The 285977-nt window shown below is 46.8% G+C and overlaps 8 protein-coding genes, 1 long non-coding RNA gene and 2 pseudogenes across 20 annotated transcripts; 6 read left to right on the top strand and 5 right to left on the bottom strand.

The window, feature by feature from the left end:
- The first annotated feature begins 38114 nt into the window (after positions 1-38114).
- On the top strand, positions 38115-64160 carry LOC125408271 (uncharacterized). Its single transcript, XM_048446403.3, has 6 exons — positions 38115-38512; positions 50492-50581; positions 51227-51353; positions 53586-53657; positions 54116-54198; positions 55604-64160. Exons 2-6 carry the CDS (start codon positions 50549-50551, stop codon positions 56912-56914), a joined length of 1626 nt encoding a protein of 541 aa, XP_048302360.2. The 5' UTR covers positions 38115-38512; positions 50492-50548; the 3' UTR covers positions 56915-64160.
- A 9718-nt stretch (positions 64161-73878) lies between these two features.
- LOC125408272 (zinc finger protein 426-like) lies at positions 73879-91257 on the top strand. Of its 4 annotated transcripts, none has more exons than XM_087905841.1 (7): positions 73879-74154; positions 74447-74545; positions 79120-79191; positions 81030-81156; positions 86612-86683; positions 88197-88407; positions 90666-91257. In XM_087905841.1, exons 2-6 carry the CDS (start codon positions 74471-74473, stop codon positions 88259-88261), a joined length of 411 nt encoding a protein of 136 aa, XP_087761967.1. In that variant the 5' UTR covers positions 73879-74154; positions 74447-74470; the 3' UTR covers positions 88262-88407; positions 90666-91257. The 4 variants fall into 4 exon arrangements, with proteins under 4 accessions (XP_087761967.1, XP_087761968.1, XP_087761969.1 ...); XM_087905842.1 differs by having other exon boundaries at positions 73880-74154; positions 86612-87380; XM_087905843.1 differs by lacking the exons at positions 86612-86683; positions 88197-88407 and having other exon boundaries at positions 73880-74154.
- LOC125408273 (small ribosomal subunit protein eS27-like) lies at positions 87086-87340 on the bottom strand. Its single transcript, XM_048446405.3, has one exon. It carries the CDS (start codon positions 87338-87340, stop codon positions 87086-87088), a length of 255 nt encoding a protein of 84 aa, XP_048302362.1.
- Positions 90994-96055, top strand: LOC148122416 (uncharacterized; annotated as a pseudogene). The gene is made up of 3 exons (XR_015737750.1): positions 90994-91649; positions 92048-93037; positions 95313-96055. The product of XR_015737750.1 is annotated as an uncharacterized LOC148122416 (transcript).
- Positions 96056-106238: 10183 nt separating this feature from the next.
- On the bottom strand, positions 106239-113058 carry Fbxl12 (F-box and leucine rich repeat protein 12). Of its 3 annotated transcripts, none has more exons than XM_048446408.3 (3): positions 112810-113058; positions 110638-110710; positions 106239-107687 (listed from the first exon to the last, which is right to left on the bottom strand). In XM_048446408.3, the coding sequence occupies exon 3, from the start codon at positions 107685-107687 to the stop codon at positions 106866-106868; it is 822 nt and encodes a 273-aa protein (XP_048302365.1). In that variant the 5' UTR covers positions 110638-110710; positions 112810-113058; the 3' UTR covers positions 106239-106865. The 3 variants fall into 3 exon arrangements, with proteins under 3 accessions (XP_048302365.1, XP_048302363.1, XP_048302369.1); XM_048446406.3 differs by lacking the exon at positions 112810-113058 and adding an exon at positions 110818-110952; XM_048446412.3 differs by lacking the exon at positions 110638-110710.
- Ubl5 (ubiquitin like 5) lies at positions 110998-115214 on the top strand. Of its 2 annotated transcripts, none has more exons than XM_085689871.2 (5): positions 110998-111129; positions 113859-113925; positions 114070-114153; positions 114300-114337; positions 115053-115214. In XM_085689871.2, exons 2-5 carry the CDS (start codon positions 113870-113872, stop codon positions 115094-115096), a joined length of 222 nt encoding a protein of 73 aa, XP_085545997.1. In that variant the 5' UTR covers positions 110998-111129; positions 113859-113869; the 3' UTR covers positions 115097-115214. The 2 variants fall into 2 exon arrangements, with proteins under 2 accessions (XP_085545997.1, XP_048302372.1); XM_048446415.3 differs by lacking the exon at positions 110998-111129 and adding an exon at positions 113408-113557.
- A 3372-nt stretch (positions 115215-118586) lies between these two features.
- Positions 118587-120365, bottom strand: LOC125408245 (ADP-ribosylation factor-like protein 4A; annotated as a pseudogene).
- A 743-nt stretch (positions 120366-121108) lies between these two features.
- On the top strand, positions 121109-133636 carry Pin1 (peptidylprolyl cis/trans isomerase, NIMA-interacting 1). The gene is made up of 4 exons (XM_048446416.3): positions 121109-121247; positions 125119-125337; positions 132253-132363; positions 133104-133636. Exons 1-4 carry the CDS (start codon positions 121190-121192, stop codon positions 133211-133213), a joined length of 498 nt encoding a protein of 165 aa, XP_048302373.1. The 5' UTR covers positions 121109-121189; the 3' UTR covers positions 133214-133636.
- Positions 133637-137316: 3680 nt separating this feature from the next.
- Positions 137317-211940, bottom strand: Olfm2 (olfactomedin 2). Of its 4 annotated transcripts, XM_085689869.2 has the most exons (7): positions 211807-211910; positions 158177-158248; positions 144457-144606; positions 142047-142193; positions 141645-141864; positions 141211-141317; positions 137317-138376 (listed from the first exon to the last, which is right to left on the bottom strand). In XM_085689869.2, the coding sequence occupies exons 1-7, from the start codon at positions 211873-211875 to the stop codon at positions 137699-137701; spliced, it is 1443 nt and encodes a 480-aa protein (XP_085545995.1). In that variant the 5' UTR covers positions 211876-211910; the 3' UTR covers positions 137317-137698. The 4 variants fall into 4 exon arrangements, with proteins under 4 accessions (XP_085545995.1, XP_048302375.1, XP_048302374.1 ...); XM_048446418.3 differs by lacking the exon at positions 158177-158248 and having other exon boundaries at positions 211807-211940; XM_048446417.2 differs by lacking the exons at positions 158177-158248; positions 211807-211910 and adding an exon at positions 192792-193135.
- A 17417-nt stretch (positions 211941-229357) lies between these two features.
- Positions 229358-231524, top strand: LOC125408246 (uncharacterized). The gene is made up of 3 exons (XR_007234424.3): positions 229358-229435; positions 229932-230063; positions 230724-231524. It is a non-coding gene; the product is annotated as an uncharacterized LOC125408246 (long non-coding RNA).
- A 5299-nt stretch (positions 231525-236823) lies between these two features.
- Positions 236824-285325, bottom strand: Col5a3 (collagen type V alpha 3 chain). 2 transcript variants are annotated; one of them, XM_087905824.1, is made up of 67 exons: positions 285130-285325; positions 280380-280541; positions 280097-280286; positions 279873-280029; positions 278563-278667; positions 277678-277824; positions 274666-274779; positions 274445-274591; positions 271685-271732; positions 271570-271611; positions 270874-270936; positions 269873-269947; positions 269698-269781; positions 269180-269236; positions 269033-269086; positions 268377-268430; positions 267681-267734; positions 267551-267604; positions 267362-267415; positions 266758-266802; positions 266581-266634; positions 265890-265934; positions 265749-265802; positions 265616-265660; positions 263985-264038; positions 263851-263895; positions 263667-263720; positions 261820-261864; positions 261581-261634; positions 261325-261432; positions 260005-260058; positions 255291-255344; positions 253930-253974; positions 253667-253720; positions 253518-253562; positions 252854-252907; positions 252703-252756; positions 252060-252113; positions 251833-251940; positions 251590-251679; positions 251112-251165; positions 249906-250013; positions 249038-249145; positions 248901-248954; positions 248302-248355; positions 246949-247056; positions 245879-245932; positions 245634-245687; positions 245500-245553; positions 245352-245405; positions 244544-244651; positions 243927-243980; positions 243705-243758; positions 243477-243530; positions 243066-243119; positions 242841-242948; positions 242653-242706; positions 241660-241713; positions 241385-241492; positions 241061-241114; positions 240942-240977; positions 240031-240084; positions 239256-239463; positions 239049-239161; positions 238450-238518; positions 237885-238124; positions 236824-237759 (listed from the first exon to the last, which is right to left on the bottom strand). In XM_087905824.1, the coding sequence occupies exons 1-67, from the start codon at positions 285215-285217 to the stop codon at positions 237613-237615; spliced, it is 5235 nt and encodes a 1744-aa protein (XP_087761950.1). In that variant the 5' UTR covers positions 285218-285325; the 3' UTR covers positions 236824-237612. The 2 variants fall into 2 exon arrangements, with proteins under 2 accessions (XP_087761950.1, XP_087761951.1); XM_087905825.1 differs by having other exon boundaries at positions 274445-274588; positions 285130-285324.
- Between the last annotated feature and the right edge of the window lie 652 nt (positions 285326-285977).

Below are 285977 nucleotides of genomic sequence, written 5' to 3'. Positions count from 1 at the left end.
CCATTGGACTTGGTTTGTTACAAGGGAAGAGGGTGAGTGTTCATCTGGAGGTGTTCAAGAAATGAATCAAACTGTTTGGTTGGAAATGTCATCCCAGCCCCTGGTATCCATACACCCAAAGGGTCTGGAATGTTTGGGTTAAGGCTTCACCCCAGCCCCTAGCATCCATATATCCAAAGAGTCTGGAATGTCCCAGTGGAAGTCCCTCCCCTGGCAGTTGCCTCAGTCCAGACTCCACCCCCGAGAAAGCCCACCAAATGATGACCCCCTCCTCAGAGATGCTCAAGACCACTCCCACAGTTTATTTAAACAGCCCCCCAGAGAACGAACACGTGGTTTTCAGGTCTTCTTTCCCTGTCTCCTCTCTGGAGGGCTGGAAGGCCACCAGGTGCGTTGATATCCATTAAACCTGGGCTTTTTCTAATTCGTTTTGATTTACTCTGATTTGGATGATTGCGTCGATGGAAAGGCTCATGGGGTACAGAGACTTTTCACGGAACTCCAGGAACAATCCCTGACCTGGGAACAATGAGACCTCTGGGAACTGTGAATACTTTCTAGATTATTTTTATCTTATGTGCAATGTTTTTCCTGCATGTATGTCTGTGCACCACCTGAGTGCCTGCTGCTGCTGTAAGTCAGAAGAGGATGTCAGATCCCCTGGAGCTAGAGGTGTGGATGGTTTGGAGCCACCATGTGGGTGCTGTGAATCAAACCTGGGTGTTTACAAGAGTAGGAAGTGTGCTCAAGTCCTGAGACATCTTTCCAGCTGGGAAACACATTTTCCTAACACACTGAGAGGTACTATGAGGGAGTCTTCACTGTTTGAATCTCGAGAAGAGCTTGTAGTGATGGAAGTGCATATTTGTCCTGGGGCACTTGCCTAGCATGCAAGAGGTCAAAGCACAGAAAAGACAATGAGACGGAGAAAGAGAGGAAGGAAGTGAATGAAAGAGAGAAGGAATGAAAAAAAGGGATCATAATAGGAACGGAAAGAAGGCAGGAAGGGAGTAACCTGGGAGTAATCAAGCAACACTTGATTTTAGGCTGCTCTAACACTGAACCATATCCCCTGCTCAACTGATGTTATTTTAAACTAAGTTTGTGGTATCCATAGAAAGGTACTACAATCTGCAAGTGATGTGGGATTCCCCTCTGTGTGCTGTGATTACCATTAATGAATAAAGGAACTGCTTTGGGCCTATAGCAGGGCTATAGGGGAACAGAGCTAGTCAGGGAGAACTAAACTGAATATGGGGAGAAAGGAGGCAGAGTCAGAGAGAAGCCATGTAGACAGAAACTGGAACTTTATCTGGTAAGCTACAGCCACATGGCAATATACAGATTAATAGAAAAGGGTTAAATTAATATGTAAGAGTTAGCCAATAATAAGCTAGAGCTAATGGGCCAAGCAGTGATTTAATTAATACAGTTTCTGTGTGATTATTTCGTGGTTAAGCGGCCAGGAACAAACTAGTTGCCTCCTTACTATAAGCAAGCTATTGTTTTCAAAAGTATTCCATTCAACTAGGGTAGCATAATTTAATTTTTCCTTTTTTTTCTGTCAAAGGAAATTTGACATAAGTTTCTGTAAGTAATGTTCCCCTCTTACTAGTTCTCTTTGCTGTTTGGTGATAGAGTTTTTCTAAATTAGTTTAAGAAAAAAAATACCCACAATGGTGGCCATTCGGCTGCCAAGCCCTGTGACTGAGTTAAGTTCCTGGAGTCCACATGGTGAAAGGAGAGAATTGATTCCTGTAAGATGTCCTCTCCGACCCTTCACGCACACGTGCAAACACACACACACACACACACACACACACACACGAAATGTAATACAAATTTAAGAAAAAAACCCTGTCTCAAAAAATTAATTTGAAACAGATCCTGCCTAAGCAATGCCTGCAGCGTTCCCGACCCAAACTCACCCAAAGCAAACCAAGAAGCTGGGACCTGGGCTACAGTTTCAGGCTCTCTCTGGGCCTCCAGCAGAGCTCAGCCTCCAAAGAATTAAAAAAAAAAAAATTACAAGGGGCTGGGGCATGTTTACAATTCTTACTGGCCTGGAACACAACAAGTGGACTAAAATGGCTGGCCATTAAGTCCCCGGGATTCCTCCTCTTCCCTCTCTCGCACTGGTGTTACAAATGTTCACCACAACAGGCATTTTGTTTTACATAGGTCCTAAGTATTGATCTTAGGCCCAATGTGGTCCTACGTTTGATCCCCATCACCCCCCCCCCCCAAAATTTGTCCCTTGCTATGCTGTGGTTAGAATCCAGGATTTCACACTTGATACACTGAGGCTCAACAAACGAGCCACACCCTGGTTACTAGAATTACTACGGTCTAGTCTGGAGGTCAGTCCTGTTCAGCTCTCCTGTCCTCAGCTTCTGCGCCCTAGTGCATTTAGTCCTAGAATTCCCAGTACGTGACTCGCGACTAGTTTGTGTAGGCTGGGCTGCTCTGCTGGTGAATAGCTAGACGGTAGGCATGCAGCAAGGTTTTCCTGAGCATCCCGTAGGACAAGTCCCCGCGTGAAACCTTGCTCTTCAGGTCTATCCCGCTGTGCACACCGCGAACCCGATCCGGCCCCACCTCCAGACCGAATGAGTACGTACGCTCCCCGCTGGGTAGCGGGCCCGGCCCAGAGTAGAACTCCGGGCCTCTGGATAGGCCAGAACAACCAGCCTCGCCCCTAGGCAGAGGACAAGAAGCCGGCAGAGCGACCCCGCCCCCCATGTAGGTAGCCCCGCCCCAAGAGTAGATAGCCCCGCCCCGGGTAGAAGGTACCACCAGGTAAGGACGCTCCCCTGAATAGGAGGGCCCGCCCCCAGGAAGGAGGGCCCGCCCCCGCCGTGCTGGCTCATTCTAAAATCGCTGCTAAAGGCGGGTACCAGTTCGGCAGTAGCTGCAGGGAGCTGTGTACTGGTCTCAGCCGGTTCACTGTCGCTCCCCGCCGGAGGCTGTTCCGGAAGTGACACTACAACGCAGTCTTCTCTTCCGCCGCCATCCCGTTTGTCAAAGGACAATTGGTGCTGGCCCTGGGTTGGGCCGACCTAAAGAGGTTCTAGTGACGTGAAGGGGCCCGGGTGTGGGTGGTGACGGGGGGGGGGGGGGGGTGGTGACGGGGGGGGGGTGGTAGGTGACGGGGAGGGGTGGTGACGGGGAGGGGTGGTGACGGGGAGGGGTGGTGACGGGGGTGGGGTGGGGCGGGGGGGCACGAGGGGAAGGGGGCAGCGCGCCTGCTTCTGTCCAGGCCAGCGGGAAGCGTCCTGTCGGTATGCTGCGTCCCCCGGGTGCTTTTTGCATTTTTTTTTCTTTTTAAACCATTTTTGAGACAATGTCTCAATGTAGTACAGAGTGGTTTCGAACTCCTACCTTCCTGACCCAACTTCCGACGTTCTGGGATTACAAGAAATAGCCACTACGAAAGACTCGAGCCTGGGTTCGTGTCTTACCCTCTTCAAAGTCCCTAGAAAACCTTTCTGGTTTCTTTTTATTCCAGAAGAAAAAAAATTCACCTGTCAACATACATTTAGTTGAGTCTCGCCTTAAGTATTGAGACTACAGGGTCCTGGTGATTCCGATGCTTTCAGGTGAGCCCTGGGTAGAAAGACCATTTCTGGCAGTCAGGTCACCCTATTTGTTTTTCTTTTCGAATCAGAGTCTTTGATAACCCAGGCTAGCCTCGACCCATGTTCCCACTCTCAACCTTGCTATTGCTGGTATTAAAGGTGTATACCACTATACCTGCTTCCCTGTGGTGATTCTGAAACAGTGACATCAAAACAAGCATAGAACTGCCACCTTGGGGTAACAGTTCGCGGAAAGAAGTTCACGGAGACTGGTCAGTTCTTTCAACATACAGGAAGAGGGGAAGAACTTGACAAGGGCTTGTTATTTACATTGAATAAATAACAATAACAACAACAAAAAAAACATTAGAGTGTATTTGTTACTTTCTCCCTGTTCTGACAAAGTGCCTGAAAGACCCAACCTTAAAGTGAGAAAGGCTGACTCACAGCATAAGAAGGGATATAGTCACCAGCCGGTGGTGCCCCACTCCTTTAATCCCAGCATTTGGGAGGCAATGGCAGGCGGATTTCTGAATTTGAGGCCATCCTAGTTAGTCTACATATCAGGTTCTAGGCCAGCCTGGCCACATTATGAAACCGTGTTTCAAAATCAAAAAAAAAAAAAAAAAAAAAAAACAAGAAAAACAAGATAAAAACAAAGCCAACAATTTAAAAGTAGACTAGATTTATAAATAACTTCATAATGAGTTACTACAGTCTTAATGTTATCTTAATGTTATGTTTCCATCCATTAGGTCCTATGATTACAGTATCTGTACCAATACCTAATTTTATTAAAATACAGATTCTAATCAACTGTACATATTTTGCTAGCACAGATTTGGACGGAGCACTCTGTTTAGTGTCTTTCTCAATGGTTTCTCAGCTGCAGTTTGCCTTCATCTCTAGGGAAATATAATATACTTTTTCCAAACCACTATGAATACCTCCATTTGAGTCTTGTTACAGGTCATCTTGCAGACAGAATCTTGACTTCATCCAGTTTTATCCAGGAATACAAGTATGATAATACGTTGACGACTTCTAAAGACATGCATTGTACGCTCCCTAAAATCATACATATGCAAGGCTGACCAGATGGCTCAGACCCACGAAGGATAGAACCAACTCCTTCAAATGGTTTTTTGCTCTCCCGTTAGGTCCTCTGGAGACTCCGTCATGGAAATGGTTTCAGTAGTCTCATGCTTCCTGGAGTCTCGGGGTCACCATTCTAGCTGGTAACTACTCACATGCTCCTGATGGAAGAAACAACACCCTCTTTTGAGGTAGTGCCTCAGGTAATCCAAGTTGACTTCAAATTGTGGTCAAGGATGATCCTAACGATCCTCCTGCCTCCACCTCCTGAGTCCTGGGATTATATGCATGCACCGTCATACCTGGTTTTGTGCAGTGCTAGGGATGGAAGCCAGGGCCCAGTGCTTGCTAGCCAAGTACACTGCCAACCAAGCCAAATCCTCAGCCCCAGACCCTCTCAGCCTCTTGGCACGTGCTTTAAAATCATAATTGCTGACTACATGCTGGAATGTCTAGGAAATAGTCTCTCAAAAACCTGAGCCCATGATCCTTTATGCTCAGTTGCTAATCATACTTAGCCTTATAAAAACCCCACCAAGATGGCCAAGATGCTCCTATAAAATACAGTCTCCAGACTGGGGTCCATAGTGTGCTAGCCTAGCCTGTGTGAGGAGGCCTTGGAATCCATACTCTGCACCGCAGAAACAAAACCAACCTAGATGTGGTGGCTCATGCCTTAATCTTAGCACTTGGAGTCTGAGACAAGAAGATTGCTCCAAATTTGAGGCTATCCTGTGATGTATAGTGAGTTCTAGGCTAGCCTAAGGCTGTTGAGTAAGACCCTGAAAACCTTGGCCAACAGGTGTGCCCATGTTACAACCACAAACTGTTGGCTACTGCCTAAAAATTGTCCTATCCAGAATGAATGCCAGGGATCTCTTGATTCACAGAGGCTAAAATAGTCATCTGTCACATTTCAGGCTGGGTACATAACTTAGCCATAGAATGCATGCTTAATATGTATGAGACCTATGTTAGAATTCTACCACCTAACAAAGAACATCACAAGTCTCTATTTCTTCTGAGGTCAGAGTAGAGCATAGTGGTTGTGTCCAGGTCCTGGTAGGTCTTTTTTATATTTATCTATCGTGTGTGTGTGTGTGTGTGTATGTATGTATGTATATATGTATATGTGCGTGTGTGCGTGCATGTGTGTGTGTGTGTGTGTGGTCTTGCATGTAGCACAGCACTTGTGTGGAGGCCAGAGGATAAATTTGCAAGAGTTAGTTTATCCTTTCCTCATGTAGGTTCTGGGGATTGAACTCAGATTGTCAGGCTTGGTATCAAGCACCTTCTACCTGCTGAGCCATCTCACCTACCCAGACATTTTTTATTGCCTTTGGAGTTTCAGGTATTAGAAAGGGAACCCTGGTACATATTTCACTTTTCCAAACGTGTAATTGGAAAAGGCAACCGATGAGACTTTAAGTTCCTCATAAATTCAACATAGCCAGATTTGCTGAACAGCACACTATTCAAGCAACTTAAAATTCCAGCTCAGGCGCTAGGGCTGGGGCTCACTTGGTTAGCATGCTCGCCTCCCAAGCACAAAACCCTGCCTGGGTTCTATCCCCAGCACTGTGTAATAGGTATAGTGCTGCCTGACAGGAATCCCAGCACTTGGGAGATGGAGGCAGAAGAATCAAGTATTTCAAGATCATCCTCAACTACATAGCAAGTTTGAGGATAGCCTGGGCTACATGACCCTGTTTCAAAATAAAATTCCAATCCAGCAAAAGAACCTCTAGGTTCAATGTTGCTCCAAGTCCTCAAGGCTTAGCCTGTCTTGTAAGGTTCTCATCTTTCCTTCATCTCATGAGGTACAGGACTGATTGAGGGTACGTGGTTTCCTGATCCACTTTCCAGAAACTGTTCATTGGACTAGGTGGCTGTTTTTCTGACATGGGGTCTATTTGAGCTTATACTTTCATTAAAACAAAACAAAACAAAAACTGCTGGGTGGGGCCAGGCTCTCTGTTTTGTTGGAGATTTCATTAGCTTACAGGGCAGAGACTCACATTTCCACATAACTCGTTGTTTCTCCCAAGCACGGCAGAAGTAGAGACCCATCTCCACCCACCTGGAAAGCAGATGGAAAGGGTAACGCACTTCCACATCCCACTCAGCATCGCTCTGGCCTGGAAGCTCCCACTGCTGCTGATGTCACTTTAAATCACTCCATTCCCCGCAGCCTCCCCAGTGATGATGCTGTACCACAGCTGATGTCACCCATTTGACTAGAACTTACATCTTGAGGTCACCCATGAACTTCCTCTCAAGGCACATATTGGACACAGACTTTTGCAAGCATTTGGACTTAAGTTCAAATCTCCCAGCACCCCACGTAGAAAGTCAGCTATGGCTGTACATATATCTGAGTCCAGAGCTGTCGGGAGCTCAGGCCGGAGGATCTGACTACAGGCCTAGCTTCAATTTTGTTAAATACCTTGTCTCAAGAGAAGATAGAGCAGGATACCCAATGTTCTCTTTTGACCTCAGCACACAAGATCATATGCATTCTACACATGTGCACATACACCACAAAGAACAAACACAAAACAAAACCAAAGTCTTTTTATTTTCTCAAGTAGGCACTGGGCAGCTGTATGTAGTAGGTAGCACACGTCTATATTCTAGAACCCATGTAAGAAACCACATCTGGGAGCATGAGCACCTGTAATCCAGAGGCTGAAGAGATGGAGCCAGGAGGATCTCAAAAGTAACCTGGCCAAACAGCCTATCAGTAGATTTAGTGAGAGTTCTTGTCTTGAAAAAGTAAGTTGGAGAGAGTTAGAGAGATGGCATAGTGCTTAAGAGCAGGTAGTCCTCTTGCGGAGGACCTGGGTTCAGTTCCCAGCACCCAGGTTGGTGGTTCACAGCCACCTGTAGCTCCAGCTTCAGGGAATCCTATGCCCTCTGGCCTCCACAGGCACCCACACACAGACACATAACTTAAAATAATAAAAATAAATCTTTAAAGGGTGTAGAGTGAAGGAAAACATTTGAAATCAACCTCTAGCCTCTACATGTATGCACACACATGGACACACACACAAAGCATGATTGTAGTTACCTACGCTTGGATTGGAAGCCTCACCTCAGCTCCCTGGTACCCGTTTATACAAAGAGTCTGGAATGTTTAGTTAGGGGCTTCACCCCAGCCCCCTGGCATCCATTTTTGAAATGTTGGGTGGAAAATTCCATTTCAAGCTCCCTCCCCTGGAAGTTGCCTCAGTCCAAACTACACCTCCAAGAAAGCCTGCCAAACAAGTGGCCCCTCCTCAGGGGGTCAAGACCACTCCCACAAGCTATTTAAACTTCCCCCTAGAAAATAAACACGTGTCTTCCCTTTTCTCTCTCTCTCTGGTGGTCCTGGTTCTCCTTCCTGCTCCGTGCTTTTCCGGGTGCCACCCAGGAGTGCTGGCACCCATTAAAGCTGGGCATCTTCTAATTTAGTCTGATTGGAATTACTGTGTTGGCAGAGGTTTGTCAGTCAGAAAAATACTTAACAAACACCAATGTGTGCCAGTGCCATGACACGCAAGTGGAGGTCAGAGGACCGTCTGGGTGCCATTCCTCACTATCCAGCTTGTTGGGTCAGGGTCTCATTCACAGCTGTGATGCTGAACTAGATGGCCTGGAAGACCCAGGAGCTCTCATGTCTCCCTCTCCCATCCCTGGCATCACAGAACGCACTACCTCATTTGACTTTCGTTTTGTTTTGATTGTTTTTGTTTTTCGAGACAGGGTTTCTCTGTAGCTTTGCCGTCCTGGAACTCTTCTGTAAACCAGACTGTCCTTGAACTCACAGAGTTCCACCCTCATCTGGCTCCCAAGTGTAGGGATTAAAAGCTTGTGCCACCAGCTCTCATTTGGCTTTTACATAGGTCCCGAGAAGCCGAGCCAAGCTCCGGTCTTCAGGCTTTAATAGCCAGTACTTTATTACCACTGAGCCGTCTTCCTAGCCCAACTGACTAGTTTCTTAGATATATAGAACCTTACTCCAGGACTGAGTCCCTAGTTGGTTTAGCAGAACCCTTAGGTTAGAGAGGGGCCATCTTGAACATTGTTTTAATTGTCCAGTAGTTACAATTGGTCACCCTCCTACATGAGACTCTGAGTCAAATAAATTAAATAAGGAAATGAACCGGGTTTGGTGACACAGGTTTGTCATCTCAGCTACTTAGAAGGTTGTGACTTACTAATGCTCTGTTTCATAAAAGAAAAATATCTGGTGTATGGGCACACACCTTTAATTCTAGCACTTGGAAGAGAGAGATGTCTGTCTGTTTGTAGATAGATGTCTGTGAGTTCCAGGCCAGTCAGGGCTACAAAAGGAGACCCTGTATCAAAAATAAACAAGCAAAACTAAAATACAGAGAAGACAATAGTGAGGGGTTCAGGATGTAAAGGCATTTGCCACCAAGTCTGACAGCCCAAGTTTGATCTCTGAGGCCCATATGTTGGAAGGAAAGAACTGACTCCCTCAAATGTTCTCTGACATCCACATACTCAGAGTGGCATGCATATGCCCACATGCAAACACACACACGGATAAATAAATGTAATAAAAATGTGGTAAATGAAAGAAAGAGCTAGGGTGCAGTCCAGGGTTAGAGTGCTTGCCTGGTATGTATGACAACATGGGCTTCCTTCCCAGGACTGTGAGATGGGAAGACAGAGCTGAAAGGAACTCCCAGCCTGGTTACTCTGAGATCCTCTCACATGTCACTAATGTCATGAATGCCTTGAGTCGAGAGTGACTGCGGTAACTACAGAGAAGATCCAGAGCTACTGAAGCCCTCAGAACCAGATCTAGGCTTTGTTCTCATTTCTCTCCAGAGAACACTATGGAGACATGCCTTTGGCCATGTTTATCAGACTGGCATGCACATGACTTAGGACTCGGTGACCTTTGATGTGGCTGTGAACTTCACCCAAGAGGAGTGGGTTATAATGGATCAAGCTCAGAGAGACCTCTACAGAGAGGTGATGCTGGAGAACTACCAGAACCTGTTCTCAGCAGGTAGGACTGCCATCCACCCTCCTGGCCTCTTGGGAGAGAGCAGTGCTATGTAGCACCTGTACTTCAGCGTCACTGAAGTCTGTCCTGAGTCTCGTGAGAAATAACAGAAGCCTCGTCCCAGTGTTGATGAATTGTAATCTGCACTGTGGTTGTTCTTAAAACATGACCCAACAGAACCAGCAAGATGTTCAAAAGGTAAATGCACTTGCAGACAAGTCTGAAGAGTTGATTTCCATCCCTGGGACCCACACGATGGAAAGAGAGAACTGAGTTTTGCAAGCTGCCCTTCACCCTCCACACATGATGGAGCACATGTGTACAAACATGCACACACAGTCTAAATAAACAAATAAATCTAAGGAAAGATTCTTAATGTGGCCCAAGTGCAGAGGCACACCTGTCACCCCAGCACTTTGGAGGTGGAGGCAAGAGGTTCAGGAGTTCAAAGCAACCTCAGCTACATAGTGTTTTCGAGGCCAGCCTAAGCTACATAAGATGCTGGAGAAAGAGGGGTGGGGAAGAAAGAGAAATGGGGAGAAGGTGGGCAGAAGATAGTCTTGCTTTTAACTCAGTTTCCTAAGTGAGAGTGTTAGTTATAATTGGATACATAATCATTGATTTGGGCTTCAGGGTTCAGAGATAATCTTTTTCAGACAGAGAAAGGTCATTTTCAGCTGTCTTAGTCAAAGTTTTATTGTTGTGAAGAGACACTATGATCACAGCAACTCTTATAAATGAAAGCAATTTTTGGGGCTGTCTCACAGCTCAGAGATTTAGTTATTGTCATCATTGTAAGAAGCACGGCAGTGCACAGGCAGACATGGTGATGGAGAAGGAGCCGAGAGTTCTACATCCAGATCTGCAGGCATCAAGAAGAGAGAGACAATGGGCCTGGCTTGAGCATCAGAAACCCCAAAGTCCAACCCAGTGACACACTTCCCCAACAAAGCCACACCTCCTCCAACAAGGCCATACTTCCTAATAATGCCACTCCCAAGGAGCCTTTGGGGGCCATTTTCTTTAAAAATACATCACCTTTCTTAAATAATTTTATGGATGTAATGAGAAGGAACATTTCCGGATTATCTGGAGGTGCCTGATGCTTCCATGAGTCCATTCTGTTGTACAGCATTCCCTGTATACAGGTTGTTTACTGCTCAAACCCAGCCTGATCTCTCAGTAAGAAGATGTGGGAACACTGCAGAGAGAAGACCGCCAAGGTGAGTATGAAAGAAACGTTTAGGATGCTGTTGATCCTAAAAGAATAAACTTGTTTATCTGAGAAAATAGGGTATCTTCAACTTTTCATCCTCATTCACCTTTTGTCGACAAAAACTCTTCTTTCTTTCAAGACAGGTCTTGCTGAATTGTTGGGGAATGTTATTTTTAGGTGGGCGACTTTTGTTTCTGCTGTATTTGTTAACTCTGTGAAGCTATATTACTGTGCCTAACAACACCCGATGGTCGATGGTCCTAACAAAGAAGTGACAGCAAAGTAGAAGCAAAGGGAGGTGGAGTATAGCAGGTAGAGAGTATAAATATGAGAAATCTGGGAGGAGACATGAAAGAGAAGCAATGAGAGACCAAGGGGAGGGGGAGATCAGGGCCAGCCACCTAGCTACACAGCAAGCCACAGAGAACAAAGCAAAGCATAGTATACAGAAATAAAGAAAGGTAAAAGCCTAAAGACAAAAGAGAATTGGGACAATTTAAATTAAGAAAAGCTGGCAAGAAGCAAGCCAAGTTAAGACTGGGCATTCACAACTAAGAATAAGCCTCTGTGTGTGATTTATTTAGGAGCTGGGTGGTGGGCCCCCTAAAAAGCCAAAAGAGTAAAAAAAAAAAAATCTTACAAGACTAAATAGCTCAGATAGCTCAGACTGGCCGGGAACTCTTTTATGTAGACTAGGCAGGCCTCTAACTCCAAAAAAATTTGTCTGCCTCTGACTCTCAAATGCTAGAATTAAAGGGGTGTACTATGATGCCTCCTTCCTCCTTCTTCTTTTTTGTTTTGTTTTGTTTTGTTTTGTTTTTTGAGGTGGGGTTTCTCTAGGTATTCCTGGCTCTCCTGGAACTCGATTTGTAGACAGCCTGATCTCGAACTCACAGAAATCCTCCTCTCTCTGCCTCCCAAGTGCTGAGATGAAAGGTATACACCACCACAGTCCAGGCTTCTTTTTTAAATAAAGATTTATTTTACTGCTTTTTAATATTTATTTATTTATTTTTATTTATGCATATGCATGTTTTGCCTGCATGTATATAAAGTGTATAACATGCATGCCTATTACCCATAGAGCCAGAAGAGAGCATTAGAGCCTCTGGAACTGAAATTAGACTGTACTAGCTGCCATATGGGTGCTGGGAACTGAACCTAGGCAGGTCCTCTGCAAGAACAAGTGGTTTTCTTGTTCCACTAAGCCATCTCTCCAACCCTCTTTACTATTTTTTAAATCATGTATGTATGTATGTATAATGTATGTATGTATCTGCATATAATATGGGTGCTCATGGAGGCCAGAGGTATCAGATCCTCTGTAGCTGGAATTACAGATAGTCATAAAGGTGCTAGGAACCCAACTTGTGTTCTCTGAAAAGCAGTGAGTACTTTTAACCACTGAGCCATCTCTCCAGTCCCCTCTTCTATCTCTTCTTGGATGCCATCATTTAGATGTATGTTCTTTGTACAGGTATTTTGCTACTTTCCAACCCTGATTACATTTATCTTGCTGTTGGGCAGTGTACCATAAGCGGAGTTGCCTAGTATTCACGAGGCTCTGGATTCCATCCCAAACACCATCAAATGAATGTGTGTGTGCATGAAAGTGTCTCTAGATGTGTTTCTATGCATGTGTTCAGCTTTGATTCTCCAAAAAGTCAGCTTATATTAAACTAAAGTTACAATTCCCATCTTTAACTGTCAACCTGATACTCCCTAGAATTATCTAGGAGAAGATTCTCAACTGAGGAATTGTATAGATCAGATTGGCCCGTGGGCATGCCTATAGGGATTGTCTTATTTGCTAATTAATGGGGAAGAGTCCAGCACACTGTGGGTAGCACCATTCCCTACACAGGTCGTCCAGAACTGTCTAAGAAAGGTAGCTGAAAGCTGGGTGTCGTGTCCACACCTGTAACCCCATAACTCAGGAGACAGAGACAGGCAGATATCTGAGTTTGAGGTCAACCTGGTCTACATTCTAGGCCAGCCAGGGCTACCTAGTGAAAACCTGTCTCAGAAAAGAAAAAAAAAAAAAAAGAAAAAGAAAGAAAGGTAGCTGAGCATATAAGCCTGCAACCAGCAAACAGTGTCTGCCCCGTCTCTGTTTTCATGTTTTCTGCATTTTAGTTGTAAAGTGAATTCCTTGATTACAAGTCATGCTGTAGCAAGCAGACCTGTCTTTAAGCCCCTGCCTTGATTTCCTGCCCTGACTTCCCTCAATGATAGACTGTGACCTAGGATTGTAATCCAAATAAACCTTTTTTTGCCCAGAATTGTTTTTAGTCAGCCGCAGAAATGAAACAAGGGCAGTTGCACTGCCTTTTTCTCTTCTTCTTTCTTTTCTTTCTCCCTTTCTTTCTTTCTTTCTTTCTTTCTTTCTTTCTTTCTTTCTTTCTTTCCTTTCCTACTCTAGAGATCCTATGCATACTAAATAAGCATTTTCTCACAGAGCTGCCCTGTCTACTCCTCCTCCCCCTTCTGAGACGTGATCTTGCTCTGTAGCCTGGGTGGTCGATCTTGAGCTTACATTCTTACCGCCTCAACCTCCCAAGCTTTGGAAATGCAGCTGTGTACCACCCCCTCCTGACTTCTAAATTTATTTTTTACCATTTTCTTTAAAGCAGAGTAGACAGAGATTTATTAAAGAAAAGGGAAAAATAAGAAAGAACTCCAGAGAGGGGCAGAAGTCCCAAGGGTAGAATATTCAAGTTTCTAACTTTTTTAAAGATTTGATTTTAAATTAAAAAATTATTTTATGTGTACGGGTTATTTTGCCTGCAAGTATGTCTGTGAACCACATGTGTATGGGATCCTTGGAGACCAGAAGACGGCATCAGATTACCAGGAACTGGGGTTACTGATGGTTGTGAGCCACTTTATGGGTGCTCAGAACCAAATCCAGGTCCTCTGCAAAAAAAATTTCTTGCTGAGCCTTCTCTCTAGTCCCCTGTTCTTTAAAGATTATATGTGGAAGGAGGGTGTGTGTGTGTGTGTGTGTGTGTGTGTGTGTGTGTGTGTGTAGATGTCTGCAGAGGCCAGGGACATCGAATCCCCTGAAGCTGGAGCTGTAGGTGGTTTTTAAACCACCCGCTATGGGTCATGGGAACCAAACTGGGTTCCCTGCAGGAACAGCAGGCCTTAACCACGAAGTCACTTCTCTGTCTCCAAGTTTATATTTATTTATTTTGTTTGTTTGTTTGGTAGGTTTTTTTTTTTTCACAACGGTTTCTCTGTGTAACAACACTGGCTGTCCTGGAACTCACTTTGTAGACCAGACTGACCTCTAACTCATAGAGATTCACTTGTGTCTGCCTCCCAAGTGCTAGGATTAAAGATGTGCCACCACTGCCCAGTTGATCATTCATTTTCTTTTTGAGACCTTGGCATGATTATCCTGGGCAGGATAGCTTCAAACTCAGAGACCCTGCTGTCTCTGGAGCGTGGAGATTTACAGTCATATGACATCACACTTAGCTATTTTCATCCAGTTTTAATTAAAAAGAAATATGCAACCGGGCGGTGGTGGCACATGCCTTTCATCACAGGACTCAGGAGATAGAGGCAGGCGGATCTCAGTGACTTTGAGGCCAACCTGGTCTACAAAGTGAGTTCCAGTACAGGCAGGACTGGTACAAAGAAACCCTGTCTCAAAAACAAATTTTCTTTGCTAGGCCAATCTCATATCTTTGATCCCAGCACTCACTCAGGAAGTAGAGGCAACCAGTGCAGCAAGGACTTAAGAATGAAGGAAAAGAAAAGAACTCCAAATTAATTCTATCATTTGATATTTGTGTGTGTGTGTGTGTGTGTGTGTGTGTGTGTCAGAGGTTATTATTAGAATGTCTCCCTCAATTTCTTCTCTCCCTTCTTCCATAAGACATAGTCTCACTGAACTCAGAGCCAGACATTTCAGCCAAACTGATTAATACTGCTTGGGTTAGACACATGCAGCCACGCTCAGCTTTGACGTAGGTGCTGGGTGTCTAAACTGCTTGGGTTAGACACATGCAGCCACGCTCAGCTTTGACGTAGGTGCTGGCTGCCTAAACTCAGGTCCTAATGCTTGCAGAGTCAACACTCTTTATCCATCACAGCGTCTCCTTGGGCCTCTTACATTTTTTAAATTTTGTTTTTAATTTCTGAAGTTATGGGGCTAGAGAAATGAGTCAGTGATTAAGAGCACTTCCTGCTCTTCCAGAGAACTCAAATTTGGTTTCCAGTATCCATGTCAGAAGATTCACAGTTGCCTTTAACACTCTCCCCAGAGTGTCTGATGCCCTCTCCTGGTACCCGTGGGTACCACGGACACATAGCATACATCTACACAAATACATCCACATCCACACTAATAAAAATAAAATCTTAGCAAAACAAACAAAAAACAAAACCTGAATTCAACCATATCTTCCTACAAACTTTTTTTTTTATCTTCAGACTAAAAAATGCAACGTCTTTGTGGTGAGTCTGCATCTCAACAAGAGCTGTTGAAGGGACCAACAGTGGGCTCACACGACAGGATTCATAAATCAAGTCTTGTTTTCTACATTCAGAAAAGTTTGAGCATTCCAGGAGGGGTAACATTACCGAGAAGAGCAATATCTAGAGAGCAGCTGTGAGTGCAGCACCTGTGGGGATGCCCCCCGTGTCTTACGTAAAGTGTGGCTTTATCACACTTCGGCCAAAAATAAACCTGTTCTTTCTTTTAAAAAGTTGTCTTACTTTGTGTGTATAAAATATATGTGTAATACATGAATCCCTGACGGACCCACTAGAACTGGGGTTACAGATGATTGTGAGCTACTATAGGGGTGCTGGGAATTGAACCTAGGTCTTCTGCAACAGCGACAAGTGTTCTTAACTTCTGGGTCATCCCTCTACCCAATTCTCCTTTCTTCTTGGAAAAAAAAATTCACGAATAGAATGAAGGAGATAGCTCAGTAGATAAAAGAACTTACCATTCAAACATGAGGATCTGAGTTCAAATGCCCAAAACCGACATAAAAGCCTGCTTCAAGGCACAAAAGCATCTGTAACCCTATCACTCCTATAGGGAGATAGGAAGCAAAGACAGGAGGGTCCCCAGCAGCTTGCAAGCCATCTAGTTTGGTGAATGCAGCAGGAAAACAAAGAGACCCTGTCTCAGATAATGTAGAAATCAAAGTCTGACATTCAAGGTTGTGTTCTGAACTGAACACACACATTGTGGCATGTGTGCAGCCAAATTCATCCACACTAATGCACACATTCAAAACAAAACCCATAAACAACAACGAAATACTGTTTTCCTTAGGGTTTCCATACATTATTCCTTACATATACAACTAGGAAATGACATAGGCCCTCATCAGTATTGTTCCACCACTCAATCAGGAGGAAGTATACAAATGTAGCACAGTTTATGAAAACACTCACTGTTCAAGAAACAGTTTTACTCATTCCATCTGCCCACAGAGAACAATCGGTGATGTCTATGAACTCTGGGACTTTACCCACCGTGACGAAGTCTCTCTCTGGGTCTGGGTTACCTCACTTAGGATATTTTTTTGTAGTTCCATACATTTGCATGCAAATTTCAAGATGTCATTGTTTTTTACCTCTGAGTAGTACTCCAATACGGGTGGCCTTTGAAGTTTTAAAAGCCTGTGTCGTTCCCAGTTTGCTGTTTTTCTCTGTCTAGTGCTTGTGGGTGATGATAAATGTAAGCTCTTGGCTGCTTCTCCAGTTGCCTGCCTGCCCACCTACTGTCAACTGTCATGTTTCCTACCCTGATGGTCATGGACTCTAAGCCTCTGGAACTATGAGCCCATCTCCAAGATGGAATGTACCATAGGAAAAGCACCTGTACACACTAAACCGTGCTATAGGCACACTGAATCATCCTATATGCATTAAATTATTTATTTTTTTAAGATTAAAAAATTAAGGAATGGAGAGATAGCATAATGATTAAAAGCTCTTGCAGAGGATAGGGTTTAGTCCTCAGTACCCACATGGCAGCTCAACCATTCCAGGGGATCTAATGTATTCTGGCCTCCTTGGGAACTGCATACACACCCTGCACAAACATACATGCAGGCAAAACTATCCATACACATAACATAATAATCCTGTAAAAAAAATTTGAGTGTGTGTGTGTGTGTGTGTGTGTGTGCGCACGCGCATGCGCGCGCACATGTCTGCAGAGGTCCAAAGTGTCAGATCCCCTTGAGGCTAGAGTTAAAAACAGTGTGGGTGCTGGGAACTGGACTATAGTTCTCTCCAAACACAGTATATACTCTCTTAACCACTAATCCATCCAACTCTCTAACCCCGTTAAATTACTTCTTCATTCTGTCATTGGTATTATATCAAATATAGAAAGTGTGTGTGTGTGTGTATATATATATATATATCAAATATAGAAAGTGTATATATATATCAAATATAGAAAGTGTATATATATATATATATATCAAATATAGAAAGTGTATTAGTGTTCCCTAGAGTAACAGAGTTTAGAGAATGAATTGCTCTCTGTATATAGAAAGTGGATTTATTAGAACGACTTACAGGCTACAGTTCAGCTAATCCAATAATGGCTAGCTGCGAATGGAAAGTCCAAGAATCTAGTAGTTGCTCAGTCCACAAGACTGGGTGTCTCATTTGGTTTTCCATATATGCTGGGATCCTGAAGAAGTAGGCTCTAATGCCAGCAAAGAAAAGGACTTGATAGGTGAGAGCAATCAGACTTACTTAGGCTTTTACCGAAGGTGTGGTCCATGTTAAAGATTGATTTTCCCAACTCAAATGGTCTGGATTAAAGGTGAACCCTTCTATCTCAAGATTGGATTAAAGGCATGTTTTTTTCCCATTTTAAAAGATCTTTAGTAAAGACATGTATTCCTCTTTCAAAGATCCAGATTAGAAATGGATCTTCCTACCTCAAACTAAGCAAAACTCCATTACAAGTGTGCCCTCTACTTTGGGGTTTTATTTAATTCCAGATGTACTCAAGTTGGCAACCAAGAATAACCATCACAGAGAGAAAGTGTGTAATGTAGCCCTAGCTGGCCTAGAGCTCACTTGCATAGACCAGGCTGGCCTTGAACTCACAGATATCCACCTGTCTCTGCCTCTCAACTGCTGAATTAAAGACATACACCATTTCTTGGTCCACAAATATAATCTTAAATTACAAAAAACAAGAACACAACAACAACAAAACAGAGGTCACAAACAAACATCCTGATTCCTTGTTGAGGTTCAGCCAACAGAGAAAAAAAGCCAAAAATAAAAGCAGAAATTCTTACTTCAACAATCAGATCTTGACAATGTGGAGCCTGACCCCTGATTTGTGAGGCTTTATAATTCGAAACTAACTCCCAATGAGATATGACACCTCACCCCAAATGATCAATCTCAAAGGAAACTGATGTTCTAAGTTTTACTATCTAATAAGATACTGTGTGCTGGGAAAGCAGCTCAATTTAGAGTGTTGGCCTAGAACACATGAAGCTGTATTCTGTCCCCAGCACTACCTAAAGCTGGGCATGGTCTATACCTATAATCCCAGTCCTCTAAAGGTAGATATGGAAGGACCATAAATTCAAGGTCCTACTCCATTACATAGCTAATTCTAGACCAACCTGGTCTACATGATATTTTAATTTTATAAACGGTGGTGGTGCACACCTTTAATTTCAGCACTTGGGAGGCAGAGACAGGTGGATCTATGTAAATTCAAGGCCTGCCTGGCCTCCAGAGCAAGTTCCAGGACAGACTCCAAAGCTACAGAGAAACCCTGTCTCAAATCGCACCCCACTCCTACCCCTCACCCCAACCAAAAAGAAGGCTGGAGAGATGATGGCTCAGCAGAGTATTGGTTGCTCTTCCAGGGACCAAAATTTTGTTCCCAGAACCCACGTCAAGCAGCTCAAAACTTCCTGGAGTTCCAATTCCAAGGGGATCTGACACAAATTTCATGGGAGAGAAAGGTCACACGTCTTGGGGGCTTTCTTGTTGTTCCCATAATAAAACAGACAAAAGCAATTTAAAGGAGCAAGAATTTATTGGGTTCGCAGACTAGGACTGCAGGAGAGATGTCAAGAGAGCACAAGCTCATTCTGGTCACATTCATCCACAGTCAGGAAACAGAAAAGAGGAATAATGCTGCTGCCGCCGCTGCTGCATTCTACATGTATACAGCACAAGACCAACATCAGGACATCTGCAGTGGGCAGATCTTCCAACCTCAAGGCAATCAAAACAACCCCCACCCTACACATCCCCACAGCCGCCTCTCTCAGGAGATTCTAGATTCTGCCAAGTTGGCAATTACCACTAACCTTTATAACAAACAACTTTCATGCACTGTAAGAAAGACGGCCCACTCTCCTTGACAGAGTGCTTTGCTTTCAGAAACAGGACGCCTATGAAATCACAGTTGACCTTTTTAACCTTATTAGCCAGTCACAACTCAGAGAAGAACGTTTGCTGGGATAGCCTGTTTCCCAAGATCGTCTGTCTTGTCAAAAGCAAACAAGTCTAGGAAGTAGAGACCACAGACCCCATGTAAGCCGCAGACATGCACCAACTTCCTCACTTCTGAGCACCTATAAAGGGTTCCAGCCAGCTTCTCCCCTTGCAGACCTCTTCATTCCCCTTCACTGTGTGTGCTAATAAACACAGCTCATCTGTTGAGCTGAGACTCTGGTCTCTCTCCTGCTTTCTGTCTCTTGACTCTGCGATCTGAAATCTAACACCCTTCAAGGATTTTTTTTTGTCTCTCTTTGCATTTATTTTCCTTAATAAATCTTTTCCATGTGTGTTTTGGTTTGCTAAATACATTTGAGGCTACCATTATACATTTGAGTTTGCTACCATTATTCCTGATAGGTAGGGGTGTGTGTGTGTGTGTGTGTGTTAAATTGAGTTCAGAGGACAATTTGCAAGATTTGGTTCTCTTCTTCCAACATGTGGATCCCAGGAATTAAATACAGGTTATCAGAGTATAATTGCCCATATGAATTCAGACACTGGGAGAGTCTGAACAAGATTTACACAAAATCAAGCCAGCCAAAGTCCCAGCAGATCCCAGTATGGGGGTGGGGGATGGACTCATGACATTTCATACTTATCTGAGGAGCTATTGGCAATACTGGGAAGGGAAAGTGGTGATGGGGTGATAGAGGAGGAACTGGAAGGGAATGAATGGGGTGAGTTTGATCAAAACCTATTACATGAATATATAAATAGCGGTGCAGGAGAATTATCTGTATTCTGTCAATCATGTTTTAAATAAATGCTGATTGGCCAGGCAGAAAGTATAGGTGAGTCAACCAGACACAACCAGACAGGAAGTAGAGGCGGGGTGATGAGAACAGGAGTATTCTGGGAAGTAGTAAAATCTTTAAAAGAATGATAATTAAGAATTCAAGTGATGAGTCTTTATGGCAGGTATCTTTACCCACTGAGCCATCTTACCAAATGTTATGGATCTGGGTCATTCAGAGATTCACTAATCTGACCATGAATACATTTTTATAAAAGAAGAGGCTTTACCAGAACCTGGAAACATCCTAGATGCCCCTCAACAGAAGAATGGATAATGAAAATGTGGTACATTTACACAATGGAGTACTACTCAGAGGTAAAAAAACAAGGACATCTTAGCCGAGTGGTGGTGGTGCACACCTCTAATCGGGAGGCAGAGGTATGCAGACCTCTGTGAGTTTGAGGCCAGACTGGTTTACAAGAGCTAGTTCCAGGACAGCTAGGGCTGTTACATAGAGAAACCCTGTCTCTTTAAAAAAAAAAAAAAACAACAACAACAACAAAAAACCAATGACATCTTGAATTTTTCAGGCAAATGGATGGAACTAGAAAAACCATCCTGAGTGAGGTAACCCAGACCCAGAAAGACAAACACAGTATGTATTCACTCATAAGTGGTTATTAGATGTAAAGCAAAGGACAACCAACCTATAGTCTACAAGCCCAGAGAAGCCGGGAAACAAGGAGGACCCTAAGAGAAACACACATGGATCCCCCTGGGAAGGGGAAATAGACAAGACATCCTGAGAAAACTGGGAGCGTGGGGGGGTGGAAGTGGGTGGGGAAGGGAAAAAGGAAAGGGGGAGGAGAACATGAAGGATCCCGAAGGTTGAGTTTGGAAAAGGTCAGAGAGGGAGAGCAAAGAAAGAGATATCTTGATAGAGGGAGCCATTATGGGGCTGGAGAGAAACCTGACACTAGGGAAATTCCCAGGAATCTGGAAGGATGACCCCAGCTATGAATTTAAGCAAATAGTGGAGAAGGTGCCTGAACTGGCCTTGCACTGTTGTCAGATTGATGACTGTCTTAAATGTCACCATAGAACCTTCATTCAGTAGTAACTGATGGAAGCAGTCAGAGATCCACAGCTAAGGACTGGGCTAAGCTCCTGGAGTCCAGTTGTAGAGAGGGAAGACTGATAATCTGAGCAAAGGGGTCAAGATCTTGATGGGAAAACCAACAGCAAAAGCTGACCCGAGCTAGCGGAAGCTCACTGACTTCAGACTGAGAATGGAGGAACCTGCATAGAACTGAACTAGACCCTGTGAATTTAGGTGACATCTTGTGACTTGGGCAGTTTGTGGGGCCACTGGCAGTGGGACCAGGATTTATCCTTAGGGCCTAAACTGGCTTTTTGGAGCCCATTCCCTAAGAAGGGATACCTGCCTCAAGTGATGTGACAGACTTTGTTGACTCTCCATGGGAGGCCTTACCCTCTCTGAGAAGTGGATTGGAGGTAGAATGGGGAGAGCAGGAGGAGGGGAGAGGGAGAGAACTGGGATTGGTAGGTTAAATTTTAAAAAAGATTGTTCTTAAGAAGTAAAAGAAAAAAAAGAAAGAAAAACTAGATGTTAAAATTAATGACAAAAAAAAAGAAGAGACTTTACTCAGATTCTGGTGCTGGAAACTCATGGTGCCAGGACTACAACTGTGAGTGCTCCCAAGATGCAGCCCTGAATTACACTAGTCAGGGGCTTATAAAGGCAAAACCCACAAGGCCACATACTTCCTGCCTCTGTGCAGTCAGGGGGAAACACACATCCTGATGTACTTCCTGCCTATTATAATTAGGCATATATCCCATCTATGTGCAGTCAAGGCAAGCAAGCTTGTTTGCAGAAGCAAAAGCAAGTAGGTTATCTTATACGAATAACAGTTTTGTTATAATGCAAGATCAGGCAATTACAAGAACAGCCCCCACCATTCTGGGAAGTAATCTGTACTTGGGCAAGAGGAGCTTATAGGTTAGGGGCATTTTTGTTTTATAGTTCTCTTAAGCATAGTAATTTTAGACTTTTAAATATAATGTTCACCATCACACAACTTGTGAGTTTTGAACTTCTGATTCACCTGCCTCTACCTCTGGAATTATACCAGGCTGAACTTAAACTTGTGGCAATCTTCTGTCTCTTTTTCCCAAGTGTTGGGATTACATGTGAGTACCACCATGGCCCAAGTGTTTATTATGTTGGAGTTTGAATTAAGGTTATGTAAGAATATAATGAATTTATGACATGGGCAAGGAAACATCCAATGTTGATATTTCTTAAGAAGGAGAAATCAGGAGACAGATAGCACCTTCAGACAGGAAGTGAGAAGATGTAAATGAGCCTTGCCATTATTCCTTCTTATTCCCAGCTTTCTGACTCTGATAATTCAGAAGTTGAAAAGTTCTTTATTAACCTTCTCTGTTTCTGTAAAAGTTGGTGCTTCTGCATTAGCACAAGGGACTTAGTTCAAAAGGAAAGAGTCCTTGAGGCATGCATAACCTCACCTATTCATAGCCCCAGTGCCTTTCTAATCTTTTTTACCCAAAGTTTTTTACCTCCTGTGGGAATGGGGGAAATATGATGCAGAATCCATCAAATGGGGGGGGGGTGTGAGGCAAATAAGCTCAAAATAACTCCAAATTGAGTATTTTAAGGTTTTTCTTTATTAAAAGGGAACTCACAGATCACAGTGAGGAAATAGGAATGGGGTCTGACATCCAGGTGTGGCTTGAGGGAAGAAGAGACCAAGCAGGTCAGGACTGTGGCTTTTGGTACCCAAAGTCACAACCCCAACCTGGTCCAGCCTCTTAAAGGCCATTGGCTAAAGGAGGTTCCCCATCACTTCCCCCTTTTCTCTAAATAAGAGAATTTCAAACCCAATACAAAACTATATACACTAAGAACAGATATCAAGTATAAAAATTAGAATTATAACCAGCATGAACAATATTAATCAAGGAGCATATGCTAAATGTTTTAAAAATCATTTTTATCCTAAGGATAAAAAAGTCACATAAAAATAGAATATATATACAGAGAATCTGGATTATGTATATTATTGTGCTTTCTTTGAATTTTTTGACTGTAAATGAGCTAAGTACAGAAAGACATTTTATTGTATGGGCTGCTAAGCTAAACCAACATATATATTTTAAAGGTATCTTGACTTCAAAATCTGAGTCTAAGGATTTGTTGCTTTGGAAAAGAGGTTCTTCTTTTGTTTCCACAGAGGATGAGAACATGTGGATTCCTTCCAGACTGAAGTGACTTGATGGACCAAGACCCCCAGAAAGGTCACCATGAAAACCCCCTAAAATTACTTCACCCAACAGAAAGCAGTTTGGAAAGAACTATGCCCAAATTCCCTAAATGATTATTTATAAATGTTTGTTTACATTTAAAGAGGGATATGTTATAGAGATGAATACTTTGCATTGGTATGGATCTTTGGTCTATTGATACAAATTTTAGGTCAATTTTGTTATATGTATATTTCTGCTCTTGATTTGTTTATGCAGCTCATTTAAAAATGTAATGTATAATTAAGAAATACAGGTTAATAGATAGTCATCTATAATAGTCAAGCTTGTAGTCATATTAGTTGGATTTTCTAGATAAATAGAGCTATACTTCAGTTAGATAATTTTTAAACCTTTCAAAGACCTACAGAATAGGGCATTTAAAATGTTTTAAGAACTTAGGACTTTCCATGACAGTGAGACACATCTGCTCCTGGCAGCACCAATCTACTTCAAGAGGATGATGGGCATCAAAGAGGATCCTCATGGAGTTTGTAAGCCATTTGGGCAAGAAACTGCTCTTGGCTGAACTGCTTGACTGAATTTGCAAGACCCACAGAAAAATGACTTCTGAAGCTGCCTACAAAGGTGAGACAGTCCTCTGGGGTTCCTGTTTCATGAAAGAGTCTGCCAGACATTGTGCAGGACACAAAAGAAAGTGACTGAAAACTGCCAATATAGGTGGAACTGTCTTTGAAATTTCCTGCTTCATGGAGGAGTCTGCTGGATACTATGGGGCTGTAGGCTGAAGATGAGTGTCCGTCCATGTTATAGAAGAACTTTGGGTGACTGTTCAGGCAGCGAGATGTCTCTGTCAATTCTAGAGTGTTGGAAGTTGCTTAAAAGCACTTCCTGTTGACTTAGGTAATATTATATCCTTCTGTGGTCTTTGATAAAATTGAAGAATAGATAGTTATAGTTTTCTTTAGTTATAATAAAAGATAAAGTAGATATAAATATTATAACTGCAATTCTTACTTGATACTGGTTTTGTTATATGTAATTTTACTATGTTAAAGTTAAAACCTTAATTTTATTTGAATAGAAAAGGGGAAATGATGTGGGAAGTCCTTTTGTCTATCTTTTGCTTTCATTGGTTAATGAATAAAGCTGTTTTGGTCAGTGGCTTAGTAGAATAGGACAAGGCAGGAATTCCAAGCAGGTAGAGGAAAAGAGAGTAGGCAGAGTCAGGAGGAAGCCATGTAACTGCCCATAGGAGACAGATGTACCAGAACCTTGCTGGTAAGCCACAGCCATGTGCCAATACACAGATGAATAGAAATGGGTTAATTTAAGATATAAGTGTTAGCCAGAAATATGCTTAAGCTATTAGTCAAACAGTATTGCAAATAATATAGTTTCTGTGTGATTATTTCAGGTCAGGGCAGTTAGGAAACAAACAAGCAGCCTCCTCCAACAGAAATATATCCAGAATATGAGCCTACAACATACTTAGAGATTTTAAAGAAGCCATTTCCTCTTACAGAGTTAGATCTCCATATACTATGGGACTGTTGAGAGGGATAGCTGATACAGTGTTTCATACCTCATGACTGGGGCAAGATGACCAGAACTTGTTAAAAACCTGCCAAATTCCTTCTGTTTATGAATTGGTTACAGTCTGATCTCAGAGAAACATTAAGCTTTGACAATGCTAGCAGTGAATGTCGATAGGCTCTACACCAATTTGAGCAAGAAATGACAATTTAGATTATATAGGAACATACAATATTGGATCTCCAAGATCACTTCCTCTGAGATAGGATATTCTTTCTGTTTTCAGTCCTGTCTTGCTCTGTGATGTGGTATGCCTTTGTTTCTGCCCCATCAAACCTGGGTAATCTTGGTTTTGTTTCTACTTTTCAGTTATAAACAGACACAGAACCTACTACTTAAATATCTGACTCAAATACATTTGGGGCATGGGTTACATTAAAAATTCATCATTGCATGCTGTTTTAGCTCCCCAAAAAGATGGCTCTGGATCTGTGACTTGCCCTGCCCACTTCTGACTTGAGCATGTTTGCTTCAAAGTTTCTCCCAGAGCCCCTGTCCTGAGTCAGGCAAGTCTCCTGACTCAATGACAAGCAAAAGGAGATCAACAAAACAACTTTTAAAAAGCAGGAGCAGTGGGGGCTGGAGAGATGGCTCAGTGGTTAAGAGCATTGCCTGCTCTTCCAAAGGTCCTGAGTTCAATTCCCGGCAACCACATGGTAGCTCACAACCATCTGTAATGAGGTCTGGTGCCTTCTTCTTGCCTGCAGACATACACACAGAATATTGTATCCATAATGAGTAAATAAATAAATATAAAAAACATGAATAGTTAATAACAACATGTAAGCTATTTCTAATAGGGACTACAATTATTTATCTAGTGGTGTAAATGTATCTATAATAAAATCAACTAATTTTATAATGCTTGTATATAAAAAGGATAACAGTGACCCTCTGCCTAAAATCTCATAGTAAGTCTTATAGTAAGTCTTGTTGAACCTGCTTAAAATAATCACATCTGGGCTTGTTAAATGTTATTATCCCTTCAAAAAAGGAGGAGATACTCAAGGGTGCTGGACCTTCCCCTGAGTGTTCAGTTACTGCTCTCAGCTACTTGTCTGGAATTAGACCTTAATTGCATTAGACCTCAAGGTTTTCTGGAGAAACTAAAATGTACAGGCTAAAAACTAAAAACAGAGGGGTAAGTTCACCTATGCATTTACAAAGGCTGTTATATATATATTGAATATAGGCCAATAAAAATGGATATTGCATAACAACCCCTCCTTTAAGGAAAATTTCTTTAAGAAATGAGAGATTTATTTATTAATATTTTTATGTATAATGGCATTTAAAAATTTTTAATCAAGAGAGATTTGTATATAAAGGTGAAGATGGCTAGATATAATTATAGACATTTAGCTCTCTGAGGGCTGCACCTCCTTTGAGTTATTTACAAAAACTGTTCCCCCATTCAAGGTCATTAATATCTCTGAGTCTCTTGCTAAAATGCAAACTTTCTTAGTCTCAGGATCTACAAAAGGATGGGGTTGGAAGATTAAAAACTTTAAAATGCTAGGGCTGGAGAGATGACTCAGCGGTTAACAGCACTGACTGCGGCAATCTTACCAAAAGTAATCTCCAGTTTCAATGCAATGTCCATCAAAATTCCAGCAAAATTCTTCACAGACCTTGAAAGAACGATACTCAACTTCAAATAGAAAAGCAAAAAACCCAGGATAGCCAAAACAATCCTGTACAATTAAAGAACTTCTGAAAGCATCACAATAACTGACTCTAATACAGAGCTACAGTACTGAAAACAGCCTGGTATTGGCATACGAACAGACAGGAGAACCAATGGAACTGAATAGAAGACCCAAATATCAATCCACACATCTTCAAACACCTGATTTTTGACAAGGAAGCAAAAAATATCAAATGGAGAAAAGAAAGCATATTTGACAAGTGGTGCTAGCATAACTGGATATCAACATGTAGAAGAATGAAAATAGATCCACATCTATCACCATGTACAAAACTCAAGTCCAAATGGATCAAAGACCTCAACATAAAGCCAGCCACACTGAACCTTATAGAAGAGAAAGTGGGAAGTACACTTGAACGCATTGGCACAGGGAACCACTTTCTAAATATAACCCCAGCAGTACAGACACTGAGAGAAACAATTAATAAATGGGACATCCTAAAACTGAAAAGTTTCTGTAAATCAAACGACACAGTCAACAAGACGAAATGACAGCCTACAAAATGGGAAAAGATCTTCACTAACCCCACATCAGACAGAGGTCTGATCTCCAAAATATACAAAGAACTCAAGAAATTGGACACCAAAAGAACACATAATCCAATTAAAAAAATGGAGTACAGACCTAAACAGAGAACTTTCAACAGAGGAATTTAAAATGGCTGAAAGACACTTAAGGAAATGTTCAACATCCTTTGCCATCAGAGAAATGCAAATCAAAACAACTCTGAGATTCCATCTTACACCTGAAAGAATGGCCAAGAACAAAAACACCAATGACAACTTATAATGGAGAGGTTGTGGGGAAAAGGGAACACTTCTGCATTGCTGGTGGGAATGCAAGCTGGTACAACCTCTTTGGATGTCAGTGTGACAATTTCTCAGAAAATTAGAAAACAACCTTCCTCAAGATCCAATAATACCACTTTTGGGTATATATCCAAAGGATGCTCAATCGTGCCACAAGGACATGTGCTCAACTATGTTCATAGCAGCTTTGTTTGCCATAGCCAGAACCTGGAAACAACCTAAATGCCCCCTCGATCGAAGAATGGATAAGGAAAATGTGTTACATTTACTCAATGGAGTACTACACAGCAGAAAAAAAAATAACGACAGCTTGAATTTTGCAGAAAACTGGATGGAGCTAGAAAACATTATTCTGAGTGAGGTAACCCAGACACAGAAAGACAATTATCACATGTACTCAGTAATGGGAGGTTTTTAACATAAAGCAAAGAAAGCCAGACTACAAACTACAATCCCAGAGAATTTAAACAACAATGCAGACACTAAGAGAGACTTACATAGATCTAATCTACATGGGAAGTAGAAAGTAGAAAAAGACAAGATCTAAATTGAGAGTAAATTGGGAGCATAGGGACCTTGGGGAAAAGTTGAAGGGGAAAGGGGAGAGGCAGTGAGGGGAGCAGAGAAAAATTTAGAGCTCAATATAAATCAATAAAAAAGAATTAAAAATGAAAAAAATTACTCATGTATAATAAACTATTAAAACAAAGGCAATTGGGCTGGAGAGATGGCTTAAAGGATAAGAGCACTGACTGCTCTTCCAGAGGTTCTGAGTTCAATTGCGAGCAGCTACATGGTGGCTCACAACTATCTGTAATGAGATCTGGTGCCCTCTTCTGGCGTGCAGGCAGAACACTATATACATAATAAATATATATTTAAAAAACAAAGAGCGTTAAAACACAAGATAGTATTGTTATTCTATAACTCATCAAATGTATTTAATATGCCCAGAATTATGTTTGTAATAATGTTAAATACAAATGTAATTCATTTACACAGACAAGATTGAAGGTGAAACCAATTTAAGTCTCCCATTATATAGTCTTCTGCGTATGCTGTCAAAGTTTAACCTAAAGCAAGCTATCACACCCTGAAAGTTTACATTCATAAGTTAAAAGGGGGGACAGTTCTCCCAGTTTCCCCTCATGGCCAACTTATGAAATCTCTGTAGACTTCAAATTTGGAAATCTTGGGTGAGCATCACATACCTATGCTGAGAGCATTGGAAAGAAACAGGAGAGCCACTAAAAAATAAGCTGAAATCTCCTAGACGGTGGTATTACCTTCTGAGAAAGAATGGCATAGCAAGAACATGGAAACATGTGGAGGTGGGTTTGCTTATGTTGTTTCAGATTCAGATCAACTAGTGTGAATATCACAACAGCATATAAATCTCCAGTATGAAGTGATGGGAGTTTCAACATCTGGACCCATTTGAAACATTCTCAAGAAGAGGGAGATCACCAGTACAAAGAAGAAGCAACTTAACAGACTCACCAAGCAGAACCAAGAGCCCTACTTGGGGACAGATTAAGAAAATGTCAGGAAGCAGAACGAACCTTGGAATAAAATCATCAGGTTATAACTCCTGAAGTTGTTTTTTATGATAATGTCACTAAATTGTCCACTTCCTTTACAGGTGGCACTAAAGTTGGTCAACCTATAGTGTTGAGATGCTCATATGTTCGTGTTAATGAAACTCTAGGAATTAGAATTGTTGATTAGGAAGACAGAGAACGGGTAATTTTTAAACAAACTGAACCTGAGAATATGGAATGACATAATTTACCAGACCAATCAAAAAGGGGAATACTGATTTTGGAATACTTAAATTACAAGCTGAATTTGGGGATTAAGGGCTATATCATTATCAAAAATGGGAAAAGGGCAAAAATGGTACTATTAGAGCACATAGTAATACGTACATCCCTGAACTAGCTATGAGGTCATTAGGACTCTTGGGTAATAATTTATGGCTGAAATTGACTATTGGGGGATATTTAGTAAGACTTCTTTTTTCATTATCAACCCTTTTATACCAAATATATTAAAGACAAATTTGGTGGGATTAGGAATTCCTCCTATTGAATATGTTACTGTTGCTAGGGACAATGTCACATTCCAGTCTAACAGAATTTTGGGAAATATTCAAAGACTTTCATGTCTTTTCTCTTCTATAACTATTTTTTATTTTTTGACACAATGAGGAAAATTCTCAGTGTGGGGATATAAACAACCAATTTTTAACACATGGAAAAGCTTTACCTATGGTTGGTCCCTCTTCCACAGGAACCATACTATTATTTTTCTTTGAACCAAATTTTATGGTTTGCATGCCCTTGGTCACATGCTTTCCACACTGACTGACATCCAACTGCATTATGCACAAAATGTTGAAACCTTCCCATTTATTGTGATGACCATTAAAGCTTATGTCCATCCCTGAGACAGCTATGGTGGCTACTTTTCTTCTGCTTGTACCTTCTGTAGGCATTCAGCAGAAGCCTACAAAACTGGCATGTGCTATTACCAACACCATTAACATAACAACTCAAATATTAGGAGAATTAAATCAGGAACAAGGAGGAGTTAGGACTGCTATATTAAAAAACTAGGCAACACTGGATTATCTCTTATGGAAAGGGTAGCTGGGATGTCTGAAAGTCCCTGGCCTGTGCTGACTATCTAACTCTTCTCAGCAACCACATGCGACTAGATCAGTCACAAGACACTGCTAAGCATTTCTCACAACTTCACTGTGGCCATCCTGCTTTGGGTCTCCCCATTTCTCAGACCATTAAATAGCTGTTGTTCTTTGCTGGCCTTCCCATCCATACCTTTTCTTTTGAGTTCAGGTCCCACATCTGGTGTCCTGGCCTAGGCTGGCCACCCTCTGCCTGCACTACAACCTACCTCTAGCTAATCCGCCAGGACCTACCCTAATAGCCACTACCCACAATTCCCTTCAATGAAACAGCCAACCTCTCCACTCAGCTAGATCTCCCTCATCTTTCTCTACAGTCTGTTCTGATGAATCTTCCTGACTCTCCTGACCCATGCATCCTCTCCAACCTGCTAGATCTAACGTGGGTCTTACATCTACTGCCCTGGCCTAGACTGACCTTCCCTGCCAGTGCTGCAACCAATCTCTTGACTTCTGCCAGGGCACTTCTTTCCTATCCAACTTTCAACCCCCACCCCTACCACCATAACCAAACTTTCCCAAGCCAGATCTATACACACTCCAGGCTTAAAACAGGAAGCAGATCCTGTACACCAGGCTAGTCCCTCTGTTTACCTGACTTCATTCCACCCCAGCCATTCCCAACCCACCTGCATGCCCTCTATTATTTTTAAACCTGCTCTGTCCATATCTGACTTAGAACTAACAAAAGAAGTCCACCTGCAAGATCTCATCTCAAAAATAACAAAATAAACGATCAAGCCAGTGTCTTCTCTCCAAAATCTACCAGTCCTGTAGAAATGTTTACAAATGAGAATTACCTACATAAATCTTAAGACACAGAACTTAATGGAATAATTCATAAACTTCATCAATGAATTCAAGGAGCTTATAGAAGACATAAAGAAACCACTCAATGAAATTTAAAAAAAAAATCTTAAAAGACCTAGACAACAATGAGGACCCTAAGAGGGGCATACATAGCTCTAATCTACACAGGTAATCGAAAAAGACAAGATCTCCTGAGTAAATTGGGAGCATGGGGACCTTAGGAGAGGGTTGAAGGAGAGGGGAGAGGCAGGGAGGGGAGCAGAGAAAAATGCAGAGCTCAATAAAAATCCATTTATAAAACTTAAAAGAAAAGAAAGAGTTTAAGGAGAATAAACAATCGAGTGATGGCCAAGAAAACACAAAGCTGATGGCAATGATGAAGACAATCCAGGACATGAGAAAGAATCCAGTGAGAAGACAGAAACGCTGAAGAGGACTCAGGCTGAAATGAAGATGGAATTGAAACACCCAATGACTCAAACAGAAAATCCAAAGGAAAGTCTTATGTCTTGGTTACTTTTCTATTCTGCAAAAGAGGCACCACAACAAAGGTAGCTCATAAAAGAACTGGAGGCTTGCCTGCAATTTCAGAGCCTGAACCCATGACCATGACGGTGGGAAGCATCGCAGCAGGGAGGAAGGCATGGTGCCGGGACCGAGAGCTTACATCTGCTCCACAAACATGAGGCGGAGAGTGAGACAGACTGGGATTTTGAAACCTCAAAGCTCAACCCCTTTCAATAAGGCTGCACCTCCTAATCCTTCTCTAAACAGTTCTAACAGCTAGGGACAAAGCTTTCAAATATATGAACCTGAGGGGGACACTCTCAATCAAAACACCACATTCTTCTCCCAGATCCCCACAAACTTGTTGCCGTATCATAATGCCAAAAGCGTTTAATCAACTTTGGACTTTGGATGTTGAGATTGTGAAAGATGGCCAGCCAAGATTAATCTACCATAATTGAAAGAAAAAGAAAAACTTTCCATGATATAAACATCCTAAAAAATTATATTCATCAAACTAAACCTAAGAAAAATATGAGAAGCAAAAGTTTGCATTGAAGAGAGGAATGAGCATAGCAGAGATACTGTGGAAAGAAATAAGAATCCATAATTATTAAAACATGAAGTACCACCAGGCATACCTTCAATCCAGCACTGGAGAGGGAAAGGCAGTCAGATCTCTGTGAGTTGAGGCAAGTCTGATCTACAGAGTGAGTTCCAGAACTACCTGAGTTATATAGAGAGACACTGTTTCAAACAAACAAACAAACAAACAAACAAACAAACAAACAAACCTCTTCACACACACAAAGTACCACCAAAACCACAAATGACTCTCAAATCAACACAATTACCATAATTAACATACACGTTTTAACAATAACTTTAAATATTAATGTCCTCAATTCTCCAATCAAAAGACCCAGGTTGACTGAGTAGATCAAGAAACAAAATCCATGTATCTGCTGTCTACAAGAATTACAGTTAATTTTCAAGATAGGCACTGCCTTAGAAGGAAAAGGGTGGATAAAAATACCCCAGTCAAATGAGACCAAGAAGCAAGCAGGCATCGCTACTCTAATACCTGACAAAATAGACTTCAAACTAAAATTAATCAGAAGGTATATAAAGAGACATTTCGCTGAGCAGTGGTAATGCACACTTTTAATTCTAGCACTTAGGCAGGCAGATCTCTGTGAGTTTTAGGCCAGCCTGGTATACAGAACTAGTTCTAGGACAGCTAGGGCTGTTACACAGAGAAACCCTTCTCAAAAAACCAAAGAGAGGGAGACTTCATTTGAGTTAAGGGAACAAATAACCAAGAATGTGGGGGTCCCTTCAAATGCCACAGCCAGCAGGGTGAAACAAGAAGGAATCAGGTTCAACACAACTTAGCAGATATTGCAAACTTATAGAGTCTGACACCGGTCAACTTATTTTAAACATATTTAAGTACAATATAATTTAGGAAAAAAGCTCCCTGGTAATAATTATCTGAATTCCAAGTGTGCAATAAAGCTTTTGGTGCAACCACATTGAAACTCTTTGGCAAAGTACATGTTACCTCTTCCATAAATATAGGTACTATAAACTAGACAGTGGTGGTGCACACATTTAATCCTAGCACTCAGAAGGCAGAGGAAGGTGGATCTCTGTGAGTTCAAGGCCAACCTGTTCTACAAGAGCTAGTTCCAGGACAGGCTTCAAAGTTACAGAAAAACCCTGTCTCAAAAAAACAAAGCGGGGGGGAGAGAAGAAGAAGAAGGAGAAGGAGAGGAAGAAGAAGAGGAAGAGGAAGAAGAAGGGTTCTATAGTGGTCTGGTGTGGTTTTAATCACACAGTAACTGTCATCAGTAGGCTATAAAATACATGTACTATCTCTCCCCTAAGTTCGGGGGTTGAGAAACAAAGATAAAGGTTCAGGAAGGAAGGGTCTGGGGTAACATAATAGTATGGGGGATTTGGGTGTGGCCTGGCCCTATGGTTAGCACAGATTACCAGGCTATTAACTTCATGCACTCCCAGGCTTCTGGGTAGAAAACAGGTATACATTCCTTCTGTTGAAAAGCCTGCATGTGTAATGCTCCTGGTTTCTCTGATGCTTATCTGTGAGCATGAGGTTCTCTACACAAGAATTACTATCCTAAACATACATTTATCAAACTCTGGTGTGCGCAATTTCATAAAAATTGTACTACTGGATTTAAAGACACAGATTAACATCAATCCATTAATAGTAGGTGATTTCAATACTCCACTTTCTACAATAGACAGGTTGTCTGGACAAAACGTAAACAGAGAAACATCATAATTGACATCCTCTACCAAATGGACTTAACAAATATGTACAGAATAGTCCACCCAAATACCAAAGACTACACATTCTGCTCCGTAGCACATGAAAATATCTAATACAGACAATGTCCTGGGACACAAAAAAAATTTAAAAAGATTGAAGTCACTTTTTGTATCCTATCTGACCACAATAGAATAAAACTTTAAATGAACAGAAAATAAATTTCTAGTGAATATACAAATCTTACAGATTAAACAACTCGTCACTGAATGATGAAAGGGTCAAAATAAGGGAAGGGTGTTCTAGCAGGTCCGAGTATGGCAAATATAACCCAGAGCATGGCAAACAGCACCAACACGTTTTGCCTTTTACCCTTCTCTCTCCCTTCCTAAACCATTAGATTGCATTCCTGAAGCAAGCCAGCAAGATCTATTCCTTTATTTGGTCACTTTCTTATGCCTGATTCATTCCTGAGACTGATTACCAAGATCCAACTATCAAAACATCAAGGTCCAACAATCAAAGTTCATTATTTTGACTACCCTAATTAAAATACCCAATAGAACTTACCAACTCAGCTTAGTTCATTCTAACACATATCTCTTTTCCCTCTTAAAATCATCACTTGCAAAACTTTTTACTGCTGTTTCTGCCCAATTTAGATTCAGCCACCTTGTTTCTCTTTGCTTAATAAAGTATCTATTTGTGTGTTTGGTTTCTCCTTGGAAACTGGTGTTTGGGTGTGGTGTATGCCTAAACCAGGGTCCAGAGTGGAGCATCCTGCAGTACTCAGGTCCCTTCAATAAGAAATCAAAAAAAAAAGAACAAAAAAAATTCTGCTACTAAATGAAAATGAAAACATAACACAACAAAACTTCTGGAAAATTTGAAAATAAAAACAAAAACAAACCAAATGTAAACCCAGTTGATGACAAGAAATAAGAAAAATCAGAGCAGAAATCAATAAAATAGAAACAAAGAGAACAACATAAAGTATCGCTGAATCTAAGAGTTGGTTCTTTAAGAAGGTAAACAAGATTGATATTTGGCCCAACTAACAGAAGAAAAAAAGAAGACCCAAATTAATATATTCAAAAAAACAAATGAGGAAATGTACACCAAAGAAATTCACAATATTATAAAGGAATATTTTTAAAACCTGTACTTCATTAGGTTGGAAAGTCTAATAGAAATGGATGAGATTTCTAGCTTCAGCCAAACTACCATAAGTAAACCAAGAAGTCAACAACCTAAAGAGACCCACAACACATGAGGAGACTGAAATAGTAACAAAATGCCAGATGGATTCACAGCAGAATTCTATCATATTTTTAAAGATCTACAGCCAGTCCTCTTAAATTGTTAAAGAAGAAAGAAAGAAATATAGAAAAGAGAGAGAGAGAGAGAGAGAGAGAGAGAGAGAGAGAGAGAGAGAGAGAGGAGGGAGGGAGGAAGGGAGGGAAGGAGAGAAGGAAGGAAGAGAAAAGAGAAACAGAAGGAGCACTACCCAACTTCTTTTATGAACCCGGTATAACTCTAATAGCAAAACCAGAGAAAGACCACCACAACAAAAAAAGACTCAACTCTAGAACACAGACTCAAAAATGCTCATGAAAATACTTGTAAAAAAATAAAGACACACATTTAAAAGATTATGTGCTGTGGGATAATTATGTGCTTGTTGTATGCTGTGAATATGTATTCCTCTTATTGGTTAATAATAAAACTGAACTGGCCTATAGCCAGGCAGAATAAGGCTAGGCAGGACAGCCAAATGAAGACACAGGGAGAAAAAGAGTGGAGTAGGGAGAGACACCAGCCAGCCACCAGAGGAAGATATGCTAGAGAACAGATGAAGGCACGAAGACACAAAGCCACATGGCAAAATGTAGATGAGTAGAAATGGGTTAATATAAGTTGTAAGAGCTAATTAGTAATAAGCCTGAACTATAGGTCAAACATTTTGGAATTAATATAAGCTTTTGTGTGACTATTTGGGACTGGGCAGCATTCAGGACGAAAGAAAAGCTTCACCTCCTTTTACAATTATGCATGTATCTAGAGAGATTGCTCAGCAGTTAAGAGTACTTATTGCATGGGGGCTGGTGAGATGGCTCAGCAGTTAAGAGCACTGGTTGCTCTTCCAGAGGTCCTGAGTTCAAGTCCCAGCAGCCACGTAGTGGCTCATAACCATCTGTAATAAGATTTGGTGCCCTCTTCTGGCATGCATGCAGAACACTGTAAACATAATAAATAAAATTTTAAAAAAAGTACTTATTGCAAAATGCTCTTGCAAAGGACCCAGGTTCGATTCCCAGCACATGCTGCTTCACTACTACCTGTAACTCCAGTTCCAGGGAATCTGATGCCTTCTTCTGACCTTTGTGAGCACCAAACCTAAATATAATTTTAAAACTTAAAAAAAAATTTAAAAAGATTATTATATTAGAGCAAATTGGCTTTGTCCCTCAAATGCAGAGATGGTCCAACACATACAAGTCAATAAATGTAATAAACCACATAAGCAGACCTAAAGACAAAAGCCACACAATCAACTCAATAGGTGCAGGGAAAGCCTTTGACAAAACCCAATAGGCTTTAGTACTCTCAGTAGCCATTTTCTGCCCTGAGTGTGACTATTAGGTCTGCACGAGCAACAGTAGCTTCCACTGAACAAATTACTTGAAAGAGCACTCAGAGGGTGTCTCACACACGTGGAGACCCGTGCCCAAGAACCAGGTCCGAGAGCCCCTGGATGCAAGAACAAGAGGCAAACTTTATTGTTCACAGGCCTGTGGGTGCTGCAGTCACATGGAGAACTGAGCACCCCGAGCTGCGTTTTGGGACATCTTTATATAGGATTTGGGCAAGCAGAAGCAAGTTACAAAAGCAGATGCGTGGTTACAGGGATCTTATTGGTCAGTTTGAATGAGGCGAGGGGTGAATTTGAGGGCAGGTCTCGTGGTCCTTGGTCTGGATCAAAGAAACCAGATAACTGACCAGACCCTATCTCAAGCACATATAGTCGTCTTTTGAAGTCTTTGTTTCCACTCAGGCCAGATGTCTTGACCATAAATCCCCTGTCTTGCAGCCTGATAAGGCTGTCCTCGTTCTGACCTCAGGTATCTGCTTTGCTCAGCATTCCGGGGTGCCCTTCCCTGAACTGAGCTCGTTTGTGTGAACCTTTGCAAAACGACATAACTGTGGCTAAAACGAGTTGGGGTCCTTCAGACTGAGATTGTATCTGATACCTATAGCTGAGTTTTCTCCATTCTCTGGAGCAGACCTACCTGATGTTTCCACCAATGTATCTGGGGTTATGCTTTTTGTGGGGTATTCACCAGTGAAGACTGCTATGACTCGAGTTTAAGCCAACAGAAAAGCCAGGTGGTGGTGGTGCACACCTCTAATCCTCATACTCGGGAGGCAGAGGCAGGCGGATCTCTGTGAGTTTGAGGCCTGCCTGGTCTACAGAGAGTTCCAGGACTGACTCCGTAGCTACTGGGAAACCCTGTCTTGAAAACCCAGCACACCGCCCGCTCCCCCCCCCAAAAAAACCTAAAACAAACACGAGTTTAAGCCAATAAGAACAGTTAGTGGAAGCAGAACTACAGAAGCCAAAAGGCAAAGTTAGTACATTTAGAGGCTTTCCCAGAACTATGGACTTGATGGGCTCGGCCTTTGCTTTAATTTTAGCAGGTGGTGCGTCTACTTGCTGAGTTTTGCATCCTGAATAGTACTTCCACCACGGTGTCGGCTTTGCTAAGGTCTGTTACGTGCTTTACGATCTTCTTTGTTCTGTTACTATAATAATTTCGTGAAACAATTAAGTTTGCATGTGGAATTTGGAGTAACTTCAAATCTGTGTTCCTGGGCCAAAGTCACTCATATTTGGCTTGAGAATAATCTCAGTCTCTCTCTGACTCACTATGCAGGCTAGCCATGAACTCACAGAGATCTGTCTGTCTTTGTGAACGAGTGACACAGAGACAGAGAGACAGGTTTAAGATCTAAGTCAAACATGGTGGAGCTACGGACAACAGTGCGCCACCACCTGGGTCCTCTTACTAGAGCAACACTCCTAATCCCAGAGCCATTTCCCAGTTCCTAAATTCCACCTCTGTCCAGGGTAGCCAAGACCCGAATCTCCCGGGCTACACTCCAGAACGGAAGCGGAAGTGACACCCACATAGAAACCCCCCCCCCTTTTTTCCTAGCAATGGCTCCGTCCTGTAGTTCGCAGCGTCTTTCTTCGCCTCTGGTCCATCTTTACTCCGTGGGAGTCGAGAAGGGGGGCGCGACGGCGGCCGTGAAGGGTCAGTGTAAGGCGTGGCTGTGTCCGCAGCCCGCGGAGAGGCCGTCCGCGTAGGCTTGGAGCCCGGGACCGGCGGATCTGGCGTGCACCTCGCCTCCCTCCGCCGCTGCGGACGCTCTCCGGGGAAGGAACTTGCGGTCTGCTCGGCCCCCTCTACAGAAAACTCCCAAGCCGCCCGTCAGCCTTCCAGATTAGTCAGTGTTCCAGGACAGAACTCCGCCGCTCTGCATAGCCCTGCAGCCGCCGCCTTCTCTGCACCACCCCTGATTGTGGAGCTCGGGTGAGCGCCGCGGGCTGGGGCTTGTGAAGGAATTTTACCTCGCAGAGTGTGGCTTTGTCTTTGGCATCGTCTGTTTAATTCTGTCATATGACATTGGGGTAGAAGAAGTGCTCTTAGGTGTCTAGCAGTAACATTTCTGTTTGGGGTGAATGTGAATGTTAATTTTCTTTTTTCTTTTTCTTTTTCTTTTTCTTTTTTTTCCCCGCTGAACGGGAAGTCGCTGTGTACACCGGGTTGGCCTCGAACTTGTGAAGATCCGCCTATCTCTGTAGTGCTGAGATTAAAGGCGTGCGCCACCACACCCCCCTGAATATTTATTTCTTTAGTCGTTCCTTTTCTTTTTTTTCTTCCTTTTCCTTGCCTTTCTTTACTCTCTTTTCTTCCTCTCTCTCTTTACCTCTTCTCCTCTTGACTTTACTGCTCGTAAAACTGCTCATTCAGTGAGTTACACACTGAATATTTTGAACATAAATGTATAGATATAGTGGGACTGTGACTTTCTGCTGGTGAAAATAAGAGTACTCTGCCCTCTTCCCCTGAAGTTGCTAGGCCTGTGCATCCTTAATTTCAGGAACTAACCCTGGCTCAGAGGTCAGAGAACAATTTTCAGGAGTTGGTTCTCTTTCCACCATCCCTGGTGCTGGAGGTAAAACTTGGGTTTTCTGGCCTGGTCTTTACTCACTGATCCAAATTCATGGCTTCTGTTTGTTCTTTGAAATAGGGTGTCATGTAATCCAGGCTGGCCTCAACCTTGCTGTGTAATTGAGGCTGACCCTGAACTTCTGATCCTCCAGCCTTTTCCTCCCAGTTGTTGGGATTTCTAGTGTCTAACACCATGCCTGGCTCTGTAGTAATTTTTGAAGAGTCTCAACATTCTTTAGGAAAGTCATACATTTTGCTATTTCTAATTGAAGTCTCATAGGATGTTTAAAAATGCCTCTTTTTCCTGTGTGCTCCATAACTCCAGAAGAGAGGTCTGTAAGCTGTAGTGAGAGCTGCTATGAGCACCATATGCTCCTTGGGCTGTCCGGGCAGCAATTACTCAGTTCTTCTCTAGTAACTGTGTTACTAGAGTGTGTCTGTAGTTATCCTGTGATGTTCTGGTCGTGAGCCACAGCTGTTTCTCAAAAGCAGACGAGTTGATCTTTATTATTTTTTTTTTTTTAGTAAATTTTATTAAATTATAAAAGTTTCCATTTCTGCCCCCCCTCCCAACACCCTCCCACTCCTCCCACTCCCCCCCTCCTTCCCCTCCGTCCCCCAGGGCAGTCAGGGTTTCCTGCCCTGTGGGAAGCTCCAGCTCCCTCCCCCTCCCTCCAGGTCCAGGAAGGCGAGCGTCCAAACAGACTGGATCCCCAAAATCCAGCATATGCAGAGGAAACAGGTCCCAGTGTCATAGTCAATGGCTTTTCAGAAAGACCCCGGGCCAGCCACAGTCAGAGAATCCGGCCAAATTCCGAGAATCTGGCTAGATCATGTCCTCGTTCAGTCCCAGTCCGACTGGCCCTGGTAAATTCTCATCAGATCCGTTCCCTTGTATCAGTGGGTGATAGCATCCCTCGCAGTACTGATTTCGTCTTTCATGTTCCTCCTCCTTCCGCTCCCCCTCCGGACCTCGGGGGGCTCAATCCGTTGCTCCAATGTGGGCCTCCGACTGCATAGCCGTCCTTCGCCAGACGAAGGATCTATGGTGATAAGCAAAATATACATCAGTATGGTCATGGGCCACGGCCGATTCAGGCACCCTCTCCTCTGTCCAGAAAGCAATCTGGGGGATTTCTCCTTGGACCTGGGATCCCATATATAATCAAGTCTCCTGTAAACCCTAAAATGGCTCCCTAAAGGTCTTTGAGCCTATTATTCGTGATCCTAGAGAAGCTAAATAAGAAGATGAACCTGATGAAGATTATTTAGCTATCCGCCAGGAGGTAGGAAATAGACAAGAGTCCCAGGTAACCTCGGGTGCATGGGGGGGTGGGAGGGTCGATGGAAGGGGAGAGGGCTAGAGAGAAGGGAGTAGGGGAGGAACGGGGAAAGCTTGGTGGCCGGGGATGGGGGGGGAGGGAGGTAGGATGAATATGAGTTGATCTTTAAAGGAGGGCATGGTGCCTGGAGTGTGTGTGGCTCAAGGGTAGCGAACTTACTCGGCAGGCAGGAGGCTCTGAGTCTAGCCTCCAGCAGCAGATACACAAAAGGTTTAGGTGTTGCCTGACATCTGGCACATGAACATCTTTTGGATCTGCTGAATGATTCAGATCAGGCCCTTGAAAACCTTGTATTATATGCTTTAAGATTTATTATTCTTGTATACATGTGTTTGGTGATGGGTGTGGCTGTGGCACAGGACAACTTTGTGGGATCCATTCTTTCTTTCCATAGGATTTGGAGATTGAATTCGGGTCTCCAGGCTTCTATGGCAAGCTCCTTTGCCTGCTGAGCCCCGTTCTACCATAGCTGTCGTAACTTGTTCTGGCATGCACTTGAAGCTGGAGGCCATATAGGTGCTCCAAATTCAAGTATCTGTTAAGTATTATGTCTTGTTTTGGTTGGCATAAGGAGCAATAACCTAAATGAAATCTTCGAATGAATGCTTTGCTTGACAACAACACTGGACCTTTAGAAAATATCACCCCTAAATCTCCCACACTTTAAACTTTTTTTAGTTTACTTTCATATTTGTGCCTGTGTGAAAAGACGTCACAACAGACATGTGGAGGTTATAGAGGACGCCTTGCAATTCTCCCTACTATTTTGAATCCTGGGGATTGAACTCTGTCAGCAGGCAAGCAAGTGCCTCTGCCTGCTGAGCCATCTCCCTAGCCTACCTCCCTCTCTTGCATGGGTAAGGGAGAAGTGGGTAATATGGTTTCATGTTTTATTTTTTAATAAGGTCTCCTCCTGTAACTGTATATATATATTTATACACAGACTTATGTGTATTTAACCAGTCAATAATATAATAACTTACACCTTTTTCAGACATCCTTACTGTTATTTTACCCTCCTCTCTCCTTCTGTATTTTCTCCTTCTCTCTTCCTAATTATAGCCCCTCCCCCATTTTTCCTACTTCCCATTTCAGATCACCTATATTCTGTTCCTCTCCTCTCTGTTACTGCCCCACTCTCCTGACTCCAATAAGGGTCCTTTCTACTTTCCTGGTTTCTACAGCTGCTCCAGGGTGTGTACTCACATCTGGAGATTTGGAGCTAGGTGCCTCTGATGGGAGAGAACATGTGACGTCTATCTGGGTCTTATGTACCTCACTCACTGTGATCTCTCTCTCTCTCTCTCTCTCTCTCTCTTTCTTGTTTCTTTTGAGATAGGGTTTCTCTGTGTAACAGCCCTTGCTGTCCTGGAACTAGCTCTTGTAGACCAGGCTGGCCTTGAACTCACAGAGATCTGCCTGCCTCTGCCTCCCAAGTGCTGGGATTAAAGGTGTGTGCCACCCCCCCCCCCAGCCCTACTATGATCTTCTGTAGTCCCATCCAGTTACCTGAAAAGTTCATGGTTTCATTTTTTTTCTTCTCAGCAGACTAGTATTCCATAAGGTATACGTACCATAATTTTCATTATCCATTTGTTGATTGAATATAATGCCTGCATTATTCTTGGTACAGTTCGCGTGCCACTGTACCATTTGCGAGCCAGGCAAGGGCCTGGAGATTGAAAGAACACACAAGAGACCTGGGTCACTCGAAAGGAGATCACCTGACTGCCGTTTATTCAAGTTTAGGGAAATCCTTATATACCCAGCTGCTGCACTACCATGCCCAAGGTAGAGTAAACAAGGGCCCTATAGCTAACCACCAGGGGGGCACAGGAACAAACAGGATGTTTAGCTGGCTGGCCAGAAACTGTCCTCAAGATAAACCCCAGGAGCAGGGGTAGACCCATGGGCCCTACAGTTGAAGAACATTTATGTTCTTTCCAGTTTCTAGCTGTTGTGAATAGAGCATCAGTGAACGTGATTGAGCAAGTATCTGTGGAGTAGGATGCAAGTCCTCTGGGCAGATGCCAAGAAGTGGTATAACTGGGTCACACCATAGATTTATTTTTAGCTTTTGTTTTGTGTGTGGGGTTTTTTGTTTTTTGTTTTTTGTTTTTTTTTTTGACAGATTTTCTCTATGTAACAACCTGGCCGTCCTGGAACTCACTCTATATACCATAAACTGAGAACATTTTTTCGTTTTCCAGCTCCCAAGACCTGAATCATCATATAAAACTATATTAATTACAGCACTGTTTGGCCAATGGATTAGGTGTATTTCTAGATAACTCTTACAACTTAAATTAATCCATTTCTGTAAGTCTATGTATTACTACATGGCCATGCATTACCTCATTTTCTATATGTCTTGTTTCCTCAGTAGTTGGCTGGTGTCTCCTTGATTCCACCTACTCTTCTCTATCTCTGTTTGGATTTCCTTCCTGTCTTACTCTGCTAAACCACTGGCCAAAGGAGCTTTATTCATCAACCAATAAAAGCAACACATATACAGAATGACATCCCACATCATTTCCCCTTTTCTGTCTGAATAAGAAGGAAGATTTTAACTTTAACAAAACAGTAAACAAGAATTATAGTTTTGCCAAGCGGTGGTGGCACATGCCTTTAATCCCAGCACTCAGGAGGCAGAGGCAGTCAGAGCTCTGTGAGTTCAAAGCCAACCTGGTCTACAAGAGCTAGTTCCAGGATCAGGCTCCAAAGCTACAGAGAAACCCTGTCTCGAAAAACCAAAAAAAAAATTATAGTTACAATATTTAGCCTATTGTATTAGTAAAAATTAAAGAAAATAGTCTATTATCTATCTTATCTTTATGAGTTTATAGTTTCATATCTAATTTATCTTTTATTATAACTATTGAAAACTATATCTGTCTTCAACTCCATAAAAGACTCCAGAAGGATATAATATTACCTAAGTAAACAGGAAGTGTATTGTAAGCAACTTCCAAAACTCTAGAATTGACAGAGACATCTCGCTGCCTAGACAGTCACCCAAAGTTCTTCTGTAACGTTGGGGCATCCATTTTCAGCCTACACGCCCATAATATCTAGCAGACTTTTCCATGAAGAAGGAAATTTGAAAGACTATTTCACCTATATTAGCAGTTTGTCAGTCATTTTCTTCTGTGTCCTGCAGAATGTCTGGCAGACTCTTTCATGAAGCAGGAACCCTGAAGGACTGTCACACCTTCTTTTGGCAAATTCAACAGTCATTTTTCTGTGGGTTCTGCATATCCAGTTTATACAGCATACTATCAAGCAGTCCAGGCAAGAGCAATTTCTTGCCCAAATGGCTAACCTTGTCATATTGAAGGCAAATTCTATAATAAGTTTTTTCAATGCCCATTAACCTTGCTGAAGTAATTGGTGATACCAGAAGCAGACATGTCTCACTGTCAAGAAAAGTCTAAGTTCTAAAAACATTTTAATATTCTGTAGTTCTTTGAAGTGTTGAAGATTATCTGAAATATATCTCTGTATACCTAGAAAGCCTAACATGACTTGATTATTATTAATGACTATCTATTAATCTCTAACTTTTAATTATACATAACATTTTTAAATGAGCTGTATGATATAATACCTTAACCAAGGGTAAAAATATACATATAACAAGATTGACCTTAAATTTGAATCAGTAAACCAAAGTCCATACCAATGTAAAATATTCATTTCTATATCATATCCCCTTTTGATTTCTTTAGAAAGACCTTGCCTGTGACCATTAACCAATTATAATCAACCCCCTTTAAATGAAAATAAACATTTATAAACAGTTATTTTGGGAATTTGGGCATTGTTTTCTCCAAACTGCTTCCTGCTGTTTTTTAAGCGAACTATTTTTAGGGTTCATGGAGACCTTTCAGGGAGTCTTGTTCCATCAGACCACATTAGCCTGGAAGGGATCCACAGGTTCTCGTCTTCTATGGAAACAAAAGCAGAACCTCTTTTCCAAAGCAACATATCCTTAGACTCAAATTTTGAGGTCAAGATACCTCTAAAATATATCTGTTGGTTTAGCTCAGCAGGCCCAGAATCAAATGTTTTTCAGCAGTTAACTCATTAAACATCAAAAATTCCAAAAAATACAATAATACACATAATACAGATTCTCTGTGTGTTTTCCAACTTTATATGGCTTATTTACCCTATTACTTTTTAATATTTATTTTATTACCTTTACTTCTTTAATCTATGACTGTCTATACTCTTTCTTCTCTCTTTCCTAAGCCCATGTACATTTATCCAACACTGTGTCCCATTCGGAGATCTTTTTTGTCTGAATCTCTCATTGTGTATCTGTAACCATTTTCTAACCAGGAGAGTTTTGTTTTGTTTTGCTTTGTTTTTTTTATTTTAAATGCTAAGCAGACATGGCTAGGAATAATGCTGCAGCTTTTCCTGTTGGCTCCACCCTGTCCAATATGGTAGAGGTATGTTCACTGCCTCTGCGAGCCATGCTCACCACCCCAACTCCAGGGACACAGAGGGTCTGTATCACCATTAAGCAACTTGTAGCATTCTGCTCAAAACCCCCATTTAAATGCTATGTAGCAGTTCCTCCCAGAAGAGCCAGAGCTATTGGTGCCACCAGTATGAACCAGCAGGCTGTCTCTGAGGGAAGATGCACCTCTGCTTGCAGCCAGCAAACAGAGCCTATCAGAAAAATTGTGGCCACCACAAGCTCCAATTGACTCCCATTTTTGTGGGTCTAGAATTACTTTTTACAAGCTTTCTTAGGCTTTATGTGGAAGTACATTGTCAAATGTTAGGCACCATTATGTAAACAGACAGAGACTGTACTTTCATTTCCTGACTGCCCAGATCCAAATAATCACACAAAACTATATTGATTACAACACTCTTTAACCAATGGCTCAGGCATATTCCTAGCTAGCTCTTATATCTTAAATTAACCCATTTCTATTCATCTGTGTATATCACCACAAGGCTGTGACTTACCAGTAAGTTTCTGGCGACTTTCTTGTTCAGCAGCTACATGGTATCTCCTCAGCTCCGCCTACTCTCTCTGTCTCTGTTCAAATTTCCTGTCTGTCTTTACTCTGCTAAGCCATTGGTCAAAACAGCTTTATTCATCAACCAATAAAAGCAACACATATACAGAAGGACATCCCACCCAAATCAGTAAACCAGGCTGGCCTCAAACTCATGGAGATCCACCTGCCTCTGCCTCCCAACTACTGGGATTATAGGCATGCACCACCACTGTCTGGCTTTATTTTTAGCTATTTGAGAGGTCTCCATACTTCAGTCAGGTGGTGGTGACCCGTGCCTTTAATCCCAGCACTTGAGAAGCAGGGCCAGAAGGATCTAGGAGTTTGAGGTTAGCTTGGTCTACAGAGCAAGTTCCAGGACAGCCAGGGCTACACAGAGAAACTTTATCTCGAAAAAACAGAGAGAGAAAGATTGATTGATTGATTCTCCACACTGATTCCCGTAGTGGCTGTACCAGTTTGCAATCCCTGGCAATGAAGGACAGTTACTTTTCCTCCACATCATTTGCTGTTGGTTGAACTTTGCCATCAGAGTTGTTCTGATTTTCCTTTCCCCAATTGCTAGGGATAATAAACATTTTTTAAAATTTTATTTGTTTGTTTTTCTCTTGAGAACTGTTCAGGTCCCAGGCTCATATTTTGAATGGGTCATTTGTTTCTTGTTTTGTTTTGTTTTCTTTCTTTCTTTCCTTCTTCCTTTCTTTTTTCTTTTTCTTTTCTTTTTTTTTTTTTTTAGCTCTTTATATATTCAGGGAATTAATCCTCTGTCAGATGTACAGTGGGCAAAGATTCTTTCCCATTCTATGGGCTTCGTCTTTACACAGCTGATTGTTTCTTTAGCTGCACAGAAGCCTTTCAGCTTGGTAATTGTTAAGCTTAATTCTTGGGCAAATGGAGTACTATGCAGGAGGTCCTTCCCTACACCTGTATCATGTAGGGTAATGCCTATGTTTTCTCTTCACAGTTTCATTATCTCAGGTTTCAGGTTTAGGTCTTTGATCCATTTGGAGTCAGTTTTTGTGCAAGGTGGTAGATATGGGTCTAATTTTGTGCTTCTCCATGTGGACATTAAATTTTCCCAGCACCATGTGTTGAAGATGTTTCTTTCCTCAGCTTATGTTTATCTATCATTGTCAAATATTACATGGCTGAAGTTATGCGCACTCATATTTGGATCTTTGATTTTCCCCCATTGGTCTACATGTCTTTTTTCAATGTAATTTATTTATTTTTATTTTATGTACATTGGTGTTTTGCCTGCAGGTATTTCTGATGAGGACATCAGATCTCCTGGAACAAGAATTATAGATGGCTGTGAGCAGCCATGTGGGTGCTGGGAATTGAACCTGGGTCCTTAGGAAGAGCAGCCAGTGCTGTTAACTTCTGAGGCATCTCTAGGCCTATTGCATGTCTGTTTTTGTGCCAGTACCATATTGTTTTTATGACTGTTGACTCTGTAATATATCTTAAGATCTAGAATAGTAATCCTTCTAGTGTTCTTCTTTAGGATTGTTTGACTATCCGAGATCTTTGGTGGTTCTATATAAATTTTAAGATAGTTTTTCCTTCTATTTCTGTGAAGAATGAGAAGGGTATTCATCAGTTTTTGAGACAGGATCTTGTTGCATAGGTCCAGTTGGCTTGGAACTTGTAGCAGTCTTTCTGCCTCAACCTCCCAAGTGTGTAGGCTACCACCTCTGTTTGCTTCTATCACAAAAACCTCCACTTTATATGCCAGACATCTGATCGAAGGGATTCTGCCAGCCAAGATTGTCTATATTCTAATGATGTGGGAGTCCCCTCTGTGTGCTGTCATTACCATTAATGAATAAAGAAAATTAGGTGGCAGGGAAGACTGAACTGGATGCTGGGAGAAAGAAGGGTGGAGCCAGAGGGACACCATGGATCTGCCACTGGAGATAGACATGCTGGACTTTTGCTGGTAGGCCATGACCTGGTGGTGATACACATATTAATGGAGAGGGGTTAAATCAATATGTAAGAGTTAGTCAATAAGAAGTTAGAGCTAATGAGCCAAGCAGCGTTTTAATTAATACAGTTTCTGTGTGATTATTTCGGTTCTGGGCAGCTGGGACAAACAAGCGGTTCCTTGCAACATTCTAGTTACACAAATAGAAAGTAGGAAAATAACCACAGGATTGGCCCGCTCTTCAGTTAGTCCATCTGTGAGTTAAGATTTCTTAAAGGTGTACTGGAGCCTGGCAGTATAGCTCAGCAGCAGAGTGCCTGCCTCGCATGGACAGGACTCTGAGTATTATATCGAAAAATAGCAACAACAAAGAAACACCAGTTAACCAGGGCACCACAAAATTATAAAGTTTAGGTGGGTATGTCAGTCCTTGAGAGGTAAAGGAGGTAGATCTCTGCAAGTTTGAGGCTAGCCTGGTCTATATCTCAAATTCTAGGTTAGTCTTAAACAACCAACAAAGCAAACCTCCTTTAGAAATATTAGCTTCAGCTAGGTGTGGTGTGCATATTTGTAATTCTAACACTTGGGATGTGAAACAGGAGGATCAGGAGTTAAAAGTTATTCTTAGTCTTATATCAAGGTCAAGATCAGCCTGGCTGCTGAGATTTTGTCTCAAAGAAAAAAATCCTGACTTCACAAAAGTGATCAGTAGTACTTGTGAAAGTCACTAATATGTTGTACAATATAGGTCTCAGCTGTACTTCTGGTCCTGTTGAGACACAAATAGCAACCACAGGAGATGAAAGCCAGGCGTGGCTGCACATACCTTTAGTCCCAGCACTTGGAAAACATGACAGAAGATCCAAACTTTGCAACGCTTCCTGCAATCATCTCAATTCACCACTCTGTAACTAACGTACTGGAACAGTTACTTGCAGCTTCTAGACCTGTTTCTCCATTAGGTCTACTGTGAAGGGCTGGTAGAGTAATTAAATAGGTTTATATAGGACCAGCAAGGTGATTCATCAGTTAAAGGCATTTGCCCCAAGCCAGATGGCCCCCAAGTCCCCCAAATCCATATAAGTAGAAGGAAAGAATCAACTAAATTATTCTCTGACCTCCACATGTGCAAGGTGGACACTCCTCTATACATGAAATAAAGTCTATTTAGTTTTAAAAAATAATAGTCAACTGGTTTATATAAATATATATTGCATATCCATACATTAGTCTTCAATAAATGACAGTGTTGTTAGTAATACTTCTACTACAAGGTACACTGTCTTTAGTAGCGTTCACTCACCTCATATGTGGAAAGTGAGCTCATGTATGATAATGAACTATTGCTTCTTGATGATTGGTAGGAACAGTTATTACCCCAAATAAAGTGCAGAGTTTCACCATCCCGTGAGATACCTAAGTGAGGTTGCCTTAGCATGCAAAAGGAACATATGGGCAATTCCACCTTCAGGATGCCAACTCCTGTTGTGTTCCATGACTAGACCTGTTGTTCCTTTTCAGAGGATCTAATCTAAATCCCCTGAACAATAAAGGTTCCTATGATCCAGGCCTGAACAGTCACATTGCCCTGCTTAGTTTACTTTAGGGCCACTTCATAGATTAGTGAACGGTCATGTTAATTCTCTGTCACTGGGATAAAATACCTGGCATTGGCGCTGGAGCTGGGATCCGCTGGTAGATCAGTTGCCTAGCATGCCCAAAGACCCTGGTTTCATCCAGCACCTTCTAAGCCAGGTATGGTGGTACACACCTGTAATTCCATCACTTGAGAGGTACGGAAGGAAGATTAGGAATTCAAGTTTATCCCTGGCTACATATCAAGCTTGAGGCCAGCCTAGACTACATGAGACCTTGTCTCAAAACAGAAAAACTTGACACCAGCATCATATAAGTTAAAAAAAAACCCAGAGGTTTTGGTCCAGGTTCACGTGGCCCTGTTTCTGAGCCCTTGGTAAGGCAGACGGTCATGATGGAGAAGGTACTGTGAGAGCTGCTCACCCCATGGCAGACAGGAAGCAGAAACAGAACATGAGGTGCCGTACAGAAAACAACATCTTTTCTTCAGGAACACATCCTCAGTGGCCTACTTCCTCCGCCTAGGTCCCACACCGTAAATTCTGCTACCTTATAATAGCCCATTAAATTATGTGGCCCATAACTTCATCAATTGTTTAATCAATTGGTGATGGATCTCTCATGATTCAGTCACCTACCAAAGGAGGTACACACTGCTGTATTACCAATCTGTCGACACATGAATTTGTGAGACCATTTCGATACCCAAACCATGACAGTGCAGATTGTAAGTCTGGCTCTTGGTGTGTGTGTTTTGATAAGTACTATATAATCCTCATGAAATATATTACTAGGGAAAATAAGGTGTTATCTCTCCAACTTGAGGTTCTCTTCCCTATAAAATGAGACATTTTCCTAGTGGGTAGCATGGTTCATCTGCTTGTTTCCAGTTCTAGGTGACACAGGACTGCTCTGGCGTCACGTTTGTGTATATGGGTGAGTTTTCTCAGCTGTGCAGGATTACATGGGTTTCATATTAGGGCTGTGTACTGGTATTGTTAATAATCAACAGGTTCTAACATCACCTAGGGGGCAGATCTCTGGGCACACACTGTCTAGATTAGGGCGGCCTCTGTGAAGGTCGTGAGGCTTACCTTGATTAGGTTACCTAATGGGGGAAGACCCACCGAAACATTGACAAGGATCCTGGGCTGTCTATAATGGAGAGTGAGCTGATTAATGCATTCATTGCTTTTCTGCTTCCTGATTGTGGCTGTGATGCAAGCGGCTGCTTGAAGCTCCTTTCCTTTCCCACCATGATGGACTGGGCCCTGGAGCTGTGAGCCAGAATCCGCACCTCCTCCTTCAGTTCGCCTTGTCAGAGGATTTTACCGCAGCCACAGGAGAGGAGACCACGGCAGACAGGATGATGCCAAGGCGTACAAGAATTTAAGCCGCTCTGCGTCCTCATGTCTTCTGTCTCTTTCAGGAACTCTTTGTCAGGGACTCAGACTCTGTTCTTGAAGAAAAGATAAAGGTAGAGAAGATGGTGGCTGATTGTCTGACCAATTGTTACCAGGTATGTAGGTCTGTGTCTCACAAACGGCACATTCACCCCACCTTGTAGTCCCCCCTTCTTCAGGGCAGGCTTACGTCCAGAGTCTAAAACAAGTAGAAGTCCCCTCAAGAGCTGAGTACCTAGCTGAATTTCTGAGAGAGTGGGGACATTGATATGGTTAAGGTAATACCTAAAATTCATCCCAGATTTCAGTAATTACTATGTAATTAATTATGTCCAGTTCAGTTCAGTTATTCTGACAGATGATAAGGAAGATCTAGTGTCCTTTTTTTGGAGTATTTATCTGTTACTGTTAAGGTAATATCTGTAGTGTGCTTAGGAATATATTTTAAGAAATTGACAGAAGGGCTTCTAGTCTGATTGTGGCGAGGTCTGTTCACCTGTCAGAAGGGTCATTAATTGTAAATGTCTGGAGCAGATCAACAAGTTGAGTGTAGATGTGGGCGGGGGTTTTGGGGCCTCTAAGTCCTGGGGCAGTCAGTGGACGCTCTCAGATCTGTGTGGTTATTAGGTCTCACTTCAGTGTAGAGAACATTGGTACACATGTTGTTGTTAACTCAATATTCTCTCGCTTTCTCTCTCTCTCTCTTAATGTGTGTGTGTGTGTGTGTGTGTGTGTGTGTGTGTGTGTGGTGTGTGATTTAGGTCTCAGTGACTTTTGATGATGTGGCTGTGGACTTCACCCAAGAAGAATGGATTTTATTGGATCAAGCTCACAGAGACCTCTACAGAGAGGTGATGCTGGAGAACTACCAGAACCTGGCCTCAGCAGGTAGGAGAAGGATGGCATATCCTGGGTGTACTGAGGATCAAAATGCAATGGAAAGTACAGACACACAACCTTTGTCCTGAGTCTGTCTGTGGGAGATAAGATCCAAGAGTTCCAGTGGATGCCTAAAACTGTAGATGAAACTGAACTGTATGTACAGTTGAGCTAATACTTTGAGTTCCTTTTTCTTGATTTCACACATTGGAGATTTAATTTTTGGAAGCAAGATTTCATTGTAGTTAAGGTTGACCTTGTCCTGATCTTACCTCCACTTTTCAAGTGCTGGGATCATAGATACGTACCATAACATCTGACTGGAAACTTCTTCTTTTTTTTTTTTCATTTATTTATTATGTATACAGTATTCTGTCTGTCTGTATGCTTGCTGGTCAGAAGAGGGCACCAGATCTCACTACAGATGGCTGTGAGCCACCATGTGGTTGCTGGGAATTGAACTCAGGACCTCTGGAAGAGCAGTCAGTGCTCTTAACCTCTGAGCCATCTCTCCAGCCCTGACTGGAAACTTCTTGAGAGTAGATATTAACTAGCATTAGCCTGGAGAAATGGCTTAGTAGTTAAAAGCACTTGTTGTTCTTGCAAAGGACCCAGGCTTGGTTTCCTGCTCCCAAATAGCAGCTCACAACCTTGAGCTGCTGTAAATTCAGTTCCAGATTGGCTGCCTCTTCGGGCCTTGGGGCACTGTGTACACATAGTACACATATATGTGAAAGCAAAACACTCAAATAAGAAATAAAGCTTCTGAGCCAAGTGTGGTGGCACACGACTTTAATCCCAGCTCTTGGAAGCACAGGCAGAAGATCTCTGTGAGTCGAGGCTAATCTGGTCTAGAGCTACTTCTAGGACAGCCAGAGCCATTACACAGAGAAGTCCTATCTTGAAAAAAAAAAAAAGACAAAAAAGAAACTACTAAGAATAAATATTAGCAACCCCAGCATGCAGGTTTCCCCTCCCACATTTTACAACTTCTCTTTGGCCTAATCTGAATTGCCATCGAGACTACTGTTGTGTTTTGAGGCCATTAGTAAAATGAGGGCCACATGAGCATAAGTGTGGCCATACTGCTTTTTCTTTGTTTTGAGGTAGATTCTTACTGTGGCTGACCAGGAACTCTAACTCAAGCTGCCTCTGCCTCCAAAGTTTGTGCCACTGTGCCTGGCACGTGCTGCTGTGGCACAACAGCAAGCTACTCAGACAGACACTGGGTGGCTGTGGAGCAGGCAGCAGGCGCAGGGTGGCTATGGGCAAAGGGTGATTTGCGTTCAGGGCAGAGCAGAAGAGTGGTGTGAGATTCTATGATGCTACTCAAAATGATGTGCAATGATGAGTCTTCTCTGGAAATTTATATTTAATATTTCCAGGACGGCAGTCGTGTGTAACCATAGACAGTAAAACCGTGAATAAGTGGGGTCTGCTATGCCTTTTCATTTTCGGTGGTGGTTCTCAAAATGCTGTGCTAGATGAATGGCATCACTACCAATCACCCTGTTAGAAATACAATTATTGACTGGACATAGTGGTGCTAGCTCTAATCCCAGAACTTGGGAGGCAGAGACAGATGTGTCTTTGTGAGTATAAGGTCAGCCTGGTCTATATAGTGAGTTCCAGGACAGCTAGAATTCACAGTGAGACCCTGTCTCAAATAAATAAATATTTAAAAGTCAAATTTATTGAGTTGGGTGTTCCCTGCAAGTTCCTGTGTTTAATTCCCAGCACTGCCCACCCCCAAAATAAAAGTGAGAACGAGAAAGAAAAATATAGAAATGTGGTCATTCTCTTTGTTTGATGCCTGATGCTCTGTAGTCTGCAGTTTGGAAGTAAAATTAACTTTGTTTCACTTTGCTTTCTATTTGACCTGAAGTATTAGTGTTTTCTTGGAGTGTATATAATCATCAATTATGGTGTCAATTCAGCAGTAATCAGGGCACAGAAGAGGCAGTATTTGCTTGTTTAATCTCTCTGGAATAATTGCCCTGCTTTCATTAGAAGCATAGCTTCATGACCTGGCATGGTGGCACACACCTTTAATCAAAGTACTCAAGAGAAAGACAGACAGCTTTTTATGAGTCTGAGACCATCTGGTTTACATATTATGTTCCAGGACTACATAGTGATACCCTGTCCCAAAAACAGAAACCGAAACAGCTCCTGAATTATGCTGACTTTTATATTCTTTTGCATGAACTTCCTCCGTGAATGCACTTGGCCATGTATCAGGATGCGAGGTCATCAAACCCAGTCTGATCTCCTGGTTGGAAGAAGAGGATTTGCATAGAGAAGATCTCCAAGGTGAGTGCTTGTGAAGAATGTGTTAAGAATTAAATGTGAAGATGCACTTGATGACTTTAAGTGTGGACCGTGTACCTGAAAGGGTACAGAATCCTCTATTTCATAGACTCTTATCAGGTTTTCCTGTAATTTTGCAAAATGACCTATTATGTTTCATGTTTTTTATTGTTTGTTTGTATTCTTTGCTCAGATCTTTGCTACTTTGCAGCCCTAATAGTGCAGTTCTTGTTTGCCATGAGTCTTAATTTTCAAAGAGTCAGTTTGAAATAAAACATTTAAAACTCACATCCTTAGTGTAGTCAATTTATTGACCTGGTCAAAATGATCACACTTTTCTTTTTTCTTAGCCAGGTTCAGTAGAAACATTTTTTAAAAACCCTATGTCGTTTAACTTTGTAACTGTTCATTTATTTATTTATTTTGCCAACTCTTAATTTTGTTTTTATGTTTATTTTCAGAATGGGAAATGCCACTTGGCACCAAAGAGTCAACATTACGTCAGGATTTTTTGAGAGGACAGACTTCCAGTGGAATACAAACAGTAAGACTGACTAAAGATATTTGTTATTTCCCTCATTCAGAGGCAGTTGTGAATTCCATTATAGAAAGCCAAATAGCATGCACCCAGGAGAGAGCAGCAGAATATCTAAGAAGTATTTTGAATATAATGAATTTTTGGGTGACCCAAACTGATCATAAAGCTTATTCTTTAAGAGCTCCCTCTGGCCAAGATGGCTCAGTGGGTAAAGACTCTTGGATTCAAGTCTGACAAGGTGAGCTTGATCCACAGTACCCACGTGGTAGGAGGGCAGAAGGGACTCTCACAGGTGTCCTCTTACTTCTTCATGTACACCGCCATATGTATGCATTCTCCCCTCCAAAACAAGTAAATTCTATTTGTTTATTTTATTTATTTGAGGCAGGATCTCACATAGCCCTGGCTGGCCTGGTGTTCACTCTCTAGACAGTGAAGACCTAAAATTCCAACTCAGTGAAATCTGCATACGTCACCCAGCATAACTGAGAGAGAAAGAGAGAGAGAGATCCCACAAGTACATGGCCTCACATGTATAACTAGATAATAGCTTTTAAGGCAATTTGTATATATCTTAACAATTATTTTGAGCTTATATCAAATGGCAACTACTCTTGCATCTTTCAATTTGAAAGAAAGCATGGCAGAAATTCTAAAGATCCTATTAAAAAGTTGAACATACTTTATCATTCATTCATAGCAACAGGAGAGAACAGTGTTTATGATATTAACCAGGAGATTTCTTATTTACCACTCAGGAAAGATTGGGAATTTTGTAGAAAATCAGCACAAATGATAAAAATAAGAGAAGTGATAATCACCCTACTAAGAAAAATGTCTTAGGGTCTAGGTCAAAACTTGGAGTGCTATTACTGATTTCTGAGGTTCTTAAAATAATTTTGTTGATATACTCAGGCAAAGCCAAGCATGGTGGTGCACACCTTTAATCTGAGTACTTGGGAGGCAAAGTCTGGTGGATCTCTGAGTTTGAGGCTAGCCTACTCTGTTTAATAGAGAGGCACCTTCTCAAAAAACAAAAAACAAAGAAGAAGAAGAAGAAGAAGAAGAAGAAGAAAAGGCCAGGGGCCAGGTGTGATGGCACATACCTTATCTTTAATTTTAGCATACAGAAGGCAAAGGCAAGTGGATCTCTGTGAGTTTAAAGCCAGCCTTCTCTACATGTTGAGCTTCAGGCTAGCTGTGGCTACATAGTAAGAACCTGTCTCAAAAACAAAACTACCAAAATACTAAGGCATCTTTCCAAATTAAAACTGATGGTTCTAGACTTTAGGATAAGAGTCTTGCATATAGTCAAAATGGCAAAAATCATCATTTTTCTGCCTTCACTTAAGTGAAGTTCTTCAGTGAGTCTGAAAAATTCTCTAACGATAAGTCATCCCTTTATCAACAGGTCAGAAGCCACAGTGCACGAGAACTCTGTTACTATATACAATGTGGAGAGATCTTCAGTGAGCATTCATATTTCAAGACACAAGTGAAAACTCACAGCACTTGCAACACTGGACATTTTACTCACTCGAGTCATGATGCCTCTGTTCAAATACACAGCATAAAAACGTATCCATGTAAGATTTGTGGAAGAGCCTTTGGACGTTCTTCAAATCTTAATAGACACTTACGAAGTCACACTGGAGAAAAACCCTATGAATGTAAGGAATGTGGGAAAGCCTTCACTACCTACTCAAGGCTAGTGGAACATTTTAGAACTCATACTGGAGAGAAACCATATAAATGCAAGGATTGTGGAAAAGCCTTTGCTAAGCGCTCAGGCCTTATAACACATATATCAACTCATGCTTCAGAAAAACCCTTTGCATGTAAAGAGTGTGGGAAGGCCTTTGCTTCATCCCCACGCCTTAGTCAACATGTGAGAATTCACAGTGGAGAGAGACCTTACATATGTAAGGAATGTGGAAGAGCCTTCCTGACTTCCTCATACCTACGGAACCACATAGGAAGAACTCACAGTGGAGAGAGACCCTATATATGTGGGGAATGTGGGAAAGCCTTCCATTCTTACTCAAATCTCCGTAGACATGTGAGAACTCACAGTGGAGAGAGACCCTATATATGCAAGGAATGTGGAAAAGCCTTTCTCAATTCCTCATACCTACATAACCATATAAGAAAAACTCACAGTGGAGAGATGCCTCATATATGTGGTGAATGTGGGAAAGTCTTCCATGCTTCCTCATACCTGCGTAGGCACTTAAGAACGCACAGTGGAGAGAGACCATGTATATGTAAGGAGTGTGGGAAAGCCTTCCTCAACTCCTCGTACTTACGCAAACATCTAACCATTCATACTGGAGACAAGCCCTACGAGTGTAAAGAATGTGGGAAAGCCTACCGTAGGTACAATCTGCTCCATGACCATTTAAAAACTCACACAGTGGAAAAACCATTTGAATGTGATGTATGTGGGAAATCCTTTCAATATTTTTCATACCTTACTAAACACATTCGTATTCACACCGGAACAAAACCCTATAAGTGTAAGTATTGTGGCAAAGATTTCACTACTTCCTCAAGCCGAACTGAACATATCCGAACTCACACTGGTGAGAGGCCCTATGAGTGTACAGAGTGTGAGAAAACCTTCACTTCATCCTCGAACCTCATTCATCATGGAAAAATCCACACCAGAGAGAAACCTTTTGCTGAGAATGTAGGGAAGGCTACAGCAGATTTTACTTACTAACCAAACACTAGTACCTCATGGTGAGTAGAATCACTTCAGATAGGAAGAATGTCAGATATCCTTAATCCCTCATGTCTTGATTTCATCAGACTGGAACTCACACTATTAAGAAACCAGTGTGGAACAGCCCCAATTATGACAGTTTACTTTGGAAACATAAAAGAACCCATACTCAAGATGCCACATGAATTAAGGAAAGCAATATTAAAGCCGACACTATTTCCTAGGAGCTTATTAAATGTGAGACTTCGCAGTAAAGAGAAATACACTGATATAAGACATACAGAAGGTTGTAGTTCTGCTAAGTACTTTTAATTCATTAGTTCCAGCAGTTGAGAAAACTCTTTGAAAGTAAGGAGTGTTAGAAAGTCACATAAACTTAATCCTCAGTGTTTAGTAAAAATTATAATTCATACCCAAGAGAAATCAACTATCTGGAAATTTTGTCTGTGTGCCCTGAAATGTGGTATTACTGGCAGCAGTAAGGCCTGTTGGATGATGCTGTTTATTTTTGAACTTTTGATATCTGTCCTGATAGTCCTAGAGTAATATGTTTTCTTTCCTCTAAGCAACGCCATTTCATCTTGATTGTTACAACTTCTGGGAAGCAAGCTGGTGATAATGAAGACTTTTGGAATATAAACATTGTTCTAGTGTAGATTCTCTAGTTGGCTTATACTATTAAACATGCTAGCCTATAATAACTTCCAACAACTACATTTCATAATACAGTTCTCAAGGTCTTTAGAATGTCCTTGTTCTTTCACAACTTTTAGGTAAAAGGTGATATAAATAAATAGATAAGCAAACAGACTAGCAAAGCCTTTTACCCAAAACACATTAGGCTGTGAATCTATGAATGGCTCAGTCTTCAGTGAGGCCAGAGCCCTCGTGACCCAGATCTCTCACACTGAACATTGCAGCCCTGGGGACCAAGCCATCGGTATGTGAACTTTTGGAATACATTTCAGATACAAATCATAATACGATCCCTCCCAGGTTCTGGTAAGTCCTCAAGATTACAAATAGCTCAAGTGCTTGGGAGCATATATTTTATAGTCATTTTAAATTTGTGGTAGTTTTCTGTGTGTGTGTGTGTGTGTGTGTGTGTGTGTGTATGGTGGGAATGGAATAGGTATACGTGTCACAGTGCACATGGCGATCAGAAGACAATTTGCAGGAATCTGTTCAATTCTTCCACCATGTGGGTCCCAGGGATAAACTCAGGTTGTCAGGCGTGGCTTGGCAATCACCTTCTCTCACTGAGCCATCACCAGCCCACAGTTTTCATATTCAAAGCAATCGGGGGCTGAAGAGGTGGCTATGTGGTTCAGAATACTTGCTGCTATTCCAGAGGACCAGAGTTTAGTTCCCAGCACTCACACTGATATGTTCACAACTGCCTGTAACTCGAGCCCCAGGGGATCAGGCTCCCTCTTTTGGTCCCTGGATACTCATGGGCAAGTACACATACAGACACATGAATAATGAAGTCTTTTTTAAAAGAAGAGTATTTTAAATGTAGAGTCCTGAACCCTATTCTTTTCTGGGAACACACCCAACCTATACGTTTCATACCCTAAATCAGTCTAGATCAAAGTTGAAGAAAAATAGAGACATCATCTATATTCTTATTCATTAGATTTATTCAAAATTATTGATCTTAAAATTATTTTTCCAGCCATACTTTTCCTTCTTGGTGGAAATTTCAATGATATTGTGGCTAATACTTTTTTGCTTGCTTACATCCCCGCCTCCTTCACTCTGTTTTTGCCTCTGTAGGTCTGGATGGTATGACATTCTGTGCCCTTTCTCAGTACAGTGCATAAGAAACTTCAGTTAATCAGGCATCATTATGACTTCCCATGGTACTCATAGCAACCATCTCTTCATAGTTGATGTTTTCTCTATTGTTTAGTGTGCTTTGGGCAGTGCCTGGGGTATAGCTGCCACTCTACTGAATTTTTGTTGTTTTGATTTGTTTTTCGAAACAAGTTTCACTGTTTAGCGCTGGCTGTGCTGGAACTCGCTTTGTAGACCAGGCTGACCAAGAATTTACAGAGATCCGCCTGCCTCTGCCTCCTCAGTGCTGGGGTTAAAGGCGTGCGCCACCACCGCCCAGCATCGTCCATTTTTATTTTGTAGAAGGCAACACTTTCATGGTCTATAGCAGAAGACAACTTGCAGTAGGCAGTTCTACCATATGAATTCCAGCGATCCAGCTCAGATTGTTGTCATGCCAAGCAGCACATGTCCTTTCTTGCTGAGCCATCTTGGTGTCCCCTTTATGTTTTTAATTTATTTTAAGACTTAGACATCTTAAGTTACTTCATAATTGTAGGGTTTTGTTTTGTTTTCTGTTTGGTTGGGTTTTTTTGTTGTTGTTGTTTGGTTCTCTTTCTTGTTATTGGCAGTCAGTCCATGACTGAGCTATATTTCTAGCTCCATATTTCCCCCCACACCCTTTCTTTTTCTTTTCTTTCTTTTTTTGTTTTGCTTTTTGTTTTGTTTTGTTTTGTTTTTTTGTTTTATGAGACAGAGTTTTGCTGTAGAATTAGAGCCTGTCCTGGAACTAGCTCTTGTAAGTCAGGCTGGCCTCAAACTCACAGAGATTCTCCTGCCTCTGCCTTCCAAGTGCTGGGATTAAAGGCGTCATGCACCACCACCGACCAGCCCCACACACCCTTTCTGATAATATGATATTACTCTTTAGTCCATCCAGACTGTCCTGGAACTCATTCTGTCTACCTTCAGCTTCTAATGTGCAAGGAGTAAACCACATCATTTAAAATTTTGTAGGTGCAGAGGGGGGTGTTGTAGGAGTTTCCATCTTAGAGGTTTTTATTCTTGTATTCATATCTTTTTTTCCTGTTTTCTAATTGAAAATATATATTTTGGGGGGGCTGGAGAGATGGCTCAGAGGTAAGAACACTGACTGCTCTTCCAGAGGTCCTGAGTTCAATTCCCAGTAACCACATGGTGGCTCACAACCATCTGTAATGAGATCTGGTGCCCTCTTCTGGCCTGCAGCATACATGCAGACAGAATACTGTATACATAATTAATAAATCTTTAAAAAAAAGAAAATAGATATTTTTCATACATTATATTCTAATTAAGGTTTTCCTCCCCAAACTCCTTCTAGATCCTCCCCTCCTACTCTCTCACTCAGATACAGGTAGCGGCACGTGCCTTTAATCCTAGCAATCAGGATCTCTGTGAGTTTGAGACCAGCCTGGTCTACATAACGAGTTTCAGGACAGCCAAAGTTACATATTGAGACCCTGTCTCAAACTAAACAACCCCCACAAAGGCACTAAAAAGTAACAGTAAAATAAGATATAAGCAAACAAACATACAGGAGAAAAGGAGCTAAAGAAAAGGCACAAGAAACATGCAGAGAGGCACATTCACACACATAGAAAGCCCATAAAAACACAAAATCAGAAACCAAAATATATGCAGAGACCTTTAAGATGGGGCAAAAACAACCCTCCAACAATGCCATTGGGTTTTGTGTTGGCCATCTACTGATGGGCATGGAGCCTGCCCTTAGGAGTGGTTTGTTTGTCCAGTGGGACTCCATTGGAGAGAACTAATTTTTCCTTTGGAGTGGTTATCAATTGGAAATAGCTTTTGTGTTAGAGATGAGGCTTGTGTCAATGTAGCCTTGCACCACTGGGACAGATGCAGTCTGGTTTAGACCTATGCAGGCCCTATGCATGCTGCCACAGTCTCTGGTGTGTGTGTGTGTGTGTGTGTGTGTGTCAATCCTGCTGTGTTTAGAAGGCCTTGTTTCCTTAGTGTTCTTCAATCCCCCGAGGGGAGGTATTTAATGGAGACATTCCATTTAGGACTGAGCATTCCAAGGTCTCTCCCTCTCTGCACATTCTCCTGTGTGGGTCTCTGTTTGTTTCCATCTGCTGTGTGATCTCTGATGACGGCTAAGCAAGACACTGATCTTTAAGTATGGCAGAATGTTGTTAGGAGTCGTTTTATGGCTACATTCCTTTTGCAGAACAGTAGAATTTGGTCTTCACCCAAGTTCATGGTCTATCTAATCTCAAGTTCTTGGCCACCTGAGCAGTGTTGGGGATGGGTTCCATCTCATGGAGTAGGCCTTCAATCCAGTCAGATATTGGTTGATTAGTTCCACAAGCTTTGTCTACTATTTGGCAATATACCAGTGCACATTGCCAGAGGTCACCATTGTAGACTGAAGTGTTTGTAGCTGGGTTGGTGGTTACCTTTCTCCTTTGGTAGGATGCAGAGTTATCTTCCAGTACCAGGAAACTAGTCAGTAGGAATGAAGGCTCTAAGTAGGCACCAGCTCAACTTCACTATGTTCAATGAGTTATATAGATGTTTTCAGCAGTAAGGCCGAAACCATCTGTTTCTTGACAGCAACCAATAGCTTTGGCAATAGTCTGGGTTGTTTTGGGATTTCCATGAAGCCCCTTGGCAACAACTTGATTAGATGTTACCCATTCTCAGAACTTGAAGTTTCATTTAGTGACAAGAGATTTCGAGTTGCAACTTTGTCTCCCTAGTTATTTGGTGATTCCATTCATACATATGAATGTATGTGTATATACAAACAGAGAGATGCAAAGATAAGGAGTTTCTACTGTATTAGTTTTCTATATGACCTCTCAAATTGCCATTAGTTTTAGCTGTCTGTTTAGTTTGGGTTTTTTTAGCTGTGAAGAGACACCATGACCACGGCAACTCTTATAAAGGAAAACAGTTCATTGGGTGGCTAACAGTTCAGAGGTTCAGGTCATTATCATCATGGTTGGACATGGCAGTGTGCACTAGGTAAGACACAGTGTTGTAGAAGGAACTGAGAAGTCTGTATCTTTGATCCATAGGCAACAGGAAGTGGTCTTTCTCCCTGGGCATGATTGAGCATACATGAGACCTTAAAGCCTGCCTCCACAGTGACACACTTCCTCTAATAAGGCCATATCTACTCCAATAAGGCCACACCTTCGAACCCTGCCACTCCCTTTCGGGGCCATCTCTTTCAAAACACCAGTCTCTCCCCATAGTCCCCCCTTTACCCTGATCTTCCCTTTTTCTCCCTGTTTGATCTTCCCGTTTCAGTTGCCCCCTTCCATCTATAACTATCTATCCTATTTTCCTTCCCATAGAAACCCATGTGTTGTCCCTCTCACTAGTCCCTTCCTTCATACTTAACCTCTCTGGGTCTTCGAATTGAAGCTTGATTTATTTAACAGGCAATATCTACATATAAGAGAATGCATACCTTATTTATCTTTCTGGGTCTGAGATACTTCAAGATGATTACATCTAGTAACATCTATTCACCTGCCAATTTCATGGTTTCATTGTTTATTTTTTATTGTTTTATTTTTAGCAGCTGAGTAATATTTCACTGTGTAAATGTTCCGTATTTTCTTTATCACAGTCTTCTGTCGGGGAACATCTAAGTTGTTTCCAGTTTCTGGCGATTATGAATAGGGCAGCAGTGAACATGGATGAGCAAGTGTCTCTGTAGTAGGATGGAGATAGAGTCTTTTGAGATGTCCACGAGTGGTATAGCTGGATCTTGAGGTCCTTCTATTCCCACCTTCTTGGGGAACTGCCACACTGATTTCCACGAGGCTGTACAAGTTTGCATGTGATAGTATCTTAAGGGTTTCTTAATTAGGGCATCCCGATTTCTCCAACTATTTCTGTGATTTCAGAAGTTTTCTTGATAACTTTAAATGTGTTCTGTTGCAATGCCTTTTATACATTGTTTTAAAAGAGTTTGAGGGGTTTTTTGGTTTTTGGGGTTTTTTTTTGGCAGTCTTTTATTTGAGACAGTACCCCAGGATGTTCTCAGACTCACTGTAGAGCTCAAGATGACATTGAACTTGTAATCTTCCTGATTCTACTTTCATTTTTTTAAAAGATTTTTTAAACGTTTTTTTTCTTTGGTGGGGCAGGCAAAGTGGTGCACATCTTTAATCACTGTACTTGGGAGGCAAAAGCAGTAGATCTTTGTGAGTTCAAGCCTAGCCTAGTCTACATAATAAGTTAAAGTACAGCCAGAGCTACATAGTGAAACTCAGTCTCAAAAACCAAAACAACAGGGACTGGAGAAATGGCTCAGTGGTTAAGATCACTGACTGCTCTTCCACAGGACCTGGATTCAATTCCCAGCACCCACATGGCAGCTTACAACTGTCTGTAAGTCCAGGATCCAAGACCCTCACACAGACATACATACAAGCAAAATACCAATAAAATAAAATAGTAAATTTTAATTTTTTAAAAGTATGTATATGTGTGCCATCTATGTATGGGTGGGTACAGGTGCTGACAGAGGCATTGAGGTGTTAGATCCCATGGACCTGGTGTTCCATGCACTTCTGAATTGCCCAGTATGGGTGCTGAGAACAGAACTTGGGTCCTTTGCAAGAGCAGTGCATACTTTTAATTGCTGGACCATCTCTCTAGCTCCTCCCTTCTCTTTCTAAATGCTGGGATTACAGTGGTCTACCCATACACTTGTGTGCATTGTAGGTTCAATTTTGTATACTTAGTCTACTGCTAACAGAATTTATGTCTAATCTTCTTTTTCCTCCCTATAGGCATAAAATAGTCATAGTACTTCCATTTAGACAAAAGCATTGAAGGGGATGTTTAGAGGGTTGTTTGTTGTTATCTTGTTTGGTTGGTTGGGTTTTTTTGAGAGTTTCTCTGTGTAGCCCTGGCTGTCCTGGAACTCACTTTGTAGACCAAGCTGGTCTCAAAGTCAGAGATCCGCCTGCTTCTGCCTCCCGAGTGCTGGGATTAAAGGCCTGCACCACCATAACCCGGCTGAACGGGGATGTTTTAATGCCCAGTGAGAAAGACATGTCTTCCCCCTGTCATTTACGTTCCTGACCTTTAGGTAGTTTTTTAGCCTTGAGACACACTGGACCCTTAGAACACCACTTTTCATACAGACCAGCCTCAAGTATGGATACAGATGGTACCAAAGAGGCATGTATAGAAAGAATGGAAGCTGGGAGGTGATCGGATGGGTAAGATTGCTTTTCTGCAAGCATAAGCACCTGAGTTTGAATCTCAGCACATGTATCAAATGCTGAGTATGGCTGTACACACCATTTACCCCAGCACTGGAGATGGAGTAGGCCACCCAGCCTGCTCTACCGGGGAACTTTCAATTCAGGGAGGAAACCCTGTTCAAGGGACTAATGGTGCAGGGTGATTAAAGAGCTCATCAAACTTGTCCTGCTTTGGTCTCAGCATGTGCATATATACACACTCATGTCAACTGCACAGCACACGAAGATAAAATGTGTACAATTATATAAAATGATGGGTTTTAGGCCAGCAAGATTGCTCAATAGGTAAAGGTGTTTGCCTTGAAGCCTGTTGATGAGCAGTCAATCTCTAAGACCCACATAGTGAAAGAAAAGAACCAACATCCTCCAGTAGTCCTGACTTCCACACATGTGCTCCCCCACCTGGGAAAAAAGGTAACAAATGATGGATTTCACTGGGATATTTTCATACATATACATCATGTGATTTGCTCATATTTACTGTCATTTCCCTGTCTTGTCCTCCCATCTCCCGCGCTACTGGTTCCTTTCTCTTTCTAAAATACTGCCTTTAAAAGGCTTTGAAATTAGAACCCACAGAATGTTCCTTAAACTTGCATACTACCGGATGGCTGGCTTAGTGGGTGAAGATGCTTGGACTGACTTCAACTCTTGGAACCCACGTGATGGTGGAAGAGAACTGTCATGGCAACAGTGCACCTGCCATCACCTCCCCCCAATAAATGTCATTTTAAAAATGAAGGAAACTTGCATGCTGCACCCAGTTTTGTGAGTTGCCTGATGAAACAAGTACTTCTAGTCCTCGTAGGATTTAAATAGCCAGAATGAGCCCAGTATGGTGGTGGGTGCCTGTAATCTCAGCACTCAAGTGGATCGGGCAGGATGGTTACAACTTTCTGGCTGGCCTGAACTATATCATGAAACCCTCTCTCCATGAGGGGAAAATGTCTTAATGAACTTAAAACATGATAAGCTAGAGGACAAGTAAGCCCGAATACAACGAAATTGTTGGAACCGAAGATCAATTTTTGTCCTTGTTTTTTAGAAAGCATCTAATACATAGCTTTGGCTGTCCTCGACCTCATGTGCCATGGAGGATGAGCTGATCCTCCTCTAGCTTCTCCCAAAGTTTCAAGCATGCTAGGCAAGCACCCTATCAACTGTGCCACACTCCAACCCTAAGTGTGTATGCTTTTATTTATTTAGGGAAGGGGGGCTCAGTCTTACTGTTTGCTAAGCTGCCCGAGAACTCCTGAGCTAACCTGATCTATCTCAGTTTCTTGATTATTTGGAATATGTATGCACACCGACATTTTAATCTCTGAAAAGGAGTTCAGGGCTCTGCATCAAGCCATATACCTATATATAATACTATAATGCCTATAATAGAATATGAAGCTGAGGCAGGACAGTCACAAGTTCCAGGTCAGCCTATGCTACATAGTGAGACTCAAAAACAAGGATCCATTCAGACATTATAAACAAAATTATCTCACACCTGCAATCCCAGGCCTCAGAACGTGAGAGAAGAACAGGCAGAAGTTCAGGGCCTTTTTAAAATTAATTTATTTATTTTATTATTTATTTATCTATTTGGCTCTATAGAGAGGTTAGTGCCAACCTGAGAGACATGAGACCCTATCAAAAAAGAAAGGGGTGCCCTGGCGGTGATGGCACATGACTTTAATCCCAGGACTCAGGAAGCAGAGGCAGGCCGAACTATATGTGTTCAAGGTCAGCCTGGTCTACAGAGTGAGTTCCAGAATAGCCAAGGCTACAGAGAAACCCTACCTGAAAAGAGTGAAAAAGAAAGAAAGAAAAAGAAGAAACGGGGTAAAGGGAAATACAATAGGCTGTAATCCTATAGAAAAAGTAGCAATTACAAGGATGGGGTCCACATCCCTTGTGGCCACCAAGGACAAGGATTCTACATGGATGTCCATCCAGCAAAAACATACTGTGTTTGTGGAGACAGGCAGAGTGTCTGTGGCCTAAGTGGGGTTGCTATGCAGATTTATTTAAGTGTGTCATGAGACTATTCATAATATTTCTGCTCCCCACAATCCAACAAAGCCACTGACGCGAGCAAGAGAGTCCTGAGGTGAACTGTCGGCCTTCTCATAATCTCGCCCTTCTTAGAGACACACTAAAACACAACCTAGACCAAGAAACTTTTTTATTGCCCACCCTCTAAATCCAATAGAGTGGACTGTGGCAGAGAACAAATACCTATGTCAAATTTTGTAATTCTACATTTTATTTTATTGACAATAGAAAATATTGAGAATCCAACTTTAACAGATTTGGGAAAAGGATATGAGAAAGGTTTGACAGTTGATAAATGTCATTGAGTCTGCTAGAGTTTCAGTTAGAAGTAAGAGACTCTAAAAAAATCAAAAGGTTTCTTAAGAAATATGGATAATAAAAACTGCCTGACCGAGCCGGGTGGTGGTGGTGCTCTGGTAGCAGAGGCAGGCAGATCTCTGTGAGTTCAAGGTCAGCCTGGCCTACAAGAGCTAGTTCCAGGACAGGCTCCAAAGCTACAGAAAAACCCTGTCTCAAAAAAACAAACAAACTAAAACAAGAACAACAAAAAAAACTACCTGACCAAGTATGGTGTCATATACTTTTACTTCCTGCTCTGGGGATGCCAGCCTGGTCTACATAGTAAGTTCCAAGCCAGCCGGGGCTACACAGTGAGATCCTACCTCAAAAACAAAACAAACTGTATCTTGAAGGTAAGAACTTTTAGAGAATCAAGATGCAATACAAGGTCATAAAACAAGCGATAGGAAAAGCTTCCAGGGCAAGTGAGATGAATCAGCAGCGAAAGGAGCTTGCACCAAACTTGCCTACCTAAGGCACTTACAGGGTGGAAGAGCAAACCAGCTACCTCAAGTCGTCCTCTGATCCACAGCAACACACACACACATGCACTTAAAACAAATAAACGAAAAACTAGAAAACAGCCATAATTACATGTACAGTAAGGAGGACTTTAAAGAGTTGCTATAAAGCTTCACTGTTGTGTCTCCACAGTGCTAATTAATGTGGACAGCTTTTGTGTAAATTTCACATTGTTCAGCTATAAGTGTTGTCTTGGAAACTGAGCTCCTTCCCTCTGCAGGTTCAGTTTAACATTACATTTGACAGTTACATTTTAAATGTACGTATATGGGTGTTTTGCTTGCATGTATATCTGTGTAGCATGTGTATGACTGGTGCCGTGGAGGTTGGAAGAAGTGTTGGAACCTCTGGAACTGGAGTTACAGGTGTTTGGAAGCCACCATGTAGGTGCTGGAAATCAAACTGGAGGGTGTCCTTTGAAAGACTAGGCAGTGCGCTTGACCACTGAGCATGCGCTTCAGTTCCTACATTTGACCTTTTATGTAGCGTTTGATACGTACCATGGTCATGATAGATTGAAATCTTCCCTCAAATCTAAACATCATGAATCACAGCTTATAAAGTGGATAATAGGGCTAGGAGATCGCTCAGGGGATAAAGCCCTTTCCACAAGTATGAGGAACAGAGTTGGAATCCCCAGAACCCAAGTGATTGATGTGTAGGTGTGGCGGCCCACATGTAATTTTAGCACCCGAAGGCAGGCTCTCCAAAGCAGTATGTCAAAGATGACCAGCTGAGAACCCTGCCTCCGCGAATAAAGTGGAGAGCAATTGAAAAGGACTCTTCATGTCAACCTCAGGTCTCCACATGCACATTGAAATGCACATGCACCCGACACACATGCAGAAGTGGCTGGCAGGCACTGCCATCACCTGTTTCAACAGAAGGCCCAACCTTCCTGTGATTCCAAAGAGTGGAGTGCACTCACCTCAGCTAACTTCAAAACGCATTTTTTAATTTTTTAGAACATGTCAAATAGTTTCACAATTAAACAATATGGTCCATTTTGGAGGTAAAATGCATTGTGAAATTTGAAAGGCAGATATGGAAATGAGCCTACTGGGGTCTGGCTGTGTTGAGCCCAGAGGGTCAGAGAAGTCTCATTTGGAGCTGTTTTGTTAGGAATATTTTCAGATAGGACACACCCCAGAATTCATTCTGTTCATTCTACAGCAAATATTTTGGGCTTTAGTTTTGTTGTAATTTTTATTTTAATCTTGTTTTTTGAGACAGGGTCTTACTATGTAGCTCTGGCTGTCCAGGAACTCCAGGCTGGCCTTGGACTCAAAGAGATCCTCCGCTTGCCTTTGCCTCCTGAGGGCTGGAATTAGTTGTGTGCGGCCACACATGACTGTAGTAAGTTGCACATAGATACACTCAAAGCTGGACACACTATACAAGCCTATAGTCCAAGCTACTGTGGAGGCAGAAATATTACTTTAGCCCAGGAGTTCAAGCCAGAATGGGCAACATGGTGAGATCCCATCTCAAAAAAAAAAAAAAAAAAAAATCCCATCTCAAAAAAAAAAATCAATCCACTCTGAAATCTCCTTTTGCATGGCCACACATTGATCCTTTAATATTCTATTGGCTACAGTGTCCCTGATAACCAAAGCATCTTTCTCCAAACACAGGCTGGGCATGGTGGCACATGCCTTAAATTCTAGCATTTAGAAGGCAGAGGTAAGCAGATCTCTGTGGGTTCCAAGCCATCCAGGGATACCTTGTTCCTAAAAAGGAAGAAAAGAAGGAAGGAAAGGAAGAAGGAATAAAAGAAAGACAAACAGTAGGTGTGTCTGGGTGGATTAGCCCCTTAATCTTAGCACTCAGGAGGACAAGAGTTTGAGGCAAATGCAATCTACACAGTAAGACTTGAAGATATAAAACCTAGGAGTAGCTTAGTAGCAGACGTGGTAGCTGCTTCTAGCATCCACAAGGCCTTGGCTCTGGTCTCCAGCACTGCCCCAAACACCTACACAGGAATAAACCTCTGAAATACCTAGTAAGTGAATGAGCACTCCCCTCAACTTCATACCAGAACGAGTACATCTGCTTGGATCGTATGCAGAATTTGTGTTTATGTTCTGATTCACAGTAACTTCTCCTGGATTTGCATTGAACAAACTAAATAAAAAGATAAATGGTGAAAGATTAAAAAGGATCCATAACATTTTTCACTGAGAACTACCTGAAATGTGCACATACTCTTTTGTTTGTTTTCTTGAGACAGGGTCTCACTATATATCCCTGGCTGTCGTGGAACAAGCTCTGTAGACCAGGCTGGCCTCAGACTCACAGAGATTCGCCTGCCTCTGCCTCCTGAGTGCTGGGATTAAAAGCGCCTGCCACCACCACTGGCTTGAGAAGTTGTAAAATTACTTTGGAGTGAACATAACGAAAACACAGCCCATTACATTCTTGTGGGCACTGCTAAATGAGTGTACATGTAAGCTATTCCATCCTCGTGTTAGAAAGGAAGGTCATGTATGGGAGAACTGGCAAAGGAAACTCGGTAGGTAACAGTGCTCGCCACTGAGCCTGGCAGCCTGCATCCCATCCCTGGAACCACATAGTGGAAGGAGAGGGCCATCTCCCAAAAGCTGTCTTCTGACTTGTACACGAGAACCATGGCTTGTATGCATGGACGCACAGATACACACACAATGTAAAGAAAAAGAAGTTATGCACATAGCCAGACCCCGCCTCAAAACAAAACAAAATGGGTTGGAGAGATAGTTCAGTGGGTAAAGTTTTTGTCGTGCCAGTATGAAGAACTGAGTTCAGATGCCCAGAACCCATGTAAAGCCCGACTGGTGGCATGAATCTCTAAAAGAAAGAAGGAAGGGAGAGACACAAGACTCTCAGGAAGCTCACAGACCAGATAGTCTGGTGTACACAGCTGTGAACATCAAGAAGGCTGACACCAAAGTTTTCCACAGACACACAGACACACACACACACACACACACACACACACACACACACACACACACACAAATAACTTTTTAAAGGCCTCAAGTTGATAATCTAACTTCCTAAACTAGCAACTAGAGCTGTTAAACCCAAAGCACAGAACAAAACAAAGAACTTGTCACAATACACAGCAGAACTCGTCACGACAGGACTAGGAGGGATGAAAATGATGTTGTACACCAAAATGTCTGTCGCTTTTGGTTTTGGTTTGTTTTTAGTTTTGCTGTTGTTGCACATTTTTTTTGTTGCTTTTTTGTTGTTTGAGACAGCGTTTCTCTGTCTCAGCATTTCTCTAGCCCGAGCTGTCCTAGAACTGGCGTTAAAGACCAGACTGGCCTTGAACTCCGAGATCCACCTGCCTCTGCCACCCTAGTGCTGGAATTAAAGGCATGCACTACCATGTCCAGACATGTCTTAGTTTTTATTACATATTTATTTTGTTAGTGTGGGCATGTGCCTGGTGGTCCCCCACTCTCGGGAGGTTACCATATTGATGCCAAACTTAGTTTGGACACCTGATCAGCAGAACACACTACAGCCCAGAACTCCTGGACTCAAGTGATCCTCCTGTCTCAGTCCCCCAAGTAGCCAGGCTCCGGACACACACTATGCACAACAACCTGCGGGAGTCAATACTTTCTTTCCACCTGTGGGTTCCACGTATCTAACTCAGGTAGGTAAGTGTGACAGCAAGTCCCTTTACCAGATTTGTCATCTGGCCAGTCCATTGTTTATTTTGTTCTGAACACTGTCTGTGGAGATGGATCAGCAGATCAGGGAGCCTGCTGCCAACCCTGCAAACCTGAGTTTGGTCCCACGTGGTAGGAGGAACGAACTCCAGCAAGCGGTCCTCGACCTCTGCGTCTGCACCGAGATTCACGTCACACACACAGCAGTGTAGTGGTGTGCACACCTTTCATACCAGCACTCCGCAGGCAGAGGCAGGCAGAGCTCTGAATTGAAGGCCAGGTTCACCTACAAAACCAGTTCCAGGCCAGCCAAGGTGACACAGTGAGACCTTGGCTCAAAGAAACAAAACCAGCCAACCAAAAACCAGTTAAGTTGGGTGGTGGTAACACACACCTTTAATCCTCAGGTCTCTGAGTTCAAGGACATTTTGGTCTACAGAGCTAGTTCAAGGACAGTCAAGGCTACACAAACACTGTCTCAGAAACAAACAAAAAAAACAATTGAATACTAATAAAACAAAAGCAAAGGAGTATATTTCTAGATGCATAAACAATTATATAGTATACAATAATATTTTTGACTTTTAAAATATTTCACAATACATACTATTGTATTATATAGATATTTCGTTTTTTTGAGAGTAAATTTTATTAAATTATAAAAGTTTCCATTTCCGCCCCTCTTCCCAACACCCTCCCACTCCCCCCACTCCCTCTCCTCCTCCCTCTTCGTCCCTTAGGGCAGTCAGGGTTTCCTGCCCTGTGGGAAGTTCAAGTTCCTCCCCCCTCCCTCCAGGTCCAGGCAGGTGAGTATCTAAACAGACTGGATCCCCAAAATCCAGTATATGCAGAGGAAACAAGTCCCAGTATCATAGTCAATGGCTTTTCAGAAAGACTTCGGGCCAGCCACATTCAGAGAATCCGGCCAAATTCCGAGAATCTGGTTAGATCACGTCATCGTTCAGTCCCAGTCCAACTGGCCTTGGTAAACTCTCATTAGATTCCTTCCCTTGTATCAGTGGGTGATAGCAGATATTTCGTTTTTATACAGATATTTTAATGCAACTATATAATGTACATTGAATATGTTACTCCAATAAATCTTCCCCTTCCCTTTCCTTTAGTCTCCCTAAACAATTTCACTTCTACCCCATGTCCTATATACATACATAATTTTATGTGTCTATATAAAACCTAGGAACTACACATGAGAAAAAAACATTTGTCACTCTGAGACTATCTTAATTTGCTTTATAAGACTAGCTTTGGGGCTGAAGAAATGGCTCAGAGGTTGAGTACTGGCTGTTCTTCCAGAGGACCTGAGTTCAATTCCCAGCAACCACATGGTGGCTCATAACTATCCATAATGAGATCTGGTGCCCTTTCCTGTCATGCAGGTGTACCTAAAGGCAGAACACTGCATACATAATAAATAAGTAAATCTTAGAAAAAAAGACTACCTCTGGTTGCATTCATTTTTCTGTAAATGGCATAACTTTGCCTTTAGAATGAATGTATGATATATACACTTCTGTGTGGGCATGTGAGTTCGAGCATGCATGTGTGCCACAGCATGCTGTGCAGTTGGAACCTGCAGCTCACCCTACATGATCCAGAAAGCCCCATTCCTGCCTCTTTCTCTTCAAGCCCTGCCCACTCAGATTCTCCAACATAGAAAAGGCACCAAAAAGCCCAGTTTCGAGTTCTTGGTGGCTATAGCAGTTCCTCCCCTGAAATTGCCAGCAGCCCAAGTCCCCGTCTAAATTGTTCGGCTTTTGACCATACTTGGGCATAAACCCAGCTTGTGGCAGACACATCACCCCTCACCTACAACCTATATAAGATCCCTACTTTAGTTCGAGCATGTGGCTTCTCCAGCCTCCATTCTGGGACTGGAGAACCTACCCAGGAGTTGCTTTGCTCAAATAAATTTGTTGTTATATTTTTTTCAATTTGCTTTGGCAGAGAAACCTATTATCAGAGGACAGAAAACCTATTACATGTCTGTTGAAGTCAGAGGATAACTTACACAAGTTTCTCTCCACCATGTGAGCCCCACATATCAAGCTCAAGTTGTTTGGCAGCAAGTGCCTTTACCCATTGATACATCTCCTGGCCATTCTTCTCTATTGCTGACAAAGATTCCATTTATGGAACTGGAGAGCTGTCTGAGCAGTTGCCACCAAACTGATAACCTGAGTTTAATACTAGGAACTTACATGTATGTGTATGTCAATGGTTCATACCTCCATCATCTCCCAACAAAAATATATGTACAAAAAGGATTGTGTTTTGTACATATAGCATATTTTGTCCATCCTTGTTATTGGACACCTAGATTGGTTCTAAAACACAGCTTCTATGAATGATGCTTCAATAAACACTGATGTACAGTATCATGAAGAATTGTTTTTAATTAATAATTTTTGTTCTTTGATGCATACCACATGAAGACCTGGTGCCTCTGGAGACCAGCCTAGGCTATATTGTGAGAGCATTTCTCATAACCCCCAAGACAAAAGTATACAATAAAGTATTAAAATTCTATGTATTTGATAATATAAAAAGCTGGGGACATGGCTCAGTGGTACAGCATTCGCCCACCTACCACATACACACACACACACACACACACACACACACACAGGAAAATGTAAAGAAATCCAAGCTATAGTTTATTAAGTAATATAAGAGGAATTCACATGTTGGACTCAATGTTTGGAAGAAACGGATCATCTCATGAACTGGTAGATTTATCAATAGAACTGTGATTTAGAGATTTGGACAGTCTTGTATTATATTTGATAACTGCATGTGGTGATAACTGCACTCCTACAATTCCAAGACTTGCAAGGTGGAGGCAAGAGCTTCGGGTGTTCAAGGTCATCCTCAGCTACAAGTCAGGTTGGAGGACAGCCTGTGCAGCACGTCTCAACGCCACCAAATAAAAACCATTGATAAGCGTTTTTCAGCATTGTACCCCCCACCCCCATGCCCACTCCACTCTGGTCCTTTCACCAGTCACATCGATCCCTGAGTTGGGTCCCATGTGAATCCCTGCCCAGAGGCTGAAAGCAAAACAGAACATAGCATCGCGTTTGCCTGCTTTTTTTCTGTCAGTCGCCAGGAGTGACTCAGAGTTTATGGTTCCGGACTGTGAGGTCCGCACGGGTTGTAAGGAATTTCGTTGACAAGGACGTACGGAGGTGGACGGGACCGTGGGAGGACTGAGGTCGCCTTGGCCATCAGCATCGCAGCTCGCCAGACCAGGTCTGCGGGAGCCTGCGCGCGGTGCGACATCGGGGAGCGTCGTAAAACTGTCGTGATGTGTTGGACTCTAGTGTCCAAACCGAGAAGGAGTCGCCCCCAGAGACCGCCTCATACACCACAGCCAATGCAAAAGCATCAGGATTTTATTAATTCTGTCATGACAGGGTCCCCCAGCATTCGGGAAGCTGAGAGACCTCGAATAGCTGGTACAGTCTACTTTTAAAGTGAAGGGGGGTTGTTCCTTGACCATTATGATTGGCTTGTTCGAAAAGGGCTAATACCAATAATTGACTGGAGAACTATTGTCAGATCAGATGAGGTAAGAGGTCATTTTGACCCCGTTTCCCAGGGGACTGAGTCAAAACATACATATGTGGGTAATTGTTCAGGAACTGAGTACGTGCATGTGTAGCTGTTAGGTCCTTGGTTCCCAGGGGAGGAGGGGAAGCACTGAGGCACAGAGGCTGAGAGGGTTTGGAATTGTCAGAAATGGCTTCAGAATTGTCTAAAATCTTACAATGTCTTGTCTTTGCCGCACGACAGCGATTGTTTTTTCCACTTTACAGCCTCCAAACCTTTATAATTTTCGTTCTTCTTTTTTAAACCACAAGAAAAAGGTATTTTCGCCGTTGGATATGTTGGATATGCGCCGTTGGAGCATCCCCGAGTGTCCTCCCGCCTCTTGGACCTGGAAACTGCCATGTGCATGGGTGAGCGCCGGGAGGGAGTAGGCGCAGCAGTTTGGATGTGGCTGCCTCTGCTGAGCACTGGGTCCCATGCTAAGCGTTGGGGGGAAAAATTTTAGGTATATATTGTATGTAGTTTTTTTTAATTTATATTGATTATATGTACAAATATGTGCTTAAGTGGTTCGAGAGGACCTTTCTGTTCTTAAGCAATAAACATTTTTGTTAATTTTTACCTTTAAATCGATCCCAATACATGCAAAATACTAAGAAATATAGACAATAAAAAGTAAGTAATGAGGGGGCTGGAGAGATGGCTGTTGTGTAAGAGAGCTCGCTGCTCTTCCAGCCGGCAGTTTCCACAACCTCCTGAATCTGTCCTCGGGATCCCGCACCCTCTTTCTAGCCCATGAAGGTACCTGCATACATGTGGTTTACACACACACACATACACACACACACACACACACACACACACGAATAAATTTTTTAAAACTAATTAATGATACCCCTTTGTTTTGTTTAACTTTGTTTTTTTGAGACAGGGTTACACAGAGAAACCCTGACTGTCCTGGAACTCACTTTGTAAACTCCTCAAACTCCCAGAGATTCACCTGCCTTTACCTCCCGAGTGCTGGGGTTGAAGGTGTGTGCCACCACTGCCTACCTAATACACTATTTTTTAAATAAATTTTAAGATTCATAACTGAATTTCATACACAAATACTAATTTCTGGCTAGCCATACTTCAGGCCTCAGTGATTTATATATTTGGTTGGGTTTTTATTTTGTTTTGTTGGTGGTGGTGTTTTAATTTTTGCTGTTTGTTGTCGTTTTGTTGGTGGTGTTTTGTTTTGTTTTTCAAGACAAGGTTTCTCTGTGTAGCCCTGGCTGTCCTGGAACTTGCTCTGTAGTCCACGCTGGCATCAAACCTGGAGATCACCTGCCTTTGTCTCTCAAGTGCTGCGATTAAAGACACACGCCACCATCACACAGCTAGTTATCATATTTTCATTTTTCAGTTGTGTGTGTGTGTGTGTGTGGAGTCTCTCCTACCACGTAGGTCCAGAGGATCAAGCTCAGCTCATCAGGCTTGGCTTGATCAGCTGAGCTGGCCCATCTCTTTGGCACTATTTAGCGTTTGTTTTGTTTTTACTCTTTTCGATGTTTGAGTCTTTTTGAGACAACATCTCACTATATAGCATTGGCTGTCCTGGAACTTGCTATGTGAATGAGGCTGGCCTTGAAGACCTGCCTACCTCTGCCTCCCAAGTGCTTGAATTAAAGGCTTGAATTAAACACATGGCCCTATTTATTCTTTTACAATTTCATACATAATATATATCTAAGGAGTGCCCTTTTTCTTTTTAGGGTGCTGAGAATTAATTGAACCTGGGGTTTCACACATGACAGACCAGTGTTCTACCACTGTCTTTGTTTCTTAATTTTAAGAAAGGACTTCTGTTTGTTTATTTGTTTTGTTTCGTTTTGTTTTGTTTTTTGAGACAGGGTTTCTCTGTAACAGCCCTAGCTGTCCTGGAACTAGCTCTTGCAGACCAGGCTGGCCTCCAACTCATAGAGATTCACCTGCCCCGGCCTTCCAAGTGCTGGGATTAAAAGTGTGTGCCACCACTGCCCAGCTCTTGAGAAAGGAAGAAGCTGAGGAAGAATCTATTATGCAGCATGTAACTGACAGGAAGATTAAGTATTCCAATAATGTAAATAGAGGACAAATAGGAGAGAGCATGAGAGGGACGTAATTTGACAGGTGGGATTGGTTCCAGGAACTAGAGTCAGTGAACACTAGAAAGCTCACCACATAAATTGCTTATGGTAATTCCCAGGATTGGCCAGTGTTTTATATTTGTAAACAGATACAATCTCTTTAGGTGGATTTGTTGTTCTTCTTACCACCCAAATCATGGTTCTCATTCCCTGAAAAAGACACCTAGTTCAATTGAACATTCCTGTAGAACTCCTTCAATATGCCCACACATCTGGAGATGGGGGTCACTCCATAGGTAACTACCCAGACCTCCTCCTACAGGGGAGTCTTTGAAGAGGCCAGGGCTGAGTGACATTCCTGTTGCCTTCTCTGTTTCCTTAAAAGTCTTCCTAATAAGGTAGCTGACATAGTGCAGCTTTTGGGGGGAAGGTGTATGTGTTTTACTGAGGATTGAACCTAGGGTTTCACATTCTGGGCATGTTTGTCCTTTAAAAAGTTGTTTACATTATTTATTGTGGCTATTACATTATTCTTACATTTATTTATTTGTGTGAAATTAAGTAGATGTGGAGGTCACAGAACAGCCTGGTAACATGCTTGTTGTACAAGTGTGAAGACCTGAATTCAGATTCCTGACACCCACATAAAAACACTGGGCATGGTAGCACACGCATGGAATCCCAGCACTAGAGTAGCCAGTCAGCTCCAGGTTATATAAGAGACCCTGTCTCGAAAAAAAAAAATTAAGTAGACAGCCAGGTGGTGGTGATACATGTCTTTAATCCCGGTACTCGGGAGGCAGAGGCAGGTATTATCTCTGAGTTCAAAGACAGCCTTGTCTACAGAGTGAGTTCCAGGACAGCCAAGGCTACAGAGAAAAACTCTGTCTGGGGCAGGGAAAGTGGTATTGGGCATGGTGGTACACACCTTTAATTCTAGCACTTGGGAGGCAAAGGCAGGTGGACCTCTATGAGTTTGAGGACAGTCTGGTCAACAGATTTCCAGGGCAGTACAGTGAGACCCTGTCTCAAAAAATTAAATAAAAAAGATGGAGAAGCTCCTGAGAAATACCCAGCATTGACTACACATACACATGCCTCTGACTGGTTAGATCAAGCCCACTAAAATATTTTTCCCATTGATAATTCACCTTAGGGCGCTAGAGATATAGTTCAAAACATTAGATGTGAAACTATGAGGGCCAGAGTTCAGATCCCAGCATATAATTAATCAGGGTATTGTGCAAACAGCCTAACTCCAGCTCTGGGGGGTAGTCTTTGTCTTTTGGCCTTTGTACGCAGATGAGCATTCTCACCCTCACACTTGTACACATACACACAAACATTAAAAACATAAACTGGGCTGGTGAGATGACTCATTCGGTAAACGTACTTGCTGTATAGATATGAGAACCTGCGTTCAGTTCCTGGATCCCATGGTAGAAGGAGAGAACTGATTCCTGAAAGGTGTCCTCTGACCTCCACGCAAGTGCCAGTCAACACACACATTCCACTTTGTTTAGGTCTCCACTTCAGGCTTTCATGACATTTGCAAAGGCTCTGAGTATTTATCATATCCTGTTATCTAGAAACAGATCAGAGATTGTGTGAGCCCTCCAGAGAAGGTGATCATGAGAGAGGGATTAGGAAGGTGGAGAAATGAGGTAGAGATCGTGAAGTCACATGTCCATCGTAAAGCAGTCACAGCACACTAGCTGATTAGTGGGTTCCTCTAGACCTCAGCTGGCTCTACAGTCAGCGAAGAAGTGCTCAACTCTAACACATCCCTTTGCTGGGTAGTGTGCAGAGAGATGTGGCAATCCACTGGAAACACACTTTGAATTTGTGGCATTTTCTTTATTTGTTCAAAATCACCCAAAGGGGACACTTTGCTCCATCTGGGACTCGCAGCTTGAGGTTGGCTTCCCCAGGTGATGCCTGCTTCATATTTTGAGCATGCAATTTGCTGATATTCTGCTATATATCTGTTGTTTCCTTTTATCTGCTCTATAGTAATTCTATGTTTGCTTTTGTTTGTTATGTACTTAATAACCTCATTCCAAAGCAAGAATAGAGCTTTCGTAGATCATACTCCGGCTGGACAGAACAGCGTGCTGCGACTGAGGACTTGATCTCTCTGAGCTGATACTTCCGTACATGTAAAGTGAGACCATTCCAGTCTTCCTGGTGGGCTACATGGCTTACAGAGTCTTTTCCTGGCCCCAGATGAGTTAGAGCTGCTCTGATGTCTGGCAGTAATGTGTTTATCCAGTCAGGCATGGTGGGGCCTGCTTATAATCTCAGCACTTGAAAGTCAAGTAGATCAGGAGGTCAAGGCCAACCTAGGCTATGGAAAACCCTGTCTCAAAAAGAAGAAAACAAATAGGGCCAGCAAGATGGCTCAGTGGGTAAAGGGCACTTGCAGCCAAACCTGGTGACCTGAGTTCAACGCCTGAAACACACATGGTAGGAGAGAACAGAGTCTCCCATGTGTGTGGTATAACATTTCTACAACTCTATACAGACAATAAATAAATATAAAAGTTTTATTTTTAAAATTATTTTTGATTTATTTGTGTGAATATTTTGCTTCCATGTATGTTTGTATCATGTGCATCCTGGAACTGGAGTTACGGATGGTTGTCAACCACCATTTGGGTGCTGGGAATTGAACCTGGGTCCTCTGCAGGAATAAGTGCTTTTAACAGTGAGCCATTTCGACAGCCCTAAAAGTATTTTTTAAAATAGTGTATGTATCTGATTTTTCTCAAGTGTATAGGATTTTGTGTATCTGACACTAGGATCAATGAACTGAAGAACGTGGAGGAGAAAGATAGGAATTTCCGGGTTCTTACACCTTCTCTTTCTTCCAGGTTGTCCCTGTTGACCCAGTCTGCCTTGAGGAAAAGAAAAAGGTAGCCCACCGCCTGAGAGATTTTTATCAGGTATGCAGACTGCCTCACAAAATGCCGAGTGTGCTGCACCAGGTCAAGTGTTTCCATCCAGGTAGATGTGACTCTGCAGACTTCACAGAGCCAACAATCAAGGCTAAAACCCCAGTTGTACTTCCCCAGGGGTAGCTCCACACTCACTGGTGCAATGTTACCTGAAATTCCTTCCACTCAGGATCTCAGTAACTTCTGATTAATGTCGATACTCACGGTGACACTGGTGTGTTTGTTATTTTGCCAAGTATTCTGAAAGAATTTTAAGGGGAAAGAGCATATCTTTTGTCTGCTGTGTGTGGGAGAGTGAAGCTCTTGGTACAGCACTTGCTTACAGTTGCCTCTAATGCCAGCTCCAGGAGACCCGATGTGCTCTTCCAGCCTCCATGGACACCTGCACACGTGTACACACAAAAGCACACATACACATAGTAAAAGTAAAATTTTTTAAAAAAAAGAAATCGAAAATCATCCTCTTTGGTAGAGACAGCAGGATCAAGAGTTCAAGGTCATGATCAGCTACAGACCAAGTTAGAGACCAGTTTGGGAATATGTAAGATTATTTTTAGAAAATGCTGGGGCTGGTGAGATGGCTCAGCAAGTTAAGACATTTGCTGGAAACCCTGGAGACTTAAGTTCCCATGAACCCACATGACAGAAGGAAAGAACTAAAGCCGCAAATTGTCCTCTGACCTCCAGTATTTGCTGTGGTGGGTGGACCCTGCCCCCCTCAATGAAATAAGTTCATTTTTGTTTGCTTGTTTTAAATTATGTGCGTACTTGCCTGTATGTATATCTATACCATGTGCATATCTGGTACCTACAGAGGTCAGAAGAGGGCATTAGAACCCCTGGAACTGGAGTTAGGGGACTCCATTTATGATGGTTTATGAGCCGCCATGTTGATGCTGGGATGGGAACAGAATCCAGGTCGTTTGCAAGACCAACAAGTGCTCTTAGTCACTGAGTCATCTCTAGCCCCAAGAAACAAGTCCTTCCCGCATCTCTGGGTTTGTCGTTGTTTTCGAGACAGGGTTTCTTTTATGTATCCTTGGCTGTCCTAGAACTAGCTCTGTTGACCAGGCTGGCCTTGAACTCACAGAAATCCACCTGCTGAAACAAGTTCTCTTTTGTAAAAAAAAATCCTGAAACCGGAGATGACTCAGTGGGTAAAGTTCTTGCTGTGCAAGTATGAGGACCAGAGTTCAAATCCCCAGCACCCATGAACATGCCAGATGGTTGTGGGAGCATTTAATTTCAGTAACTTGTAATTTCAGTCCTCTGGAGGCAGAGCCAGGATCTCTTCAGTGAGCCTGCTAGTTAGACTAGCTGACTAAGTGAGCAGTGGTTTCAATAAAAGACCCTGCCTCAGTATGTTAGTTTGCGAGCCATTGAGGAAGATACCCAATATTGACTTTTTGCCTCTAATACACATGTACCCATATATTTGAATACCTATACACACATGGATACACATTACACACAAAAAAGTATAATTTTTTTCTTTTTATTTTCTTTTTTTCTGTGCTTGGAATTGAACCTAGGGCCTTGAATATTCTCAACAAGCACTCTACCACTAAACTGTTATCTCCCAACCCAAAGACTGCTCATCGAACCCTGTTTCCCAAGTGTTAGGGAATAGAGAGACAGGATGTTTGTTTAGTTGTGAGAAGGGTCACTAAAGCCATATATCCATAGGAAATGGGCAGTGACCGTGGACAGGGAGATCTCCTAGACCACCAGTCCCTGAAGCAAACAATGGAAGTCCTCGGATCTCGTGTCTTAATCTATAATGAACATTGGTAACTTGTACTCAGGATGGCATGTATATGACTTAGGACTTGGTGACCTTTGATGATGTGGCTGTGGACTTCACCCAAGAGGAGTGGGTTATAATGGATCAAGCTCAGAGAGACCTCTACAGAGAGGTGGTGCTGGAAAACTACCAGAACCTGTTCTCAGCAGGTAGGACTGCCACCCACCCTCTTGGCCTCTTAGGGAGGATGATGTTCTGGGCACACTGTGGGATCAGTGGTCTCGATCTGAATACACTAGGAATAAAGAGACACATTGGGAGGAAAGTATTTTTCCAGACAGGGTTACTCTGTGTAGCCTGGCTGTCCTGGAACTTTTTTGTAGACCGGGCTGACTCAGAGATTAAAGGTGTGTGCCTCCCCTGCCCAGCTCAATTTTAATCATATTTTTGTTTGTTTTTGGTTCTTTTTAGAGTTTTAATTTCATGTGTATGGGTGTCTTCTTTTTATGTATATATGTTCAGAATTCACGGGAGGGTGGTAGATCCCCATAAAGTTGGGTTAAAAATGGTGTGAGCCATTGCTGGGTTCAGTTCTAAGAACCGGGTCCTTTGGAAGAGCAGCCAGTGCTGTTGACTGCTGAGCCAGCTCTCCAGCCTCTCAATAGTGTTTTGAGTTTCAACAGTAAAACTAGTATGAATTTCTATTTTTTTTCCCCAGTTTTACAGATTGAAAATTTTTCCTGAAATCTGAGTATAGCGGTTGGGAATGTGGCTCAGTTGCTAGAATATCTGCCTGGCATGCATGAAGTCCTGGGTTAATCCCTTACCACATAAACTGGATATGGCAACATATATCTGTAATCCTATTACTTGGGGTGAAGACAGGAATCTCAGCTATGAAGCCTGGCTAAGCTTAAGCTATATGGACTCGTTTTGGTTTTTTTGTTGTTGTTGTTGTTGTTTAGTTTTGTTTTTGTTTTGTTTTTTGGTTTGCTTTTGTCTTGTGTTTTGTTTTTTGGAACAGTTTCTCTGTGTAACAGCTCTGGTTCTCCCGGAACCCACTTTGTAGACTTGAACTCACAGAGATCTGCTTGTCTCTGCCTCACAAGTGTTGGATTAAAGGTCTATGCTACCACCGCCTGGCTGCTACACAAATTTTTATATTCCCCTCCCCTGTAAAAAAGAAAAAAGTCAGGTGTGGCAGGCTCCTTCTGTAACTCCAGCACTCGAGAGGTTAAAGCAGGACTATCACCTAGAGTTTGAGGTCAACCTAGGCTACATGGGTTCAAGGCTAGGGTGGGCTATGTAACAAAACCCTATCTCAGAATAAATAAATAAGTAGAAAAGAAATCAAGGGGGGAGGGGAAATCTTTTTTCAGATTTTTTTTAATTTTAAATGTATAAAAATACATCATGCATGCATGTTGTTGGATTTTCTTTTACTCTAGCCCACATTGGAATGGCAAAATGTTGTTCGTTGTTTTTTCTCTTTTTACTTTTTAGACTCTGGGGTCTCGCCACCCAGCTCCCAAATAAATCACACACACAGAGGCTTATTATTACTTATAAATGCCTAGCTTTAATTTGGATTGTTTCTTTCTTAATTTTTTTTTGTTTTGTTTTTTTGATATAGCATTTCTATGTAGCTTTGGAGCCTGTCCGGGAACTAGCTCTTGTAGACCAGGCTGACCTCGAACTCACAGAGATCCACCTGCCTCCACCGCTGTTTCTTTTTTATTTTTTTCAGTTTTTTAATTGATATTTATTGAGCTCTACATTTTTCTCTGCTTCCGTCCCTGCCTCTCCCCTCCTTCCTTCAATCCTCCCCCAAGGTCCCCATGCTCCCAATTTACTCAGGAGATCTTGTCTTTTTATACTTTCTATTTCCCATGTAGATTAGATCTATGTAAGTTTCTCTTAGTGTCCTCATTGTTGTCTAAGTTCTCTGGATTGTGGTTTGTAGGCTGGCTTTCTTTGCTTTATGTTTAAAAACCACCTACGAGTGATAATTGTCTTTGTGTCTGTTCTTATGCCAGTACCAGGCTGTTTTCCGTACTGTGGCTACTTGGCTTGTTTCTAACCAGCTTTTCTTTACCTAAATTATCCTGTCTGTCTTTTCCTCACGGCTTTTAATTTTCTCTATTTCTGTACAACTTTTCTTTCTTTCTTACTCTGTTGCTGGTTGTGAAGCTGAGTGGCTGGCCCCTTCTTTTCTCACTCCTTGATCTCTCTTCTTTGATCCCTGCTTTCTCCTTCTATTTCTTCTCTCTGCCTGCCAGCCCCGCCTATCCTTTCTCCTGCCTTGCTGTTGGCCATTCAGTGCTTATTAGACCATCAGATTTTAGACAGGCAAAGAATCATGGCTCCACAGTTAAACAAATGTAACATAAAAGAATGCAACACATCTTTGTATCATTAAAACAAATGTTCCACAGCGTAAACAAAAATAACATATCTTAAAATAACATTCCACAAGACACACATTGCCCAAGGAGGTCAGAGGAGGCATTAGATGCCCTGGAACAGCTGTGAGCTGCCTCAAGAACAGCAAATGCTCCTAAGTGCTAAGCCATTTCTTTAGCACCCCACTCCATCCCTTTTTCTCCAGTAGGTACTCTGACTGGCCTCGAACTTGCTACTCTAAGAGAGCCACCAGCCTGTCTCCCGCCCACGTGCTAGAAGTAAAGGTGTATACTACCACACTTGATTCAAGAATCATTCTTACCTTAGATATTAAGACACTAGCTAGCCAGGCATGGTGGCACACACCTTTAATCCCAGCACTTGGGAGGCAGAGGCAAGCCTACTCTACAAATTAAGTTTCATGACAACCAGGGTTACATAGAGAAACCGTCTTGAAAATCTGCTCCCCCCCACCAAAGACACTGCTTCAGCATGAGATTTTTTTTCTTTCCTTTCATAGAGTAGGGTCTGCCTTCATACCCGTGCTGGCCTCGTGCTCTCTGTACCTAAGGCACACTGGCCTTGAACTCACTGTCTTCCTGCCTCCTTCCAAAGCTGTGATTTCGAGGATGTGCCATACCTGGCTTGAAAACTTCTCATATTTTTATTTAAATGAAGCATTTTATGTTTGGTGTGGCCTGATTGGCAGCGTCGGTGCCACACTGTCTGTGGGGCAGTTACTGAGTAGACAGTGTTGCTGTTGAAGGGCAGGGGATCTGAGTAGTGAGGGTGCACACAGTGTGGATCTGATGGACAAAGGGGTGACTTCATCCCATGGTGGGGTGAGTAGGAAGCTGTGAGTTTTCTTCAGCTACTAATAGAATTTTGCAGTTTAAAACTTAGAAATTATTTCTGGAATTTTCTATATAATATTTTTGGTTTCCAGTGGATGGTGAATTCCATAACCTATAGAAACTAATATTGGAGCTATGGGGTGATTTTTATAATGTATGTGTTTACATGAATGAAGGCACGTGTGCCATAGGGCATGTGTGCAGGGAAGTAAGAGGGCAGACTCTGGTGTCAGTCCTCACCTTTCATTTTAGACAGGGTTTGTTGTTGTGTACTTGCTGCGTACACCAGCCTATCTGGCCTGTGAGTTTCTGGGTTATCCTATTTCTGCCTCCTATCTCTTCATGAGTACCAGGATTATAGATGCTGTGTTACTGTGTCTGGCTTTTACATGGTTTCTGGGAATTTGAACTCAGGTCTTCATGCTTCTATAGATCAACTTTATCCATTGAGCCTTCTCCCCATCGCCTACAAGGTGGTTTTTGTCCCCCACCCCAGACGGTGTTCTGGAGCTAGCTCTCGCAGAGCCCAGCTCCTGGCGTCTGAATCTCAACAAGCCACTGACCTGATGAACCTGACCCTGATCTGTGAGATGCTGCTATAACTTTTTCCCTTGAAGAACAAATATTTTTGTTTCACCCTGTTTTCTGTTTGACTGAGTGTTAATGTTTTGTTAATGTGTAAGAGCTTTAACTTGGGGTTTTTTTAGGGTTCAGAAACAGGTGATCTACATGCTTAGTCCTTCTGAAGCATTTCCCATGCATTCTTTAGAAACAGCTCTGCAGTGCTTGGAGAAGCGGCACAGACTTTTACTCTTAGCACTTGGAAAACTTAGGAGGGCAGGTTGGCCTGGGCTACAGAATGTAAAATTCTTTCTCAACAACAAGAAAAAGCAGAAGCTAGAGTAATGACTCGGTGCTAAAAACACTGGCTGCTTTTCAGTTTCTATGGGGTTCAGTGGCCTCTTTTGGCCTCTAAGGGCACTTTCACATCGGTACACACATGCACACAAATAAACATTAAAATAAATCTTTAAAAACAGGGAGGGGGCTGGAGAGATGGCTCAAAAGTTAAGAACAATGGCTACTCTTCCAGAGGACCAGTGTTCAATTCCCAGCACACATGTGGCAGCTTACAGTTGTCTGTAACTCCAGTTCCAGGGGATCCAATGCCCTTTTCTGGCCTCTAAGGGCACGACACACATGTGGTAAACAGACATAGTATGCAAGCAAAACACCATATGCAGAAAATAATAATAAAAATAAACAATAGTATATAATAAAGATGATGATGCTTGTTGGCTAGAGAGCTGGCTTACAGGTTAAGAGCACTTGTTGCTCTTGCAGAGAATCTGGGTTCCCTTCCTGTCACTCACAAAGTGGTTCACAACCATGTGTAACTCTATCAGCCTGTGCCCTCTTCTGCATTCCTCGGACACCAAGTACTACATGGTGTACATACACACATACATACATACATACATACATACAAAACACTCACACATAAAATGAATAAATCTAATAAAGAAATTAGAAAGAGGAAAAATGTGTGTGGGGGTGATAAATGCTTCAGGGCAAGCGTGAGGGTCTGAGTTCAGTTCCTCAGTACTATTAAAAAAAGCCATGTGTAGCAGCTGCACTGGTACGGGAAATTGGAGGGTCCCTGGGGACTTCCTTGGGCAGTTTAACTAAATTATTGAGCTGCAGGTAAAATGTGATTATGTTTCAAAAAAATTATGGATCCAGGAAGATGTAGTGATTAGTGCCTTTAATCCAGCACTTGGGAGGTAGAGGCCAGGAATCTCTGTGAATCTCTGTGAATTTGAGGCCATCCTGATCTATTTAATAAGTTCTAGGCCAGCCAGGGCTACACAGTGAGACTCTGTCTCAAATCTAAAACAGAAAAACTACATGTGCTGGTGTGCTCTTATATTCCCAGTGCGTGGGCAGCGCAGGAGCTTGGGGATTGGTTAGCCAACCTAGTCTTCATCAGTGAACTGCAGGGCTAGGGACTCAAGGATATCCTAGAGATGACTCAAGAATAAAGCGTTTGACTGTACCATCATGAGGAGCACAGTTTGCACCAAAAACCCATGTGAAAAGTAGGCAGGTACAGGGCTGCCTGTGATTCCCAGCATTCAGAAGGGAGACAGGAGATCCCCCTGGAAAGTTGGCGAGCTAGAGTGGCTGTAGCTGATGGCCCTGGATGCCTCAGTATATATAAAAGGTGGGCAGTGGTCAAGGAAAACACCTGACATCAACTTTGGACTCACACACGTGTGCACATGTGCACTCACACCACACATGCACACACAAAGGGAGGGAAAGAGGGTACTAAATTTACCGTTAATGGTTTTTTTTCTGTTGAATATGAACCACATCCAATAATACATTTTCCTTCTTTGTATAGGATGTGACGTCATCAAACCCAGTCTGATCTCATGGTTGGAGGAGGAAGATTTACAGGAAGTGCAAAGAGAAGGTTTCCAGGATGAGTAGTCAAGGGGAAACAGTTGTGATCAGGAAGTTCCTTAAGTTTGGCAATAGGATGAAGGGTTTGGGGGGGGTTGTTTGTTTGTTTGTTTGTTTTGTTTTTGTTTTCTTCCCTGTGAGTCAGGGTCTCACTGTATAGCCCAGGCTGGCCCCTACAATATTCCCACCTTCCCCTTCTGGATTCTGGGGTTGTGGATGTACACCACCACACACAGCATAATGAAACTTTTTTTTGTCTATAATTAAAACTTTATTGAAAAACTGACACCAAAATAGGAGATCACTGTTGTATACTTTATAAAATCAAACACAGCTACATTGTCTTGGTAGAGTCACTAAACTTGGTAAGGCTTTCTGTGAAAAACGCAAACTCAGGAACTTGTATAGATGATTAGTGTTGCTTTCTTCTAAATGAACAGCCTTCTGTGAGCCTGGCTTTTCCTCCTGTTGGCTGGCACAAAACTGTTGAACAACCTACACAAAGAACCACTGTCTGAGCATGGCTGAAAACTGTAGTAATCTTGTAGCAGCCTGGACATTTCACATCCATGAAGTAAGAATTTGGGCTCTGAACCAGCCGTTTCTTCTTATGTTTTTTCTTTTTATCTTCCAAGGAAGGGTGTAAAAGATCTCTAGCCAGAGGCATGGTGACAGCTTGGCCAGCACCGGCGCTCCAGATCTCTGAGGTGAGGTGCTTGCTGGCGAGCGCTCGGCTACAACTATGAAACTTTTTTTTCAGCATTAAAGATTAAACCTTGAGCTTGCTTAGGAACACTCTTACTCCTGAGCTACAGCTCCAGTCTCATAACGAAACTCTCAGATACAGCTGATCTCAGAAGGTGTCAGCCCTTTCTCTGAGAAGCAATTCTGGATTTCTTACACTTTGCTCAGACTTTTTCTGTGGCCCCACAAAAATGCCTGTTCTGTTTCTTATTTGTGATTTTGTCCTAATCTGTACTGAGATCTTTCCTCATCATCATCCCTGATGATGCTCTTTTCCTTTCTCAGTTTTCATTTCTAAAAAGCAGTTTGTAGTTGGGTGGTGGTGCACACCTTTAATCCCAGCACTCAGAAGGCAAAGGTGGGGGAGTTTTGGGTTTGAGGCCAACCTGGTCTACAGAACAAGTTCCAGGACAGCCAGGGCTACACAAGAGACTCTGTCTTGAGGGGAAAAAGAAGAAAAAAAAATTGTAACTCTTTAAAACTATGACTCATGTTTTTACCCTTGCCAAGTTTTAACCTATTAAAATTATCAAAATTTAGTTTCTTCCTTTTTGTAGTTTTATTTATTTTGGTGGGATTTCACACTGTAGTCACGGCTGGCTGTAAACTCAAGAGTCCTTCTGCCTCAGCCCACACTATCACCACACTGGCAAGCCTTCTCATGTTCTATTCCTGCAACACACCTCTCATTTCTAATCTGGATTCTGTTTTGTTTGTTTGTTTGTTTTTTAAAGATTTATTTATTATGTATACAACATTCCTTCCTTGTGTGTCTGCAGGCCAGAAGAGGGCACCAGATCTCATACAGATGGATGTGAACCACCATGTGGTTGCTGGGAATTGAACTCAGAACCTCTGGAAGAGCAGCCAGTGCTCTTAACCTCTGAGCCATCTCTTCAGCCCCCTGGATTCTGTTTTGTTTTTATGTCTCTTTTAGAATGGGAGATGCAAGGCACTTTAAGGGAACAAACTTCTAAGGTGATGCAAATGGTAAGATTAACCAAGGATGTTAACAGTTCCCATGCTCTGAAAGACTAGAAATCCACTGTGGAACTGGGTGGAAATTAGTGGCATTCACTCAGGATGATGTAGGTAGGGGAGCAGCATTTTAAGCCAGAAACACTCACTGTAACAGTGTCTGACCCATCATGAAACCAAATCCTTCAAAGTTCCCACAAGTGCACATCCTACGTGTGTAACTAGACATTGAATTAACTTTTTATTGATTCTTTGTGAATTTCACATCATGTATCTCAATCCTATTAACCTCCTTATCCCTTCATAGCTGCCCTTTGCCCTGGTTATCCTCTCCCCCCACCAAGATAAAATAAAATTTAAACAAAAAAAAATTGCGGAAGCTGTAATATGGCTCAGTGAGTCACACAGTATACCCTTTGGTCCATACATCTTTACTTGCAAGTGTACATTGCAGTAAGTCCCTGGTCTGGCTCAAGGCCTCCGGCTTCTGCTACACTATAGATACGGGTGTATAAATATAGTCCCTCACTGGGACTGCTCTTGGATACTCTGTTGTTGCTCTGTGTCATTGAGATGTTGCCCTGCAACTTTGGATCTGTAGAACTAGCCCCTTCACATGCTCCAGCAGTTCATAGATAGGTAGACATTGGGGTAAACCAACTCATAGCCCTAGTTCTGGGCCTGGGTGGTTCTGGGCTGGGCTGGGCTCCCTCATCCTCACCACCAGGGCTAGCTTACCCAATGCAGCAGGTAGCAAGGAGTGGGGCTAGTTCTACTTTCACTCCCTTGGGGACCTGCTCACCTGCATCTACACCACCAGGGCCAGCTCTGCTGTACTGCCCAGGTAAAGTGCAGGGCCAGCTCTCCAGCTCTTACATCCCTGAGGCTAGCTCTCCCACCTGCCACAAGTGGTGAGGGGAAGGGAAGGGCATCTTTCTGTCACCCAGGATACCACAGGGCAGACAAGGAGGGGCAGGATCAGCTCTGTTATTCTTACACCATCAGGGCTGGCTCACCCATGCCCCTGAAACAGGGTCAGCTCTACTATGCTGCCCAGGCAAGGTGCAGGGCTAGATATTGAACTTTTAAAGCAGTTTATTTATCTGTGTTTTATTTATGTGTTTTGTGTGTGTGTGTGTGTTTGTGTGTGTGTCTGAATGCGTGCACGCACGTGTGTATGCATATACTCATGTGCACACTGGCATACATGTACCAGGGAAGTTTATGCCATGGCCCTCTTGTAGAAGTCAGATAAGAGCTTTTAGGACTTGGTTCTCTCCTTCAACCATGTTGAGACATCATCTTTTTTGTGTCTGCTACCGCATAAACTTCTGTCCAATTCTCCTGTTTCTGCCTTCCATCTCAAAGTGGTAGTGCTGGGATTACAGATGTGTGCTACTGTATCTAGTTTGGGGGTCAATCGCCCATTGTCAGGCTTGCATGGCAAGAACTTTACCTGCTAAGCCATCTTCCTGGCTCTTTAAAACAATTTTGTAACATGCTTAACACTTTTTAAACACTTAAGCTGATTCTAGCATTATTGTTCTTTCAGTTTGATTACAAATCACTTTAAGAATGTCATGAAAATGGTAAAAATCATAATCATCTTCTAGTAATACATTAAAAAAAAGATGGGGTCTCATGTAGCCCTATCCTCAGATTTGCTATGCTGCTAAGGATGGTAGCTCCTGACGCTCCTGTCTCCATCTTCTACATGCTGGGTTATAAGTACACTCCATGCTAGCTCTGAATAATGTACTTTAATCATTGTTCATTCATACAGAGAAGATGCAACGTTGTTGGGGACCTCCAAAATTAATTTATAGAAATTTCTTGTATGACTATGAAAGAACTGGGATTTAATCTATAGAAAATTAATGCAAATGAGAAACATTTAAGAGAAATAGAATTCTCCTTTGTAAGAGAACTCTCTTTGGTACCTACTCTGAATATGGTGAATTTGGGGTACCCAATCTCTACTTAAAAGTTTGGGCTTCAGAAATTCTACAAATATGCATCCTCATATATGTAACTCTGCTTTAAGAGTCTTAAAAGAATTTTATGAAGACATGCATGAGTCATTTCAAAGTTAGAACAGATTATAAGTGATTCTTTCATTAGGATTCCTTCATTCAACTAGGAAAAAAAGCAGCAGAAATTGTATACATGTAATAAGAATTTTAAGTATCTAATAATGTTCCTGTCTTTATAAGGATTGAAATCCTTAATTTTGAACAATACATTAATTATATTTATTTTTTCATCAACAGGCAGGAAGACATAATGCTTTGGAACTCTGTGATTATATGCAATATAAAGATATCTTCAGAGAACATTCATATTTTAAAAGGCATATGCAAACTGAAAATTCAAAGAACACCTGTGACTCTAATCAGTATGGAAAGCATGTTCCCACTCTGTATAAGGAAACACCTATGAGACAGGAATTTTCTGTGTTGAATCTGTATGCAGGAAACTTTAGTCTGACCCCAAATGTCACTCAGCAGGAAACAGGCTTGCAGGACAAACCTGTTGAATGCACTACCTTCCTTAGTCAGTCATATTTTAAGGCATGACATATATGAGAATCTATAATGGGGAAAATTCTGTGAATTGATTCGATTTGCAGGAGATTTTACATGTCCCACAAGTGGAGCTCTGCCTATTCAAAAGTATACCATAAAAGCCTATGAGTGTAAGACTTGTGGGAAAGTCTTTGGGTATTCTTCAAATCTTAATAGTCACATGCGGACCCACACTGGGGAAAAACTTTATCAATGTAAAATATGTAGGAAATCCTTTACTACTTCTTCAAGTCTAACTGAACATTTCAGAATTCATACTGGAGAAAAAAACATATAAGTGTAAGAAATGTGGAAAAGCTTTTACCAAGCACTCGGGACTTTCTACACATGTACAAACACATGCTGAACAAAAGTCCTATGTCTGGGAGATCCTTCACTATTTCTTCAAAGATGATTGACCATTTAAGAATTCATACTGAAGAGAAACCCTATCAATGTAAGGAATGTGGGAAAGCCTTCCACGCATCTTCCTACCTTCATAAACATCTAAGCACACATACTGGAGAGAAATCCTATAAATGTGATAAGTGTGGGAAAGCCTTCCACACTTCCTCCTACCTGTGGAAACATGTAAGAACTCACAGTGCAGAGAAACCTTATAAATGTAGGGAATGTGGAAAATCCTACAAAAGATGTTATCTATTGAATGAACATTTAAAAACTCATATGGTGGATAAACCCTTTAGTAAGGAGCCACCTGAAGAAATCACCATTATAAGATGGTGCAGGTGGTCCTGCAGCTTGGAGGTAAACAAATCCTTTTGAAGTTGCCGAATGGGCCTTGGCCTGCATTTGCATAACTGAGCCTTGGTTCCCTAGCCTATCCCGAAGCCCGGGCATCAGCAGAATGGTATTCACCAATCAGGACAGTATCCGAGTCCCTCCACCCTAGAAAAGCAGCTGCCTCTGGGCCTTTTGCTCTCTCTCGCTTCCTGCTCTCTCAGGCTTTCTGCTCTCTCCCCCCCCCCCCGTTCCCCCCGCTCTCCCTTCAACCGAGAGGCTCCAATAAAGTGTGATCAGAGAAGAATCCTTGATTTCGTGGTAGTTCTTGCTTGCTGGTTGAGCAGCGCGCCACACCCTTTGATTGCAAGGCATGTGAAAAGTCTTTTAGAAGTTCTGCATGCCATAATAAGCACATTCGCCTTCACACTGGAATCAAACCTTATAAATGTAAGTATTGTGGGAAAGACTTTACTGTTTTTTCAAGTCTAACTGAACATTTAAGAACACACACTGGAGAGAGACCCTATGAATGTAAAGAATGTGGGAAAGCATACAAAAGGTGTTATCTGCTGACTGAACATGTAAAAACTCACACTGGAGAAAAGTCCTTTGAATATAAAGTATGTGGAAAACTCTTTGGAAATTCCTCTTGCCTTAATAAGCACATTCGAATTCACACTGGGTTAAAACCCTATAAATGTACGTACTGTGGAAAAGACTTCACTGTTTCTTCTAGCCTAGCTGAACATGTAAGGACTCATACAGGTGAGAAGCCCTACAAATGTAAGGAATGTGGAAAAGTCTTCACAACATCCTCAAACCTCTGCCACCATGCACAAATTCATGATAGAGTGGTTTCCTCCAAGTATCAAGAATGTGGGAAAAACTACAATAAGTTTTATCGACTAACTAAACATTTATAAATAAATCTGACCAAAAACTCTTTGAATGGGAAGAATGTCAAAAGTCCTTCAAGAATTCTCCACATCTTAATCATCATAATGGAATTTACAATGGTGAGAAGCCTTATTAATGTAAGAAATGTTGGTTAGCCTTCAAACCAATCTTGAAATGGTTACTTGAACACATGAAAGCTCTCTTGTTCTCAAGATGCCCATGAATTTAAGAAACATGAGAGCCACTGGAATGTCATCAAAGTGCACTAATGTGTGAGCTCACCCTGGAGCCATATAATGTCCCACAGAAAAGCCCGACTTCCTGGACACTTGCTAAATGCATAAGCTCTTGCAGTGGAGGAACTTGTATGTAATATGGAGAAGTCATTCTGCCAAATTCTTAACATTCACTGTGACCTAACAGTGGAGATGATGCAGGTAAGAAAGTTGCAGTCAGTATCTTCTACATACTATCCTTCAGTCTTTAATAAACATGCAGTTTATTAAACCAAGAGAAAATGAGTGCAGAGTATATTAGAATTATGATCACATCTTGAATTATGTGCTGACAGAGATAGGACCTTCTGATTTTTGTTGATGTTTGAAGCAGCCTAAGCTAGACTCAAACTCAGAGGATTGCCTTGAACTCCTCTTGATCCTCCTATATTCACCTCTTGAGTATTGTGATTACAAGAGTGTAGCGTCACACCCGGTTTTTATCCAGTGCTGGCGAAAGAAACCAGAGCTTCGGGCATCCTAGGCAAGCACTTTACCAGTTACATCCTTAGCCCCTTTTGGGTAGTTCTCATATTTATTTTGGACACTTGTGATTCCACCATTCCCACTACATCATTGTGCCTTCCAGGTTGTTCCGCACAAAAAGTGAACTTCCAGAATATTAACTAATAAATCTGTTGTCTGGAGGTTAAACTAGGATTAAACTTTATATATACCATGTATTCTACCCTGGAGCTGTACCCACACCCTCAAATCCTATTTTATATATAAAACAAGTCCTTCTCTATCACACCAGCCAGCTCCCAAATAAACACACACGGACATATTATTAATTATGAAAGCTTGGCCAATAGCTTAGGCTTATTTCTCATTAGCTCTTATAACTTAAATTAACTCATTTTAATTCATTTGCATGCTGCCACATGGCTCACGGCTTGTTACCTCATCTCCTATGGGTCATGCTTGCTCCGAGTCTCCTCACAACTCTGCCCTTCTTGCCAGCATCCTCTGTACCCCAAAAATGCTGCCTAGCTATTGGCCATTCAGCTTTTTATTAAACAAATCCGAGTGACACATCTTCACAGTATATAAGAAAACTATTCTACAGTATTTCCCCCTATTTGTTTAAAAAGGAAAGGTTTTTAACTCTAACATAATAAAACTATATACAATGAGAACAATTATCAGGTATTATCTAAATAGGAAAGGTACTAATTTTAATAAAAGAAACTATATACAATAAAAATAATTATCAAGTAAGAATTACATTTACAATGTCCAGTCCACTTGTATTTGACAAATTTAGAGAAAATACTCCTTATCTATTCTCTCTTGATGAGTCCAAAGTTTTGTGCCTAATTTTTTTCTATCATGACTAAGGAAAACTAACTATATAGTCTTCAATTCCATCAGAGACCCAAGAAGGACATAATGCCTGAGTAAACAGGAAGTATAGGGCAAACAACTTCCAAAACTGAAACAACAGAGCCATCTGGCTGTCTGGACAGTCACCCAGGTTTCCTCTATAACCTTTGGCCTACAGGCCTAGAATATCTGACAGATTTTTCTGTGAGACAGGAGTTTTGAAAGACTGTCCCACCTTGATTTGGCAAAGGTCAACAGTCACTTTTCTGTGTGTTCTGCATATATATTCTCCAGTTGTCATGATCCACCTGCAGTAGCTAACAGCCAAGTTTGGAGTTCAATACAGTTCTCTTGGGAGTGAAGGATGAGATAGAGTCTTGCTCTATCAGCCAAGTTATCCTAAAGTTAGCATGAACCCATGCTAACCTCAAGCTTGTGACAATTCTATCTCAGCTTCTCAAGTGTTGGGATTACAGGCATGGACAACCATGCCCAGTTTTTTTTTGTTTTGTTTTGTTTTTTAGTTTTTCAAGATATGGTTTCTCAGTAGATATGGAGCCAGTCCTGGAACTTGCTCTGTGGTTCAGGCTGACCTTGAACTCACAGAGAGTCACCACTGCCCAGCTAGGTTTTTTTTTTATTGTTTTGTTTTTGGAGGCAGAGTCTCACCATATTGCCCTGACTGGCCTAGAACTCCCTATGTAGACAATACTAGCCTCCAACTCATACAGATCTGTTTTCCTTTGCCTTCTGAGTGCTGAGATTAAAGATATGTACCGCTATGTTCAGCTTTAATGTTGTTCAATTATCTTTTGGAGGACTGGGGATATAGTTCAGTAGTAGAATGCCTGCCTTACCTGCATGAGGCCCTCGATTTGATCAACAGCACCACACACACACACACACACAAAAGTTATGCTTTCATAACTATTCTTTGTAGATAAAAAGTGAGTACAAAAAGAAGTAAATTGAAGAAAGATGAGTGAATAGCTAGTAGTGGGGAATACCATCCACAATCATAGAGAAATCTGACACCGAGAATGGAAATATTCCTGTAACATCATGTAGTGTAGGGAGAGTAAGAATTCTGAATTTTATTTTTTCTCTTTAGATCTACACCACCGACTGGCAACACAATCAGAATGCATTGCAGAGTCAAGCTACAATAAAACTGACAATAAGCCACCTTTGGGATTTGTCCTTCTGTGAAGTATGTACTGTAGAAACAAACTCTTAGAATTTAGTAAGAATGAATGTGGTTGACATCATGTTCTGCTATATTGCAAACCATGTCTAGCAATTCCTGGATGTGTCCTATGGGTGCTGACACCAAGATCAGCACTAGCAGGTTTCAGTCTCAGTAACCCAAATTTGTGTATTTCTGATGCTTGCACAACTTCAGGTTTTGTCCTATAAAGTCATCAGGGCTGTGCCACCCAATGGCTCTTTCTGTGGCTCATATTCTAGCCAGAGTAGCAGTGAACTGACACAAGCTCAACAATAAACCCCAAGTGGAAGAGACCTGTACATCTGTGGTTGTGAATTTGCAGTGAAGAATGTGTCTTTTTTAGGTATGAGTTTGCTGTTTAACCCATGTGTTGCTTTTAATGCTGACACTGACACCATAAATCAGCAGATCAGTTTTGTTTGTTTTTCCCATAAGAAGGGTGTTCCTATGTAAGCCAGACTGACCTCAAATTTGTAATCCTACTGTCTTATCTCATAAGTGCTGGAATTGTAAATGTGTACTGCCATATTGATTCAACCTGATGACTGAATTAATAATTAAATTCTAAATGCAGCTAGGTCATAATTATGCCTAAATATGATATAACCCACATACAACACATAAATTATAAGTTTAGAATAGGTGGCAATATCCCTTGAGAGACATTCTTTTTTTTTCTTTTTTTAAGATTTATTTATTATGTACAGTGTTCTATTTGCATTTATGCCTGCAGGCCAGAAGAGGGCGCCACATCTCATTACAGATGGTTGTGAGTCACCATGTGGTTACTGGGAATTGAACTCAATCTCAGGAAGAGCAGCCAGTGCTCTTAGCCATTGAGTCATCTCTCCAGTCCCAAGAGACGTTCTTTTAGTATCTCAATTTAAATATGGTAACCACTGATAGTCTCTTAATTGATGTTATATCACATAATAAAGAAAAATCAAAGAGAACACAAATGCATTCTTAAGAAAATACAACAGAAACACTCATGTCAATTATTCTCATTTCTGCAACTGACCACGTGGTCTTAGCAGAACTTAAAGTTGTGGGAACAGGAAGCAAAATTTTTCTAGTGAGTCACTAGGGGTGATAGTGAGTAGAACTATTCCCTTCCCCATCCCTTTATTCCTGGAGCCATGGATCCTGGCTATGAGCGACACCATATTATATATCGGATGCTGATTCAAAACATTTATCACCTTCTGGAGAACCCTGCCCAAGCCCCCCAAGCTGCAGTCAATTAATTGGTGTTGTAACTATGTCACCACCACCTAGCTTTGGAATAGCCTTTTGAAGACATTTGTGTAGGGGGGACTAAAGAAAAGTTTAGAGCTGGGTATGGTGGCACATGCCTTTAATACCAGCAATTGAGAGGCAGAGACAGACGGATCTCTGTTGAGTTTGAGGTTAGCCTAGTCTACAAGAGCTAGTTCCAGGACAGGCTCCAAAGCTACAGAAAAACCCTGTCTCGAAAAACAAAAAAACAAAACAAAACAAAAGAGGGAAGAAAGCTATTTCTATGAGGCCAGCTGTCTCAGGATGGTGGAGGACATGGTAAGATCAGTGGATTCCATGATTGTGGGCCCACTGTTGCATTTTTGTAGATACGGCATTCTGTAAGTTCACAGATGGTGGTTTTGGGAGAAGCATTACATGCAGGAAAGGCAAACCCATAACGAGAATAACAGTCTACTCCAGTAAGGATAAAGTGTGTCCTCCCCATAGAGAAAGTGGTCTAATGTAGTCAGCCTGCCACCAGATGACTGGCTGGTCACCCCAGGGAATCTTGCCATACCTGCGGCTCAGGGCTAGTCTCTGCTGTTGGCAGAGGTGGCACTCAGCAACAGCTGTAGCCAAGTCAGCCCGGGTGAGTGAAGTCCATGTTGTTGAGCCCATGCATAAGCCCCATCTCTGCCACCATGGGTCCACTGGGCAGTGACAGGAATGGCTGGGCAAAGAGGATGACTGTCCACAGAATGGGTCATCCTACTGTAAAACTTTAAGAAAATTCTGAAGCCATTTATGACAGTTCTGAGCCCTCTCAGTCTCAGCAGTAATGCTCCCTGCTTCCCCCCTGGGAACCAAGGACCTAACAATTGCCCACACACGTAATGAAATGTTGGGAACTTTCCATCATCTCCCTGAGTCCTTGTGAATGTTCTCCAAATAGAACTCAGTTATTGAGTAGGGGCAAGATAACCCTTAGGTGTTGACTCAGTGACTGAGGCTTTGACTTAGGCCCTGGAAAAGGGGCAAAGTGACCCTCAGATGTTTTCCCTTACCTCATCTGATCTGGTTACTGCTCTCCAGCCAATTATTGATAGTAGCCCTTTTGAATAAGTCAATCATAATAGTCAAAGAACAACCCCCACACACCCCCCCCTTTGCTTCTGTGACTTTTCCTTTAAAAGTAGCCTGTAGCAGCTACTCAGGGTCTTTCTAGTCTCCCTAATGCTGGAAGACCCTGTCATGACAGAATTAAAATCCTCGTGCTTTTACATCAGCTGTGGTGGCGAGAGACAGTCTCTGGGGGGTCAATGCCTCCTCGGTGATTGGACTCTAGGGTCCAACACTACCTACTTGATGACTGAATGCTTCCTCAGCTGGTCATGTTTTGACGAGCATTTACATGGGACACAAGTACCTTCACATCCTTCAACAATTTTTGGAGAGATTTACTCACATACTTCTTCCCCAGATGTCTTTCTTACCAATTCTCCAATCCTGTTTTTGCCAAATTCCTGACCATCCAGAAAATCCACTGGCTACAGCCCATCGATCAGTAAACAATTGCACATCTGATCATTCTTCCTTCCAAACAAAATGTATGACCATGTGTACTGCCCAGAGTTCTGCCAACTGGGAATGTTTCCCTTTCCTGCTATCTCTCAGGGTTTTCCCAGAATGAGGATATAATGCTGCAGCTGTGTACTTCTGGGTGGTGCCTGAATGACACACTGAACCATCAGTAATGAAGGCCCTGGTTTTCTCTCCCTCAGCCAACCAATCATAGGGAACAGCCCATGAGGCTACCGGCACATACTTGGTAGCAGACAGCATTGTAATGGGAATAGAAACGATAGACATTTAGGCAGCTTCTTCATGTAACTTGCTTGTGCCTTCAGGACCTGCTCAGGTACAATCATGTATATACATACCACTTCCATTTGATGATAGATTGTTGCTGCTGTACATGTCCTACTTCATGACTTGATGGGTCAGTTAACACCCATCTCATAACAGGCTGCTCAGGTTCCATGGTATCTTAGTGGCCCATTGCCAAATGTTCAGTTTTCACTAAGGCTCAATAACAACTGTCTCTCAAAGGGAAAACAGTTGTTTGCATATGATGGTAGAGCCCTGTTCCATAATCCTAAAGGTCACCTAAGGGACCTGCCACTATGTGCCACTAACACCTCATGTACCATTGGGTCTGATGGATCATACGGTCCAAGTGGGAGAGCAGCCTGCACAGCAGCCTGGACCTGTTGAAGAGCCTTCTCTTGTTGCAGGTCCCACATAAAGCTAGCAGTTTCTGAGTCATTTGGTACATGGGCCAGAGTAACACACCCAAATGAGGAATGTGCTGTTTCCAGAATCCAAATAGGCCCACTAAATGTGTTTCTTTCTTGGTGGTGGGAGGACCCAAGTGCAATAACTTATCCTTCACCTTAGAAGAACTATCTCTTCATGCCCCACAGCATTGGACTCCTAGGAATTTCACTGGGGTAGAAGGCCCTTGAATTTTGGTTGGATTTATCTCCCATTCTCCCATATGCATATTGAACCAATGAGTTCAAAGTGGTTGCTACCTCTTGTTCACTTGGTCTAATCAACATAATGTCATCAATATAGTGTGTCAATGTAATATTTTGTGAAAGAGACAGATGAACGACATCTCTTCTAAGTTATGGCACAGGGCTGGAGAGTTAATATATCCTTGAGATAAAACTGTAAATTTATACTGTGATGGTTTGAAAGAAAATGGCCCCCAAAGGGAGTGGCACTATTAGGAAATGTGGCCTTGTTGGAGGAAGTGTGTCACTATGGGGACAGGCTTTGAGGTCTCCTTTTTTCAAGTTTCCCTCAGTGTGACAGTCAGTCAACTTCCTGTTGCCTTGCAAGATATAATACTCTCAGCTCCAGCACCACATCTGCCCATACCCTGCCATGCTCCCTGTTATGATGATAATGGACTGAACTTCTAAAATTGTAAGTGAGCCACCCTAATTAAATGTTTTCTTTCTAAGAGTCACTGTGGTCACAGTGTCTCTTCACAGCAATAGAAAACCCTAAGACGTATACTGCTGCCCTTGCCAACTGAAAGCAAGTTGCTGCTGGTGATCTTTATGAACAGGGACCGAGAAAAAGACCTGCTAAACAAAGAGCTGCACATCATGTACTATGAGATGTACAATCTGCTCAAATAAGGACACCATATCTGGTACAGCAGCTCAACCAGAGTCACTACCTGATTGAATCTTCAATAGTCAACTGTCAGTCTCCATGATCCATCTGTCTTCTGCGTTGGCCAGTGAGAGACATTATTTTGTCTGTGCTGATTATTATGAAAACTACAATCACCTTGCCTTTGGTAATTCAGTGCTGCCCCCTGCCCCCTGATAACTTGGGACCCAATTAAACCCATCACATTAACTTCATCCAGCTGGGCAGCAGCATACCCAACCCTAAGGTGTGGTACAAGAGGAAGGGCAACCACAAAGCTCTTCAAATGCCCTGGCGCCCCCTTTCCATTTTATGTCCTGTGGGATTAGTGAAGGCCATGTCTTCTGGGCCTTCCCATTGTGGAGGATTAGGTTTTACACAGCAAATCCACTCGAGCATTGCAATTGTCCTCAGCCTAAAATCCCTTCATCAATACTAAGCCCAGGGATATTAGGCATCTCCAACCCCTTTGCAATAGGCCAGCTTTTGACAAATACTTCAGTCAACCATTCAGACAAACTTTTGGTGCCTTTTTAAACTGTAAGCGTTCATATTCAACCTACAATCTAGCTGGGCGGTGGTGGCATGTGCTTTTAATCCCGGCAGCAGAGGCAGGCAGAGTTCAAGGTCAGCCTAGTCTACACAGACAATTTCAGAAAAATCAGGACTACTGCATAGTGAGACCCTGTCTTGAAAAACAAACAAACAAAGAACTCCACTATATATACATACATATACTTAGAATCTCCATTCAGAGAGTTCATATCAATATACTCAGCCTGGTTCAGTTTTATGTTTCTTCCACCATTACCTCACACCCTTAAAATCCATTCCTACACATATTTGTTTCTCAGATTTCTGCTTGAATGAATTAGCAAACGCACAAGCTCTTTAGTAGTGTAGGAGTGAGTGTGCTCTCGGAGTACACTCTCTACCTCCTCTCTAGGAGCCTGCTTGGCCTACGTCTGGTTATAATCTGGAGGCAACTATAGGTGGACCTTGAGGGACATCAGTATCATCTTGCCTGGCATTCCCTTCAGAGGAAGTCATTGCTGGTTTAGCAGACAATAAAGAATTGATTTCCTCAGTCAAAGGTGAAAAAGCAATATTTCAAGGGGTGGAGCTGAGGGCAGAGTGACTACTTCGGCTGAGAAAAATCCTTGAGAATCTGAGGGTTCAAAGCTCTCACCTTCATCCCAAGTTGCAGGATCCCATTCCTTCCCAGTTAATGCCCTTGCTCTAACTGCTGGTACCCTCCTAGGCTGGGACTTTAATTTTTGCTATAATTCAGCCAACCTTATGAGGGCTTCAGTCTGATTTTCCACAACTTGAACTCTGTGGCTGCTAGAAAGAAGATTCTTTTCTAGGGCACACTTAGAACCCTTGACACTCTTTATGTAAATATGAAGCACGTCAATTTTATCACTAAATTCATTGTTGTCCTTCACCATATTCTGATATGCTGGAAGTTGGTTAATTCTATCATGGAGCTCATCCCTACCCTTTGTTAATTTATTCAGAGATGCTAAGACCCATTGACCAGCATCATTTTCCTTGTTTTTCCTCAAACTGTCAAAAGTTTCATAGAAGGGGTCACCAAATTCATTGTTGCACACAAATGGCAAATCAAGATAACCAAATGCACTTCTCTCCTTACGTTTGTAATATAGTCCACACCATGGGCTTTCAGTGCTCTCCCAGCTCCCAGGGAAGGCTTCAGTAACTGTAACCACAGGTGTTGACAAATTGAAAGCCTCTTCCAGATACTTAAGATTCATCCTTACACTTCTGTTGCTCTAGACCCAATTCTGGTACCAAAACCTGCATTACTCAGGCTTATCTAGAGTAACAGGACTTACAGAACGAATCTTTATACATATATATATATATATATATATATATATATATATATATATATATATATATATATATAAAGGATTTATTAGAATGACTTACAGGATGCAGTCCAGCTAATCCAACAATGGCTAGCTGTGAATGGAAAATCCAAGAATCTAGTAATTGCTCAGTCCCGTAAGGCTGGGTGTCTCAGCAGGCCTTCAGTAGATGCTGGAATCCTGAGAAAGTAGGCTCTAACCCTACCCAGGCCACGCAGGCAAAGAGCAAAGCTTCCTTCTTCCATGTCCCTAGTTACTCTCCAGCAGGCGTGTCTTTGCCCAGGTCAAAAGATCTGGATTTAAGGTGGATCTTCTTACCTCAAAAACCTGGGTTAAAAATGTATCTTCCTGCTTCAAATTAAGCAGAAACCCCTCCCAGATAGGCCTCTATTTCAGGATTTTAGTTACTGCTATATTCCCTGGGACATAGGTCTCCTAAAAGAACTCTTTGGAGTGTTACTGGCAGTAGCTTGGAGTTATGTCTCCAGGCCTCACCCCACAGCTGCTGGCCCTTCCACTTCACCCTCAGCAAAATATTGAAAGAGTTGAGAAAGTCTGAATTTCTATGGCAAGGAAGAGAGAAATGCAAGTTCCAAGGCCCTGAGGCAAGAGATGACTTGGCCTCTGTCATCAGTGTCTGGGGTTGAGCAAGTCAAGCAGAACAGAAAGTCATTAAGTGAAAGCGGAGGAGGGCCACGACCGCACAGAGCTTTCTGGGAAACTAAAAATGGTGAGCTCAGGCCCAAGAGATGGCTCCGTGGTACAGGTACCTGCCACCAAGACTGATGCCCAAGCTGGATCCCAGCAGGAAGGAGAACGCAGACTCACACCGTGTGTGTGTGTGTGTGTGTGTGTGTGTGTGTGTGTGTGTGTACGAATGATTGCTGGGATTAAAGGTGTACACTGCGACCACCTAGCCAAAGATTTTGGTTTCTCTGAGACAAGTTTTCTCTGTAACTTTGGTGCCCATCCTGGAACTAGCTCTTATAGACCAGGCTGGCCTTGAACTCTCTGAGATCCGCCTGCCTCTACCTCCTGAGAGCTGGGATTAAACGTGTGCCTGACCACCACTCGGCCAAAGATAGGTTTTTTTTTAAAATTTATTTATTTATTTATTTTGTATACAATATTCTTTCTGTGTGTATGCCTGCAGGCCAGAAGAGGGCACCAGACCTCATTACAGATGGTTGTGAGCCACCATGTGGTTGCTGGGAATTAAACTCAGGACCTTTGGAAGAGCAGGCAATGCTCTTAACTACTGAGCCATCTCTCCAGCCCCTCCAAAGATAGTTTTTAAAAAGAAAAAATGTTGAGCTCTACTCAGGGTCTTGGTGTACTAGGAAGACACTGAAGGACCTAGAGCTCCAGAAACAACATCATATACATATACATACATATATACACATACATATACATACATACACACACACACACACGCACACACATGTTTTTTGAGACGAGGTTTCTCTCTGTAGCTTTGGAGCCTGTCCTGGAACTTGCTCTATAGACCAGGCTAGCCTCGAACTCTCAGAGATCCGCCTGTCTCTGCCTCCCGAGTGCTGGGATTAAAGGCGTGCGCCACCACCATCTGACCATGTTTTGTTTCTTGACCTGGAGAGAGGGCTCTGCAGTGAAGACTACATACTGCTCTCCCAGAAGACCTGACTTCAGTTCCCAGTGCCCACTTCAGTCATCTTACAAGCTTCTTAACTCCAGCTCCAGGGAATCCAAAGCCTTCTTCAAGACCCCAGGACAACTTCAAAGTGTGTGCACATACACACAGGCAACTGAAAATAAATATTGGCCAGGCAGGTGGCACACACCTTTAATCTCAGCACAGGGGAAGCAGAGGCAGGAAAATCACAAGTTCAAGGCCAGCTTCGTCTACTTACTGAGTTCCATGCCAGCCAGGGCTGCATAGAAAGACCTTGTTTCAAAAAATCAAACCAAGAGGGCTCAGTGGGAAAGATGCCTTCCTGCACAAGCTTGGCCACCTGGCTTAGACCCTAAGACCCACAGCGGAAGGACAGAAGTGACTTCTGAAAGCTGGCCTTTGACTGCCACACGCTTGGCTACACTCACATACCACCCCACCGCTCTCCAACCAAACCAGAAATGCATTGGCACAAAGAATAAAAATATAGCACAGATAATAAAAACCCAGAGGCAGATATTTGGGTTCCACCTGAAGATCAGAAAAGCAAAAGCAGCCGAGACATTAGAAAGCTCTGACCTCTTTGATAATTTCAGACTGAAAGAGAAAGAGTTCCTGTCTCATCTCATTCTCTCTAGTGCTGGGATTAGAGGCGTGCACCACCACCACCACCCAGCCTCTATGGTTAACTAGTGTGGCTGCTGGGATTAAAGGTGTGTGCCACCACTGCATGACATGTGTGGCTGACTAGTCTGGCTGCTTTGCACTGACCTTCAGGTAAGCTTTATTTATTACAACACAAATAATATACCATTATATTACAACTGTGGAAGCTTCGAAGTCCAAGATCAAGCCGTAGATGTGACGTCAGTTGAGGACCTCACAGGTCACATGCCTTTCTTCTGTGTCCTCAGATAGCCGGTCACATTGTGGAATGGCAGAGGGTGTAGGAAGCAATTTTTAACTATGTGAGTGGGAGGAGGTTGTACCCATGTGCACATGCTAAGATATGGTGCTGTCACTTTCTGCCTTGTTTCCTTATGACTGACCAAGTCTCTCCCACTAAAACAGGAGCTAGGCTGGCTTTCTGTGTGGGGGCTGGACACTTGAACTCAGTACCTCATGCATGTGCAAGTGCTCTTGCACACCTCGATAGCTCCCCAGCCCCTCTCAGAAGTATCTTGGGCAGGGACTCTAATCTCACTCATGAGGAACTTGCCCTTTTGACCCAATCCCTCCCAACACTCACATCTAATGCAGCTACCTCTGGGCTTAGAGCTCCAACAGATAACTGAACCCACGGCAGGTGGTGAGACCACAGATGTACGTTGCCCCTAAGCTCAGATCAAAGTTATACGCTCAGTATCACCAAGCATTTGGCACCTGCATAATCAAGCTGTTACAACTCAAAAAAACAGGAAGAGGCACCAGTATATACTGAGCCCAACCAACAGGCCCTGCCTCCATCCCTCTGACCTGACAGGCTCCATCTTTTTCCCAGTTGACTACGCTACAGTTTCTTGTTTCTTGCCAGGTGGTGGTGTATGTCTTTAATCCCAGCACTTGGGAGGCAAAAGCAAGAGGATTTCTGTGAGTTCGAGGCCAGTCTGGTCTACAAAAGCAAGTTCCAGGATAGGCTCCAAAGCTAGAGAAACCCTGTCCTGTAAAACAAAAATCAAACAACAACAACAAAAAAGATATGTTCTTGTTTCTGGAAATGCCCAACTCATTTTCTATCTCAGGCTCTTTTTGTTGTTACATTTGTTTGCGTGTGTATGCGCCCACACATGCACGCAAATGCAGGTATCCACTCATGCCACAGCACGTGTGTGGAGGTCAGAGGACAATTTGCAGGAGTCAGCTCTCTGTTCTCCATAGAGATCGAACTCAGAACTTCAGCCCTGGCAGAAAGCGCCTTCACTCGCTGAGTCTTCTTGCCAGCCCCTCCCTCATTTGGCTTTTTAGTGGTAAAGACAGAACCTTATGGATTCTAGGGAAGGGCTTTGCCACTGAGGCACACCCTGAAACCCAGTCTCAAGACTGGGCCTTTCCTGCCATATCCTAGCTGTCCTCACAGCTTGTGTCTCTTCACCTCAGATTTCTGAAGAGGCCCACTCTAAAGAGTGTCTGCATTCCAACCCTGGCTTACTGCCTGAGAGGCTCTGAAATGATCCCAAGGATATGTTTTTGTTTTAGAGACTGTAGCCCTGTAGGCTGACCTCAAACTCAATACTCTTGTCATAGCCTCCTGAATACTGGCCATGCCTGGCTCACAGATGTGTTTACTGTAGACCCCTGCCATCTATACTTGCACCTGCATCTGCTCACTGTGCAGCCCCGTACTGAGAAAGGAGCCTGCAAGGGGCTGGTAATGTGCCTCAGTGGGCAGAGCGCTTGCCTGGCACACTCAAAACCCTGGCATCCATCCTCAGCATCCCATAAACAAGGAGTGGCAGTATACACCTAAAATCCTAGCTCTTGGGAGGAGGCAAGAGAATTAGGAGTTGAAAGTCATCCTCAGTTACATATGGAGTTCAGGTTCATTAAAGAGCTCCTGTGTAAAAATAATAGCCTGGCAAGATTGCTTAATAGTAAAGGCACTTGTCACCAAGTCTGAGCACTTACGTTTGATCCCTATGACCCATAGGCTAGAAGGAGAGAACTGATCCCTACAGTGTCTTCTGGCCTCCACATGTTTGTTACAGCACAAACACATGAACACAAAATAAGTAACTGTAATAATGGATAAATAAAACTGCACGTGAGTAAGTATTGGGGAGGAGCAACCCTTGTTAAATAAATGGAATACACTTTGAAAAAAACATTATTTTTCTTTAATAGTAAAATACTATATACTGTAGAAAACTTGGAAAAGGCAGGATACATAATACAGAAAATACCATTGAGAATCCTTTTGAACACTAGGACAATTCAACAGCTTGTCTTCCTTGCCCCCTGACCTCATTTCCCAAGCATCTGGCAGACAATCAGGCAGACCTCAGAGCCCTGAACTCTGCCCACCTGCACCCTGAAAATGGCCCCTCTACAGTGGTCTTCTGGGGTCCTTTAGAGATTAAGGCTTTCCAGGGCTCCAGTGTGGCTCAGGAGCACAGCAGTGCTGGCCTAACATACCTAAGGCCATGGGTTTGATCCCCGGGTATTGGGGGAATGGTAGAGGGTAAAGATATGCAAATGAATCATGAGGTAGCTATGATGCCTGTTCCTAAATGTGTGAACTGGGCCTCCCAGAGACTGGGTGACAAGGCTGAGGCCATCCAGATGACAGAAAACCCCAGCTCTGCAGGCCCCAAGGTCCTGGAACTTTTCCTTGTGACCTCCAGTTCCCTCAAGCCTGATTAATGTACAAGCTTCAGTTTGCTGCTTAGAAGGTCAACTTTAAAAGCTAGGATAGATCCCAGGGATGGATGGGTGGTGCCTTCACATCCACCAATCCATGGATTCTTTGGGACAGGCCCTGACAATAACCATACAGTGGGGCAGGCCCTTGCATAGGATCTTCTCTGCCTCCTGGCCCTCCCAGCCCAGCCCTTGCACCTCAAGCACTCTGAGTTTAGGCATGGTGAGGCAAGATGACACAATCTGAGCAGGTGTAGGCATTTCTGGGGTGATGAGGGGTCCCTGGAAGCACAAACTCTCCAGGGCAGGCATTCCCTCCAGGAAGACCAGGCCTTGGGCTGAGAGGCCCCCAACGGTCAGCCGAATCTTACGCACATCTCGGAGGTGGCGGCTGATGGCCAGCAGGGTGCTGTCGGCCGACAGGGTACAGCCCAGCACCTCCAGTCTCTGCAGGTAGCTGAGCTCCTGGAGGCTGGCATCCAGCCCGGTCTCGGTGACCCGGTAGGTGCCGCCCAGCACCAGCGAGCGTAAGGCTCGGAAGCGGGTGAGGCCCTGCAGGTGCTCATCCCGGAAGGCTGGCACTCGGTCCAGCACGATGCATTCCAGCAGTGGCAGCACTGTGGGATCCTGCTCCTTCTGCAGCCAGATCATCGAGATCTCGCAGCTGTGCAGCTCCAGGGTCCTCAGCGTGCAGGGCAGGCTGGTGATAGGCACCATGCTCAGGTCAGCCACGTGCAGGCACAGGCGCTTCAGGTTGGGGCACTTCTGGCCCAGGGCCCGCATCAAGGCAGGGGACAGCTGTGGGGCCTGAGAGCCAGAGAACAGGTAGCCACCCATGCGCAGCGAGTGGAGCCTGGAAGCCATGTATCGGCGCAGAAGGTGCCACATGACTTTTGGACGCATCTGTAAGAGCCAGAGATTGGGGTGACTAGGTGAGAGGTACAGGGGCTCTCAGAGGATCTACCTAACTGGTGACAGACATGCATGGGATCTGGGTTCTGGTGTCCCCCCTGGGATTTGGCTCTTCCACCAGTTTCCTCCTAAAGCAAGGTAGTTTCTTTTGCTGGGTAACAAGCCCTTAAACCCAGCTAGCACATAGGGGAGACTGAGGCAGGAGGATCCACAGCCTGTCTAGTCAATCAGTAGGCTCCAACTTCATGGAAGATTCTGCCTCAAACACAAGCAAACAGTCCAGAGTTATGGCACACACCTTTGATCCCAGCACGGGTGGGCATGGAGGCAGGGGGATCTCTCTAAATTCCAGGCTAGTCTGGTCTACATACCAAGTTCAGGCTACATAGTGAAACCCTGTGTCAACAAAACAAAGCAAGCAAGCAAACAAACAAACGTCACAATGTGTGTGTGAGAGAGAAAGAAGCTGAGGAAGATGCCCTTCAGTAACCTCTGGCCCTACATGCTCTTGAACACATGCATTTGCACCTGTGCATACACAAAGAAATGTACACTTTTTCCATAAAGAAGAAAAACTACACAGAACAAGAGATTCATTGCTGATGTTGGGATGCAATCCACGTGCTGTGAACTCAGCCTCACCAGTTCAGAGCATCCCCTTGTTTTTGTTGGCACTGGGGAATGAACTCAGGGCCGCATACAGGCCAGGCTAGAACAAAGTCACGGTTCCAAGTCTTTTCTGAATTTGTATTTCAAGAGAGGGTCTAGCTAAGTAGTCCAGGCTGGCCTTGAATTTATGATCTTCCTCCCTCAGCCTGCGTGTGTAGTAACTGGGATTACAGGCCTGTACCAGGCTCAGCTTTACGGTACAGATTTTGTTGACCACTTTTTCAGAGAGAAATTAAATCTTTTTCTTTTTTAAATTATTTTGTGTAGTTGCTGGAGAGATGGCTCCTCCTTCTGAAAGGTGTCTTGATATATGACTTTCTCTATTCTGTTACTATAAAATTTCACTGGGCGGTGATAGTAACACCTTTAATACCAGCACTCGGGAGATCTCTTGAGTTTGTTAGGGTCCAAGAGAAACCCCAAAGGAAAGACCAACAGCCACGTACGCAACAGCAAGAGTGCTTTATTAATTCCAACGTTGGGGTGCCACATGGCAACCCCCCAAGAAGGTCAAAAGCTTCTTTGAAGTGGAGTTAGGGGAATTCCAGGGAGGAAGGATTTATCTGATTGGTGGTGGAATGATTACTCTGGGGGCTGATTGGTGGGAGGTCCTAGTGGTTAGGGACCTTCCAGCAGCAGGATACAGAAGCTATCTCTAGTTATCAGGAGACTGGGGGGGGGGGGCGCCTGCTGAGCCAGCAAAGGGGCTTTGGGGACCTGCTGAGCCAGAAGGGGCCATGGGGTATTTGCTGAGCTAGCAGAAGGCTGTGGGGCACCTGCTGATTGGTTGCTCCTCATTTGTGGTTTTCCTGACTGTCTGCTTAGCTCTGTCCCAATTTAGTGAACCAAAACTAAGGCCTGGTCTCTGTCAGGGCTACTAGGAGAGCCTAGCCTCTAGCCTCCCTACTACCCCAAGTCCTCTCAGAGTTCAAAGCCAGTCTGCTTGGTCTAGAGAGTGAGTTCCAGGACTCATAGAGAAACCCTGCCTCAAAAATTAATTAATTAACTAATTAGTTAATTAATTTAATGTAACCATTAGATTTGAACACGTATTTGAGGAAGACTAACTGTATTCTCAGGACACAGTCACTCACATCTGGCTCCAGAATAAACTCTTATCCACTTTATCCACTTCGAAGTTAACAGTTATAGCTAGAATCTATTTTGGGCTACATGAGATCCGTCTCAAAAACCAAAAGAGAACAAAACTAGAAAATCGATAATAGTTATAAGTTTTTATTTATCATATGCTGGAGACCAGATATGGTCTAAACCATCTCCCTATGCAACTGGCTAAGTCCTACAATACATCAGGCAGGCAGGTACTTTTTCTTATCTCTTGGTGTTAGGGATAGAGTCCAGGGCTTCACCAGGGTCAAATAAGCACTCTTTTTAATCCCCACTTCTTGGATGAGAAACTGAGGTCTGGGGGTTGCTAAGAAGGTAAAGGCTAGTGCCAGGATAGACATGCAGGAAATCACAGCATGAACTCACTTCAAAACCAAACCAAGCAAGCCCGGCGGTGGTGGTGCACGCCTTTAATCCCAGTATTTGGGATGCAGAGGCAGGTGGATCTCTGTGAGTTCGAGGCCAGCCTGGACTACAGATCGAGTTCGAGGACAGCCAAGGCTGTTACACAGAGGAACCTTGTCTTGAAAAAGGAAGGAAGGAAGGAAGGAAGGAAGGAAGGAAGGAAGGAAGGAAGGAAGGAAGGAAGGAAGGAAGGAAACCAAACCAAACCAGCTGGGCATGTCGGTGCAAGCTCCACCTTTAGAGCCAAAGACAGGAGGATAAAGTGAGTTCCAAGACAGCTGGGCTACAGAGAAACCCTGTCTTGGGGGGGGGGGGAGACAACAAAGAAAAATCAAATACTTCTGAGCCAGACAAAGTGGTCTATACCTGTGTAATCTTAGCACCAAGGGGGTTGAGGTCAGGGGTAGTGAGCTGGAAGCCCTTGGCTTAAGTGCTTTCCTAACACTCAGGGAGTCAAAATTCCATTGCCAGCATCACAGAAACCGGTCATGGGGAGCCCACGCTGGTAATCCCTGTATAGAAGGTCGAGGTGGATCAGAAATTCAAGGTTATCCTCAGCTTCTTAAAGAAGCGTGAGGCCAGTCGGGGCTAGACACCCTGTCTCAAAACAACTTCCCCTCCCCCAAAGAAACAAACAAAACGAGCAAATAAACACTAGAAAGCAAAACAAAGCGAACCCCACTTCTGGACAGGAGGCTGGCTCTCCGTGAACTGTCCGCGGGTCCCGCCTATCGCATACCGTGTAGAGCGTCAGGTCGACATGTCGCCACAACCACCGGTCGTCCACTAGCCTCTTCCAGCGGTGACAGACCCTGGAGGAGTGGACCGGCCATTAGAACGACCCCGGCCTACTGGGACCGGATTCGCATCTCCTGCTGAGCCCCTGCCCGGCTCTTTCCCCCGAGGAGCGGGGCCGCACCTGGAGATGCGGATCCGGTCCCGGACCGGGAGGTATGAGAAGATCTCCAAGAGCACCAAGTCTGGGAGGTCAAACAGCGTCGCCATGGTCCTGCTGTCCTGCGCTTCCGTTTCCGGTGGCGGCGAGGCCCGCGCTCCCCTGAGGGCGCTCAGGTGGCCGGACTGGCCAAACCGGTGCGACTTTCGGACGCCTGCAGAGGAGCACTACTTTCCTTTTCTAGGGAGGAGGCTGAGGCCCCGGAACTGGGCCGCCCGGCTGGAAGACCAGCTGGAGGCAGGGACTGGAGACTGAGTAGGCCAGACTTGAGCAGCGGTGAGGCTGAGGGGGAGGCAAACCGAGGTGTGGCTTGAGTGAGGAGGGGACACGAGGCGTGGCTAGGGCCAGGGTGGAAGGCGGACAGCAAACCCAGAAGGCGGGCTCGGGCTAGGGGCGTCTCTGAGGCGTGGCCAAGAAGTGTCGCTAAATACAAGCAGCAAATGCAGAGGGGGCCAGGGGGCCACCCAGAAGGCGTGGCTCCGGCAAGGAGGGGGCTCAGGGCGTAGCCAGAGCCAGGAGACGTGGCAAGCCGAGGCCAGCAGACGAGGTTCGGAAAGCCTAGAAGACGAGGCTCCGGCAGGGGGGGTGTGGCTCGAGGGCGTGGCCAGGCCCAGGGGACGACGCTGAGGAAACCCCAAAGGCGGGGCTTTAGGGGAGCGAAGAGGAGGGGGAGACAGAGACAGCCGCGCGAGAGACAGTGGTGGGGGGCATGTTTGGGGAGTGAAAAGCCTTGACAGAGTGGACGGATGTAGCCAGGGGCAGAGGAGCAGCAGGCAGTCAGGCACCACAGGAAGGCGTAGCTTCAGCAGAAAGAGACTAAGGGGCGCGCAGAGTCAAGGGCGCGCTCAGAAGGCTGTACTTGAGTTGGAAGAGGTTTAGGGACCTGATCAAGGCAATCTCTACAGGCCTGGGAGCAGATCGTATGCCCAGAAGGCAGGGGAAAGCTAACAGCAGCAAGCCGAGAAATCGTGACTTGAGTGGGAAGGGGCTCAGAGGTGTATCAAGAAAGAACCGGGGGGCCAAAGAGCAAACTTGTAAAGCCTACTATTAGGCGGAACAAGGTCCGATACAGGGGATAAAGTCAGTCAAGTTTGGAATGGGTGGGCGGCACAGGGAGGGGTTGGGGGGACAGTCAGGACTGGAGGGGTGGTTAAGACCTGGAACGAAACCCTAAAAAACATCGCTGGAGGCAGAAGCAATGGATGAGCAAGGAGCTAGGTGTGCAGCTCAGTGGGAGAGCCCTTGGCTACATGCTAGAAGGCTCTAGGTTCGATCTCCAACACCAAAAAAAAAAAGGAGGAGGAGGAGGAGGAAGAGGAGAGGAGGAGGAGGAGGAAGAAAAGAAAAAAGAAAGAAAGAAAGAAAAGAGAAAGAAACCCCACGTCTGCGCAAGTCTGTGGCTTACTCTCCAATATGAGTGTCGATAGAGCCTGGGAAGTATTTTGGAAACGGAAACGAGGCATCGGTGAGAGGATGGGACAGATTAAAACTCTAAGGACGCGAACCAGGACTTCATTCCAGAACAAAAAGTGTAAAAGCGGTGAGGCTGAGGGGCCAGCAGGCCTGCCAAGCCAGGAAGGCGTGGCCACAAGCCCCAATAAAAAGGGAAAGTAATGCTTTTTGCTGCCTACGCATAAGGATAAATTTTGTATAAGTGGTATTAGCTAAGTCCACAAGGCTCTGGTAGATTTCTTTCTTTCTTTCTTTCTTTCTTTCTTTCTTTCTTTCTTTCTTTCTTTCTTTTCTTTTGAAACAACAGTCTCTCTACAAAGTTCTGTCCTGGAACTCGCTACAATAGACCAGGCTGGCTTCTAACACACAGGCCTATACATTACCAGCAACTTCCGAGGCTGGACACGAGTATCACAATTTCGAAGTCAGCTTGGTCGATACATCGATACCCTATCCCTAAAAAATTTAAGCTAATTTTAAAAAAATGAGTCAATATGTGCTTACCTTACTGAGAGTCCTGTCTGCTAAAGGAATCGTTCAATAGAGATGAAAACTGGTTGAATTTAGGACGTGATTTCTCTCCCATCACCTATCGCGATTCTGTAATCTGGAACAAGGTGCTCCTTGAAGATCAAAGAAAAAAAAACCAACAAAACAACAACAACAGAAGATCTTTTCTGGTATGCTGTTTCCAGCATCTTCGCAGGCAAGACACGGACGTACGGTGTGGTGTGCAACAGGGCTTTCCGGCTTAGCTTTCATCAACTGCGGTCTGCACCACTAGGGTCTCGGAAACAGTTACTCGGGTCAGAGGGGAAAGGCGGGCACAGGGCCCAAGACTGAGCTTTGAATGAAAGCAGAGAGCCCGAAAGCCACAGGACCTGCATGACTCCAGTTCCGCCCCTCCGCAGCCGGGATTCTGCGGTAGGTTTGTTTGGCTTGGGGATGGCAGAGCACCTCGCCTCTGAGGATCCTTTGGGTCTCCTCCATAACGAAGGGATCTCAACACCGCTTTCAACGTCGGCTGTAAATCCACAAGGATCGTCATTTAATCTCAGTCTTTTTACCCAGCCTCGGCTCATCAGAACTGCGCCACACAATCGCCAATCTTTGCTAGCCCGGAACCTGGAAGCAACTGAGGGCGGGTATTTCCGTTATAGCACTTCCGCTTCCTGTTGCTAGCCTTAAAGCGGGCCAGGGCTCGGCGTTCGAGCTAGGAGTTGTGTCGTCGATAAGTTCGAGGGGTTTAGAGGTGAGCGAGCTAAGCCGAGAGGCCCGGGATCAAGGGAAGCGGCTGAGACTCGGGAGGCTAAGGGATGTGGGAGGCGAAGCCAGAGGGTGCGGGGCTGGGCCTGCGGTAGTTAAGGGGCAGAGACGCGACTGTCTATGATCCCCGCCATTGAGACCCTGGACCAGGGATGCCGCGGATTTGCGTCAGGTGTTCGGGGTCGTGTGAACAAAGAACTTAACTCGGGAAAGGTCCTTGGGTGTCTGGGCGACCCGCAAAAATCCTAACTCTGCTGCCTTCCCTCCTCTCCCTCCACCCGGCGTAGGTCCAGCCACAATGATTGAGGTGGTTTGCAACGACCGTCTAGGAAAGAAAGTCCGCGTCAAGTGCAAGTATCCACCGAGGAGTGACTGGCAGTGGTCTCTGGGGCAGTTGGCAATGGTGGGGACATTGTAGTTAAATGACGTAGATGGGGAGGCCTAATATCGTCTTCTTCATTCTATTCCTTCCATTTACCTTAACTCCTTCGTGCCCAGCACCGATGACACCATCGGGGACTTGAAGAAACTAATAGCGGCCCAAACTGGCACCCGTTGGAATAAGATCGTTCTTAAAAAGTGGTAAGTGCGCTGGTCCGCATTAGGCTAGAAGGTTTCGGTTGGGGGAGCGCCTCAGGCAACCCCAATGAAGGCTCAGCTTGCTTTCAAGACAAAAGCCCACCCCACCCACCAAAGCAGCTTCTCTCTGAACTGTATCTATCCCTTAGGTACACGATTTTTAAGGACCACGTGTCTCTGGGAGATTGTATCCTTTTCAGTTCTGGTTCTATACTGAAACCTGTAGAGAAATTAAGAAAGTGGGATATTTAACTTAAAATGTGGCCTGTTGTGACTACTGAGAAAATGGGTACTATGGAATTATTTTGTTGTTGAGGAGGGTGGTAGAATAGTTTAACTTGGTTCAGAAGGATTTTAACATTCGGGTTTAAAATATTTATGACTGAGCACCACATGGATGTTGGACAGGAAGTGAAGGCGGAGTGTAACTCAGATGTGACTGTAGTTGACAACCAGTATGATTTTTTAAAATTGGGGGTGAGGTTCTATGCACCACATGCATTCTTGTTGCTGGCAAGAAAGCTTCAGGTTCCCTGGAACCACCATGTGAGTGCTGGGAATTGAACCCAGTTCCTCTGGAAGAGCAGCCATGAGTGCTCTTCAACTGCAAGCTCTGTCTCCAACCTGAGTATGAACATTTAAGAAAATGTATTGTTGTCTGTGTGATGGGGGGGCACCTGAAAATCTGGCTCCACACCAGGCTTTGGTGGCAAACAACTTTGCCTTCTCAGTGCTCTTCAGGGTCACTCTACATTATTTATAGCTTGAGTTCGTAGATCAAAGTGCCCATTCCAAAGTTGCTTCCTTAGTCCAGGGTTGAGTGTTGAGCCCAGGATCCAGCTGTGAGTGTTTAGAGGGGTAGAGTCAGCCCTCAATGAAAATTCCTTAATACCTGTCTTCAGATGAAATCCATGATGGAATGAACCTGGAGCTTTATTACCAGTAGACGGGAATTCCTCCTTGCTTACCCTGCCTTCCTTTCCACCCTCTTTTGACACTGGTATAGATGCCCATTTTTAACAGGTCACATGAATAAAAACTTCAGTGCTGCTTTGTTGCTGTCATACTTGTGTGAAAGTTGTATCATGAGGAAGAGCTGGTATCTGGTGGTTACAGTCCTGTATGTGGCTCCCTGCAGGGGAGCTCAAGAGTGACTGGAGGCTGGACCTGGTGCCGCACACGTGACATCTCAGCACTTGGAAGATGGAGGCAAAAGGATCAGGTGTTCCAGGACATCCTTGGCTACATGAGACCCTGTCTCAAAAATCTGCTGAAGTCATGATGGAGGAGTAGCCTAGTAGAATGGGACCCAGAGCTCTGCTGTTGGCTTTGGGTCAACGATGGGCAGAGATCCTATGAGTATTGTCACCCTCATAAACCCTTAACCTGAATAAGGAGAGTAGATACACAACTGGACCAGAGTCTGGCTTCACAAGACTGGGTGGAATACTTGCCCACCACAGCTGAAGGACCTGGACAAGTTTCTTTACTCTCCTAAGCCTCTACAATGGTTTCAATATCTCCACCAAAACTAGGGTTAAGACATAGTCCCCACTAGCAAAGAAACTCAACAAATTGGGTCTATAAACAGTAGCTGGACAAACAGTAAAACTATGCTAAATAAAAATCATTGTCGTGAGAGTCTCCGGTGGACCAGGTTAGCCTAGAAACTCACTGTGTAACACCCATGACCTTGAACTCTTGCCTCCACGTCCCAAGTGTTGAGATTAAAGGTCCAGTACCACCATGCCTACTTTAGTATGATCTGATCTCTCTCTCTCTCTCTCTCTCTCTCTCTCTCTCTCTCTCTCTCTCTCTCTCTCTCTCTCCTCTCTCTTTTGCTTTGAAGAAATTGCCAGGAGCTGTGACCGCCTACACATGCATTGTCTTCATCTCCTCTTACTTCACAATATGGCCAGAGTTTGGACAGGGAAGGAAGGCTATCTGTGTTTCCTGTAGCTTTAGCTAAATACAAGAGACTCAGTAATTTATGAAGAATGTTTTTTGGTTTGAATTTTTTTAAGTGGGGAAATAAGTAAAATTTATGCCTTACAAGCATGAGGACCCGAGTCTGATCTCCAGAACTTACATAATTTGTGCTGGTGTATACTTTTTTGATTTTCGAGACAGGGTTTCTCTGTAGTTTTTGGTGCCTTTCCTGGAACTAGCTCTTGTAGACCAGGCTGGCCTCAAACTCAGAGATCTGCCCTGCCTCTGCCTCCCAAGTGCTGGGATTAAAGGCGTGTGCCACCACCAACCGTCAGGTGTACACTTTTAATCTCAGCATTTAGCAGGTAGAGGTAGGAAGATGTCTGGGGCTTGCTAGCTAGCCAGTCTAGCTTAATTGATATGCTTTAAGCCAAGGACTGTCTAAAAGGAGGTAGATTGTGTTTCTAAAATGACACTCAAGGTTGTCCTCTACCCTCCACATCTAAGCACTCACAGAAACACATACATACTTGTAAAAACAAATAAAGTTACTTGAGTGGCAAAAGTAGGACCAATCTAAGCAAGAGACCCCATCTGAAAAAGTGGAAGGCAGCTGGGTATGTAGCTAGTTGGTAAAATCCTAAAATTGCTTTTATCGGGTATTTTGTTATAGGAGTGAGAAAAGTAGCACAATGGGCTACGTAGATCTGTTTTTAAAAACTCACTGTACTGGCGTTCTGTAGAGAAACAACTGATAGAATGAAGACACACAAACAAACACACAGGATATATTAGGGAGGCTTACGGTTATGATCCAACTATTCCAACAGTGGCTGTCTCAGGGTAAAGTCCAAGAATCTGAGGCAGGATTTCTCAGCTAGCCTTCAGTTATATGCCAGAATCCTGAAGAAGTAAGTTCTAATGCCAGCAAAGAAGTGGACTTGCAGGAAGAGTGTGGGTGAGCAAGCAAAGAGCAAGTGCTTCTTTCTTCTTGGCTTTTATATGAACTGCCAGTCAGAAGGGATGGCCCAGATTAAAGGTGGCTCTTCCCAACCCAAAATATTAAGGTTTAGGGTGGTCTTCCCACCTCAAATGATTTAATCATGAAAGAAAATCCCTGACAAGTATACCCAGCTGCTTGAGTTTTAATTAATCCCAAATGTAATCAAGTTGACAACAAAGAATAGCCATAACACCCACGTATATAAGTATATATTTACATATATACTATTTGGATTTAAATTTTTGTTACATTTTTCTTATTTTCATGTGTGTGCATGTGGCAGGGGGTAGACTTCCATATACCATGGTGTGCATTTGAATTCATGTGTGAACCTACTTATGGAGATCAGACAACAATCTTGGCTGTCAGTTCTAGCCTTTTACCTTGTTTGAGATTTGGTGTCTTTGTTGTTTACTGCTTGTACTTGAGGCTAGCTCAAATACAAATAGGGAAAATTAGATAGACATATATATAGGTGTGTGTGTGTGTGTGTGTGTGTGTGTGTGTGTAAGCCATTTATTAGAGTGGCCTACAGGCTTAAGTAGTCCAACAATGTGTGTGTGTGTGTGTGTGCGTGTGTGTGTGTGTGTGTGTGTGTGTGTGTATAAGCCATTTATTAGAGTGGCCTACAGGCTTAAGTAGTCCAACAATATCCATCTCCTGAGGGAAAGATCAAAGATCTGGAGGTTGTCGGTTCACTGGATGTCTCAACAGTCCCAGTTTGGTGCTGGAGTCCCAGGGAAGTCCTAGAGAGCTGCCAGTTTCCAGTCTTTTGGGATGCCAAAGAAGTGGGCACGAACACCAGCAAAGAATTCTTTGCTTCAGAAACAGGGTAGATGGACTTGCCAGTGAAATAGCCAATCAGACTTGTAGTGAATGCTCTTACCCACTCCTTGATCCATGCTTTCATACCATAATTGCTATGTGCCTTGTGATTTGTTTTTTTCACCTGGTGAGTTTCTTTGTTTTTGTTTTTGCTTTTTTTTTACTGGCTAACACCCCTGATCCTATCCTGAAAGCTTTATATAGGAATAAGTAATTTGATCTTCACATCAGCAAGAGGTATTACCACTTAATCTACACTTTGCAGTGGGAGAGCTGAATCTTCGAGGGTAAGCAAGTGGTAGAGTGAAGCTTTGAGCCCATGCACCACATCTTACTTTTAATCCCCTTTCATGAGTTCATGTCACTGTGCGTCATCCTCTTGAGGTCACCCAAGGGTCTGCATTGAACCTTCCCCCATTGCTGTCTTTGCAAATCATTAAGTATCCAGGGCCAGTAAGGTGCTACCAAGCCTGACAACTTTAGTTTGACCTCCAGAGCCCCATGGTGGAAGGAGAGAACAGATTGCCATAAATTGTCCTCTAACTACACAGTTATCATGGCAGTCTCCCTTACAAATGAAATAGTTTTAGAGACAGGGTTTCTATGTGTAGCCCTGGCTGTCCTGAACTCCCTTTGTAGACCAGGCTGACCTCGAGCTCAGAGATCCTAATGCCTCTGCCTGCCACCACTGGCATAAAGTAACATTTTTAAAATTTTATGCTTCACCTGCATGTATGCATGAATGTGCACCATGTGCAGACCTGGTAAACTGAAAAAGTCCTCTTTTTTGTTGTTGTTGTTGTTGTTGTTGTTGTTGTCGTCTTTGAAAGCTCAGAGTCAGAAATTGGGATTTAACCTGAAGGTCTGAAAAGTAAAACAGCTAGCCACTGGCTCGTACCTCTACCTCAGTATGAAATGGCGATTCTGCCTCCCAAGAATCTCAGAATGAGACTGTCTGAGAGCTGTCTCCTCACATTTTTTGTTGTTGTTATTGTTGTTGGGCTTTTTTCACTCTTTAAAGTTTTATTTCACTAATTCAGGTCAAATATTTCCACAAAAATTGTTTTCTGGCCAATTACCAGACTTTTTTGACTTCCAAAAATGGTAGTACCAAAAGATCTGTAGGTCAGGGAGAAGAGACCACTTTAAGAAGCATTGCATTTATACATCTTCTCCAAGGCAACAAAGTTGGGTATCTGACTGTTCAACCAAACAAAGCTTTAATAGCGTCCGGGAGGGCAGACAGGCAAACTAGGCTGTACACTCCTCAACTCGTCAGAACCAGCCCTAGGAAACCATTCTACATCCACACGAAGGGCACGACCATTCTCTTCTTTTTTTGTAGCCACAACATTTTTCTTTTAATTATATCGTGTAGTTTCTCAAGTTCTTCCTTTAGTCCGTCTCCTATGATTGCACAGGTGGGTTGCAGGTGCCAAGGGGTCAGCGAGCTCAGTTCCCCCATTGCTAACAGTGAGTTCCTCAGGTCTTGCTTGTTAGCGACTATAAGCACAGGGACCCGCTGATTTTCTGATATCCTAGTTATTTTATGAAGTTCCGTTTTGACTTCTTCCATTTCGCTCCACATCGACAGAGTCCACTACGAACACGATGTCATCTGTGCATCGGGTATGACTTCCACAGTGGCCTTAACTTCTCTTGACCACCTACGTCCCAGAAGTGAAAAGTGACTGTCTTGGAATTGCCCAAGGTTACCTTAATTTTCTCAGTGGTAAATCCTTTGGTAGGTATGGTATTTACAAACTCATTGAACTGCAGCCTGTACAAAACTGTCTTCTTCCCAGCGCAGTCCAAACCCGGAATACCAAGATGAAAAAACTGAAAGGAGGGCAGGCTGGGCAGGTTGGAAGTCTAGTCTTACAGTCCATTCTCCATTTCCAGCTGCGAACAGCATCCCAAACCCAACTGAACATGTTTCTCTTAGTTCGCTTACAATTTCGCTTCCTGGGTGATCGAGCTACGAGACTGCTCCTGGGCTAGAGTCGGGATCCCAACAAGGAACCATTGGCCGGCATCTGTCAGCCGAAACCTCCGTGCAACTCTCTCTCCTCCTGTTTTATAATCATTTCTAGTTCTGGCATTAAAGGCATGCATTACCGGGTTTCTATGGCAAACTAGTGTGGCTACTGGGATTAAAGGTGTGTGTTGTTGCAGCCTGGTCTGTAAGGCTGGCCAGTGTGGCTGTTTTACTCTCTGAACTTCAGTCTAGTTTTATTTATTAAAATAAAATGAAATACCACTACAGGTTTTTAGAGACAGGGTTTCGCTGTTTAGCTCTGGCTGCCCTGGAACTCTCTTTGTAAACTAGGCTGGCCTCGAGTTTAGAGATCCGCCTGCCTCTGCCTCCCAAGAACTCGGATTAAAGGCGTGCACCATCACCGCCCAGCTTTGCTTTGTTTTGTTTCAGACAGGGTTTCTGTGTGTAACCTTGGCTGTCTTGGAACTCACTTTGTAGACCAGGCTGGCCTCGAACTCCTGAATGCTGGTTATTCACCACCATGTCAGTTTCCTCCACAAACTATCATTTGACTTAAACTGGTCGTCCAAGTCGCCCACCCTCTCCTATTCCCTTTCCTCATCCTAGTGGCAGTGCTATCACCCAGCCAGGACTTAGGAAAGAGCCAGATGGAGAAGGAATAAGTTAAGTAGGTTCCAAAAAAAAGACGTGGAAAGTGGATGAATAGACCAGTGAAATGGTTAGCTTTGCAAAAACGTAAAAGGACCGCTTCGCTTTGGAGGAAACAGGTGGGAAGAGGGAGAACTGAAAAGCCAAATTTAGGCTTTGGGCACTTAAGCTTCTCGTCACCAAGGCAACTGCATTGCTATGGCAACGGTAAAATACAGCAAAAGCACCAAATACCTCCTTACCAGCGAGCCGCTTCCGTGCAGAGGCCGACCGACCTCCGAAAGCGGCTCAATAAGGCGGACTGGCTGTCACAGAAGCCAATCAATAAGCTCTACTCTGTGGGCTGAGCCCACCAGGAAGGGTGCAGAGACCTTCGACGCTTAAAGAGAGCCTGGGCGTCCAATGAACGTTGTTTCCAGATGGGCCAATCAGCAGTGAGGTCGGAACGGGGGGCGGAGAGTACGTGCAGGGGCGGTCCAGGAAATCGCCGGTGAGTCCAATAAAATGCTAGAGCGCTTGAGACGCCGCGGGGCCATCCAATGGACGTCTCTACTGGACGAGCCAATCAGCAACGGCGCAGGTTGGCGCGGGGTCAGAGCCGCGGAGGCGGAGCGGGCGCTGCGGCAGGAGGGAAGATGGCGGACGAGGAGAAGCTGCCGCCGGGCTGGGAGAAGCGCATGAGTCGCAGTTCAGGTACCTCTTGCGGGTCGGCCAGGGGCCGGGCCGGGCCGGGTCCTCGCGAGATTGCAGAAGTTGGGCTCGAGCTCACGGGGACAGTCGGGCCGCATCGCCGCCCTGCCTCGGGCTTGGCTCCTCCGCGGCGTAACGGGCCTGGAGAGCCAGAAACTGAGGCAGGAGGTTGGGGGTACGGGCACGTCCGGACCCTCGCTCACTACTGGGCCCAGACGCCGCTAAGAGACGAGGCTGCACCTCGGGGCTCCATTGGGAGGAAGAGACCCCGTCCCGGTACAGTGGGCGTGGGCCACCCAGATCTGGGTTCTCGGGCAGCATCTGTGGCACGTGCCCGGTCATCTCCAGCGCGGGATCCTGTGACAGCGACGTCTTATAAACAGGCCGGTTCACCTCTGGGCCAGGCATGGTGCCAAGCGCTTTGAAAGAGTTCAGCTTCTTTCACAAGTCTGTACGTCCTTTCTCCCTTATCCCTCACCTCACTCCCTCCATCTCTATCCCGCTCACCCCTTCCTCTCCCTTCCTCTCCTTTGGCTCATTTTCTCCCCTCTCCTCTCTCTCTGTCGTGCCCATCTTTCAAGGAAGGAATTATTCTCATTTTTCTAGTGGGGAAACTGAGGCCAGGACACGGAAAGAACTCATCAGATGATGCAGTTCAGGGACTGGGAATGCCCTAGAATGCAGTGAGTTTCTGTCCCCAGAGTCCCCTTGCCAGTGTCTGCGGCAACGCCCAGAGGAGCAGCCGGCATCTCCGGTAGAGCCAGGGTCGCTGCTGCCTACAGAGCTCACTCATAATTCTTACTGAATATCAGGGTGCTGGACAATGAATATGTTAGCTTTCTCTGAATTAACACGACTAGGTTTAGAGTTCTTGCTCCATCCTCCCGCTTCAGCCCCCCAAGTACTAGGTTTACAGACATGCACTGCTTTGCCCAGCTTACTTATTGATACAGAATCTTTTTTAGTAATATTAGTAGTAGTATATTTAGTGTATGTGCATGTGGCGATCAGACAATAACTTGCAGGGGTCTCTCTGTTTCCACCATGAGAGTATCAGAGCTCAAGCTCACATCTTCAGACTTGATTGAAAGCACGTTTACCCATGAGCCACCCTTTTTTTTTAATTTGCCCCCCTCCTCCTCTCTTTCTCATGTGAGTGTGTGTGTGTGTGTGTGTGTGTGTGTGTGTGTGTGTGTGTGTGTGTGAGAGAGAGAGAGAGAGAGAGAGAGAACGAGCTCAGACTAGTCCTGAACTTGCTGCCTATCCTAGGATGACCTTGAACCTCTGGTCTTCCTCAGTGAGCGCTGGAATTACCAACTCACACTAAGATAAAGTCTCTCCCTGTGTAGCCCAAGTTAGCTTCTAACTCAAGATCCTTCTACTTCAGCCTCTCAAGCACTGGGGCTACACTTGTGTGACACCATGCCTAGCTCTGATGTCCTTATTCTCTTGCCCCAGTTTTTCAGATGAGAAGGCTGAGGTTCAGGGAGGTGGCCAATTACTAAGGTTTTAGTTGGATTTAGCCCTGCAGTCCTTGCTCCTGTCCAGGCTGTTCATTCCTGGCCTGAGGTTGTAACCTCTAGCGTAAACATAGTTGTAGGTGGGTATGGTGGCACATAGCTGTATTTCCACCTAAGAGGCAGAAGCGGGAGGGTGTCCAGTTCATAGTTAACCCCGGACTACGTAGATTTTTTTTTTAAAATGTGTTACTATGCTTGTACTTGTCTCACCATGTGCATGAAGTACCCACAGAAGCCTGAAGAGGATGCTAGATGCCCTCATACCAGAATTACAGACAGCAATAAGCCTCCATGTGTGTGCTGGAAGTCCTGCCCGTCCCCTAGAAGAGCAGTTTATGCTTTTAAGAATCTCTTGAGCCATTTCTCCAGCCCCCATAGTGAGACTTTTTTTGGTTTTTCAAGACAGGGCTTTTCTATAGTTTTGGAGCCTGCCCTGGAACTAGCTCTTAGAGACCAGGTTGGCCTCGAACTCACAGCAATCCACCTGCCTCTGCCTCCCAAGTGCTAGTATTAAAGGCATGTACCATGTACCACCGCCCAGCTACCCAGTCCTTCTAGGTGCTAGGTCAGCTCTTTAATCCAGAAAGATTCTAAGCCCTTGGAGTGATCCAGAATATTGGTCCTTCCTTCAAGCTCCTTCCAGGACCCTCCCTTCTCTTCCTCTTTTCCCCTTCACTATCTCCCCACCCCCCCCACCCCGGTTTTTTGAGAAGCCAGGTTTCTGTGTAGCCCTGCTGTCCTGGAATTTATTCTATAGGCCAGGCTGGTCTTAAACTCAAATCCAGCTGCCTCTGCCTGGGTGAGTGCCGCCAACGCCTGGCTAAAAATGTATAGCCCAGGCTAGTCTCAAGCTTGTGATCCTCCTGTCTCCACCTCCTTCAGCAAATCCTACTTGTGTATACAACCACAACCAACTCTCCTTCACGTGTGTGTGTGTGTGTGTGTGTGTGTGTGTGTGTGTGTGTGTGTGTTTGAGACAGGGTTTTCTCCTTCAGATTTTTATTGTTGTTTTGTTCTTGTTTTGGTTTTTCAAGACAGGGTTTCTCTGTAGCTTTGGAGCCTGTTCCGGAACTCGCTCTGTAGACCAGGCTGGCCTTGAACTCTGCCTCCTGCAGTGCTGGGATTAAAGGCGAGCTACACCACTGCCCAGCTCCTTCAGTTTTTTTGAGGCAGTCTTGCAGATTTACCCTGACTGACTTCAACAGCAGATATCCATCCTCTTGCCTCAGTCTCCCTAGTGCTAGGCTTATAGGTGTGCTCTACCAAACCAGGCTTTTCCCTTAAGTTTTTGATTTGCCCTCTACTTTTTGCTCCTCACTGTCACTTAGATGTCTCTTAGATAACATCAGGCCCCCTAGTAATGCTGCTTCCTTGCTCTCCAATTTAGGCTACCAGGGGTGGAATTAAGAATAAAGCTTTGGGGGAGAAAAAGAAAAGAAGAATAAAACTTGGGGCTGGGCAGTGGTGATGCATGACTTTAATCCTAGCACTCAGAAGACAGAGACAGGTCGGTCTCTGAGTTCAAGGCCAGTCTGGTGTACAGAGTGAATTCTGGGAGAGCTAAAGCTACACAGAGAATCCCTATCTTGAAACCCTCCCTCCCTCCCCCAAAAAGAATAGAGCTTTGGGAGTATCTACCTCTTGTTTATGCACAAGGCATGGTGGTTATTGCTGTGAGCAAGATAGAGGAGGTAATGCCTGGGTTTTGTTTGCAGTGAGTTGATGGATAGAAACAGTCATGTTCTTACCTTTTTGGTGAATGTGTGATACTGGAACTTGAAACTAGAACCTCACAAATGCCAGGCAAGCACTGTATCTGAGCTGGAGCCCCAGGCCCACAGTATTTTGTTTGCTTATGTGTTTTTGAAATTGGATCCCCTGTAGCCAAGGTTGTTCTCAAACTCTGTAGCTGAGGATGCTCTTAAACTTTTGATTTCATTTATTTTGTAGGATGGCATAACATGCGGAGGTCAGAGGACATCTTGGGGTGGGTGGGTTCTCCTTCTACTAAGCAAGTTCCTGAAGCTCAAACTCAGGTGATCAGACTCTGGTGAGCTCCTTTACCTGCTGAGCCATCATGCAAAACTGGCAGCAGTGGGGTTTTTGTTGTTTTGTTTTGTTTTGTTTTCTGATTTGCTGGTTTAGTGCTTGTCTGTCTCCACCTAGAGCATTAATACAGTCCTGTCTGAAACAGGTCCTGGTGGGGACAGTATCCTCCCACACCTATAGCACAGGGTGGATCAGGAAATGGGTCTATTAAAGAAAATACCTTCCAAGCCAATCCTCATCCTGGCTTTCAGGATGGAGTCCTTCTCAGCCCAGCCTTAGCTGAACTAGGTGCTGCTCTCCCCCAGGTCGGGTATACTACTTCAATCACATCACCAATGCCAGCCAGTGGGAGCGGCCCAGCGGCAGCAGCAGTGTTGGAGGCAGTAGCAAGAATGGCCAGGGAGAGCCAGCCAGGGTGCGCTGCTCACACTTGTTGGTGAAGCACAGCCAATCTCGGAGGCCCTCATCCTGGCGGCAGGAAAAGATCACCAGGAGCAAGGAGGAGGCCCTGGAGCTGATCAATGGTGAGTGGGGGAGATGGGGACTTGTTGGGGGGGTTCTCAGTTCATTTTCCTGATCCTGTGACAAAATAACCCTGACGAAGGCCAGCAGGAGGGTTCAGCCAACAAAGGCACTCGCTGCTAAAGCCCTGCATCCCGTTCCTGGAATACCCGTGATGGAAGGAGAGAACTGCTCCTCGGAGTTGTTCTCTCACCTCCTCGGCCCACCATGGCATGTGTGCTGTCTTCCCCCACCGCCATCCCAATAAATAAATGTAAACTTTTTTAAGTTTAAAAAGAAAATAATACACAGTTTGAGAAAGGTTTGTTTGGACTCACATCACAGTTCCAGGTCACAGTTCACAACAAGAAAGTCATAGTGGCAAGAGTGGGAGCCATCATGATGTTGTCAGGAACAAAGAGCAGTGTGCCTGTGCCAGTTCAGTTTGCCTCCTCTGTCTTTTAGGTTGGGATTCCCTACCCAGGGGATGGTCCTGCCAACAAGTAAGATGGGTCCCTCATATCAGTTACCATGATCAGGATAATCCCTGCAGGATTCCCAGCAGCCCATCTTCCAGGTTATTCCAGTTCCTGCCAAACTGACAATAAGTACTACCCATCATGGGGGCCTTGTAGAAGGGGGCCACCAAACCCTCCACCCAGTCTGCTCAGCTGTCACTTCTAGAGAAGTGCCTGCATTGTACTGGGGTTGTACCTCAGTTGTTAGCATGCCACCTAGCTTGCAGGAAGCCCTGGCTTCAGTGTCTAGTACCCTGTGAACCCTCTGTAATCTCAGTATAGAGATAGACAAAGGATCAGAAATTCAAGCTTGGTGATAGAAAGACTGCTCAGTGGGTAAAAGCACTTGCTGGTAAACCTGAGGGCCTAAATTCAGTTCCTAGAACCCTCACAGTTGAAGAAAACCACCTCCCTCAAGCTGTCCTCTGGCCTCAGTGAAAACACTGTCATGTGTGCAAAAATAAATACAATTTTTAAAAAGATTTATTATGTATACAGAGTTCTGCCTGCATATATGCCTGCAGGCCAGAAGAGGGCACCAGATCTTACTATAGATGGTTGTGAGCCACTATGCAGTTGCTGAGAATTGAACTCAGGACCTCTGGAAGGGAAGAGCAACCAGTGCTCTTAACCTCTAAGCCATTTCTCCAGCCCCTGCAATTTTATCTATCTATCTATCTATCTATCTATCTATCTATCTATCTATCTATCTATCTATCTATCTATTTTGAGTTCTGGGTCCTACATATTGAGTTCAAGGCCAGCCTAGGCTACTTGAAGACCTTGAAAAAAAGTACCTATACTTGGGATGAATGTGTCCCACATAGGCCCCTCTCTCTTTTCTTTCTACTTGCAATTTGGAGTGAGTAGGTCTAGAAAGCCAGCATACCCTGGTTAGATAGTGGCTGTGTCTGGTAAGCTCTGTGTTCTGGGAGACTCAGTCTCACTCAAGACTCAGTTTTCTCTTCTGTAAAATGAGTGTTAATTTATACCTACCCCCAAGGGCCGTTGTAGCAATGCAGTGATAGAGGCAGTTTTGATCAGGGAGGGGCCAGGGCGTCTGTGGGTGGGTCTGGCGAGCACAGCGCTGGCTCTGCAGAGTGATAGTCAGTTTTGTCCCACAGGCAGAGGCTGGCCACTTTTCTTTTGTAATTTACAGCAAGGTTGGCAGACTTTGTTTTTGAATCATTCTTTGTTTTGTTTTGAAACTACCTATTTTTTGATAAATATATGCATATGTCTTATGCCTGATTGTACGTATGTGTACCTTGTGTGTGCCTGGTGTCAGAGGAGGCTAGAAAAAGGCATTGCATTCCGTAAAATTGGAAGTAGGTTTGTGAGCTACCATGTGGTTGTTGGAAACTGAACCCAAGATTTTTGTAAGAGCAGCCAGTGCTCTTAACCTCTAAACTATCTCTTCAGTGTGTGTGTGTTTGTGCATGTGTGTGCGTGTGCGCGCGTGCGTGAATGAGTGCATGCATATGCATATAGGAATGCACATGTTCAAGTGTGGAAATCAAAGGACAATTCTCAGAGGTGAACTCTCACCTACCATGTGAGTCCTGGGGATTAAATTAAGATCATCTGGCTTGGCAGCAAGTGTAATCACCTGCTAAGGCATCTTGCTAGCCCTTTATGTGATTTGTTTAAGATTACTTTATGTGTATGTATGAGTTATATACCACATGCATGCCTGCTACCCATGGAGGCCAGAAGGCATCAAATCCCTGGAACTAGAGTAACAGGCTGTTGTGATAATTCCTTCATCCATCAGTGAATCACCAACCCATCTCCAGCCCCATAGGTCTTTTTTTTATTTTTTATTTTTTGAGACACTGGCTCACCTTAAACCCAGAACTTGTTGCAGGGGATCAGGTAACAGTAATGGGGCAGTGCCTGCCCTAGTTGCCTACCTTGATCTGGAGAGTACCATCAGTTTCCTTCTGCCCTGAGGAAACAGACTGCCAACTTTGGAAGCAGCACCTCTACATCCCTGCTACAGCTCCATTTTCAGCAGTGGCTCCTCTGCATCTGCTGGGAAACAGCCAGAAGAAACCTGAGGCCCCATGGTATCATTACAGTGTTCTTATCTGAGGCAGTCAAGCTATGGACAGTTCCTAGCTCCCTGTTCTCTGTTGCTCTGTCCCTATTCATCCAGGCCCTGAGAATTCTGGAAGGCCCAGAATGAGAATACAAGCAGCCCCCTTTCCAGGCTTCAAGGATCTCCTCTGACGTATGACTCGGTCTCTGAGGCCCTCCTGCTGGGTCTTGGGTCTTCGAGGATGGCACACTTAATGATGTTACCTCTTTCCTGACCTATGGGCCACTGTGATCTTGGAGAACCTTTGATTCTGTAGAATGGGCAAGGGGATTGCCTAGACATTCTTAGGGTGAGGAAGCACCCTTTTGATTCATTCTGTCCCTTAGTCTGCTGTAACATGAGGTGAGATTGCTTTTCTTGTCTTGCAGACAGCTGCTTCTGTTGTATTCTTTGGCGATCTTGGCTACTTTATGTTTGCTCCCCCCACCCCACCCCTTTACTGATAAAGCTTATACAGCCCAGGCTGACTTTTAACTCCCTGTGTAGCCAAGGGTGACCTTGAACTTCTGACCTGTCTACTTCTAGCTTCTAAGTACTAGGATTATAGGTTTGTGCCGCTATTCCTAGTTTGGAGATTGAACCTGGGGCCTGGTGCGGGAAGACGAACACTCTGCCAACTGAGCTAAAACCTTAGCCTAACAGTGTCTCTTCTTATGAACAGGTACTTAACATTTCAGGGCCCTCCCTTGTAAACTCCTTATCTCCAAGGATAGTAATATATGGAACCAGGACTTCTTCATTGTGAATATTGGGACATTATCATGCAGCCTATAACAGAGCAATGAGCATGTATGTCTGTCAAGGACTTGTTCTGCATCAGTGTTGGCTATGGCAGTCACACATTCATCCCTCAGAATAACCCTCTGAAGTAAGAGCTCCCATTAACCCATTAATTTTTTTTCTTTTACACTCATTTATTTGTATGCATGCAAGCATACAAATTGAGCATACAAAGCATACAAAGTTGAGGTTAGAGGAAAACCTGCAGGAGTTGGTTCTCCTGTTCCACTGTGGGGGTCCTGAGGATGAAGCTCAAATAGTAAGGGATGGCACAAGCACCTTTACCCACTGAACCATCTCCCTGGCTCCCCAATACCCCAATTCATAGAGCAGTCATTTTATGAGGCTCCCAGAAGCAGAATTAACCCTTCTTTTGGCCATTGAATATTCATAAGGCTGGGGAACCACAGCATAGAATCAGATCCAGCAGCTGGAATTAGAGCATGGCCTGACTCTCCTCCGAGCTTTAGACTACTGACCTCACACGTCTACAGAGATGGATATTCATCTGTTAGACTTGCTATCTAGGGGGCTCCTGAATGCCCTTTTCTTAGTCACTGTTCTGTTGCTGTGAAGAGACACCATGACCAAGGCAGCTCTTATAAAAACAAGCATTTAATTGGGGGCTTGCTTACCATTTCAGAGGTTAGTCCATTATCGTCATAGCAGGGTACATGGTAGCACAATTGGCACTGGAGAAGTAGCTGAGAACTTTACATCCTGATCCACAGGCAGGCAGAGAGAGAAACACTGGGCCTGGTTTCTTTTGAAACCTTAGAGTCCACCCCTGACAATACACTTTCTCCAACAAGGCCACACCTCCTAATCCTTCTAATCCTTTCAAACATTTTCACTCCTTGGTGACTAGGCATTCAAATATATGAGCCTATGGGGCTTTTCATATTCAAACCACCACAATCCCAAAGCAGGTAGAGGGCCCTGTTCTTGTGTGGGAGCTCTGGAGAGGCTGTTCCCAGAGGGAGAATTCTCCCCCAGAGTCCTGGCTGGGGTGCTATTCCATCCTGCCTCGCAGTGAAGCTGGGATTTGTCCTGGAGGAAGCCCAGGAAGTCTGGCCTCAGAGTACAGAGGTCCAGGCGACAAAAAGCAAGTGATGGCAGTGTCTCTGTCTGAAGAATAGTGATAGGTCCCTATCTGCTTCCTCAGGCTAGATGTTACTTCACTTATTCATGAATTCCTTAGCCTCCAGGAACTCCTGTCTAGTGCACAGGTCTAGGTATAGGGGTGGGGAGCATCGGTAAACAAGGGAACCTGGCTAAATTTCTTTTTTGTGACAGCATCTCATTATGTAGCCCAGATAGCCCACTCAGAGTCCTGAGTGCCAAGATTTCTAGGCTTGTACCATCCAGCCCAGTGCTTTCATTATTAAACAGCTGTTACTTGACAATGAGTAAGAAACTATGGCTGGGGGGAGGGGAGGGACGGCTGGAAAGATAACACAGCTGACTCCTCCAGAAGAATGGGTTCAATTCCCAGCACCCATATGATGGTCTATCAACTGCCCATAACTCCAAAGATCTGACACTCTCACATAGGGATACATGGAGGCGAAGTACCCAATGTACATAAAATAAAAATAAATTTAAAAAAAGAAAGAAACCCTATCATATCTACATGGCTACATCTAGGTGGGCAGATTTTGGGTATATCCTTTGTTCTCCACAGAAGAACATAGGGAGTCCAGTGCTGTGAAGGTGGGCCTGGGAATACACCCAGGCATCCAGGGGGAGTAGAAACAAGACGTTAACAGGTCAGGGTCACTGATACGATTCATTCTGTACAAGGGGACTCTTAATACCATGTCTTTCAGATAGATGTCACCATGATATGCAGGTCAAACTACATGGCCTTGTGTGCCTGTGACAGACTCTAGGCAGTGCTTTGTGGTGACAGCCAGTTCTGACCAAGGTAGCAAGGATAGGCAGAACAGAGGGGAATTGGGGAGCTCCTGATAGTCAGGTGTACCCTGGCAGTGGGCAGACCAAACACCAAAGTAGCTGCCTTGCAATTCATTCGGATAGGAGTGCCGCCTGGGCTCTCAGTCATACTGCCTGCCCTGTGTGCCAGGCATTGACCCTACAGAAACCTGAGGCCCAGAGCCCTTGGGAAGTGGTTGGGTTTCTAGGCTTCAAGATACCGGTTGTAGCAGAAGTAGCTGTTGGAGACAGGCACCATTGGGACCTTCAGTGATGTGCACACTGGGTACAGGTATTCAGAAACCTTTTGAAGATCAGGCAGGAAGGATGGGTGGGTGGAAGTCCAGGAGCATCTGTGTCAGGCCACCCTGATGAGCTCATTGTGGAGCCTATTGTGAGCCTTTGACCCCCAACACTCCAGAAGCTGAGGCAGGAAGGATGAGGGTTCAAGGAGAGCCCAGGCTACGTAGGAGGCTCTGTCTCAGAAATAAAAGAACAGGGTTCCTTGGGGAGTCTCTGCCAGGCCAGCTGGGAAAGCTTTGAGGGCTGCTCAGGTCAGAGTGGCTTCCCTGGGCATCTGTCTGTTTGATGGCTGCAGGTTGGACACAGGAGTAGGGGACAGAGGATCTTGTGTGTCACAGGCTTTTTGGTCCACCTCAGGCACTGCCTGGACTGAGGTGCCTGGCAGCTCCCTCCCTAGCAAGTGTCTCTTTGTGCTTAACATAATCTTCCATGCACCCGCATGCATGTGCGCCCTGCTCCTGAGATATGAGTCGTACAGACATGGTGCTGTGATCTCACTGCCCTGAGCCTCAGTCCTTTACATATTGTTGTTGTTTGTTATTTTGTTTTGATGGTTGGCAAGTGTGTTTGAAGGTTAGATGACAACTTACAGGAATTGGTTCTTCCTTCCACCATTGTGGACTCAAGAGATGGAACTCTGAGACTGCTTCAGTCACCATTCACCTTCCTCTCCGCAGCCCTGACCTTCTGACCCTGCAGGAGAGTCACGACCTAGTGGAGATGCTTTAGTGCTTCCTGGGCTCTGCCAGTTGTAGCGCCTGTTGTGTGGCTTGCCTGTGGAATAGTTGTGCGGATTCTCACACACTGCCCTTACAGCCTCACCTCAGAGTCTCTTCAAAATGTCCTAGTGAGCACTCGGCTGTGCCTCCCATGTTGCATGGGTAGGGACTTCTGATGCCCACAGCTGAAGATGCCACCAGCTTCTGTGCAGAGCTTGACTGCATACTCTAGCCACCTGCAGTCTCCAGAGCCTTGAGACTGACTGCCCCAGGACTGCCCAGGGGTGGGCAGTCATTCGCTGTGAGGTTCCAACTCTGTTTTTGTCCAGGGCTGAAAAGAGGTCACTCAGTGTGTGTGGGGGTGCTTATATTCTTGTGCATCTATGAGTGACTAGCCCACCTATAAGGTCATAGTATTACCACAGATGCATGGGAATGACTGACAGGTTTGCAACCGGGGGACATGACGGGGTGGGAAGTGTTATGGAAGGGCAGTAGCATATCTTTATATGTACTGGCCCAGCTAGGAGTAGCTTGTTCTCCCTGTGTCTTACATGGGGTTCTCCCTTTGTGCCCCTGCAGGCTACATCCAGAAGATAAAGTCAGGAGAAGAAGATTTTGAATCTCTGGCCTCACAGTTCAGCGACTGCAGCTCTGCCAAAGCCAGGGGAGACCTTGGTGCCTTCAGCAGAGGTGGGCAAGAAGCACACTCAGTCCCTTCCCTATGATGTTGGGTTGAGCCCAAGAAGGAAGGGAGACCCTACTCTGTGCCTTCATGGTCCACCAGGTGGCAACACAGCCCTCAGGCTTCCTGGCCTGTGTTTCTTGTGCTGCAAAAGGAATGTGTAAAACCTTCTCCCAAGATCATTGTCCCTTCATAGGCCCATCAAGGTGACTCTGTTCTGTCATTGGCATCTACTAGCAGAACTATAGGACGGGATCCCTGAGAACTCCTGTTCTCCTGTCACCCAGAATCCTATTTTCCCCTTTGGCAGGTGTGGAAAGTGGGCAGGGTCAGGTCCAGATGGGCAGCCCAGAGCTCAGACTGGTCTGCCAAGGGCAGAGGGAATCAGGATCTCTCCCTCCTCCCTTTCCTCCTTCATCTCCTTTGCATGGGCTGGAAATGTGAGGTGTTGGGCACCTGCCTGGGAGAGGGAGCCTAGTGAGGCCCTCTGCTGTCAGCCCAAGCTACCTGCAGGACAGATGATGTTCAGCTGGAAGCCAGGAGAGTTCATCATGCAGTATGTCTAAGAGCACAACTCTGCCAGCCATCCCTCATGCTGTCCTTGGGCTTCCCAGAGCCACAGCTCAGCACTGCACAGTGACAGGGCCATAAACCCTCTGATGAATGTGCTTGAGACTAGGCGCAGGCAGGAGCCCCATCTGTCATGCAGCCTGTGCCTGACCCCCACTGCCTTTGCTATTTCTCACAGGTCAGATGCAGAAACCGTTTGAGGATGCGTCGTTTGCTCTACGGACAGGGGAGATGAGTGGGCCAGTGTTCACAGATTCGGGCATCCATATCATCCTACGCACAGAATGAGGGCAGGCGCCTGGCCAGCCTGCTCGGGCTGCCGAGTAGCCCATGGACGCCCTTCCTGCTACTGTCACTCAGTATTTATTGTTCCTAAAATGGCTGGGAGGGGGGCTCTGAGATAGTAACTGAGCTTCCTACTTCCTGTTTGACCCCATTTGGGGCTGTCCTAGCCAGGCTTCTTCTGAAGGAATTAACTTCAGAAGGGCAATGGGGTTGTGGAAGCCCCCAGGCTCAGGGGGTCAGAGGTGACCTGACACCCAGGTCTCAGAGGCAGGCAGGAGGGCCTCGTTTCTTGTTAGTTTTATGCTCTGTTCCTCTGTTCAGTTGCAAAAAGCAGACGCTCTACACCTAGCGATGCAGCACCTCAGCCTCGGGGTGTGATGCAGCGCCCATGCACCCTCCATTAAATCTGGAACCACTGGTTGGTGATCTTGTATCTCATTACCTTCGCCGTGAGGTGTGAGGCCCTGTCTCGGGGAGGGAACTGTCATTCTCCATGCCCCAAGCCCAGGTGTCCAAACTGTTTTCCAGTCCTAAGAAGCCACCTTTTCCAGGGCCTGGGGGTGATGGCAAGAATTTTTTCCACTAGATAGAATTCCAGGGCAGCAAGATACCTCTGGGCCCCACCGATCTAGACCCAGTTATGCCAGCTCCCCTGGAAACTGTTCAAGGACACACAGACCACCCTTGCACACCCCACTTCCATCTGGTAGATCTGGAGAGATCCTGGGGGGAACCTGGCTCAACACCTGCCTTGGCACACCCCATCCCCAGCACACACAGAGATTGCTTACTGGTGAGAACATATTGCATCCAGCATCTGCCACCCACTTCTGGCTGGTTATTCCTGGGTTCAGCCACCAGACCTAGCACCCTCCAGATGCTGTTTCCATGACAACAGAGGCCCCTTCGACTGTAGTAAAGGGGGGGGCTTTGTCAGTTCCCAGAAGAACAGGGATCCTGGTAGAGGGAGCTGGGGAATGGATGTTGCTTTGAGTGGCAGCTAGGAGAAGAAGGAACGGGTTGCCCCACCTTGGCTAGGGGGCCCATGTCTCCTAAGACTGCCCCTGAGCCTAGCTTGACCCGAGGGCACAGAATTCAATAAGGTTCTGTCTAACCTACAAGTGATGAGGCCAGCCTGGTTAGTGGGGGTGGCTGCAACCAGTAAGGCTTAGAGACCAAAACAATATTAAGCCTGGACCCCAAGGGAGCCCTCCCTCCCCACAGGCCTGAGTCTCATGAAGTCACCTGAGCTCCCAATCTGGCTGCTTTCTCCAGCAATCGCTCTTTGCCAGCTGCCTGCTGGAGCATTTGTCATTAGGAAGGTTTAATGAGTTTCTTCCCAGCTCAGGCGGGCACAGGCTGAGCTGAGTTGGCTATACCTCCAGCAAAATGTTCTCCTGTGGGCCAGTGGGTACTCAAGGCAAGCAGTCACAGCTTTACTGTCTTGAAACAGTTGGGTGGGCTCAGGAGGCAGTGGAACCCCTCCAAGTATGATGGTGCCTTTGTGGGGGAGGAGAGGACCCCTATCCTGGCTTGCAATATCAAGAGCTCTGGAAGGATCTCCCCAGGGCTACTGCCACATCTGAACCACTGCCTGTGAAAAGCAGGCATTACCACAGTGGTAATTTGTATCCCGTATATGGCCTTGGGACTTGGTATCTGTGTTCTCTATGACCCTGACCCTCCATGTGGGGTCTGTCCTTTTCGACCCCAGCCAACCCCTTCCCTTGTCTTTATATAGTGGTGAAAACCCAAGACTGAACATGGCTGTTAGATAAATGTGCCCCAGGAGCCCACTCAGTGTCCCCAACATGTGGTTTTCCTCACCTGCTCCAAGTTCCCACCCAGGCCTGCTAGGGAACTGGCTATAAATCCTAGGCCTTTAGGATGGCAACAGTTTAGCACCCCTCCTTCCCTCTCTCCCCTCACCCCACCCCCTATTGGGGATTGAAACTTGTCTTTGTGCAGACTCCACTGCTCATTCTTAATGGGCTCTTAGACCAGACACTGGTGATTCGGGGTTATTGTTGCAGTAGGGAATGGCAGCCTACTGACTAGCCAGATGCTCATCTCTGATTTAGGGAAAGTTGGTTAATTCAGCACCACAGAAGACAGACACAAATGAATCTGGCTGTGATGGATGAGTGAGGAGGATAGGACTGCTTGCTTATCCTTTGTATGTATGCACATACATATGCATTCAAGTGTTTACATGTGTATACAGTTTGTGTGCATGTGTGTAAGAGTGATGCAGTGGGTATGTGCTGCCAGGTGCTCTGGCCCAAGTGAACACCCCATGCCCACATGAGACAGACCTATTTGCATCAGACTTGTCCTTGTGGGAACATGTCTTTAGGCGCAGGTATACTCTGCAAAGGCTAGAACTCCACAGCCTTGGTTGCAACTACATTCTGCATATCTGAGACCATGACCTCCTTGAGCACAAGTCACAGGCGGGAAACATACAAACTCTTTTTCTTTTTTGGGATTTTGAAACAAGGTCTCACCCAGGTGGCATCAGCCTCCCAAGAACTGGGATGACTAGTGGGTTCCTCCATTCCAAGCCTCTGCTGTTTTTAGTCTGTCTCCCATGCTAACCCAGGACCTTACCTCCCCCATGTCATGCTTGTTCATTTACGTGGGAATTAATTGCCCTTCGTGAGGATGCCTTTAGAAATTGGTTTTAAATGAGTGCATTAGGCAGCCCCATTCATTATTCATGGATTTCCTTCCCAGTATGGCATCCAAGTCCAAGTTCCCGGAGATGATTTAATCACAGAGGCCATTAATTAGAGATGGGGACAGCAGCCTCCTGGTGGCCTCAGCAGGATGGGGTCAGGACCACTGGAGATCATCACATGCTGTTCCTGCTCTGGGTTCAGGGGGCTAACATGGGGAATGGGAAGGCAGCCTGTATCACTGCCCCCTTCCAGGGATGGTGTGAAAGCCTTGCACATCATCCCTGCCCTTTTCATACAATTCTTCATGTGGTGGGGACCCCCAATTGTAAAATTATTTTCATTGCTACTTCATATCTTACTTTGCCATTGTTCTAAACCTTAAATATTTTTGGAGATAGAAGTTTGGCGAGGGATCGAGACTCACAGGTTGAGAACCACTGCTCTGACCTCATCCCACAGGCAGAGGCTGACATTTAAGCCCTCATGCTGTGACTCAATTGGCAAAGTGTTTGCCTAGCATGAATGAAGCCCTGGGCTCCATCCTCAGCACCATATAAACCAGGTGTGGTGGTAGAAGTAGAAGCAGGAGAATCAGAAACCCCAGGTCATTTTTAGCTACAAAAGACCAGCCTGTGCTGCATGGACCCGTTTCCTAATGAATCCTTTATCTTATTCCAGCACTGCTACCACCAGTCCTGCCTTTGAGCAGCTCAGGAACACCAGGCCTCTCTGACTGTCTAGCCCTGTCCTACTACCTCCCTTTTCCTGTTTTCTGTTGGTGGTTTTTTTTTTGTTTGTTTGTTTTGTTTTGTTTTGTTTTGCACAGTGAATAGATTTATTAAGGAAGAATGAGAAATAATTGCTAGGTCCAAGAGGTTACCTAAGGAGGAATCCACTTCAGCCTAACCAACTCCCAGGACTCTGTCCTAGCCTTTTATAGGCAAAAGAATTCTCATGTGGAGTGTAGTGGATTTGCCCAAAACCTGGCCCTGTGCACCTTTTAAGTTACTTGTAATCTTGCTATTAACTAGCATGACTTGTGTAGAAAAGATTTCCGCAATTACAAAGCACAGAAGAAATTGAAGGGCCTCACCTTTCTCAAAAGCAGCCAAATTATTAAGAAGCCATTAGAACATCATCAGACAGCCCAGTGATGCGCTACTGAGATCAATGAGTGAGCCAGCAACCAGGGAATATGCATTTAAGACCAGTTTTCATCATCATAATAGGGTTCTCTGTTCTGATCCCAATTGCTTTTAAATGAATTGCTTTTGACTGAAACACCTTTGAATTGGGTGGGCTTCTCTGGGGGAAGGGGCGTTACAGGATTCCACCTCAGGTCCACTCTAAGCACAGGGAATAAAAGGAGTCAGTGGAGTCAAGTCTCCTTCTCGAACCACTACTGGGTACAGAGCAACCCAGGCATCAAATGTCAAAGGTCCGGTTTATTCTGGCAACCCGGAAAGAAAATGTAAATTAAGAAAAAAAAAATCCATGCAGAGGTAGGGAGGGAGTGAGGGATAAGGAATGTGTGGGAAACAGGGAGGGAAGGGAAGGATGGAGAGTGGGCTGAGGGAGAAGAGAGGGGTTTGGTCATAAGGAAGAGAAGCATCCATAAAAAGGCAGAAAGACTCAGAAGTGAAGTATCAAAAGATCAATAAAATGGAGAAAAAGCACAGATAGAGAACAGAAAGCTGGACTGGGAAGGTGGAGAGAAGGAATTTAGGAAGGGAAGGGCATGGCCAAGAGAAGGTTGAGGGGGTCACAGGCAATGTGGAAAGGATCCCCACAGCCTTTGCAGGGACGCCTAGGGGTCCCCGGCAGTGCTGATGACGTGGAAGAGGGTGACGTTGTACAGCACCTGGTGCCCGTTGTTCCAGGTATACAGGGCCCGCTCCCTGGGGTTGTAATCCAGCATGGAGATGTGCGAGTACTGGTTGTGGAAGGGCACATCCGTGTACTCGTAGCTGGACGTGTTGGTGAAGTATGCAAAGTAGACCTTGGCTCCGGCCAGGTGAGAGTTGGTCACATAGAGGACGCCGCAGATCATGAAGGCCTCCCCGGCACTGCGCTTGGGGTACCCGGTGTCCCAGGACCTCACGACCTCCAGGGTGTGAGGGTCCAGCCGACTGACAACGATGTTGCCCGCATTCTGGTTGGTAGTGTACACAGCCCACAGCCCGCTCTCGTCTACCATGAAGTCCATGTCCGAGAAGCCACCCCAGGAATAGGGGAAGGTGTTGTTGTAGCCAGCCCCAGGGAGGCTCCTCTGCACCAATACGGAGCGCGACCGGAAGTGGTACTTGACCACCACATTGCTCTGGTACTTGTTGTAGAACAGAGATCCGTTGTACACCACATGGCCCGTACCTGCCCACGGCTGCGGCAGCAGGTGCTGGATGAAGTTCTGGCCTTTGATGAAGTCTCCCAGAGTACGGAACTCCAGCACCCGGCGGCCTTTGTAATAGCCATCCATGTACCAGACCTACAAGAGCAGTAGCCAGTCACTGGAGAGACTGTAACCTGTGTCCCTCGGGGACTGACCAACCAGGCAAGATCAACCTTGATCATCAGCAAACAACCATCATCTGTGTCAGTACTCAGTCACAGTCCTTCCTATGACCTTTGTGACTGGTTATGGTTTGGCGATTGTGAGCATTAATGGGCCTGGGAAGGCAGTTTAGGGGGTAAAGTGCTTGCCACTCAAGCATGAGAACCTGAGTTCGGATCCCCAAAAGAGCTGGACATAGTGGTGCACATAGCTGTATCCTCAGTGCTGGGAGAGTCAGGGACAGATCTTTGGAGCTCATTGACCAGCCTGCACAGCCATATTGATAGGCTGCAAGTTTTTAAAGAAATCCTGACTAGGTAGGGGAAGGGGGAGAGTAGAGGGATCAGAAAGATGAGTTAGTGGGGAAATCAACCTGCTTTGCAAACATGAAGATTAAGTTGGAACCCAGAACCCATCTGAAAATCTTGGCATGGCTACATGTTCCTGTAACCCCAATGCTTTTGAGGGCAGAGACGAGGCTCACTGGGGCTTGTTGGTTGCCAGCCTAGCTCCAGATTTAGTGAGAGAGTCTGTAGCTAGGGACTAAGACCGAGAACATAGAACAGGGCACTTGATGGCCTCCTCTGGTGAGTTCACATGCCTGCACACAAATGTGTACAACACACACACACACACACACACACACACACACACACACACACACTAAAAGGAAAAAGACAAAGTGGAGGCAATAGAGAAAAACATCTCTTGTTGACCTTGGCCTTCACGTGCATTGGCACACACCTGCCTGTGCACACACCTTTATGAACACACACAACAAAAAGATCCTCATGAGTGGTGGTGATTCGAAGGATCAGGGAGCACTGTGCACCCAGGAGACTCACGGGGGTCACTGGTGAGTCTCACAGGGTCTCACCGGGCTGAGAGTACTCACTAAGTAACATTATTGGATAATAAGGGATCACTTTGAAGTTTTGTATGGTTGGGAGTTGTTTGTTCTTGTTTTGTTTTGTTTTTTGAGATAGAGTCTTACTGTGTAGCCCAAACTGGTTTGAAACTCATTATGTAGGTCAGGCTGGCCTTGAGCTCATAGAGATCCTCTGCCTCCCAAGTGCTGGTATTAAAGGGGTATGCCATCATGCCTGGCCCAAATTCATTGTCAATGGCTAACTCCAGTAAGCACAAGGTCGCCTGGCATGCCATTGAATGTCTCAGCAGCGCCATTATCACCACCACGCTAAAAAGCACTCGTGAATGCCCTCATTATCCAGCTCAGGTCCAATATTGAGGGACCACACTGAGGATAAGGTAATTAGAGGAATGATATTGAGGTTCTCGCCCAGGTGTCCCTGCCTAAGAACGCACAGGACTAGATAAGTGCAAATCTGATTCCAAGCTAACCAACCGCTTGGACCGTCGTCATCAGTCGAGGTCAGTGATCACAGTGAAGAGGTGTTGAGTTACTGCCTGTGCTCTGTGACACTTGACCATCCTCGTGATGGCTAGCTCGTTAAGGTTTATTTTTATGTATTTTATGTACGTGTGCTCTATCTACATGTGCCCCTGCATGCCAAAAGGGGGCATCAGATTCCATTACAGATGGTTGAGAGCCACCATGTGGATGCTGGGAATTGAACTCAGGACCTCCATAGGAGCAGCCGGTGCTCTTAACCACTGAGCCATCTCTCTAGTTCATGATGCTTAGCTTAAATGTCAGCTTGAAACAACCTAGGAAGTGAGTCTCAGTGAGAGATTGCCTACACTGAGTTGGCCTGTGTGCATGACTATAGGGGACTGTCTTTATTGTTCATTAAAGTGGGAAGACCCAGCCCATTGTGGGCAACATCGCTTATTAGACAAGGAGTCCTGAAATGTATGAGAATGGAGAGGTTGAGCTGAGCACAAACAAGCAAGATGCATGCACGCATTTCCCTCTGATCCTGACCATGATTGTGGGGTGACGACTAGCTGTTTTAAGTTTCTGCTTTGACTTCTCTACAAAGGTAGACTTTAACCTGGAATTGTAAGCTAAACTAAGCCCCTTTCTTCCCTAATTTTGCTTTTTGTCAGAGTGCTTTATCAACTACAGAAATGACACAGACAGGGACCTGAGGAGGACATTGGGTGTCCCTCTGTGTCACTCTCCACCTTCTTTGAGACAGGGACTCTAACTGAACCTGGAGCTGGTGACCAGTAAGCCCCAGTGAGCCTCCTGTCTCTGCTCCCCACAGCACTGGTACACAGGCCACTCATGACTTTTTATATGGGTACTGAGGGTTTGAACTCAGTCCTCATGTTTGTGCAGCAAGCATTCTTGCCCACTAAGCTGTCTCCCTCCGTGACCCCCATGCCATCTTCAGCAGTGCAAGTACTCTGACGTCTGTACCACAACAAGGTTGTGTAAATGTGCAGTTCTCAGAATGTGTCCCCTTGATCTCAGCTCTCAAAAAGCAGACACGGGTAGACCTCAGTGTTTGAGGTCAGCCTGCTCTACAGAGGGAGACTTTGTCTCAAAAGAAAAAAGGAAAAGAAAAAAAAAGCCAACAGTTAAGATTACTTACTGATCTTGCAGAGGACCTGAGTTAAGTTCCCAGCACTCATATCAGCTGGCCCACAGACACCAGTAAGTCCAGTGCACTTTTCTGGCTTTCAATAGCACTGCAGTCATGCACCCTACCACTCCTGCCCAATATACCCCCACAAATAAAATGAATAAAAATAAAACCTAAATAAGAGTCACAAGTGTGGATTCTCTGGGCCCTTGTATGCAGTCACTGGCTCTGGCCCCTGGGGATAGGATCACTCACCCGGCTGTCTGCACTGGGGGCCATTGTGTCAGTCATCCAGGAGCCGAATCGGGACCCCATGGCCCGAATGGTAATGGGGTTACTGACCCCTGTCAGCTTCCCACAGCCTGGGAGATGGGAACAGTAGGAGTGAGGAGAGGATGCAGCAAGAGCTCATGGGAGGCAGGACACTGTTTGCATTGGGAAGTGCTGGGGCCAAGGGTCAGTGAGGAGATATCCAGGGTATGATCCAAGGATGTCAACATGGGCATAAAGGGATGGAGATAAAGAACCAAAACCACTTCCAGCTTTGGGGCCCGGTGTGGACTTGGGTTGGGGATACCAAACAGGGAGGTTTAGCAGTTAGATGCCAAACCACACTAGCTTTGGAGCACACAGGTAGCATTAAGGTTGGGTGCGGGGATCAGGGGCCAAGCTTCGGGGTCAAGGCATACCCAGCTTCTGCGCGCAGGCATGGAGTCGTGCCTCCAGGGCCATGACGCGTTGCTGCAGGTCCTCGTACCCATAGGCTCCCATTTCCTCCTGGATGGCAGCCAGATTGCCAGAAAGGTTCCTCACTTCCTCCCGCAGGCGCACAATGGTCCGCGTGTCTGCCTTATACTGCTCCAGCACCGAGCTCAAGGGCAGCAGCTCTGTCATCCTGTCTTTCAGTTCCTGCTTACCAGGAGAAAATGACCTCCGATCCCAAACCCTGGCCCTTGGCCCATACCTTCACCCTGTCATCTCAGATGCAATGCTCAGTCCTTGCCAAAGGACGCCCTCAGGACCCCAGAGCCTAGTCAGCTCCTCATGTCTTCCCAGACAGGACCCCATACTTGGAACTCAGAAGAACCCACCTGGAAGCTTTTGGCTGAGACTGACCCATCAGCTGCCCTGAGCCTTGCATCCAGGCTCCGCATGAGCGTCTCCATGCTGCGAACATACTGGAGATCTCGATATGTCCTTAACTCAAGGACCTCCATGGACTGAGACACATTCTGGACCTAGAATGAGAACCATTCTGGAGTCAAAGTCCTCCTCCCAGCCATTCACAGAAACAGAGTCAAGCAGGACCAGCAAAGACACCTGGCAGCCCTCCTCTCCCCTGGTCTCACCAGCAACCTTCCAATAGCAGGTTCCATCCAGTCCCATCCCTTCATACCTGTCACCTCCTCTGTCTCTCGGCTTCCGCCCTCCTGACCTGTAGTAAGTTCACCACACAGCAAAGCAGAGGGTGTTTTCCAAAATGAAGATCAGAACCAAACGTAGTGGCGCACATCTATTATCCCAGCACTTGGAGGTAGAGGCCAAAGAATCGGAATTTCAAGGGTAGCCTCAAAAGGAGCCAGGAGTGGTGGGTCACATTTGTAATCCCAGCACTCAGGAAGCTAAAGTAAGAGGACTGCCGCTACGGAATGAATCTCAAGTCAGTCTGGGTCAGAATGGAACCTTGCTTCTAATAAAAAACAAATGAACAAACGGTAGAGGCGAGAGCATACTGGGGCTGTGACTCAGGCCTTGCCTGCATCACAAAGCCCTGGGCTGCAGCATAAATTGGGCATAGTGGTGCATTCCTGTAATACAAACCACTTGGAAATGGAGCCAGGAGGATGAGAAGTCCAAGGTTATCATTGTATACGTAGTGAGTTCAAGAGCAGCCTAGGCCGGTGGTTCTCAACCTTCCTAATGCTGCGACCCTTTAGTACAATTTCTCATGTTGTGGTGACCCCCCCACCATAAAACTATTTTCATTGCTACTTCATAACTGTAATTTTGTTACTGTTATGATTCATAATGTAAATATCTGTGTTTTCTGATGGTCTCAGGAGACCCCTGTGAAAGGGTCATTTAACACCCCCCAAAGTATCGAGACCTACAAGTTGATAACCGCTGCCCTAAGCTATACAAGACCCTGAGGTACATGCCAGTCATGCCACTATGAGCAATCAAAGGCGTGGCATGAGAGTCCACAGCTTTGGGGCAGAGAGGGATTCTGGGAGCCAGTGGCAGGGGTTGCAGGTGCCCAGGTGACTCCTCTCTGCCAAGTCTCAGCTTCCTCCTCTGTTCAGTGAGGGTTGCAGGCATCACAGCTGACAAATGGACAGTGACAGGGACTTTAGTCAGCAAAGAGTCCAAAACATCCTGGGGACAGATGAAGTGGAGGCAGCCAGGGTGAAAAGGAGTCTCGTGTGTGCATGTGTGTGTGCGTGCATGTGTGTATATATCTGTATATCTAAGTGTGTTTATGAGTGTGTGCATACACATGTGTGTATGTTTTTGTGTGCATACATATCTGCATAAGTGTGTCTGGAGGCCAGAGACTGATGTTGGTTATTTTCCACAATCACTCTCCACCTGTTTTTTGAGACAGGGTCCCCAACCTCACACTTCAGCCAGACTGGTTCAAGTTCCCAGCTGTGCCTGTCTGCCTTCCTAGCACCAGGGTTACAGACATACACTGCCAGACCTAGCTTTTATGTCGGTACTGGGTATGTGAACTCAGGTCCATGTTACTCATATGACCCACTGAGCCATATCCCTAGCCTCGCCCTCCCCTTTAAAGTATTTGAAAATTACATTTGTTTGTTTGTTTGGTGTGTGCCAGAGTACACCTTGTGGGGGTTCATTCTCTCTTCGAACCATGCGGGACCTCAGGTCATCAGGCTTGGTGGCAACTTACCACCCTTCCCAACCTCCTACCCAATAGGATCTTCCTACGTAGCCCAAGCTGGACTCAAATTTGTGGCACTTGTTGTGCCTCGGCCTACAAAGCCCCGGTGTTATAAGTGTGCACTGCCGCTCCCAACTGCAGAATCTTTGCTGAGCCTCAGCAGTACAGGTTAGACCCTTGCTGGAAAAGGACACCAAGTACTTTCTTAGCATGGTGACCCAAGGCTGCATGGAACACTGGCTGCCAGGCCTGAGAGCGCAAGGAACTTAATGCTGCCCATGATACTCCTGGCTCCCTAAGAGCTAGAACTTGGGGAGCAGAAACAATTGGATCTCTAAGATGGAAGCCAGTCTGGTCTACAGAGTAAGTTCCAGGATAACCAGGGCTACATAGAGAAACCCTGTCTCAAAAATAAATGAATAAAGAATATTTAATAAAAATCAAAGAAAAAGGAAAAATGAACAAATACAAAATCTACATAGATGGGATCCCAATCATTGGCCACTTTAGAACAATCCACCTGGCTGGATCTGCTGTGGTTCAGCCTAGATGGAGATGCCTCCCCGCTCTCCCCTCGGCTCCTGTCAGATCCCTACCTTCTCCATGAGCTGCCGAAGCTCTCTGCTCCGACCATCTCGGGCACAGGTGCTCTGTGCAGGGATCACAGCTGTGCAGATGCATTTGCCATCAGGTGCCTGGGCTGAGGTGTAGAGCTGCCAGCCCTCTTCTGGACTCTGGAAGAGCGTCTGCAGAGGAAAGGCTGTAGTCAGAGAGTAGGAACCCAAAGAGGCCCCCTCTATCTTGCTGGGAAGGGCAGAAACCTTTTGCCGGGGAGATGGCTTTGCATGCTGAGGACCTGAGTTCAGATGTCAAGAGTCCATGAAAAAAGTCAGGAACAGAGACTGGCTGGTCCCTGGAAGCTTGCTGACCATACTGTCCAACTGGACAACTCTGTAGGCCAATGAGAGGCCCTGCCTCAAAGAGAAGGTGGGAAGTACCTAAGGAACATCACCGGCTGAGGTCTTCCTCTGATCTCCACACACATGTATATGTGCATATGTGCACACACACATGCATACATACAAACAAAAAGAGGTAGGGGAGATGGCTCAAGAGGTAAATACATCTGTGAGGACCTGGGTTTGGATCCCTTCAACCCATAGAAACTAGACACAGTGGAGCATGTCTGTAATCTTAACACTACTACATCAATGTGGAAGATGCAGACAAGAGAATCCCTGGAAGCTTTGGACCTTATACCCTGGCATATACAGGGATGAACAAGACACTGTCTCAAACAAGGTAGACAGCGGGGATTGAAACTCAGATTGTCTTTGGATTGCCACATGCGTGTTGTGTCTCAGGAAGCCCAGGCTGGCCTTGAACTAACTGTGTGGCTGAAGGTGACCTTGAACTTGTGATCCACTTGCACTGTGGAGTGCTGGGATTACAGGAATGCACCATCACCCTTGTTTAGTAGGTGCTCCTACATGATAGGCCAGCCTTCTGCCCACTGAGCCCCAGTCCCAGAAAGGGAAACATTCAGCACTGTAAACCTCAGTGTGCAAAGGGCCCTAAGAATGGCCACTGTTTTTAAAAAGTGGTAACTTTGAGCTGGATGTGCATGCCTGTAAACTCAGCACTTGGGGCTGAGGCAGGGGGATCATAAGTTGGAGGCCTGCTGCGGCTCCTTAGAGAGAGCCTGCTTCAGTCTGGTGCAGTGGTGCACTCCTGTAGGCCCAGCTACTTGGGAGGCTGCTGAAGTGCAGGAGCTCTGTGCTGGAATGGGTCAAGCTGCTCTGGTATCCACACCAAGTTTGAATCAATGCAGCCATCTCCCGGTAGTGCTTAAGGAAATCCTGTTTCAGAACTAAAAGGTGGAGGGAGCTTCTTAGAGAGCAGACATCTGGGTCAGAGGAGACGGCTCAGTGGATAAAGAGCTTGCTGTATTAGCATGAGGATCCAGGCCTGGATCCCCAGAACCCACAAAAAAAAAAAAAAAAAAAAAAAAAAAGCCACAGCTGGCGGTGCAGGTTCTAGGGGCATGGTGACAGGAGGATCTCTGTGCTGTTCAGTCAACTCAGCCTCCTTGGTGAGCTCCAGACTAGTGGAAAGACCTGTCTCAAAAACAGATGAATGGCTCCTGGTGAGGTATGCTGAGGCTGAGGTTGCCCTCTGGTCTCCCCATGTGCCTGTTACATATACCTATGCACACCGGCACACATTCTAAAAACTGGAGGAAACATATAAAGATAGAAATAAACAAAGATCAAATATTTAAAATTGTTGAGCAGTATAGACAGAAGAAATACAAGGAAAAAAGGATGTGGGGGAAGCAAGTGCCCTTCAGGGTGTGACTTCAGGTGTCATTTGAGTGCAGACTGGAAGATGGGGAGACGTCGTGTATATGGAAAGTGTTCCGGGCAGGAGGAGCAGCAATGGTAAAGACCTGAGGTAGGGACATAGGTAGGAGGATATACCTGGGTGACCAGAGCAGAGTGAGCAAGGGGCCAAGCGAAGCGGGGCAAGGGTGGGGAAGTGACAATGTGACAGCGAAGGAGTTTGGTTTCCGGTCTGAGTGTCATGGTAGCCACGGAGGGGCCTAAGCAGAAGAGAGATGCCCTCTGAATTAGAAACTGGCTGAGGAGTCCAGCCCAGTGGCTGCTCAGGTCTAGGCAAATGGCAGTGAACAGTGGCCATGATTTGAGAAGTGGAGGAGTCTGGTCTTAGTTAGCATGTTTGTTTTTGTTTTGAGGCAGGCGCTCATGTAGCCCATGCTGGCCTTGACCCCCCTATCATAGCCAAGGATGATGATGAAATCCTGATCCTCCTGCCTCCACCTCATGAGCTGCAGGTTAACAGTCATATGCTCCATGCTCACTCGGTTTGCGCTAAGGAAGGAACCAAGAGCTTTGTACATGCAGGGCAAGCGCTCTGTCCACCAAGCCCAGTCCAACCTATAGACACCATGAGTGTCTTCTGGAGAGGAAAGCAATATGAAATCCGTCATTTGCATGACTGCTGCGGATCCCAGACAGAGGCACTGCCCAGGAGCTGAGGCAGGAGCAGCCGTGGGGACTCCTGCTGCACACTCCCTTCTCTTCCCACTCAACCAATTTTTTTATTGAAGTGTGAGAAAATGAGCTAATACACCGTGAGCTCTACTCCTCACTAATTTAAAAGAAAAATAGCCCATTCACAGACCACGGTAATGAGTCAAGCTGTGTGTATATACTCCCTGCCTAAACGGGGGACCGTCCTCCGAAAGAGCCCACGTGACCTTCCTTGACCGGACTCTCCTCCGTTTTTTGTTTGGCTTTACAAGTCGCATTTATTTATTCATAGTGTGAGTGTGCAGTGTGTGTGCATGTGTGGACAAATGTGTGCCATGGAGTGCATATGCAAGCCAGAGGGCAACTCCATAGCCACAGTGTGGTTCCCGGGGATGAGCCGGCTCACCTATAACCTTCTTCCTCTTCCTTACATTTAGAATTAGGCAGAACCAAGGCTCATGCAGCAGAAGTCACTGAAATCACCTCCCTGAGGGTCGACAGGTAGTTAATGGCAGCTGAGGGAGAGGCCAAGGAGGCCACAGCCATCTCTAAGGGTTGGTAGGCAGTTAATGGCGGCTGGGGGGAAGGGAGCTCAACACTGCCTGAATTAACAGGAGAGGAGGAACCATTCCTCAACGGTGATGGGCACATGGCCCTGTGAACAGCCCCTCATCCATGCTCTGAAAGCATCACACACACACACACACACACACACACACACACACACACGTCGTGAAAGTAGAAGTGGGTGCTGGTTGGGAGGAGTGGGAGGGGACAAGAAAAGTGATGGGATGAATATGAGTAAAGAACATTATGTGTGTTATGAAAATGTCATGACCATTATTATGTACAGCATGCTAATAAAAACTTAAAGGAAGATGCAGGACCCAGTGCCCCACCTAGGACCCCCGGAGGCTGCCACAGTCCACTCTGTACTCAGAAAAGACACTCTGAGTGTCTAAGGTCCTCACCCCAGGTCCTAGTGAGTCGGGCCTCTGCTGTGCAAGAACTCTTGTTTGGTTTGGTTTTGTTATGTGTGTGGGTGTTTTGCCTGCATGTATATGTCTTCAGTTCCCTGGAGTTGCAGTTACAGACAGTTGTGAGCTGCTATGTGGATGCTGGGAATCGAACCAGGGCCTTTTAGAAGAACAACAGCCAGTGCTCTTAATCACTGAGCCAAGCTTCCAGTCCATTGTGGGAGAATTCTAAATGTTTTTGTTGTTGTTGTTGTCTTGGTTTGGTTTTGGTTTTTCAAGACAAGATTTCTCTGTGTAATAGCCTTCTTAGCTATCCTGGAACTTGCTTTGTGCAACAGGCTGGTATCGAACTCAGAGAAATCCAACTGCCTCTGCCTCTCCTGCTAGGATTAAAGGTGTTTGGCACCACCCCCATCTACCTGTGGGAGAACTCTTGATTTTGTTTTGTTTTGTTTTGTTTGCTTTGAGATAGGATTTCATGTAGCCCAGGCTGGCCTCAAGTGCACTATGTTGCCAAGGATGACCTGGGTCTGATATTTCACCTCTGGAGTTCTAGGATGGCAGGCAAGTGCCACCATGCCTAGTTTTCATGGGAGAACTGGTGGCTGTTCTAGAATATCTCAGCAAGCTGGGCCTGGCTGTGGCATCGAGGGCTGCTCATCAACTCTGGGTCCATGGGCTCATTTTTCTTTCCTCCCCACAAGTGCCTCCAATAAACAAAACTATTCCGCGCCAAATTAGTTTCAAGGATGCCTGCATACTGCACCCTGTAAAGCCCAGTGTGGTGGCCTGTGCTTTGCCTCCATGTTTGTCTGTGCATCACATGCATGCCTGGAGAGACCAGCAGAGGGCACAGGATCCCATGGAAATGTTGCAGCTTTGAGCTGCTGTGTGGGTGCTGGGAACTGAACCTAGGTCCTCTGGAAGAGCAGCCAGTGCTCTTAGCTTTTGAGTTTCACTAAATTGGCCCAGGCTGGTCCTCTTGTACTCTTCCTGTATCCAGGTACTGATACACAGGCTTAGTCCACCAGACTCAGCCAGGAGCCCCACCTAACCCAGGAAAAACAGCCACAAAAGGCTTCCCCTACTCTCTGAAAAAAAAGCACCATTGCTTAGGCTCCTTTCAGAACAAATCCAATTCTTTCCAAACTGAACAATGAACAGGAGCACAGATGTCTCTGCCTATCCTCCCACTGGCTCAGGTCCCCCAGGCAATTAGGCTAGAACTCCCCCATAGATTCTCATTTATGCACAAACAAAGCAGCCCATCCGCATAATTAGCATCTCCGGCCTGTGTCTCCAGTATGTCCTTTGAAGCAAACAAGACTTCTTCCAACATATGAAATATTGAATTGTAAAAGAGAAGCAAACATCACGAAGAAGGCTTCTGTGGCTTTCTTGGAATAATTGTCTGTGCAGCACATGCCTTGCTGGAGTGCTCTCCGCAGCCGTGTAATTAAATGCCTGGGGTTTGGCTGCCAGGTCTCAGCATACTAAAACCCTGAGTTTTGCCCTGCAGGGTTAAGTTCAAATGCTCAGACCAGTTCACGTTTATGGAAGGTGAGGGAATGGCCTAGAAAGCTTGATGTTGAAGAATCCAAATGCCATCTCTTCAAGGCTGGGGTCTATCTTGGTAATAAAGTCCCTAATTCCTGGAAGGTCTTATCCCGAGAGGCGCACTAGTCTATCTCACTTAAAATGACAGTGTGAAGTCAGCAAGGTGGCTCAACCAGCAAAACTGTTTGCCACCATCCTGACAACCTGAGTCCAACTCCTGGGAACCCACAGAGTAGGAGTGAACTGTCTCCCCCAAGTTGTCCTCTGACCCCCACATATATATATGTATATGTCAAGGCATTCAATACCTTCACATGAATACACAAACATATGTAAAAAGATTTTTAAATACAGGAAAATCTTGGGTACAGGAGAAGACAGAGGATCCCTCATCTCTGTCCAACAGAGAACTGAGAATTCCAGCACAGTCACCAGAGCCAATTCTGCAATCTTTGAGGAATCACACCAGAAAACCCATTTACAGGAAAGGGCACATCCTAAACTGCCTGTGAACCCCAGTGGCTGGTTTTACTCTATCCATTTATAACTCCGTCCTAGGCATGTCCTGAGCCACCCCATAATATCACCAAAAGGTGGGTTTTTGTTTTGAATTTTTATTTTTCTTTTTTTTGAAACAGCTCTGGTTGTCCTGGAACTCACTTTGTAGACCAGGCTGATCTTGAACTCACAGAGATCCTCTTGCCTCTGCCTCCCAAGTGCTAAGATTAAAGGTGTGAACCACCATGACCGGCGATAGGGACTGGTTCTTTTCAAACACTTTATTTTAATTATGTGTGTACATGTGTGTATAAGTGCACATGAGTGTAGTGCCCTTAGAGGCCAAAAGAGGGCGTTGGATCTGCTGGTGCTTGATTTACATGCACTTATAAGCCACCTCTCATTGGTACTAAGAACTGAGCTCAGGTCCTCTGCAAAAAAGAATCATCTCTCCAGCCACTCTCTTCTGTTGAATTCTGGTTCCCATCTTAATATTCCTGCTAATGGGCTCTAAGAGGATAAGCTATGCCCTCAAGTAGCTGTTCTTCAAATCACATTTTGTTAGCTTGGAGCTTTCAAATACTTTCATGGAAGCTGCTGCCCCAAATAAGCACAGGCTCTATAATAGGTTCAGGGCTAATTAAGCCTGAGACACACAGAGCAATGTAAAGACCCTGTCTAGAGTCACCCAGTGAGGGACCAGGGCATGGCTCAGTGGTAAAGGGCCTACCCAGAATCCCCCAGTGAGGGACTGGGGCATGGCTCAGTGGTAGAGCCCCTGCCTAGAATCCCCCAGTGAGGGGCTGGGGCGTGGCTCAGCAGTAGAGCCCCTACCTAGAATCCCCCAGTGAGGGACTGGGGCGTGGCTCAGTGGTAGAACCCCTGCCTAGAATCCCCCAGTGAGGGGCTGGGGGCGTGGCTCAGTGGTAGAGTCCCTGCCTAGAATCCCCCAGTGAGGGGCTGGGGCGTGGCTCAGTGGTAGAGCCCCTGCCTAGAATCCCCCAGTGAGGGCTGGGGTGTGGCTCAAGGTAGAGCCCCTACCCACAGTCCCCCAGGGTATATGGTTCAGCACTAGCCTTAGTAGCTATGGCAGTCTTGAGTTTTATCCCCAACTCTGCTAAAATGAAGAAAAGAAAAAAGCTTCCTGAGACAGAGGGATTGTGGCTGGATCCCCTGGGGGCAGCCACCCCGAACACTGGCTGTGGGAGGCTTAGCCAACTGGAAGAGAGCAAGCAGCTGCCTCTTAATAAAATGAGGATGGAATCGAATTTGAGACTGGGTAATTTAATCAGCAAGCTGAGGTGGCTTGGGGCTTATATATTTATTTAGACTTTTCCTCCTTCCAGAAAAGCATCTAAGTGGTTTACAAGGATATGTAAAACACCACACAAAGGATCCAATTAAATTTGAGAGTGGGATCAGACACACTGGGAGGGCAGGCTGCCAATCCACCGCCAAGGTGGTCAGATGTCTGTTCTTGCACTTTATCCAGCCAATTTGAGACTGAAAATCCAGCCCACAAAAATCATAAAGATCATATGGCCAAGTACCACACTGCTATAAGAATCTTTGAAGAAGATTTTTTAAATTACTATTTTGCATGTGCGCGCACACGCGTGTGTGTGCACGTGCACATGAGCACACTCATGTGCCATGACGAGGGTGCATGTATTAGTCAGAGGACAGCTTACAGTTCTTATCTACCATATGGGTTCTGGGGATTGAATTCAGACTATTCAGCTTAGTGGCAAGCATCTTTACCTACTGAGTCCTCTTGTTGGCTCCTACAAGGATTTTTATTAGGGCACTTCTTAAAATTAGACAGGTAGGAGTGTTTCCTTTTTTTAAGCTTTTAATTATATAATAATTGGTGGAATAACTTAAAATTGTAAGGTGCATCACAAGATGAAATATTATACAGTCATTAAAATGGGGGACTCTTGGTCCCAGAGTACCTATTTAGTTAGCATACATAAGGTATTGGATTCCATCCTCAGTACCACACAAAAATATCACATATACATATGGAATTCAGGATCTCAGGAGTTCTAGGAAAGGACTGTACCACCCAGCCCCACCCCCAGCTCTAAGTAGTAGGGTTTTTGTTGTTGTTGTTGTTTTGTTGTTGTTGTTGTTTTTTTACACAGGGTTTCTCTGTAGCTTTGGAGCCTGTTCTGGAACAAGTTCTTGTAGACCAGACTGACCTCGAACTCACAGAGATCCACCTGCCTCTGCCTCCCGAATGCTGGAATTAAAGATGTGCACCACCACTGCCTAGTGCTAAGTAGAAGGTTCTTATCACTGACTTTAAATTTGCCTTTTCAGTGTGTGTGTGTGTGTGTGTGTGTGTGTGTGTGTGTGTGTGTGTGCGCGCGCGCGTGCGCGTGCACATGCATGCAGTAAATTAATGTGGAGACCAGAGGACAACCTTGGGTTTTTTGTTTTGTTTGAGATAGAGTTTCTCTATGTAGCCCTGGCTGTCCTGGAACTCAGTATGTAGACCAGGGTAGTCTCAAGCTGATGAAGATCTGTCTGCCTCTACACACACACACACACAGACACACACACACAGACACACACACACACACACACACACACACACACACACACACACTAGTGCCGGGTAGGATTAAAAGCAAGCACCAAACTGGGCGGTGGTAGCGCTCACCTTTAATCCCAGCACTCGGGAGGCAGAGGCAGGTGGATCTCTGAGTTTGAGGTCAGCCTGGTCTATAAGAGCTAGTTCCAGGACAGGCTCCAAAACTACAGAGAAACCCTGTATCAAAAAAATCGAAATAATAATAATAATTTTAAAAAAATAAAAGAAAGGCAAGCAGCAACATACCCAGCCCTCCACCTTGTTTTTTGGAGAAAGTGTCTCTCGTTGACCTGTAGCTTATCAATTCAGCTGGCCAGCCAGAGAGCCCCAGGAATTCTCCTGTCTCTGCCTTGCCAGCACTGGAATTACAACCATGTACCACCACAGCAGGCCTTTTTTAAAATGTATGTGTTCTGGGGGTGAGACGCCAGGTCCTGTGATTGCTTGATGGCAAGCTCTTCACCAGCTCAGCTCTCCCAACCCAAGTTTTGCTTCTTTCCCAAGGTTCTTTCCTAGTTTTAAAAACTGTGTGGGTCGGGAGCAGCTAGCAAGGCAGTTTAGTGGCTCAGAGCACTAACGGCTCTTCCAGGGGACTCAGATTGGATTCCCAGCACCCACATGGCTGCCACTCACTATTGTCTGAAACTCCAGTTCCAGGAGATCCAATGTCCTCTCTGGCCCCCATGGGCTCTGCACACATGAGGTGCACAGGCTAAACATACTGATACATGAAAATGTTTTTTAATTTATTTTGTATGCATGTCTGTGTGTGTGTGTGTGTGTGTGTGTGTGTGTGTGTGAGTGAGAGAGAGAGAGAGAGAGAGAGAGAGAGAGAGAGAGAGAGAGAGAATATAGGTCAGAAGACAACTTGTAGGAGTTGATTTTCTCCATCATGTGGGTCCCCAGACTCCATCTCAGATAGTCAGGGTTTAGCAGTAAGAACCTTTACCTACTGAGCCATCTCACCACCACCACCACAATCAACCCCTCTCTTAAAATATGAACATGACTCCTTCTGTAAGGAGATGTAGATGGAGCCCAGGGCCTGCTCATTGCTAGACAAGCGACTCACTATCACGCCACACCCGGCCCGTCAGCCTTGTTGGAACTCTGTAACCCTCCTGCCCTCACACCTTGCTTTGTTTTGTTGGACACAGGGTCTTGCGCAGCCCAGGCTGGCCTCCAACTCACAGAGAACGTGTGGCTGAGAATGATCACGGACCCAGTGCTGGGATGACAGGCTTGTGTCACCACACGCAGTTCCAAGCCACTCTGAGGATGGGACCCAGGACTTCCTACAGGCTGGACAAGTGCTCAGCCGACGAGACCCAGCCCCGCATCTAAAGCTTGTTCAAATTCATTTTTTTTTTATTTTGGCAAAGGAGTAGGAGAGAATAAGCAGAAGGGAGACTGAGAAAAATGGATCTGTTAAAATCCGACCCCGACAGCATATGGTTGGGCAAGAATTTGGCTTGGAGTTCCTCAGCAGAAAACTCAGAAAGTGAAAACTGGTCACTTCTGCCGTCCCCAGTGTCCTGAAAGCAAAGTACGCCAGATGCTCCCAAGAAGCAGCAACTATTTTTGGTACTGAGAACAGGCGGGGATTTCTCCCACGGCCTCCCAAAAAGGACTCTGTGATGTCACCCACGCCTTTCCGGGCAAAATCCAAAATCTTTACGGTTAGGAGCTGCCCCTCCCCCTTCTCTCTTCTCTCCGCCACCCCTGTCTGCCCTTCACTCTTCTTTCTTTCTCATCTTTATTTCCTTCCTTTACATCTCTCTCTCCCTTCTCTCCCTCTTCTCGTCTTTCCTCTTTTCTCCTTCCCTCCTCTTTTTCTCTCTTTCTTTTCTTTCTTTCTTTCTTTCTTTTTTTTTAGGTTTTTTTTAGTTTTTTTGAGACAGGGTTTCTCTGTAGCTTTCGAGCCTGTCCTAGCTCTTGCAGACCAGGCTGGCCTCAAACTCACAGAAATCCACCTGTCTCTGCTTCCCGAGTGCTGGGATTAAAGGCCTTCGCCACCACTGCCCGGCTTTTTTTTTTTTTTTTTTCAGGCAAATTCTTAGTCTTAGCCCAGGCTGGTTCAAGCTCACAGTCTTCCCGCCTCCACCCTCAGAGTGCTGGGACTCCAGGTGTGCGTCACCACATGTGGCCTCCGGGTGTTTCCCACCCCTATTCTGTCAGAGTAGAACCCACTCTACAGGGTCCTGCTGGACTCATGTTCTCAACTGTGTAACCCAGGCAAGTTGTTTAACTTACCTGCGTGTGTTAAGTGTCTCTACCTCACAAGGATCCCCGGGAGGACAGAATGGTTTAAGAAGAAGAGCACATGCATTTAGAATCAGAAGAGTCCTAGGCAGACAGAGCTACAGAAGCTGGCCATCATCACCATTATGCGGCACAATTTTCTCAGTGATGCAGAGGATGAGGTCCAGGGCCCCACACGTGCTAGGCAGGCACTCTACCACCGAGCTACACCCCAGTTCTGCAGCTACTACTAAAACTGCCACTTCATAATTGCCAAAGGCCAGTTAAGTAACTTTTTGGTGTGTGTGTACCAGAGGACAGCCTCAGGGATCACTCCTCAGGAGTCAGCCACCTCTTTACAAATATCTTCTCACTGTGTGTGCTGGCATGTAGAGGTCAGGCAGTTTTGTGGAGTCCTCTCCTTACCTTGTTATGTGGAATCTGGGGATGAAACTCAGGTCACCAGGCTTGCCCAGTAAGTCCTTTCAGTCACTGAGCCATATTGCCAGCCCTGCCTTAACGTTTACACCGTCTCTCCCTGGTCTGAAGCTCTCAGTTCAGCTAGACTGGCTGCCAGTGATGCCCAGGGCTCCTTCGTTCCCTGCCTCCCAATACTGGGATTACAAGCACGTCCCGCCAGGCTCACTTAGTTAAAAATAGAGTCTTCATGCTTGCAAGGCAAGCACTGTCCCAACTCAACCATCTCTCAATCCTGTGTTTGTCCTTTTCAAATTTAATTTTATTTATTATCATTATTATTGTGTGTGCATTTGTGTGAATGTGGAGGCCATGTGACAGCTTTCGGGGTAGGTTCTCTTTCCGCCCATGGGTTCTGGGGCTCAACTCAGGGCTTCGGGGTTGCATGGCAGGTGCTTTCACACACTGTACCACCTTGCCAGCTACTAGACATTTTGGGTTATATTTGTTGTCTTAATCACTATACTGGCATGCCTGACTGGTTTATTTAACCTACCACCCTAGAGGTTCAAGGACACAGGGCTGTGATCAAGGTGACTCTAGAGACTGCCTCATGATAGACGGCATCACAGCCCACATCAGAAGGGCACAAATTCCTCACGACGGGCAGTGCTGTTATCAGTTTGACAGGATCTAGACCCACCTGGGAAATGGGCATGCCTGTCAGGTGTTATTTTGACTACATTGTGTACTGGTTCATTTTGGGTCAACTTGACACAGGCTAGAGTGACCTGGGAAGATGGACCCTCGATTGAGAAAATGCCTCCACCAGATTGGCCCATGGGCAAGCCTGTGGGCCAGTTTCTTGACTGACGTTGGTATAGGAGGACCCAGTCCACTGCGAGCAGTGCCAGCCCTGGCATGTATAAGAAAGTGGATTAAGCAAGTCATGGGGAGCAAACTAGCATGGGCGACCTTCTGTAATCTCAGCTGTAATGCCTTCCTCCAGGCGCCTGCCCTGACTTCCTGCCCTGACTCCCCATATATTGGTCAAATAAACCTATCTCTCACCAAGTTGTTTTGGTCATAATGCTACAATGGCCAGACTGAAACCAAGCTTGGGTGTGAGAGCTGACAAAAATAGAAACCGTGGGCTGAGCAGCAGTGGCCAATGCTCTTTTCCGTGACTGTAGATGCCGCATGATCTCCCCGCCATGCTGGACTCTACCCCTGAACTAGGAGTCAGAATTCGGTTTGTTTGTTTTAATTAAAAATCATTGTTAAATTTTATACTTATGGGTGTTTCGCCTGCATGTATGTCTGTGTACCACATACATACAGAGGCCAGAAGACAGAATTGGATCCCCTGGGACTGGAGTTACAGACAGTTGTGAGCTGCTACGTGGGTGCTGGAAACTGAACCCAGGTCCTCTGGAAGAGCAGTCAGTGCTCTTAGCCACTAATCCATTGCTCCAGCCTCGTTACTTGGTTATTATTGGAGGGAGGGACAGGCATGCCACAGCGTGCATGGGAGGTCAGAGGACAACTATGGAGTCAGTTCTCTTCCACCTTCATGTGGGTTCAGAGGTTCAACTCAGCTCCCAACCTTGAGCAGCAAGCCCCTTTACCCGGTGAGCCTTCTCATTGGCCCTGTGAACCAGAACAGATTCTTAGTCTCTGAAGTTGCTTTTGTCAGAGTATTTCTGTCACATCAACAGGGAAAGATGCACATCCCCAGGTCAGAGCAAAGGAGGCTGGGCCCACAGTCCCCCCCCCCCAAACATGTTAATAATCTCTCAGGCCACACTTCTTTTTCGTTTGAGACAGTTTCTCACTGTATAGCCCTGGCTGGCCTGGAACTTGCTATGTAGACTAGGTGGCCCTGAACTCACAGAGATCTGCCTGCCTCTGGCTCCAGGGTACTGAATCCCAGCTGGGCTCCACCTCTTAAAGAACACGCTGACAAGGGCTGGAGTGTACCTCATTAGTAAAGGGCTTGCTTAGTATAAATGAGACAGACTCCATCCTCAGGAAGAGAGAGAAGGCGGGGGAAGAAGATCCCTGCACCACAATGACTTGGAACCTGTGGTGCCAAGCAGCCAATAAAGGATACTGAAGCCCCAGTGACAGCTATGCATCTGATTGTGCCCTTGGCATCTACTAACAGATTTAATCCTTGTCACTAAAGATGCCACTTTTCTCTAGGGCAGAGAGAAGTCAAGACTCAGCCACAGTGACACAGCCTCCCTTCAAGCTATATGGTCACAGCGAACATGGCCTTGCTGTCCTCCCCCTGTCTTTTTCCTCTGAACATGGGTCCCCATGACCATTCAGGACTCAGGGTGTGACTGAGACAGACCTCTGCCCAAGACAGGAAGTGGCATGGGGGTGGGGAATTTTTTGTTTCTTTGTTTTGGGTTTTTGAGACAGGGTTTCTCTGTGTGTAGTTCTGGCTGTCCTGGAACTCACTCTGTCGACCAGGTTGGTCTCGAACTCACAGAGATCACGCCTACCTTTGTCTACCAAGTGCTGGGATTAAAAGTGTGTGCCATCTCTGCCTTGAAAGGGTGGGGAGTTTTGTCTGTCTTGCAGATGTTCATTGAATGGCTGAATGTTGATGGGCTGGTAAATTAGAGACTACATGTCTTCACACATTCACAATGAATAGCCACCCGTCCGTTGCCCACCCCCTCCCTCCACCCTGCCCGCGCCATGCCACTCCCTCCCTCTCTCCCAGGAGGCTGTCTGAGATCAGGCTGACACAGGCTCCCAGCAGGTCCTGAAGCAGTTCTGGGAGAGGGGTTGTGATAAATGAATCAAGGACACGCCTGGCTGCTGCATCTGAACCGTGTCGGCAGCCAGCCCTTTGGAGGGCTTGAAATAATAGCCAGCTGCCTTTGTCAGACCTGGAGGTGCTGAGCAAATCCCAGCTAAGTGATAAGCTTGTCAGGCCTTAGAAAAGATAGCAGCTCACCTGGCCAGGCTGAAGGGCAGGGAATCCTTGGGGCCTCCTCAGTGTGAGCCACAGTGGCTCTGCCCAGGACAGCTGGGAAGCAGAGCAGGTAATATTGTTGAGAATGCCCACCCCTCACCCAGTCACACATCAGTCATTCGCTCCCTCATCTAGTTATTCTCCACTCGTGATCCATCCATCCATCCGTGAGCCATCTAACCAGGACCTAGACACACATCCATCAATCTATTATCTATCGATCCATGACCATCCATCCATCCATACGTATATTCATTCATTCATTTATCCGTCCATTCATTCATCTATTATCTATTCATCCATTCATGTATCTATTAATTAATCTATATTGCTATTTCTTTGTCCATGCATTCAAGCACCTATTCATCTATTATCCCTCTGTCCTTCCATCCAACTATTATTTATACATCCCTTCATCTACCCATCCATCTGTTAATCTCTCTATTCACCCCTCTATCTACCCACCCATCCATTTGTATATTCATTCATTAATCCATCCACCCTTATACTTATTTTGCATGTGCGTGTATATGCATGAGTGTGTACGCATGTGTGGAGGCCCAACACTGGGGATTAACTCTATAGCTGTCCGTATTATTTTTTTGAAAGTGTCTCTGGCTGAATTCACTGACTCTCTGGAATTTCTGGCCAGAGAGCTCCAGGAATCCCACTGTCTCTGCTTTTCCAGAGCTGAGGTCACCGGTGCATGCTGCCATGTGAACTTTTCACATGGGTTCTAAGGTTCCAAACTCAAATCTGCATGTTTGCACGGCATGTGCTTTACAGACTAAGCCATTTCTCCAGCCCCGTTTTTTGTTCATTTTAGAAAGGGTCTCATGTAGTTTCAGGCTAGTCTTGAACTGCTGACCTTCCTGTCTCTACCTCCCAAATATTGGGCTATCAGGAATGCCTACCATGCCAGGGAGGGAAATAACACAACATGAACAAAAATCTGCAAACAACCGGCAGAGTGGAATTTCCCTCGCTCTCAACTGAGCCACGTTAAGGTCTGGGTATATGTGTGCTGGAAGCTGGTCCTGGTGATTACCGGGAGATGGTTCTCTGAAGAGGCTGATGTGTAGCAGTTTCCTCCAAGGTTAAAACCTTCCATCTTGAAAAAAACCTAATTTTTTTTCAAGACAGGGTTTCTCTGTGTGGCCTTGGCCGTCCTGGAACTTGCTCTGTAGACCAGGCTGGCCTCAAACTCAAGAGATCCACCTGCCTCTGCCTCCCAAGTGCTAGGATTAAAGGTGTGCGCCACCACTGCCTGTCGAGTGTGAAAGAAACAAGCACTGAAGAGATGGCTCGATGATTAAGAACACTGTTGCTCTTGCAGAGGACCAGAATTTAGTTGTTAGCTACTAAGTGGTGGTTCACAATCATCCATTAACTGTAGTCCTGGGATCCAACACCCTCTACAGAGGGCAGTAGACACAGCAACGTCCATTCAAGTAAAACACCCAAATACACAAAATAATAAAACAAATCTAAGTTGCTTTTTTTCTTAAGAGAAGTGAAACAACTGGATAGTTTAGGGCAGGGCGTTTACAAGGAGGTGAAGCGACAGGATGTTGTAAAGCAGCAGTGGACTGCAACCTCTTTAGAGGTCAAACGACCCTTTCATAGGGGTCACATAGCATACATCCTGCACATTACATATTTACATTATGATTCATAGCAGTAGCAAACTTACAGCTATGAAGTAGCAATGAAATAATTTGATGGTTGGGGGCACCACAACATGAGGCGCTCTATTAAAGGGCTGCAGCATTAGGAAGGTTGAGAACCACTGTTGCAGGAGGTTGCAAAAGAGTCTGTCTCCAGTGAAACTCCTTAAGACAGGAAACCAACAATTCAAAATAGCTTCAGGAAGTTCCTGAAACTGACTAGATTCACTAGGCCCCTCCCTGCCCACGAGTATGTAAAGATGGTTGAGAGTCACTCTCAGACAAGACAAGATGCACAGAAGACCCTAAGACAAGCCCAGCTGCCTGGAAGAGGCAGAGACCAACTGAGCTTTCTGGAAAGGACTCTCTCCAATCTGTGGAGCTACTTGCAGGCTGTGCAGTGTGCCCCAGGTTCCCAGCTGTGTGAGGAAAGCTACCCTGCTCGAGTGGACTGCGGTGATGCAGCTGTCTTTGAGTCTTTTCTGCTCCTGTAAGTAACCCCTCACCCACATGCCTGTAAGTAGCCCACTAAAGCACAGTGGTTCTCCAAGTTGGACTTTGGTGTTATTTGTACTTTGGTCTGTCATCAGTCCCCTGTCTGTAGATGTTTGCTCACCCCAGGAAAAGTCTCATACAACAAAGACTAATGCTGGCTCATGGAATGAATTAGTGCCCACAAGAATGGGTCCCTAGGGGCTGGAGATATGGCTCAGCGGTTAAGAGCATTGCCTGCTCTTCCAGAGGTCCTGAGTTCAATTCCCAGCAACCACATGGTGGCTCACAACCATCTGTAATGAGATCTGGTGCCCTCTTCAGGCCCGCACATAGACAGAATATTGTATACATGATAAATAAATAAATGTTTTTTTTAAAAAAAAGAATGGGTCCCTATAAAAACAGTCTAAAACTAACTAAATAAATAAATAATAAAATAACTACAAAGGGTGAGCCTTGCCAGGCATGTTGGTTCACACCTGCAATCCCAGCACTTGGAGGCTAAGACAAAACAATCATAAGTTCAAGGACAGCTGGGGTTACATATAGAAACCCTGACTCCAATGACAACTAATAGGTAAATAACAGAAGTGAGCCTGGTTCCTGAAAAGCCCCGACTTGCTGTCACATCATGTGCCCTTGCTGTGGTTATTCTCAGCGCTGGTGATAACATCTATCATGAGCCCCTTACCAAAGGGTAAATTCATGAGAGCATGCAAGCTTAGCAGTCTCAGCCCCTAAACATTTCTTCTTCATACGTGACCCAGTCCTAAAATTTTGTTACAGTCAAAGGAAATAGAATAAACCAGCCTCCTCCCCCTGCTTAAATGCTCCCCCCACATACTCACATACATATGCATGCATGTACTCAAATACACACACACACACACACACACTGCGACAGTGCTGTGTGATAACCCCTATACAAGAAATCCTATAGTAGTACATCCATGGCAGCCATATTAACAATTAATAATAAATAACAGGGGACATTTATTTCACTCCTCTGAGCGACACCCTGTGCTAAGTGCTTGGCAGCTAGTTTCTCATGAAGAACCCAGTGAGATTAAGCCATTATGAATGAAGTCCTGGATCTGCTTCTTCCTCTCACTTGGTAGGTTGCCAAGTACATCACTTGGTGTGTGTCATCTGTAAAGTGGCAATAAAAATTGTCTCCCTCATTGTACATACACGTCCATACATACACACATACATGCACAACACACACATCCACACACACTCACACAAATAAACCAAATGAAGAAATGAAGGTGGTACATGGGCAGGAAGATCCTGATGTTGTCGCTGAGCTCTGGCCTCCACACCCACTACAGACACGGCTCCATCGTTTCAGTAGTGTGAACCTAGGGGCCAACTTGCACTGCATCTGAGCCAATGTGGGTGTCACGGGCATGCTTTGGGGATGTCGTCACTTACTATCCACCCAGAGCTACTCACGGCGCTGAACATGCGGTCCACACAGTCCTAGGCTCTCATCACACACTACCTGCCAGCTTCCAGAATGCTTGTGGGTGCCCTGCTGACTTCTCTAATAAATGTCTTCTTTGAAATAAGTTTAGATTTACAGGAAAAATTCCACAAGACAGCCCAGGGAGCACCCTCCTGGTCGCCCTCCTCCTGCACTGTTAATATCTTACATAACCCCAGCACGGTGATCACAGTGGAACCCCCAACACTACTAATTGAGTTCAGGCTTGTCCAGTTTCTCCAGTTTTCCCACTCAAGTCCTTTTTTTGGGTCCAGAATCCAATCCAAGATCCCACACTGCACTGAGTCACCTCATCTTCTTACTCTCTCCTGCTCTGGAACAGTGTCCCCACTCCTTCCTGTGACCTTGACAGCCTTGAAGGACACTACTCAGAGAGTTTGTAGAATGCCCACTAGCTGTTTGGTTATGGAAGCCCTTGATTGCCCAGTTCTCTAAATGAAGCCTCAGTCCCAGATCCTCCTACTGGTTCTTATGCTCAGAAACTTCACTGAGTCAGGGCTCAGTGGTAGAGTCACTCTAGAATCCCCCAGGGAGGGACTGGGGTGTGGAGCCCTGCCTAGAATCCCCCAGGGAGGGACTGGGGTGTGGCTCAGGATAGAGTCCTGCCTATAATCCCTCAGTGAGGGACTAAGGGGAGTGGCTCAGGGGTAGACCCCTGCCTAAAATACCCAGTGAGGGACTGAAGGCTTGGCTCAGGGGTAGACCCCTGCCTAGAGTCCCCCAGTTTGAGACTGGGGGGGGGGGCGTGGCTCAGGGGTAGAGCACTTGTGAGCTTGCACAAGGCCCTGGGTCCCAGTACCACCACCAAACCCCCAAAAAAGTAAAATAAAGGGGGACCAGAACCCATATTCCTACACCCACCCCATCTGTCCGCAGGTTCCTTCAGATGCCTGCTGCCTGTCAGCAGTTGCTGCGGCTGAACAAATCCCAGATCCACAGTCATTTAGCTCTCAGTCCACAGCTCGACTTGTTCTGTCGGCCTCCCTGCCAGAGGCCAGATCTAGCGAAGTTCACAGAGACATAAAAACGCCTGTCTTCTCAGAGAGATTCCGTTTTGATCCTTTTTGTGTTGACATCAAGGGCTCATTTCTTTAATACTTAGCTGCTTTTGAACCAAGGATGGGAGCAGCTAACTGCATTTGCATCAGACAGCTGGTTTTCCAGGTGAGCTAGCAATACCTCTCCAGCGGCTCTTCCTTCCACTTCCTCCCAACCTGTCACTCGCCGGCTCTGCTTCTTCCTCCCCACTTTTCTCTGGGCATCTGGCAGTGCTGGGGCAGTCAGACTGAGGGTTCTGGAATTATCCACAGACTATGAGGTCTTCTTTGCCACCAGCCCAGGAAAGCTTAGTAAGAACTAGCAAGGGCCCAGATTGCCTGCCACAGCCGACTTAAAGTAAGTGTTTCCAATTGTTAAAAAAGATTGGTTATTTTTAATTTGTGTGTGTGTGAGAGAGAAGGCAGGGGCAGGTACCTCTGAAGGCCAGAAGAGGGCAAGGAACTGTTGTGTGCCACCTGCTTAGCTGCTGGGATAGGAACCCAGGTCCTCCGCAAGAGCCCTTAATCATTGAGCCATCTCTCCAGCCCCTTGTTTGTTTTTAAAATAGGGTATCTATCTATCTATCTATCTATCTATCTATCTATCTATCTATCTATTTATTTATTCATTCATCCATTCATTTGGGGGAGGGCTGTCATGATAAATGTTCAGAGGTCAGCAGACAACTTTTGGGAGGTGGTTTTGGCCTCCGACATGTAGGTCCCAAGGATGAACTCCATCCAGTCCACGTTTTTCCTGGCAAGTGACTTCACCAGTGAGCCATCTTGCAGACCCAAAGGAGCGGTTTCAAGTCGCGTCATTGTGAATGTCTCCATATTTGCAATGGGGATCAAAAAGCCCGTCTCTGGGAGTGCCGAGCAACCGGAACCCACCCCTTAACCGTGCAGCCTGCAGATCCGGTTGCTTTCTCAGCCCTTAGAGGGTGGGAATGGAAGATAAATGGTGATTTCTCAGTCTGCAGGGTCTATGCTGTTGGAAGCCCCGGCTCCGGTTTAATCTCTCACCTGAAGTTTGTCAGAAGTAAAAATGAGCCCGGATGAGCTTTTTAGACACTTCCCTCGACTTACAGGAATTCAATTTCTGGCCAGGGTATAAATCTGCAGCCCTCGGTGCCCGCGGTGGGGGCTGGGTCTGAGCTCCGGCAGGGGCTGGAGTTCGGAAATCAATCCCGCTGCGCGGAGAGGTCGGTGCGGGAGAAATTTATCTTCCGTGGCTGGCGGAGGCGTTTGTACGGATAGCCAGGGACACCCGGGCACAAAATGAAACGTTTGCTGCAAGGAGGCTCCCGGGCAGGTTGGATACAGGCGGTGGAGGCTGTGCAAGGGCTGGGACGTGAGGGAGGGGAACTACCTGCTGCGCCCCAGGCCAGCAGCTGCCTGACGATTGGGACCGCCTCCATGGGCTCCGGCTGAGTGCCTGGGGGTCCCGAAGAGCAGCTGGTTTGCCACCCTTCCTCCCGCCCCCTTTCTTTCATTCTGTGCTGTTCATCGAGCATGGAGCTTGAGCATGCTAGGCCAGAGTCTGCCACAGCGTCCCAGCCCCTCACTGGAAGATTCTAGGCAGGACTCTACCACTGAACCACATCTCCAAGGTGGTTCCTTCCTTTGGGTGTCCTGAGCATTTGTCATTTGGCTGTACCTCTGGACTTAATGTTCCAAGGTTTCAAACAAATGTCTAAATGCATTCGGTTCCCTCAGCTGACTCTGGATCCGAGTTTTCTGTGTTCAAATCTTAGTTCTGCTGTGCAATGTTGGGCTAGTGACTTAACCATTCTGTACCCCAGTTGCCCTCCTGCAGCTAGAGACTAAGAGTAGCAAGACCGTCAGGGGCTCTGAAGCAGCTGCTTGCATATTTAAATGGTTCACCTGCTGGCATAGCAGGGCACGTGGGAGGCAGAGGTGGGGTGACCCAGAGTCCAAGGTCAGCCTGGGCTCTTTGGGAAGACCCGGTCTCCAAAGAGGCAAACAAAAGCTTCCCTGTGCAGTGCGGCACATAGGTAATGTCATAACTGCTTTCAAAATAAAAGATTAATGGATGAGCCTGGGACTCGGGAGGCAAAGGCAGGCAGGGTCCCTATGAACTGGAGGCCAACCTGGTCTGCATAGTGAGTTGCAGGCAGCCCGGGTTACTCAGAGAAACCCTGTCTCAATATAAAGAAATAAATACATAAATATTACTGGGTGGGTGTGAGCTAGAGTACAAAGATAGAAGAGTCAGGGAGTCTGAACTTAAATGAACCAGTAAATGAAAATGAACCAGTTACACTCTATGCACGTGTGTGCATGTGTTTATCTATGTGTGCTTGCTCGTGCACACGTCATGGCATGCAAGCTTACGGAGGTCAAGGGCAGCTTGCTGGAGTCAGTTCTGTCTTTCCACCATATGGGTTCCAGGGATCAAACGTAGGTAGACCAGCTGGGTGGCAAGGGCCTTTACCCACTGACCCATCTCACAGACCCCTGAGTTGGCTCTGCGGTACCAAGAGTGGGCCAGTTGTTTGCCACCTCTGGGTCTCAGGTTCCTCATTTCCCAAACAAGGAAGCTGGTGACAGTACAGTTGAGGGCTCAGGGATGCAGGGAGCTAATGTATTCTGAGCGCTTAAAGCCCGCAGTTCAGAGAAAGCTAAGGAGATGCCTGCGGCTGTTTTCTTCACAAAGCGGGTTAGGACAGCGGTTCCCGAGCTCCCCAAATTCACACACAAGCCAAGAAGAGGAGGCAGTCATAAAAAGGGTGTGACAACAGCCGGATGGGGAAATGGCCGGGCTGAATGAGCAGGGCTGGCAGAGGGCCAGCAGCCTGGAGTGGCAGTGACTGAACAGAGCGGGAGAATGAGCTGTGGGTCTGGTGGGCACAGGGCACCTGCTCATCCCTGGAACATTCGCTGAGCACCCACAATACACCCAGTACTGTCCAGGCTCCGGAATGCAGCTATGGGTGAGGTCCTGCCTTCCTTAGGGCTCTGCTCTAGTAGAGCAACCCGAAGGTTAGCTAATGAGGGGCTGAAGATTAAACTAGGGGTGAGGGTGGCCGTGAGGTCTGGAAGGTGAGCTAGGAGGTTCTCCTTCCCCCCACCCCAAATCTAATTTCTCCTCTGCTCCAGTCTCTGCGCAGGAGGCCTGTGTAGCCGTCACTTTTATTACTATAACAGATTGCCTGAGGTTGGCTAATTTATAAAGCAAAGATGTTCATTTCATTTTACAGTTGGGGAAGATGAAAGACAAAGACCTGTTGGGTAAGTTGGGCTAGCCACAGGGTCCCCATCCCCATCACACTAGCCCTGAACTCATTGCGTAGCCCAGACCGGTCTTTACTCATGGCAATCCTCCTGACTCAGCCTCCCAAGCACTGGGGTTACAGTCACACACCACAATACCCATAATAAATACTATGTTCTTTTGGGGCTGCTGTGTGTTGACTGGCTTTGGAGCCCGCATCCGTTCCACCCACAGCCACACTGGGTGTTCAGATGTGGGCATCTGGGAGGAGACACAGTTTATCCCACAGCTGAGCCAAAGCAGCCAAAGCAACCCAGTTCACACATTCCCTGCACTTTCCCAGCTCTTTCAAAGAAATCTGTGTCCAAGGCAGAAAGCTGTGGCCCAGCCTTTGCCTGGCATGCACGAAGCCTTTGGTTCTGTCCCCAGGACCCAGAGAGAAGTACACAAAGACAGAATGCACTTGCAGGAGAATGGGCGGTGATGGCCATCTGGGTCACCCGAGCCTTTTGTTAGTAAGAATAGGCCACTTGAAGGGAAAATCGATCCTGGCAGAGCTGGGGAGCAGCAGCTCCCGGGCAGAGAGGCCCTGTGCCTCTCGGCTCCTTTGCGGATGACAGCCAACGGGAGCTGTCATTGTTCTGCCAGGTGGCTGAGCCCAGAAGGGCCCTCAATCAGCAGGCATTGTGGCCAGCCGCACCTGTGTCCCGCCCGCTGAAGGAGCCCTGGCAGGCACCTCCAGCCGCGCGTTCTGGAGACCAGCTCTGCAAGTGGTCGTTGCATTATCACCCATGTGCCTGCCAGGCACACGCAGCCTTGCCCAGTGCCTGGACAAAGAACTTTGCATAGTGCCTTCTCCTAGCCCTGTGACTTGAACCTTACCGTGTGCCTCAGTTTCCCTATTTGTAAAAACAGAGCTTTTGGTATGTCTTAGGTGACCAGTCTCCATTGCTGGGGGATGCTAGTGGCAGGGGCTTCTGTGTCCTCCTAGACTGGAAAAGGAACCACCAATGCTAGATGGCTCCAAGGAGGGACTTGAAGATGAGGTGATGGGTGACTGAAGAGCTATGGAAGCGGTGAAGATTGGCCACAGTTAGGTGTCACCAGGGGCTAGAGTCGTGGCTTGGCAGTTAAGAGCACTTACTTGAGGAGGACCTGAGCTGAGTTCCCAACTCCCACATCCAAAACCTCACAACCGCCTGTAACTGCAGCTCAAGGGAACAAAACGCCCTCTTCTGGCCTCCGTGGGCACTGCACTCACATGATATTCCCACACAGACACACACCCATACACATAAAATAAAAGCGATTACTCTTTAAAACAAACAAAAAAAAAATGCTGCCACCCACCCCAAAGTTGGGCAGGGACTGACTAGTTTTATGTCAACTTGACGCAAGTCAAAGTCATCTGAGAGGAGGGAGCCTCAATTAAGAAAGTGTCTCCATAAGATCTGGGGTGGTGGTGGCTCATACTTTTAATCCCAGCACTTGGGAGGCAGAGGCAAGAGGATCTCTGAGTTCAAGGCCAGCCTGGTCAACAGAGCAAGTTCCAGGACAAGCTCCAAAAGCTACAAAGAAACCCTCTCTCGAAAGGGAGGGAGATATCTGTCTGTAGGCAAGCCTGTGGGACCTTACTTAATTAGTGATTGATGGGGAAGGGCCCAGCCCACTGTGGCTGGTGTCATCCCTGGGCTGGTGGTGCTGGGTTCAAGAAAACAGACTGAACAAGCCTCGAGAAGCAAGTTAGTGAGCAGCTACCCTCCATGGCCAGGGACAGCGATGTGGAAGTCTAATAAACCCTTTCCTCCCCAACCTGCTTTGGTCGTGGTGCTTTGTCATAGCAATAGTAAAGCCTAAGATGGTGTAGCCAGAGTCCAAAAACTGGAGCCGCTGTTCAGGACACTTGGAAGTGGGAGACTGCGCTAGAGAGGGAGGAGCGGGCATACAGCCCCTCCCGGTTCCCCTGTCTCCAGTCTGCAAACTCCCTCCCCAGCCTTCCCTTGCCAGAAGCAAGAGGAAAGGCAGGGAGCAAGGGCACTTGGGAAATGGTCTACTCTACAGAGCTGCACATGAAAGGGTCTGGCGTGGGCACCAGATACGCAACCCACACTCGGGACTGACAACCCAAATTCCTGCCCTCCACAGTTGTCCCAAGCAATTCATCCCCTGTGGGACATTCACCCTTGTTTAGACACCCCAAACAAGACTCAAGACTTGGAAGGAAGGAGAATAATGTTCTATGTTTTTGTTCTTTTGTTTATTGTTGTTGTTTTTGAGACAAGGTCTTTTGCTTTTGTCTTTTGGTTTTGTTTTGGTTTTGTGTGTGCGTGTGTTTTGTTTTTCAAGACAAGGTTTCTCTGTGTAACAGCCCTGGCTGTCCTGGAACTCACTCTTGTAGACCAGGCTGTCCCCGAACTCACAGAGAACCACCTGCCTCTGCCTCCAGAGTGCTGGGATTAAAAGCGTGCACCATCACCACCTGACTGAGACAAGACCTTTCTACATAGCCCTGGCTGTCCTGGAACTCACTATGTCGATCAGACTGGTCTCAAACTCAGAGATCTGCCTGCCTTTGCCTCCTGAGTGCAAGGATTAAAGGTGTGCACCACCGCACCCCATAGTTCAATTTTTAAAAAATATTTATTTTCTTTTTATTTATATGTATATGTGTCTGTGTAAGTGTATGCCACGTGAGCGCAGGTGCCTGTGGAGGCCAGAAGAGAGCACTGGATACATCAGAACTGGAGTTATAGACAGTTTTAGGTGCTGGAAACCAAACTTGGGTCCTAAGCAAGATCAGCAAGCAGTCTTAGCTGCTAACCCATCTCTGCAGGCACCATCCTCCTTGTCCATAGGAAAGAACAAAGCTGAAAAGCCACCACTTCTGAGAAGCCCTCCTTAATTGCTCCCTGAAAGCAGACCTCTGGGGAAAAAGTATTTTATTGTGATTTAATTACAGTTATTTGATTGTTTTGTGCGTGAACAGACATACTGCCTCTGGGTGTCGTCGCACATGCTACAGCTTGCCTGTGGAGATCAGAAGACAATTTACAGACTTGGTTCTCTCTTCCCACCATCTTAGCAGCCCCAGACCTTCTTAGTATCCTTTTGCCAGCCCTTGTGATGATGGAATCTTTATCATCACACTTGGTGACTGTGGGAGATGAACCATGCTCTAGCTTAAATGTGGCTTCTTCCCCAAAAGTTTCTGGGTTCCCAGTATAGCAACATAAGAGGTGGGGGGGGCCTTAAGAGATGGGTGATAGTAAGAGGTCACGACTCAGGAAATTATGGTAATTCTGGGGAGGGGTGCCCCCTCCTGTTTAGTCTCCCCAGAAGGTTCTGGTAATAGGTGATCTTAGAAGAGGGGTGTGGTGGTCAAGCCCCTCTATCTTAGGCTCCCCCGTGAGGGACTGGGAGCAGGGCTCCATGGTAGTACACCTGTGTAGATGAAAGCGATCACCTCAGAGTCCTCATCCGAGCTCATCTGATACCAGCCCATACCCTTGAACTTCTTGCATTGTGACCTTTCTGTTTTATGAAGGCATTCAACCTCAGGCATTTCATTACAGCCATGAAAGAGTAACACAGTTAATCAGGACGGAAGTAGCCAGGGATAGGAACGTCCTGTCCCCGTCACTTCCCCCATGTCTAAAACACCTCTTAGCACCTGGTAGTGATACATAATTATCTGCACAGTATTTCCAGAAAGAGAGAACCCTGAGGCAGTGCTGATTCCTTCTATGCTAAGTGGCAGCGCACGGGGCTGGGAAACTGTAGAGAGGCTGGGCTCCACTTGCTGCCCTCCTCCCATCCAGCCTGAAACCCTCCTAGTTCACTGAACCCTTCCAAGTTGAAATAAAAACGTCAGCACTGCCAGGAACCCCCTCTCATTTCCAAGGACAGATGAGGGCATACACCTGGCTAGCTGGCCATATGTGTCCAGGAATTCTCCTGCCTCTACCCCACCTCCACACAAGAGCCCTTGGATTGCAGGTCCAGGAATCTGAACTTTGGGACCTCCCGGCTGAGCGGCCAGTCTTCCCTTCCCCGCTGAGCTACCTCTCTGCCTTGCCTTCCCGCCCCCTCTCAGCCTTCATGATCTCTCCCTATCTTCTTTTATTCCTTTTCTCCTTTCTCCATCCCTCCGTCCACCCTCACATGCTGGACAGAGCCGGCAGGCCCCAGGAGTACAAAGGAACTGAAGGCATGCCTGCTTTCTAAGGTTTTCGGGGACCTCCTTCCATCTGTCTGTCCTGCTCTGACAACTTCCTCTCAAGTCCTCTCAGAGTGGACACACAAACTACCCCACCTGTGTGCTTTTTGAGATAGGATCTCACTATATAGCTTGGGCTGCCTTCAAACTCTCAGCAATATGTCTGCTTCGGCCTCCAGAGTATTAAAGGCATGAATTGCCATGCCCAGTTTTGAAAGAGTTGCTAGCTCTAAGTTAGTGCAACTTAGAAACACAAACCCCAGAGTCAGCTTACTTGAGTTCAGAACCTGGCTCCTCCACTTTCTGCTGTGTGACCTTGGGTAAGTGGTTTAACCTCTCTGGGCCACACTTTTCCCACCTCCAAAGCAAGAGCAGTGGCAATGCCTCCCACTAGGGACGAGAGAACTGAAAAGAGCTCTCCTTCGCTTTGTTCCTCCAGGCTCCCCTTTGAAATTCCCAGGCAGATCAGGGAGGCAGAAGTCGATCTCTTGCAGTGAGTTAATGAATCCAAAAGGGCCCCCAGCTGTGTCATGAGATGCTCAGAGCAAGCTGGCCTGATTTTCAGCCCCAGGGAACTGAGAACAGGGACTAGTGTCAGGCAAGCCCGCTGGGGTTGCACAAATGCTAGTGACCCTATGACTCTCCTCGGTAGGGGCCAGGAAGTAACCTCCATATCCATGGCCTCGGCTTGGGGAGCATCACTCTGGAGACGACCGGAAGACACCCCCAGCTCCCGGCAGCAGGTGACCGGTGGTCAGTGAGTGCCTAGATCATCCAGACCAGTGGTTCTCATCCTTCCTACTGCTGCGGCCTTTAATACAAAGCCTCATGTTGTGGCGACCCCAACCATAAAGTTATCTTTGCTACTACTTCATAGCTGTAATTTTGCTGCTGTTATGAATTGGTATGCAAATATCTGTGTTTTCTTAGGCCACCTCTGTGAAAGGCTGTGAGAGGGTTGATGGAGCAAAGGAGTCACAGCCCACAGGTTGAGAACCACAGGTCCAGACGGAGGACCCTGTAATGCAGCTTGTATTCCAAAGTGCCCCCACCCACCCAGTTGTGTGTATGTGTGTGTGTGTGTGTGTGTGTGTGTGTGTGAGAGAGAGAGAGAGAGAGAGAGAGAGAGAGAGAGAGAGAGAGAGAGAGAGCGCCAGCACCTGTGTGCATGGAGGCCAGAGACTGACATGAGATGTCTTCCTCAATTGCTTCTCTGCCTTAGGATTTTTTTATTTTGAGGCAGGGTCTCTCACAGAACTTGGAGCTCACTGATTGCCCCTCTTGTCTCTGCCTCCCCAGCCCTGGTCCTAGGAAGGCTCTGTGAGTGGATTCCAGGAGATTAAGCTCACAGACTGTCATGGAAAGTCCTCCACCAAGTGAGCCCTCTACCCACCCACGGACTTTATCTTATTCATTTATTTTGGAACAGGGTCTCAAGAGTCTTCCCAACTCTGTGAAGCTAAGACTGACCTCGAGTGTCTGATCCTTTTGTCTCCACCTCTCCTGAGATTACAGGTGTGTAACACCATGCCTAGTTTTTTGTTTCGTTGGTAGTGCTGGGGATGAAACTCAGGACCTCAAGCAAAGTAGGCAGGGGCTCTACCACTGAGCCACACCCCAGCCCCTCACTGGGGGATTCTAGGCAGGGGCTCTACCACTGAGCCACACCCTCCAGCCCCTCACTGGGGGACTCTAGGCAGAGCTCTATGACTAAGCCATGTTCCCAGATTCTACCCTACATATTTAAAAAGTAACAAAGAGGTTGTGGGGTGGCTGAGCTAAAGACTGTTTACTTAGCGGGCAAAAGGCTCTGGTTTCCTCCCCTCATCACACACACACACACACACACACACACACACACACACAAAGAACCACCTATAAGAGAGAAGATTCTCGGCATGTCTTATATGCAGATGGAAAAAATGAGGCCCAGAGAAGGGACTCTAGATTTGGGTCATGAGTCAGGAAGGGGCTCACTCATGAGTGTGTGCCAGAGTGTGAGTGTGATTGGCTGCCTTTGCCCATGTGTGAACAGAAGAGATAGCTTAGACAGATTCTGGTTCACTCTGAACAGCTGGGTGTTTGCAAGAGTGTGTGCAAGGGAGGCAGACTCTGGTGGGTGTGAATGCGTGTCTCTTTATTCATCTGAATATGAACACATGTATGCCATGAACAGAAGAATGCTAAGTTGTGTGTCCAAGGGTCAGGGAGAAGGACCAGAAGATAAGGGCTTTTGCTGGACAAGCATAAGGACCTGAGTTCTAATCCTAAGCACCCCTGTAGAAACTGAGCATGGATTGCTGTAACTGCAGTGCTATGGGAAGCAGAGACCAGAGGACCTCGGGGTGTACCGACTGCCAGCCTAGCCCCCGTCTCTGTGGAGAGTAGGAAAAAGAGAGTGATCAAGCGGGACCCTCAGTGTTCTTCTCTGGTCCCTGTGTGGATGTGGATGTGTATACTCCTATACACACGTGTATACACCACATCCACATACATGCATACAGAACAACCGTGTATTCACAGTGAAGCTCTGTATGTTTATGCACACGTGTGTTCGTGGAGGGGCAGCTCTGGGAGGCTTCACTAGATCTGGTACTGAACTTGAAGCCCTCAGTGGGTGAGGGAGGGAGTCACCCCACCAGCCACGGGCCTGTTATTTATAGATGGATCCAGCTTCATAAATTTCAAATGTTTTTTTTTTTTATCTCCCTCACTGCCAGGACCTTATAAATATTCATGAGTTTCCTGCCTTGGAATATCTGAGTAGTTGCGAGGAGGAGGGGAGCTGGCAGAGAGAGGGCAAGGAGAGGGTCCCTGGTGGCATCAGGCGGGTGAGTCAGTGGGGAGAACGGGGGTCCCTTTGAGTTTTTTTTCTCGCCTTGAGGCTGTCCTTCCAAGCCACAGCTGGCAAGACAGAGAAAGCTGGCCGCCAGGATGGAGTTCTTCCAGCATCTGACTTTATTCTTCTGTGGTGACTGTGGAAAACTACCGCCCACTCTGGGGCAGAGAAGGCATCCACACTCTTTTCTCAACTCTAGCTGAAGCTCCAGGTGGGAATCTCGCTACCCTGGAGTCCCTAGTTATAGACAAGCAAGGATCCACACAGGGAGGTATATATGACTTCCAGCTTTATCCCAAGGGTGGGAAGGAAGGGGTCATATACTGGGAAGGGGGTCTAGCAACATGGTCCCAGATGGGAAAAGGCACTTGGTGGAAGGAGAAAATCAACTCTCCCAAGTCATTCTCTAACGTCCTAGGCCCTGGCATGTCCAAGTGTGCACGCATGTGTGTGCGCACACACCATGTGTATGCAGAAACACAGAATAAATAAATAAAGACTACGAAAAAATAAAGAATGCGTGTGGGTGGTGTATGTAAGTGTGTGACATGACTACACATGTGCAAGAGACTGGGCGGACACCAAACTGTGGACAAATATTCCAGCCAGTGAGATGTCACCAAGCCTAATGACCTACCATTTCCAGGACCCACATGGAGCAGGGAGAGTACTGCCTCCCCACGCTTGTCTTCTGCCTTCCACGTGCACCTCCCACGATATGTTTGCTTCTCACAGAAGTATAAAAATTTCAAAACAAATTGAAACCCTTTTCTCATGGATGCCTGATAGGATACACTTGCCCACGATGGCCATGTGCCTTCCCTCAGCCAATGCTGTGCGTGCAGAAGTGAGTTTAGGAGAAAACTTCAGACGTTGGTGAGCTGGGGCTGAGATGACTCAGTGGGTAAGTGCCTGACGTGCAAGCATGAGGACCTGAGTTCAAATCCCCAGAACCCACATAGACTGGATACAGTGGTACACATCTATAATGAGGTGGGAGGTGGAGACAGGAGATCCCAGCCAGCCTGATATATATCGTGACAACAAAAGAGAGACCTTCTCAAACAGGGTGGAGGGCAAGGACCTATAGCCACTGTCGTCCTGTGCCCTCTGGTGTGCGTGTGCCATGGCCTGTGTAAGAGTGACAGAGCACATGTGCATGCACACATACACACACACACACACACACACACACACACATACACACACAATGAAAGAAAACCAACTAGAGGAGAAAAGATTGTTTCGCTTCATGGCCTCAGAGATTTCAGCCCATTGCTTTGAGTCTGAGATAAGATCAGAAATCGAGGCGGTGGGACTGTGTGCCACGGGACAGCTGCTAACTTCACAGCAGCCGGGAATCAGAGAAAGAGAGGAAGGCACCAGAGACAGGGGAGTCACTTCCAGGCTTCTAGGCATATCCCCAGTGACCGCTTCCTCCAAGCAGACCCCACCTACTGGTCAGCTGTGAGCATATCTGGTGGCACCCCCACCACCGATGATTTCTCAGTAGCCCCTCCTGCTGTGAGTCTTTGGGGGGCATTTTATATTCAAACTACAGCAGCCAGGGTGTGTGTGTTAGTGCACGCAGTGATGTAAACGTGGTTCCAAGCCAGACCTGGTGGCAAACACCTGTCATCTCAGCATTTAGATGGAGGCAGGCCAGGCAGTGGTGGCACACACCTTTGATCCCAGCAAATTTCTATGAGGTTAGCCTGGTGTCCAGAGTTCCAGGACAGCCAGGACTGTTATATAGAGAAACCTTGTCTCGGGAAAACCAACTTAAAAAAAAAAAAAAAAAAGGCAATGGAGGCAGGAGGATATGGAGCTCAAAGCCAGCCTGGGCTACATAGAGAGTTTGAGGATAGACCGGGTGATGTGATACCCTGCCTCAAACAAACAACAGTAAAAAAAAAAAAAAATTCAAACGCTCGACAGTTTGTAAGAAATGGGTCAACAAGTAGTAGGGTAAACATGGGCCCCATCAACTTCCCCACATAAACACCTTTTCTGGTCTTATCTATACGAGTTCTGCTCTGATCTAGTTTAGGATGTGGGTTAGCCTCATGTTTTAGCTCTCCTCCACTGTCAGCCTGACACAGCCTCCAGTCATCGGAGGGGTCTTACCTGGCCTGTGGGTGACTCTCTGATTGATGTGATGTAAGAGGCCCAGCCCTCTGTGGGCAGGTGGGCAGCTTTCCCCATTGGTTTCTACCTCAAATTCCTGCTTGAATCCCTGCCCTAAGGTCTCTCAATGATGAATGTGACCTGGAAGTGTTAAGTCAAACAGACACCTGCCCACACCCACTGCTCCCAGTTCATTTGCCCAGAGTTATCACAGCAGCGGATAGGCAGCTAACTAGAAAGCCGGCACTCAGCTCCCACCCGGTCTGTGCCAAAACTTACTTCAAACGCGGTCTATCTCAAGCCCTGGGTCCACCCTGGTCTATGCCAGCACTGAGTTACACCCTGGTGTGTCCCAGGATCTGGGTTGCCTTGTTACAGCACTGCTGTAACCTGTGGAAACTGGGTGTGTTTCTGGTCTAAGTTCCAAGGACCTGGGGTCTAACTTTAGATGCATTCTTAGCTAACTTATCTAACTATCTAGGGTTTGTGCTTGATTGGAATCTGACAGAATCAACTTTGGAGCACCTTAAGACCTGAGGGTTGTAGAGGCCAGAGCTCAACCTCAGGTGTTGTTCCTCGGGTGCCATCTACCTTGATTTTCAGGGACAGTGTCTCTCACAAAACAGGCTAGGCTGGCTGGCTAGCAAGCCCCAGGGATCTGCCTTGCTTCCCCAGCATGGGGACTACAAGCACAAGCTACCACAGCTGACATTTTACATGGGTTGTGGGGACAGAACTCAGGTCCTCGTGCATGTCTGTGAAGCTGTGGACTAAGTGAGCTATCTCCTCAACCCAGACTTCAAGATTGTATAATGAATGTCTCCCCCCTTACTTCAGGGACTCGGCGTGACCAGCACCTCACTCTCCTACAGCCATGTCGACCCCACCATGCTGAGCGTTAGCCCCTCAAATGTGGAGCCAAAATAAGGCTTTGGGATGGCTCGTGGTAACTGCCAGTGACACAATCTAGAACCTTCTGGAGAAAAGCCTCTGGGCATATCTATGCGGGATTATTCTGATTGCATTAATTGTGGTGGGAAGCCTCCCCTCCTGAGAAGCCCCCCCCCCGTCCACTGTGTGGGGTCACTTCCAGGCTGGGATTTGAGATGTGAACACGGGGAGAATAGGAAGAGTAGCAACGCACTCCCTCGTGGCTCTCTGCCTCTTGACCGTGGAACACGTGACCAGCTGCTTCCAGCCACTGTTGCCATGACTTCCCTGTTATGATGGATTGTGTACAGGAACCGTGCATCAAAAGAAACCCTTTCTCCATGAAGTTGCTTTTGTTAGCACATTTTATCACAGAACAGAAAAACAAAATAAGCACCCATTTCTCCAAAATTGCTTTTTGTCAGGAATGTAGTTCCTGCGAGAAGAAAAGTAACTAATGTGTGTGCTAATGTGCCAGAGTGAGGAGATGGGCTTGGGGCACAGAGTCGCGGCGGTTAAAGCTGCAGGCGCAGGGGCAAGTGCTCACTGTGCACGCATGAGGTGCTGAAGTCAAATCCCCAGCCCCCAAGGAAAAGCCAGATGTGGAGGTGTGCATTTATGACCTCAGTGACGGCGAGGCAGGGACAGGAGGATCCTGGGGCTCGCTAGCTGCTCAGTCTACTCAAAAGATGAGCTCTAAGTTCAGTGAGAGGCTGCCTCAAAAAATAAGGTGGGTCTGTCCATGGTGGCACACAACCTTTATCCCAGCACTCAAAAGGCAGAAACAGATGCATTCAAGACCAGCCCGGTCTACACAGTGAGTTCCAGGCCAGCCAGGGCCACATAGCAAAACCTTGTCTCCGTGATGATGATGATGATGATGGTTGTGGGGGTGGTGATGATGATGACAGCATGGCAGTGATGATATGTAATGATGATGATGTGATATGATGTTCACATGATAATGCTATGTAGTGATGATATGCATGGTGATGATAGTGGTGTGATGATTGTAATATGGTATGATGACGATTAGGATGATTAGGATGATTTGGAGACTGATAGAGGAAGACACCTGCAGTTGACCTTTGGATTTTACATGTGTGCCCCACATATCCTAGCACACACATGTAAGCTGCAGGGCTATGAAGCTGAAGATCCATATGAATTGGATCTGCAGAAATCCAGAGCTGTGGGCAGGCAACAAGAGAGGCATGAAGATAAGGGCCCTGCAGAGGACAGTCGGGGAATGGGACGGGAGGAGCTGCATGGCTCCATACCCCTCCGGCCACAGCTTGGATACACCATGACTCATTCCAGACAGATCTACAACAGTTGGACACATCTGTGAGCAGTCATGGGCCTGCGTGCAGAGCAGTGTGACTCCATCGTGGGTGTGTATGAGGATACTTGAAACTGTGTGTAGTTCTCTATGGCCATAAACTTTCATTTTGTTCATGAGCCTTCTGTTCTCATCAGACACTCCTTGACATATGATGGAGCTGCAGCCAGATAAACACACTGTTAATAGAAAATGCATTGGGAAATGGTTGAGACTTGGCCTTGAGTAGCTCTGTCTGGCCTCAAACTAATTATGTAGTGGAGGCTGATCTTGACCCCCTGATCCTCCAACATGCTTCCATCACAGCCGTGTGCTACCGGTCAGTTTATCCCACGCTGAGGATGGAACTCAGAGCCACATCACCAGCTCCAGCCTTTGGAACGTGCTGTGTAGCTGAGGCTGGCCTTGAATTCTTTGCCTTCCTTCCGCCACCTCCTGATGCTGAGATGACAAAGCCATGGTGTGACACCCCGATCTCCATGCTCATGGCCAGTGTTAACAAGCTGACCAAGTGAACGTGGGGAGAAAGGATTTATTTGGTCTATACTTCAAGTCACAGCCCATCATTGAAAGTTGGTTTCCACATCTCACACTGGGAAATGACATCTGTAGATACGGTGTCATCTGACCTCTTGGGCTGCTAACTAGCTCATTAGCAGTGCAGTCACTCCTGGAACAGGCAGAGAGCACTCTCAGACGTCAGCTCCGTGACCATATGCCTCAGCAGGAGCTGATCGGTAGACACAATACACATCGAGAACTGTTCATGAGGAGGCTCAGCTGCTAAAGGCTCAGCAGCAAGTGTTAGGGCTGGAGACAGAGCCCAAGAACGCACCTAAACACTGAGTGGCTGGCCATCCAGCTGTAATTCCAAACTTGGAAGCCAGAGGCTAGTGAGACTAGCCATGTTAGTGAACTCTGGGTTTGATTAAGAGGCACTGCCTCAATAGATACAGTGGAATAGGGATGGAGGATGATTCTGACATCAACTCTAGGCCTCTTCATGTACTTGCACTCAGGTGCACTCTCACACATACAAAACACACACCTGAGAAAAAGAAAATAGGGCTTTAAAAAGGAATGTTTATGGTTCCCAAATTATCCAGTTATTGTGCTAATTGACACATCTTGGGATCCCTGGTGGCGCCACACTGAGGTCCTGTTTGTTATAGTGATGGCTGAGTGACATCTTTGGTCCTCACATGAAGAATGTGTCATCAGGTCTGACTTACCTTAAAAAACAATCATTTCTTTCATCTAATCCCAAGAGTCCTGATCCTGAGTTGGGTATTCTAACGGCTTTATAGCTAGAAATTAAAACCAAGAAGGGGTATTTACTCTCTGTTCTGGTAAGTGTGCAGTGCAAAGCCACAGGCCGATACTGTGCTACCTAAAGCAGGCCAGCAGGATAACTCAGTGAGTACAGGCATCTTCTGCCACGCCTGATGAAGAAGAGGGCCTGACTCCTGCAAGTTGTCCTCTGTCCTCTACATATGCAAGTGTTCGTGTGTATGCCATGTGAGCGCGTGCGCACGCACACACACACACACACACACACACACACATGCATATATACCACACACAAGAAACAGGAAAAACACCTGTCGCTCAACTCTCTTGGCTCCCAGTGAGGGGAGGGCAGGGCCCATGCTGTGGGATTTCTCTAATGTGTTTAGTTGGCACCGCTTTCTGAATCTTCTGGAAGCTGCCAACAGTGCCATATCTCTGCCTACCCTGTTAAGCCCTTGATGGGAGATACTTTACCTGCAAGCACGGAAATTTGCAGCAACCTGGCGATACACCTCAATGTAGAGAGGATTGAGCTCACACACCAGAAGCTCTGAGCTCTACCACCATGGGAAGGTGAGCACATGGCCTACTACTCAGCCGCTCCAGAGGCGGACACTGAGCTCAAGCGCCTCTTTGGTTGCAGTCGCAGACCCCCACAGTGTTCATGTGACTTTTGTCACAGAACAACACAGAGAATCCACAGAGCATGACCCACATTCTCAGGGGGCTCTTTACACCGGCTGCATCCCAGCACATTGACATGCCTGGTTATGTACAAACATTCTGAACACTTCGGTTTGTCCCAGAGCCTCCCACATAGCACATGATATCATATTTCACTTCTGTATACTCTGTGGGGTGGCTGGGTCAGGCATCCTCCCATGACCACTTGGCCTTTCTGTTTGTGTTTCTGTTTTTAATTTTTAGACAGGCTCTCACTGTGTAACCCTGGCTGACTTAGAACTAGCCTGGAACTCACTGAGATCCCTCCTGCCTCTGCCTTCTGGCTGGGGGACTAAAGGCCTGTGCTTCCATGTCTTTCTGGTTGGATTGATGAGGTAGCTAGGAGCAGGCTGTGATAGATCAGACATCCAGGCAGTCAGAGCTGGACTCTCTGCCAAGCACTCACTGGCTGGTTCCTCCCAGGAGGCTGCAAGGACTGCGGGGTTGGGGAGAGGGCAGGCCAAGTGGCTCGCTTAATTAATTACTCCTAATTGAGATATCTGTGCAAATATCCCTCTACTGAAGGTCATGGTTCATCGGTTTCCTGGGAAATCGTGCTATGTGTCTGGAGTGCTGGATATGGCAGAAATAAGAAAGAGGCCGCCTTGCACCTTGGCCATGCTTCTGGTTAGGACAGTGGTGTTCAGAACAAGGCGGGGGTCAGGCTCAGAGATATGCAGAAATTCAGGTAGGGAGAAGGTGGGAACCAGTAGGGACAGAGGCGGAGACAGATTCCTTCTTGAATCACAGGGAGAGACACAGGCAGAGAAACTGCACAAGAGGGAGGACCAGAAGTGGGGACAGATGGACCAGCGGGCTGGGCAGACAAATGTCCCTCTGCCTTTTCCTGCCTTGCTCGCCTGGCCTCCTCATCTCCTGGGCACACGCCACCCCACCTGCTACCCGCCCTCCTGCAGTGGCGGCAGCAGTGACAATCAAGCCTGATTCCTCTTTGGCCCAGTCACCCTCCCCTCTCCTCTCCCTCCTCCCATCGTTCCCTGCAATCATCTCGCTTGTTCGAAATGAGCCTCAGCGGTGGAGCCCGACAGCTGCTCCATCCTGGAGCTTGTGCTGGGCGGCAGTGGGAACAATGGCAGTCACGGGTGAGGGGCACAGGGTGGAGGGGAATTGAAGGCTCAGCTTCCACCAGGCCGAGCTACCATTGCCACGGTCCTCAGGGGTCTAGACACCCTGAACCCTCGCTAGTCTGACTTCTGCTGCAGTCTTTCCCAGGGCTGCATTCCATCTGCTGCTTAGAAGGCCTGGAGGCTGTGACTTCTAATCTAATCCTACATCCTCCATTGCTATCAAGGTCCTATGGTCCTAGGGAGACAGAGTCACAGACAGACAGACAGATGGCCACTAAAGAGATACAGAGGGACTAAGGAGGTAGAGAGAGACCTGGGTCTCACTAGCCAGCCAGGCTAGTCAGTTCAGCAAGTTCAAGGTAAAAAGCGGGGTATCCTGTCTCAAAAAAAAAAAAAAAAAAGGTGAGCCATCAAGATGACTCAGTGGGTAGAGGCCCTTGTTATCAAGCCTCGAAACCTGAGTTTGATCCCTGGTCCATCACGGTAGAAAGAGAGAAACATCCCTACAAGTTGTCCTCTGACTTTCACGCATGCATTGCAACATGAGCTCACCCTACTCCCCAATAAATAAATAAATGTCATTTTTCAAAAAGCAAACATGAATGTTGTTCTGTGGAATGATAGTGGAGATTGAACTCAGGCCTAACACACACACACACACACACACACACACACACACACGAAAGAGAAGTAATATCCGGAGATAGGAATGAGAGACAGAAACCAAAGGCAGACATGAAGACAAGGCAGGGACACAAACAGGACACAACAGAATTGGAGACACGGGAAAAGATGACAGACACAAAGAGACAAATACAAACACACGCAGAGAGATGATTACTCTTAGTCAACAAACACAAGTATTTACAGTGGGTAATGGGCACACTATGAAGACAAGGAGAAAGACAACCAAGGAGCCAGGCTTAGTGGCATGTATAGACAGTTCTTATTTGGGAAGCTAAGGCAGGAGAATTGCTTAAGTTTAAGAGTTCAGGGCCAGGATAAGCAACACACAGACCCCTGGGGATGAAGGGAGGGAAAGAGGAAAAGAAAGACCTAAGAAAAGAGCATTTTGTGCAGAAAGTTTAAAAATGCACAAGCAAGATGATTCAGTGTGGGAGAGTGCTTGCTGCTTAAACCTGCTGGCTTCAATCTGCAGAATCCACAGGAAACAAGACGGGCTGGAGAGATAGCTCAGAGGTGAAGCGCACTGGCTTCTCTTCTGGAGGACCCAGGTTCAATTCCCAGCACCTGCTTGGCAACTCACAACTGTCTGTAACTCAAGTTCCAGAGGATCTGACACCTTCACACCAGTGCACATGAAATAAATAAATGATTTTAAAAAACAAAGCAAACAAACAAAGCAGAAGTGGAGATGAGCAGTCCCACCATTTCTACAGCAAGGTGAGGGGTGAGGAGCGGAATCCTGGAGTTCTTGGGCCAATTGGCCTGGAATACGAAGTGCAGGAAGCAAACTCAGACTTTGCCTTATAACAAAGGGGAGCGGTGCAGAGTTGGGGCAATGTGAAGAGCTCTGTCACTCTTTCTGGGGTTTTGTCTGTTTGGTTTCCTGAGACAGGGTCTCACTGTGTAGCCCTGACTGGCCCAGAACTCACAGAGGGGCCTGCCTCTGTCTCCCAGGGCTGGCATTAAGTGGTGCATCCACCACACCTGGCTGCACATCTCACACTGGCAGAGGACCAGGGTTTGGTTCCAGTTACCCTACCTGGCAGCTCACAATCATTCAGCTCCAGGGTACCCGACACCCTCTTGTGGCCTCCATGGGCACTGCACACGGGTGGTGAACAAACACATTCAGGCAAAACACCCTAATCTTAAAAATAATAAATAAAACAATCGAAAAATTTTAAACAAACAAACAAAAACTTATTCTTTAAAAAGGAGGTATGGACAGAGAGACGCCTCCTGAAATGTCCTGGAACCACATGTGGACCATCATGGAACATGTGTGTACCCCCTCGTTTCCCACCTCAAACCATTTTTTTTTTCGTTCTCTATTTTATGTTAAGGATTCTCACAAGTCCCAGAGTCTCTGTTTGCAATTCTTTCGGTGCACATCAGGAAGTGGGTGGCCCTCACTTCTAAGCCTTCCTTCTTGGTACCCTTCACTCAGATAATTTCTTCCAGATTTCAAGTTTCAATTTATGGGTTAGGGATATGGGCCAAGGTGCTTGCTGTACAAGCATGAAGGCATGAGTTCAAACCCCCAGAACACATGTAAACTTGGACATGATAATGTCCGCTTATTTTTTTGTTTTGTTTTGTTTCTGTGTGTGTGTGTGCACGTGTTTACTTGCTTGCTTTTCAAAACAGAGTTGCTCTGTGTAACCCTGGCTGTCCTGGATATCTCTCTCTCTCTCTCTCTCTCTCTCTCTCTCTCTAGATCAAGCTGTCCTCAAACTCACAGAGATCTGCCTGCCTCTGGGATTAAAGGTGCAAGGTGCTCACTACTACCACCAAGCGGTAGTGTCCCTTTGTAATCTGAGTGCTCCTGTGGTGGGAGGTAAAGATGGAAGAATCCCCAGAAGCCTGTGGGGCACCTGTTCTAGAATATTCAGTGGTAGACAATAAGGAGGCCCTTCCTCAACAAAATGGAAGGCAAGGACCAACATTTGAAGTTGTCCTTTCACCTCACAACATGGGTTGTGGCATGAGTGAACTGTTCTCTCTCTCTCTCTCTCTCTCTCTCTCTCTCTCTCTCTCTCTCTCTCTCTCACACACACACACACACACACACACACAATCTCCACTATCTCTATCTCTCTCTCTCTCACACACACTCACATTCTCCCTCTCTCTTTCACACACTCACATTCTCTCTCACACACACATACACACACTCTCTGTCTTTCTCACACACACACACACACACACACACTGTCTCTCTCTCTCACACACACTCACATTCTCTCTCTCTCTCTCTCTCTCTCTCTCTCTCTCTCTCTCACACACACACACACACACACACATGCACACATGTGCGCGCGCAACTCATTTGGGGGCTGAAGCAGGAAGTTCATGGTGTAGCATTTGCCCAGCATGGAAGTCAGCAAGGCAAGAACAAGAAAAACTTAATTTAGGCATTGCCACCTCCAGAAAACCCCTGTCACTCCAGGGCTGGTTTCATTACCTTTCCTCTGCCACACAACATTCCAGAAATAGTTCTGTCACTACACATGCCTTGTCATGTCATGGGGACTGCAGATCTAATTGATAGTAGAGCCCCAGGAGAATGTGCACTGTCCTCCCCTTTCCCTTCCCTTCTTTCCTCCTTCCTTCCTCTCTTGAGACAGTGTAGCCAGGCTGAGTCTCAACTAACTTACTATACTCCACTCTCAGCTTCTCAAGAGCTAGAATTACAGAGGTGCATCATCATATGTTCATCATATGTGGCATATATATATAAATAATTGGGAATGGAACCCAGGCCCTCCAGCAACCTGTTCCTTTGCTCTGCTGCTGAGCCACCCCCACAGCCCTTCCCTGGGGGATTCTAGCCAGGGGCTCTACCACTGAGTCATGGCCCAGCTCCTCACTGGGTATGCTGGTTTGAATAACAAGGCCCCCAATAGGCTCATATGTTTGAATAATTGATCCCCATTTGCTGGAACTGTTGGGGAAGGATTAGGAGGTCTTGTTCTCTCTGCCCGCAACTTGTGGGTCAGACATGAGCTCTCAGCTATTGCTCCAATGTCATGCCTGCCACCAAGCCTCTCATCATGATGCTCATGGACTAACTCTGAAGCTGTAAGTAAGCCCCTAGTTAAAGGTTTCCTCTTAAAAGTTGCTTTGGTTCTGGTGTCTCTTCACAGCACTAAGACACAGAGGGAGTCTAGTCAGGGGCTCTATCACTGAGTCATGCCCCAGCTCCTCACTGAGGGAATCAGGCAGGGCTCTACCACTGAGCCATGCTCCTTGCTCTTCCCTATCTTCTCTCTAGCAGTCCCAGCCCTTTCTGCACAGCCTCTAGTCTCCATACTCTCTCACATGTCAGGTATCTGAGCAGAATCAAGCATCCTAGAACCAACCTATGCTTAAAGTAGATCAACTCCACCATTTCCCCGTCTCTCCACCTCTTTGGTATTTACACTGGCTCAGCTCCCATCATCCCCCACTAGGACAGTGTAATCCCCTTAGTCCTATTCTCATGATTCCCAGCCTTGTGTCCGCAAAAGTCTCAAGAGGACACCAATAACCCTGAGTAAAGTTTCATTCCTCTCCTGCTCAGAACCCTCCACAGCCCTCCCAATTCGGTCACCCATGTAGTCGCCTATCAAGTGTTTATTGAACACTGACTATGTGCTGCTAGGTTAGTCCTGGGGCTACACAGTCAACAAAAAAGCATTTAAATGCCAAAAGGGTTCAGCAGTTAAAAGCACTTGCCACCAAGCTTGACAACTTGAGTTTAATCTTCAGGTTAAATCCTCAGGTAAAAGGAGAGAACCAACTCTCAAGTTATCATCCAGCTCTGTAAACAAATTGCAGCATACACATACACTCATACACAATAAATAAAATGTTTAAGAGATGTGATGTAGCTCCTATCCCCCCCCCCCCGCTCACTTCCTCTCACCCCCCCCCCCCCCCCGCCATCCACTTTTCTCAAGTCACGCTGGCCTGCTCAGTGTCTTTCCAACATTGCAAGCATATTCCTGCCTCAGGACCTTCTTGCTGCTCCTACCCTTAATGCTTTTCCTCTCAATATTCTGCCTCCAGTCCCCCCAGATTTCTGCACAATGTCATCTAATCAGAGAGGCTCCTCAAGCCAAAAGTATTGTGTGCACATCATAGTGCTTGTGTGGAGGTCAAAGGACAACTTGCAGGAATAGGTTCCCTACTTCTACCAGGAGGTCTTGGGGGTCATCAGGCTTGGTGGCAAACACCTTTATCCATTGAGCTATCTCAATGGCTATGCTCTATATTTCTTTATATAACACTTCCAGCCTCCTACCACAGAGCTATCAAAATATCTTTTACCGCTCTGTTTAGGATGTCAGTCTGGCATAGGAAAAGTACATTGTTGTGTGTGAATGTGTATATGTGTTGTAGTACTGGGGATGGAATCGGAGGTTTTGTGCATGCTAAGAAAGTGCTCTACCATTGAACCACATTCTCAGCCCAAAAACTGTGTGACTAAGTGGAGAATTTCTCCCTCCCTCCCTCTCTCCCTCATCCATCCTCCTTCCTGAGCTTGAGATGCTCAAAACTATAGTGCCAGGCTCTCTTGCAGCCATATTCCTCTCTACTTGCCCTTCTCTTCATCTCCTTCCTTCTTTTCTTCCCTTCTTCCTTTTGAACAGAGTCTCATGTAGATCAGGTTAGTCTTAAACTTGCTATATAGCACCAGGTGGTGGTGGTGCACATCTTTAATCCCAGCACTCAGGAGGCAGAGGCAGGTGAATTTCTATGAGTTCAAGGCCAGCCTGGTCACAAAGTGAGTTCCAGAACAATTGGGACTGTTTCATAGAGAAACCTTGTCTCAAAAAAGAAAAAAAATCAAAACAAAAAAAAATTGCTGTATAGGTGAGGGTGATCTTGAACTTCTGATCCTCTTGCCTCTACCTCTGGGTGCTGAGATTCCAGTCATGTGCTATCATGCCCAGTTTAGTCATTGTAGGAGATGAAACCTGGAGTTTTGTGCGGATGAGGCAAGCATGCTACCTTGAGTCTCAGGTCCAACTGCAGCCCTTACTCCTAAGTACTCTCATTGGGTTGAGTGAGTGAGGCAGTAGCCAAGCCTGCATACGCCTTTCCTTCTCCCAGTCATGAACCCTGAGACTCCCTTGAACCAGGAGACTGTGAGCAATAGCAATCTATGCCATATGAGGAAAAAGCTTTAGGGCCTGTTGGAAGTCTTGCTGTGTCCCCTCTGAGTCTTGCTTCCATGGTGATGTGACTGGAGAGCCTCCATCATTTTGGGTTCCAGGAGAACACCTGGGACAGAGACCCTCCCATCACAGCCAGCATAAGATGGAGACATCTGAGAAGCAAGAAATAAACCTGGTCTGCGCTCCATGGCTGATCGCTGGGAACGCTGGTTACCATGGAATTACAGGACCTCCCTAGACTGGTTTTTGGAACTTCTTCCTCCTGTGAAACTGTCAAAAAAAAAAAAAAAACAAAAACAAACAAACAAAAGAAAACACCCATAGGCACCCGGCATCATCGGGCATCATCAGTACTCAAAGAACCTTCCGCTGGCTCCAGCCTAGACCCTCCCTTTTCTTCTTGAGGGTAAAGGGTCATAGTCAAACAGAACTCTTTCGCTGATACCCCTTCTGTCCTTCAGCTCTTCCAAAGGGGAAACAGGACAGTGAAATGACTCCAAATAACACTTGCCAGGCAAGTCTGACAAACTGAGTCCAATCCTTAGGATCCACATGGTGAAAAGAGGAAACTGACTGCTGTAAGTTGTCCTGTGACCTCAACACATACATCATTAACACAGATAAAAAATAAATTAAAACATAATAAATCAATAAAAATAAAACACAACAAGGTTCATTGCACCTGAGGAATAACATCTAAGGATGCTGCTGGCTTACACATACACACATACATACACATGCACACACATGCATGCATGCAAGTACACACATGCATTCACACATGCAACTCACACATGCATACATGTGCACATACACAAACACTCACACACACATGCACATGAATGCACACGTGCACACTCTACGCTCATGCATGCAAACATGTACATGCATGCACGCAAGCACACACACATGCATACACACACACTCAGACACACACGCATGCACACACGGGGGAGGCAGGCTAGAGCAGAACATACAAGATGCAGGTAGTTCACTCCAGGTCTTCCGTGATGCCAGCCATTGACAACAAAGATGTCAGCTTTTAGTCTGAGTCTGGATTTATGGTCCCTAGGTGAGAAGCCATTCGACTCAAGGCTCCCATCTCCCGGGGATGGTTCATGGCTGGAAGCCAGCCAAAGGAAGGAGAGGCAGCTTCCCTCCACTCCCTCAGAGAGGTGGTTTGTGAACACAAGGCTAAGCTGCTTCTGTGCATCATGGAGAGGTGGGGGGAGGGGTAGACTCAGGGACAAGCCCATCCGGCATCGGGGCTCACTGTCAACACCACTGAGGCTCTTTCCTAAGCCAAGCACAGCACCCAAACTTCTGAGTCATAGCTTAGGAATTCCCACAGTGTACATTGTATGATTTTACCCTCTTAACCTCCCCCTCTTTGGGGTTCTACCCCTTTCCCACAACTCATTATGAACACCTACTGGGAGTCTTCAGTTTGTTTTCCACAACCCTTGGGGGTCAATGGATGGAAAGAAGACAGGATGGATAAACAGAAGAGACAAAGAATGGATAGATGGAAGGAGGGAAAGACAGAGGTGTAGTGGAGGAAAAGGTAATGGTTATAAAGATGCATGTATGTATGTATGATGAATGGATGGATGATGTATGTATGTATGTATGATGTATGGATGGATGATGGATGGATGGATGGATGGATGGTGTATGTATGTATGTATGATGGATGGATGTATGATGGATGGATGGATGATGGATGGATGGTGTATGGATGGATGGATGATGTATGGATGGATGATGTATGTATGATGGATGGATGGATGGATGATGGATGGATGGAGGAATGGTGGTCAGAACTCCGTTGTCTATTCTTTTTTAAAAATATGTGTTTATTTATTTATTTGATTGTTTGTTTCTTTATTATGTATACAGCATTCCTTCCATGTATACCTGTAGGCCAGAAGAGGGCACCAGATATCATTACAGATGGTTGCTGGGAATTGAACTCAGGACCTTTGGAAGAGCAGGCAATGCTCTTAACCACTGAGCCATCTTTCCAGCCTCTCAAATGTCTATTCTTACACTTCAACTTGTTTGAAACAGTCTCTCATTCACCACTGTACATGCCAGACTAGCTGGACCCTGAGCCTCCAGGAGTTTTCCAGTCTCCATCTCTCCATAGGAGTGCTTGTATTACACACGTGTACGGCTGCATCCAACTTTACTGGGTTCTGGAGATTCAAACTCAGGTCCTCACAATTGTAAAGCAAATGTTATACCCACTCATATGCCTCCTAAGCCCCAGAAACATGGAAAACACTCATTCTAGATTCACTATGTGCTTGGATGTAACAGAAGTCCACTTGAAGGTAGAATCCAAGAATATTTCGGATGTATTTACAGATTCAGCTGCATGGCAAATATTGTGAACCTGCTGCATCAGGCCATAGGTGGCAGTAATGAGCAAAAACAGTGCTTCCCTGTAGATACTAGTAGCCCCCTTTGTGGTGTCAGGACTGAACACAAGACTGAGCACCAGGCAAGCACTCTAGCACTGAACTTCAACACCAGTCCTTCATTATCATCTAGTAGAGAATCTGAATTCTCCTTACCTAATAAGGAAACTAGTGTTCAGAAAGATTCAGTGAATTCCCCCAAAGTCACATGGTTCGGTAAGTTGCAGGACCAGAATTAAAACTTACACACATCCAACTCAAAATCCTAGCACTGACAGAGCATCTGTTCTGAAAGATCCAGGGCAGGAAGGTTTGTTTTGGTGTATACATACTTGGCATAGAAGAGGTAGTAGGTAGTTTTGTTAAGTAAATTAAATTAAGTGTCTAGGGGATGAATTAATGGATGAATGGAGATAGGGATGTTGGTAGTAAAAATTTGTGAATAGTGAACTGACAGATGGTGGGATGGTGGATGATGGACAGAAAGAGGGATTGGTGTACGCATGAAGATATACATATATATGTATATGGAAGGAAGGATGGGTCCATGCCAGGATGATGGATGGATGGATGGACGGACCGACAGATGGATGGATGGACGGATGGAGGCAGGTGCAAGGGTGAAGAAATGGATGGAGAAATGAAAGGATGTGTGGGTGAAAATATAAGTGAATGGACACATGGATGAAAGAAAGGAAAGGTGGGTGGATGGAAGGACAGATGGCTGTCTGAGTGAATGGAAGGAAAGGTGGCAGGCTGGCTAGCTGAATGAATGAATAGGAGGAAAGACAGATGGAGGAATAGGAGAGTAGATGAGTGGCTAGGAAAATGGGTGGGTAGATGGATGATGGGTGGGGCTCTGAAGAGGGCTCTGTCGCCCATAATTCTGAGATAGGATTTATCACTGACTTTCTCAGGGGCCTTAGCTTGGGATGCTGTTGCCATTGGTCAGAGTTGGAGAACAAGTTGGAGTAATCTAGATTCTACACAAACCTTAAAAAAAAAAAAACTTGTTTTTCTTCTTTTATTTTTGTATGTGTATGGATTTTTGCCTACATGTATGTCTGTGTATCACATATCTAGTGACTTCAGGGACAGAAGCAGCCATCGGTGGTCCTGGAATTGGAACTACAGATGTGAGCCACCATTATGGGTGTTGGGAACTGGGGTTCTCTGCAAGAGCAGCCAGGGCTCTTAATGCTAACTCCCCCTTTTTTGAGAAAGAGACACACTATGGCCCGGCTGACCTGAAACTCCTCATTCTCCCAACTGCTAGGGTTACAGCAGTCAGTCTCCCAGCTCCAAGACCCTTGCTGAGCACCCTCATGTCACAGCCACCTCCCAGGTGTCGCCCTAACACTTTCAGCCACTCCCCCTGCAGCGCACTTTGGGAAATCATGGGAAGACTGCAGGACAGGTTGAGAAAGGGCTAGGTGGGGATGAGAGAACTGGGGGGCCTCAGCAGATAGGCATGGGGAAACTCTACACCAAGGTACTGTTAGCTACAAGGGACCAGGTCTGTCTGGGTTCACAAACACATTCCCCCACACTTACAGAAACATAATGCACAAAAGGCAACACACATGTATACCAGCCAAGCATCCATAAGCATAAGTATATATAAATATAAAAAATTAATGTATGAACACATACAATCATAATTCATAATTCAAGGTTGGGTTAAGTCACTTGCCACCAAACCTGGCGACCTGAGTTTGATCCTAGGACCCAGATGGTGGAAGGAGAGAACTGGCTCCTGCAAGTTGTCCTCTGTTCTTCACATGTGTACTGTGGCATGCATGCACATACAAGTACACACACTAAATGTACTAAACATTAACACAAATCATAGCTCAAAGACATTGTTATACACCTTGCATATGTGCTTGTATACACACACTTTCACACAGCACACAGGCACTCACACAGACCCCCACTCAGATGGATAGGTGAATATGACTTATGATTTCAATGACTCCATCGCGCTGATGAAACAGGCAGAAGGCTGTGTCACACCTGTGCATACAGACTCACTTCCTATACACACCCACACCCATAGTCAGGGACATACAACCGCAGATGCAATGTCAGACACATGTCCATCTGAAAGCAACCACACAGGGACACACCCCACCCTTGGGAGAATACATCTGCACCCATATGTATGTATTAAGCAACACACTTAAGTTTCTCTCCACTGCCCATCCAAACCACAGGTGCAGACAGACACACCAAGATATACCCATATAATAACACCTGATGTCACAGACACAGAAGAAGACACCATGTTGCAAAGGACCACAAGTCTGAAGACCTGGGCTGAAAGCTAGCTTTTGTGTCAAGTGCCATGATGTCCCCTGACCCGGGGTTGGCCATGCCCTGGGCTAGGGGAACTGGTGTCCTCACTCCCTTACATCCCGCAGCTGCAGCTTTTGGGAGCAAAGTCCTTTTTTGATGGGGAGGGGAGGGGTTATTGTGGATGCAAAAGGGACTGGCGAGGTTGTAACAACATGAAGGGAAGAAGAGGGAGATGGGTGGGTGAAATTGAGGGGAGTCCCCACAGACTGAAGATCAGAGGGGCTCCCATAGGAACAGGGAGCTGGGCACGAGGGACATTTTCAATGCAAAAGCATCCTTCACTGTCAACAGGACAGAGCAACGGGGATGAACAGAACTGAGTGTGCCCCTCCCCTCCCCCAAGCTACCAGGAGAAGGAAGCAGGGGAATAAAACAGAAGGGAGGCGGGAGGAGTTCTACCCCAGTCTGAGCCCCCCTCCTAACTCCCAAGGTGAGGAGTTAGAGAGATCAATATTCAGTCCTCCGGGAAACAGATCATAGCAAGGAAGAAACTGGTGCCATGTGCAGGGGACAGAGAGCCAGACAGAGAGAGAGGAGAGAGAGGGGAAAGAGAGAGAGAGAGAGAAAGAGAGAGAGAGAGAGAGAGAGAGAGAGAGAGAGAGAGGAGAGAGAGAGAGAGAGAGAGAGAGAGAGAGAGAGAGAGAGAGAGAGAGACTAAGTCAGAAAGAAAGACCGAAATAGAAGATAGAAGGGGGGAGACTCAGGAAAGGGGGAGAGAGAGAGAGAGAGACGGAGACAGAGAGAGAGAGAGACGGAGACAGAGAGAGAGAGAGACGGAGACAGAGAGAGAGAGACAGAGACAGACAGACAGAGAGAGAGAGAGAGAGAGAGAGAGAGAGAGAGAGAGAGAGAGACTAAGTCAGAAAGAAAGACCGAAATAGAAGATAGAAGGGGGGAGACTCAGGAAAGGGGAGAGAGAGAGAGAGAGACGGAGACAGAGAGAGAGAGAGACGGAGACAGAGAGAGACAGAGAGAGACAGAGAGAGAAACTACTCAGTGACACTTGGACACAATCAAGCAAAGTCCCAGAGGCTGAAGATATGTGAAGACTTGGAGGTGGCCCCTACCCACTCCAACATAGCAGAACACCCTTCTGGCTCCCCCAAAACCGCCCAGCTCCGCCCCACTCTGCCGGGATCTGGTTCAATTCCGCAGCCCTGCCGCCTCCGCCTGGGGCTTGAGCCAGATTGTACCCCGGTGGCACTCGCGGGTCCCTCAGAGAGGACGCTAGCCCAGTAAATGCAATCATCAAACCCAGAGCTATGCGGGGCGTGAGGTTCTCTTGTGTTTCGGGGTCCAGCTCGGGACCCCCAAGAGATCACGTCCCCCAGAAAAGAAATCCCTGCTTCTACACGAGATTCTGTCACTTTGGAACTGTGGGGGTCCCTTTCCCAGGAGCTGCCGTGGGGGCTACGGGCACCACGCCCCCCCTCCGGAGCGCCCCCCAGCCCGAGTAGCCACTCACGATTTTCTCCGAGGAGCCCGCGCGGGACACTGTGTTGTTGAGTCCCACGAGTGAGGGCAGCGTCTGCGACATCCAGTTAGTGACCATGGCCATGGTGCTCAGCACCGCCCCGATCTTGAGCAGCGGCACCGACATCGCGCCCCTCGCCTCATGCCCCGCGCCAGCGCCTCAAAAAGCAGGTGTTCTGTCCCTTTTGCTCGGCACTCAAGCTGTCGCTTACCCACCCCACTGGGGTGGGGGGGATGGAGGGCCGCGATGGCCGAGATGACCAGGTCCAAGGGGGCGGTGGCCGGCGGGATGGGGATGGGGTGACACTGGGGACGCGCGGCTGCGGCTCTGCGCGCCTCGCGGGCTCAGCTTTATAAGGCGCCGGCTCGGCCACCCCCTCCCGCGCCACCGCCGGGCACTTCCAGCCGCCGTGACGTCACGGCTCCGGCCCTGGAGCCAGCGGGGTTGGGGGAATGATGGGGGGTGCACCCACCCGGTCGCCCACTTCCTCGAAGAACCTCTGGGGGACCTTCCCCCATCTGCAGAAGTGTGGACATCCCCTTCCAGCGACATCCTCGCCCCTCCCCCGCCGCCGCGGCATCCCCAGCCCCGCCCCCCAGCTACACTCCCCCCCATCCTCACTCTAGTCCCCTCTGTACCCTAGTGGCGATCCCCGGGCTCCCCTGCATGCAACACCCCCTTCTTCAAAACCCTTACGATGCAGCAGAAAAAACCCACCCCACACCTCCCTCCCAAAGCTGACAGGGGGTGGAAGTCGGGTGTCTCCACCCACCTGCTCGGTCGGGAGCGGGGCCGGGTCCGGAGCCCGCGACGCCGCACAGAGAGCGGTGCCGGCCGGACTTCGGTGCTCTCCCGAGTGCCGGGACTCTTTTTCTCCCTGTTTCTCTGGTCCCAGATCTTTCTGCAGGGGATTCCCCTGTGGATTCGGGACCAGGGAAGCCCAGGGTGATGGGTACAGACTCTGTAGTGAGGGCCACTTGGGCAGTAGGAGGGTTTCCCTGAGCATCCGAGGTGCCACTCGGGACTGCCGCCGACCCAGACAGTTCTTTTCACAGTCGAGTCCCAATGCAGGGCTTGACTCACAACTTGAACTTGGGGTGGAGGTGGGGAACTTATACATCGAGTCTCTTCCAGCACCTAGGGACCTGCTCTGGGCTGGTCCCCTGGTGAGGGAGGTTAGAAAGCGCAGCAGGCGGCAGGGTGGGGCGAGGAGCGCCCGCGCGGTCGCCTTTCTTCGGTTTTGCACTCACGCCCCCTCCTGGCGTCCCCGCATCACCTCCCGCAGTCGCCGCCGTCGCCCTCGGCCGGCTGCCGCCGCCGTCTGGAGGCGGCGATGACTCAGGCCTTTACCGCGCCGGCCGCTAGTGGAGCCGGAAGAGCCCAACCTCAGGGTGCTAGGGGGTCCTGAACTGTCTCGACCCCACTCAGAAGCAGGGTCTGCCCCTATGTGGCATCCAGCGAGATCTATTCCCGCTGTCTCAGTTTCCATATCTGTAAAGTGGTTCTGAGACCTGATGGGTCAGGAGTGTGGAAGAGGCTGGAGCCTGCAGCTCAACTATAGACCAAAGCCCTTGAGCACTGCATTAGCGAGACAGACAAGGACTTGAGGAAGGACTGGGGATGTGGCTCGGTGGCAGAGGCTTGCCTAACATGTCTGCCCCGGACTGGATACCCACCTCCACCAAAAAGGGGGGGGGGGGCGCGTGGTTCAGTGGGTAAAAGTGCTTGCCACAAAGTCTGGCAACCTGAGTTGGATCTCTAAGATCCAAATGGTGCTCCAAGGTGTCCTTCGACCTCTACTTATTCCACCCCGTCAACACATTAAATAAGTGGCATAAGAAATAAAGGAAGAAAATGAAGTACAAATAGGTATCAAAGGGAAGGGGTGGAGATGTGTGTGTAGAGACTAGAGGTATACATGGTATGTCTTCCTCAGTGCCTCTCCCCTTGTTTTTTTTTTTAATCTATCTATCTATCTATCTATCTATCTATCATCTATCTACCTACCTATTTAATTTGGTCTTTTTATTTAATTGGTTTTGAGACATAGTCTCACTGTGTAGCCCTGGCTGGCCTAGAACTCACAGAGTTCCCACTGTCTCTCAAATGCTGACAAGGTCTCTCACTGTACTTGAAGGTCCCTGATTAAGCTAAGCTGGCCAGTCTGGAGCCCCAGAGCCACTTCTGTCCCAGGCTCCCCAGCAGCAAAGGGCAGGCACAGCCACATCGGACTTTTGAGTTAAGTTTGAGATCTGAACTTGCTCTTGGATGGTATGTATTCTACTGAGCCATGTCCCCAGCCCACTGGTACACCTTTAAACACAGTGACTAGGCAAGGTAACAGTTAAGCCACACCAGAAGGCGAAGGAGGGAGCCATTTCAGTACCAGGAGAAGCTTTGTAAGTGGTGGGGAAACTGCAGTGCAAAGGACCTGGGGCAGCCTGAGCGAACTTGGGTGGGAAGGAACTGTTTAGTCAAGAAGAGAGGACCCTAAGATCACATGGGCTGCGGTGGGCCTCCAGGCTTGAAGAAGGACACACCTCCTCACCTTGGGTGTTAGGAAACGGACCTAGATCACACAGCTAGGCTGTCAGGACTGAGAGCATTTGCAAACACTCCTCTTCTCTCTCCTCCAAGCCTCCTGAACTCCCCACTAAAGCTATCAATAGCATTCCTGGGCTGGCAAGATACTTGCCACCAAGCCTGAAATCCTGAGTTTGATTAACAGTGCCCATATGGTGGGAGGAGAAAACCGACATCCTCAAATTATCACTGACCTCCACATGTGTGCCATAGCACGTGTCCACACACAAAAACATGAATGTAATAACCTTCCTTTCTCCATACTCATTCCCTTCTTGAATCAACGTATCCTTTCCTCATTCTGTCCCTGCCCCTTCCGCCGTCTCTATTCCTAAATGTCTAGATCTTTCCACCTCCCCCTACTCCCTGTTTCTGCACACTTATTTGGCTCATCGAACCTTTTTCCTGTCTCAGGACCTTTGCATTTGCTGTCCTTGCTAGCTGACAACATTTTACCGCAGACATCTCGGAGGCCTGTTCACGCCCTTAACTTAAGTCTCTGCCATGGTGGGGGTAAGCAACGTGCCTTGTCCTCCGGAAAACGGCATTTCCTAGGACTTTTCCCACTGACTTCCTGTCCAACACAAACATTGGGCAGGACTGGGTGGAGACTGGGAAGTGGGAAGGGGGGAGAAGGGCACTATGGCTTCCCTTTATTTCTGTTTGGAGTAGGGTGGGGCTTTCTTCTCTTTTTCAAAATTTCCAATTACATTTACTTATTTGATTGCGGATATGGTGGGACACTGAGGTCAGAAGAGAACTTGGGGGAATTTGTTCTCTCTTCTACCACGTGGGTCCTAGTGCATGTGTGGAAGTCAGGAGAGGGCTTTAACTTCTGACTCTCCATCTCTTCCTTTGAACCTGGGGCTCAAGACAGGAAGCCAGAAAGCCTCAGTGTTCCTTCTGCTTCTGTGCCCCTCAGAGGTACAAACCCAGACATGTGTGGGACTCCGCATGACTTGTTACAGGAGTGCTGGGATCTGAACACCATCCTCGTGATTGTTCAGCAAAGCCTTTAACTGCTGAGCCATCTTAGGGCCCGTGGGGGAGGGGCATTTCTTATGGGGATGCCCTCTTCTCATATCACATGCCCTTCTGCTGGGATGTGTTGCCATGTTTCCTGAGTATCCCATCTGAACGTTCAGTTACTGCTTCCACCCGAGGAAACACCCAGATCAAACTCTGTCCCACCAGGACACTTAATGCTACTTGCTTCCCTGACTTGACCCTGAATGCCTGGGGCATTGTTTTCTGTGCATGCATATGAATATGTGTGCTTGCATGTGGAAGAGGGTATGTGGTGTGGGGTGCACCTGTGTGATGTAGGGTGCACCTGCACAGTGTGGGGTATACCTGCATGATTTGGGGTGCACCTGCATGGTGTGGGGTGTACCTGCGTGGTGTGGGATGCACCTGCGTGATGTAGGGTGCACCTGCATGGTGTGGGGTGAACCTGCGTGGTGTGGGATGTACCTGTATGGTGTGGGGTGTACCCGCATGGTGTGGGGTGAACCTGCATGGTGTGGGGTGCACCTGCATGGTGTAGGGTGTACCTGCGTGGTGTAGGGTGTACCTGCGTGGTGTAGGGTGTACCTGCATGGTGTGGGGTGAACCTGTGTGGTGTGGGGTGCATCTGCGTGGTGTGGAGGTGTGGGGTGCACCTGTGTGGTGTGGGGTGAACCTGTGCGGTGTGGTGTGCACCTGCGTGGTATGGATGCACCTGCGTGGTGTGGGGTACACCTGCATGGCATGGGGTGTACCTGTGTGGTGTGGGGGTGCACCTGTGTAGTGTGGGGTGCACCTGCATGGTGTGGGGTATACCTGCGTGGCGTGGGGTGAACCTGCGTGGTGTAGGGTGTACCTGCGTAGTGTGGGGTGAACCTGCGTAGTGTGGGGTGAACCTGTGTGGTGTGGTGTGCACCTGCGTGGTATGGGTGCACCTGTGTGGTGTGGGGGTGTACCTGTGTAGTGTGGGGTGCACCTGCGTGGTGTGGGGTGCACCTGCCCAGATGTATGTACCTGAAGCCTATCAGGTATCTTCTTCCATTAGTCTCCATCTTGTTTATTGAGTCAGGGTCTCTCATTCAAACCAAGAATTTGCCAGTCTAGACACCCAGCCAGCTTCTTGTCTCTGCCTCCCAGATGTTTGGGCCACCTGCCCAGCATTAAAATGAACCCTGGGCATCTCAACTCAGGTCTTCATGCTCATGTGGCAAGCCATTTCCCCAGCCCTGAATATCATTTTTGTTTTACTTATTTTTAGTTTTATTTATTTTATTATTATAATTTATTTTTAGTTGTGTTTGCCTTCTGTGCTGGGAATGGAACTCGGGGCCTCATACATAATAAGCACACATTCTGTCTCAAAAGTCAGGGCCCTCAGCACCATCTGCCTTTATCTTGTTTAAGTATTTCTTTATCAGATATTTTTCTTCAGTGCCGGGGATCAAAGTCTCATCCATGCTAGGCAAACACCCTACCACTGAGCTACATCTCCAGCCCCCATCCCCTTTGGGATGACAGGATCTAATGTAGCCCAGGCTGGCCTGTGTAGCCAAGGATGACCTTGAACTCCCGCTTCTACCTCCCTGACTGGGAATGGCATGCGTGTGCCACCAGTAAGAAATTGCTCTTAATTGGTTGACTCTCACCAAGGCTATTTATAGTCCGAATCTCCACCGGGAGTTCACACCTCCACATCTACCTGTTTCTCAGATCCTGGCTTGTGGATTTCATGAGACAAACAACTTGGGCTACCTACTACAAAGATCTCCCTTGAAAAGTGCCCGAGGGGGCTGGAGTGCTGGCTCGGCAGAGCACTGGCTGCTCTTCCAGAGGACCTCGGTTCAGTTCCAGAACCCACATGCCGGCTCTCAACAGCCTGTAGCTCCAGTACCACAGGATCCAATGCCTTTTTCTGAACAATCAGGCACACAGACATAAAAATAAACCTTTTTAAAAAAGAATATCCGAGAGGCTGGGAGATGACTCAGTCCATAAGATGCTTGTCACATGAGGTCCTGAGTTCAGATTCCCAGAACCCATGTTAAAACTTGGTGTGGTGGCCCATACCTATAATATCTGCCCTGGGGGTGGGGTATAGAGACAGGAAGACCCTGGGGCTCACTCTCCAGGCTGCCTAGCTGATCAGTGAGTTTCAGGTTTAGTGAGAGACTCAAAAAATAGAAATGAAATAGAGAAGCAATTGAGGATACCCAAAACTATCCTGTACTCTCCACATACATGTGCACCCATGCACACTCACACACACACACACTCATACACACACACACACACACACACACACACACACACACACACACACACTAAGGAAGACATCCAAAACCAACCTGTGCCCTTCATATATATGAGAACCCATGCATGTGCGTACATGTGCACACACACACACACGCACACACATGCACACACACATACTCAAACACTGAGGAAGACACCCAAAACCAACCTGTGCCCTTCACATACATGTGTACCCATGAACACTCACACACATGCACACACTCGTGCACACACTCATACACGAGTGTCAGGGCTGGGCTATCTGTGGGTAGAGTGCATTCCTGTATGCTTGAAGCCCTGGGTTACATGCCCAGCACTGCATAAACCAGGTATGGAACATACCTATAATCCTAGTACTTGGGAGATAGAGGCAGGAGGATCATGAGGTCAAGACCAGCCTCACCACATAGTGCAGCTCTGAGCTCTATGGTGGGCTAGAGACCCTGACTGAAAAGAGAACGCTCAGCACTAGGGAGGTCCCACATCGGGTCCCCCGACACGGCTACTAGGAATGTACAGTATTGCTACTGCTTGAGCTACAGCGAAAGCTAAGCAGGAGTTTGTCAGAAAATCCAAGGATCCATCTACTGCATAGGAATCAAAGGATGAGTTCACAGAAAGACACACATGTGACATTCATAGCAGTGGGTTTTCCAATCATGAATAAACCGGATGTCTATTACCTGGTGAGTGTGCGATCAGACAGGATCACCCATCTAACAGACTCCCAGTCTACAGAGGACGAGCTATCAATGCCTTAAACCCCAGAAGTATTTTTCTAAGGAAAAGAAGCTGGAGAGAAGGACCACAGAGTTTATGATCCCATTTATATAAAATGTCCAGAAAAGGGCAAATCAATAGAGGCAAGGAGGGTTAGACGAGGAGTCCCTGGAACTGACAGACAGCGAGAATGGAGGGGAAAGTAAGGATTGCCAGCAGGCCCCACAGAGCCTTCTGTCTCTGTATCCCTAGGATACAATGCACACAGTGGCACCCGGCTTTTTAGGTGTGTTCTCAGAATCCAAACTCACGTCTTCATGCTTGAGTAACAAGTGTTTCATAGCTGGGCAGTTATATGCATGAGGCTCTATGTTCAATAACCAGAACAGAAAAATGAGGAAGAAGAAGCACAGAAGCACTGAGAAACTTTCCCCAAGTCACCCCGCATTCAGCCTCAGCGTCTATCTGAGGCTGGTTCATAGCGGGAAGAGTGGAAGTGAACCCGACCTTCATGATACACAGATCAGATCTGGGATCTGAGAAGATAGCTTAGTGGGCAAAGTGTTTGCTGGGCAAGCATTAGGACCTGAGTTAGATCCCCAGAACCCACATGAAGAAAAGCATTGAGGGTCTTACTCAGTGCTGAATCCCACCAACCTGCCAAGCAAGAAGTGGCCCCCGGTGCAGTAGGAGAATGATGGTTATGGGAGTAACCAACCTTGTGTGCTGGCTTTGAGGCCTACTCTACAGAAGAAAATTCCTTCCTGATCATGTAAACGTGGTCAGAGGTGCATGGCTTGGGAGGTCACAGTCTCTCCGGGGCAACCTCCCACTATTGTGTTACTAAGTGGACAAGTTGTCAAACTACCTTCTAAGTATTTCCCTTCTACCCATGGGTCATTGCTGCACTCACCCTGATCCAGAGAAGCATCTCTCTGCAGTGTGCAGCAGTTAATGCAGAAACTCTTAACTGTGCAAGGTGCTGAGCATAGTGGCTGCTGAGTGCTCTGGATCAAACCGCCCCAGCCAGCCCCCAAGGCTCATCACAGGACGGGAGGCATAACAACCAAAGAAGCCAGAGGTTGGGGAGGAGCGCTGTGACATGCTGGCCTCTGGATATGACACGGCCATCACATGTCATGAACTTACTATAGATATGATTACCTACACAAGACCCAGACAAGATCAACAGGAAGCATTGACTGCTGTCTATGAGCTTAAAAATTTAGGAAAGAACACAAAGGTGGAAAGAAAATGTGTTGGGGGTGTTGAGAGGAGAAAAGGACAGGGGAGTTGGGAGTGGGTATGAACAAGAAATGTTACATACATGTATGAAATTATCAGAAAATAAATAAAAGAGTTTCTAAAGAAGCAAAAGCTAAGCACTGCTGACACATGCCTGTAGCCCAGGCAGGAGCGCCAGGTCAGTGAGAGGCTGTCTCCAAAGAACAAAGTAGCTGACTCCTGAGGAGTGACAGTCAAGGCTGACGTCTGTCGGGGTGTTCTGTGTTGCCTGTGTTGGCTGAAGAAAGAGGTCACTGTAAGGTGAAATGTTAAGGCCTGTATGGCAGCAGGAAGGTCCAGCCTCTGATAGACTGAACCCCGAACAGCCGTACAAAGGCACATTTATTGGTTGCTACACAAAGTTGTTTTTGGGGTAAGATCTTCCTCATCCCAAGATCTCCGATCTAACTGCACGTCTCTCTAAAGGAAGGCATCATCACATGCCTTCATGACTTTAGTCTTTTAGAGTACGTTGTTTGCAATATACGATAATCCAAGAGCCTCAGGTGTGCCAGAGGTGTCTTTTGACCAAAGTCGCGGGAAGGCTGCAGTTCCACAAATCATGGAAAACAACCTGTTTTCCACACCCTGTACTGTTTTCTGCAATGATTCTCCAGTGTCAACGCACTACGGGAGAACAGCTGCCCACTCTCATGTTTGCGTCAGGCACAGTGGAAACTGTTCGTTCTGGTGTCTACTCTAGACTCTGCTGAATTCCTATGACCTCTGACCCCTGCACAGATGTGCACACACACCCCACACATGTGCATCCACACTAAAACACACACGCAATCAACCGATTCTGGATGGATCGTCCATCTAACAGTAAAGTCTTGGAAGAAGACACAGAAGAGTTATCTTCATTTCCACAGGAAGGGTATGATGCTCAGTTTCGATTGAGAACTTGGTGCAGTCTAGTTCACCTGGGAGGCAAATCTCAATGAGGGATTGTGTAGATCAGGCTGGCCTGTTGGTATGTCCGTGGGAGACTGTCCTGACTATATAACTAGAATGGGAAGACCCAACCCACTGTGGGCAGCACCATTCCCTAGGAGGCACCATTCCCTGAAATGCCCAAGGTGAGGGACGCCAGCTGAGCACTAGATTGCATTCCTCACTCTCTGTCCCTGACAGTGGGTTCACTGTAACCAGCTCCTAAACTTTGGCCACACGGCCTCCCTATGCTACGTGACGGACTCCACCACAAAACTGAGTGAGACAAATGCTTTCTCCCCGGCTACTTGTGTCACAAGAGTTCAGTACAAGGCAGGCACTGGAAAAGGCAGAATTTTCTCAAACACACAGTGATACAGGTCTGTACTTGTATCACAGCTGCTTTAGAGGCCGAGGCAAGAAGATTAAGAATTAGAACCTGTCCCAAAATAAAAGTAAAAAGAGGGCTGGGGATCTGGCGCTGTAGCTAGAGAGCATCCCTGGTGCGAAGCTTCACACAAACCGGGTGTGATAGTTCATACTTCTCATCCCATCCCAGTACCAGGAATCCAAGGGATGAGAAACATCTGGAAGCTGACTGGTAGGGGGCTAATTTGCATATCTGCCAGAAACTTTATTTGATATGTGCCACAGTGGGGATATGGGGTCAGTTTACAGCAGCCGGTTCTCACCTGCTTTTTAAAAGAATTTTGTTTGTTTGTTTGTTTGTTTGTTTAAGATAGGGTCTCTCTATGTAGTCCTGGCTGCTGTGGAACTCACTTTGTAGACCAGACTGTCCTTCGGTACACAAAGATCCGCCTGTCTCTATCTCCTAAGTGCTAGGATTGTACACCACTATGCCTGGTCTTGCCAAAAATTTCTTCAATATTGGGAAACTTCTGATCATATATAGCAGATTGTCACAACTATCTATCTATCTATCTATCTATCTATCTATCTATCTATCTATCTATCTATCTATTTTTGAGGCAAGGTTTCTCTTTGGAACAGCCCAGACTGTCCTGGAAGTTTCTCTGTAGACCATGCTGGCCTTGATCTCATAGAAAACTGCCTATCTCTGCCTCCCAAGTGCTGGAATTAAAGGCATGAACGTGTGTGTGGGGGGGAGCACATGAGACTGTAATGCCCACAGGGGCCAGAAGGGGATGCCAGATGCCCTAGAGCTATAATTATAGGTAGTTGTGAGCTGCCCCATGTGGACACTGGAAACCAAACTTGAGTACCCTGAAAAAGGAACAAACAGTCTTAACTGCTGAGCCATCTCTCAGTTCCATGAGTCCCAAACTCCCCATGGCAAATGCATCTACTCTGTAGGATTTATTCATATCTCCAAGGTCAATCTGCAGTGGTCTCTGTAGTTACAATACTGAGTAAGAGGACGTGCGAGTTCCCAGCAGGGATTAAACCAGACTGTCCTGGAGTTCTAATTTCATACTAGAAATGATGAACTTTTGCTGTAATTAGAATCAAGTTTAGACACTTCTGCTGTTTTTGTTGGTTGCTTTTATTTACTTTTTTTTTTTTTTTTTGGTTTGGTTGGGTTTTTCGTTTTTTCAAGACATCGTTTCTCTGTAGCTTTGAAGCCTGTCCTGGAACTCACTCTGTAGACCAGACTGGCCTTGAACTCACGGAGATCCCCCTGTCTCTGCCTCCTGAGTGCTGGGATTACAGGCATGCTCCACCACCGCCAGGTTTACTTTTTAAAGATTTGTTTATTTATTATATAGTGTTCTGCCTGCATGTATGCCTGAACGCCAGAAGAGGACACCAGATCTCATTGCAGATGGGTGTAAGCCACCATGTGATTGCTGGGAATTGAACTTGGGACTTTGGAAGAGCAGCCAGTGCTCTTAACCTTTTTAAAAACATCATTTCATGTAGCCCAGGACAGCCTCAAACTTGCTATATAGCCAAATACGACTTTGACCTCCTCATCCTCCTGTTTCCACCTCTCCAGGGCTGAATTCATAGGAATGCTACATCATATACCGCTTCTGTGGTGCTGGGGATGGGACACAGGGCTTTGTGTGTGCTAGGCCAGCACTCTACCGACTGTGCCAACTCCACAACCCAGGGATAATTTATCCTTGTGTGTGTGTGTGTAAGTGTGCATGCACAAATTATTTATTTTATATGTGTGGGTGTTTTGCCTGAATATATGTCTGTTTACCTCAAGAGTGCCTGGTGCCTGTGGAGGTCAGAAAAGGGCACCAATGCCTCTGGAGCTGTAGTTATGGGCGGTTTTTAGCTGCCATGTGGGTAATGAGAGGTAAACCTGGGTTCTATGGAAGAACAGTCAGGGCTCTAAACCACTGAGTTATCTCTCCAGACCTTGTGGCTGTTTACGAATAACTCAATAAATTCTAAAATCCTTAACTTAGAATTCAAGGTCTTTCTGGCCAGATCACCACCATCCTTCCCACATCCGCCTCTAACCTCACCTCTCCTAGATACCATCCATACCCACTCAACCTGAGCTCCCATCCCCAGAACCCTGGCTTCCACTCACGCCAGCTTGGGAAATGATCCTCTGTACACAGTGCTTGTGTACTGTATACAATATGCTGCATACAGGCATTGAGCCATGTCTTCATGGGGGCTCTGGGCAGGGGCTCTACAGCTGAGTCCCAACCCCTTTTTATTATATCTTCAAGCAAAAGTTTGCTAAGTTGCCCGTGCCAACCTTCAACTCCCTCCCAAGGGCTAAGATGAAGACATGCACCACCATGCCCAGCTCACATCTCTCTCTTTGACTTGTGGACTTTCCGACACTCCGTAGCAAGCTGTGTCTCATCTCTGTTCCTTCGGTGACTTTCTTCAGAATGACCAGAGGAACAAGGAAAGTGTCTGTCTCTTGGCGTATTTACTGTGTTTTCTTTCTTTCTTTCTTTCTTTCTTTCTTTCTTTCTTTCTTTCTTTCTTCCAAGATTTTATATATTTATTATGTATACAGTATTCTACCTGCATGTTTTCCTGCATGCCATCCATTCATTATACTGGAAGAGCAGTCAGTGCTTTTAACCTCTGAGCCATCTCTCCAGCCCCTACTGTGTTTTCTTTTTTTTTTTAAATTTATTTATTATGTATACAGTATTCTGTCTGCTTGTATGCCTGCAGGCCAGAAGAGGGCACCAGACCTCATTACAGATGGTTGTGAGCCACCATGTGGTTGCTGGGAATTGAACTCAGGACCTTTGGAAGAGTAGGCAATGCTCTTAACCACTGAGCCATCTCTCCAGCTCCCCCTACTGTGTTTTCTTGAGGATAACTAGAACTCCCTGGGCTTCAGGGATGTGGACTGACGTTAATTTTGAATTTCTTTATTTTTGTGCAGTGATTTTTATAGTTCTGTCTTCAGAGAAGGACTGGGCACCCAGTAGTATAGATTGTTGTAAACGAGCTGACAAGGTGGCTTGGCAGATGAGGTGATTGCTGCCAAGACTGAAGACCTGAGTTCTATCCCTGACAGGGATCCACGTGATGGAAAAAAAAAGAACGGATTCCTACACACTGTCTTCTGACCTCCATGATCAGACATGTGCCCACATGAAAATAAACAAAGAGATGACTTTTTAAATAAAGAAAACAAAATAGGAGCTGGGGAAATGGCTCAGCGGGCAAAGTGCTTACCACACAAGCATGAGGACCTGAGTTCAGATCCCCAGAGCCCATGCAGATATCAGGTGGGCATGGACTGCTTGTAACCTCAGCACTTTGGAAGTGGAATCTTCGAGAATTAGTTGGCCTGCTAGACTAACCGAATCAACATGCTCCAGGCTCATGAAGAGATCATGATGCAATATGAAACAGACAGCGGCCTAGGAAGAGTACAGATGCCAACCTCTGACCTTTGCATGCATATGCAGCCACACACATGCAAACATGCGCACACATACACATGGGCAGAGGGGTGAAGGGACACATGTTCCAAACACACCTCATCAAATCTGTCCGCACCGCTCTGTGTTTCTGTGCTTCTGCTTAGATTGGCTGAGGCGTGGACGGATGAAGTGTAACAGGACTGGTTGCCACCCTAGGGGGTGGCGTGGATTCTTAGCTCTCTAAATGTGGGGGCACAATGTGTCACCCCTGGGGTTCGCTGTACTTGGCAAGCTCCAGGCAAGTGAGAGGTCCTCTCTCAAAAAGCAAAGGGACGCCGGCGAGGTTCAGAGACTAAAGCAGAACCAATCCGAAAGACCTGAGCTCCATCCCTGGAACCCAAACAGTGAGGAAGCTGACTCCTGGATCGTCCTCTGACCTCCACATGCTCTGATTTCCACCAAGCCAAGAACTCTCCCCTCCCCAAGTAAATAAATGTGATTAAAACTTAAAAACGATCGGAGTACTTCTGACGAGCTTCAGTTGAGGTACGTCTATTCTTTGTGTGTACAACCATGTACACACACACACACACACACACACACACACACACACGCACACACGCACACGTCCTGCAAAAACCTCATTCCTGCATAAATCTCATTCCACACTAGGTGTCGCCCCAGCTCCTTAGTTTTGGGTCCAGCCCCAGAAGGCTCTTCCTGCAGTTTGTTGGGATTTCCCATCCGCGGTCAGCCTGGATGTTAACTAACACCTTAGAAAAAAATGGTCAAGTTCAGTGTCCCTGAGCTAAGTAGCGGCATCTTTCCGTGGGATTTCAGCCTTGGCTTGGCATCTATGACCTCAGGCACTTTCCTTGGCACAGGGGTCCCCAATTCTCCAGGGTTTGCTTTTTGAAGTTCCAGTTAACAGCAACCAGAAAACATTCTATGGAAAATTCCAGAACTATGTGAAACAGACATACCTTGTTTTGTTTTGTTGTGACAGGGGCTCATTTTGTAACCTAGGCTGGCCTGGTATTAGTATCAATCTCCTGCCTGTGTCTTCTGAGAGTTGGGATTATGGGTATGCATCACCACACCTATTTTATGTAGTTCTGGGATGGAATCCAAGGCTTTGGACGCTTTGCTACACCCCAGCCTGATCTGCTTTTGTTTTCAGACGGGGGGGGGGGGAGAAGTGGGGATCTCATGTAGCCAATGCTATGTTATATAGTAGTGGATGACCTTGAACTCCTAATCCCCCTGCCTCCATCTCCCAAGTGCTAGGATTATAAGCATTTGCCACCACGCCCAGTTGTATGTGATGCTGAGGACTTGGACTTTCACATGAAACGGGCAAATGTTTTGCCAACTGGTTACACGCTTCCGGCCTCAAGTTTTCAATTGCCCACTCTCCATAACAGGTGAGTAAACGTCTTCTGGGGCATGAGCCATTCGTTTGTGCAGCGTCTCCACTCTCTATATGCCACCCTCCCTCTAGTTACTCAGTTGCTCCCTCCGCTTTCAGATTGGCTGCTGTGGCACCGCAGTGTTTACCTGTGTTCAAGTAGCTCGTTTCACTTCATAATGGTCTCAAATAAATGATTTTAGATGAATGGTCAGGGAAACCTGTTTTTGGTGGTGGTGGTGGGGATTTGAATCAGTGTTTCGTCCTGGAATTTAGTCTGTAGATCAGGCTGGCCTCAGACTCACAAAGTTTCTCCTGCCTCTGTTACCCAAGTGCTGGTGCTAAAGGCGTGCACCACCACTGCCCAGTTTAGAGCATCCTTCTTAGAGGAAGTGATTTAAGCAGAAAAAAAGGGGCGAGGACACTGAAATGACTGTTCCTGGGGGAACCGAATTCAGGTATATGGAAAGAAACGGAAAATGCAAAGGCCCTGGGGCATATGGTTAAACTGAACTAATTATTCCCATCCTGTGGGGACCCCAGAAAAGCATTGGCTCCTAAGCTCAGATCACACTAAGAGAGAGAGAGAGCTTGCTAAATGGGTGATGTGTTTGTGGTACAAGCAGGGGAACCAGAATTCAGATCCCAGTACCATATAAATGGCATGCACAGCTGCACAGGCCTGTCACCCTGACTGGAAAGGTGGAGACTGAAGGACCCCTGCAGCTCAGTGATAGCTGACCAGGCATGGGTGCTGGGGCCAGTGAGAGACTGACTCAGAAACTGATCTCTGTGAGTTCAAGGCCAGCCTGGTCTACAGAGCAAGTTCCAGGACAGCAAGGGCTACACAATGAAACCCTGTCTCATTTTTTTAAAAAAAAAATTCTAAAATTTGGGACTAGAGAGATGGTTCAGTGATTAAGAGCACTGACTGCTCTGCCAGAGGACCCAGGTTCAATTCTCAGCACCCACACAATAGCTCACAACTGTAACTCCAGCCCCAAAGGATCTGACACTCTCACACAGACATACATGCAGACAAAACACCAATGCACATCTAAATAAATAAATAAATAAATAAATAATTTAAAAAGAAAGAAAATGGCACTCAGCCCTGAGTCTGATCAAGGCGAACAGATCCCCCCACACACACCCTAGTCCCCACCACACACTCACAGTGACAGGCATGTTTCCATAAGATAGCTAAAACATAATAAAAAATAAAATCTAAAAAACATTTTAAAATAAGGTAGACCCAGGTTGACTTCTGGCCTACACACACACACACACACACACACACACACACACACACACAGAACCACACCACAGTGGCCAAGACCCAGAAAAAGAGATCAGTCCTAGACAGGCGGAAAAAAACACCTCTGACAGGTGCCAATTTCTTCTCCACTGACAAATCCCCAATCACTCAGTCATAACTTCTCCATGGTCCTGCCTTGCTGGCCTTCTTTGGCCTCACCCAACCCCAAATTCATCTTTCCACACTCAGCTGGGTCCACAGCAGACTCCACACCACTGGGTCCACGGCAGGCGCCACACCGCTGGGTCCACGGCAGGCTCCACACCGCTGGGTCCACAGCAGGCGCCACACTGCTCCCTGGCCCTCAGGGCCTTTGCACACGTTGGCTATTCCTCCTGCCTTAGATGCCCTTCACCTGAAAGCCTTTCTCACTCACCCCCTTCACGTGTTTACCTCTAGTTCCACTTCTTAGTGACACCTCCCACACCAGCTCAGACTCCCTACCTGTCCCCATCCCCACTCTCTTTTGTTTAAAACGTAGTTTTATGTATAGGACATGGGAGAGCACACCTTTAAACTCAGCACTTGGGAGGCAAGGCAGATAGATTGCTGTGAGTTCGAGGCCACCCTGGTCTACAAAGTTCCAGGACAGCCAGGACTACACAGAGAAACCCTGTCTTGCAAGGGGAGGGGATACTTTTTTTAAATTCATGTGTGTATTTTAATACCTGTGCGTATTTCTGGGGTCAGACAGTAGGCTGGATCCCCTGGACTGGACTATCTGGTGATTGTGGGTGCTGAAGTCAGACTCCAGTCCTCTGCAAGAGCAGCACCCTGGTTGTTTTCTATTGTCAGCATGGAGACAGGGACCCTCAGGTGAGGGATTGGTGAGATCAGCTTAGTCTGTGGCCATGCCTGTGAGAGATGGTCTTGACTGACAGGCCCAGCCCGGTGTGGGCAGCGCCACCTCTAGGCAGGTGGGCCTGGGCTGTATAAGAAAGCTGGCTCAGGGTGAGGCCGGGACTGAGCCCCTGCCTGAGCGCCTGACTCCCCTCAGTGATGGACTGCCACCTAGAAGTGCAAGCCCAAGACCCTGTCCTCCTCAGAGTGCCCTATCACAGCACAGAAACCAAGCGCTTCCGATGGCTGAGCCATCTCTCCGGATCCTCTTTAATATTCTTTTTTGGGGGGTGGTGGTGAGGAGGCTAGGCTGGCCTTGAACTCACAACGTAATGGAGAATGACCTTGAATTCTGATTCTCCCCACCCCGGGCTACAGGTGTAACCTATTTGCGATTTTCCCTGTTTGCATAGGATTATATATGGATTCAGTTCTTGGCGCTGTTTTATACATTTCCGTGGTTTCATCTGTCTACTGCGTCTGAAGGTCAGCTCCGGGAGGGCAGGGCTTCACTGTTTAATCAAATCTGGTGATTGAATGGCTGAGGAAATGATTTCCAAGAAAGGACTCCGCTGGGACTGGGGAGGAGTGTCTGGGACTAGACGGAGAAATAAGAGAAGAAGGGCAAGGCCACCTCCCGCGGAGCCCCACCTCTCCCTCTTCTCTTCTCCTGCCCTCTCCTACCTTCCTCTCTCCTTTGTGAAGCCAGGCCGCGTTAACCACTGGCTAATTTTTTAGCCGTCACGTGGTGCCTCCTAGTGGCCACCTGGAGCACTGCAGCCAGTGACTGCTGCCCTCACGACCGGACTCAAATTTCCCCTCTTCAGCCCCAGCGTGCTCTGACATGTGTCCCCGCCCTCGCTCTCTGAGTAGCCCCACCTCCAGTCAACCCCGCCCCAAACCCCTCCCTTCAGTCTTGGGGTCTCTCAGCAAACTGGCCGTGGAATTAGGAACCTAAGGGTGACTGGATCACCCACAGGAACTAAAGCTTTCCATCCTGGTTCATTTTTTCCAGCCATTTTTCAAGTGGATGTAGTTTTTTCTTTTTATCTTTTTCACATGTGGTGTACCTGGTTTCTTTTGAGCTCAAATCCTGAGTGCCTACTGTGTGCAACCTACTGCACCTTCCCCACCCTGCGTGTTTGTGCTGTGATGGGCTGAGAGCAGGGCACCCCACAACCTGTTCTTGCGGAAATCCTACATGGACTAACCTCCATCTCTTCCAGAGCCCCGCAGTGGGGTGTACCTGCAGCTCATTCCCCTCTTGTCTAAGTCAGAAAAGAGAAGGTGACCAGACCCTTGTTATTCTGAGTTCCTGCCTGGAAACTCCGCCTAGTCATGTCTCCCCAGGCAGCGCAGACCGGTGGGGTGGATTATTTAACAGACGGTAAGTGCGTAGGTTCAGGAGAGACCTGCCTCGGCTCACCCTCCCTGTGCTACTCCTGAGCTATCTGGACTCAAGCAAGTGACTTAACTTTGCTTTGCCTCAGTTTCCCTATCTCTTAAATGAGGATACCCTGCCAGGGTACCATTCACAAAGACGACACTCAGAGGATTAAGCCGCTTAGTTCTGGCCATTTGTGATATAACACTGAGCAACAGACTTTCTCCAGCATTTGCTGATATGTTACTGTTTTAACGATGCCAGCTTCTTTCCTGACTCCCCCGCCCCAAACACACACACATGAGATCTTGGGGTATTCCCACCCCTAAGATGGAGGAGGAATGAGATTTCTTAACAGTAAAAGAAAGATTGGAACCTCCCTGTTTTGTAAAGCTCTCCAAGCTTGCCCAAAGATGGGGTACCATAGGGAGCCACCTGCTTCTGCCATACTAAGAATGGGGTATGCATAGAGCCAACACACACGGGGCCTGAATGTCACGCTTGCACACACAGCCCGTCACCCTGAACACCCTGGTTTTAGAGTGATGTATTCAACCAAAGGCACAGAGTGCCCTCACATGGCCACACACCTGACTGTCACTTGAGTTTTGGACAACCCAGGCATCTGGGCACAACCATGAGGACAACTGTCACACCCCGTTATTGACATACAGCAGGAGCCGAACACAGGAGATTCACAAGTCCTCATGCTGGGTCACACAGCCAGTCACAGACCCACAACTCCTACCTATCATCCCACCCTCGGGTCACCCCGCCCCCACTCCACTCGCATACTCTCCCACACGTACATTCACCCTCTACCAGTCACACCCCAATTCACTCACATTTGGACACACACACAAACTCCCCTGGGTCACACCCAGTCACAACACAAAGACACACGCTTCCCCAGCACCCGGGAGCAGCAAGCACCTGGAGCACATCCCTGTCAGTCATTCACACGTGAGTCCCGCCCCCTTCCCCACTATAGAGGTGCAGGCAATGGATGGGGGGATCTTTAGAAGCTAAGCCACCCTAGCCATAATGGGCAAGTGACAGGCGACACTCCAAAGCCCCCCTGAAGTTTCCCTCCCCAATCTCACAGCCCGATGGTGGGATGTGAGCTGTGGTTCATCGAGGGGGGTTGGAACCCCAAACTAGAGTCCCCCCAGTCTCCCCGCCTTGAGGTTGCATTGGGTGTCCCCAGGGTTTCCCCAAAAGAGGGTGGATGTTCCAACCCCTCCTTTGCTGCGACCTTCCCCATAAACCCCTCGCCATCCTGCAGCTTTTGGAAGGGGAGACTGGTGGGACCCCAAAGCTCTTGTTTGCGGGACCCCTCCGAGCCTACGTCCCCTCTAGGGCTCCCCGGCTTCCGCACCTGCCCGCGGGGCCCCTACCTGTCCGGCGAGGCCTGGGCAGAGCAGCCACAGCAGCAGCGACAGCCGCGGGACCGTGAGCGGCCACATGACGCGCCCCCCGCCCGATAGGCGCCTGGGTAATGGGGACCCGCCGCCTGGCGCGACCCCGCCCGCCCGCCCGGGCGACCCGAGCGCCTCCACCCCGCCTCGCCCGCGGCCGGGATTCCACCCCACCCCCGCCCCGCGCCCAGCCTTTGTCGCGGGCTCCGCCCCCAGCCCCGCCCCCAGCCCGGCTTCGGGCGGCAGCCCCGCAGAGTGGGGCTCCTGCCAGCAGGTGGGGAGCTGTCACGGGTGAGCGAGGGAAGCCGGGATCCAGACCCGGCAACCCTCAACTCATCATCCCCCCCCCTTAAACCTAGATGTGAAAGGTCAGAAGATGGGGGAGGGGGCCTATCACGTTCTTGTCAATTTCACCGTCCTAGGATTTTCCCACGATGAAGATGGGGCTGGAGGAGGGATGGGGGACAGAGCGGGAGACCTAGTAGAAAAAGAGATTTAATAATCAACAGGGAAACTGAGGCACAAACTGGGAAATTAGGAGTTGGGGAAGGGGTGAAAGACAGGAGGGAAGGTGGGGCAAAAGTGGGCACTGGGAGTCATGGGTTGCAAAGTCAAAGAGCAAAGCCGGTGGCGTGGTGCACACCTGGGAGGCAGAGGCGAAGTTTGAGTCCCCCTGGGCTGTATGGTGAGTCTCCACCCAACCAAGACTGCAGAGTAAGAACCTGTTTTGAAACAAACACACGCACGCACACACACACACACACAGCCCAGTCCTGGTGGCACACATCTGTCATCTCAGCATTTGGAAGTTGAGAGGTAAAGGCAGGCTCTGGAGTCGGAGGTCATCTGGGCATGGTGGCACACACCTTTAATGCCAGCACTAAGGGACCTGAGGGATCTCTGTGCGGTCAAGGCCAGCAAGTTCTGCCTAGCCAGCTCCAAGCAGTGGTTCTCAACCTTCCTAATTCTTCAAGCATATGATACTATACCTCATGTTGGGCTGACCCCCAACCATAAAATTATTTTTTTTTGCTATTTCATCACTGTAATTTGGTTACTGTTATGAATAGTAATGCAAATATTTGTATTATGCGATGGTCTTGTTCGACCCTCATTGATATGGCTCAGTGGGTAAAGGTGCTTGCCACCAACCCTGATGACCTGAGCTCAATCCCCAGGACCAACATAGACGCTGTCCTTTGACCTCCACACACACATACGCACATACGTAAAAGTATAAGAAAACATTAAAAATGAAGAGATTCCCATGGGGGAGATGAGCAGAAGAGACCCTGAGACAAGTCAGTGGGTGAACAGTTGGTGACCTGTCCTTCAGCAAGAGGCATCCTACATCCCCCCAGGTCCTCAGGGTGGACGCTCTTCCCTCCCCAAACGGTCCTGCCTCTTTCCTGCTTTATTGGTGCAAGATAACAGACTGGATGCTCAAGAGAATCAAAATATTAGCAAGGCCTCGTGTCTCATTTGCGTATGAATAACGTCCCTGTCCCGCCTTCTTCTGGGAGACTGCAGTCTTTGTCTGCTTCTCAGTGCGAGCCAGGAGTGTCTCCAGTCCCCTTCCTTCCTGAAGCCTCTCAGTGGCATCTATCAATCTATCTTTCTTTCTTTTTGTATCTTTTTTTCTTGTGTGTGTGTGGGGGGGGGGGTGTTGAGGTAGAATGAGAGATGTAGTTAGATTACAGGAAAATTGGCCCATAAAGAAGGAGGGAGAACAGAGACAAGCAGATCAGGCAGACCCTGAGGGCTCACTGGTCGTCCAGCCTCGCTGAAAACCAGAGTCTGGGCTTCCATGAGACCTTGTCTTAGGCAATCAGACAGAAAGAGACAGAGGAAGGAACCAGCATCCAGCTCTGGTGTCTGCACGCACGCCTGTGCACACCCACCGATATATTTAAGTCCATGCACCACATTAGAAGGTGGAGAAGGGTTGAGGAACACACACCTGAGGTTGATCCCTGGTCCCCAAAAACACATGTGCACGCATGAACACATACATAACACATGCACCACACACGAATCCACAAAAAGCATGCTAGGTGAAGAAGGTCCCCATCTTGCAGATCCTTCTGGGTTGCAGTAAACACACTGGTGACCATTCTGCACAGGTAAGGAGGTCAGAAGTCCTGGTGCCAATACCTCTCCAGGCGAACTAGCCACACAGCTAGTTTTCCTGTTAAGATACCTTTTTTCCTGGGCAGGAGAGATGACTTGGGGAGTAGGAGTATTTGTCACATAAGCATGAGGACCCGAGTTTAAATTCTAAGTAGCCACGTGAAAACCAAGCCTGGTTTCATGTGCCTGTAACCGTAGAACTGAAGACAGAGACAATTAGATGCTGAGAGCTTGCTGGCCAGCTAACCTAGTGGGGATGGTGAGCCTTGGGATCACTAAGCCACTCTGTCCCCAGGCAGTAAGCTGGCAAGTGATAAAGATCTGCTGTCCTCCTCTGGCCCCCTGGTGTGCACCTCAACATCACCATACACACAAAGACACCTGTTTCTTCACCCATGTTTTCTGTCAAGGGACATCTGACACACAGGTAGATGATTGGTTCTCAGACTCTAGAGACAGGATCTGGTCTTCAGGCAGAATCTTAGCCTCAGAAGGTATCTCCCTCCGTCAATCCTGTAGCCCCTTGCCCCCAAAGGGGTCAGTCCGCTGAGGGTTCTTTAGGTTGGGAGGGCAGTTACTATACTGTAAATGGGGATGGGCGTGGTCTGGGAGGGGAGGCCTTTGTTCAGTTGTATTTCAGGACTATGACCCCTGCCAGGAGAAAGTACCAAAAACAATTCAAGGCAGAGAAATCGTAGAGGAAATTTATCTCCGCTCACTAACCCTGGAGCTCACTGACTCCGTTAGACTAGGCTGGCCAGTACCCTGCAGGGGCCCTTCGGTCTGCTTCCCTGGCACTGGGATGTAGACTCACGCCGTTTTTCTAGTTTGCTTCTGCTGCTGTACTAAACACTGACCAAAACCAGCCCATCCCTGAAGGAAGCCAAGGCAGGAGCTCAAGGCAGGGAGGCTATGGAGACGTGCTGTTCCGTGACTTCCTTCAACATCGCAGGACGACCCACGTTCAAATGGCGAGGCTCACAGCCAACTGGGTCCTCCCATATCAACCAACAATTAGGAAAACGTCCTAGAGAAATGAGGAAGGCAATTCCTTAAATGAAATTTCCTCTTACCAGGCAAGCTAGGTTTGTGTCACGTGGGCAAAAACTAACAAGCACATCATTGCGCCTGCTTTTGTTTCGTGAGACAGAGAGTCTCAGTGTGTAGCCCTGGCTGGCCCGGAATTCTCTATAAAGAACAGGATGGCCTCAAACTCACAGAGATCTACCTGTCTCTGCCCACCCTGGGATAAAGGCATGGCTATGTGTGTGTATGTATACATGTCTGTGTGTGTGTGTGTGTCTGTGTTCCCATGAAAGCTAGGCAAGAGGGTGACGGAGCTGGAGTCACAGGGAGTTGCTGGGAATGGAACTCCTGCCTTCTGAAAGAATAGTCAGTGTTCTTAAGCGCTGAACCATCTCTCTGGCCCTGTACTGGCGATTTATGTGGGTACTGAGAACCCAGACTCAGGTCCCGAGGTTTGCTTAGCAAGCACCTGAGCCATCTGTCCAGCCCACTGGCTTACAGTTACATCACACTCCATCACAGTGGGAACACATGGCGGCCAGAGAGTGTGGTAGAGGCTTCTGAAATTTTTCAAATGAGGAAGAAGTCAAGCAGATACCAGTTTCAAGGTTCAGCCCCAACCATCCAGTTCTACTATATAGTTTTCAGTTTTTCTAAAAGCACCACCAGGTAAAGGACTCAAACATACCAGCCTATCGGAAGCCATTTAAGCCAGACCATAATAACTGTCCTCCCTAAACAGACCACAGGCAATCTATGGCTTCTGTGGCACGGTTAACCTTTGGTCCTTAAGTCCTCAGTTTCCTTCTCTCCGACTTGTTCCACAAGCAAATCCTGTAAACTACATTTCCCAGGCACCCTTTGCACCCTATAAACTACATCTCCCAGATTCCCTTGCTTGCAGCCAGACCCAGATGCTAGGAGATGGAAGGAGAATAGAGGGCAGGAAGAAAGGCAAAACCAGATTGTCTCTATTCCCCCACACACACACCTTGATTTCTTCCCCACTCCGTGTCTCTCCCTGTTTCTTCTTCTCTCTCCTCCTCCCTCCCTTTCTTCCTTCCTTTCCATTCCCCTCCTGCAGATGTGTCAAGATGTGGTTGTCACCTCTGTGGTCTCAGTCGCTTTATGAAGTCCCTGCTGTGGCTCAGCTCCTACCCCTTGGAACTTTGTTCCTGTCTTTAGGAAGATGGAGACTTGACCCTCCAGAGCCCACTGGTCCCTCAAAGCACTCTTCAAACCTGCCTCATACCCGTGAAAGTCCCTGCAGCACACGGTCGCAGATCTGTTTTATCTATTTTACCTTTACAAGCTGTAGTCCAGGTTGGCCTCAAATCCATATGTAGCCAATGATGACACTGAGCTCCTGATCCTCCTGCCTCTGCCTCTGGAGTAGTGGGATGACAGGTGTGTGTCCTTGGACCCCGTTCAGAGCAGGGATAGTACCCAAAGCTTTGGCATGCTAGACTAGCATCCCACCATCTGAGACATGCCTAGCCCTGGGCTTCTGCTGTTGATCACAAAACCAAGTCGGATATGTTCAAAGTCATAGCCGCAACCACATCTGTGATCAGTGCTGATGTCAGGGTCCCCATCACACTGTGGTCAGCATCCTGCTTAACAGGTGACCTGTGCCACCACTAGGACACTCGCTAGCCTGAGGCCAGCATATGCTCTTTGCTGTCCTTCTTGGTTGTGTAAAGGTTCTCATAGTCAAATTTTGTTTTATTTTGTTTGAGACAGTCTTGACGTGTAGCCCAGGCTGACTAGGAACTCAAAGCTGACCTTGCCTTAGCTTCCTGAGCTCTGAGATTGAGACAGAAAAGAAAGAGAGGGAAACTTTATTGAAGCTCGTCTGACAGAGAAATGAGAATTCCAGCATAGTCTCCAGTCCTAAACCTGCAATCTTTTAGGAATCTCACCAGAAACCCCATTTACAGGGAAGGACAGACAGGTCCTAAACCTTTCTTGCAACCCCAGTGCCTTCTGGTTGGTAGGAATTTCTGGTTCCCCATAGTGGGTTTCTCTGCCAACACAATAAGCCAGATCAAACCGAATTAAAAGTCAAGTTTAATGAATAAAGCGACTCTCAAGCCCCCCATAAGTGAGGCGGGAAGGGGGAGAGGAAATCACATGGCAGGTCTAGGGACTAGAGCTCAAATAGGTGCAGTCTTGAACTTTGGGGGAAGGAGTCTTTCTGAGGGGTTCAGGGTTTGGAGAGGAAGGAGTGGGATTGAGGCAGAGCTTCCAACTGAACACTGGCCTTACCCTATCCAATTATAATTCCATCTAAGGCATCTCCTGAGCTACCCATAATCTTGGGTATATGAGAGAAAGGGGGAGGAGTGTCTTGGTGACCTTTCGAGATGCAATTTGAGACACTAAAGTATGGCTAATGCCGGACCATTCATTGTGCCCTCTCGAGGAGTCTGTGTGCTCACTTGGGAGAGTTTCTCTATGTGATTCTTCTTTGTGAAGCCCACAGTCAAACTTCCAGGCATATCTTCCTTTCCCTGCTTGCCTCTTAGCCTCTTAAACCTTGTGCTTGGGCTACATTAAAATATCTTGAGGGCTACTGGAGAGATGACTTGGAGGTTGAGAGCAAGGGCTGCTCTTTCAGAGGACCCAGGTTAAAAAATTCCCCAGAACCCACGTGGTGGCTCACAACCATTTGTAGATGACCTGTGGAGCTACAATTCTAAGAACAAGATGACCTCTTCTGGCCTCCACAGGCACCAGGCACACGCATGGTGCACAGACATGCAATCCAGGCAGGTAAAACCATACACACACAGAGTAATAAAATAATAATAAATTTTTTGAAAAAATATATTAAGACAGGCATTGGTGGCTCACACCTTTAATCCCAGCACTTGGAAGGCAGAGGTGGGTGGATCCCCAGAAGACCGGAAGATGGGATCCCCTGGGACTGGGGCTACAACTCCTAGTGCAACGTTTCTGAAAAGTTTTTGCACCCCAATAAACCTCTCTGCCGATGCAGTAATCCAAATCAAACCAAGTTAAACCAAATTAGAAAAAGCCCAGGTTTAATAAATATCAACGCTCCTGGGTGGCTTCCAGCCCCCCAGAGAGGAGTTCAGGAAGGAAGACCAGAAAACTACATGTTTGTTCTCTGTGATACTGTTTAAATAGCCTGTGGGAGTGGTCTTGAGCATCTCTGGAGAGGGGTCACCATTTGGTGGGCTTTCTCAGAGGTGGAGTCTGGACTGAGGCAACTCCCAGGGAAGGGAGCTTGGGATGGAACTTCCACCCAAACATTCCAGACTCTTTGGATATATGGATGCCAGGGGCTGGGGTGACGCTTCCACCCAGTTTCTTCCTCCCTGGAGGAGGAACAAAAAGGGCAACAGCTCGTTGGTGAGCCAGAGACAGCCACCATCTCTGGTTCCATCCTCCCAGCCTTCTGGCAGTTTGTCCTATCAACTTCCCTGGGGCCTCACTCCACTTTCTGCTGCTGTAATACGAAGTCCAAGGCTGTCCTTCGCCAGTCATTACAGAATCAAATCAAAACTGTGCGGGCTTCCCAACTTACACAGTTAGAATGAAGCCATTAGAGAAAGAAATAAGAAGCCAGCATGCTGGCACACAACTTTAATCCCAACACTGGGAAGGCAGAAGCCAGCGGATCTCTGTGAGTTCAAGGCCAGCCTTATCTACAGAGTGAGTTCTAGGGCAGCCACGGCTGTTAAACAAAGAAACCCTGCCTTGAAAATAAAATTTTAAAAAATTATTTTAAAATAAAGAAAAGAAATAGGAGCAATTGAGGACTTGCGGCCAACCCAGATAATCCAAGTTTGACCCCCAGAATCTACATGGTGGAAAGAGAGAACCAGCTCTACAGGTTGTCCTCCGACCTCTGCATGTGTGCATGACATGTGTAAATACACACACACACACACATTTCTAAAACTTTAAAGTACAAAGCCAGCGTGGTGGCACACAGCTTTAATCCCAGCGCATGGGCAGCAGAGGCATGAGGATCTCTTTGAGTCCAAAGCCAGCCTGGTCTACAAAATGGGTTCCAGGACAGCCAGGACTGTTATACACAGAAATTTGTCTCAAAAAATAATTGAAGTAAAGAAAAGAGGTCTTTTTGTCTCAGATCTGGAGGCTAAAGGGCATAGCACCTACATCTGTTAAACCCTAGTCAGACTCTCATGGTGGTGGCTGCAGGAATGGGCACTTGAAGTGGGCATGTGGGGAACAGAGTTCAGGGTAAGATAGGGAGTCCCAGGATGCAGAATCCATACCTGCTCTTTGCATAACACGTTTGCAGGGTGAAATGGTGCAAGCTTTTAGTCCCGCTACTCCGGAAGCAGAGGCTAGCAGAATTCTTGCGTGTTCAGGACCAGCCTGGTCTACATAGTAAGCTCTAGGCTAGCTGGAAGTACATAGTGAGAGCCTGTTTCAAAATAAAATGCACGCGTGCACGCATGCGCACGTGTGCGCACACGCACACACACACACACACACACACACACACACACACTCAGAACAATGAAAAACCTAACCATACCCTAGTGGGAAGCAAGCAGGATCCCGTAACTTCACTCATTTGATTCTCTGCAGGAGTAGCGGGTGCTCTTCACTGAGCTGCCTCTCAGCATCCACTAAGCCCTGCCTTTTAAAGGTTCCACTACCTCTTGACCAAGCTTCCAACATTTAAACTTTAGTTAGGGTAGCAGGGACAGATACATCAAATTTAGATCCTGGTGTGGTTTTTGCTTCCCAGAGCTAAACCCTGAAGATATGTTTTTGAAGGGTGAATGGGGGGCTAGTGAGATGCTTCACTTGACGAAGAGCCTGCTTCTGAAACACAAGGACCTGAATTCAGATCCCAGCACCACAAGAAAGCCTGAGCGTGGTGGAGACGGGCAGATTCCCTAGCCAAACTGAGCCTCTAATCTCCGCACTTGGTTGATTTGGATTTTGAGTACAGTGAGAGACACTGCCTCAAACACTCAGTGTCAGCCTCTGTCAACACGCATGTAGACATGCGCACATACCTACACTAACAAGTATTCACAACACACAACATACCATACACCACACATACAGCACAACACACACACAATACAAGACACAGAACGGACAGCACAGCACTACACAAAGCACATCACACGTACCACAGCACTGAGCATAGCACACACAATAGAATACACGGCACACATCACACAAAGCACACCACGTACAGGACACAACCCGACATACCATGCACAAAAAACTCGCCACACATGCAAAGCCCCACATGCACACAGCTTTTTAACCTGCATTTTTATTGTTTGGTTTCGAGACAGGGTAGCCTGCAGCCCAGACTTGACTGGGGCTTGCTATGTAAACAAATATGACCTTGAACTCCAGATCCGCCTGCTTCTACCTCCCAGAAAATATTTAGGATACTTCCAGCTGACAAAAGCCTCCCCCATTGTGCAGCCTGTAACCCATCTGCCCCCGCCCCACACCAGAAACACCCTTTAATTTAATACCTTCTGGCTTGAGCTCTGGATAAACTCAGCACTGAGCTAAGTTCTCTGACACCTTTCTTCCTTGAATGCTCTCTCTCTCTCTCTCTCTCTCTCTCTCTCTCTCTCTCACACACACACACACACACACACACACACTCTCTCTCTCTCTCTCACACACACACACACACACACACACACGCACACACACACACATTGGCATTTAAAATGTTTAAGAACTTAGAACTTTTCATGACAATGAGACAACCTGCTCCTGGCAGCACCAATCTACTTCAAGAGGAAGATGGGCATTGAAGAGGCTCCTTATGGAGTTGGTTAGCCATTTGGGCAAGAAACTGCTCTTGCCTGGACTGATTGATGAACTGGACATGCTGAACTTGCCTAAAGGTGAGACCATCCTTCAGGGTTCCTGTTTCATGAAAGAGTCTGCCAGACACTGCAGGATACAGAAGAAAGTGACTGACAAACTGTCAATATAGGTGAAACTGTCTTTAAAATTTCCTGCTTCATGAAAAAGTCTGCTGGGTACTATGGGCCTGTAGGCTGAAGATAGATGCCCCAATTGACAATGTCTCTGTCAATTCTACAGTTTTGGAAGTTGCTTACAATGAACTTATTGTTTACTTAGGTAATATTATATCCTGCTAGAGTCTTTGATGGAGTTGAAAAATTTATAGTTATAGTTATAGTTTTTCTTAGATGTGATAATATGTAATTTTACTATGTTAAAGTTAAAACCTTTTTTATTTAAACAGAAATGGAGAGGTGATGTGGGATTCCCTCTGTGTGCTGTGAATATCATTGGTTAATAAAGGAACTGCTTTGGGCCTATAGCAGAGCTATAGCAGAAAAGAGCTAGGCAGGGAAAACTAACTTAATGCTGGGAGAAAGGAGGCAGAGTCAGGGAAAAGCCATGTAGCCCCGCCAGAGCCAGATGGAACTTTATCCGGTAAGTCACAGCCACGTGGCGATACACAGATTACTAGAAATGGGTTAAATTAAGATGTAAGAGCTACCTGATAAGAAGTTAGAGCTAATGAGCTAAGCAGTGATTTAATTAATACAGTTTCTGTGTAATTATTTCGGGAGTTTGGGCGCCAGGAAACGAACAAGCGGCTCCTTACTACACTCAGTCAGTAGACTTTACTGCAGAACCACGAAAACCTGAGTTCAGTCCTCAACACTCATGTAAAAAACTGTGCGTGCCCAACACTCTCCTGTAATGTCAGCACTGGGGAAGCATAGACAGGAGGTCCCCAGGTCTAAAGACAGCCTAACTGTGTGAACTCCAGGCTCACAGAGGGACATTGTCTAAAAAAAAAAAAAAAAAAAAAAATAGGAGAAAGTCTTGTCTTGCTGGGAACAAGGGGTTCAACAGAAGAGGGAGAAGGTAAAAGGGGTGCACATGATAAAATATGTTATATACATAAATGAAACTGTCAAAGAAAAACTACAAAATAAATGAAGCGACCCTCTCCATGTATGTGCTCACACCTTCACAACCCAGCCCCACATGTGTGCACACATTTACACACATAAAAAGTTCAAGAACAAACAAGCTCTAAGAGGGTCTAGGAGATGGCTTGGTAGACAGAAGGGCTTGCTGGACATGCATAAGGACTCTGGGCTCCAATCCATAGCACCCCGGTAAAAAACTGGGTCTGTGACCCTAGCATGTAGGGGCTGAGACAAGCTGAGAGTTCACTGGCCAGGCAGTCTCTCTCAGTCTAGTGATTGGTCTTGTCTCGAGGGAATAAGCTGAGGAGCAAGAGAGAAGGCCACCTGATGTCTTAGGTTCAGCAGGCAGGTGCATGCACTTGCACACGCACACACCACACATATGCACAAAGTACATTTCACATGCACACAAGCCAGGACAGGCAAGATGGCTCACTGAGTTGCCTCCAAACCCAGTCACCTGAATCTGATCCCCGAGACCCTCACTGTAGAAAGAGAACGGATTCTGCAAGCTGTTCCCCGACGTCTACATATCGTGGACACGAACGAGCCACCAGTCACAAAATAAATAAAATGTAAAAAATAACAAAATTTAGGGTCTGGCACGATGGGGCATGACTTAATCTCAGCACTAGGAGCAAAGACAGGTGGATCTCTGTGAGTTCAAGCTTAGCCTGGTCTGTACAGAGAGTTCCAGGATAGTCTCAAAAAAAAAAAAAAAACAACAACAAAAAAAAAAAAGGTAAGAAAGAAAAAGAGAACACTTAAATCTAAGATCCATGGTTAACATGAGCACATGTGCTCACTTGAACAGATCACACCACAGAAGCACACTCTGGGCGCAGTCACTGGCAGGGAGTACACACACACACACACACACACACACACACACACACACACAACCATGCTAACACCCTCTGACACACAAGCAGCCGCCCCAGAGGCGTGGGAATGAGCCTGGGAGAAGGGGCAGCCAGGATGACTCAGGAGGCCTCAGCAGGGGCAGAGGAGGAAACGAAGGTGGGCGGGAGGCCAGAGCATGTGCTTCCCATCACAGGCCTGGGAATTGAGGTCGGAGCTGGCGGGACAAGCAGACCCAGTAAAGCTTCCTGGCTCTGCCAAGACAGGAAACAGAGCCCTCATCTGTGGTCACATGGAACTCGGAACTAGGCTTAGAAACAGAGCAGTTCCCACCCTGGAGGAGTCAGACTTCTGCCCCTCCTCAGCGAGAGGTTCCATGTCCATTCCCACTCCTGCAGTCCTTCAGAATGGGCTTGCCAGAGACGAAAGTGCAGTTCAGTTCGGAGAGGCTAAACTGACGCCCAAGGTCACACAGCGATAGAGGGCTGGAGTTAGGATCCCACCCCACAGGAGGATGCAATCCGGGCTCCACCCCAAGGTGGGAAGGCTTAACCCCTGCTCTGCCTGCGCTGCTGGTCTGTGGTCAGCTGGGTGTGGTGCTGCAGGGTGTCATCCCAGCACAAGCAGAAGCATAAGGATCTTGAGGCCCTGTGTAGCAGCAGCCTGGTCTACACAGCCAGACCCTGCCTAAACTACAGCAGCACAGGGTCTGTAGTTCAGTGGCTAGAGCACTCCCCTAAGACGCACCCTGGGTTCTGTCCCCAGCACCATGGGAAGCAGTGTGGTGAGCCTTGCCGTTCTCACACCTGGGAGGTGCCACCTGGGACTTGGGGAGTTAACCAGCATCCTTTTATTTTATTTGAGGGTTGGAGTTTAGACCAAGTTTCATAGATAGCTCAGGCTAGCCTTAAATTTGTCGTTGAAGTCACGTGTTACATGAGATTTTGTTAAAAACTCAAGAAAGGAAGGAGGGGGGAAGGAGAGAGGGAGGGAAGCAAGAACAAAACAAGACCGAGAACCAGAAAGGGAAGAAAGGAAGACAGGGTGGGGGCAACGGCTTTGTGGACAAGAGTATCTTAGGGAACCACACTTAAAAACAAGCCAAGTGTGATCTGATGCACTTGTAAATCCAGGACCATGGGGGATGAAGATAGGGAATCACTGGTGCTTGCTGCATTAGCTCCAAATTCAATGAGACCCTGTCTGATGGGTAGGGGTGAAGAGAGGGTCCTTGGCGTCCATCCTCCTCTGGTCTTCCTGCGTGAACAAGGACGCACACACACATACACGGTCCACATAAAATTGCAGAAAGCAAGCAGGAAACTGAGGGGGTATGAGGAGAGGAAGGAAGGATAGAAAGAACAAAACTTGATTTAAAAAAAATTAAAAATTAAAAACCACAGGTCTGGGCTGCTGTGACAGCAAGCATGAGTTAAAGGTGCCCTAGTTCTGTGTGTATCAATGTGTGCGTCCTGGTCTGATGCAGCTCTGCGTGCCCACGGGCACAATCCCCCACTGGGCAACTGCTCAAGTGCCTCCAGGTAGCAGCCCAGGTAGCCCCTTGTTGGCCTCTGCACCCTCAGCTGGGAACACTGGCTATCAGCACTTGCTGAGGAAGTGAAGTGATTAGGGCTACTGAATATGCAAATCAGTTGGGGACTTTCCCAGAAGCCACCTGGGTGCTGGCCATAATGCTGGGTAAACTGAGCTGGGCCCAGGCTGGGATTCCCTTCTTACAGCTTTGTCAATTAACCTGAAATTTACGGGGTCGAGCTGCTCATTCATTAACAAGCTCCTGGCTAATTAAAGCATCCTCATCAAGCTATAGACTAATCATCCCTTCTCTCCAAAAGGCAAGTCTAGGGGTATGGAGAGTGGAACAGCAAAACCAAGGAAGATCTGTACCCAGACCCTGGACCATGGGAATGGAGATCTGGCTCAATGGGTAGGGAGCTTGTCTAGCACACACAAGACTCAGTCCTGTTTCTGGCGCTGTATAAAACTAGACCTGGTGGCTTCCAATTGTAACCCAGTCCCCGGGAAGTAGAAACCAGAAGATCGGGAGTTCAAAGATATCCTTAGCTACATAATGAGTTTGAGATCCACCTGGGCTATATAGGACTCTATCTAGAAAGAGGGGGTGTACATGGGGCACGGCAACTTCCCATCTTTGACTCAGTTTCCTTCCCTGATCTTCTGTGGACTATAAGAATTAAAGAGAGGGCAGAAGCAAGGAGCAAATCCAGTCCCGGGACACTGGCGGATCAGGTTTGAGCCAGCGACCAGATCCAGAGTCAACGATCTGGAGGAAATACAGAGAATCATCAGGTCATATTTCAAAAACCTGTACTCCACAAAATTAGAAAACTTAAAGGAAATGGACAACTTTCTGGATAAATATCAGTTCAGTTACCAAAATTAAATAAAGACCAGATAAGAAAACTAAACAGACCTATAACTGCTGAAGAAATAGAAACAGTTATCAAAAGTCTCCCAACCAAAGAAAAAGCCCAGAACCAGATGGTTTCTGCTCAGAATTCTACAAGACTTTCAAAGAAGAACTAATACCAATACTCCTTAAATTAGTCCACACAATAGAAACAGAAGGAATACTGCCAAACTCTTTTTATGAGGCTATAATTACCCTGATACCCAAACCACAGAAAGATATTACTAAAAAAGAGAATTACAGACCATTCTCACTCATGAACATTGATGCAAAAATACTAAATAAAATACTGGCAAATCGAATCCAAGAACATATCAGAACCATCAACCACCATGATCAAGTTGGCTTCATCCTACATATACAGAGATAGTTCAACATATGAAAATCTGTCAACATAATCCACCATATAAACAAGCTGAAAAATAAAAACCACATGATCATCTCATTAGAAGCTGAAAAAGCTTTCAACAAATTACAACATCCCTTATGATAAAGGTCTTGGAGAGAGCAGGGACACAAGAAACATACCTAAAAATAATAAATTATCACACCTACTCCAATTCATTGTAATTACCTTATGACAGGTAAGATCTGAAAAACTACAAAAAATGACTGATAACATCCAGGAGTTCAATAATTGTTTTTGCTTATTATGGAAGGTATTGTGCAAGACTTACACTATTTTCCTTCCCTTTATTTGATTCTAGGAATTAGTTTTGTTTTCAATATCATCTCATTAAAAAATGGTTCAATACTACAAAGAGGGATAGCATCAATTTGACAAAATTATCTGAAAGAATTTGCGCTGTTGAAACTAAATATTGGAATCTGTTGAAAAGTTAAGTTCAAGGATGAGACATTATCTTTACTGAAAAAGTTGAAATCCTCAGTGAGGACATTAGAAGAGAACTGGACAGTAGATTCAGACTTTTAAAAGGCAGTAGTAAAGATTTGAAAAGATGGAGGAATTTATTGAAATTGATGAGCAGGGACAGACGGTACAAGGACAGTGCTTAGCCTCATCAGAACATGCCAGACCCTGGGATGACTTATACAGAGTTTCAACTACATATCCAGTAATTTCCTCAGAAAGACCATCTGGCACAAAGTACCCTAAGGTAGTCAAAGAATATGCATGGAACCAATACTTATGAGTGATCTAAAAGGAATAAAACAAGCAATAGTTTCTTATGGGCTACATCCACCTTTTGTCAGGGCAATGGTGAAAATGTGGGTTTCAGGCTTTAAGGCTACTCCATATGATTGGCTTCAACTAATCTCAGCAGTCCTAGAAAATGGACCTCAGCTGCTTTGGAAGTGTTATTGGAAAGAAGAGGTAAAAAATTTCGAGCAACAGGAGAAAACAAACAACTTGTCAAGATCAAACTCTTGGCAAAGGTCATTACTCTGATCCTCAGAAACATTGGATGATAGAAAAAACTTCTGAATTAAATCAGCCAGTATATTTCAAAGATGTGCTGACCTCACAATGGAAACAGGAGATGTGCTACATTAGGGAAGAGGTTTCACTCTTGTTTCCACAGGGGTGGATGCCATCAAAATTGATATATTCAGTTTGAAAAAGAGAAACCTCTTAAGAATGAGAAATGACGGCTCATCCACAGAGGTGGTAACCATACAGGTGGTAAGAAAACCTCATAAGGGTTGGGGCAGGGTTCTGTTCTTGTCTTTGTGGGAAAACATTCATCTTCAAAGAGTGGAGAGACCTTGGACATCTAGATGCCTAAAGACAAAAAGATAGCTATCCAGAAAGAATCAACAAGCAAAGAGAAATCTGCCTTATGATGCTGTATTATCTGCATGATAAAATTTGATTATTTGGACACATCTACATCTCTACTTAAAAATAAGAGCTAGCTTTGGAGTTGACAATGGCCATCCTTCTCTAAATCCAAGCATTTTGTTAAAATAAAAATTCAGAATTTCTGGAGAGATGGCTCAGTGGTTAAGAGCATTGCCTGCTCTTCCAAAGATCCTGAGTTCAATTCCCAGCAACCACATGGTGGCTCACAACCATCTGTAATGAGGTCTGGTGCCCTCTTCTGGCCTGCAGACATACATACAGACAGAATGTTGTATATATAATAATAAAATAAATAAATATTTTTTAAAAAATTCAGAATTTCTGCCTCATGTCAGGAGCCATCTGGTATGAGACAGAAAGAAGACAGATTTTTAAGGAAATATTTTACTTTTCTTCATGCCCATTTTGTTTATATCATATCTTTCTTTGAATATATGCCTATAAGAATAATGCTTAAGTTTTCCACAACGAACAGTAGATTTTCCTGCAGTAATCTTTGAATCTTCCAGAAAGAAGATGGGGCCCCACAACAATGACTCCACCAACAATGATGTCATGGTGCTGATAGCGCTACTATGAGACCGGGTTTTAGGTACCAGCTGTGGAAATGGTGCACCTTCAATGTTCTGGCCAGAACTTCAAATAAGAACTTCAAAACAAACAAACAAACAAACAAAAAGATTCTATCAACAACTCAGAGACCATTTGTAATAATACAAGACAGCAGTTTTGAAACTTAACCATCATTTTACTTTTACAGGATCCCATAGGAAAACATCATCCCCATGACAGCAGGAAGCAATTCTAAAAAGCGACATCCCCTCTCCCAACAAAGTTTGTCTTCATGGTTAGAGACACTATTTAGGGGTTTATTATTACTCGCATAGGGTTGAGGGTTAGGGTGGAAATTATGTAGGCCTAGAGTTCTCAGAAAAATGGAAGATTGAATGGGATAATATGTAATCTAGTGTGAACTTATTCACACTAATAATAATAGTGAATATTTGTGAGCTATTATTTATGGACAATTTACACTGGTATAATTTCTTGTATATTGATACAAGTTCAAATTATATTTGTTATTTCTGTTTACAATATTTGTACACCTATGCAAAGTTATTTTGTCATAATGTATGCATGCATGTTTCTACCTCTGTTTAAGACTTTTGTATATTGATACAATTTTAGGATATATTTGTCATATTGCATTCTATATTTCTACCTCTGATTAAGATATTTATAGATTGTTTACATTTTGATGTCATTGTCCTCCTTTACTGCACAGTTGTTTAAAGATTGTTTAATATTCTGATATGAAGTTTTAATCTTTAAGTTATATAGGTATTAAGTATTATAGGTCAATAGTCATTCATGTTTGTTATACTTTTAGTCAGACCAATTAGGTTCTTTAGATACATAGAAATGTATTCTGCATAGATAGTAACCTTCAACCACTTCAAAGATCTGTAGAACATGGCATTTAAATAACTTAGGATTCTGTTGATGTAACACACAATTGCTCCTGGCAGCATCAGTCTTTTCCTGAGAGGGTAATGGACTCCAAAGACACTCCACTTGAGGTTTGTCTTCTTGGCACAAATGGCCTTTGGGCAAGAAACTGCCCATACCTCTACCACTGACAAAGTGCCCCATGTCCGAATTGAACAAACAAGATACAAAAAAAAAAGACTGTCAAATCTTGCCAAGATACCATAAGATGGTTCTGAAATTTTTCCTGCCTCTGAAAGTCGTCTGTCAGTTGTTACTCTAGGCCTTAGCCAAAGTTGGTTGCTTCAACATTGCAAATGAGACTTTGGGTGATTGCTCAGATAGCCAGTTGCCTCTGTCATCTACTGCACATTTTGGAAGCTGCTTGATTGCACTTCCTACCTACATAAGTAATATTATCTCCCTTCTCAGGCTTTTGATGGGGTTGAAGATTAGATAATCATAGTTACCGTCCCTTACGATCTAACCAAGCTATTTCCAATACAAGATTTAGACTCCTTAGGCTAGAATGTTTATTAAAACATTTAGCATACATTCCTTGCTTAATATTGTTTATACTGGTTGTAGTTCTAACCTTATACTTAATAACTGTTCCTAGTCTATATAGTTTTGTGTTGGGTTTGGAACTCTCTTATTTAAACAAAAGGGGAGTTGCTGTGGGAGATCCTTCTGCTCCTTCAGCCAATAACCTCTAAGATACCAACCCACTTGGGCATGGTCTCTCATACTATAAATGCAGCTGTAAGGCCTGCACTCGCTCTCTTGCTTCCTGCTCTCATTTCCGGCTGCTAGACTCTATTTCTGTTCCCCATTCATGCAGAGGACTGTGATCTAGGACAGTGATCTGTAAGTTTCCCCTAAATAAATAACCCTTTATTATATGTAATTCCGAACTAGCATGGAATTATTTTGTATCCTCCGCCATCAGAGGTGGAACTCCTAAACCAAGGATGATCATAAAATCATGGTAACATGTAGCTGTAACCCAGACTTGAGAGGTTGAAGCAAGAGAATCATCAGTGCAAGATCATCATCCTCAGCAAGTATGAAGCTAGCCTGGTCTATGTGAGTTTCTGCCTTAAATAGAATAGAATATGCTGGGTGAGTGTGATGGAACATAGCTTTAATCCCAGCACTCAGAGTCAGAGGCAAGTGGATCTCTGTGAGTTCTATCTCAGCCTGGCCTAAAGAATGAGTGTAGATCAGCCAGGGCTACACAGAGAACCCCCATCTCAAAAAATAAGAAAATAAAGGCAACAACAATAAAAGCCCCAAAGAGTATGTGTGATATGTTGAGGCCAGCTGAGGTATTTAGTTTTGCTTCTTGTTTGTGTGTTGGCAGGTTTAAGTGTGTGTGTAGCACGTGTGTCCATGCACAAGTATGAAGTCCAGAGGACATTCACTGTCATTCCTCGATTCCTCATCTTGCTTTCTGTGACTGGGTCTCTCATTGCACTGGAGACTGCCAAGCAGGGTAAGCTGGCTGGCCATCAAGTCCCAGGGATCCATCTGTCTCTACCTCCTCGGCTCTGAGGTTACAAGCACACGCCACCATGTCTGGCTGTTTCTCACCTGACTTCTGGAAATCCAGTGGAGTTTCTCATGCTTGTAATCCAAGCACTGTACTGACTAAGCTAGGACTTGAACTGCTTACTGTTGTATTGAGATAGGATCTCATGGAGCTAGGGCTGGACCCAAACCAAATGTGTAACTGAGGATTATATTGGAGTCCTGATCTTCCTGCCTCCCTCCACCACCCAGGTGCTGGGATAACAAGCAAGTTCCAGGACATCTGGTTCATCCCATACTGAGGACAGAACCAGATCTTCATGCATGCTAGGCAAGTTCTTTGCCAGCTGAGTCCTGGCTCCAGAAATTTTCTTATCATTATTCCCTAAACAATGACTATTCAAACAACATTTACACTGTCTCGGGTATTATAAGGCATGATTTATTCATCTGCATTTATTTACTTCTGGTGCTGGGAATGAAACCCAGAGTCTTACATATGGCAGGCAGGTAAGTGCTCTACCGTGGAGCCACGCCCCCACCCCTCATTGTGGGGTGGGAAATTCAAGATAGAGGCTCTGTCCATGAGTCTGCTCCTAACCCTTAAAAAAATATTCTTTTTTAGGATTGAAGAGATGACCCATCAGTTAAGAGCACCAACTTTTCTTCCAAAGGACCTGGATTTATTTCTCAGCACCCACATGGTGGCATACAACCACCTCCAGCTCCAGTCCCAGGGGATCAGTCACCCTCTTCTGGCCTGATGTGGGCACTGCATGAACATGGTATGCAGATACACAAGCAGTTTAAACACCCCTGGCCTGAGCATGCATGAGTGCAGGCACACGCACACACACACACACACACACACACACACACACACACACACACACTTAATGTTTTTTGAGACAGAATCTCATTATATATCTCAGCTAACCTGGAACTCACTATAATGACTCATTTATAGCTTTTAACTCAGAGATCCACCTGCCTCTACCTCCCAAGTGCTAGAATTAAAGGCATGAACCACCACCGCCTGGCTGCCAACAAAAGTTTTAATTGCACCTTCTCAATTGTGGTTTGTGTGGGTTTACATAAGTGAGGAGGGCCGAGGACAACTTGCAGGAACAGCTTCTCTCCTTCCAGCAAGTGTGCTCCAGAGATTGAGCTCAGCAGCAAGCATTTACCCACAGTCTCTCCGGCCCTTTAACTGATGGATATAAAACGTCCGGCAGAGGTGGGTCTTTGGCGACAGAGCATAGCGAGGCTTTCTAGGGATGGAGAATAAGCAGCTGCTTGTTGGTACAGGATTTTTTTCTGGGGTGATGTGAATATCCTAAAATTGTGGTGATGGGAGGACAAGTCTGGTTTTACTAAAAGCCACTTGATTGTATACCTTAAACAAGTAAATTACATGCTATGTAAATTACAGCTCGAAAAGGCTGTTTGTTTGTTTGTTTGTTTTAATATCTAACCCTTAAGTCCCTCCAAACCCACCTTCATCTCAGCAGGCTCTATACTGAGTCCCGAGCTGCCCACACTATCCCAAGTCCCTGCAAGGAGATCAGTCTCTGTCACTGAGGTAGTACGTGCGATGTGGCCCAGACTGATGTCAAAATCGTAATCCTCCTGCCTTGGTCTCTCTAACAGGCCCTCAGACCTCAGCACAACTAATGACATGTTACAGGCATCATTCTGACCTTAAAACCCAGCTTGTATACTTGACAAGATAGGAGCAAAGACCTAGCCCATAAAAGACCTGGACCATAGTCTCAGGAACCTAAATGCACGAACCTTGCTTTCTGGCTTTTGTAGTTCTGCGTCTCGCTAACGGTACTTGATAGCTCAAGTGTGTCAACCACGATGTGGATTTTGTGTGTAGAAAAACAACAACAAAAAACCAAAACTGTGAGGATCCAGGCCATGTGAGTTTGGAAAGTTACCAGTGCAGCTGCCTCCAGCGCTGTGTGGCTGGGTTGTGAATTCCACTTGTGTGGGGTGTGTGTGTGTGTAGGACAAAGGACAACCCTGTGGAGTCAGTACTCTCTTCCCACCTCTGTGTGGTCCCAGGAATCAAGCTCAGGTTCTGAGCTTGCAGTATGTTAAGTGCCTTTGCCAGCTGATCCGTCTCCCGATTCTACTCTTTCCCACCTGCCACTCCGCCTACAACTCGAGCCCCCCCACCCCAGTCCACAGCCACAGGCTCACTCAATGTAGAGGAAGTCAATTTCCAACTCCAATCATCTCTCATTTGCACTTTTGTTTGTTTTTTGTTTTTTGAGACAGCGTTTCTCTGTGTTGCTCTGACTGTCCTGGAACTCACTCCGTAGACCAGGCTGGCCTCAAACTCAGAGATCCCCTGCCTCTGCCTCCTGAGTGCTTGGATTAAAGGCGTGAGCCACCACCACCTGGCACCCTTTTTTTTTTTTTTTTTGAGGTCATAGATTTGAAACCCAGAACCTTCCACATGCTGGGTAAGCTGCAGCCTTGCCCTCGGTTTCAGGTGAATTCATCCAGCCGCTGGCTTCCAACCTCAACTCATAGCAAACTTCAACTCCTCGTTCAGTTCTTTCCTTTCCAGACTCTCCCCGAACTGTCACTCAAATCTTACACTGTGCATTTCGCCTCCCGCTATCACCGTCTCCAATGGGAACCTCTGGATCATCCTCCCAGATAAGCTAGAGACCTGAAGGCCAACACGGGGGACTGGGACTGTTGCAGTGCTGGCCCAGCAGGCATGAGGGTCCATTCGCAGCAGAGTGTTACCCAGCCATGGAGGTACATGCCTGTGACCCCAGCCCTGGGGAGGTGGAGACAGAGAGATCGGGGTTCAAGGTCATCCTTGGCTGTATTAATGATTTCAAAACAGTCTAGGCTACATAACTGTCTTTGAAGAAAAAAAAAGACAGAGAATATTTTATTTTGTTTGTTTATTGGTATTTATTGAGCTCTACATTTTCCTCTGCTCTCCTCCCTGCCTCTCCCTCTTCATTCCTCCCCCAAGGTCCCCATGCTCTCAATTTACTCAGGAGAGCTTGTCTTTTTCTACTACTTCCCATGTAGATTAGATCTATGTAAGTCTCTCTTAGTGTCTGTATTGTTGTCTAAGTTCTCTGGGATTGTGGTTTGTAGGCTGGCTTTCTTTGTTTTATGTTTAAAAACCACCTATGAGTGATAATTGTCTTTCTGTGACTGAATTACCTTACTCAAAATAATGTTTTCTAGCTCCATCCATTTTCCTGCAAAATTCAAGCTGTTGTCATTTTTTTCTGCTGTGTAGTGCTCCATTGTGTAAATGTACCACATTTTTCTTATCCATTCTTCAATAGAGGGGCATTTAGGTTGTTTCCAGGTTCTGGCTATGACAAACAATGCTGCTATGAACATAGTTGAGCACATGTCCTTGTGGCACGATTGAGCATCCTTTGAATATATACCCAAAAGTGGTATTACTGGGTCTTGATGAAGATTGTTTCCTAATTTTCTAAGCAATCGCCACACTGACATCCAAAGGGGTTGGACCAGCTTGCATTCCCACCAGCAATGCAGAAGAGTTCCCTTTTCCCTACAACCTCTCTAGCATAAGTTGTCATCAGTATTTTTGATCTTGGCCATTCTTACAGGTGTAAGATGGAATCTCAGAGTTGTTTTGATTTGCATTTCTCTGATGACTAAGGATGCTGAACATTTCCTTAAGTGTCTTTCAACCATTTTAGATTACTCTGTTGAGAGTTCTCTGTTTAGGTCTGTACTCCATTTTTTTATTGGATTATGTGATCTTTTGGTGTCCAATTTCTTGAGTTCTTTGTCTATTTTGGAGATCAGACCTCTGTCTGATGTGAAGATCTTTTCCCATTCTGTAGGCTGTCATTTTGTCTTGTTGATCATGTCCTTTGCTTTACAGTTTCAGGAGGTCCCATTTATTAATTGTTTCTCTCGGTGTCTGTGCTGCTGGGGTTATATTTAGGAAGTGGTTTCCTGTGCCAATGCGTTCAAGTGTACTTCCCATTTTCTCTTCTATAAGGTTCAGTGTGGCTGGCTTTATGTTGAGGAAGAGAGGATATTTTCAACTTCTACAGTTGGTCCCTGGATGTTTGGATCTTTGTTTTGTTTTGTTTTTGGCTCTTTGAGAGGGTCTCTCTATGTAGCCCTCCTGGAACTTGTTCCATAGACCAGGCAGACCTCAAACTCAGAGATCCTCCTGCATCACCATCCCTGGCCTGGTTTAAATCTTACAGTTTTATTTTTACATTTATTTATTAGAAGGAAAGGGATACATGCCCATGGAGGTCAGAGGGCAACTTGCAGGAGTTGGTTCTCCTTCCACATGTGATTTCTGGGGACTGAACTCAGGCACCAGCACCAATGGCAGCTCTTTAGCTGCTAAGCCATCCTGCCAGCCCCATGGTTTGAATCTTAAATATCCCCTGAAGCAAGCCAGGAATGGTGGCCCAGGCCTCTAATCCCAGCACTCAGAAGGTGGGTGTCTGTGAGTGCGAGGCCAGCCTGGTCTACAAATTGAGTTCCAGGACAGCCAGGACTGTTATACAGAGAAAGCCTGTCTTGCAACACCCCCCACATACACAAAAAGAAAGGTCTCCCAGGGCTGAAGAGATGGCTCAGTGGTTAAGAGCACTGACTACTCTTCCAGAGGTCCTGAGTTCAATTCCCAGCAACCACGTGGTGGCTCACAACCACCTATAATGAGATCTGGTGCCCTCTTCTGGCCTACAGAAAGGATACTGTGTAAACAAATAAGTAAATCTTCTTTAAAAAAAAGAGAGAGAAAAAAAAAAAGAAAGGTCTCCCAACAAAGTCCAGGTGGGGCTTGTGAAGGAATTGGGTCTTTGGGGGAACCCTTGGGAGGGTCCCAAAAATCTGTCATCTTCCTTCCCCTCATGCTCTCTGACTCCTATGAGGTGAGTAGCTGTACCCCACCGTGTGTTCCCATCATGAGCTCCCCACCATGCTCCCACCATGTGCTCCCCCATGTGCTCCACCGTGTGCTCCCTCATGCGCTCCTCCGTGTGTCCCCATCATGTACTTCCCACCAGGTCCCCCACCATGTGCCCCCTACTATGTCTCTCTGCCTCACCTCAGATCCAAAGTACTGGGGCCATCCGCATAGACCAAGAAGCTCCCAAAGCACAGGCTTAAACCCACCTCCTCCATTTGTCCACCTCAGACTGAAAGCCAACTAGCCTGGATCCATGGTTAACAGGCCCATGGCTCTATGATGCATGACATTCAGAAGACATTCCTAAATAATTAAGACAGGTGTCCAAGGACTGGGGAGATTGCTTGGTAAAGTGCTTGTTTCACGAGTACACAGACCTCAGCTCAGAACCAGAACCAAGGTGAAAAAGCCAAGTGTGGTGGTGTGTGTTTGTAATACTAGTGACAGGAGCAGACACAGGCCAGCCAGGCTAAGCTGCTTGGCAAATGTTAGGCCAGTAAGAGACTTTGTCTTAAAAACTGAGGGGGGAGGGTAGAGGGACAAGGAAGGGAGAGACAAGGAGAGAGAGAGAGAAAGAGAGAGGAAGGAAGGAAGGAAGGGGGAAAGAGTAAGTTAGTTAAAGCCAGAGATGGCTTAGCAGTTGTGGTGTTGGCACCAAGTCTGAGGACCCAAATTCAATCTCTGGAACCCATTTAGTGGAAAGTCCCATCTGGAACTCATGCACGTTGTCCTCTGTCCTCCACACACACACTTACACATACACACACACACATGTGCTCTGTCCTCCACACACACACACACACACGTGCTCTGTCCTCCACACACACACATACACACGCGTGCTCTGTCCTCCACACACACACATACACACGCGTGCTCTGTCCTCCACACACACACACATACACACACACACACACACACGTGCTCTGTCCTCCACACACACACTTACACATACACACACACACATGTGCTCTGTCCTCCACACACACACACACACGCGTGCTCTGTCCTCCACACACACACACATACACACACACACACATGTGCTCTGTCCTCCACACACACACACGCGTGCTCTGTCCTCCACACACACACACACACACGTGCTCTGTCCTCCACACACACACACGTGCTCTGTCCTCCACACACACACGTGCTCTGTCCTCCACACACACACACACACGTGCTCTGTCCTCCACACACACACGTGCTCTGTCCTCCACACACACACACGTGCTCTGTCCTCCACACACACACACGTGCTCTGTCCTCCACACACACACGTGCTCTGTCCTACACACACACACATGTGCTCTGTCCTCCACACACACACACACACACACACACACACACACACACACGTGCTCTGTCCTCCACACACACATGTGCTCTGTCCTACACACACACACACACACACACACACACGTGCTCTGTCCTCCACACACACACACACACACACACACACACGTGCTCTGTCCTCCACACACACATGTGCTCTGTCCTACACACACACACACACACACACACACACACACGTGCTCTGTCCTCCACACACACACGTGCTCTGTCCTCCACACACACATGTGATCTGTCCTCCACACACACATGTGCTCTGTCCTCCACACACACATATGCTCTGTCCTACACACACACACACACACACACACACACACATGCTTTGATCTCCACACACATGTTGTGACATGATACCACCACCCCAATAAGTGAAACTTTTTAAAGCAAAAAAAGAAAAGAAAAAAAAAAAGAGCACAGTTTCTTGGTTTATTCTTGAGATGCCAATCTGCCCTGTGACCTGGGGAGGAGGGGTGCATAGTGGGTGAGGGAGGGTAGAGATCCTTCTGGAATCTCTCATCGTATCCCAGACTTCCTTCACAAGGAAGCAGATTAAATAGACCACAAACCACTCACTCCCCTTCTCATACAGTTCCCAGTTATGAACAGGCCAGCACCATATAGGATCCTGATTTGTGCCCAACATCTTGGTCCCCACAAGGCTTGGGGGCATAGGAGTGGGGCAGGGTGGGGAGAGGAGAGTGTGCAGAGCTTCGTCAAGGGAGCAGAAGGCAGGTACATCTCAGGGGAGGGAAGTCCCACTCTGATCCTGCTTTACCTCCTACTCCAGAAAGAATGGGAATGAACGGGAAGGGTCCCAGCCAGGGATCGGGAGGTAGCCAGTGCTTCACTATGGGAAGGGATAGCACCAAGAGGTATGGCGGGCACTGATGAGAGGCGGGGTGGAGAGGCAGGCGAGCGACTTTCATCAGCTCTGAGTTAAAGCTCACTGCACTGAAGTATGGGGAGGCGGTGGGTGGGTGAGGGGAAAGAGCCAGCATACAGCTGGTTATGCCACCTGGATGAACAGGAGGGAGCTGGGCTCGCCACCCTCTCCCCTCCCCCCAAAAGGGAGAAAGACCAGACAGAGACGCACGACCCTGGATCCAGAGTCCCTGGTGATAAATAGAATGAACGGCCTCAAAGCCTCAGCACCAAGTAGCCCCACGTGGGCTCCCTTCAGCTTCCTTCCCACCTCAAAAGCTCAGCTCCTAAAGCAGATGGGGCCAAGTTCAAACCCAAACTTCTGGTTCGTCTGGCCAAAGTCAATGGCAGCCACATCCCACAGAGGCAGAAAACCCACACGAGAAGAGCTGAATTCAAAGAGGGTCTTCGCCTGTCCCTTCCGGAGCTGGCCAGGAGAGGGCATGGAGGGTGAGAGTTAGAGCAAGATTGGGTGGAGATCTCCCCACTCCACCCTAGCGCCCCCAGCCCCCTCCCCCAGTGAGCCCCCTCACCCCGGCTCCATGGCCTTACCCGGCAGCCGTCATGGGAGACCTTGACCGTAGCTGCTTCTGTCTGATTGAAGGACAATTCTTCCCAATTGGTCCCTTGGAAGCGGATGGAGCGTCCGTAGTCACCAGCAGCTTCGTCCAGCCAGGCCACTGAGTTCTGGCAGGAGTAAGTGAACCTCTGGTGGGCCGCAGCACTCAGCAGCTTCAGGAAGGTCAACTGAACCACATTCACCGGGGAGCCATCGGCATCCACGTAGGAGAACTACAGTGGGGCAAAGTAGAGTGAGGGGCTCCTTCAGCGCACACTCCTGCCGAGGAACGCACCTCCCAGACCAGTCTACTGGGGCACTGCACTTCTACCAAGTCTCAAGTAGCCCAAACTGGTCTTGAATTCCTGATGTAGCTGAGGATGACCTTGAATTCCTGAAGTTCTGGTTTACAGAGTACTAGCAATGGAGTCCAGGGCTTTGTGGGTAAGTGCATGGCCTTATCCATCTGCTGTCTTTATCTCACCTCCCACCTCAAATTCCCACACCAGTTCCCCCAAATTCTCACGTCACCCTTCAAGCCAGCCTCTGGCAACCCACCTTCTTCCCTCGGCGGAAGGTGCTGTACCAGTCTCCAGGCTTCTCTCTGGACCAGGAGGCCAGTTTCACCTAAGGGAGGATGGAAAGGTCATTGGGCACCAACCCGAGCCCCCTCTGCTTCCTCATACTGGACATCATGGATCACGGATGCCATAGGCAATGCCCACAATAAGGACACAGCAAGGGAGCTGGAGGATGGGTCCACAGCTCCACAGCTCCCTCACTACCAACCCATTCTCTGGGGGCAGAACCCAGGGCCCTGCCCATGCTCAAGTAGAGGGGACAGAAGGCTTGGTACTGCTGGGGAGTGGAGCCCGGGCCTGCGCATGCTCTCTAAGCTTCGGAGATGAAGCCGACCCTCCCCACCTCTGTGCATGCTTGGCAAGCACTGGGGCTGGAACCCAGCAGCTCACGAATGCTGGCCAAGTACTCTAATGCTGAACAGCTCCCTTGCCTTGAGGTTTGGATTAAGGTCCTCTACTGCAGGTATTATTTGACACAGTCAGGGGGACATGCGACATTTGAAGGCAGGATAAGGTCCCACAAGTGGCCAAAGGTGGAGGAGGTGAGAGAGAGACAGGATGGTTTCTGTCACTCACCGTCTCAAACTTCTTGTCTGGATAGAGACAGGTCTCACCTCCCGCAGTGAAGTTGCAGAAAACCTTGAAGGCATCCTGTGAGCAGCCCTGATTGGGGTCAATCCAGTAGCCTCCTGCCGTGGAGCCAGACCCACGCATCAGTGGATATGAATGCTGAAACGCTTGCCCTTCCCGGGGAGGGGACGGGGGGGGGGGACTAGACCTCACCATCTGGCAGGTGTGGGTGGTTGCGGTGAAGTTCATGGCATATGAGGCCTGGGTGCTCAGCGGTGCCAGGAGGTCGCTGCAGCTGCTCCAGCTCCAAGCTCAGTGAATTGAGAGAGGCCACCACCTCCTCCAGGCCACCTTCTGGGGTATCTGGGGTGTCTGACACTGAGCGGCGCCTTCGCAGGCCGTGTCGCTCTGCAGGGGGACCCTGGACCCACGAGGGAGTGGGAATGGAGGAGAGTAAGAATCAGAAAATGGGTAGAGAAGATAGACATGGGAGGCAGAGGGATTCAGAAGAGGATATGGGGGCAAGAAGAGGGGAGGATGAGGGAAGGATGGGGAGGACGGGGGGAGCAGCAGAGAATGAAAGAAGTGAAATAGATGTTGAGACAGAGATGGGTAAAAAAAAAATGGAGGTGCAGGGAGGGAGAGGTGGGATGGAGCAGACCCGAGGGAGAAAAGCCCAGGTCAGAGCCCCACAAATGGCCCCACCAGGACTGCCTCAACCCCCAAGCCCAGACTATCTTTGAAGGTCTCTTCTGGGTATATGTTTGTTTTGAGACAGGGTCTCATGTCCCCCAGGCTGGCCTCAAACTCACTATAGCTGACAACAGTGAACTCCTGATCCTCCTGTCTCCACCCCAGTGCTGGACCAGCAGGTGTGCACACCGCCCACCACTCCTCCCAAGACTTTCAAGTAACGCTGGACTGGGTTCCAGGGCACCCATTAGAAACACCCCAAGCCCAATTTCTCTTCCAGATTCTGGGAACTCACCGGAGGGCCAGGAGGACCCGCTGCTCCAGTGTCTCCACGAGGACCAATAGATCCCTATGGGAGAGACCACTTTGGAATGAATCCTGTCTATCTATGGAGACCTGGTTCTGTCAACATGAATACATGCATGGGCAACGTGCACACATACACAGAGAAACACGTGCACACATATACATCTGAATACATGGGTTCATTTGCACACTAGTGTATGCATACTAGTGCACACATACACACTTATATACACATGCATGCATATACAACTGTGCATACACCCATGTAGACATGTAGACATGCATATGCATTACATTCCTCTAGAAGACCCCCAAGCACATAGACATAGCCTCCCACATTAAACTCCCTGCTATAGTCCCCCCAGTTTCCCCCACACAGTCCCCTTCAATCTTGACCCACACCCCCCGCCGCTTTTTTTTTTCCTGAGACAGGGTTTCTCAGTAGCTATGGAGCCTGTACTGGAACTCGCTCTGTAGCCCAGGCTGGCCTCAAGCTCACAGAGATCCGCCTGCCTCTGCTTCCTGAGTGCTAAGATTAAAGGCATCACCACACATTCCCCCTTTAAACTAGGCCCCTTGAACGTTTTTCTCCCCGTCTAGAGCAGAGTACACATATGTACACATGTGTGCATACATTTGCATATATGCATACACACCCTTGTCCTGCACTAAACCTAAGCTGTGTGTTCCCTTCCCTTGTCTCTGAAATTAACACACAGCATCTCCTGCAAGCCACAAGTCAGCTTCTTCCTTTCACAGAACCTCAGACTCCCAGAATGCAACAGTAGGGGCTGAACATAGGATGAGCAAGCCACTGAACAGAGGAAGGGGGCAGGGAGGGTGAGGTGGAGGGGGGCGGGGAGCTGGGACATGGAGACCCAGAGGTGCAGTGTCACTCACCGGGGACCCCTTGGAGCCCTTCTGTCCCGGAGGGCCCTGTGGGAAGAGGTAGGGAATGCTGAGGTCCCAACCCCATCCATCACGGTGGCCCCTCCCCCCCACCAATACCCCACACTCACCACCACACCTGGGGAACCAGGATGACCTAATGAGCCAACCGGACCAGGAAGACCCTGGAAAAGGGATACTGGGGTCAGCCTTAATGGGGTTCATCCCTATTACCCAGATATCTTTCTATCCCCTCAAAAGAATGTCTCAAGTCATACACAGACCCCCCCCAACTCTTCTAAAAGGTCCTCAGTACCCAGACATAGCTTCCTACATGACAGTCCCAGTTAGAGGCTCCCAACCCCCCAAGCACAGCCCCCCATTTCATGTCCCCCACCCTTCAAACCACTCCCTTTGAACATTTTGTCTCTGCCCAGGGCAGGGCACACACTCACAATGTCTCCCTGGGGGCCTGGAGGGCCCTGCACTCCTGGCAACCCCTGATCGCCTTTCTCACCGGCCTCCCCTGAAGGACCAACAAGGCCTATTAGCCCAATGTGGCCCTGAAAGAGAAAGGTACACCATGCGGACATGTTGGGAAGTTTTTCTCCTGGAGCCTTGGAAGGGATGAGTTGGGGAGCTGTGAATGCCCAGTTCTCCCAGTCCTCTGGCCAGAGCAGGAGGTGAAGGTGAGGGAGATGTGGGGAACAGCAGAAGGAGCCAGGCTTACCTTTTCCCCCTTGAGGCCAGCATCTCCCTTCAGCCCTGGGAGGCCAGGGGGGCCCTGGGAAAAGATGAGGTTCAGCTTGAGATTCCTTGAAAACTTGGGATGGGAAGGCACACCAGGGAGCCACCTGGCTTTCAAATTCAAGTGATCAGGGCTGCAACCATGGGTCAGTCAGAAGATGGGAGGGGCAGTGAGAAACATGGGAGTGGAGGGAGGATGGCTGGGAATGCCAGGGGTCAAGATCAGCAGGAGTGGTCAGTGGAGGGCACCAAGTGGGGAGGGGGTTCAGTGGAGAGCACCAAGGGGGGGGTCACGTGAGGAGCACCAAGGGGGATCAATGGAGGACACCAAGGGGAGGGTCAGTGAGGAGCACCATGGGGGGGTCAGTGGAGAGCACCAAGGAGAGGGTCAGTGGGGAGCACCATGGGGGGGTCAGTGGGGAGCACCATGGGGGGGTCAGTGGAGAGCACCAAGGGGAGGGTCAGTGAGGAGCACCATGGGGGGTCAGTGGAGAGCACCAAGGAGAGGGTCAGTGGGGAGCACCATGGGGGGGTCAGTGGGGAGCACCATGGGGGGGTCAGTGGAGAGCACCAAGGGGAGGGTCAGTGAGGAGCACCAAGGGGGATCAATGGAGGACACCAAGGGGAGGGTCAGTGGGGAGCACCATGGGGGGGTCAGTGGGGAGCACCATGGGGGGTCAGTGGAGAGCACCAAGGGGAGGGTCAGTGGGGAGCACCAAGGGGAGGGTCAGTGGGGAGCACCAAGGGGAGGGTCAGTGGGGAGCACCAAGGGGGGGTTGTTGTAAGGGGTGAGTACAGAGCAGTGGTGTGAAGGCCTGGTGTATGCAGTCAGTTAGAATGGTAGTCAGTATGGACAGATGGATGCAGTGAGGGGATCGCCTGTACCATCAGCACTACTGACTACTCAGTGTCTCTCCATGACTAGTGTGGCTTTCAGAGCTGTGATCACAAGGAACAAGGATAGAGAGTCCCTTACCAGGGGCCCTGGAGGGCCGATCAGCCCAGGAGGTCCCAGGAGGCCTGGTTCACCCTGAGGAGGAGACAGAGCAGGGTGTCCAGTGTGAACATTTCATAATCCCCCCAGGGTTGGCTCCTCAGCTGGGATGAAGCCCTAAGCCACAAGCCCTGTCCCTGCTGTCCCCTCCCCATTTTTACACTGCTTACCACAGGACCAGGGATCCCTGGAAGACCATCAGGCCCAAGCCGTCCAGGCGGCCCTCGAGCCCCAGTGGGGCCTGTCTTGCCTGGGGGCCCATCAGGACCAGCATCTCCCTGAAATGGATGGGGTGGGGAAGGCAGTCTCAGGGGACTGCCTGCTGCCGGCTGGAGCCTCACAGGGGAGTGCTTCTGGTCAGGCAGCATGAGGACCCTTCCCAAGGGGGTACTCACTTTGGCTCCTTTCTCTCCCTCTTTGCCTTCTGGACCCATGCGGCCGGGGGAACCCTGAGGAAGGAAAATGTGAGGGTCGGTGTGGAACCCCAGATTTATATTAAGAGTGGGTGTGTGGGCTGGCTAGTTGGCAAGGCAGGTAAAGACATTGCCTGAGACTCACATGGTAGAAGGAGAGAATGGACTCCCATAAACTATCCTCAGACTCCACATATAACTTTGTGGCACATACACACACACACACACACACACACACACACACACACACACACTAAATACCAAGTAAGTAAGTAAATTAATTAATATAGCTCCAAAATTTATAAGAATGGGGTATGTGTGGAGAGAGGGGGGTTCTCGCACAGCCTAACATGAGGTTGATGTGAGACCCGTGGGCAGTAGATCATTGCTTACCCTCTTACCAGGGAGCCCACGGGCTCCAGGCTCCCCTGAAGCTCCAGGTGGCCCCTGTCCAGTCAAGAGAAGGCACAACATCAACTCATAGCTCATAGCAGTTCCACAGACACCGTCCAGCATCACCCACCTCCCTGCCCTAACCACTCACAACCATGGGGCCCACAGACGCCCTAGGCACCTCACTCTCTCATCACCAGATCTATACCATCCCAAATTCCCACTCACCGGTGCCCCAACATCACCAGCATCTCCCTTCTCCCCTGGGGGGCCATCCATTCCCTAAGGAGGGGAGACAGTGGGAGAGTCTTGGGGTAGATGTAGTCGAGGTGGGACTAAGAGAGGCAACTGGTCATTCGTGCCTCTAAGCTTGTCCAGGTTTATTGGGGATGGGGTAGATGGAGACACATTTAGGGAACATATTGGGCTGCGGGGAGAACTTTCACCCACCGGAACTCCAGGATCTCCTGGGGGCCCTAGATCTCCAGGGAGTCCTGTGGGACCCTAGAATAGAAGATGCTTACTGATCACATCTCAGAATGAGCAAGGAGTCCTTCCTTCACCCCCCAGGTGATGTCCCCAGAGTAGCTGCAGGGGACATGTTACAAACAAACCACGAAATGAAGGCAGTAAAGTGTTTGCTGCATGCATAAGAGAAGAGGTGTGGGACCAGCGGAAGGTCTCTGCTTCTCCACTATATTTCCATACTTCATTCATTCATTCATTCATTCGTTCATTCATTGTTTTATCTACTCATTCAGCCTTTATATAGGAAGAGGAGTTGCTGCCAAGATGGCCCAGTATTTGACAGCATCAGCCGCTCTCCAGAGGAACAGGGTTCCATTCCCAGCACCCACAGGTTGGCTCACACCCAGCAACAACCTCTTCTGACCTGTACAAACATGGTGCACAGACATACATGTAGGCAAAACTCCCATACACATAAAATGTTTCGAAAAAGAAAAATTAAAAACAAGTAGAAGAGAAGAGACGTCGGCCTATCTTTGGGATAAGGCTTTAACATACTAAGGCCTCACAGCCTCTGTTCTGTCTCCTCCAGGACTTACCATGCTCCCCTTAGCGCCGTCCTCTCCAGGGGGTCCCTTCTTGCCTGGAGGTCCAGCAGCCCCTGATGGGCCTGAATCCCCCTTTTCGCCTATTTCGCCTTTGGGCCCCTTTGTAGAAGCAAAAGTCAGAAGTGAAAGGTCAGAGTGGCATGGTCTCTTCAGGGAGCAATGATGAGCGCACCTTGGATAAGGACAGGACACCTGCCTTGGAAGCCCAATGACCTGGGTTCAATCCCCAGAACCCACAGTAGAAGAGAACTGACCTCCACATATGTGTTACACTCTCACACAGTAATAAATAGAATATAGATATTTTTAAAGATTAGCAGGGCTGGAAGGTGTCCCAATCATTAAGAGCACATACTACTATTGTAGAGGACCCAAAATTAGCTCCTAGCACCCACATCCGGGAGCTCCAGCTGCAGGGGAATCTGATACCAGAGAGCTAGAACTACCTGAGTCAGGGACGGTGACCTGGTCAGCCATTGGTCTGTCCTAGTCCCTGTGCTGCCCCTGGGTGCTAACATAATGGTCCCCCTTTGGGCAACTTTTCCCCAATTCAAGGCATGTCACTTGGATTTAAGTCCCTAGCTGTCTCCTCAGGCCTGCACCCTTGTGCAGTGGGCAATTTATGGGACTGTACATAGATCCCTGAGATCTTCTGGGAGTGGGGGGGACGTCTTTTACCAAGATAACCAGAGATGTCTGGGACCGGGGTGCTCTAAGAATCGCCTGGAGGTCATGGGAGCCTGACATGCACAAGGTCAGCAGTTCCCTGTGTACACGGCAATATTCTCTAGAGACTCACAGGGATGCCGGGAACTCCTGGGGGTCCTGCGTCTCCAGTCTCCCCTGGTTCGCCCTGTGAAAGGAAAAGAAAACAGGAGGTGATGCTCCCACTGGCAGGCAGGGAGGAGGTCCCCGCCATCCTGGGAAGGCTCAAGCTCTTCTCTTACCTTCTCACCCACAGCACCAGGCTGCCCTACTCCTCCAGGCAGCCCTGGGGGGCCCTAGAGATACAAGGGGAGTGTGAGCCCCTACAAGTGTGGCAGACCCATTAGAGACATTCTGCCCATCCCAGAATTCTCACCTCTGATCCACTGGGCCCAGGTGGACCCCGAGGACCTGGAGCTCCATGGGGACCCTGTCAAAGAACCAAACAGTGTGCAATGAACCCCATGCATGATTCCACCAGAAAGGTTACAGTAGCCACAAACAGCCTATAAGATGTGTGTAACCCTTAAGATGACAGTGTACCGTGCTGTGAGCTTCCAGATGGGTCAGTGCTCACTCCCATCCCTCCCCCATCTTCCATATCCCCCAGGACGTCCATACCATGGATCCCACATCTCCAACTTCGCCCTTCTCCCCAGGAGGGCCTGGCAGCCCCTGTGAAACAAAGAGTCAAACTGTCATACAGACTGCTGGTGAGATGGCCTGTCTGTCACACAGACTGCTGGTGAGATGGCCCATTTGGTCAAGCACCCCCTGAACAAGTGAGTGGGCCTGAGTTAGGATTTCTAGAGCCCATTCTCAAGAGGCCAGACACAGCAGAGCTTGACTGTAACCCCAGGGCAGAGACATGAGGACCCCTGGAGCTTGTTGGTGACTAGTGGCCAATGAAAGACATAGTCTCAAAATTAAGGTAAGGAAGGCCATTGAAAGGGCTCAGTAGGTAAAGGTCTTGCCACCAAGCCTGATGCCTGCGTTTGATCCCTAGGACCCACATGGTGGAAGGAGAACTAACTCCTACAAGTTGTCCTCTGACCTCCACACACATGTGCCATAGCATGAATAAACATGTGAGCACATGTGCACGCACACACACGCACATGCACGCACACACACACACACACACACACACACACAATGCTAAAACAAATATTAGATGGAGAACTATAGAGACACACAGAGTCAGCCTTCATCCCCCACACGCACATGCACATATGCCAACCTCCATATTTTAATTTGTTTGTTTGTTTTAAGATAGACTCACTATGTAGCTCACTGGCCTGGAACTCTACATAGACCAGGCTAGCCTCAAACTCACAGAAATCCATCTGCCTCTGCCTCCTGATTTCTGGGGTTAAAGGTGTGTGCCATTACATCCAGTCCTCTGAGCTCTTCATCTTTATAAATCACCAAGACTCAGGGATAGTGCACACAAACACACCACACACAAAGACTCAGGTTAGCACACACAAACACACCACACACAAAGACTCAGGTTAGCACACACAAACACACCACACACAAAGACTCAGGGTTAGCACACACAAACACACCACACACAAAGACTCAGGGTTAGCACACACAAACACACTACACACAAAGACTCAGGTTAGCACACACAAACACACTACACACAAAGACTGGAGCCCGGGATGAGGGGATCAAACACCTACCTGCAGACCCGGAGGGCCAATTACACCTACAAAGCCTCGAACTCCATCATCTCCCTTCTGTCCAAAGAGGCCAGGGGGTCCCCGGCGACCCTGAGCCCCATCAGCACCCTGTGAAGAAGATGGGGACAAACATGTTGGTGTCCAGATCAAAGGTTGTAGACAGGGTCAAAGGTTAGGACAGAGGCTAGGGTTTGGAATCAAGTTTGGTGAGTCAGGTTTTAGTTTGATGTGGAGCTCAGGCTGAGGATCAAAACTTGAGGAATGAAGTACCCGGTGACGTTTTAAGACACTCGCTGAGTCAGAACTGTGGTACAGGTAGTTATGAGCAAGGTTCATAGGAGGTTGAGATGAACTTTAGGCATAGGATGGAAGTTGTGACCAATAATGGTTTGTTGACACTCTGACCTGAACCAGCAGGTCGTTCTTCAGTGACAGGGTTCCTAAGGGGGGTGGGGGGTGGCCAGGTAATGAGAAGATAAAGAAGACAGAGAACTGGAATTGGGGGTCTTGCACAAGCTGTCTTATGCTAAGCATGCTTATTAGGAAATACAGCTTCAAGCAGGAAGTGGTGGTGCACACCTTTAACCCCAGCATTCAGGAGGCAAAGGTAGGCCAATCTCTGTAAGTTCAAGGCCAGCCTGGTTTACAGAGAGAGAGTTCCAGGACAGTCAGGGCTGTTACATAGAGAAACTCTGTCCCGAAAAACCAAAAAGGACAAAAAGGGGGTGGGGGTGGGGGCTGTGGTCATGTCTCTTCACAGTAACAGAAATCTTGACTAAGACATATGTTAGAGATAGGGTCCTGTGAAAGTATGCAGATCAGATGCAATCACGAGGGTGGTGCCCCACAATGCGGTTCTAGTGGCTGTATAAGAAGACCCAAGTTCACATACTTGCTAATAAGACACTATGTCACTATGTTGCGATGAAGCAGGAAGACACTGGCCAGATGCCAGCACCACTGTTAGGGATTTCCCAGCCTCCAGTACCGTGAGTCACCCACATACATCATTTAGCCTCCTTGATTTTGTAACAGTATCGGAAAATTAACTATGGCAAGGCTGGAGTCTAACTCAAAGTTCAAGTTCCCATTTGAGGCCAGCATTGGAGTGAGGGAACCAGGGCGAAGCTAGGATTTGCATGATTTAGGTATTTGATTTGGATGAAGATCAGAGCAGAAAACAGAGAGTATTGGGTTGGGATAGGATTCAAGGTCAGAGTTGAGTTCACCGTGGGTGTTGGCATTGAGAGGAGACCAAGGTTGAGCAAGGATGCTGGGACTGTATTCAGAAGAGTGGCATACTGTCTTCACTTCAAGGACCCAGGGTATAGTCACCAAGCTGGGAACACTCACCGGAAGCCCTGGATGGCCTGCTGGACCCCTTATCCCTGTTGGTCCGGGTGGGCCCTGGAGCAGGAAACAAAATCAAAAATTCTATCAGAGCTGAGCCTGGTGGTACAGGCCTGTGACCCCAGCACTCGGGAGAATCAGGAGTCAAAAAAGCACATTAAGTGGAACCAGTTGGTGCTGGGAGTGAAGAAAGTGGCTGGCTATAGGCCATGGAAGATTCTCACCATAGAGGAACAGGAGATTTTGAGGCCCAGAGGTGCATTTCTCTACATTTTTATTTTATTTGTGTATTCTGTATGTGTGTGTACATGTGTGTATCAGCTTCTGAGAGTCAATTGTTTTCTCCCACCGCGAAGGCCCTGGGGATGGAACGTGGGTCCTCAGGCTTAGCAGCAGCTTTACCTACTGAGCCTTGTCACCATCCCTAGAGAGGTCTTTCTTACTCTCCTGTGCTTTTGGGGCTCAAACAATGCTCAGATGGGGATCTCTACACCTTCAGCCTTGGTGAGATAGGTACCAAAACTCAGCTGAGGGAAGCTGAGAGCCAAGGCCACCCCATATCTCTTCCCAGGAGCACAGCCTCCCTGGGGACCCCCACTCACCGCATCTCCTTTATCCCCTTTGCTTCCCTTGTGACCAGGCATCCCTACTTCCCCCTGCAAGATAAATACATTGGGAAATGTCCAGCACCCATCAGATCCACCTCTCTCTGTACTGTCCCTCTCCCTGGTCCCCTCACCTTGTCTCCTTCCTCTCCAGAAGGCCCTGCAGCTCCAGGGGGTCCTTGAAGCCCTGGCAGCCCTGGGATACCATCTTTGCCAGTGGGACCAGGGGCACCCCGTTCTCCCTGATGGAAGGAAAGGAAAGAGAGAAGTTAGGAGCAGGCAACACAGGGGAGGATATCTGTATAGAAAGTTCTTTAAAATTGAAACTATCCATCCTGAAGAGAGCGCCTTAAGTCTCAGGATACAAACAACACAGAAGTCTCAGAAGGTTCCTAAAACTTACAAGATTCACCAGGTCCCCTTCTCAAGGCTGTAGAAGCAGTAAACAACTGCCAGAGATCGTCTTTGGCCTGTCATACTTCTTGAAAGTTATACAGGGAGCCCCAGGAATATAGTTTTTCTAAGCAATGAGCCAGGCTGGAATGGTCATTCAGTGATACAACTACCTTTGAGTCAGCCATATTTTGTAAGTCACTCCTCACCCATGATCCTGTTAGTAATCCCAATAAACTCACAGCTTCATTAAGCTGGACTTGGGAAAGATCATTTTAGGAATTAATTTTTTTATGTTTTGCTTTATTTTAATTATGCATATATGTATGTACATAGGTAGGTATGTGCATATGAGCACAATTGCCCATAGAGGCCAGAAGGGGGTGACAGATCACCTGGAGTTGGAGTTACAGGCAGCTGTGAGCCAACCAATTTGGATACTGGGAATGCAACTCAGGTACTCTGCAAAAGCAGTACTCTTACTCACTGAGTCATCCCTTCTCCAGCCCACAGAAATAGAAATTCATTGGTCAGCTGCTGATGTCCCATCTAGAGTGAGTAGATGCTTGCTCACATCTCACCAGAAAAAGTCACCCAACAGACACTTACCGGAGACCCCTTCTCACCAGCAGGACCAATAGGGCCTTGCCCACCACTCTGGCCAGGTAGTCCAATGCCACCAGAAGGGCCCACAGGACCACGCTCACCCGGGGAGCCCTGGAGAAAGAGTGGAGGGCCAGGAATGGCTACAACGGCAGGGCTCTTGGCACCAGTGTCAGAGAGCACCCTTGAGCACCTAAGGGATGACGCTCTCCACAAACCTCAACAGCTCTCACCTTCCTCAGCTGAGGACCACAAAGCCCAGCAAGAACTGCCCACCTGCTTGTTCCCATCTTGCCCTCACTCACTCAGGCCGAGCTACACAGACCTCGCTGTTCCTCACACCCCAGGGCCTTTGTACATGCTGTTGTTTCTGCCTAGAAACCCTCCTCCGGGTATCACAGGGCTCCATGCTCGTCTCCTCCGGGTCTTGGCCCCTCAGGGATGCCTCCCCCAACCAGCCTGCTGAAGATGCTCTTCCCAGCACTCCATGTACTCTGTTCTTTCTCATGTTTGTTCCTTTTCCATTTCTCTTTCCCTTCCTTTCTCTCTCCTCCCTCCTTCCTTTCCTTCCCTTTAGCATGGTCTAAGTAGACCAGGCTAGCCTCAAACTCCCATTGCCTCAGCATCCCACATGCCAGGGGACATTCTGCACCACCAAATGCAGTCCATATGATATTTTTCTCTTTCCATCTGTGTGTGTGTGTGCGCATAAGGACACATGTGTGGGTGCATCTGAACATGTGTGCATATGGAGGCCTGGGGTTGGTGTCAGGGCTCATCCTCAGTCTTCCACCATGTCTACTGAGGCAGGGTCTCCCAGTCTAACCCAGAGCTCACTAACAAGGCTAGTCCCACTAACATGGCTAGTCCAGCTAACACTCTGGCTTCCCGGGCTGGAATTACAGGTGGGCAGCCGTGCCCACCGCCCTGCCCACCGCGCTGCCCACCACCATTCCCTCAGGCGCTAAGGCTCTAAACTCCAGTCCCCATGCTTGTGTGACAAGGACTTTACCCAGTGAGCCAGCTCCCAACCCAACCCTATAACACTGTTTCAGAGGAGGAGACTGATGCTTCCCGGGTGGGACTCAGATCAGGGCAGGCAGAGCAGCGTGTGCTTCAGGCCCACATCCCCCTAAAGCACAAGCTCTTCCCTGAGGACCTTGCTCTAAAGACACAGCCCCCTCCCTGCCCAGCCAACGCGCTTATACTTACATTGGCCCCAACAGGGCCCGGGGGACCCTTGTCTCCCTTCAAACCAACGGGTCCCTGGGGAAAGAAACGACCAGTCAGAAAATCTCCCAGGGACCCCAAGGGCTTGCCTTCACTTTGGGGAACCCTCATTATCCCTAGACCTATCACAGATGGGCCCTGAGTTCTATAGATCTGTCCACTGCCATATCTTTATGTGTGTGTGTGTTGTGTGTGCTCACATCTGCCAGGACACACTTGTCAAGGTCAGAGGACAAGCAGCAAGAGTGAGTTCGCTCCTCCTACAGTGTGGGTCCCCGGGAGCAAGCTCAGTTCCCCAGCCCTGGCAGCCTCATCGCCTGCTGAGTCATCTCACCGGCCACCACTAACAGTCTTGATCCAGGCCCCCTCCAGTTTGCCACCCCTGTAGCCACTCTTGGAGAAGGCTCCTTTCCTCTACCCCTCAGCACCACACTCCAGTGGACTCTCCAAAGATACTCACTGGGTCGCCGGGAGCTCCTTGGGGGCCAGGAAAACCCATGGGCCCAGGTGGCCCCTCCTTCCCAGGGGGCCCCAGGGGTCCTAGCTCACCCTGCAGACAGCCAAAGAAGAGAAGTTAGCCTCAGATATGGGATGTCTCCCCAGACTCTGGGCCCCTCCCCAAGTAACTAATTTCCAGTCGCTCCTCCCACGTGAGGCCCAGGGTTTGGGTGATGACTTTGGGTCAGTTTATCTAAGATCTTACCTTGGACCCTTCTCTGCCTTCTATGCCTGGAATACCTTGTTCACCAGGAGGTCCAGGGGGGCCTGGGGGGCCCCTCTCGCCAAGAGGACCCACGTCCCCTACCTTTCCCTGGAAACAAGCAAGGGACATCTTGAGCAGCCTGGGGGTGGGGCGTACGTCAGACCTCTAGCTCCACGGGTTCCTTGGGTGATACAAAATGGGGAAAGGCTGGTGGGGTCCATTCTGACCTGAGGACCAAGGACGCCGGCTGGTCCAGGGGGCCCTGTATGACCTTGGAAGCCCTAAGGAGAGAAACGGAAAGGGGTATCACGTGGGAGGAAGAAAAGGAGAGTCGAGGCCCTGGGGAGACAGCTCAGTGTGTAAAATGCCCCATAGAGCAGAAGTCGAGTGCAGCTTCCCAGCATCCATGCAGAGAGTCAGGCGTGCTGTGACACACGCCTCATCCCAGTGCCAGCGAAGTGGAGACCAGAGGCTTCCTGGGGCTCACTGGAAAGCCAGTCTAACCCAATCAGCGAGTACCACGTGCCAGTGAGAGGTCCTTCCTCAAAAACTACGACGGAACCAGGGAGATGGCCGAGTGAGATCTCTTGCCAGTCAAGCAAGATAAGCCAGCACCCACGTCAGAGCCATACACAGTTCTCACGGTAACCCCAGCACGGTAACGTGGAGGCGGTGGGCCTTGGAAATAGTTAGTCAGCCAGCCTAGCCAAAATGGCAAACTTCAGGCTCAGTGCTAAAGGTAAGATGGAGAGGGACGGAGGAAGATACCTGGCGTCCTTTCCTGGTCTCTACGTGTTCACGCACATGCACCGCCCCCTTCATACACAAGGGCCCAACCCAGTTGGAAGTCAGAGGTCGAAGGTCACTTACCAGTTCTCCTCTTTGCCCAGGGTGCCCAGGTACCCCATCTTTCCCCTGAGGGCCCTGGGGAACAAATTAAGAGGAAATTAAGATTTATAACTGGAGCCAAGCCATCCTGCACCCTTCCCCACTGTCTCAGAGTCAGGGTGACATCACTCACTGGGGGGCCCTTTGGTCCAGGGAATCCTGGGGGACCTTGCAGACCGGGGAGACCCTGAAATGGAACCAAAAATCATTACCTCATCTCTCCTGAGTGTCTTGCATCTAAATAACCTTAAAAGTCAGTATAGTGCTGGCAAGGTAGCTCAGTGGGTCAAGGTGCATTTACTCAGATAAAGCTATGACCTGTGCTCCATCCCCAGATTCTGCAGGTGGATGGAGGGGACCAACTCCTTTGAGTTGCCCTCTGACCTCCACAGTCACGCAAAGGAAGAGTTTTGTTCTGCTTTTTCTCTTTAAAGTCGGCAATGCTGAGCAGCTGCAGCACGCCAGGAATGGTGTTGAGTACTCGCTCGTGGTATGCCATCTCATTCAGCACCGTAACCCACCAAGGCAGGACCACAGTTACCACATTGTATAAAAGAGGAAACTGAAGCAAAGAGAAGTTAAGCAAGTTTCCCAAGGTCACACAGCAAGCAAGTGGGGCAGCTAGGAACTGAACTCATAGATCTCCAGCCATGGAAGAGGCTGACCTCATTCATAGACACACACGCTGCTCAGAATCACACTCACTCACACACATACTGCTCAGAATCACATTCACACTGCTCAGAATCACACACACACACACACAAACACACACACACACTCACACTCACACTTACCTTTTCTCCAGGGGCCCCAGGAGACCCGTTTTGACCCACATCACCCTAAAACAGAATAAATAATCTTCAAGACCAGAACACACTCAACTGGGAGGATTTGGCAGGGAGTTAGCCTGAGATAGACCAAAGGCCCTTAATTTCTCTCATACCTTGGGGCCAGGCTGGCCTGTGGCCCCTGGTTGTCCCCGATCTCCTCGAGGGCCCTGCATAAAAAGAAATTTTTTTAAAATGAAAAAAGAAAAAGCAAAGAAGAGAAGTGAGAAGATGGGTAGGCCTCAGAGAAGACAACACACAGAGGTCCCTTTCTCCAGAATCATCCGAGTCCACCAGCAACAGGGACAGCACCCAACCTTTTCCCTACCCTCTCCCCTCAGACCTGCTCCCCTGTGTAGAGCAGGCATTGTTTCCTTACCGGCACACCGCGCTCTCCTTCCTCCCCTGGCTGCCCTGCTTTGCCCTGGAAAGTAAGTCAAATCAGAAAGCCTTGAGCTTCAGGAGATACACAGGCACACATGTGGTCACGGGTGGAATGGATGTATGCAAGGATCTCTGCAAAGGACAACTGCATGTGGGGAAGGAAACCAGCCCAAAGGAGAAACATATGTTGTAGGCAGCAATACTGGAGGGGCGGAGCCATCTAAGCCCTTTAAAACAGAAGCCCAGGTACCAGACACAGAGCCACAGAAGTCGGTGCTAGCCCTGCGAGACCCCAGCATTTCCTGTCTGTGGCCCTATTCCTCCCTGTGGAATGGGAATTGTTTCCATGCATTGTAATTTGCTTTTGTATTTGACTTTTTGGTTTGGGGGTGTTGTTGTTGTTGTTGTTGTTGTTGTTGTTGTTGTTGTTTGGAAGGGTGGATTCAAGACAGAGTTTCTCTTGTTACAGCTCTGACTGTCCTGGAACTCACTTTGCAGACCAGGTTGGCCTCAAACTCACAGAGATCCACCTGCCTCTATCTCCTGAGTGCTGGGATTAAAGGCGTGCACCACCACCACCTGGCTTGTATTTGGCTTTTAAGGCATTGTCAGTTTGAAAGACCAGGAAGTTTTCCAAGTTGATTATATTTTACATTCAGAAATAAGCATGAGACTCTGGGAACTTGAAGTGGGAAGTTATGGTTTTAAATTGATGTGTTAGTGCATCCAGTTGACAATGGGTGTAGCTGTGCCAGTTAGGTTTTATTTTGTAAAATGGGGGGAGATGTGGGTGGGTGTGCGTGTGTATGGGTGTGTGTATGGATGTGTGTATGGTGGGTGTGTGCTGTGTGTGGGTGTATGAGAGGTGAGTATGTGTGGTATGTGCGTGTGTGTGTGTGTGTGCGTGTGTGTGGTGTGTGCGGGTGTGTGTGTGTGCGTGTGTGTGGTGTGTGCGGGTGTGTGTGTGTGTGTGTGTGTGCTGTGTATGGCGGGGTACATGAAAGTGCAGGTGTTCCCAGAGCCCAGAAGAGGGCATCAGATGCCCAGGAGCCAGAGCTACAGATGAATGGGAACCACTTGAAGGGACGCTGAGAACCAAACTCCAGTCCTCTGGGAGAGCAGCCAGTGCTCTTAACTGAGCCATCTCTCCAGCCCTGTGGTGGCTAGTGTGAATTGTCAGTTTGGGGCAATCTAGGACCAGCCAGGGAAAGAGTCTCAGTGAGGGATTGTCTAGATCAGGCTAGCCCATGGGAGTGTCTATGGGAGTGTCTTGAATACCTTGATTGACAGACTTACCCTAACAAGCACAAGTTGTCCCAACACCCACCTTCCCATACCCTCTGGATCACAACTTACCCTTTTGCCCTTCTCCCCCAGTGGTCCCAGGGGTCCAGGAAATCCAACAGATCCCTAAACAGAGAGAATTAGACATGAAACTCTAGGATTAGTGAGCATCAGCAGAATTGGCCTGACTCCATCCTTTGGCTTTCTTGTATGGCCAACCCGAGCCTTCCCAGATGGGCCCTCCTCCCTCTTCCCCACCTCAGCAGCCACATTGCTCCCCTCCAAATTCCTCAGCTGGGCTAGCACGTTCCAGCCCAGACCCTTTGCACACATCCCTTCTTCCACCTTAAATGCTCTTCCATTGGGTCTACACAAAGCCAGTCACTTACCATTTATAATCTGTGTACAGTGTGTGTGATATTTGTGTATGAGTGTGCAGGTGCACATACAGAAGTCACACAAGAATGTCAGGTGTGTATGTGATGTGTGTGTATGAGTGTGTGCAGGTGCACATATAGAAGAAGTCACACAAGAATGTCAGGTGTGTGTGTGTGTGATGTGTGTGTATGAGTGTGTACAGGTGCACATATAGAAGAAGTCACACAAGAATGTCAGGTGTGTATGTGATGTGTGTGTATGAGTGTGTGCAGGTGCACATATAGAAGAAGTCACACAAGAATGTCAGGTGTGTGTGTGTGTGTGATGTGTGTGTATGAGTGTGTACAGGTGCACATATAGAAGAAGTCACACAAGAATGTCAGGTGTGTGTGTGTGATGTGTGTGTATGAGTGTGTGCAGGTGCACATATAGAAGAAGTCACACAAGAATGTCAGGTTGTTGTGATGTATGTGTATGAGTGTGTGCAGGTGCACATATAGAAGAAGTCACACAAGAATGTCAGGTGTGTGTATGTGTGATGTGTGTGTATGAGTGTGTGCAGGTGCACATATAGAAGAAGTCACACAAGAATGTCAGGTGTGTGTGTGTGATGTGTGTGTATGAGTGTGTGCAGGTGCACATATAGAAGAAGTCACACAAGAATGTCAGGTGTGTGTGTGTGATGTGTGTGTATGAGTGTGTGCAGGTGCACATATAGAAGAAGTCACACAAGAATGTCAGGTTGTTGTGATGTGTGTGTATGAGTGTGTGCAGGTGCACATATAGAAGAAATCACACAAGAATGTCAGGTGTATGTGTGATGTGTGTGTATGAGTGTGTGCAGGTGCACATATAGAAGTCACACAAGAATGTCACGTGGCCTCCTTTATCATCTTGTAAAACACCTGCCTAGCATGCAGGAACTCCTGAACTCCACCAGCAGCACCACATAACACAAGTGTGGTGACATCTGCCTGTGGTTGCAGCCTTTAAGGTGAAACAGATGGATCAGGAGTTCAAGGTCAGCCTCGCCTACATGCCAAGTGTACCTGAGCTACCTGAGACCCTGTCTCAACAGAAAAACAAGAGGGGCTGGTGGGTGGGTGTGGCAGCCCACCTGCAAACCCAGCACTCATGAGGCAGAGACGGAGCCCCAAAGGAACAAACTGGCTAGCTAGACAACTGGCATTGCTGAGCTCTGAGTTCAAGTGAGAGACCCTGCTTCAGTATATAAGGTGGGAGTGATGGAGGAAGATACTGGCCATCAACCACAGCTTCCACGCTCAGGTATACCTGCACACACGGAGGCCAACACACGACTGAACATGAATACTCAAACCAAACAAGCAACTCAAAGGGCAACAAAAGTGGGGTGGGAATTTGTGGGAGGGCATTAGGTTATTGGGGGTGTGTCTTTGAATGGGATTGTGTGCCTTGGTCTCTGTCGTTCTCTCTTTCCCCTCTCCCTCTCTTTTTCCTTTCTTCCTTTTCTCTCTCCCCTTTTCTCTCTCCCCCACCTCTCCTCTCTGTCCCCACTCTCCTGGTTCATGATGTGAGTGACTGCTGCCTGCTACCTTCGTCCTGCCACCAGAAGCCAAAAATTGCATGGCTGTTCAAGACCATAGTCTCCAAAGCCAGGCAGGGGTGGTGCATGCCTTTAATCCCAGCACTTGGGAGGCAGAGGCAGGTGAATCTCCGTTCTAGGCCAGCATGATCTACAGAGCGAGTTCCAAGATAGCTAGGGCTACACAGAGAAACCCTGTCTCGAAAAACCAAAAATAAAAAAGTCTCCAGTGAGGTGTGGGCAAGACAACCATGTCAACTCCAAACAGCAAAAATTAGGAACTCAGGGAGAGTTCTGTTTCCAGTGAGATGGCTCAGTGGGTAAAGGCTTGCTACCAACCCTAATGGTCTGAGTTTGGTCCACAGCACCCACAGGGTAGAAGACCATAAGTTGTCTTTCAGTGTGCCTGTGTGTCACGGGGAACAGAAAAGCGCACAGAATCCCCTGGAGCTAGAATTACCCACCATGTGGGTGCTGGGAACTGAACCCAGGTTCTTTGTAAGAGCAACAAGAGCCCTTAACCTCTGAGCGTCTCTCCAGCCCATAAATGTAATTGTTTTTTCCAGACAGGGTTCTCTGTGTAACAGCCCTGGCTGTCCAGGAACTCACTCTGTAGACCAGGCTGGCCTCAGATTCAGATCCACCTGTTTTTGCCTCCCAAGTGCTGGGATCAAAGGTGTGCGCCACCACCCAGCTCATGAATGCAGTTTTCGAAAGAGAATGCTGTGCTCAGATTTGTTCCCACGCATCTTTAAGTTCCCAAATGACTTTCCGTAAACAGACATGCTCAGTCACCCATGATTCAGTCTGGAGTACGGCTAGGACAGAGAGCACAATCTCTCCCACACTCTTACCCTCGGAACAGTGGTGCATGTGTTTCTACACAACCACATTTCTGTATAAGTACACTGGGTTAGGTTATAATGAATTCAAGTCTGGACAGATCTCATTTCTGTGAATTTCCTCTGTTAGCACATCAATGTCTTTGTGCCCCTGGCCCCCTGCAGCTTGATCCTTAGTGTGGGAATAGAGAGGGTACCTGTAAGGGGCAGAGTGTAGTGGGGGGTCTTTTTCGTTAGGACTAACAGAGTTCTCACGGGACCCAGTTAGATCCCATAAGAAGGTTTTTAAAGAAGGCTGGAGAGATGGTTCAGCAGGTAAGAGCACTGGCTGCTCTTCCAGAGGACCTGGGTTTGTAACATGCGTGTTACAGTATGCATGTGAGGACCAAAGACAACTTGCAGGAGTTGGTTCTCTCCCTTCCCCGAAGCGGGTGCTGGGGATCAAACTCAGGCCACATGTCAGGCTCACAACATCCAGTAGCTCCAGTTCCAGGAGATCTAACGCCCTCTTCTGGCCTCTGCAGACACTGCATGCATCTACAGTGCAGACATAAATGCAGGCAAAACACGTACACATAAAAGAAACATAAATAAAATCTAAAATCGTTTAGAAATGGTATTTTTAAAAAAAAATTTGATGACAACCGCTCAGGAGGGTAAGGCAGATGGATCTCTGTGTGTTAAAAGACCAGTTTGGGCCAGGCGGTGGTGGCACAAGCCTTTAATCCCAGCACTTGGGAGGCAGAGGCGGGTGGATCTCTGTGAGTTAAAGACCAGTTTGGTCTATACACAGTGAGACTCTGTCTCAGTAAAACTAAGACACTTTCATTATATTTATTTCTTTTCTGGGCACATGCGTGTTACAGTATGCATGTGAGGACCAAAGACAACTTGCAGGAGTTGGTTCTCTCCCTTCCCCCAAGCGGGTGCTGGGGATCAAACTCAGGCCACAGGGTTTGGAGGCAAGCATCTTGCTTATCTGAGAGGATTTTATTTGGTGTGTTCCTGTGTGTGCACATGCCTGTGGAAACTGGAAGTCAATTCTGGGTGTCTTCTTTGATTGTGCTCCACTTTAGCATGTATGGGTGCACATGTGAGAGCATGCACGCGTAGCATATGTGACAGACTGAAAGAAAATGGCCCCCAAATGGAGTGGTACTATTAGGGCGCATAGCCTTATTAAATGAATTGCACGTCACTGTGAGGATGGGCTTTGAGGTCTCTTTTTCTCAAGCTTCCCTCAGTGTGACTTTCAGTGAACTTCCTGTTGCCTCCCTGCAAGTCAAGATAGAGCCAGCACCACATCTGCCTGCACGTTGCCACGCTCCCCACCATGATGACAATGAACTGAGCCTCTGAAACTCTAAATGAGCCACCTCAATTAAATAGTTTATTTATTTATAAGAGTTACCATAGCCATGGTGTCTCATCACAGCAATAAAAACCCACACTAAGACAGTATATGGACATGTGTCCAAGCAGAGGCCAGAGCAGGATGCCTGACATCCTTCTCTACTGAGCTCCATCATAGTCCTTAGAGAGAGGGTCTCTCACTGAACATAAAATATCCAGCTTCAAATGTTTTTGTTATAGCAATAGAAAACAGTCTAGGGAGACAGAGGGAATAGGGAGGCAGGGAGGAGGTGGAAATTTTTAATAAATAAATAAACAAATTATATATATATATATATATATATAAAGAAAACCGTCTAACACACCCGGCTGCTTGATGAACCAAACAACCACAGTAAAAAATCGTCAGGTGAACAAGGCAGACATCACAGGCACCTCTTTTCAGAAGCTGAGAACTAGGTTGAAGAACCTCAAACCTCACTCAGGGTAGTGTAGGTCATAAGCAGTGACCATCTGAGAACAAGTCCACAATGCCCAGGTCCTACTTTACCCTCTCACTGACCCATCACCCCTCAGACCACAGCCTGGACCCAGAGGTGTCCGTCTGTCTGCCTTTCTCCTGCCCACCTCCAGTTCCAAGGCCTCTTACCTTAGGTCCTGGGCGTCCTGGGTAACCTGGGAGACCTGGCACTCCAAGTTTGCCCTACAGGAAGAAGGATTATAGGACAAAGGTCAGACATGTCAAGCTAGAGACTAGAAAGGAAAGGTCAAGATGGCTGCACAGCAGAGTGAGAAACTGAGTTCCGAAGAGGGATGTGCTTGTGAGGAGCTCGCTCACCCATGCAAACCAGCGTCCTCATCTGTAAGGGGGGGGGGGGGTTAAAAAGTCGATTACAGGGCTGGATTACAGTGGTTTGGTTCCCAGCGCCCACATCCGGGAACTCACAGCCACCTGTGACCTTAGCTCAGGGAATGGCCTCTGGAGGCCTCTGCTCTCACCTATGAATGATTCATGCAGAAAGACACAATTAAAAGTAAAAATAATTTTTCCTTTTTTTTGCTGGGCTGTGGTGGCACACACCTTTAATCCCAGCACTCAGGAGACAGAGGCAGGAAGAATTCTGTGAGTCCAAGCCAGCCTGGTCAACAGAATGTGTTCCAGGACAGCCAGGGATACACAGTGAAACCCTGTCTCACAAAACTATATATATATATTCCTTTTTTATAGGCAATGTCTCACTGTGTAGCTCTCGCTGTCCTAGAACTCATTATGTAGATATGGCTGGCCTCAAATCCATACAGATCTACCTGCCTTTGACACCACTCCACCCCCAGCCCACCAGACTGGGATTAAAGGGATACACCATGACCAGCTAAAAACAAAATAAATCTTTAAAATGTCTATTACACAAAGCTGTAGAGTTTAGAACATAGTTAAGTGCAAGAAATTGTTCTATAGGGGCTGGAGAGATGGCTCAGTGGCTAAGAGCACTGGCTGCTCTTCCAAAGGTCCTGAGTTCAATTCCCAGCAAATATATAGTGGCTCACAGCCATCTGTAATGAGATTTGGCTCCCTCCTCTGGCATGTGGGCATACATGGAGGCAGAATGTTGTACACATAATAAAATAAATTAAAAAACTGTTCTATAATGCTCGGCAAAGAAATTAAGTATGGCAGGGGTTTAGACCAGCCTTATACCCCTTGCCTAGAGCCCCCCAGTGAGGGCTTGGGGTGTGACTCAGTGGTTGAGCCCCTGCCTAGAATTCCCAGAGAGGGGCTAGGGTGTGGCTCAGTGGTAGAGCCCCTTCCTAGAATCCCCCAGTGAGGGGCTGGGGCATGGCTCTACACAACAGAACTGCTTTCTAACATGTGAAAATCCCTGGTTCCATCTCCACATGGTGGGGGGGGGGGCAGCAGCAAGGTGCAGAGATGGGCAGTGAACAATTTAAGTAAGCCCTGTCTAATCACCTTCTCCCCTGCTGCTCCTGGGGGACCCTCATCCCCAGGCAGTCCCTCAGGTCCCTTTTGTCCTTCTGGACCATCCTCTCCTCTGGGACCTGGGAGTCCCGGGTTTCCCTGAAATTAAAAAGAAAAGGAAAGGATTGAAATAGTCATTCGTCCTTCCTACTCTGTCCGTCCTCTACTTAACCCCAGCTCATTCAGCCTGTGTCTTTCCCAAGCCACCCTAGACCCACACAACCCCTCAACTGGGAGCTGGTCTTACCCGGTCACCTTTTGGTCCCCCATCACCCTTGAAGCCAGGAAAGCCATCCTCTCCCTGAGGGAGAGATAGAAATTGAGATGGAGAAGGAGAAGAGAGAAAAAGGGAGAAACGGGTAGTAGAAGAGAAAGAGGCTTTTTGAGGGAAAGAGAAGTCAGGGCTTTAGGGAAGGGCCACAGCCAGGGCCTCTTTACGGGAGGTCCCTCTCCCACCTCCCCCACCATGAACCCCTTCCTTCTCACCCTTTCTCCTTTCTCTCCTTGGAGACCTCGGTTGCCAGAGGTACCCTAAAAAAATTTTAGAAGAGCTCTGTCTTCTTCCCTGCTTAAGGAAGGTTCTAGACATCCTCCCTTAACCTAAAATTGTTAAAACAGTTGCAAGACGTCTAGTGTGTGAGGAGCCATGGAGGAAATGGGCCTGTCTCCCCAGAGCACCTCAGTGTGCTTGCTCAGCTTCCCCTACCCACTGCATGCCTGGTAGCCACCACCCGCCCCAAGTTCATGTACGTAGGGGGAACAAGGAAAGATGAATCTCCATGCCATTCGTTTCTACTTCCTGAGGACACAGTGTCCACAGTTCCTTCTGGCAGCAGAAAGAACATTCCAGAGTCCAGCCTCGTTCCAAAGGCAGGGAAGAGTTTCCCCATTGTGCTGGCCACAAGGAGACTCTGTGCCTGGTGACAGCACTATGCCGTGCATGCCCTGGACTGACTTCCTGCCTGTACCACACTGACAAACTGCTCTTGGCTCAGATGGGACTGGGCTCAGCTGAAGAATGAACTAGCGCTTGGAGCTGATGCAACTATGTGCTTGGAAACCGCAGGGCTTTCTGCAGCCCCACACTAATTCACTGGACCACAGCAAAGAAAGCTGTTGGCTGCCACTGGCCCCTCCCTTGGTTACAAAGTTACTAGATTCAGATACAACCCAGGCTGCAGCCACAGTCCTCTACTTATCTGTAAAATAAACTAAGAAACCTCTAGGGATTGCTCAAAGGCCATAAGACCCAGTTCTTATCAGTGTTGCCTCCTCTGTGCACGCGTCAAACTATGATAAAATCCAGTTTATACATTAGGCAAAGAAAGAGATGAGCAAAAGAAACTAACAATAAAACAGAACCATCAGTATACTATTTTTTCATTTGTTTATTTTGTAGGTTCTTTGTGGGTTTTTGGTTTTGTTTTGTTTTGTTTTGAGAGAGGGACTCTTGTTTTGGGGACAGTAGTGCCCCCCCCTCCCAGCCTGGACTGCAATTCACTGTGTAGACCAGGGTAGCTTAGAAAGTACAGAGTGTTTTTTGTTTGTTTTTTCATTTTGTTTTTGAGTCAGAGTCTCATTTAGCCCAGGCTGGTTTCAAACTCACTAATAGCTAAGAGGATGACACTGAACCCCAAATCTTCTGACTCCACTGCCTCAACACTAAGACGACAGGCACACGCCACCACACTGAGAGTGGAGGGTGCTGGGGATGGAATTTGGGGCTCCACACGTTGCTGGGCAAGCATTCTACCACCAACTGAGCTACAGCCCCAGCCTTCTTTTTAATTTGTATTTTGAGGCAGAATGGCTTCAAATTTATACAGCTCACATCTTAAAATCCTGCTCCTCACCAGGAGGTGGTGGCGCATGCCTTTAATCCCAGCACTCAGGAGGCAGAGGTAAGCAGACCTCTGTGAGTTCAAGGCCAGCCTGGTCTACAAAACGAGTTCCAGGACAACCAGAGCGGAATAGTGAAACCCTGTCTCAAAGCAAAACAAAACAAAACCTTATCCTCCTCCCTCAAGTACTGCAATTACAGGGTGTGTGTGAGAGAAAGAGAGAGTGTGTGTGATTGTTAGTGTTTGGTGTGAGTGTTAGTGTTTGGTTTCTGAGACAATGTCTCAAAATACAACAATGCAATTCAGCCCTGGCTGGCCTAGAACTCGCTGTATAGCCCAGGCTAGCCTCAATCTTGCAGCAATCTTCTTGCCTCTGCCTCCCAAATACTGGGTCCACCGACAGGCACTACCACGCCTGACACTAAATCGGTCTTCTGACACCCATGCTAACGAGCTATCTACCCTACCTTCAAGTCCTCCAGCGTTACCTACCTTCACACCCCGAGGTCCAGGATAGCCCAGAGGGCCTGCTGACCCTGGTGGACCCTGAAAGGAAAATAAGGCCGATGCTATCCAGTTCCACATCATCCCTGTTCCAGTATCCTCTGTCTCCTCACTGGCCCATGGCTACTTACTACTCCTCTTCCCCAGCCCAGCCACCCTCCTGTTCACTCACCTGGGCCCCCTTTTCTCCCGTGGGACCCTCAGGGCCTGGATGACCCTGGTAGAAAAACACATCAACTCATCAAAGGCCAAAATTTGCCATACAAATTCCCGAGCCTTCCCCTTGTCCCAGCTCCTGGTTCTTACCGGGGAACCCTCAGCTCCTGGGACACCTGGAATTCCGGGATTTCCAGGGCGACCCTGAAAGAGGAGGAACAGGAAGTGTAGCCTGAGCATCTCTGAGCCTGAACCGGAAGGGTCCACCCCAGCAACTCAGAGTGTTGCTGTCCAGGCATCTGTCCCAGCTCTGCTCATGCTACTCATGACTCCAGTAAACTAGCTCGTCCTCCCTGAGCCGCTGATGAAAAACCATGAGAAGGCTGGGGATGAGGCTCAGGGGCAGGTCTCCGTCATCCTCCCCCCCCCAGTGAGGAGCTGGGGAATAGCTCCGCGGTAGAGAGCTTGACTATCTCGCACAAGGCCCAGGTCCCAAGCCTAGAACCACAAAGAGACAGAGTGTAGAGTTGGGAGCTTCTCGTCTTTTGTTTTGTTTCTTTGCTTTATTTTATTTTATTTTATTTATTCTCTCTCTCTCTCTCTCTCCTTTTTTTTTTTTTTAACTTGTTTACTGAGGCAAAGTTCTGCAGCCCTGCCCAGGCTAGTTTGCACTCTCAGTGCTGGGACTGCAGGGGTCTACACCTTTAAGTTGCCTTTCTTTGAAAGTACATCCTGCTGGGTGTGGTGGGAATGCCTTTAATCCCAGCACTCTGGAAGCAGAGGCAGGAGGGTCTTCAGGTTCGAGAGCAGTCTGGTCTACAGAGTGAGTTCTAGGACAGCTGGGGGTACAGAGAAACTTGTCTTCCATGCCTCTTGTTTTTAAATTCCTGGAAGAATCTGATTGGCTTTGCTGGGCTGTGTCCACCTTGGGCCCTATCAGATGTCTGCAGGAAGTGGGTCATTTTCCTGATTAATGATTGATGTGGGAAGAGACCAGCCCACCATGGGTGGTATCGCCCTGAGCAGGCGTCCTGGGTTGCATAAGAAAGGAGGTTGAGCAGAGCTAATAAGCAGTTCTCCCCTCTGCAGCCTCTGCTTCAGTTCCTGCCTTGACTTCCCGCAATCCCAGGGAAGTCAAATGAGCCCGCGGCTCCTCAAGTCATTGCTTCAGTGCAGCAACAGAGAAGCAAACTAAGACGGACACACACATACACACACATACACACATACATACACACACATACACACATACATACACACATAACACATACATACACACATACATACATCACACACACATCACACATACATATGCACATAACATACATACACACATACATACATCACACATATATACACACATACATACACACATACACCACACACATATATCACACATACATCACACACACATACATAGATACTACACACGCATACATACACACACACACACAGAGGTACACTCACACACGTCACAGACATACACTTATACACACAAGTGTATCTGCTAGGGAAGCAAGCCACAGATGTGCAGAGAGACAAAGCCCCTAGGAAGGGCTGTCCTGCCTTGGCATCTTAGTAGTCCCTTCTGTGAGGGCTTTATGCTAACAATGGCTCCACTGTCTGCCAGCCTTGGTGAGATTTTTCTAGAAACCCTCCCCCAACAATGCCACTCTGTCACTCTGGGCTGGCTTCTGGAATGTGACTATTCACCAGCAGGAAGTCCCTCAGTGGGGCCCTTGAGAGAAGCTTCTCCCGATGACATGAGAAAAGTCACTTACCTTTTCCCCAGGAGTGCCAATGGGCCCCTGAGGGCCTGGAATCCCCTGGGATAAAAAGAGGGTGAGGAAATCATGAGAAGAGAGATGGGTAGCAAAACTGGGCAGAGGACTGTGGCTTAACTGACCACCACACCTGGGAGCCATGGTTTCCTTGCTGTCCTGGGGGACCTGGTTCTCCAGGAGGACCCTGTGGGAAAAGGGGCGGGTTCAGTGGCGCCAGGAGGGGCCAGGGTGTGGAGGGTCACACACTGTTGGGAGAGCGAGGGACGCTTACCACATTGCCTTTGGCACCTGGCGCACCATCACTTCCGGTCACACCCTGTGAGGACGGAGAATACGGGACGGATCAGGGTCTGGGTACAAGCAACTAAGAAACATGTCGGAAAGGAAACAGCAGGCAACAGAAAGACTATTCCGGCTAGGGAGATGGCTCAGTGGGTAAAGGCACTTGTGGTACGAGCATGAAGGGTCTGAGTTCAAATTCCCAGACCCATGTAAAAGCCTGACAGGTAGCTTTAGTTTTTGTAATCCCCGACAGGGAGATGAGAAACTTGCGGGCCAGCTAGCCCCAAGGACACAGTAGAAACACCACAGAAAAGCCCTCAGACAGGTGAAAAAACACCAGCTCCTAACTGTCCTCAGACTTTCGCGTTTCATTTGCATTGTGGTGCAGCAGTCACACTCACACACAGGACTGTGAACATCGTACACAGAAAGGAAAAGAGGGAGAGAGGGAAAGAGATCATCCAGCAATCCAGGGAGAGGCACTGCTGCCGAGTCTGATGCCCTGGGTTTGATTCCAGGGACCCACATGGTGAAGGAAGAGGACCTGACCTCCACGTGTGGGCCATGCGAACACACACGCGCACACACTCACACACACACCACAAATAGGGGTGGTGGTGCAAAGGGAAGATGGGTAAGTATAAAACGGACAGGGAGCAGAGAGCCAGCAAGATTCTCACCGGGCGTCCCAGGGGTCCAGGGAGGCCTCTGGGGCCAATCAGACCTCGGGGACCCTGCAAGGAAGGGGTCACATAAACCCAGCATCAGAGGTATATACTCTTAAAACTTTCATGGCCCAAAGGAATTCCTTCCTTCCCCTCCACAAGCAAGAGAGTCTGGGGTCTCCCAATACTCACCGGCTCTCCAGCCTGGCCAGTGGGCCCTGGAGGTCCTTGCAGGCCCTGTGGAAAACGTCATCATTATTCGGAGTGGGGAAGTACAACCCCTTACAGAGTCAGTCTGATGTCTCCATATTTCTTGCAGACTGAACTCACAGATGTGAGGCCTCAACTTACCACCCCACATCCTAACCCTAAAGACAGCTCTCAGCTCCAAAGTTGTTCTGCAGAGGTCCCTGGGGTTCCCTGCTTCTCCAACAGACCCCAGTCAGTCCCCAGATACCATTTAGTCTGTTTCTGTTTAATTGGTTTTTTGGTTTTTTTTAATGATAAGAATAGCAGCCAGGGCTTCATATACTTTAGACAGGCAAATGCTCCACCACTGAGTCATGACCCCAGCCCCTCACTGGGGGGATTCTAGGCAGGTGCTCCACCACTGAGCCGCACCCCGCAGCATCTCACTGGAGGATTCTATGCTGGGGTTCTACCAATGAGCCACTCTCCCAGCATGCTGAGGGATTCTAGGCAAGAGCTCTCCTGCTGAGCCATCACCCAAGCCCTTGTTCCTCAGGTTTCTGAACCTCCAAACCAGCCTTATTCCTAAACCTTCCTCCAACTTTACCTTCTCACCGTCCTCTCCTGGGGGACCCGGTTGCCCTACATGTCCAAAGTCACCCTAGAGCAGAGGAGGGGGAGGACATTGGAATGGATTAGCACACGCAGGAAGCACTCACTCCAGTGTGGGGACAGGGTGTGAAGCTCTGATGTGGGACAAGGGCATGGATTTGGGAGGGGCACCTCACATACTCACCCTCTGGCCCTTCTCACCAGGCAGCCCTGGAAGGCCATCGAAGCCTCGGTCGCCCTGTGGGAAGAGACAGTGGCTGCCTTGAACCCTTGATCTGGGCACTCGCCACCCCCAACCTGGCCCCATCACCCACCTTAGGTCCTGTGTCTCCTGGGAGACCCCGAGCCCCATCTGCTCCAGCTCGGCCCTGTGAGGAAGGTGAGGCCAAAGTCAAGGACAAACGACAGGTGTGTACTGCCTTTCACTGACCCCTTTCCCAGGGGCTACTTTCCCTCTTGTGTTTTGTTTTTGTTGAGGTAGCCTACATGGCTGTGTACCCCACACCTGGCTAGTGTTTTCATTTAAAAGCACATATTATTTGCTTGTGTTTGTTTAGTATCTATCTGTGTGTGAGCACGCACACACTCACAAGTGGCTCACATGTGGGGGTCAGAGGACAACTTTCAGAAGTCGGTTCTCTCCTCCCATCAAGTGAGTCTTGAGATTAAACTCTGGTCACTAGACCTGGCGGTAAACACCTCAACTTCGGTAGAAGTTAAAGGATAACCTTGAACTTCTGACTCTCCTGCCTCGCATTCTCAGTCCTGGGGTTACAGGTGCACGCTGGCACACACAGCTTCAGTCTTTTTATATGCTGTGCCCCTCAAGCTGCTCCCGCCTACACTTCAGACCCCAGACCAAGCATTTCGCCTGTTCTCAGGTCCGCTAGAAGCTATGACCTGCCAGATCCTTCACCGTGCACTGCCGGCCTTCAACGAGCGGGTCCCTCTGATAATGGGAAGACTCAGAGGGTGAGAAAGAATAATTTAAGAACTTAGGAGTTACTCACTGTCTTGCCTTCCCGGCCAGGAGGCCCAGGAGGGCCCTGTAATCCTCGGGGACCCTATGGTGGGAAATAAGAAGAAAGGATTAAAAAGAAAGGCTTCTGATTGATTTTTTTTTTTTTGAGACAGTGCCTCACACCATGTGACTCTGGTGAACCTAGAACTCACAACATAGACCAGGCTGGCTTTGAATTCACAGAGATTTGCCTGCTTCTGACTACCGAATGCTGGGATTAAAGGTGTGTGCCACCACACCCAGTTTGTTTTATTTATTCTTGAGACGGGGTCTCAGAAAGCCCAGTCTGGCCTCCAACTGTCTAAGTAACTGAGGTTGACCTTGACCACCTGATCCTCTGGCCTCTACCCCCACCCCTTACCCCTGCCCCAGGGCTGGGAAGACAGCTGCACACCCATTCCTGGTTTATGGGGTACTGAGGCTGTAACCCAGGGTTTCACGTATGCTAGGCAAATGCTTTACCAGCTGAGCCCCAGCCTCTAGCCCAGGACCTATTTTAAATCGTTTGCCAGGAGGGGCAATGATTTCAAAGATATATTTCTATTCCTTTTATTATTTTCTCCAACCAGCACTTTATCCTATATCCTTGAAGGAAGTTTTCCTGTCTAATCCATCCCCCAGCCCCTCACATCCCTCCAATCTCACCTGTGGCCCTACTTCTCCGGATTCACCTTTCAGACCTGGATATCCAGGAAGGCCCTTGGAGGACAAGAGATGGAGGAACAGGGCTTGAGCAAGGTGGGCTGTCTGGCATGGGTGCATCCCTCTTCCCAATGCAGACCCCTTACTTACCACAGGGCCTGGGCGCCCAGTGAGTCCCACTGGACCAGGGGGTCCTTTCATGGAAAGCTGGAAAGACAGACAGAAGCAAGAGTCCCCCATGAGACCACAGAATCACTGCTATAGTTAGTGAGCCTTCCCCATTCACAGGGTTGCAAATTTGTCCCCCAGTTCATATGTTGATAACACTTTGAGGGGGGCCTTTTGGAAGATTGAAACTGGATGAAATCAGAAGGGTGGGGTCCCCATAATGGCAATCAGTACCTTTATGAGAGTAAAGTCTCATTCTAGAACATTTACTGTCTTGCTGTGGTCTGCCCTCCGACAGTTACAATGCTCTCAATCAGGAGGCAGCATTCTGCTCTGGGAATCATGAGCCTGAATTGGCTGTGTTTTATAAACCACCCAGGCTCAGGATTTCACCATAACAGCAGAAACTCACAGCAAGCATCTTCGGGAGAGAGGTCCTAAGTATCCTGACCAGGCCTACAAGAACTTTATTTCTGCCACCCCTCACACAGCACACTCACCTGAGCCTGCTGCAGTATCGCCTGCGCCTGGGCCTGCTGGAAGGACACTGGGGGGCCTTTTGATGAGCTGCTCGCAAAATGGAACTGAGGAGCAACCAGTGATAGTGAGTAGAGGTCCAGAGAAAGGTACCCGGCCAGAACTCCACTCCCCAAGCACAGGACCCCCCCTCCTTACCGGCATCATAATTACAGTGCCAGGTAGACCCCGAATTCCATCGACACCTGGAATTCCTGGGAGGCCAGCAGGACCCTGAGAGAGGGAGGGAGACAGAGGGATGAACAGAACTGAGGTGGGGGTGGGAGACAGAAAAGGAGAGGGGAGAGAGAGGGAGAGACCCAAAGAAGACAGAGAGAGGGGAACAGTGAGAGAGAAAGAGTCTGAGGAGGAAGAGAGGAGGGGACAGAGAGAGGGAGACAGAGGAACAAAGGTGACATGAGAGATGGGGGGAGAACGGCAGAAATGGATGAACAAGGAAGACAGACACGGATGTAGGAGACAGGTGTGTACTCATGGAGGCTGGAGGGATGACTCAGCAGTTAGGAGTCCTTGATGTATGATCGTGAGGACTGGAGTTCGGATCCTAGCACCCAAGTGACAAGTCAAGCATCCCACCAAGGAATGCAACACAGTTTTCAGAGATCCAAAGCCCCCTCCGGTCTCTGGATGTGCACAGGTATGCACACACACATACATAGACACTCACTCACTTGCACGTGTACACACATGCATGCACACATACAGGCATAAATAAGGAGAGCTTCAGCAAGACAGCTCAGCGGGCGAGGGCACATGCCGTGAAGCCTGGTGGCCTGATTTGACCCCTGGGACCCACATGGTGGAGGGAGAGAACTGACTGACTCCTGCAAGGTGTCCTCTGACCTCCACTCAAGTGCCGGGGTAACTGCCACCACCCGACTTGTGTGTGCGCGCACACACACACAGAAAGATAAATTAAAACCTCATAAAATATTTAAAGACAGATAAAACAGGCGTGAGGAGAAAAGTGGATAGTTCCCCAGGAACCAGTGGAAGGAGAGAGAGAAGGTTCACAGATGGGGTCAGAGTCACTTAAGGGCTCCTGATTCCAGCCCCCATACCCACACATTCAAATCTTCACACTTCCAACCTGAAATCCCACCCCTGCAAAGGGGTGCACTCAGTGGGGAGTCTCTTACCGGTAGACCTCGGTCCCCAGGGAATCCTGGAGGGCCAGGAGGACCTGAAGGACCAGATATTCCCTGTGAAGACAGAGAAAAAAGAAGTCTCAGGAGATACAAAATTTGAGCTTGGCTGGCTTCTTACCTACCTTGTAACTTTGACTTCAGGCAGACTTCCCGGCTCTCTCTGCCTTTTCGCCAGCTCCCCCATGGTCTGTGACCTGTACCACCCTCAACTTCACACCCTAGACCTCTTTTTGACATATCTTTTGGTGCTGACTACCCAGTGACCTCCAGGCAACACAACAATCTAAATCCTCTCTGTGCACACCTATAATCCCAGCACAGGAGGCTGAGACAGGAGGATCAAGAGATGGATTACAGTCAGGCAGTGGTGGCACACAACGTTAATCCCAGCACTCAGGAGGCAGAGGCAGGAGGATCTTTGTGAGTTCGAGGCCAGCCTGGTCTACAGAATGAGTTCCAGGACAGTCTCCAAAACTACAAAGAAACCCTGTCTTGAAAACCCAAAGGGGCGGGGTGGGGAGGCAGGTCGAGAATACAGTTTGCGCTACATAGTGAGATTGAGCTCAGCCTGGGCATTATAAAGAAAGGGATGGAAGAGAGTGGGAGCAGCTACATAGTGTCTAGCCGCACAGCTGATTTGTACATGGGTTCTAGAAGAAAGGCAGTGGGACTAGGACCAGTACTCACCCGGGGTCCTGGGGCTCCTGCAGGTCCCTCGAACTGCTGTCCCTGGAGGGAAAAAGAAGTGTGAACCCTGTTCTCATGAAGCCCCTCAACCTCCTCCCCGCCCCCGTCCTCTCACCTGCTCTACTCTCGCAGGCTCTCCTTTTTCTCCCTTTTCTCCAGCACCCTGGGGACAGTGGGCAGAGAGGAGAAGGGATGAGGAGGAGACAGACACATGTCTGCATGTCCTACAAGGCTGGGGACCTGAATTCAACCCCTGACTCTAATGTGGAAGGAAACAACTGACTTCCGAAAGTCGCTCAGGGGAAGGGCACCAACCCCAAAGATCCTTATCACATGGCTCTGCCTCTTCCCCAGTGAGGTTGGCACCGTACTCAACCCTGTGGCCACCCACAGGTAACTCATGGGGTCAGTGAGTGTGTGACACCCATATGGCAAATGAGTTACAATACTTGACACATGTGGTGACTTATCTTCATTGGGTTTGACAGGGCTTCTCTGTGTAGCCCTGGCTGTCATGGCTCTCACTCTGTAGACCAGGCTGGCCTCGAACTCAGAGATCTGCCTGTCTCTGCCTTCTGAGTGCTGGGATTAAAGGCGTGAGCCACCAAAGGCAACAGGATTTGAAATTGCCTCAGAGAGGCCAGGTGTGGTGGCAAACGCTTTAATCCCAGCACTTGCGGCTGGAGGTGGATGTGATGGGTAACATTGTCACCTCGACAGGCTCTAGACTCATCTAAAACAAGCCGCTTGGCATGCCTGTGGCAGAGGCAGGTGGCTCTCTGGAAGTCTGAGGGCAGCTGGGTCTACATAGCACACTGCAGGATGACCAGGGCTATACAATAAGACCCTTCTCAAAAATAAAATAAAATAAAATAAAAAAGCCAGGCAGTGGTGGTGCATGCCTTTAATCACAGCACTCAAGAGGCAGAGACAGGTGGATCTCTGTGAGTTTGAGGCCAGCCTGGTCTACATAATAAATTCTAGCACAAGGTCCAAAGCAAAGAGAAACCCTGTCTCAAAAATAATAATAAAATAATAAAAAATTTAAAAAATAACAACGACAAATTGAAACCACCTAGGAGATTGGTGATATACTGCTGTGGGTGTGTCGGGGTGTTTCCAGAGAGAATACACTGAGGGAGACATCCAGGAGGAAGAGGAAAGCCAGCAGAGAATCAGCACTCCCCAATTACTGCATCCCCTTGTCCAGGAACTGAACCCCTCCACCACATCCTCCCATCTCTATGATCGTCCCTTCCACCACATCCTCCCATCTCTATGATCATCCCTTCCACCACATCCTCCCATCTCTATGATGCTCCCCTCCACCACATCTTCCCATCTCTATGATGCTCCCCTCCACCACATCCTCCCATCTCTATGATGCTCCCCTCCATCACATCCTCTCATCTCTATGATAGTTCCCTCCATCACATCCTCCCATCTCTATGATGTTCCCCTCCACCACATCCTCCCATCTCTATGATGCTCCCCTCTACCACATCTTCCCATCTCTATGAAGTTCCCCTCCACCACATCCTCCCATCTCTATGATGCTCCCCTCCATCACATCCTCTCATCTCTATGATAGTCCCCTCCACCACATCCTCCCATCTCTATGATGCTCCCCCTCCATCACATCCTCCCATCTCTATGATGCTCCCCCTCCATCACATCCTCCCATCTCTATGATGCTCCCCTCCACCGCATCCTCCCATCTCTATGATGCTCCCCCTCCATCACATCCTCCCATCTCTATGATGCTCCCCTCAAATGCATGAGACCCGGCAACTGTGGAAATGTAAGCCAAACAGTCCTCTCCTTCCAACAGTTGTTTCTATCAGATAATTTGTCACTGTGCCAAGCAGAGTAACAAACAGGACAAGAAATCAGCATTTGTCTCAGCTCCAACTCCTACTCCGCCAGCACCAAGGAGAACCGGTCTGCCCCTCTAGACGCTTCCACCCAAGGCTTTGACTTGGACACTATCTCTCTGCTCAGGAGTCATCCCAAGCCTTTCTCTCCAGCCTATATGGGCTCCTCTGAGTTCTAGAATCTTCTAGTCATCCCTGATTTGAAATCTTACTTGAATGTAAAACATTACAAATTCAAGACCCCCAGAGGTACTCGGCTTTCTACTTTGTCCTGAAGCCCACTTGATGTCCCGCCACACGGCTGCCTTTCTCTGCTGTCTGCATTACTTTCCTTGCTGAGTCGAAAAACTACATGAGAAGCAACCTAATGGTGGAAAGACTTGCTTCAGCTTACCCTTTGAAGGGAAACATCATCACAGCATGGAAAGCGTTATGAGGCAGCTGGTCATGTTGTAGCCACAGCCATGAGGCAAGGCAAGAGCCTGAGTACTGGTACTCGGCTCCCTTTCTCCTTTTAACTCAGTAGGAGACCCAGAGCTGGCGCCACCCACATTTAGGGTGGGTCTTCCCTCATTTAATCTAGTCTAGATAATGCCTCACAGACCTTCCCAGAGGCTTGTGTCTTCGGTGATTCTAGAGCCTGTTGAGGTGACAATGTTAACCAACACAAGCTCTCCAGCAACAAGAGCCAAGTAGTCTCTCAGGCTGCTTGCTAACACTACACGTTTCCTCACTGACTCTCTGGCTCCCTCTACTGTCCACTCAGCAGGCAGGGCACTCAGGGAGCTAGCAGCAGGGTTCCACTGGAAGTCAAGTGGCTTCTCACCCTGTTTAGACTAAAAGAGCCAGTTGCATCACTGGTCTCTGTCACACTGTTAAGTGCTTGGTAAACATTTGCAATTGCAACTGCACCAGGGTCACGCAGAAGCAGCTGACACAAGACAGACACAGTCAAAAGAAAGCAGGTATTCACATCCATCATCGAGCTCCTCCAGACTCACAGGAAAGATCTGGAACTCAGTCTGGAAAGACTGCTCTGCTGCCCGGAACTTGGGGCCCATGGTAGGGTCACCTCCTTCTTCATCCTCCTCAGTAGCCTCAATCTCTGGAGTCCACAGCTCAGTTTCAGCACCAGAGTTAAAGCCCTGCTAAGGATATTGAGAATTGTCATCACCTTCACCACCCCGCCCCCTGGCCCAGCACCATCAACTCCCCCACCAACCTGCAAGACAGTGGCATTTTGTTCAGTAGTCACAGTGGTGGCGATGGCCAAGGGAGTGGGAGTCGGAGGCCGGTGGGGAACTGGCTTCTCTGTCTCAGGGGTATGGAGGAAGGTCTGCAGCAGGCATGGAAGGAGTGTCAGATGTGGAGCAAGGTCGGTCACAACAAAGAGTGACAAAGAAGAGCCAGGTCTCTCCCTCAGTGTTGCTTCCCCCTCCCCATGGTGGAGGGGGGAGAGGGAAAGGGCAAGTGCCCTGCACAACTGGTCCAAGGCAGCCAGAGGCGGAACCAGCTACAGAGGAGCAGAACAGGGCCAAGTCTCTCAGGCCTGGGAGTAGAACTGGACTGGCTCCAGGGCCCAGTGATTAAAGTCAAGAGCCAGCACTCAGGGCCAGACTCCCGGAAGCCCAGCCCCACATGTCCTCTCCCAGGACAGCTCAGCGGTCAGCCAGCCAGGCTGCAGCTCCTCCAGCCCGGACAGCTGCAGAAGAACTGGGTCAAGGCAGAGAAAGAAAGTCACGGGTGTAGGTCAGAATCAGGGGCTGACAAGGGCATGTTACTCTTGAAATTCATATGGAATAGAAAGATCTGGAACCAACAGGCAGCTAACAGTCAGTGACCAACCCCTCCAACCAAGGACTTCAAGCAGTGACCCAACCAATGACTTTGGACCCACCTGTCAATAACCTACAAAATTAATCCAAATTATTCCAAGGACCAGTGACTGCTAAGTGAGCCCCATTTTCATGATTCCCACCAAAGGCTCCAAATAGATACCCTTCCATCCAGGGATCCAACTGTGACCCCAACCAGTGGAATCATCCAACAAAAATCACTATTTAGTGATCCCCAAAATAATGAGTCTTCTCTAGGATCCCCAAACAATTATTTCACTAACAGTGGCCCCATCGTGTCCTCTAGCAATCCCCCTAACAAATAACTCTTAACCTTTAATCTTTAACTAGTGTGTTGATTCGTTCTAAGTCAACTTGAGCCAACCTAAAACTACCTGGGAAGGAGCTTCTGTGAGTGATTGTCTAGATCAGGTGGGCCAGTGGCGTGACCCTGGGAGTGGCGTGTCCCTGGGAGTAACTGCCTTGATTGTTAACTGATGTGGAAAGACTCAGCCTACTGTGGTTGGCACCTCCTAGGCAGGGGGTTCTGAACAGTATAAGAAAAGCAAAAGGTAGCTGAGAGCAAGCAAGCAAGCAAGAATTCATGGGTTTATTCTCTCTCTGCTCTCACTGTGGATGCGACAGTTGAAGCTGCTGCTCTGACTTCCCAAAAATAACAGACTGAGATTGTAAGAAGAAATAAGCCCCTCTCTCCTCCAAGTCGCTTTGGGCTGGGATATATTGGGGCTTTTGTTTTTGTTTTCGTGTGTGTGTGTGTGTGTGTGTGTGTGTGTGTGTATGTGTGCACTCACTCACTGGAGCACCAGTGACTGCACCAGTGAGCACCAGAGAGCACCAGTGTAGTGCAGATCACTGACGAGGGCATTGGATCCCTCGGAACTGGAGCTACAGGCTGTCGGGATCCAGGTAAACGGGTGCTTGAAACTGAACCCAGTCTCCAATGCAAGAGCAACAAGAGCTCCTAACCGCTGCACCCTCTCCCCAGCCCTTGGACAGGATATTTTAGCACAGCAATAGGAATGGGGCTGCATAGAATGTTGTCCTCCAGGGCTATCCTTAATAGCTATTGCCATCTTTATCGAAAGCAACTGTGACTATGAAAGACTCTCAAGACCCAGCCTATGGCCATTCTCTTACAGAGGGAGGTGGTGGGGAGGCCACTGGCCCCTCATCAGAGATTCCAGCCACTGTCTCCCATAGCCCTTTCCCAGCTGTCTGTAACTCTGCCCAGGCTGCACATGGTCTCCTGATCTCTGGAAAGCAAAGAGTACTGAGGTGTAAGGAAGGGGACTCCAGCTGTGCAGCTAAAGGGAAAGTAAGCATCCACACTTAGGGTGACCGCTTAAGGGTCAGCCACACCAATGTGTGTACCCTCGCCTTAGCTCTGTAAGTACACTCCACCAACTCACTGGTTCCCCAAACTAGATCGGGGTGGAATCGTGCCTTAGTTGGTCCTTAGTACCCTATCTGTTTTCCATGTCTTCCCAGGAAAGTTCACCAACAAAGACTGCCAAACACCAGCAGCCTCCTAGTGAGATCTCCCGCTAGGAGCTCCCTACCATTACCTCAGTGAACAACTTCCTCAACCAGCAATACTAAACAGCACCCCCAGGAAGTGAGGGTGATCAGGATGTGACATCCATCACCCACTGACCTCCAGGCTGACTGGACTGTTCTAGTTGGCGAGGCAGGTGTCCCCTTCCTCCCTCCCTGCTCCCGGTGTGTACCTCCTGAAATTAAAGCTCAAAGTGGATGACCCTCCTTGCTGGGGTATGGGAGTCTGTCCTTCCCTGCTAGACCCCCAGGATGAGTTCCGAGATGGAGCCCTCACCAATGACCCCCAGCAGTGAACCCCACATACTGGCACAATAGCCATGCAGCTGTAACCAGTTACCCCACCTGATGAACACCCCACTGTTAAGAATACATCATGGGGCTGGAGAGATGGCTCAGAGGTTAAGAGCACTGACTGCTCTTCCAGAGGTCCTGAGTTCAATTCCCAGCAACCACAAGGTGGCCCACAACCATCTGTAATGAGATCTGGTGCCCTCTTCTGGTCTGCAGCATATATGTAGGGAAAACGCTGTATACATAATTAATAAGTAAATTTTTTAAAAAATCACTCACTTTAAAAAAAAAAGACTACATCATGAACCTCACCACCATCAGGTCCTCTTGTGTTCAGAGGAGTCTCTCCAGCTCCTCCAGACTGGAGCTTAGGTGGAATAGACATGGGGGAGGCCCTGACACAGGACCTGGCATCACCCTTGGCTGAGAGAACCAGACCTCAGGTGTCAGGCCCTGAGGACCAACACAAAGATGAGGGACCAGAGATGGGTGGGGATCAGACAGCAAAGAGAGAGGTCCCAGATTCTTACCTGGTTCTCGGGGGCACCAGGGGTTGGGCTCAGCCTTGAGGCCTCCTTGTTCTTTTTCTTTCTTCCCTTCCCCTTTCGACCCCGCCCTTTCTTCTTTCCTTTGCCCTTGCGACGAGGAGTAGTTGTTTCTGGTTCATCCTTGGGGACCTGAGGAAAGGGTTCTAGTCAGGACTAGAGAATCTCTCCCCATTGGAAATGCCACTGCTTGACTCCCTGAGGGCCATGACACGGTCCGTCCTTGTCATTCAGCTACGCGTGTGTATACGTGTGTGTGAATGTGTGTGTGTGTGTGTGTGTGTGTGTGTGTGTGTGTGTGTGGAGTGTGCTCAAGTGTGTGCACATGCACACAGAGGCCAGAGGTCAGCTTTGGGCATCATTCCTCAGGCACCAGCACCTTTGTTATTGCTGTGGAAACAGCTTTTCACTGGCCTGGAGCTCACCAGTTAAGACAGGCTGACAGGCCAGTGAGTCCCAGGGATCTGCCTGCCTTTGCCTACCCAGCACGAGGGTTACAAGTACCACCACGTTCAGCTTTTCTGCACAAGCCCTAAGGACCAAACAGGTCCTGGTGCTCGAAAATGAGCCAGGTTTCCTGACTTGAACCATCTTCCCCATCCCCGGACTGATTTTCTGTTGTTGTTTTGGAGACAGGGTTCTGCTACCTAGCCTAGGTTGCCCTCCAAGTCCTCTAGCATCAGCCTTCTAAGTACCAAGGCGACGCATGTACCTCACCACACCTGGCTTAAGGTTAAAGTCATCTTCTGGGATTAGTCCTGCGTTCAGGGTCTAAAGCTGCTCAGCTCTTTGTGTCTGGGTCACAGTCCACTCCTTCTTGATACCTAGAGTCAGGGATGACTCACCTGCCACCTGGAGCCCCTCACTCACCTCTGTGGCTGGGGGATCTGGGGTTTCACAGCCAGGGAGGTAGTGTTCACAGGCCTGGAAGGCAGCCTGCGGGTCTGCAATTAACAGCAGCTTCTGGATGTCTCCCTGTGCAGGAGGAAAAGGAGCCATAGGATGATCGTGGCCCGTGCTCCCCAGCATTTCTCTGCCCCTTCCTGCCATGGAGCCTCAGCTTCCCACCCAGGGCACCCTAAGGAGGGGAAGCCTGTGGCACCTCCACCTGTAACTCACCAAATCCATGACACCACAGGACAAAACACACCCAGTGTGACAGTTAAGCTCGCCAACTTTTTAAAATTACACTGATTTATTTAAAGTATGTATGTGTACACGCACAGGTGTGCCAAGAAGCTCGCACGTGGAAGTGAGAGGAACAGCCTTCAGGACTGAGTTCTCTCCTTCCACCACACACATTTGGGGTTTGAACTCAGGCCAATAGGCTTGGCGCCAAGCACCTTTACTGACGGAGCCATCCCCTGGATGCTGGATCCCTGGATCCACGGGCCCCTGGATAGTCCACTTGAATTAATTACCTATGATGCAAGCCTCTGGGCACACCTAAGAGGGATTACTGCATCAGGGTAACTGAGGAGGGGAGACCCATCTTAAATATGGACGGCTGGGGTCCCAGATAGATAAAAAGAAAAAAGTGAGCTGAGTACCAGCATCCATCTCCTCTGTTTCCTGACTTCAGGTGCAGCCGGACCTGCCACCTCCCTCTGCTTGCCGTGAGGAACTGTGACCTCAAACTGGGAGCCCATGTAAACCTTTTTGGGGGAGCTTTTGTCTTGTATTTTGTCATAGGAGTAAAAGAAGTGACTGACACACCCACCACCTGCACCCTGAAGCTCCATGTCTCTTTCCCCTCAAGACACCTCCATGTGCCAGGTTCTAGAAACCAGGTGACTCACTGGAGAGATAAGGTCGCTGGGCCTCCTGGGAGGTTCACGCCTCAAAATCACATGGCATAATCCCACACCACACCAACCAGAGAAATCTGTCCGACTCTGCAGACACCCACCTCTGCTCACACACTAGCCTCCTGCACTACACCACGTGGTGGTCTTAGCGACCTGTCACAGCACTTACTCCAGCAGGTACCAAGTATGTGTCACACGGTGACCTGATTTCTTGTTGATTTACTAATGGTCTATTGTATGGTGTTGCCTTCCTTCAGCTCTGTGGGGCTAGATGGAAGCTGGGCACTCTTCTTCTCTGTTCTCTTCTAGTTTAGGCTGAAGACAAAGCTCCCCAGCCTCTGCCTCAGTTTCCCCTGCCACTGAACTCCATACCTCAAAAGTCTCCTCCCTGCTGTCCTGGGTTCCCATCATGGTAAGTCCATCTGTGCTGATAAGCCGAGGTCCCTGACCAAACACGGGCGGCTGAGGTTCACAGTCAGTCACCAGGGTCACTTTGTCACCTCTCATGCTAACTGCCACACGGTGCCACCTGCAAGGGGAATGAGACTCAGTGCACAGATTTCTGCAGGGTACCCCTCCCCCTTTCCCATACTCACCTGCCATCCATGAGGTTGACCTGTTCGGGGAAGGGCCTGAAGGAGTCGCCAAGGAGACCCAGAGCTGGCCCCAGTGCCAGCCCCAGCTGCCGGATGCCCTTCTCATCGTAAATAGACAGAAGGACAGACCGATTGGCTGACTGGCCCCGCACAGTGAACAACACAGAAAAGTCCTCAGGAAATTGCCCATCTTTGCCGGCAGAGGAGAAGGGGGCAGTTAGACCACCAGGGAGACTTCACCCTTCCAGGATGGCCCCACCCCGGCCTTCCTGCCCTGACTCACCTGGAAAGAGCTGCCACGTGGGGACACTGAGCAGGCTGGACTTGTTCACCCGGAATGCTCGGTCACCATGTGGAGTCCTCTGGGGACACATGCCAGGCCCCTCAGCAACCCCAGCTTGGTTCCTGTGCACCCCCAAGGCTTTCAGAACATCCACAGGCTCCACTGTAGAGAGACGACAGGGTGAGGAGGTGTGGTCAGAACTGGCCAGGGAGTCAGGCCTGACTGCACAACCCCGTCCTGAGAGCACTCAGAAGGCTGAGCAGGAGGACCTCCACCTGCTCGGCCAGAGTGTTCAAGGTCACACTGAGCAAATGAGACTTTGTCTGAAAGTTGGGATGAAAACAAACAAACAAAACTCTCAACTCCAAAAGACTTGGTCAGAGTTTGGGGGCTCCCTCCTCCCCCAAGTCCAGGGAGCAGCAGGCAGCCCGGGACCAGCAGCACTTCCCCCACTACCCCACAGATGTTACTTCTACATCAGTCTATTGACTCTGGTTATTTTTTTTTCTCCTAAGTTTTCGGTGAGAAAAAAAAAAGCTGACCTAGTTCTAGGATGAATCAAAGGTTCCTGGCCGGAGCCCCAGAACCAAGCCTTCCCCTTCTCCCTTCGCCCCCACACTGGCTCCTTGGGCAGTTTCCCGGCATGGAGCCCCCTTGCTAGGGAAAACCCACAAGACGAAAAAGGATGTGCTTGTGGGGGTGCACTCTTCTTAGACTCCATAGCCTCCTACCTTGGATCCCCAGCCCATGGCCTTCTCCCTCCTACTCTCCCGTCTAACTCCCCGGCATTCTCCATCCAGCTCCCTCCTCTAACTTCTGCTCTGACCTCGTTCCTCTCACCTCTTTCTTTATCTTTCCCTGTTCCTCCTCTCACCTGGGACCGGTTGTATCATCTCCTCCTTCTGACTGCTATTTCTGATAACCTCTCCGACCCTCCCCCTCTCTCATCCCAGAAAAGAAAGAATTGGTCTGGCCCAACAGGCCCCTAAGCCAAGCCATCCTTGCAGCCCCGCCCAGGCAGCTTGAACAGTGTTAACTAGATCCACATGGTTTGGGTAGGGCGGGTGAGGGCTTCCCCTGGGCCCAAAGCCCCTGGCCTGTCCCCTCCCCTAGCAAACTGTCCCACTAACCCCCTGACCCAGACTCTTGGCAGGAGCCAGGTTCTGCGGAATCTACCATGACCTCACTCCAGGGTGGCTCAGCTGACTTCATCACTGAGAACTGGGTTGGGGGACCAGACTTGGGGAGGAAGGGACCTGGATGAAGACCTCCATTCCAGCTCTCCCCCACACACACACTTTGCCTCCCAAATTCTGTGGAGTTCTGTTCCCGTCCCTGCACCCTTGTCCCTGCCCATTCTACCTCTCTTTGTCCTACTTTCCATGACTCAATTCTGAACCAATCAATAATCAATCTTGTTTTCTTGGTTCTCTTCTCTCTCTCTCTCTCTCTCTCTCTCTCTCTCTCTCTCTCTCTCTCTCTTTCTTCCTCTCTCCCTCTCCCATCTGTAATTGTCTTTTCAGTGGCCAGGCTGTCATTAAGAGGTATTTGGATTATAGCCCCCCTGAGGCTGAATTTGGGCTCTCAGGCTCTGCTAACCACAAGGGTCATTCCCCAGTGGACCATCCCAGCTGTCCCCTCTAGACTGGGAGCCCCTGGGAAGATTTAGATCTACAACATCCTCCAGTAGAGCACTCTGCACAGTTCAGTTTGGTTTTGTTTTCGAGATAAGATCCTACTGTAAACCAGGCTGGCCTTGAACTCCTGACCCTCTGTCGCTCACCTCCACAGCACTAAGACGACAGACACACACTGCCATGCCCATTTATACAGCGCGGAAATGGAACACAGGGATTTGTGCATGCGCTGAGCCATATCCTAGCACACACTCCAATTCCTATGCAGTAGGAAAAGGGGATCTCCCCTTGATCATTGCAAACTCCCATTTCAAAAGCCCTTACTGCCATCTAACCCAAGTCACTCTTGCTTCAATCTCCAGTCCTCGCTGCAATGACCTTTCAGCAGCTAACTGCCCTTTCTCTTGCATGGCTCCGTGACAAGGAGGCACACAAGAGCCATTGAGCCTGTGGGGCCAGCAGGAGGGGTCAAAAGCCTCCCAGCCCTCCCCCACATACACACCCCTCTCCCTGCCTTGGTCAAGGCGTCTAGGGAGATGCCTGGTAGAGTGTAAGATGTGGAGGGAGGCAGAGAGGGAGCAGGCTGGATCATGGATGGAATTCCCCAAAAATTCATGCATGAAAATTTTGCAAGCATAGGATTTGCCACTGGTTGAGGTATAAGCAGTTAATTAGATGATAAGGTTTAAGGACTTGACGAGATGGCTTAGCAGGGGAAGGTACTTGCTGCCAGACCTGATGACCTGAATTTGATCCCAGGAACCTACATGGTGGAAGGAGAGACAGTTCTCTCCTTCAGGTTGTCTGACCTCCACATGTGTACTGTGGCATGCATGCACATGCATACATACATACACACACATGCACAAAATTAATGTAAAAAAAATTTAAACTTGATGCCATTGTTCAGCATGAGTGGGGGCCCTGGTAGCAAGATTTCCACACCATATACCCCACAAGCCAGACTTGCCACAGGAGATGGAGCCATTAACCCCAAGGAGATTTCTCCCACGCCATGAAGGGGAAAATCTGACCAAATTACTGAGTGGGCGGCTGGTTGTGGAAGATGACAGCATTCGCCTGTGGACCATGGGGAAGCATGTGTGAGAATCTGAAAACATAGGAATGATCTTCTGTCCGGGTGGCAGATGGGGTTGCCTGGGTGTGGCCTGCGTTGCACATTCCTGGAGTCCCAGGGGTCTTGTATTCTGAGGTCACATGACCCTGAGGTTGTGAGAGCGTGAGAATGGGGCATAGGCCAACACGGGGTTCTCCACATGGGCAGGAACTTCCTGATACTGAGCAGAAATTAGGAACATGAGGTCTGTGTGTGCCGGTGGCCTCTGTGGGACAGAATGCGTCTTCCTTTACTTCTGGGAGATGATCTAGATCATAGAAGCCCTGGTCATCCATCACTTGGAGAGTCTTCGTGTCCTCTGACCATTGACACACGCAGAACCCTAAGAGGCGTGGTTGGGGCACCAGGCCAGATGCTCACAGCTGGGCATGCGTCAGCGATGACTCACCCGTCCCTTAGCCCTGGGGACCCCCATGGGGACCCTGAGAAATTCTTCAGGAAAAATCACCCCAGGATCTTGCAGCTGGGGTGCGATGCAACTTCCACTTGACCACCCCCGCAGGCGCTCAGCCCCACTCTGTCCGTTCCTCGCCGCACCCGCCTCGCCCCTCGCTGCCGCCCTCCCTGGGGCCCTGTCCATGGTGCTGATGCTGTGGCTCTAGGGAGAAGGGGTGGGGGAGGGGAGGGGGGGGAAGGGACCCAATTTCGGGCAAAGACATGCAAACGGGAATTGTGTGGATCAGAGAGATGGCTGAGGCGGGGTGCTTGCCTCCAAGCCTAATGACCTGAGTTCGATACTGGGGACCCATATAGTGGAAGGAGACCTGACCCTCAAAAGTTGTCATCTCACCTACACACACTCTGTGGCACAAGTGTGCATGCACACATACACACACAGAGATAGATAGATAGATAGATAGATAGATAGATAGATAGATAGATAGATAGATAGATAGATGATAGAAAGATAGATGATAGATATGGATGATAGATAGATAGATAGATAGACAAAGATAATTTTAAAAAGAGTTCCTGATATGCCTACTCCATTTACCGCCAACCTCAGAATCAGTCACTCATGTTCCCACATGCAATCATATAAACCCCAAAACCCCAACTACAGTTAACCAAAGACAAATAAACACATCAGTAACACACGATGGCTCTAAAAATCATCCCCTTGGTTTAGGGGTGAAACTTGGTAGAGAGAGGGCTTGCCTAGCATGCTGGCACCCTGGAGTCCACCCCCAGCACTACATAAGCTGCCATCCCAGCACTTGGAGGATAGAAGCAGAAGGATTGGAAGTTCAAGGCTGCAGCCTGGGATACATGAGACCCTATTTCATGTAACAGATAAGGGCGGGGAGGAGGGGGGACGGTTACAGCGCCACAGCCACGCTGAACTCTCACATCTGACTACACACTCTCCCAGGGACTGCCCTGTCACCCACATTTACACAATCCCAGTCAACCCTCACCCCCAAGTGCACACAAACCTCTGTAAACTACAGGTTTTTTTAAAGGCAAGCTCTCATATAGCTCGACCTGGCCTCAACTTCCTAGTCCTGGAGTACATATGTACCATTATACTGGATTTTATATGGTACCGAGGATGGAAACCAGAACTTAATACATGCTAGAAAAGCTGTCTACCAACTGAGCTATAACCCTATGCTCCACCGACCCACCCCGTTCCTCTTTAGAGACAGAGTCTGCTTACGCAGCCAAAGATGCCTTTGAATTCAGGTAGCCCAGACTAGTCTTGAACCAGCAATCCATCTGACTTTTCCTCCGGAGTCTTGGGATTGCACCACGCCCGCAGCATTCATCTTCACACGCCAGCTCGTAAACACAGACACACGTTTCCTGGCAACATCCCCCTTCCCAGTGTCACATAACACACATCAGCAAGAACTAGACCCTAGGGTCTCCATATCACCATAGCACCCGTTACGAACGATCTCTCCCTTGCGCACATGTCTTGGGGTCTCCCTTGCACCCCCAAATGCTATTCCAGCCCTTCGGCCCGCCTCACCAGCCAGCGTCCAGGACACGAGCTGCAGGGAGGCCAGGAGCAGGCAGAGGCCGGCCCGAAGCTGGTTCAGTCTCCGGCCGGTTCTCATCCCAGCGGGGCCCCAGTGTGCCAAGGCCAAGGTGGCTGTGGACTGGGCTGCGGAGGAGCAGCCACTCTGGGCAGCCCGAGGCTGTGAGGATCTGCAGGAGACTGCCTGAGACCCCGCCCTGGCCGCGCCCTGCACTCTAGCGCCCTGGCCGGGCGGGGCCCGGGCGGCAGGCGGGAGAGACCCACAGCGGCACGGAAAAAGTTTGCGAAGTGGGCGCCACACGCTGATTGGCTGGCTGAGATCTGTGGCCCTTCTTGCCGGACTCCACTACTTGGAAGATGGGTCACGCCCACCAGCCCTAGACTCCCGGAGTGGGGGCGGGGGAGTCCCAGTGTAAAGCTAAATCTTCTCCTTCGCCAGGCTCTTTGCCTAGCTCTCTCAAAGGCTGTTTTAGCCTGATCAAACCTTCAACCTCAGAGCTAGCGAGTTAGCTCAGTAGGGAGCAGCACTTGCCACTAAGACTAATGATCTCTGTCCGGGAATCCACGTAATGGAGAGAACTGACTCTCAAGAGTTGTCCTGTGACTTCCACACTCTCACACCCTGGACACAAAAAATTAAAGCACCTAAACTGAAGACGTGCACACCTTTAATCCCAACACTTGGGAGGTAGAAGGCAGGTGGAGTTCTGTGAGTTTGAGGTCAGCCTGGTCTACACAGTGAGTACCAAGACAGCCAGAGCTACATAGTGAGACAGTCTCAGAAAATAAATAAATAAAAGCAAGCCTTCAGCCTCCCCTCAGACATGGAATCAGATACC

This window comes from Myodes glareolus, chromosome 4 (genome assembly GCF_982192425.1).
Source record: "Myodes glareolus chromosome 4, mMyoGla1.1, whole genome shotgun sequence".
Lineage (NCBI taxonomy): Eukaryota > Metazoa > Chordata > Mammalia > Rodentia > Cricetidae > Myodes > Myodes glareolus.
This window is presented reverse-complemented; position numbering and strand designations above follow the sequence as displayed.

Excerpts from the sequence above, each read along its gene's own strand:
- LOC125408271 (XM_048446403.3), top strand. The coding sequence starts at position 50,549 with ATGGTGGCTGATTGTCTGACCAATTGTTACCAG. Across the intron at positions 50,582-51,226 it reads GTCTGACCAATTGTTACCAG|GTCTCAGTGACTTTTGATGA; the intron begins GTATGTAGGTCT and ends TGTGTGATTTAG. Across the intron at positions 54,199-55,603 it reads CTTCCAGTGGAATACAAACA|GTCAGAAGCCACAGTGCACG; the intron begins GTAAGACTGACT and ends CTTTATCAACAG.
- LOC125408272 (XM_087905840.1), top strand. The coding sequence starts at position 74,471 with ATGTTGGATATGCGCCGTTGGAGCATCCCCGAGTGTCCTCCCGCCTCT. Across the intron at positions 74,546-79,119 it reads GGAAACTGCCATGTGCATGG|GTTGTCCCTGTTGACCCAGT; the intron begins GTGAGCGCCGGG and ends TCTTTCTTCCAG. Across the intron at positions 79,192-90,665 it reads GCCTGAGAGATTTTTATCAG|GCAGGAAGACATAATGCTTT; the intron begins GTATGCAGACTG and ends TTTCATCAACAG.
- LOC125408273 (XM_048446405.3), bottom strand. The coding sequence starts at position 87,340 with ATGCCTCTGGCTAGAGATCTTTTACACCCTTCCTTGGAAGATAAAAAG.
- Fbxl12 (XM_048446406.3), bottom strand. The coding sequence starts at position 110,903 with ATGGCGACGCTGTTTGACCTCCCAGACTTGGTGCTCTTGGAGATCTTC. Across the intron at positions 110,711-110,817 it reads GACCGGATCCGCATCTCCAG|GGTCTGTCACCGCTGGAAGA; the intron begins GTGCGGCCCCGC and ends CCACTCCTCCAG. Across the intron at positions 107,688-110,637 it reads TCGACCTGACGCTCTACACG|ATGCGTCCAAAAGTCATGTG; the intron begins GTATGCGATAGG and ends TGGCTCTTACAG.
- Ubl5 (XM_085689871.2), top strand. The coding sequence starts at position 113,870 with ATGATTGAGGTGGTTTGCAACGACCGTCTAGGAAAGAAAGTCCGCGTC. Across the intron at positions 113,926-114,069 it reads AAAGTCCGCGTCAAGTGCAA|CACCGATGACACCATCGGGG; the intron begins GTATCCACCGAG and ends CTTCGTGCCCAG. Across the intron at positions 114,338-115,052 it reads CCACGTGTCTCTGGGAGATT|ATGAAATCCATGATGGAATG; the intron begins GTATCCTTTTCA and ends ACCTGTCTTCAG.
- Pin1 (XM_048446416.3), top strand. The coding sequence starts at position 121,190 with ATGGCGGACGAGGAGAAGCTGCCGCCGGGCTGGGAGAAGCGCATGAGT. Across the intron at positions 121,248-125,118 it reads GCGCATGAGTCGCAGTTCAG|GTCGGGTATACTACTTCAAT; the intron begins GTACCTCTTGCG and ends GCTCTCCCCCAG. Across the intron at positions 132,364-133,103 it reads CCTTGGTGCCTTCAGCAGAG|GTCAGATGCAGAAACCGTTT; the intron begins GTGGGCAAGAAG and ends TATTTCTCACAG.
- Olfm2 (XM_085689869.2), bottom strand. The coding sequence starts at position 211,875 with ATGTGGCCGCTCACGGTCCCGCGGCTGTCGCTGCTGCTGTGGCTGCTC. Across the intron at positions 158,249-211,806 it reads GCCCAGGCCTCGCCGGACAG|CTGTCCTGGGCAGAGCCACT; the intron begins GTAGGGGCCCCG and ends TCTGCTTCCCAG. Across the intron at positions 142,194-144,456 it reads TTCGGCAGCTCATGGAGAAG|GTCCAGAATGTGTCTCAGTC; the intron begins GTAGGGATCTGA and ends TTCTCATTCTAG.
- Col5a3 (XM_087905824.1), bottom strand. The coding sequence starts at position 285,217 with ATGAGAACCGGCCGGAGACTGAACCAGCTTCGGGCCGGCCTCTGCCTG. Across the intron at positions 264,039-265,615 it reads TTGGCACTCCTGGGGAAAAG|GGTCGCCCTGGAAATCCCGG; the intron begins GTAAGTGACTTT and ends CTCCTCTTTCAG. Across the intron at positions 241,115-241,384 it reads CAGGCCCCCAGGGAGACATT|GGTCTTCCTGGTCCGGTTGG; the intron begins GTGAGTGTGTGC and ends TCCCTTTTCCAG.